Raw genomic sequence first — 282,943 nt, forward strand, 5'->3', positions numbered from 1 at the left:
ATCTTCCAAACTCTTTACACCTTGTTGTTTATGCCAGATTCCGCCCCCCCACAAACTTTTAGCAAGGCAGAGGAGAAGCATAAAGTTGGCACCAGCTGGAAAGAAGAAAATGGTGGTGCCCACCAGCTTCCCCCTCTGGAGCATATCCACAGGCCCTGATCCTCAAGCCAAGACTTGAAGGTTAGCAAATGAGTTTCTTTCGCATAAATTCTGGGTGCTTTTCAAATGGTGTTTTGGGCTGGGCACTGGGGCCTTTGGGCCCTGTAAGAGAGGTTTTTAGTTCACTGTTATCTCGTGAGTCTTGTGGTGGTTTTCAAAGCTGGATATCGTGGGGGCACATCGCTCAGGTGCAGCTCTTAAACATTGGGGTGTCAATGTGGGGTTTAAGCCATTCACTCTTGAGGGACAAGCTCTGGGTTTTGAGTTCCTTCCTTATTACGAGTTTCTGCTTTTCACCGCTGTTGTGTTGTAATTTGAAATTGTCCGTGACTCTTGTGGATCCCAGGCACCCGTCAGCAAATCTTTCTTTAAAGGACCAGATAGTAATTGTAATGGGCTTGCTGTGGATATGGTCTGTATTGCTGCTTTTCAGCATTTGCTTTTGTAGTGTAAAACAGCCCTAAACAATATGTACATCAGTGAGTGTTGCTATGTTCTAAGAAAACATTACTTGTAAAATCAAGCAGGCCATAGTTTTCCAACCTTTGTTCCCGGATAGTCTTTGGAAACACAACAGGTTTACGGCTATATATCAATACCTTACTACTTTATATAGAGATTTCTTTTCAATATTCTAGGAGTTAAACAATATGTGGAATTTGTCTCATTATGATTGGAGAACAGGTTCTGGTGTGGGTTCTATCGGTATGACCAGGTATTTTAAATTCTCTACTTCAGTTTATTCATATGCAAAATCAAAGATAGTCATATCTGAAAGGGGAGAACTGAAAGGAGGAAAACAAATTAGATTGTCATAACTCTTCTGTGCCTATTTACAGTTCTTTGTTGGGATTCATTGAACACCTCTGCTTTACATACTTGCTTATTTTGAGATCAAATAAGAAAATGTATCTGAAAATATACTGTAAATGCTAAGATACTAGATACTTGAGATTTATTATAATTACAACTAGCGAACATATTCTGTCCTTTACATGCAGGTAAATATTATCTAAGCTTGTAATTGGACATATTCAAGAGGATTAATGCACTATTCGATCCATTTATTGATCGGCAGTTACTTTTTTATTGTTGGTTCTCTAGTGTTTCCATCCCTTAATGGAGATGCTTCTGTAGTACTGGCTTCTCTGGTCAGCTTTGCTTTTAACTTGACTTGGTTCAAAGAAGATTGTATGACTTTGAAGTAACCTACATTTTCACATATAACTCCACATTTCATTGATAATTTCTCCCAATACAGCCATTCCTTTGAATGGACACTTTTGGTAGAGTGATTATCATATACAGTACTTCCCATAAGAAAGTGATCTTCTTTAAGTAGTGGCCATCCCTGTCATTTCTTCAGAGCAAAAGCCTGTAGATCATTTTGTTCTTTTATAATTTAACAGTGAAGTGAGTTTAATGCTTTACTAAAGAATTATGGAAACTTTTCTAAAACATGAATTTGTCAGGATAGAACTACAGTATATTTATGGGCAATTTTATTTTGAAACATAGTCCAGTGTGAATCAGCCTTCTTGATTTCAGAATTAACACCGGTGGAGCATATTCCGAAATGGTTTTAAAGCACTGTTTCTATCCACATTCACTTTTTGAGAAACTTGTAAATGCATAGAGAGTACATTTAGAAAAGGGATTAAATGCAAGTCACTTCATTTGCAAAGTCCCATAGCGACACTTCACAGGACATAGGAAGATATAGTGGTTACTTATCTTTTTATTTCTAGTTCACTTAGGTTATTTTATTCATATCTGTTACTCCTTTCTGAATTGATCCTAATTTATCACACCAAAAAGTTATCTCTTTAATAATCACAGGGCAGAGTACAGAGCTGAGTGCTTAATAGGTCATCAATGAAATCATAAATTAGGCTCTTAGGATAGGTATAAATTATCCTTACAAAATTCACTTATTCAAAAAGAAGAATGGTTAAAGCTGAGCTGAGAGAGATGATTGCTCTTTTTTGGGTCATAGATGCCTCCTATTTCAAGTTAATAAGAATTAAATGAACTGCTGCAGCCCAAATGCTCTCATGCATTTATATTACATGAATTTACACCAATATTATTTTTATATAGTCTTATGTCAAACATAGGAAAAAGTGCCAAGCAGGCGAATGATCTCCTGTGACTTCTTATAAATTAAAGTTTTGGATTTGACAAGTGTCAAAATAAACGTAAGTAGTAAACTGACTAAAATCACAAAGCAAAGAGAATTTTTAACAGTGTACAATTTATTCTTTTGAGCTCTCAGCTTTATGGCATCTAATGATATGAAAAAATATATCTTCTACTTTTTAATCAAGGTCCTGCACAAACATTTGAAAGATGAGTTCAATGGTAATCTTCTATGAGAAATCATTAATATCACACCTTAAGAGCTCAACTGGTGAACTCCTGTTAGATACTCTCCTTAACAGTGAAATATCTTCTAAAACCAAAAGCGCAGAGCCCGTATCATTCAGAGGGATCCATAAGAATATCATAAGAAACACTGTCAAGTTTGGGATTTTTGTTGTTAATACCCATACGATTATTTTCTGACTCTATGTTCTAATCTTGTCATTGTTAAATATAATATAAAGGACTAGGTGATGAGTCAGTGGAAGTTTGATTTGTGTCACTTTAGGTAAGATAAAGAGAGGAAATGTAATCGAAGGAATTAAATGGATGATAACCACTGGAAGATTCGATTTACAAATGTCTAGGAGAACCTAACCTAGATAATTTTCTTTTCGTTTTCAGGGAATCAAAGTTATCAAACTAGGAAAATGCTAATAATCGTAGATGCCTATAGCATCGGACAGGAAATTTGTAGGTTAAAAAAAAAAATAAAAGGCTAGAGGAGCTGCAGACTATTACTTTCTCAGAAGCTCATGAATCTGCCCACCTCTACTGGGATAATTGCCTTTGTTTTCTCTTTTCATTTCCAGCTTCTCACAGGACTACTTTGTATCGGTAGAGTAGAAAAAGAAATAATGCAGACTGGGAGAAGTTTAACCAATTTCTGATTGCAGCACGATTTAGCCAGAGAGAGAAAGAGAAAGAAAGAACAGAAAGAAAGAAGAAAGAAATAGAAGGAAGGAGGGAGGGAAGGGTAAGGGGAAAGGAAAAGGAAGAAGAAAAGAAGAAACCAACCACTCTTTTCTGCAGACGAGTGTTTAATACAGGGCATCTCATTCTTAAAATTCCTTTAGAGGCTGGAGTGGTCAAGGCCTGGAAAAGCCTTCCTGACTCTCAGTTTCAGTCTTAGTTTTTAGAAATGTCAGTAACTTGCAGAAATGCAAGGAAACTTGTGACAATAATAGCAATTGCCTACAGCAGCATGCAGGGAGATTTTTAAGAGAACACCAGAAGAGCTTAGCAAATTATGCCTGCCAAAGCCCAGGCTTATGCCTGAGACCACTAGGGGAGAAATATGGATTTTAATTCTCTTTACCTTCCAAGTTGGCTTTGCTTTTCTGCCTTTCAAAGTTTCTCATTGGCAAAACCTCAAGCCAGAATTGTGCTGTCAGTGATTTCTGCCCTTATTTGAGGAGCGCCAGATGATGAGGGTGATTGTTAGTTGCGATATATCATTGATATATGAAATGATATATCATTTCTTACTCATCCATACATGATCCTTCATCAAGTTCTGTTGATTCTACTTCTTAAATAGATCTCAAATGTGTGCACTTATCTCCATATTTATCATTGTCATCCTGTTACCAGCCATTGTTCTTACCTGGACTGTTATAATGATTCTTAACTAGTCTCTAAATACTTCTAATATAGAATTTGTCATCTTCAAATTTGTTCAGCTGACAGAGTCATTTTTCTCAAATGCTTATTGCATTATGTCCCACCACTACTTAAACTATTTTATGTCTGCCTTTGCATGTCAAATATAAAATCAAAATCCTTGAAATAGTGCTAGAAATAAGAACATTTGTTAAATATTTATTTGCAATATTTGATTTGTATGACACATGTTTTTATAAACATATTTAACTTTTAGAACTATTATTTCAGCTGTAGAGTATGTGCTGCATTTTTGTAGGGGATAGACCTAGAGAGGAATTAGTTCAAAAATCTCTTAGGGACTAGCTACAGAATTCATCACAGGGAAGCTTTATGGTGGTGCTTAGAAAATGAAATATCTAAATTTTCTTTTTCTGGATGGGAAACAATTATTTATTACAACAGGCTTCAGGGTATGATCCTGAGAGTGGGTGGGTAAAGTAGAGAGGCTGAATCATCAGTATTAAGATTTTAGACATCTATAAGGAAGGCAAGATTTGGGTAGAAAGAGAGATGAATGAAAACTAGGGGGGAACTGACCATAAAATTGGTAAAAAGAGGTGCAAGAGGTAAATAAGTCAAATTTCCACTCCACAAATGAACCTGGTATAAGGACAGGGTGAGGGGGCTGGGAAGGTGGGATAAGTGGTAACATTGCCAGACAATGTAGGGGAGGGGCTTCCACAGAAGCGCTTTCCTTAGGCAGAAGTCAGATCTCCATGGTATTCAGGAACAGAAAGGGAAATAATGCTGAGCAGCTTGATAACAGAGTTGATTTTTCCATGAAAAAGAGATTAAAAGGAGACTCTAGATGATTTAAATATGCCACATATGGTCCATCATCATGGATAACATGATGTGAGCTTTAAAGTAGGTGGATAAATGAGTAAATCAATAATACAGCAGCAAGGCCATCCCCTTTAATCTAATAACTTATTTATTAGATTTATTTATTCCTTTTACTCTCAAAATCGTATGAGGCTATCTCCCTGATATTTGAGCATTCTCTCTCTATTTTATTAAGTGTTATTATTGCACACATGACTGAAAGCATTTGAAAGTGGCCTGACTTTGGAAACCTTCTAAAAGTAGTACCTGGTTTGGACAGTAGCAATGTTGACTATTCATATTTAAATTGGGATTTCGATCTGAAGTTTGAAGTTTGTTAAAAGCATGATAAGAGAATTAATGAAAATGTTGTGACTTATTTAACAGGATGAGAGCATTCCTCATACCATAATATGTTATGGATACTGAAATGATTTACATTAGTGAATAGTTGCTCATATTTGTGGTGAAATGGAAAAACAGTTCAGCTGAAATTTCTCACATTCAAAAGTTTCATGCACATGAATTGCTATTTTAATTGGATAAAATGTATTGCATAAAATGCAAAGTCAACAAACATTTCTTATTTCAACAAGAGGCATTCAACAAGATGTAAATTGAAAATAATTTCATGGGCACCTGTGAAACCTCAAAGCCTGAGTGTGAGCCCAGCTCAGCAATTTCTGGCTTAACCAAGTCTGAGCCTCTCTGTGTCTCTGTTTTCTCATAGGTCGGAGGGAACTAATAATAAATATACAATCATTTAGTGCATTAATGTGTGTAAAACAAACAATTCCTGGGGAAAAAGTAGTATTGTATGAGCCTTGGTTATTTGATGTAGTCTTAAAAAATGAGTTATGTTTAAATTCACCAATATCATGATTTTATTTGTGTATATTGTTTGATCATTGTACGTAAGGGACTATACTCCCAAATTTATTCAGCATTGGAGCATATTTCATAAACATGATTGGACTAAGTCAATTTAACCTAAATATTTATGGAGGCTAACAGCTTGAAAGAACATTCAGTTTTAATAATCTGTAAAACATATCAAAATATGGAAGCCCACATGAAAATTAATCAGAATCACTTTTTTAGTGAAAATATTATTAAAACTGAGACATGCACATAAATAAAGAGGAACTAGAAAAAACATGGGGATGGATTCTGAGCATTTTTTTCAGATCTTACAGCTATATCTCACCTGGAATATTTAATATAAAACTTTCTTAGGTTTGTAAAAAAATTATAATAAAGACAACAAACAATAACTTTTAAAAGTTGCAATATTTATCTCGTATAAAAATTTAATTGTGTTCCACTCTGAAGATACTGTCTAAATAAGCACACATTCCCTTCCTCTGAACGTGATAAATTTTGGTAGTGTTATTTAAGTATTTCTAATAAAAACTAGTAAATAATTTATGGTATAAACACTGCCAACTAGCAGTAATTGTCCTTTATCTCGAATTTATTTGCCAAGATGCTGGAAAGTTTGAAAAATTCTAACTCTGCCAAATATAAATTCAAGAAACAACAATATTAATGATTATTTTTCTTCTAATTGTGAAGAAGAGAGCCAAAACATCGTCACCAGTACCAACACGTGCAGTTTGAATCTACTTTTTAGTAGCAAGGCAGTAATAGGACAAATATCATCATGTTAAACTTTGAAGGCCGAGTGAGTTAATAAAACCCAATACCACTTGATTTGCTTAAAGGAACATTAAGTCAGGTAGGTGGGATGGCCCTTCAGATACGTAGATGCCACTGTCAGCTATCACATGCAATTTCCTCTTCAGATCAAGTGTTCTCTGCAAATTCAGTGGGTCTCTTTCTCCAATCATTTCTCACATATGAGTGTTTGATATCACTCTGACTCTCTGTAAACGAACTATGATCCTCTTTATTTATAGTGGATTGTAAAAAATGAAACATATAAAACAGATATGATCTCATGTGTGGAAGGAATAATGACAGTAGCTTCATTCTAATACAAAGATGAATGCAGGCAAAAATCATTTTTGTGTTTTTGAGTCAGAACTTATTGTCAATTATTTTGTTAAGCATTACCTCAAGTAAAAGCACTATCTGTTATTCCTGCTAGCCCACCTAAAACACATCACATTTAGTTGTAGGGCAGTAATTGGAGGGAGTTAGAGCCATTTCTATTAATATTCTTAATATCCTCAAACATAATCCCATTTTTTTATCATTTTACTCAATATACTTTTTGGATCTCTCCAGACACCTTGTCATCTGGAAATTTTCAGTTTCTTCTTTTTGAGTAGACTATACACTAAAATTAACATGGGGGCAGTCATCGCAAAACTCTATTTTCAAATGGTATGATATTTTAGGTGGAAAAATCCTATGAAATCTACAAAAAGCTACTGAAACTAATACGTTTGGTAAAGCTATAGAATACAAGAGTAATACACACAATCAGCTATATTCTATATATTGCCCTGAAGAAACAGAAACTGTTACTAAAACAAAATAATTTACAATATTGTCAAAAATCAAATAGGAAAAATTCTGATGAGAGTGAACACTTGTATATAGAAAACTACAAATAGTACTGAGAAATACTTAAGATTATATAATTTAAGGAGATACCCTGTTAATGGATCAAAAGATCAGTACTATTAAGATGTCAAATATATTAACACTTAAGATGAGATATATGTTGGTATCTTTGTTCAGGCTGCTCTCACAAAATATCATAAATGACATGATTTCCACATGACAATAACTTCATTCTTTCAGCTCTAGAGGTTTGAGAAGTCCAAAATCAAGGTCCCAGCAGATTCAATGTCTGGTCAGTGCCTCCTTCGTAGGCAGCTATCTTATTACAATCTCACATGGCACAAGGGGCAAGCTAGTTTTCAGGGGTCTCTTACAAGGGCCCTAATTCCAATCATGAGGGTTCCACCAATAATCTAATCACCTCCCAAAGGCTCCACTTCTTCATGCCATCACCTTGAGGATTTGGATTTCAACATAGGGATTTTTGAGGAGGCCAACATTCAGTTCTTGCCAGATGGCAATATATGTCATATTTTTTCAGTCTTGTATTTGGGGATCAAATTGCCTTGCCATTATTTATCATTAAAATAATTTTTAATTTTGATAAGATTAGAGATGAAAAATCTATGGCAACCAAAATTTTAAATAATAGAATTTGGAATTTTGGACTTTGAAGACAAGTTCATTGATTGAATGCTGTTCTGTGGCTCCATTGCCTATTCTTGCCTGACATTTATTATTATTATTATCAGCATTATTTTAATTTTATTATTGTTTTGAATTTTTATGTGTAAGAAGGTTTGGTAAACCTTGAAAAGCTTGATCTCATAGCCTTATATAGTACAAGACGAAAATTTACTTTTAATTTGGCATGGCATGTGTAATTTTTTTCTTCTGCTTGCTTTCCTTCCTTTGTTTCTTCCTTCCTAATGTTGGATCCAACTTTTCTCATACTTTGAAAAAAATGCAAAAATGGCATTACTTTCTCCCAAAGGAGAAACATGTGTTCTTCTGTAGTTCATTCATATTGTTTTTTTTTCTTTTTTTTAAATAAATTTATTTTTATTGGTGTTCAATTTACCAACATACAGAATAACACCCAGTGCTCATCCTGTCAAGTGCCCCCCTCAGTGCCCGTCACCCATTCACCCCCACCCCCTGCCCTCCTCCCCTTCCACCGCCCCTAGTTCGTTTCCCAGAGTTAGGAGTCTTTATGTTCAGTCTCCCTTTCTGATGTTTCCCACACATTTCTTCTCCCTTCCCTTATATTCCCTTTCACTATTATTTATATTCCCCAAATGAATGAGAACATATAATGTTTGTCCTTCTCCGATTGACCTACTTCACTCAGCATAATACCCTCCAGTTCCATCCACGTTGAAGCAAATGGTGGGTATTTGTCGTTTCTAATGGCTGAGTAATATTGTTAAGGTCTTTAGAAAGAACAACCAGTATCGGGGATACCTGGGTGGGTCAGTGGTTGGGCATCTGCCTTTGGCTCAGGGCATGATCCTGGGATCCAGGATCAAATGCCACAACGGGCTCCCTGCTTCTCCCTCTGCCTGTGTCTCTGCCTCTATCCCTCTGTGTCTCTCATGAATAAATAAATAAATCTTAAAAAAAAAAGAACAACCAGTACTGAGGAGATGAGCTAGTCCTGAATACCTGTAAATAGGTGGCAGTATACCCTACATAGGATGTCTTTTCCTCTGAAATGTTACAAGTAGAAATCATCATCTTAGAACTGGGTGACGGGCACTGAGGGGGGCATTTGATGGGATGAGCACTGGGTGTTATGCTATATGTTAGCAAATCGAACTCCAATAAAAAATATATAAAAAAAGAAACCCAAATGAGAATAGCATTTGGTGAAACTGTTATCAATATTCCATTTTATATGGAATGATACATGGCAAATATGGCATATGGCAAAAATGACTACTGAAGCTGAGCATTTAAGTTCACATAATATTCCCTTCAAATTGGAACTTAGTTGAAATAACAGTGTTTTTAAAGAGATTACTATGAAAAAAAATAAAGAGATTACTATGTCTTGTGTAGAGAAAGAAGTAAATCATTGAGAAATGATAAAGGAAGTAGTTTCTTCATGTTTGTTGTTGTTTGTATTTTAACACAAGATTAAGCCTAAGTGTACAGAAGTAATACATATTATCATTGTTTCATGGAAATATTCTTTGGTGGTCTCATTTGTTTTCTCATTTAGGACTATTCTTGTCTTTAAGTTGATCTCTGTCAAGGATTTTCTTCCGGGAGATAGTACCATGAATTAGCAGAAACATGTCTCATTCTAAATTAATTAATTAATCTTGTTTGAAATAAAAAAAAAAATCTTGGGATTTGGGTTCAATAAGTAAGTATTTTTAAACACTATCTGGGCAAAATGGGATAAGTGAAGCTGCATACATGTGAATCACACTTGATTTGAGTTTGTCCCAATAAGTATACTTCTAATTTTTAAAATCTGTAGAAGGGGCCAAACTTTTCTCTATGGGTTTTGATATCCATTTAGTTCCAACAACACATGATGATGTAAATGAAGGAAATCCAGATATGTCTCCTCTTTCTATGTCATATTGCCTCATTCTGATACTCCTGAGTTTATTTTTGAGCTTTCTTCTCTTCTTCAGACTTAAACCTGGTCTGTATTTGTGTGGTGTGTGTGTGTGTGTGTAGGGGGGTGTACATGAATTTGAGAGCGTGTGCATAAGGAAAAATACTCACAAATTCTACTTTCCTTTCCAAGCTGGATGATCTTTTTTCAATGATATAAACAGAGATAATGTTTGCCTTCAATAGAAACAAAGAGGATTCCCTGTCTCTGCAGATCATAGAACAGATATTTCAACTTATTATCTTATGGGATGAGAAGGTGAAATAATAGTGTTTATTGGTACACTTAGTTTCTTTTACCCTGAATTCTGGTGCTTATTTTGCTGATCCTTAGTTCATATTTATTTTCTGTTTTCTCCCGTATGATATTCCCTCCTTCAGAGCAACAAAATTTTTTTGCTAATTCCGAGAAAATTACCAGATAATTACTAACACTAGTTCCTCAATACATCTATTCGATTGGATCCCATACGATAAACAAATGAAAAGATAAAATAGATGATTATATATTACTAAAAGTTGTATAGTGTTGAGTCATGGAATTCATTATTTGTAAGCAAAGTTTTATGCTATTCAGCAGGGTATATAGTTCCAAATGGTAAAATTGACGTTGACTTACACATCCTAATTCTCTCAGATGAAAACATTAATTTGAAAGAACTTATTTTGCCTCTTGAAGATTCAGCTTTTGCACTTCCTCCCCAAAACTCAAGATTTGGGGAAAAACTTTGAAATATTAGTTTAAAGTGAGGCAAGTCAATTTCAACATATTCGATAACTACCAGTCTATTCTTAGGTTTGTTTACTGAGTATATGTCTAGGACACCCAAGCCAATATGTCTTTGACCGGTTCATATTCTATGAAGAGAAAATTGACAATATTGAAAGTACCAGATGATCTAATGCACCGTAAATATTTTGGGCTTTGTTTGTTTTGTTATTTTATTTTTCTGGCTTTGATGGTATATTTAGATTGAGACAAAATTTACATTATCACTTTCATGTGTGTGATTAATAGAAGATGAGTGCAGAAGCAAATAGTTTTGAAAGATGTGTCTTCTTCAAGCACTGTAATAACATCCTGGTTGTATTTGAAGTGTCACTTTCTAGCAGTATTCTGCTTTTCCATCCACATTCATGACTAGCCTTTCTTTTTTTATTCCTCTAGTATTGAGCACCTCAAGGATACAGACAAATGATAGACAATGCTATAGAAATGCTATTTTCAAAATCTTATGATCATTTCATATAAATCACTGGACTGAATATATGAATTGTCTCCCCTGCCTCAGGAAATCCCCTTAATGGGGTGCGCGAGTGGCCCCGTCAGTTAAGCATCTCACTCTTGATTTTTGGCTCAGGTTATGATCTCATGGTCAAGATCAAGCCCCAGGTTGGGTTCCATGCTCAGCATGGAGTCTGCTTGAGATTCTCTTCCTCCTTCTCCCTCTACCCTTCCCACTCCTTCACTGCACCTCTCTCTCTGAAATAAATAAATAAATCTTAAAAAGCAAAGGAAAATCCCCTTAAAATACGATAGTGGGATCTTTAAAGAGATGACTCCACAAAAAAAAAAAAAAATGGAGAATATAAATGAAGAAAACAATAAAATATCAAAAATGCCAGGCAGGGGGGTGGGCAGTCACCTGAGTGGCTCAGTCAGTTGAGCATCTGACTCTTGGTTTTAGGTCAGGTCATGATCTCAGGTTGTAGAATCCAACCTCCGTCAAACTTCACCTTCAACATGGATCTGCTTGGGATTCTCTCTTCCACTGCTCAACTTTCTCTCTTTCTCTCTCTAAAAATAAATAAATAAATCTTTTAAAATATATCAAAAGTTGGGAGGCAATTTAATAGTGACAAGTGACCTAGCAGATGCAAGAAAGTAGAACTCTAAATTCATAGGGAAAAAGGTCAAGATGTTACCTCATTGAACAAGAAAACCCACAAGAGACTTAGGAATTAGTGGCCTCAGGTTTCCCTAAACTTGAGCTGAAATTATGCAGAAAGATAAGGCAAATATCTATGAAGGAATAGTTCAGAGCCTCAGATCCCTTGCCCCATTTGGCACTATGAAGTCACTTCTCAATACCCTGTCTGAGAACTAGCAGGTTTTTGTTACAAAACGCAAAAAACAGTCTATGGATTGAAGCTGCCAGGATAGATGAGCACGAACTTACCATACTGCACAGAGGGCAGTGAGTTTGTAGCTATCAGTTCTGTAAGATAGGCCAACAGGCTGGAGACCTAGGGAAGAGTTGATGTTGCCATTCTAGTCTGAAGGCAATCTGCTAGTAAAATTCCCTCTTCCTCCAGACATCAGTCTTTATTGTACTAACGCCTTCAACTGATTGATGAGGTCCACTCATGTTATGGGAGATAATCTACTTTACTCAACCTATATAGAACTATCTAGAATAATGTTTGACCACATATCTGGGTACCATGGCCTGGCCAAATTGACAAATAACCATTCACATAGGGTGACCTTTTCATTTTCAATATTGTCATATCTCATTGGTTTCTTGGGAAATTATTTAAGGCATTATTCTAAAAGGAAAAGATATTAAAAACAAAAGAAAGAGAAATGTAAATACTTAAAATGAGAGGTGATTGTCTTAGGTTTCTAATAATTGTGTAGCCAGTTTGTTTCAGGTTGCTTGCAGATAGGTATATTGTGAAACTGATGAAATTTATATTCACCAATATAAATTTAATATATTTACTAACTGGCAGCAAAATAATAGTATTAAAGTTGATGAAGACTTCTTGAGTACAAATTCATTTAGAAAATTCAAAATAAATATTTAAAGTCTTCATTTTTTCCTGGCATTTTATAAATGGTATTTTGTGTAAAATTTTAATCACTATTATGTATAGCAAAGCCAAGATTCATAAAAACATAACATAATAAACAATGTTAGTTTATTTAAGTTACTTTAACCTTGATTAATAGTAGAAAAATAAATCTCTAATAAATAAAAGGCAAAATGAAGAAAACATCAATACATCTTAGCTATGACTTTCAGCAGTACTGCATGTGAGAAAATACTTTAACATTTTGTATTTATTTTTATAAATGAATCTATACCTCTAGGCTGTTTTGAATTTGTCAGTAATTATTTTTTTTTTCTAAATGAAAGTGTTATATGTATTATGGCACAAATCATTTTAATAAAGAAATGCATCTTATGTATATTAATAGTTCTTGTTCCTGAATATTCCATTAAATATAATCATGAATTAATTATAACTTATAATGGGGCTTGATAAAATACTAAGATCTCATAATCAAAAGTTAATTGCTTAGAAAAGTTTTAGTTCATTTTTTCTGTAGTTTTTAGAATATTATTTTGATACAGAATCTTCCACACTATAATTCCTATCCATTAATTTTTACTCTCTCATTTGGGATATTATTTTACACATCCAATAGTTCTTATAAGAACACACTTTTGACTATTTAAACACGATCATTGTGCCCAGCCCCAAATATTTATCTTCATTAGGCAAAATTTGTTTCTCATACGTAAACTTTTGGATTCTCACAATCCTGTTCATACTCTTTGGAAACATTCTATGTTAGCCCAACACATTGCAACCTAAAATTCCAAGAATTAATTAATTCTCAATTCTGTTCGGTCTCTCTTACCATTGAGCATGCAGGGACTAGAGGCAACAACCCTCTGTGGACTCGAAAATCCACTATAAATTTTGACTCCCCCCAAATTTAACTAATAGTTTACTTTTGCTTGGAAGCCTTACTGATAACATTGTCTATTAATACACATTTTTATGTTGTATGTATTATATACTATGTTCTTATAATAAAGTAATCTTAAGAAAAGAAAATGTTATTCAAAAAATCATAAGGAAGAGAAAATCATGTATAGTACTGCACTGTATCACAAAAATCTACATATGAATATGGACTCATGCATTTGACCATGTGTTGGTCAAAAGTCAATTGTACACATATATGAATATATGTGTACATAGCTATCTATCATATATACATATAATGATATATAGTGTATATAATGTATCATCTCTCTTAAAAAAAAAAAAAAAAGATTCCCAAAGTTCATATCCAGAGCTGGGGGATGGAGAAGACCTACAATGTGATCAAAGTTCACATGCCTACTAAGTGGTAGACCTGGGGCTCAGAGAAGATTATGGTTTGACCACATACCATTGTTGATTCTTACCTAAGTTTTGCTCACTGGCCCTATCACTTCTACTTTGAAATTGTGAGATACATGGTTTGTAAGACAATATGTTGTTCTTAAGATTGGACCCCTATATTCTCTATCCTCTCTTGGCCACCATCCAATGATGAGGTCAAACCTCTGTGGGCAGAACTGAAGAAGATGCATGCACATGTCATGCACACCAAAATGACTACAGTAACTCACTAATATGAGTCATTGATGGCTTATGCAGCATGCTTGTCAGTAGACATTAATGGCTATGGAATAACAGGGAACAAGAATTATTTAAGTCTACATAAAGTAAAATTTGTTGATATAGCTGAAGGATACTCATGATTTTACTTTTAGGATATTACTTCCTTTCTATAACACCAGTAATCAATGATAATGCACTATGGAGATGATCCTAGAGGCTTGGAAATGTAATGTCTCACCTTAAATAAGAATAAAAATATTAAGAACACCCTGGGCAGAGTGTGGAGAAAACGACCAAATAATTCAGAATGTGGACATGCAAGAATGGATCTGTTGTGTAAGAGAACCCAAAAGATGACTTTGTTCCTTGAGAAAGCCAAATGGCATTGTGTTCACTGAGCTTATAAGAATTTTGCTGGTTTTGTCTGCTGATTTTGTTGTTTAGTAGGTCAGCTATGGAACAATTCTGTAAGCCACAGCTGATGATAGGGATACTGTTGTGAAACTAAACTTCCCATTCCAGTGGGGATGATGAAATTCTTAAATAAAGGATATCACGTTGTATCATTTATATTTTAGAAACAAAGTGGATATAATTACTATAAAGATGAAATGGCTATCAGAGGTTAATAAATCATGGTGTTCTGAGAGGTAAAATAGATGAAAATATTTTAAAGAATTAAAGATTTGATTTCATCTTGAGAACAACTACATAAATGTTTCACTTGCTTGAAAAGCTTATATCTGTTTTGATTGCCTGCAGAAGTGTAACAGAGTTACTGCCATTCAAATATTAAAATTAAATCTACAACGAAGATAGAGGAGTAAATCCAATACAGAAAATAAACACACTTGATGGAATTGCTTTGTATTATTATAACGGTGTAGATCACTACTTGCTAAGATAAAATGTGATTGTAATTGTACAGTTGTCTGAAGGAATTTGACAATGTGTTCACGGGGTATTCAGCCTCAACTGTTGAGGAAAGGTATAGCAGGAAGACAAGGGAAGCAAAATACAGATGAAGAACATCAACGTGACAGTTTTGCCAGAGTACTAGTAATTTATACTATGTTTAAGTGAGGAAACTTCATGATATTCTATTTGGAAGTGGCTTTCTGGATATGACGCCAAAAGTGCAGGCAACAAGAAAAAATAAACAAATTTGATTATATTGAAATTAAAAATTTTGTATATGAAAGGATACAATAGAGTGAAAAGACAACACACAAAATGGAGAAAATATTTATAAACCATGAATATGTAAAAATTATTATCAAGAACATATAAAGAACCCCACATCTCAATAGCTCACATAAAACTGTAAGAAAAAGGAGAAAAGGCTTGAAAGCCATTTCTTCAGAGAAGATATATCAGTGGCCAATAAACACATGAAAAGATGCTCAGCATCACTAATAATTTAGGAAATGCAAATTAAAACCACAATGAGATGCCACTTCACATTCGTAAGTATCTTTTATCAAAAACAGAAAATAAGAAGCATTGCCAAGATGTGGAGAAATTGGAACTTTTGTATACTGTTGATGGGAAGACAAAATGATGAGGCTGTCATGGGATATAGTATGACAGTTCCTCAAAAAAAATTAAACATAGAATAACCATATGATTTTACTTCTGGCTGTATCTTCAAAATAACTGAAATCAGTGTATGATTAAAGAGATATCTGCAAACCCATGTTGTTGCAGTGTTATTTGCAATTGCCAAAATGTGGAATTAATTAGTATCTATTGATACTTTAACAAAAATTACTATATACATGCAATTGCATACTTGCATAAATAGAGTGCATGAGTGCATAGCCAGTTACCCAATGTATATGCTGTCTATGTAGTGTATACACATATGGATATATACATACACACATATAACACACAAATATACATACTCACACATATATAAGCACAAAGTCATATACATGTTGGATAAGCAAAAAGTCATCATAATTCAAGCATAGCTTCAATTGTTATTTCAGATATTAATTAGGTATAGTTACCTAATTAGATATAAATGCATATGTGTTATATATAGTTTTATAACTCAACATATGTATGTTGAGCTGTAGTTTGCACCTTTCCATATCAAAACTTAGCAAGAATTTGGACTTACCACTAGAGACAATATAAGTGGTTCTGACAGGGACAGGTAACCTTCATATTGATAGTGATTTCATACTTAAGGTAATTATGGATGCCATGCTACACCGTCAAGATTTCTCCTCTAAGACTAAGACATTTGTTTCTCTAGGTGCTGGAAGCAATGGTGTATCAAGGCTCTTAGCCAAATCATTCTGTGGGAATTTTTTCTGTTTTGTTCAAATTCATGTCTCCTTGTTAGGATAACCTGCATTCAATGATTAGTCAAGCAGAGCATACAAAGTCTCGGCCATTTTGCCTTTAGGTGGGGCAATTCTGAAGAGCTATACTATTTTATAGATCATCTGAAATCTTTGCTGCATCTACTGGGTTTTCAACAATTTCTCCCCTTCTAATTCCTTTACTGCTCCGTAGACGTTCATTACAAAGGAACTTCTCAATAAGCTTCCTGTACACACCATCTCCAAATGTTCTTTCTAGAGGATCCAACCAACCAAGATAAATGTTAATATCATGATTCTCTAGATGCTTCTACCACCATCTCCCATCTCTCCCAACTTCTTAATACATTTTCACGAAGAAATAGAAAGTTATCTAAAATACTAGAATGAACACTGGAAATTGATAAAACACAAAAACATTGACCAAAATCTAGGGGAAATTTTAATGAACTTCAATTTGAAATGATTAATTACAAAATATAATCCCACAAAACATCAAACAAAACAAGCAATAGGACTAGAAAAACGGACAGGTAAGACTTTGATTGTGAACCATTGTCCTCTTAACTCTAGCCCTAAAGAAGAGACAGATGAGAGCAACTTAGAAACTGCATTAGACTTAATATAGTGTCATTTTTTTCATTTTAGTCCCTTTTGAAGGAACTTGTTTTCCAGTTATTTGAAGATCAAAGATGCTGGTTGTTGTATAATTCCAGGGAAAGTAGTTGGAAAGGAAAGGAAGTGATATAAGGCTCTATGGGTTATGAAGTTAATTAATGACAAATACTGATGATAGAGATGGACACAAGCTCACTAATTTCTCCTACCTCAAACAGTCAGCCAACACACAAATGACAATTAAAATCAAATATTTTATATCAGGTAAAATAATGATAAAAATATTTTTGTGTATGTTTACAATCAGTGTATTCTCAAATATTTTTTAAGATATGTAGTGAACTGTGTTTATTTCCAGAAAGAGTTGGTGTAGACTTTCTGTTTGCAGCTGAGCCATGGACAATTTATTGAAAATCAAGAGAAAAGCTTTTTATAGTTGTTCCCATATGCTTACATATTTCATGCTTTTATTTGCATTTTATTTATGTTAACAGATGCTTGCCTTTAAATGTGTAGATCATTTGATACACTCGAAAAGGGCATTATTCCCACATTGCACTGGAGAATAGAAGCTCTTGAAATAATGGGTGCAACACAGTGATGCATCTTCACTTGTTTTAACTTTCTTAGTATTGTCTTTAGTTCTAACTTGGAGAACTAAAATTTAAGGTATGAGTAAATAAAAATGGCTTGTCAGTTGAACTGTGATATTAAATTTAATATTGGAGAGTGGTTACAGGAATATTTGCAGTGATTTTTGTTTGTTTGTTTGATTTTACTTTCCCTTCATGCAGCAGACCAACAGTATTTGTTGGGTGCCTTCAACTTAGACCAATATTGAAATATTTTTTCTATAATACAATGTTTAAGGAAAGTCAGTATCCAATTCTCTGAGCTAAAACTACATGTCATAAAAATTAAGGAATATATCATAAAAATTAAGTAATTGTAAATTGGACAAGGCCAGAAAATTGAAGATATCTTTGTTTTGAGGAATACTGTGAATTTATTAAAAAAAAATTATGAAGGGGGTCATTTATATCTCCAAGACTAGAGACATTATATGAGTGCTCCAAACATACCTCAGTGCCTGGTTGTGATACACACTCAACCACTATCCTTCTTGGGCTTCTTGAAGAAAAGTACCTAGATTGATCAATATTTTTGAGAACATTTAAGCTCTATTCTTTTTGCAAATTTCAATTAAATAATGTTACCAACTAGAATCAGTATATTATACATTAGATCCTCAGACTTCATTCATTTTATAAATAAAACTTTGTACCTTTTTAACAACCTCTCCCTAATTCCCCTACCTCCCAGACTCTGGCCTACTCCATCTTTCTAGAAGTTGAACTTATTTATTTTTAATTTTTTTTTTTTTAGATTCTACATCTAAATGATACTATGTGGTATATATAGTATTTCTCTGTCCAGCATATTTCACTTAGCATAACTTGGTGTAACATCTTCAAGTTCCATCCTTTTGTTGCAAGTGGCAAGACTTACTTAATTTTTATGACTGAATAATATTCCATTGTATATTTATACACTTTATTTATCCATTTATCCATAGGAATGCTGGTATTTCTTGTAGATACTGATTTCATTGCCTTTGGCTACCCAGAAGTGAGGTTGCTGAATCATATGGTAGTTCTATTTCTTTAGGAACTTCCATGCTATTTTTCATAGTGACTGTGTCAATCTCCCACTATAAAAGTATTCCCTTTTCTACATCCTCACTAGCATTTATTATCTCTTATCTTTTTGATAATAGCCATTCTTAGCCAGTATGAAGTGATGTCTTATTGTAGATTTTTATTTGTGTTTCCCTGTTGATTAGTGATGTTGAACTAGGTGTTTTGGGAGCCTGTCCCCTCATTGAGAGTCTTAAAAGTTGAAGCCTGGATATGGAGTCCAAATCATCTACTCATTAAGGAGAAGCTAGGAACAAGGAGTTCCCTCCCAGTGACACAGCACTGTGTCAGCTCTGGGGTTTATGGAAAGTTGTGTCTCAGTCTTTCCTACTTTTCCAGATGAGCAATTTTTCTCATTCATGGGATGTATAGGAGGGGCTCAGTTAGATCCTAGAATCTCTTTCAGAAGGAATTCCATCTCATGTAGCTATACGTTTGGCATATTCCTGGGAGGAAGGGAGCCAAGAGTGTCTGTCACAATCCTGTTGACTCTTCATGTTATATCTAAGAGTGTACTTATTTAAATTAAGCTAAGAATTTCCAACTTAAATTGTCTATTATCTATCTATCTATCTATCTATCTATCTATCTATCATCTATCTATCTATCTATCTATCTATCTATCTATCATTTATCATGTATCTATCTTCTTTGGAGGCCCAGACACTGTCATATATGTCTCTTTGAAAAAGCTGTCATATTCTCATGTAATCCTTTATTTTTCCCTGTAAGATAATTGGTCATGGTTCAGCTCTCACTCTTCCTGTGACCTGGTAGTGAATTACCACTTTATCTGGGTCAATCTTTACTAACTTGTTTTTAGTTTGCAAATACACTTGCTTGCATACATTTTTGTTTTAGTTTATTGTGTCAGAAGTTTGCGATATGTGACCAGTGTCATGATCAAAGCAGTTACTTGATAGTAACATTTCCATCTTTTTAGGTAGTAAAATCATGTCAAGGATTTTGGCTAGCCACATTTCTTCATACCATAACCAAGATGTTGAACACATTCATAGTCTACTCCAGATCCATGCAATATACCAAGTTCACAAGGCATCCTCTGGAAGTCACTGAGGTAAGAACAGAATGAAAACATGAATGAATAATATCTATATCACTTCATTTTGACATGAATGTTTTTACATAATTAATTCAATAAAATATAGTTGGGGTTATATTCTCCCTTTCTAAGAACTTCTAATAATACATGAAATACCAAATGAGAACATTTGTCACAGTAAAAATTAAGAAAATTAATGGAGTGACAGAGCTGTTAGCTGTCTGTCAAAATTCTTCACCCACCTCTCCATAATGGACAGAGAGTTGGAATTCATTCCTCAGACACCCTTTCTTGCAGGTGTGACTATTTGACAAGGAAACAGTGTGGGCAGAAGTGTTTGTTTCTGATGAAGGACATTCATGTTCATAGCATGCCCCCTTCTCACATTCCTTTCCATTTTGCCTTCTGCAGCCCAGACATGGCCACTAATCCCCAGGAGAAGATGGAATAACCAGACAGAAGGGTCCTCAGTCTTATCCACAAATGAAACAGAATTGCCCACAGACATAGAACATTCCCCCTGAAGCATTATGTGTAAGAAAAATGAACCGCTGTTAAGCCACTAACTTGCTTGAGTATCTCATGTTGAAGTAGGTTAGTACTCCTTCACTAATATAACAGAAAAACAGCAAATTATAGGATAAACAAACAGTAAATTATCTAATATGATTATATATGTCAAACAATAGTTTCATAAGCTTGATTCTGAGGTCACTGGGTGGAGTTAGTATTAGATGAAAGAACTGATTAATCATAAGGATGCACCAAGTACAGTTCTCTAGCACAGAGCCAATTTTTAAATGCAAATTTGATCATAAACACACATTTTTATTTTGATGTGTGCCAAAAATGTTCTATAGGAACACTATGGGTATTAAAACATGGGGGAGTCCCATTTAGCCTAGAGTGAACAATGAAAACCAGAATTTGATATGGCAACCAAAGTGAAAATATATAATATTACACTTGTAAATAAACTAAAAATAGCAGTCCTTGGAGTCCTCTGTGGGAAAAAGAAATGTAACACTTGAATATCATTAAAGTTCACACTAGGAAATCCAAATAGAAAAAAACTTTCTTAAGGAGTCTTTGATTACATGGTTTTCATCTGTTCCTTGTCAATATATTTTTTTCATAGTTCTCCGAAGAAGATTTCCCTATTCATGCTATTTGAGGAACTGGTTCCTGGAACCACCTTAAAATGATTTTACTGTAATTGTTCCCTTTTTCTCTTGTAAGATTCAATTTCATGTTTCATCTGCTTCCTCAATTTCCTGTTGTTAAATAGAAAAATGTATTCTGATCTTCTAAAAAATGCATAGAAATCGACTTAGCCAAATGGATAGTTTTGCAGGATACAATCCATTTATTAAGGGGAAAAAAAGAACCTGAAGAAACTGAAGATGTTAGTAACAATTTTTTAACTGCAGTGCTTTTGTATCACATTAAAGAAACTTAGGTAATTGAATAGGTTTATTTTATATTCTAGATTATGTCATTTCCTATGTTAATTACATGCTGAAGTGAACAATTTTGTAAATATTTTATCCAGTAAGTGATCCATCAGATCATTTCTTCTAAAATTCGGGACACCTGGGTGGCTCAGTGGTTGAGCTCAGGTCCTGAACCCAGGGCTTCTCCCTCTGCCTGTATCTCTGCCTCTCTCTTTCTGAGTCTCAAATAAATAAATAAATAAATAAATAAATAAATTCTTAAAAAATTTCTTCTGAAATTTTAAGGCTAGTTATTATTTGTGTTCAATTATTTATATTCAATAATTCATAATAATAATAGGGATATACTTTCATTCCAGGTACACTCATAGGCATTTAGCACATAATACTCAAGCATCCCTGTCACAAATATGATGGAGAGTTAAGTTCCCAACTTCATAGTTAATAAAAGGCCGACTCAGACTTCAAGACCAAGAAATTTAACTTCTGAGCCCTTGATTTTAAACACCCCCCCTTGAGATTTCCCCAAACCTTACTGATCTAGTATGAGGCAAATCACTTTACACAAAGGGAAATTAAGACTGAAAAAAATATATGACTTAGTTAAGAATAAGCAAAATTAAATAATGGTTTCTTTCCTTCTCAGGGCATTTCAGTAGGTCTCAGGATCCCACAATATAATTTTAAAGTTCAGTATCCCTTTATTTAACAAAATATTTTAATAATAAAAAATTAAATAAAATAGTCATTAACATCTGCTTAGTGAAATGCAGTATGACAGATAGGATTGAAGTATAAATATGATCTAACAGCAATATTTGCATGAAAGAACTACAGTTTACCATAAAAATATGCAGTGTGGGTGTCATAAGTTAAAGGGATTTTTAAAAATGGCATCTAGCAATCCCCATTTCACACAGTGAGTCCACAGAAAAAGCTTCATTAGTAAGATTGCATTCCAAATTATAAATGACTACACACTACATCATGTCCAGACTTGTGCATGTTTGTCTGTTGCTCAGCGTTTTCATTTATAGGTGACCAACTCAAGACTTTGATAGAAACAAGCAAAACATATTACCATGAAAAATTTAGGAAATTTCTTGGTGTTGACATAATATTTCCCTGGTCAATGTCTTATCCTACCCGGGAAGTGCAGGAGAGATCGGTCCAATGCCTAAACAGACAGCTTGCTGGAGATGGGCAGACAATAAATCTAGGGCACTGGGGTAACTCAGTCGGTTCAGCATCTGTCTTCTGTTCAGATCTTGATCCCTGAGTCCTGGGATCCAGCCCCACATCAGGCTCCCTGCTCAGTGGGGAGTCTGCTTATCCCTCGCCCTCAGTCCCTTCCCCAATTTCCCTTCTCTTGTGCTCTCTCACGCTATCTCTTCTCAAATAAATAAATAAAATCTTTTTTAAGAAAAAAGCACCACACTATCCACATGATTCTTTTTTTTTAATATATTTTTTTAATTTTTATTTATTTATGATAGTCACACACAGAGAGAGAGAGAGAGAGAGAGGCAGAGACATAGGCAGAGGGAGAAGCAGGCTCCATGCACCGGGAGCCCGACGTGGGATTCGATCCCGGGTCTCCAGGATCACGCCCTGGCCCAAAGGCAGGCGCCGAACCGCTGCGCCACCCAGGGATCCCTATCCACATGATTCTATTTTAACCTGACTTGTTGGAACATTCCACTTCCATTCAACAGGTGAACAGGTTGAAAGAGTTGCAATATTCTCAACTTTTCCAAGATGTATGCCTCTAATTCTGTCTGTATATCCGTTTAAGAGTCACCCCCCTCTGCAAACTAACTGCTCATATGTATGGGTCCAGGGGAAGGACTGTATAACGGACATCTGGCTGACGTTTCGGTTGGAGTAAGTGAGTTAATTGGCCTGTCAGTTAATAATCCTTAGAAGACATTTTAACTATTTGCAGCTCTGTGTAGGATGTAGGGTTGTTAATGTTTTTGTTGTTGTTATTGTTGTTTTTAGCTTAGCCAGTGTCTCCTCTGCCCATTACCAAAGCCATACAAACATTCACCCTCCATAGCCTGTTATTCTATGTTAAGACATCTTGTTTTAAATTGTTTTCTAAAATCAATATTGAAGCCACTGTGGTGTTGGAGGGTGCCCCTGGCAATAATATATAAAAGATGGATGGGGGGGGTGCACCTGGGTGGCTTAGTTGGTTAAGTGTCTGCTTTCAGGTCATGATCTCAGGGTCCTGGGATCCAGCAGCATCAGGCTCCCTGCTCAGCAGAGAGTCAGCATGCTTGCCCCTCTTTCCCACTCATGCTCACTCTCTTAAATAGATACGTAAAATTATAAATAAAAAAACAAACAAACAAAGCCTAAGGTCTCAGGTACTTGGATAGATGGGCTTTCTTGTGCCCAGGACTCTGCTACAGGGAACCTTCAGGGAAGTCCACTAGAGCAGCACTCGTCCCTGTCACAACTGCTTCTCTTTTTAACACACCACCTGCCTCTTTAACTATCTAAAAATAAAATGGGGGAAGGAGAGAATTCATCATGTTAACATGAATTCCACCCACATATATTCCCTGAGACGTCATCATATAGATCCCAGCATGCCTCCCAAATCATCCTCTTTAGTCATGGCAGGAGCTTAAGCTTCTGTGGGCTGTCATCATCCGATGAATTTGTATGCCCATGTTGTTAGGCAATACATCAATTGGATGCCATCCCCAGTGTCTCTCTGACCTTCCCAAATCATCCACTGTTCACTCTCACACTCACAGTCTCTCATTTGCAAAATTAGCTATCACTGTATTACTTCTTTCACATAGCCCTACAAAATGCCTTTTTATTATCCTCTGTGTTACATCCTATGCACCATGTACCAAAGGACATAGGGTCAATGTCCTACTGGTCTTCTGTGGTGTTTCAAGTGACTACATGTATTTCCTGTGCCCCCCCCTCCCCAAACACACACACACACGTCTGGCCATATGCTGCTACCCCTCCTAGGAAGAATGATGTTTGCTGTATCAGAGATGGTAATTTTCTGTGGGTGGAAATTGACTTGATGTTTTTAAACTTTCCTTTGTCTTTTTCTTTATCCCTGATTTCCTAAATTTCCTAATAATCAACATTTTTCTCTCACAAAATCAATGCATTTATATTCTTTCAAAAATAGACCTAGTACAAACAAGCTAAATGATTAACTATGTTGTCCTTATATGTGCTCTTGAGCTCACTGGGTGCAATTTTTCATTCTGTTTTGAACATTCATTGAACAAATGAATGTTAATAGGCACAATGAAAATAAAGATTAATTGTTTTAAAACTTACTGAATCTTCGGGGAATTCACAAGTCCTGTTGATTGATCCTATGTGCTCTTTCTAAAGTTCAAAATGTAAAAGAGCCTGGCCACATTTGAAAGCTTTTTTCCCCCAATCTAATATTGTGTATATTTTGTGTTTCTCTGTCACAATCTACGTACAAAATATCACGTATGTTAAAACAACTTTTAAACTTCAATGTGCCTTATGTAAGAATATAAATATTCTAAATGTGCTCATTTTGGCAGCACATATCCTAAATATTCCAAGTATATATCTGACGGCAATGCTGTGATCAGCGTACATACAACTTAAAGTATGAGACCTGAGGCTTAATGTCTCCTGTGCTTGGCACATGGCATAAACATGTTTCACAACTGCTGGAAGAGACCCTGGCTCTTGCACCACTCTGACTGGGATAAATACACAGCTCCCAACCACTTTGCCTCTGAAGCCATCAAGCAATTTTAAAATCAATTTGGTATTTGACAGGGAGCCATTGCAGTTCCCATAGGAAAGCAGTGACATGCTGAGACCATTTAGTGTGAATAAAATTCTGACAGCATCATTTTGCTGAAGTTGAGCTTTTGTGGCATTTTTTCCCCTAAAAGATCATTTAAAAAAGGGCATGGTGATAGTGTAACTTAGAGGTTAAAACAGCAGAATCTATTGTCTCAACATCAGCAGGAAGGCAGTTGGTAGATGCTTTTCTATTTTTAAGGCAATGATAAAATTAAATTCTTGTCAGAGATCTGAAATTGTGATTCAAAGGCAAAGGTTGATTCCAAATTAGCTGCCTAATGTTTGGCATGAGCACAATGGCCACTGCCATTAAATTTAGCAAAGGCAGGAAGCTTCAGGAAATGACATATATTAAGCAGCAATTTTAATTTAACCATTCGAGCATCATTGTCTATATCATTTAATACGTATTGAAAGATAATATGAAATCAATGTATTTAATTTTACATATACTTTTAAAAATCCATATAAATTTTATTTGTATTTAAATTACCAGCTATATATTTCATGATCAATATTATCTGTTAGAACATTAATCCTACTGACTTCTAGAAATTCACCTAAGCTACCCTAACCTTCATAATTCTAGCATCTAGAATTCTTCAGAATTCTAGCATAATTCTAGCATAATTCTTTCTTTCCCACTTCTCAGAGGACAATTATATTTCGTTCATTGATGAGTACAGTAAATATTACAACAGTAAAACCTTTTTCCCTAGGCCTTCCTAACCTTTGACTTTCATTCTAAATGTTCTAAAACATTTTAGGATATAATTGTCTTTTGCAAACAATTTTGAATTTTGAATATAAATTATGTTTTCATTACACCAAACTAATGTTAATCAGTAGAATGGAATAAAGATAAATGTGATGAGTGTATGTGTGTGTGTGTGGTGTAGAGTGAGAGCACAAGAGGGACAGGAGAGACTTAGAAGCAATTAGAGAGAAATATCTTTTAGCTTAAAAAACTCACAAGTCAAAAGACATCTCAGAATGGATTCAATTTAGCTAATGTACATACTCTACACATAAATGATTCATTTTCTAACATTTCTGTCTCAGTAAGGCAAATGGGCCCTGGTGGGGAAAATTCAGTGAAAATAATTTATCTTTTTTTCTATTTCTGTAAGTATATAGCAGTGACATTATGATAGGGAAGGTAGCTGTGGGTAGTCACATGGTTGAATAAAAATGCATGTAGGCAAAATCAAGCTAAGATGAGCTTTTGCCAGCATGCCTAATTAGAAGGCTACTCAATTTAAAACTCTGGGTGCAGGATGACCACCCCTGAGAATATGTTACATGTTATCATTTGTAGCCACTCTGAAGAGTCTGTTTGGTTCTAAATTGTTTAGTCAAATTTTGAAGACAAATGTATTAATTTGATTTTTATTGGTATTGATTTATATCAATAAATATTTTACACCTAAAAAGAACTATTTCAAAGTGTAATTAGTACATTTCCTATATTATACAAGCCACCTATATCAGGTTTCAAAAATTTTTTCATCACCCCCTCAAAATTCCCAAAGCCACTAAGCCAGCATTCTCTGTTTCATGCCTCTCTGAGCCCAGACAATCCAGTTTCTGTCTCTATTGCTTTAACTTTTCTTAATATTTCATACAAATAGGATGATATGTGACATTTTGTGTCTAGATTCTTTCACATAGTATAATGCTTCTGAGATCCATCCATGTTGTCGGACATTTCATTACTTATTTCACCTTAAGTCTGAATAATATTCCGTTGCATAAATATAACACTGTGTGTTTATCCACTCATCTGTTGATGAATATTTTTTTCTGCCTTTTGGCTACAGCCAGTACTGCTATAATGAACACTTACACACAAAGTATTTGTTTGAGCACCGGTTCTTGATTCATGTGCTATGTGATCATTTGTATATATTTTTGAAGAAATGTCCACTTAAGTCCCTTACCTATTTTTAATTTGATTGTGTTTTTATTGTTGAGTTTTATGTGTTCTTTATACATTCTAGATACTAAATCCTTATCAGATATTCAATTGGCAATCATTTTCTCCCATTTAATAGATTGTCTTTTTACTTTCTCATATCCCTTGATGAGCGAACCTTTTATTTAATTTTATTATTTTTTAATAAGGCATACTTTGTCCATGTTTTCCTTGAGGCTTATGTTTTTGTTGTAATATCCAAAATCCTTTACTAAAGCTAAGGTCACAAGGATTTATTCCTATATTTCTTTCCTTCTAGGAATTTCATGGTTTCAGCTCTTTCATTTAGATTTTTGATCCACTTTGAGGTAACTTTTATTTATTGTGTGAGGTATGGGTCTAACTTCACTCACTAGTAGGTCAAAATCCAGCTGATTCAACATATCTGTTGATGAGACCATTTTTCATTCATTGAATGGTCTTGCATCCCCCATTTTAAAGAAATGAGTTGGCCATACATATATGAGTTTGTTTCTGAACTATTGATTCGATTCTATTAATATATTTATCTATCCCTATGTTAATATCATTTTATTTTTATTATGATAACTTTCTAGGAGGTTTTGAAATTAGAATATGTTAGCTCCTCAAATTTATTCTTTTCTTTCAAGATTGTTTGGTAATTTAGGGCTTCTTGAAATATAATATGAATTAAGGACTGACTTTTTTCTCTACAAAAAGTTCACTAAATTTTTTTTAAATATTTATTTCAGAGAGAGAGAGAGAGAGACAGAGAGTTGGGGGGAGAGGTAAAGGAAGAGACAGAGCCCCAAGCAGACTCTGCGTTGAGAGCAGAGCCCAATGCGGGCCTCGATCTCACAACCCTGAGATCAGGACCTGAGCTGAAACCAAGAGTCAGATATTCAATTGACTGTGCTACCCACTGCCTTATGGTCACAAGAATTTTGATAGGGATTTCATTGAGTCTAGATCATTCTAGATACTACTGTCATCTTAATAATATTAAGTCTTTCAATTCATGAACCTGGGCTGTTCTTCCACTTATTTGAATATTTTTAAATCTCTTTCAGCAATGTTTTATAGGTTTCGTGTACAAATCCTTTACCTACTTGGTTAAGTTTATTTCTAGGTATTTCATGTTTTGGATGTTACTGAAAATGGAATTGTTTTGTTAGTTTTCTTTTCAGATAATTTATTGTTAGTGCCTTGAAACACAACAGGCTTTTCTATATTAATCTTTTTATCCTACTACTTTACTAGTTTTAGCTCTAATGTTTGTTGGTGGTTTCTTTAGAATTTTATATATGAGATCATGTTGCTTGCAAATAGTAACCCACAGACAGGTTAAAACAGATAATATAATTATTTGAGAATAAGACCTGTTCTGCGAGAGTATGAGGCAGGGGCAACTAAAAACACCATGAAGTTCCCTTACTTTTTAAAGTTGCTTTCTTGTTTTTGCTGTTGTTATTGTTGTTGTTGTTCAATGTACACATATGTACTGTAAATGTTTGACTATTTCCTATAGATCTTCCAAAGTTGGTACTGGCAGTTTGAGCTCAAATTTGTGATGATGTCTCTGGAGAAATATTAGTCCTTAGACTACCTACATTTGTCTTTTGTGTGTTTGTTTGTTTTCTGAAAATCCAGTTAAATTTTGATAATATAAAGCAAAATCAGATGTTTTCTAGAGTATTCTTTGGTTAATTGAAAGTATTAATCCTTAAAAAAATGGCCCTGCCAATCATGGTAGAGAGACAGAGAGGAAGTAGCTCTAGGAATCTGAAAAGCTCAAAGAAGATTCATCAGGAGGGTGCTGCAATCATAATAATTCAGACCCAACTTCTTTACATCTAAGTATATCTTTGTAATATTTAAATTCTAAGAATTAAGAATCTTTTTGAACTCTATCACCAGAGGTTTTTGGGTAGTGCTGTATGACTGAATTTCATAGTTAACATGGAGCAGAAGAGAGAAAGTTTTCTACAGGAAAGGATGTCACTTCAGAATTTTTTTTTTTTTAAATGAAATGATCCTAAAATCCTAAAAAAAAAAGATAGGGAAATATAGGCTGCTCATAAATCCCCATTTCAACCCAGAAATCTTCTGAATATATGTGTATGTTAACATATTTTTCCGGTGAGTAGAGCTAAAAATCCATTCCTATTCAATTCTAGAACCTTCTTTGGGACCCCAAGAAGTGAAGGCTACTGTCCAGTTAGATTCTGAAGACAATACTATTATCATCCTGAGATTCATGTAATCACCTCAAAGCTCATCTCAAGTTCACAAAGTGATGATGCAGACTGGCAGCATTTTCCTAGTCTGCCCTAAAAAACATCATTTGTGTGTATGTGTATATGTGTATAGCAGAATCCTATCTGTACCATCCTGAAAATATTACTTTAAATTTTACTCTCTAAATTTTTTTCAAAAGGATGCATTTCAACTATTTTTGTTATCAAATATAAACCTATAGTGCTACTGTAAAGTAGAAAATAAACAAGAAAATATAGTCTTATAAAATAACTGAGGGAAAATAATGTGGATTAAGGTTGAAGTGTCAGCCTTTACTTTTAATTTTCCTTCAGAATATCCATAATTATCATTTAAAATTTGTTGAATTATTCATGCTGTTCTCATGCTACTTATTTACTATTCCAGTATTTTCTTCATTATAATACATTATTTTGGAGATGTTACTATGTCTGCACATGAGGCCTTCAGATATATTTTTCTTCATTTTTAGCACATTTCTGTTTATGCTTACAACAATTCCAAAGAAAATGTTTTTCTTTGTCATGGAGAATAAATCAAGAATTTCAGTTTTTATGTGTACAAGCTACAGATTTATTATAGGGAAGAAAATACATTAGTTTCATGATATTTGGCTTCAATATTTCATGTGTGTACCATCCCACCCTAGATATTAATAATCACATAACTCAAAATATAACTGGCAAAAAGGATATTATATTTGATTTTACACAGTATATATTTTACTATACTTTTTTTGTGTTTAGAATCATACCCACTAATGTCTAACATCAATAATGATTATTGCAAAGATAATACAACTGGTATCAGCTATTTATTTTTTTTAATATTTTACATTATTTATTCATTTGAGAGAGAGAGAGATAACAAGAGAGAGAAAGCGTGAACAAGGACAGTGGGGGAAGCAGGCTCCCCACTGAGCCAGGATCCCAAAGTGGGGCTCCATCCCACAACCCCAGGATCATGACCTAAGCAAAAGGCAGATGCTTAACTGGCTGAGTGACCCAGGCACCCCTGGTATCAGTTAGTTAAGGATTGAAATATATCAGACATACTTTGCAGTTCTAGTAAGTAATTAATTGACCACTCCTTAAAATAAAATTATGACTTTTATTTATGTTTAATTTACTAATGTCATAGATATTTTTATCTACTTAAAGCAATTGAGATGCAGGTATTTATCTAGAGTAATACTTTAACAATCTGATAGTAGAAGTGAATCAACTGAAACAAAATGCAAATCTAGGAGTAAGCTAATTAATCTTCTCTGCAACATGGAAATTAAATGCTACATATTTTATGTGTATTATTGTGTTAGAAAGGTAGAGAGTATAAGTTGGCCTTGTATTATTAAAGGACAGAATGTCTTTTCCTGTAGTCAACTTAGGTTAAGTATCTCAGTGATGTAGGAAAGATGTTGAGGTTGAGAGCTGACAGCCAAAAAAAATTTATTGAGACATAGTTGATGTAAACAGGTGGTTTTTTTAAAGCACAAGGATAGGACCTGTGGTCAGAAAGAGCTGCAGTAGGGTCATGAGGAGTGGCCAGTTATATACTTTCAAGTTGGGAGAGGGTTAAGGATAGTGTGTTTCTAAGGAATTTTGGAAGTAAGGTTTCCAGGACCTTGAGAAGCTAGCTATTTTTAGGAAAAGGTCGTTTTTTATTGTTTAATAAAACCTTAGTCATGAGACCCTTCATACATATATCAGTGGGTCATATGTTTGGGGGATGATTGACAACATATAATTTAGGGGGAAGAGATAAAGGAAGTTTCCGAAGGAATTTTTATGTGTTAAAGTAGACTTGCAGGATCCTGGGGGTTGGGCTGAAATTACTTTTTCCCCTTTGCAAAGTGTTAACATTGAGGCAGCTGAGTTCCTAGAGGAATGTCATTCTTCCTGGTTTCAAGGCCTTCTCAGTGAGCTATAGGTAGTAAGGACATTTAAATTTTCTTTTGCCTTTGTTTCCCACATCAACAGGATGGAGAGATTTTGTAAAGATAATTTTCGATACATTTCTTCATTGCATTTGCTTATTTTTCCCCCAGATGTAGATATGATTTTACTGTTTGGTCAGAGAGGAAGACAGGGATCTCAACTGGCTTATACAAATTGAGTCATTGGAAGTGCATACATTTGAAGTAATAATCCCCACAACACTGAGCTCAACTCTTAAGATGCCTCACATGTGAAAGGGAGCTTTATATATCTAAAAAACAAACATACCAGACAGAAACTCCTAACAAAGGCAAAAATGGAATGAATAGAAGACCTAATTCTATGAAAGGGCTTCGTGGGTGAGGACTTTGCTCTCCTGTGATTTTTTTTTTTTTTCTCCTCCATCCTAGATCACTGCCTGATTTTTCTTCTTATTAAGTCAGAAAATAACACTCCAGGTTGGGAGCAGATGAAGCAAGTAGAAGGGAACTTTTGTTCCCTGAAAATCTCTTCTGAATCCCATTCATTATTTATTCCCCATCCTTGTCAGGTGAAAGTATTCTCAGGGGAGCATCCAAAGGAGAATAAAAACATCTCTAGAAGAGCAATGTTGCCAGTTAGAACCAAGACCACGTATCATCCACCTGAATTTACAGTAGTCCACTATTTACTATCAAAAAGTTTAGCCTCGTAGCTGATACCTACTAGGAAGTATGTGATATAAGGAAATTGAAGAAAAAAACACTTAAGAAAATGGGTGCTATAGAAGCGAGGCAACAAACAGATAAAGGAAAATTAAAGAAGCAGGAACATAATCTCAGAATTAATTTATCATAAGAATAAATGTTCTGAGACAGTTGTATATTCAAGATTTATTTATTTTGAAAGAGAGAGAGAGAGCAAGCAGAGGGGAGGGGCAGAAGGAAAGGGAGAAAGAGAATCACCAGCAGACTCCCCATTGAACTTGGAGCCCCACACCAGGCTTGATCTCAGGATCCTTTTTTTTATTTTTTTTAATTTTTTTTTAATTTTTATTTATTTATGATAGTCACACACAGAGAGAGAGAGAGGCAGAGACAAAGGCAGAGGGAGAAGCAAGCTCCATGCACCGGAGCCTGATGTGGGACTCGATCCCGGGTCTCCAGGATCGCGCCCTGGGCCAAAGGCAGGTGCCAAACCGCTGCGCCACCCAGGGATCCCTTGATCTCAGGATCCTGAGATTGTGACCTGAGTTGAAACCAAGAATTGGATGCTTAACTGACTAAACCACCCAGGAACTCCAGAAAGTTGTAAATTCAAAAGATAATATTGGAAACACTAATGATGTGGGATTATCAAGCACAATAGCCAAGGAAGAATTTTTAAGACATTTTACAGTGCAAAAGGTGTTTTTATTACAGCATGGGGACAGGACCTGTGGGCAGAAAGAACCAAGGAGTCTCCTCTCAGAAAGAGAGGTCCATTGGAACCTTGGAGGAGCCACTCCCTGAATGTGTGTGGAAAAGTGGATCCATGTATTACAGCCAGAATTTTCCTGCAAGAAATAATATTCCAATCAATTGTGATAAGTACAGTTAGCAGACAGCTTCCGGCTGAGGAGATTGTATTATCTATTACAGCATTTGAGCCAAGACCTTCCTCTTTCCAGTTAACCTCAGCCACTACCTGAGCATGTTCAGGTACTAAAGTTTTAGGGACATACCTAGTATGTGATCCAAACCTTTCCTCTTGAGAGATCTGCATACCTGGAAACCAGATCTTTCTTACAATAGGATCGCTGTGCATGTCCAATCATAGTCACTTGGGGACAAGGGAGGATTAGACATGCCTAAGCAGTTCATCTATATTCCACATACAGTCCTCACTGCCTTCATATGTAGCAGGAACCCTAGCTTTTTCCTGGTGATGAGTCAGTTACCCCTGCTAGGATGGTCAATTGGCAACATGACTGCTGGTCCCAGGATGCCATGAATCTAAAGGACTCTGTTAATGTTTGGTGGATTTTCTTGTTTCCTTCTATATATATATATATATATATATATATATTCAATATAATATATGTATATTCTTTTTATTATTATTTATTATTATTTTAAATTTTATTTATTTTTAATTGGGTTCCACATGGAACCCAATGTGGGGCTCGAACTCACAACCCTGAGATCAAGACCTAAGCTGAGATCAAGAGTCAGCTACTTAACTCACTGAGCTGCCCAGGTGCCCGGGAGCTCTAACCTAAAATGTGAAGTGTGTTACCTCCATAACCAAAGAGGCTTAACAGGTAGCCTTATATGTCCTTATATGTGATAAGGGATGCAAAAGGCAGGGGGATATCCCAGTATTCACCTACTATAAGAATTCAAAAAATATTCCCAAAATGAATGGTCCCTGGATATTGATAGGGTTTCTTCCCAGCTTCTGCAGCACATATTTTTTCTTTTTTTAAACTAAAAATCTAGCCACCAGAAAGCTAGCCACCCTACTTTTTGCCACCCTGCTCAATTAAAAAGATGCTTTCACTATAATGAATCAATACAATATTATGAATGATATCATGATAGTCATGATGTGTTCTGACAATTATGACAGAGACCTGGAGAGTTAAAGTAGCATCAGGCAAAATTCTTAAGTGTATATTTTGTCAGTTGTGTGTGAGTGCAAACTGTTTCTGTTTTTCTTTTCTCTTTGGGATAGGAAAAAATACATTTGCCCAATCAAATCATTACAAACCTGAAGTCATATTAATCAGATTCTAACTAAGACTCCATGTTCAGTGCTGCAGCTACAAGTGTTCCCACTACTTGGTTGAACTTGAGGTGGATTGCAGTCATTCTTCAGGATCCAGGAGCCAAATGGTTAATTAAATGGAGATGTAATAGTGATCATCATCTCTGCATCTTCTCCCCCCCACCCACCCCGCTTGCTTTCAGTAGTATCTGGTCTGTATTGTGAATGGAAGCTTTCCCTAATTGCTACTACTCCTCTCCCCTTTACCATTCAGAGGAGTCAATACCAATAATCTTGTTATAAGTCTAACTGGGTTTGGCACCTGCTGACACAACTGACACAGTTGGTGCTAAAGAGGTTCAAGGCCTTAAGCATTAATATGACATTAAGATTAGTTCACTCACTTTCCATCTAGTTAGGAGAATCATGTTGAGTGACATATGAATTGTTAATATCACAGAAGGTAACATTATATGTGGCAAACTCTTTGAGCTTGGTATTTGAGTGCTGCAAAGCTACAACTTGGGTAGCCAGCAATCCTGAACTAAATCAGTCCTCAGAGGAAGTGACTCAAAGCTTTAAGTCATTTGATTGTAATATTCTGAATCATAAATATTGGATTCATATAATTATGTATGGTTCTACTTTTTCTTTCAAATACAATATCCAGGAAAACCTCAAAAGTAATGATAGAATGGTAACGAAGGACATGAAAACAATATTTTATTTCTTGCACAGGATGATAAATGAATGGACATTATTATCATTTATTAAGTTATATATCTGTTTCCCGGATTGTATTACATTTTCTTAACATGGTGTTTCAAGTAATAATAAATAAAAATGTGGAAGGAAACAATATACAACTTCCTGAAAATGTAGTGTATATTTGCCCACCAGAAAATTCTCAGTAAGTCCCCCAAACTAGAAATCCAAAAGAAAGAAAGAAAAACAAAGAATGGAAACTAAAACATAAATTTAGAAGCAACAGGTAATTTCATTGTGAAATTTAAAACCTCTGCATAAAATAAACTAAATAAAGCAGAAAAACCTTAGATCTATGGGGAAATACAAATTTAGAAAGCATGATTTCCAAAATAAAAAAAAAAGAATAAAGAATAAAGAATAAAGAAACACCTCATATTAGAATCTCTCAGTAGAACTAAAGCAATGCTCATAAATAAGTGACTTGAAACACGTCATTGTGTGTGTGTATAGATTTAAATACTTTTTAAATAAAATATATTATTTATCCAAGGTAGGACATGTTTAAGAAAGCTGTTAGAAAGTAGAAGGGCGCTAGGGTGGCTTATCTTGTTAAGCATCTGCCTTTGGCTCGGGTCATGATCCCAGGGTCCTGGGATTGAATCCTGGGTTGGGCTCCTTGCTCAGCCTGCCGCTTCCCCTGCTTATGCTTGTCCTCTCTCATAAACAAACAAACAAATAAATAAATAAATAAAATCTTAAAAAAAAATAAAGTAGAAATAAATAAGAACCAAGGATTTTAAAAAGTAATTAATGGGGGCACCTGAGTGGCTCAGTAAGCCTGGCTCTTGATTTCTGATCAAGCCATGATCTCAGGGTCATGGGATCAAAGCCAGCATTGGGCTCTATGCTCAGTATGGATCTGCTTGTCCCTCTTTTTCCCCTTGCTTGTGGTCTTTGTCTCTCATAAATAAATAAATAAATAAATAAATAAATAAATAAATAAAATCTTAAAAAAATAAAAGTAATTAATGAGTTAGGAAACAGAAAAACTGTAGAGAGGAGGGGCACGATGGCGGAAGAGTAGGGTCCCCAAGTCACCTGTCCCCACCAAATTACCTAGATAACCTTCAAATCATCCTGAAAATCTAGGAATGCGGCCTGAGAATTAAAGAGAGACCAGTTGGAACGCTACAGTGAGAAGAGTTCGCGCTTCCATCAAGGTAGGAAGACGGGGAAAAAGAAATGAAGACACAAAAGGCCTCCAAGGGAGAGGGGCCCCGCGAGGAGCCGGGCTGAGGCCGGGGCGAGTGTCCCCAGGACAGGAGAGCCCCGTCCCGGAGACGCAGGAGCTGCACCGACCTTCCCGGGGGAAAGGGGCTCGCAGGGAGCTGGAGCAGGACCCAGGAGGGCGGGGATGCCCTCGGGCTCCCCGGGACAGTAACAGACACCTGCGCCCCGGGAGAGTGCGCCGAGCTCCCTAAGGGCTGCAGCGCGCACGGCGGGACCCTGAGCAGCTCGGGGGGCTCGGGGGCGGCTCCGCGGAGGGGGCTGCGGGGTGGGAGGAGCTCGGAGGGGCTCGGGGGCGGCTCCGCGGAGGGGGCTGCGGGGCGGGAGCGAATCCAGCAGCGCAGGCCCCGAGCACCGGGCGCCGGGACACAGCCCAGGATCCGGCCTCCCCCCGGGACAGGCAGAGGCCGGGAGGGCCCAGGACAGCAAGGACGCTCCTGCCCCAGCTGAGCAGATCAGCGGCCCCGCCCCGGACCCTCGAGGCCCTGCAGATGGAGAGCTCTGGAGCTACTGCGGGAGCTGACTCCAGGGCTCCGGAGCTGGCCGCTGCCACTGGGGTTGTTCCTCCTGGGGCCTCACGGGGTAAACAACCCCCACTGAGCCTCACAGTGGCCTCACCGGATAAACAGGATAAACATCACTCACTGAGCCCTGCACCAGGCAGGGGGCTGAGCAGCTCCCCCAAGTGCTAACACCTGAAAATCAGCACAACAGGCCTCTCCCCCAGAAGACCAGCTAGACGGACAGGGGAAAAACAAATTATTGACCAAGCAGCACTGGAAAGTTCCAAGGGAAGTCAAGGGACTTACAGTATATGGAATCAGAGGATACTCCACCTTGTTTGTTTGTTTGTTTGTTTTTATTTCTGTTTGCTTCCTTCCCCCCTTTTTTTCTCTTTTTCTTCTCTTTTTCTTTCTTTTTTTCTTCCTTTTTTTCTTTTTTCTTTTTTTCTTTTTCTTTCCTTCTTTCTCTCCTCTCTTTTTCTCCTTTGCCCAATACAACTTGTTTTTGGCCACTCTGCACTGAGCAAAATGACTAGAAGGAAAACCTCACCTCAAAAGAAAGAATCAGAAACAGTCCTCTCTCCCACAGAGTTACAAAATCTGGATTACAATTCAATGTCAGAAAGCCAATTCAGAAGCACTATTATACAGTTACTGGTGGCTCTAGAAAAAATCATAAAGGACTCAAGAGACTTCATGACTGCAGAATTTAGAGCTAATCAGGCAGAAATTAAAAATCAATTGAATGAGATGCAATCCAAACTAGAAGTCCTAACGACGAGGGTTAACGAGGTGGAAGAACGAGTGAGTGACATAGAAGACGAGTTGATGGCAAAGAGGGAAACTGAGGAAAAAAGAGACAATTGAAAGACCATGAGGATAGATTAAGGGAAATAAATGACAGCCTGAGGAAGAAAACCCTACATTTAATTGGGGTTCCCGAGGGTGCCGAAAGGGACAGAGGTCCAGAATATGTATTTGAACAAATACAAATACATTAGGAAACTTTCCTAATCTGGGAAGGGAAACAGGCATTCAAATCCAGGAAATAGAGAGATCACCCCTAAAATCAATAAAAACCGTTCAACACCTCGACATTTATTTATTTATTTATTTTAATTTTTATTTATTTATGATAGTCACAGAGAGAGAGAGAGAGAGAGGCAGAGACACAGGCAGAGGGAGAAGCAGGCTCCATGCCCCCGGAGTCCGACGTGGGATTCGATCCCGGGTCTCCAGGATCGCGCCCTGGGCCAAAGTCAGGCGCCAAACCGCTGTGCCACCCAGGGATCCCCAACACCTCGACATTTAATAGTTAAGCTTGCAAATTCCAGAGATAAAGAGAAGATCGTTAAAGCAGCAAGAGACAAGAAATCCCTGACTTTTATGGGGAGGAGTATTAGGGTAACAGCAGACCTCTCCACAGAGACCTGGCAGGCCAGAAAGGGCTGGCAGGATATATTCAGGGTCCTAAATGAGAAGAGCATGCAACCAAGAATACTTTATCCAGCAAAGCTCTCATTCAGAATGGAAGGAGAGATAAAGAGCTTCCAAGACAGGCAGGAACTGAAAGAATATGTGACCACCAAGCCAGCTCTGCAAGAAATTTTAAGGGGAACTCTTAAAATTCCCCATTAAGAAGAAGTCCAGTGGAACAATCCACAAAAACAAGGACTGAATAGATATCATGATGACACTAAACTCATATCTCTCAATAGTAACTCTGAACGTGAACGGGCTTAATGACCCCATCAAAAGGTGCAGGGTGTCAGACTGGATAAAAAAGCAGGACCCATCTATTTGCTGTCTACAAGAGACTCATTTTAGACAGAAGGACACCTACAGCCTGAAAATAAAAGGATGGAGAACCATTTACCATTCAAATGGTCCTCAAAAGAAAGCAGGGGGAGCCATCCTTATATCAGATAAACTAAAATTTACCCCGAAGACTGTAGTGAGAGATGAAGAGGGACAATATCTCATACTTAAAGGATCTATCCCACAAGAGGACTTAACAATCCTCAATATATATGCCCCAAATGTGGGAGCTGCCAAATATATCAATCAAGTAATAACCAAAGTTAAGACATACTTAGATAATAATACACTTGGTGAATTCAATCTAACGCTTTCTATACTCGATAGGTCTTCTAAACACAACATCTCCAAAGAAACGAGAGTTTTAAATGATACACTGGACCAGATGGATTTCACAGATATCTACAGAACTTTACATCGAAACTCAACTGAATACATGTTCTTCTCAAGTGCACATGGAACTTTCTCCAGAATAGACCACATACTGGGTCACAAATCAGGTCTGAACCGATACCAAAAGATTGGGATCGTCCCCTGCATATTCTCAGACCATAATGCCTTGAAATTAGAACTAAATCACAACAAGAAGTTTGGAAGGACCTCAAACACGTGGAGGTTAAGGACCATCCTGCTAAAAGATGAAAGGGTCAACCAGGAAATTAAGGAAGAATTAAAAAGATTCATGGAAACTAATGAGAATGAAGATACAACCATTCAAAGTCTTTGGGATACAGCAAAAGCAGTCCTGAGGGGGAAATACATCGCAATACAAGCATCCATCCAAAAATTGGAAAGAACTCAAATACAAAAGCTAACCTTACACCTAAAGGAGCTAGAGAATAACAGCAAATAGATCCTACACCCAGCAGAAGAAGAGAGTTAATAAAGATTCGAGCAGAACTCAACGAAATCAAGACCAGAAGAACTGTGGAACAGATCAACAAAACCAAGAGTTGGTTCTTTGAAAGAATTAATAAGATAGATAAACCATTAGCCAGTCTTATTAAAAGAAAAGAGAGAAGACTCAAATTAATAAAATCATGAATGAGAAAGGAGAGATCACTACCAACACCAAGGAAATACAAACGATTTTAAAAACATATTATGAACAGCTATATGCCAATAAATTAGGCAATCTAGAATAAATGGACGCATTCCTGGAAAGCCACAAACTACCAAAACTGGAACAGGAAGAAATAGAAAACCTGAACAGGCCAATAACCAGGGAGGAAATTGAAGCAGTCATCAAAAATTTCCCAAGACACAAAAGTCCAGGGCCAGATGGCTTCCCTGGGGAATTCTATCAAACGTTTAAAGAAGAAACCATACCTATTCTGCTAAAGCTGTTTGGAAAGATAGAAAGAGATGGAGTACTTCCAAATTCGTTCTATGAGGCCAGCATCAACTTAATTCCAAAACCAAAGACCCCACCAAAAAGGAGAATTACAGACCAATATCCCTGATGAACATGGATGCAAAAATTCTCAACGAGATACTAGCCAATAGGATTAAACAGTACATTAAGAAAATTATTCACCATGACCAAGTAGGATTTATTCCTAGGACACAAGCCTGGTTCAACACCCGTAAAACAATCAATGTGATTCGTCATATCAGCAAGAGAAAAACCAAAAACCATATGATCCTCTCAATAGATTCAGAGAAAGCATTTGACAAAATACAGCATCCATTCCTGATCAAAACTCTTCAGAGAGTACGGATAGAGGGAACATTCCTCAACTTCTTAAAAGCCATCTATGTGAAGCCCATAGCAAATACAATTCTCAATGGGGAAGCACTGGGAGCCTTTCCCCTAAGATCAGGAACAAGACAGGGATGTCCACTCTCACCACTGCTATTCAACATAGTACTGGAAGTCCTAGCCTCAGCAATCAGACAACAAAAAGAACTAAAGGCATTCAAGGCATTGAATTAAAGGCATTCAAATGGCAAAGAAGAAGTCAAACTCTTCCTCTTCGCCAATGACATGATACTCTGCATAGAAAACCCAAAAGACTCCACCCCAAGATTGCTAGAACTCATACAGCAATTTGGCAGTGTGACAGGATACAAAATCAATGCCCAGAAGTCAGCGGCATTTCTAAACACTAACAATGAGACTTGAAGAAAGAGAAATTAAGGAGTCAATCCCATTCACAATTGCACCCAAAAGCATAAGATACCTAGGAATAAACCTAACCAAAGAGGTAAAGGATCTATACCCTAAAAACTACAGAACACTTCTGAAAGAAATAAGGAAGACATGAAGAGATGGAAAAATATTCCATGCTCATGGATTGGCAGAATTAATATAGTGAAAATGTCAATGTTACCCAGGGCAATATACACGTTTAATGCAATCCCTATCAAAATACCATGGACTTTCTTTAGAGAGTTAGAACAAATTATTTTAAGATTTGTGTGGAATCAGAAAAGACCCCGAATAGCCAGGGGAATTAAAAAAAAAAAAACAACAAACATATCAGGGGGCATCACAATGCCAGATTTCAGGTTATACTACAAAGCTGTGGTCATCAAGACAGTGTGGTACTGGCACAAAAACAGACACATTGATCAATGGAACAGAATAGAGAATCCAAAAGTGGACCCTCAACTTTATGGCCAACTAATATTCGATAAAGGAGGAAAGACTATCCACTGGAAGAAAGACAGTCTCTTCAATAAATGGTGCTGGGAAAATTGGACATCCGCATGCAGAAGAATGAAACTAGACCACTCTCTTGTACCAGACACAAAGATAAACTCAAAATGGATGAAAGATCTAAATGTGAGACAAGATTCCATCAAAATCCTAGAGGAGAACACAGGCAACACCCTTTTTGAACTCGGCCATAGTAACTTCTTGCAAGATACATCCACGAAGGCAAATGAAACAAAAGCAAAAATGAACTATTGAGACTTCATCAAGATAAGAAGCTTTTGCACAGCAAAGGATACAGTCAACAAAACTCAAAGACAACCTACAGAATGGGAGAAGATATTTGCAAATGACGTATCAGATAAAGGGCTTGTTTCCAAAATCTATAAAGAACTTGTTAAACTCAACAGCAAAGAAACAAACAATCCAATCATGAAATGGGCAAAAGACATGAAGAGAAATCTCACAGAGGAAGACATAGACATGGCCAACATGCACATGAGAAAATGCTCTGCATCACTTGCCATCAGGGAAATGCAAATCAAAACCACAATGAGATACCACCTCACACCAGTGAGAATGGTGAAAATTAACCAGGCAGGAAACCACAAATGTTGGAGAGGATGCGGAGAAAAGGGAACCCTCTTGCATTGTTGGTGGGAATGTGAACTGGTGCAGCCACTCTGGAAAACTGTGTGGAGGTTCCTCAAAGAGTTAAAAATAGACCTGCCCTACGACCCAGCAATTGCACTGCTGGGGATTTACCCCAAAGATACAGATGCAATGAAACGCTGGGACCGCTGCACCCCGATGTTTCTAGCAGCAATGGCCACAATAGCCAAACTGTGGAAGGAGCCTCGGTGTCCATCGAAAGATGAATGGATAAAGAAGATGTGGTTTATGTATACAATGGAATATTACTCAGCTATTAGAAATGACAAATACCCACCATTTGCTTCAACGCGGATGGAACTGGAGGGTATTATGCTGAGTGAAATAAGTCAATCAAAGAAGGACAAACATTACATGGTCTCATTCATTTGGGGAATATAAATAATAGTGAAAGGGAATGTAAGGGAAGGGAGAAGAAATGGGTGGGAAATGTCAGAAAGGGAGACAGAACATGAGAGCTTCCTAACTCTGGGAAGCGAACTGGGAGTGGTGGAAGTGGAGGAGGGCAGGGGGTGGGGGTGAATGGGTGATGGGCACTGAGGGGGGCACTTGACAGGATGAGCACTGGGTGTTATTCTGTATGTTGGCAAATTGAACACCAAAAAAATAAAATAATAAATTTATTATTAAAAAAAAGAAAGAAAAACTGTAGACTATACACATAATTATATAAGTTTTCCTCTAGGGGAAAATCAGTATAAGAGATCTGTTTCTCAATGACCTAAACTGGAGACATAGGAAAAAATATAAACACACAAAGTAAGAAGTAGCAAGGGATAAATCAACATCAAAACAGATGAAACTTTTTTTTTTTTTAGATGAAACTTTAAATAAAAATTAAACTTTGCATTGGTCTATGCAAATACATACGAAATCCCAGTTTAGGGCAGGCCCAGTGGTGCAGCGGTTTAATGCCGCCTGCAGCCCAGGGCGTGATCCTGGAGACCCTGGATCGAGTCCCACGTCAGGCTCTCTGTATGATGCCTGCTTCTCCCTCTACCTGTGTCTCTGCCTCTCTCTCTGTCTCTATGAATGAATAAATAAATAATTTTAAAAAAAAGCAGCTTACAATGTAACTTACCAAAATTAATCTCAGATGAAGTAGAAAAGCCTAAGTAGATCAATTTCCATTCATTCCTAGGATAAAGTTTTCTAACACATCCCAAACTACTAAAGTCAGATAGCTCCTCAAGGGTGCTTTTCCAAAAGTTTAAAATAATATTTCAAAATTCATTACCTTAATTCATATCATATAAAAATAAGAAAAATATAATTTTAAGTAAGTAAATATAACATTGATACTAATTATTTGAAATTTGGATTATGAAGTGTCCAAACAATCATGCTTATAGATATTAAGGAAACATCAAACATATATAAATATTGTTGCATAAATCTTAAGAAAGTGGGTTGGGGTGACTGGGTGACGAGCACTGAGGAGGGCACTTGATGGAATGAGCACTCGGTGATATGCTAGGTGTTGGCAAATTGAACATAAATCAATCAATCAATTAATCAATCTACCTAAGAAAATATTTGCAGATAGAATCAAATGTCATCACCAAAAAGTAACACATCGTATACAAACAGAAGTGAATACATGTAAGAATGTACATGTATTATAAAAATTGGGAAACTATTAATATAACGAATCATTTAATTGTTTTTATGGGAACATCTATCTCCATATATGATAATAACAATGAATAACAGAGGAATGGAAGAATGGTTACCTTAACAAGTTTTTTGAATATAAATATACATAAATACACATAAACATCCCAAATTCTGAATCTTCTCTATATGGGAAGGAGTAAACACATTCTTTGTATGATTAGGAACAGAAGCCATGCTTATAACCATCACAAGTATTTAATACTTAAATTGCTGTACATGTAGACATCAGTAGATAGGAATTTAAAAACAAATGGCAGATACAATGATCAATTAGAAAACTATTGCAAGCAATAATAAAATTCTTAATTAGCAAGATAAAATATTAATGCACACATAGACTTTATACCAACAAAAGACAGATACATAAAATGCTAGAGAATTACTTTAACAAATGTCTAAAATGTAATAAGAGATCTCAAGGTAACTTGTGAAAGTCTTAAAAGTAAGTTAGAACGAATGAGAAATTATACTGTGTTCTTGAAGTGAGAAACATCATTAAAATATCTCCAAGTTAATGTATAAATTTAAAGCAATTTGAGTAAAGATACAGTCTGATTTTCTTTTACTGGAATTATATAAGTTTCTAAAGTCTAAATACAAATGTTAATGAACAGAAATAATTAGGAACATTCCAAAAAGAGAGGAGTTGAGTCTAGACCACCAGATAAAAACTGTCCTAAAACTCTAATAATTAAAACAATGTGGTATTGGATTATATATAGAGTACAAGGTAAGCAATTCTGAAAAAAAAAAAAAACATACAGAAATTTAAAACATCATAAATGTGATGTCTATATCATGACGTATGTAAAATTGACTTTTGATAAACAATAAAGCCACAACTGAGCATCATTTCAAAAAAAATCAGAGTTGTATCCATTCCATACATGATGCCACAATAAACTCAGAATACATTGACTATTGAAATGTAGAAAGATTTCCTAAGTGTTCCAGAAGAAAATATTGGTTCATTTGGAAGTAACCTTGAAGTTAAGAAAACTAATTTTTAATTTAAAGTATTTGAAAGAGAAAAATCTTAACATATGTTACAGTCTTGTCCATAGTGATCCAATAACATGTCACAAATCATCCAAGGATACACGTGAATAGATTATAAGAGAAATCCCATGTGGAGCTGCAAATATATGTTTACCAAAATTCATAGGGCCATTTAACATGTGCATTACACAACATGTAATAACTAAGATAAAGCAATGAAATAGAAGATCAAACTTTCCCTACTTTTTGAGTTACACTCTATAATATTAAAAATTTATAACTTTAAAAATTCTATTATACATGTAACCTTTGAAGAATATGAGTTTGAACCACTTATAGGCAGACTTTTGTTGATAAACAGATATTGTCAATAATATGTCTTTTCTCTTCATTATGACTTTCTAAATATTTTCTCTTCTCTACCTCATTTTGGTGTAAAAACACAGTATATGATACATACAATGTACAAAATAGGTGTTAATCAATTGTTTATGTTATTGTTAAGATTTCTGGTCAACAATAGGCTAGTAGTAAAGTTTTGAGGAGTCAAAAGTTATACATAGATTTTCAACTGCATGGGGAGTTGGTGCTCCTTAATCCCTGCATTGTTCAAGGGTCTACTATATGTTTTTCATCATTTCATTTAGATACAGCCTTATCTATTCCTAATCATACTATGTATTAAAATTATTCTCAAATATTTATAATTTATAAACTATTTACAGTGTTGTTTAAAGTTAAACTTTGCCATATATGAGTTCAGGTAAGAGAATGCAACTATGCTGTAGAAAAAAATACCTGGCTGATAATGAAGTCTTGGAGGATTTTCAAATACGTGTGAAATAATGTATGTCAGGGTAAAAAAAAATGTGAGATCATAAGAGAATCAACAGCAGTATTTTTCAAGGGATCAGTCTCTCTCCAGAGAATGGGCTTTCATTTTAATTTCATCATGTAATGTTGCAATAAATAGAGAAAACTAGTTGGTCTGGCTCAAATATTCAGTCTGACAGTGTCAAGGCTGGCTGCTGGGGTGGAAGAAAGGAGAAAGCCTGACTGGAGCAGAAAATTGCCTAAGTGACTCAGCAGCTGCTAGAAAATCCAGGGCCAGCCACTAGCTGGAAGAATCATCCCTGTGCCACCCCACCACCTGCTTACTCACCAGCCCTGCTCACAGGGCTCTTAAACTATGATTCAAAATCTAGAATCCATTGATAAATCTGTCACCTTAAAATGAATTAAAGCAGATCTAACAAGACTACCTTGGGAGTTAAAATAGTCAAAAGACAAAATATGGACAAAATATCTGTGCTTCGTATCACAATGGCTATACCACACACAGACACACACACATGTATATTCATATACACACACAGAAATATACACATACACACCCCACGGCCATCTGGCTGGCTCAGTCGGAAGAGCGTGCGACTCTTGATCTCAAGGTCTTGAGTTCAAACCTCATGTTTAGTGGAGACATTATTTAAATTTAAAACACCCTTACATATACACACAGTCATGTGTAGATGTGATATACATATATGATGCAGAGAGCAAAAATAGGTAGTTCCTAGTCATTGAGAAGAAAAAGTTTAGAGGGAAAGTGGTGTATGTACAAAATGACTCATTTATCAATGATTACAAAAGTAAGAGATTGGAAATAACTTCATATAAAAAACTGAATAAAATTTGTAATAATGTACATTTGGAGAAAACAGGCAGTTCTGAATACATGGGAGTGCTGACACCTTCAGCTTGTACAGATAAGTGACAAAAGGAAGGGATAGTATAATGCATGTAATATAACATCATGTGTGTAAAAACTGACAACTCCATTAGGCAAAGTTTTGGTAATAGGACATCTTATGTATACTTTGTCTTAGCCTTTTGATTTTTGAAAATTTTATTTTGAAATATTTTATTAATTTAGATATATAAAATTTAGAAAGAAAAAAAGAATAAGAAAGGGAGAAAAGTCTGAAAATAGAAATGAAAGAAGAATAGCAGTAGGTAAAACACGTATGTAGAAACAATACCATCATGAACTACTATTTACTAATAAATTAGGAAATTTAAATAGAAGTGCTAGAAAGTACTGAGAGAAATTTCTGGAAAATTTTGAATTGATAATAATGAAAACCACATAAGTGATAAAATGCAAGTACGTTAACTAAACCATATTAAATATACCACGTGTGTGTGTGACATATGTTTTTTTGGGTAAGTTATAAAAATAAGTCCAGAGACCTCTCTTAGGAAAGTTTTCAAAATAATAAAAAGGGAGTGAGATGACCAACCCATTTTGTGTGTCAAAAAAATAAACCTGATGTGGCAATTATTTTTATGTGTCAACTTGTCTGTATGAGAGGGTGCCCAGGTATTTGGCTAACCATTGTTTCTGGGCATAGGAGGATATTTCTGGATGAAATTAGCATTTGAATCCGTGGACTCAGTAAACCAGTTTGCCATCTCCTGTGTGGGTGAGCATCATCCAATTCACTGAGGGCCTAAATAAAAATAAAATATCTAAGAAAGGAAGAATTTAGCCTTAATGACTGAGACACCAACCCTCTACTGTCCACATTACTAGTTCTCAAGCCTTCAGAACTCTGACTAGATCTACATCACCCTCTCCCTGATTCTCAGGCCTTTGGATGCAGACTGAATTACACCAACTACTTTTCTGGGATCTCCAACTGGCAGACAACAGATCAGGAGACTTCTTAGCCTTCATAATTGCATGTGACAATTCCTCATGTAAATCTCCTTTTATATATACATATATATCCTATTGATTCTATTTCTCTGGAGACCCCTGACTAATACACTGGATTTCCAGAATGAATAACAACAGTATGAGAAAATAAAATACATAACTGTTTTAATTATAATTGTTGATATATTATCTTTAAGGAAATAGTAGACCAATGTATATGTCTACATATTTACAAAAGAAGTTGTCATAATCAAGTATAGCATATCCTAGGAAGGAATTACATCAGAAAATCTGAGTAATTCACAATATGTACCAGTTAGACTATACAGCAGACAAAGCTCTCTAGTTTGTTTATGAAAACAGCTCAGTGAATTACGGGGTAGCTTGCTTTAGGTTAAGGTTCCAAGAATAGTCCTCAGAACAACATCCTAGAATCAGTCCTCTTAGGAAACTGCTCCCCCGCCCTAATCATGAGACTGGAGATCCAGGAAGTCTAACCAGTGAGTCAGAATGTCTCTACCTGGCTCACCCACAATATGGAGAGAATGAAGGAGCTGACTGCGTGCCTTCAAGACCTCCACTGTGATCCAAACCCAAAGATTAGATGTGCCGGCCCCCCTGACAGCCACACATCAGGAAGCAAATATATCTGTCTACACCTGCAGGAAAGCCACCTCACAGCTTCCTCTTCAAACCCCGTTCCATGCATCATCTGGTCGGAACCCGGTCGTGTCCCAGACACAAACCATGAGCTATACTGTGAGAGATAAGGGGACTGGGCCAATACTTTTTATATGCCCTCAGCCAGCCTTTAACTAGTCAATCTGTATAAACAAAGTCACATCATGTTTAAGCTTCTGGAATACAATAATACTGAATCTTCACCTAATATGATGCAACTACCCATTTAACAAAAACTAAGCAAATGACTGAAAAAGAGTTTCCAATGCTTCCCTAAAGGAGAGTCACACAATCTCACTAATCAATAGTATCCATTTCTGTATAATATCCTTTTCTTCTCAAGTATAGTAACTTGAGATTCCTTCTATTGCTACTGGGTCAGTTGGTTCCAATCTTGGCAGCTGCCTGGTATAACATTCACACATGTTCAAGCAGGCTGATTTTGTTTAAATTGCCTTGAATATGCATGTGTTTATACATGAAGAAATAATTGATTCTAACAAAAGCTCCTTTGGTTGATTATAACACGTGTCCCTTTTTAATTTTTTTGTGATTATTCCTTCTAAGGTCCAGACGGTTCAAGATTCCCCCTGCTGTCTGCAGAAAAATATATCTACTATTCAAAGGTTCTTAGAGAAAGTGGATTTTTTTCCAATTCAATTATTCTTGATTCTGACTCACAATTCTCCTTGCCTCATGGGAGCCTGAGGTTCAATTACCATGACTATTATTTTTCTTTTTTCTGTTAAAGATTATATCCCTAGACTTCATAGGAAGTCATGCTAGATATTTTCTTCCGTTATATTTTTCACAGTACGGGGTGTTTTGCAGTCCAAGGAAGGCTTTCTAAGCCTGGTTTCCAGTTTTTAAACCTGCTATTGCAGATTATTTTTTTTTAAGATTTTATTTATTTATTCATGAGAGACACAGAGAGAGACAGAGAGGCAGAGACACAGGCAGAGGGAGAAGCAGGCTCCATGCAGGAAGCCTGATGTGGGATTTGATCCTGGGTCTTCAGGATCAGGCCCTGGGCTGAAGACAGCGCTAAACTTCTGAGCTCCCCGGGCTGCCTATGCTATTGCAGATTAAATCATTGTCCTTTATTCCCTCCTAGCTTGTTACCTTACAAAGTAAGAAATTGTGCAGAGTGTATTTCCCCATACATTGATAGTTGGCTCAACAATGGGACTTTTGTGGTCAATGGAACTGGTATACAAATTGCGATCTTACCAGTTCTGAGCCAAGACTTCAAGAGGTTACTCATGTTTTTTTTTTGTTTTGTTTTGTTTTTTTTTTTTAATTTTTATTTATTTATGATAGTCACAGAGAGAGAGAGAGGCAGAGACACAGGCAGAGGGAGAAGCAGGCTCCATGCACCGGGAGCCCGACGTGGGACTCGATCCCGGGTCTCCAGGATCGCGCCCTGGGCCAAAGGCAGGCGCCAAACCGCTGCGCCACCCAGGGATCCCGGTTACTCATGTTTCTGCCTTGTCTTCTGGTCTCCTGTGAGGAAGATGAGAGGAGTGTACACAGTTTAGCTAATCTAATCTAATTAGCTGATCCAAAGATAATGTGGAGCCAATATGGAGCAGATCTAAATGGAATTCAAAGCCTAAAGCCATGGCCAACTGACCACAGGCCTGAAACAAAGCTTCTCCACCCAATCCACAGAAGTGAAAGAAAACAAAATGCTTTCAGAGTGTTTTGTTATGCAACGTGAATTTAGCAAAACAGTCATAGAATTGGAGAAGCAAAATCACACCTTGATTCATCACTTGCAAAGGAAGGAACAACCTTTTTAGGTGAAAATTCTCAACTGTGAAAATAAGTGGCCTACTAGCAATGTTATCAGAAGTAGTTGTTTCAGCAATAGTAAATCTCAATAGCGTAAATCAAGTTGTAGGAGAAATAATTCAAAAGAAAGTGGTTCAAAAATCACAATCATTTTTTCCATATGACTGGGTCATGTTCCCAGAAATCTGTCACCAGTGCTAGAAATTTTATGCACACGATGATTATGCACAAACTGGGAGTAACTTTCTTTTCTGCCACCAGTGACATTCTACTTTTCAAAGGCTCTTGGTTCATTCAAAAAACAGATCATGCAGCAACAAAAATGAGTTTATTCCTAAAGAAATGAGAGATGGACTGGTGAGAATAGTGGTGAAAAGCTGTCTTATGTTTCATAAAGTGGTTTGTCACAAAGATGCAATTTATTTGTATTTTTAAGTTGGAAATGGTTTGGGTCAAGATGGGAAACATTCTTGAAAGGTTTACAATTTAATTTATTCATTTGATTATTTTTTTCTGGTAGGAATTTCCTTATGGTCTGATCAAGTTCACCTAGAAATTTTAATTGTTGTTACAGGGCAATGTATACTTTTCTCACTTAGTGGACATCTTCAGGAGGGTAGATGTCTGATTTAAAGAAGTTATACTTACTAAGATTTTAAGGAACTCATTAAAATTAGTAAATGCTAAGGGAAAATGAAACAGCTAATGGCAGGTGGGCAGGCTAACATTCTCAGTACTAATTAGCTTTGTAATACAATATATGTAAAACATCACTTCCTGGCGAGCTCAGTGTGGCCAAGCCAAAGGACTGGGTATGAGTCAGCTACTTGCATTCAGAGCACGTCACTTACCTGAAGGTGTGCGTATCTAGGAAAACAGAGCCTGGGAATGAACTATAAGCAGCAGAAAGCTATCAAACAAGTATGTTTATCAGGACAACTGATAGAGCACAGAAAAAATAATTTGACTAACTTCCATTTCATCAGAAAAGAATGAGTCTACCAATTTGGAGTCTATAGTCTCAAAGAAAAATAGGCAGAAAGTCACTACTTACTGGTTTTGAAAGTCACTAGAAGGATGAGTTCAGTTGAGTTTTGTTTATTTAATACTCTACCCACCCTCTCTCTGATATGCTTCACCCAGACCCAGTTGGTCAGAAGTAGCTGACAGCCAAGATTAGTAAGGGGCCTGGAAATATTTTTCAGATATATGAATAAAATTTTACATTGTATGCAAGTTATAGGAACTTATAATATAGTCATTGTAATTTAGGATATTATACAGAATGAGAATTGAAGATAATCTGCTGAGTTTTCCTACTCATGATTTTGTGTGGCTCCAACGAGTATTTCCTGTTTTGAGTTTGTGCTCATTCTCTTTAGGGCAAAGGAGATTGCCTTGGGTAACTAAATGGCATATTCTTTACCTAACATATATATTGTAATTTAATTTCTTATTCCTCTGTGTCTGTACTCTATGATGGTAGAAAGAATGAACTTTCTTTGGGGTTGAATCCAAAAGAAATCTGTGGCTTATCAACTTTATATTGAAATCGCCTTCTCGAACATATGTTACCTTTTTACAATTTGGGGGCAGAGGTGAGGAAAGGTTCCCTTTCTACAATTTGGAGGGAGTGAACTTGACAGCAGATGTCTCTTTCTTTCTCTCTTTCTTTCTTTCTCTCTTTCTTTCTTTCTCTCTTTCTTTCTTTCTTTCTTCTTTCTTTCTTTCTTTCTTTCTTTCTTTCTTTCTTTCTTTCTTTCTTTCTTTCTTTCTTCTTTCTTTCTTTCTTTCTTTCTTTCTTTCTTTCTTTCTTTCTTTCTTTCTTCTTTCTTCTTTCTCTTTCTTTCTTTCTTTTTCTTTCTTTCTTCTTTTCTTTTTTTCAGCATAGATTAATTAGCCTAATGTCCATTTGCTGATATGTATTTTCACACTGAAACAAGGAGATCGAAGTTTTAGAAATGCAAACAAAGTGACTTTAAGATGGATTCTCTTTTTAGGCTGTGCTCACAGTATTCAAACTTGACAACTTCCTCATTTTTTTTCCCAGAAAAGCTTTTGGGAATGCTTGACAAAATCATTTAAAACATTGGGTTTCCTAGTGTCTCTACTGCTTATTGTATCATTAGACATGCAAGAAAGTAAAATCCCAGGAACCATTTTCAGTTTTATTCACTTTCTTATATTGACAGCTCTCCCTTGATCCTGATGGTCCCACATTTTTTTCTCTTTATTATTCAAGAATGCGAATTTGAGGACCATAAATTTGGAGTCTGTTTCTTGCCTGTATTTTGACTGACAGCTTCCACGGTGATCAGTCATCTGTCTCAGACTGTGCGGAATCTCTGCGTCTCAGCTCTGCTCACTAAAGTGATTTAAAATTGCTTTTGAACTTTGAGGTGGAGGCCATGGACAAATATGGCCCCGAAGAGCATTTTCTGTGGTTTCCATTCCCAAATGGCATTCAAATACGTTAGTCATCCTCCAAAGGTACTCACCTACTCTTTCACCTCTGCTCAATTTACGAATGTTTATTTTTGTTCAGTCTGACCTACTGGGCAAAATGCAAAAACTGCATCTACCAATTTTTCTGAGACTGCCCTTACAAATTTCTGTTTTCTAGAAAATTTGGTTTATCTGTGCAGTCAGCCTGTGCATGCCGTCAGCTTGTGCATGCAGTTTACAGAGTTTAAATCCTGGCAAGACAACCCAGAAAAACGGGTTGAAATTCTACCAATCATGTTTATGACAGCTAGAAACATGGAAAACATACAGAGAATCACTGTGACTTCTCACTGGGAGGACTCTGTGACTCCTGACAGTTTTCACTTGAGTGGTTTACACCCATTTGTGAAGCTGTAGGCTACCCTATGTGCCACACTTCTGGGCTCTGCTGTAGCAGTTTCATCCAAGATGAAGCTAGAATTTGGGGCCCCATTTCTCAGTCTATGTGTGCAGGGATGAATCCCGGAGTGGAGGCACATGACCAACTACATTGAAAGGTGGGATTCAAGGCCTTTACACATAGGTTGAGCCTTGACTCAGTTTATAATTCTTCTGAAAGATCTAGGGCTTAGATTTTTAGTTTAAGATTAAGAAAGATAGAGGGAGGGACCCCTGGGTGGCTCAGGGGTTGAGCGTCTGCCTTTGACTCAGGGCTTGATCCTGGAATCCCAGGATCGAGTTCCACATCAGGCTCCCCTGCATGGAGCCTGCTTCTCCCTTTGCCTATGTCTCTGCCTCTCTCTCTGTCTCTCATGAATAAATAAATAAAATCTTAAAAAAAAAAAAAAAAGGGGGCAGCCCGGGTGGCTCAGCAGTTTAGCGTTGCCTTCACCCCAGGGTGTGATCCTGGAGACCGGGGATCAAGTCCCACGTCAGGCTCCCTGCATGGAGCCTGCTTCTCCCTCTGCTTGTGTCTCTGCCTCTGTGTGTGTGTGTGTGTGTGTGTGTGTGTGTGTCATATGAATAAATAAATAAAATCTTTAAAAAAAGAAAAGAAAGATAGAGGGAGAAATTATTGCTACTAGGTGCTAACACGTGCCTTTTTTAGTATAAGAACTCCAGCTTCTATAAATCTTTAACATCTCTAAATTGTAATTCTGTTTGTCTTTGACTATGTCCTTGCTGAAGAGCATTCAACCAAAATTTACAATTTTATTTGTTTGAGAGAGAGAGAATGAGAATGGGCATGGCGGGGCGTAAAGGGAGAGGGTGAGAGAGGGGCAGACTCTGCACTGAGCAGGGAGCCCAACATGAGGCTCAATCCCAGGACTGAGAGATCATGACCTGAGCCAAAGGCAGATTCTTAACAACTGAGTCACCCAGGTGCCCCCAACCAAAATTTCATATCCAGGGCTTAGGGCTTTTACAAAGCCATAGAAGTAAGTGTATTAACTTAAAGCAAGTGTGCCAATCAGTACAAACAACTGTTTTGTTTTCTATTATCCTAGGTATTACATTTTTTATTACATTTATGTGTCTTTCCTGTAACTCTGTAAGAAATCACAGGTATTGTAGAAAAAAATATTTGATGATACTTATTAAAGATGATAAGCAGATTTTATTTGGAACATTGTGCTGGGTATGGGGCACTGCAATATGAATTCACGGTTGGGGAGAGATATTTGGCTCAGCTCCAGATATAGCATGGGCAAATGTGAATTTCTACCCAACAGCAGGGTGGGGGTCAGTGGATATAAAATCACTAGGAAGGAACCTCCACGATAAAGGAGATTCTGGTTAAACTGACTTAGCAGGGTACTTGCTGAAACTGGGCTTTATAAGTGCATAGGTGGGCCTCAGAGAAGTTTCCAGGAGCCTGACTAAAGTTGAGTCTTTGATGATCTTCCCATACACAGAATTGTAATGGCTTGAGATTTATTCTGCATTTCATGTATGTTTTAATTTACGTGGCTATTATATAGAAACAATTTGAATTTCTTTTAGGACTTTAACTTGATGTCATTCTCTGCAAAAATATGTTTATACCCAAATATGCTTTCATTGACGATACTTCATCATAGACTTTTGAATTTTTCTACTTCCAGTCATAAGGACTTACAAATAATTACGTAATGACTTGTTGGCTTCCCAACCTAAAAACAATTTGAAATAAGCTATTTCTCAGTGGTCCTTAAAAACTATCTTACTATCTCTTAGAATTTTCTGTTTATAAGATGCCCCTGAATCTGAATGAATGCACAAGGCAAACACACTAGGCAAATGTATAAACTTTTATTTAAAAGAGAATCACATGGCACTTTGGAAGTAGTATCTTATGTTAAGTACCATTCATCAAAGTGCCACTACATCATAGCGTAAAGTCCTCCTTTTCTTGTACTCAGAATTTCTGAAAAAAGTCGATAATCTATTTTTGCTAGCAGTGAACACTTACAATATGAGATCATGGACTGATTAATTATAGAGGCACAACTGAAGAATCTGCATGCTCAGTTAAACCATCTGAAGTCTTGTCATTTATTGGCATCATATTGCCAAAAGAGTCAATCAACTGTGTCCTCGGGGTCCCAGATACATGATGCACTACCTTATGCAGCCAGACCTACAATATTAGATTTCACATAATAGACACAATAAAATAGACACAAAAAAATTTAGATGTCACACGATAAGACCATTAATTTACACAATACATAGTAGTACTCTCTGTAAAATCAATCTTTTCCATGATTTCATTCAAACAAGGGAGCTTGACTAGTTTCTTAAAATATTTTATACTTGTCTCTCCAGAGTCATAGCATATTACACTTATGTTAAAATGCCTACTTTTTCATGAATTTGCATATCAGTAATACAGAAATGTTTCACAATCAACAATTTAAAATCACAAACGTATTAGCACAAATTAAGTAAGTGGTAACTTGGAATTGATGAAATAGGGTATGTGAATAATATTTAAATATTGCACAAATAAATTGTCGACTAAAGGACTTTGATATGGAATATATGTTGTACTGGCCAGGGAATGCTAAAAATAGATGAAAGGAAACTTCTTGGGAATCCTGAAATTTTTACTGGCACGTTAAAAACATCTCTGCTGTAGGATAGAATACTCTCTCAGGTTCCTAAATCCACTCCTTTTAGCAGTGTATATTTTGCTCAAGCATGATATACATGGCAAAATGTGAATCATAAAGCCTGCCATATCAATCACAATACCATTAACATTAAAGGTTTTTTTTTTTTTTGGCTGAATCATTCATCTCAATAAACTAAATAAGCTTCTCTAGGATTTCAAAATAATAAGCAGAAATATGATCTTTGGATGGCTTAGATATGTCTTCCTGCCATTGACAAAAGCATTTTAGAGACACATAAATTCAAGAGGTAGTCTCATTTGCCTAAGGACTTTAGGGTCTGTGCTAGAGTGAAGAAAGGCCTTTGTTGGAAAAAGATCAAATGCTAATGTGATAAAATTCTATATTTGTATCAATTTTCTGGAGAGATCCAGGGAAAATCATGACCTAGTATAACAGAATATGGTTGTAGAAAAAAGGCCTGACTCTTAGTGTAGCTAACATAACAGAATCCTGCAAACTGTAAAATCAGCTTGGGCAAGGCTTCAGATATGTTTTACTGAATAGGATATTGCATCTGATTGAAGCCCCAATACTAGTAATGTACAACTAACACTAAAAATAAAAAATAGAACAGCAACAAAAGGATGTTGCTAACATTCATATATTTCAATGGAACATTGTTACTAAAAAAAATAAATTTCTCAGAAAAAAATTATAAAACATATTACAAAAGGGTAAAAAAGAAACAGAATCTCTATGTACATGTGTGTATATTTGTGATATTATATTTAAATTATTATAGTGTAATTTGAAACAGATTAGAGCAAATCTTTCTTCTTTATGTCATACAGTTCTTTTAATAACTGCCTGTTGGAGCTCTCCTAGCATTTGCTTGTTTGCTTTTAACTGAGTAGTAATGTATTTTTACTCTCACTATTATTTGATGGGTTGATTTTTCCTTTCTTTCTTCTAATAAAGTAGAAGGATTGCCAATTCTCATAGACCATACTGACGCTCTGTTCTGGGACTGCTAGTGGCTTGTGTATATGAATGAATTGTGGATAGAAGTGGCTTAGGGAAGAGCAGGTGTAGGAACTCACTCTCCCTTCCCACATCTACTGGCTAGACACAGAGATTCCCGTGGGCAACTCTGTGTCCCCAGGGTTTCAGAGAGTACACATGTGGAAGGAACCAGGAGCTCTGATTTACTTTAGATTACTGGGAGATTTTTGGTAGCTTACCCCAACTAATATAAACAGTAACTTTGAGTAAGGCAAAAAATGCTATTAGTTTACATATTGGTACTTTAGAGGAAACATATGGCTTCTGACTGGCAGCATTTTAAAATTTTCTTTTTGGGGGGATCCCTGGATGGCTCAGTGGTTTAGTGCTTGCGTTTGGCCCAGGGCATGGTCCTGGAGTCCTGGGATTGAGTCCCACATCGGGCTCCCTGCATGGAGCCTGCCTCTCTCTCTGCCTCCCTCTCTCCCTTTCCCCCTCTCCCCACCCCCATGTGTCTCATGAATAAATAAAATCTTTAAAAAAATTTTTCTTTTCAGTGTTGATTTTCTGATGTTACAGGGAACTCTGCGTAGGCCTAGATTAACTTTGGCATTTTTTGATAAAGTGGTCATTTGAAGTAGACTCAAAAACAGGAAGTCTTTGTAGACGTTTGAGCTACAGCAACTCAGAAGATTACACATAATTGTTTTGCATAATTTTATGAATTAATGCATAGTTCCCTCCTCCCTAAGTCGCGAATACACATTGCAAGAGTACAAAAACAGGGTAACTGTGTGAGGTGATGGATGTGTGAATTAGCTTGATTGTGGTAATCATTTCAATACGTAAGTATATATTAAGCCATCCCATTGTACATCATAAAGATATACAATTTTACTTGTCAATTATACCTTAATAAAGCTGAGGGAAAAAAAAACTAAGTCAGTGAAGGAGTTTGAAGTCAGATAACTGTGCTCTAAATCTAATACTTTTATTCATTTTTTCACCTTTATTTTAGTTTTTTTTTCTTACCTCGGCTACTATGAATAATGCTGCAATAAATGTGGCATTACAAATATCCTTCTTTGATAGTGATCTTGGATTTTTTAGATATTCCCACAAGTGGGATTTCAAGATCATATATTAGTTCTATTTGTAACATTTTAAGGAAACTCTGTATTGTTTGCTGCAATGACTGTACCATTTTATACTCCCACCAACAGTGCACAAGTGTTCTCTTTGCTCCACATGCTTGCCAGTATTATTTATCTCTTGTCTCTTTGATAGTTTATATCATAGCAAGTGTGAGGTGACATCACGTCATGGTATAAATTTGCATTCCCCAATGACTAGTGATGTTGTGCAACTTTTCATGTATCAGTTGGTCATTTGGAAAACTGCATATTTAGATCTTTTATCCAACTTTTTTAAATATTTTATTTATTTATTCATAGAGACACAGAGAGAAAGGCAGAGACACAGACAGAGGGAGAAGCACGCTCCATGCAGAGAGCCCAACGTGGGACTCGATCCAGGGTCTCCAGGATCACACCCTGGGCTGCAGGCGGCGCTAAACCGCTGCGCCACCGGGGCTGCTCCTTTTATCCAATTTTTAATTGGGCTATTTGTAGCTTTGCTGTCGGTTGTGTGGGCTCTTTGTGTATTTTGAATATTAACCATTTATTGGACACATGGTTTGCCAATATTTTCTCCCATTTTATAAGTACCCTTTGCATTTAGTCGATGGTTTTGTTTTCTGTGCAGGAGCTTTTTAGTTTGGTGTAGCCCCATTTGTTGTTTTGCTTGTCTTGTTTCTGATGCTAAACAAAAAAAATGATAATTGCCAAGACGAATGTCAAGAAACTTATCCCCAAGAAAACTTATGTTTTCTTCTGGGAGTTTTACAGTTTCAGTCTTCTGTTGTGTATGGTGTAAGATGAGGTCAATTTCACTCTTTTTATGTGGCCATCTATTCTTCCCAGCACCATTTTTTGAAAAGACTATCCTTTCCCCATTGTATATTCTTGACTCCTTTGTCATAAGTTAATTGATTACATATGCCTGAGTTTGCCTGTGAGTCCTTTATTTTGTTCTATTAATCTATGTGCCTTCTTGTGTGTATGTGTGCTAATGCCCTACTTTCTTGATTACTATGACTTTATAATACAGTTTGAATTCAGAAACCATGATTCAGTTTTGCTCTTTCTCAAGATTACTTTGCTGTTTGGGGTCTTCATGGTTTAATTGTATTTTAGGATTTTATTTTTCATTCTTGTAAAAAAAATGCCATTGGAATTCAATAGGAATTGTATTGAATCTATAGATTGCTTTTAGTAATATTTGGAAAAAATTAACAATATTAATTCTACCATTCCATGAGCATAGAACATCTTTCCATTTTTTAATTTTTTCTTTAATTTCTTTCATCAATATTTTATAGTTTTAGTGTACAGAACTTTGGCTTCCTTGGTTACATTTATCCCTAAATATTTTATTCTTTTTGATTCTATTGTAAATGGGATTGTTTTCTTAATTTCATTTTCTAATAATTCTTTGTTAAAATAAAAATACAACAGATATTTTTGTATGTTGATTTTGTATCTTGCAAATTTACTGAAATTATTAGTTCTAATTGTTTTATTTTGGAGGAGTCCCCAGTGTTTCTACATATAAGTTAGTGTCATCTGAAAGTATCTTTTTTATTGGGGTATCTTTTATTTATTCATTTTTTCTTGACTAATTGCTCTGGCTAGGGCTACCACTACTGGGGTGAATAAAAATGATTAGAGTGGGCAGCCTTGTATGTTTCCTGGTCTTAGAGCAAGATCTTTAAACTTCTTACCATAGAGTATAATGTTTGTTTCTCATATATGGTTATGTTGATGTACATCCCATTTATACTTAGTTTGTTGAAAACTTTATCATGAAAGGAAGTTATATTTTGTTAAGTGCTTTTTCTGCATCTGTCAAAATTATCATATAATTCTTATCCTTCTTTTTATTAATATGGTAAATCACATTGATTCATTTGCAGATGTTGAACCATCTCAGAATCTTTAAAGTAAATCACACTGTATAAAATCCTTTTACTGTACTATGGAATTTTGTTTGCTAGTATTTTATTAGGGAGTTCTATACTTTTATTTGTTTTCCTATTAGTAATTGTTCTTTTATTTCAACTTGGAAAAACCTTTTATTATTTTTCATAAGGCAGGTCTAAGTGATAATAAATTCCTTCAGCTTTTTTATTTTTTATTTTGTCTGGGAAACTATCTTTCCTTCAATTCTGAGAGGTTAACTGTGCCTGGTAGAGTATTTTTGTTTGGCAGTTTTGTTTGTCTTTTTCTTTCTTTCTTTCTTTCTTTCTTTCTTTCTTTCTTTCTTTCTTTCTTTCTCTTTTCTTTTCTTTTTCTTCCTTCCTTCCTTCCTTCCTTCCTTCCTTCCTTCCTTCCTTCCTTCCTTCCTTCCTCTCCTCCTCCTCCTCCTCCTCCTCCTCCTCCTCCTCCTCCTCCTTCTTCTTCTTCTTCTTCTTCTTCTTCTTCTTCTTCTTCTTCTTCTTCTTCAGTACTTTGAATACATTTCGCTATCTCCTTCTGGACCACAAGTTTTCTGCTGAATAATTCTCTGATAGCCTTATGGGTAAATCATTAATTATTTCATAAAGATTAGATTGGAAGGTGTTTCATGTTATTTTGTTTGTAACAATTTTTTCTTCCTTCCTCCTTCCTTCCTTCCCTCCTTCCCTCCTTCCCTCCTTCCCTCCTTCCCTCCTTCTTTCCTTATTTGTTTGTTGGTTTCCACACATTAAACAAACCAGCCACCTCTCCCAATCTTGGCATAGTATTCTCATCAATCTACCTGGTCCTAGCTCTTGATTATCTCTCAAATCTTTTTGATTATTCATGCTTCCATCTGTTCTTAGTGGCTCACAGTGGTAGAGAATGTGCCAAAGCCTGTCAGTTTCCCCAAGGGAAAAACAATAATCTACATCTATATGTAGTCTGATTAGAAGCTGGACTTTAAAGGAGCACATGGGAAAGTAAGCACTCAAACTTCTCCCAGTGAGATTGGGAGATGAGCATTTTGGCTTGCTTCCTCTCTGCTGAGCTCTGCAGTGATAGCTATAGTGAATGCTTCTGTGTCCATTAAAAACTGTTTCCTTTGTTTCCTTGTATGCTGTAGTGTCTATGGGATTTCTAAATGCAAACCCCACTGGCTTTCAGAGCTAGGTGATTTGGGGACCCATCTCTCAGGTGGCCACCTTAAAATTGGGGTGCTAGGTGTGTGGTCTAAGCTCATTGCTCCTCAGGGAGAAGCTCAGAGGTGATGGTTCTCTCTGACTTAGATGGTGCTGAGCTGAGTATGGGCTCTATGGTGGGTATTTTGTCAATGACCTAATATGTAGGATTCATTCAGCTACTTTCTGAATTTCTTTCAGAGAGAATTGATCTATGTGTAGCTATATTTTCAATGCACCCAACGGAGGAGGGAAATTCAGGAGTCTCCTTTGTGGTGATTTTGGTCCAAATCCCCTAATCTAAATGTAGTGTACTTGGTCATTAATCCTGTGGCAATGAGCTTCCATTTCCCAGTCTGTAATAACAGGATAGTTGAAATCTATAAAGTTATTCTGAAGATGAAGTAAGATAATACATGTAAAATGGTAAGTGCCATGCTCAATAAATAAATTTCTTTGTTTTTAAGCTTTTATTTATTTGTTCATGAGAGACACACAGAGAGAGGCAGAGACAGGCAGAAAGAGAAAAGCAGGCTCCCTACAGGGAGCCCGATGCAGGACCTGATCCCAGGACCCTGGGATGATGACCTGAGCCGAAGGGAGATGCTTAACCACTGAACCACCCAGGCATCCCTCAATAAATAAATTTCATTTAATGTGTGTACCTACTTGATGTAAAACATAATCTCTCTCAAAGAATGTCATGATTAAACATAAAAGTAATGTTTCAGGCTCTAATTATGTAGTCCATTTTTCTGAATAACAGTTTTAGAATCTATTGAATCTTACCATCGTCAGTTATAATTATTATCATCTGATTCTATTTATGTCAGTGACCTTATTAATTTGGAGAGACATAGAGACACAATTGCTTCCAACATCTGTCCAAACAAGAGAAAGAAGATTCAGACTGTCTTTGGACATTGTGTATGGTTTTAGCATATAAATATAATACTTCAGATTTTGACTTTCCATAGTCTGGCATTTGCTCCTTAATCCATGTTTAAACAATGCCTCCCATAAATTATATCATTTAGAATTAAGAGAATTTCAAATTTTACACCTCACATTTTATCATATGGTTTTTTTCTCCTCCCCTGCACACCGTTCTCTCTTTCAGTGTATCTTTCATATTATTGTAAGAAATATCTGTTAATCTCTATTTAAGATGGTATTAACATATTTTTTCATAGATCTGCTTTTATGCTTGTGTTACAACAAACTAAAGTCAGTCCCTTGGTCACTTAAAGCACGATTTACTCCTTTAAAGATTTGATATCTACTAGAATATACTGAATCATTTAAGGGCCAAAAGTTAGAAGAGACTATAGAACATGATGCTTGAGAAAGCTCCAGGAATAACACTTTGGGATTCCTGGAATGTGACAGTAAGTGGTATGAGTAAAAGCGAATGTAAGAAGGCAGAGTAGAATGTGCGGAAGAATTTTAGTGTGGGACTACATTAATGTATAAGGATGTTATCACATCTCTTGGGCATTTTTATGATCCAGAAGGCCAATAAATCTATCCCCAAAATTGATGAGTATTCTTTCTTTGCAGATTATCTAAATAGGAAGGCATTGAATGAATATTTGTAAGAATTTGCTTCAGGTAGCATTCTTCTTCCACCTTCTTATTTCTTCACTCTAGAACAGTGGGTAGAGAACCATGCTGTTTTGTGGTACTCTTTAATCTTTGCCTGTGCTATCATAGTGATTCAACAATACACATAATAAATAGCTTATCTATTCTACAGTGTGACCATAGGTCAGTTGGTCACTCATCTGAATGTCTGATATGTAAAATTACAAGGCAAGCAAAGAAATGGGGGGAAAAAAAAGACACTGAGAAGAATAATCTATGTATTGAAATCATCCCACAATTGACTCAACTTCAGAATTAGTAGACAGGAATATTAAATATTTATTATACATTAAGTGAAAACTTATGAAGATAATTGCTGTAGAAAGGATAGTTTGCCAAGAAAAAGAAGTAGATCAATTGAAAGTTCAAAAGAGGAAGAAAAAACAAACAAATTTCAATCTAATGCCTAATCAATCATAGACCTAATTATTAAATCTAATTCTGTAAATACTCTAAATGAAAAAGGATAAAAGGATAAAAAGATTAAAATGATTGTGACCTTAAGTTTGGCAATTTTTTTTTTTAAGATATAACACTAAAAGCAATCATAAAGACTGACATCCACTTGGAATCCACTATAATATAAAAAAAAAGAAGAATACAAACCATAATCAGAATATAAAGTAATAAGTTAAAATCAATTAATAACAAGCACAGATATTGGAATTAGAAGTAAGGAAACTTAAAAAAATTATTATAACTGTGTTCCAGATATCCAAAAAGCAAAGACACAGTAAATATTAAAAGTTATTGAAATCAAAATTTTAAAGGATGAAAAATAAGATGTTTCAGATAAAAATTTCACTAGATATGGTCAATAGGAAATTCAATGTTTTAATTAAGAAATCAAAATAAAAATTAAAAATTATTTTAAACTTAAGGACAACAAAAGCACAATATGTCAAATTTTACTATTAGAAAAAGGGCATTTCTAAATTATTAAAGCCCAGTTTCCTCCTTAATAAATTAGAAAAGAATGTTAAATCCAAAATAAGTCAAGAAAGAAAAAAAATGAGTGGGTGGCTCAGTGGTTGAGCATCTGCCTTTGGCTCAGGCCATGATCCCAGAGTCCTGAACCCCACAAGGAACCTGCTTCTCCCTCTGCCTATGTCTCTGCCTCTGTGTCTCTTATGAATAAATAAATGAAAAATCTTTTTTCTTTGAAAAATCTTTTATTTTAAAATTTGTTTTCATATTTTTGCTCTATGCTGGACTTTCCAAACCATTAATTTTGATACATATTTAACAATCTAAAGATTTTTTAATACAAAATCATAGTTTATGTTAACAATGTTTATTTAATTTCTTTTGAAATCAATGAAATCCTCTTGTTTTCTTTGTGTTCACGTGTTAACACAGTTCTAGTAGTTACTCCACTGAATATGTGGTCTTTTTAGTCATTATGATTTCCTTGTCTCTGACTTTAGCACCCAAAAGATAAAAGGATAGCTTTCTTTGTTGGGTTATTGGGTATGATGGTTCAGGTAGTATGTCTGGTTGTTGGGCAATTTTTTGCCATAAATACTTCAATACTGTCTCAAGGATACAGATTATTCTACGTATTTGTTTGATGCACTACCAAAATTTTAGTACTCAGACAGACATGGCATGTCTTCAGTTTGGGGTAGATGTCATATTGCCTCCCTGGGTAAAAGAGTCCCAGTGTCCTGGACTATACTCTGCCCTGAGTCTGTGCTTTTATGATACCACCCACATGATTGTCAGTTCATGGCAGGTAGATTCCAGCATTCTTCTACAATTTCCTCAACAGTTAAAAGCTACAGAGGCTGAAAGTAGAACTGTTGCCTGTGTGTCTCAGCCTTGTGGCTGAGGAAAACATGCAGTTTTGAGTCTGTAGTGGTGGGAGTGAGCTACATTTACACAAATTACCTCAATTAATAGTTCTGGTTTTTTCCACGAAAGAAATATGAACTTCCCTCACCTTTCATCCCTAAGATCTAGTATCTTATCATATGACCTGTGAAATCATCATTGTTGTTGTTTTTACAGGAATTTCTGTAGACATCCAGTACATCTACTATATTAGATTTTTGCTTCATTTCACCCCTAATCAGTTTGTTGTCTGTTTTGAAGCTGATTCTACTTTGTTTCGTTGATTAAGTTTTGGTTACATTATAGGATAAATAAATACATATGTACAAGTATATGTACAAATGACAGTATTCGAATAGGTTGCATAGGGCTTAAAATTTCTAAAAAAAATTTTGTGATACATTTTTTGATCCTTTTTACTTGACATCTAGTTTGAAAAATGTTTTCTAAGTTAAAGTTTTAGAATATTATAAACACACATTTATCAGTATTTTAATATGCAATTTTATATTTGATGCTTCTACTGCTACTTGATATCAGTCTGATTCCTGGTGAGCAGATAATATTTTTTTAATTACCCATATATCTATTTACTTATCTATCCATTATCTATCTGTATCTTTGGAATTTATATAGAATAGAATTAACATTCTGATAATTTTGAAGAAAATTTTTATTTTTCCCCCCACTCACATTTCTCTACTATCAATAGTAACATACATTTTTTTGGCTTCAGGAAATCATCCTCTCTTCTGGCTTTGGAAAAATCGATATATATATATATATATATATATATATATATATATATATATATATTCTTAGTCTCTTCTGAAATTATTAACTGGATGCTAGAACTCTGATTTTCTGTATTTTTCTGTAGCATTTTCTAACATATTGTATTTTATTTTCTGTTCTGAAAGTATTTCAACTTTCTCTTCTAGGACTTCATATTAAAATTTTTACTATAGCAATGATATTATAATCATCATGAACTCTCTCATTTTATGATTGTTCCATTTTATATCAACTGTCTTTCTTTGTCTAAACTAATATTTATGAATATCTCACAAATTATACATTAGTGAAATATTACATTCTCAAAACACAGGATGGAAATACCATTCTTAAATCACAGATTAGACAGAGAACTCTTGAGGATCAAACTGAATTGGCCATCTCATCAAAGGTAGAGAATCTGCAGTCTGGTTAGGTAGTAGAAATAGGCTCTGACTAAAAAAAAGGGAAGTACCTTATTTTCCTGGTCAAAGATCCAAAAGAAAGCAATATGCAAGAGCTTGGGGCACAAATAGTCATCCTTGACCTGTTGTTCCACTCTGAATGTTAACCTTTAAATATTCCCATCAGTCAGATTATTTGCTTTCCCTGATATCTCCTTCTACAGGTCTGAAATAAACACATTACATAGATAAGTGATTATTAACAAATAACTGAATAATGCAATTGCCTCAATTATTTTCTGCAATTTGAAATACTATCTTTCCCATCCTAGAAAATACAGTGTGTTTTAATGATATGGTTTATATAGGGAGCCACAAGAGAATTTCATGTAATATAGTTATTATTTCTGAACTGTAAGCATTGCTTCTGACACATTTTTTTGCAGAGATGTGAACTCAAGAGTAAGACGTTGTTACTATGAGTAAAATATTCCTGAGAAGAGGGCTATAGGTAGACACATTATAGCAGTTTGATAGTTTACTATGCATAACTGCCCAGAATATTTCTGAATATGTTTCAAATCTCTGTAGATGTATCATAATCAATAATCAGTTTTGAGGAGTAGTCACAAAGAAAAATGATTGAAACATATCTATCAAGAAGTACAGGTCAACCTATTAAAATAGGCCAAGGAAATATTTGATTTCTATACTTCATGCTTGGTGCATGCAAGAACATGGGCAACTTCCAGTTATCATATGATGCTAACACTAATTGATAGAGGGAATATTCACAGCTGAAGTAGCAACCTGAAGATCCAACTGACTTGGATCTGACTCAGATCATATGTACCTAGAAGAAATCATACCTATGAAAGTCTTCATTATTAAAGGAGAAAGTTATATATTTCATATCATACTGTTTAAAATTTTATGATAGAGTATGTGGTAAGAGATGGCATGATACTTCCTTTAATATCTAGTGAATAATACAAGAATGATGATTAAAAATCTATCTCTCATGGAGCTACCTAAAGTCAATAGCATTGTAGAATTCACATACAGAAACTTCTTATTTTTCTTCTACATCATGGAATTTGTTTATGGTTTATATTGGAATAAAATATAAATAATCTTATAAATTGTGCCTTATATAACTCTTAATTCATTTACACATGTACATTTGACCCAAAATTTTCAGTTTGTAAACATGCAGCACTCCTTAAAACTCAATGTAACAGATTATATTTATTTTTTCTACTTTATGCTCATATAGTTCCCTGTTCTAACTCTATTTCTTCATTGGTGATGGTTAATATTTTATTAGATTTTTATTAGGAAGTCTAAACTAGTAGAAAATAATTTACAATTTACATTTAACCCTGCAAATATTATGGCTTCTCTATCAAATTTATTTTTCATGATGTCATTAATAAACTCTCATAAAAGTTTTTATTTTTTAATAACTAAAGAAAACCACAAAATGTTTAAAATATATACAAGAACCTTAGAAATGAATGTAGTGGACCTTGTGTTGTCATCAGCCAAATTAGTAAATATTAATGTTTTATTATGTTTATTTCAACTATTGTTTTTTTAAAAATATGTATCACTAGTGGTGTAACTAAAGCAATCCCCAAAGCCTTTTTCTCTCATTTCTTTCAACAAATCTAGGGATAATATGTATCTTTTATTATGTATAATTATTCTATTTCATTAGATCTGGCACTAGAATCATATAGCATTTTCCTTGGGGGCCCTACATTAGTTCCTTAATTTATACTGCTTCCTTAATTAATACTACATATAGAGATAGCTCTTTATTTCTTGTTTGTTAAATTAGACTGCCTTTTCAATTAAACTGAATCACAAATCCTACATTTGTGAGAATTATCTGAACGATTTTTACAAAAGAGTTGCCTTTCCATTACAAATGTTCAAAGTGTCTTATTGAGTAAGTACCATTGTCCTATGTCAAATTTAATAGATTTTTCTCATTGCCCCCTGGTGAATGTTTAGATGAGACAACTCTTCTTCCAGCTGTTAATCCAACTCTGATGAAAACTCGAACCAAATTGACAACCTAGTAGAAACAGAGATAGATGGTCAAACTCTGGTGATTTCTTCCTCGGAAAAAAATGACTGATAAAAAAATATAGGCTTCCTTTGGAGTTAAAGGAGAAATGATTTGGTGTTTTATTTCCCAGGGGTCAGTGTGCTATGGGCTAGTTTTTTTCCCCTTTGAGAAACTATATTCTATTTATGAATAATATCTTTTGAAACCCTAGCATTCATTTGATATAAGAAATAAAGGCAGTGCATTTACAGAAAGGTTACAAGTGTGTCACAGAAATCTGCTGGCCTATATTCTATCCCTTTAAAATCGGCTCTAGTTGAATGAACATCACTCATCCAAGTAAGAACTTTATCCCACACTACAAATGTGCTTAAGAGCTTATTACCAAGCAGAATTCCCAATTCCCAGATATATTCTCAACATCAGAAAAGGCAGAGTCTAGCCACATTTAGTAGCTTCATTTCCCCCACATTTTTGTAATACTAAACATTGATGATTGTTTTCCTTCCTCCCCAGCGATATGTGATATTTTCTTGCCTATTTGGTCTTGTGTATTTCTATTAAGCCTGGAAAAATTATTTTCTTAATACTGTCAACACCAGAATACTTTGAGATTACACTAAAATCCTTTAAGAAATGCTTATTGTCTATAATTTAACATTTCTTTCAAAGATCCTTTAGTAAGGTGTGTTAACATCAAAACTTAATTCCAAAAATCAATGTACATTTTTCCAATATGTGATGCCTTTAATATGATTTTTTGGGCTTCGGATTTTTTATCAGCCTACACTAAACTGTTTTCTGTCAATGTAGCAAAGTTCTATATTTCTTGAGAAATACAAGATTGTGACATAAATATCAGACTGGGAAAATATTTTAATCTTCTATTTTTAAATAGAGCTAATGATATTTAAATTAAGAAGTAAGACTCAAGAGGCACCTGGGTGGCTCAGTGGTTGAGCATCTGCCTTTGGCTCAGGTGGTGATCCCCGGGTCCTGGGATCAAGTCCTACATCAGTTCCTGCAGGGAGCCTGCTTCTCCCTCTGCCTATGTCTCTGCTTCTCTCTCTGTGTCTCTCATGAATAAACAAATGAAACAAACAAATAAACAAACAAAAACCTCAATACCTAATGCAGGTTCAGAAGCAAACAACAATGGATACATTTAAGAAATGAATTTCAGACTGTTACTATCTAAATCTAACTGGCTGAGGGGAGGGGCACCTGGGTGGCTCAGTGGGTCCTGGGATTGAATCCCATGTCAGGCTCTCTGCTCAGTGGGGAGTCTGCTTCTCCCTTTCTCTGTCACCTTCTAAATCTTTAAAAATAGTAATAATAATAAATAATCAATTAAACTGACTGAACCTCAGCTCCTATAGGAGAGATCTATTGCACATAGAATAAAAATATAAAATTAATTCAATAGCAAGGAAGGAACACCTGGGAGAATGAAAGAGGTGGGAGGAAGTAGTAGGGTAGGAGGTGAGATTAACAACCTCACTATTGATTAAAAGAAAGACTTTGACAGAGCTCTGTGCATTTTAAAAATCAATTTCAAACTAACATCCTTCTCTACTGTGTTTTCATAACATTTTGAGCATGTATTTTAACACTCTTCACATTGTGTTGTGGCTGGGTGTGGCCTAATATCACATTAACATCTTACTTATATCTGTTCACAACAAAGCTTATGTGAGGAAGAGCCAGATGAGCAAAACTAGCTAAAGCACCCATTGTTAAGGTATACCAAACAATTTCTGGAAAAAATTAGAATTATTATCCCAGCTAACTCACCTAACCCATATGTCACCCTTCGACAATCGCACATGTATATTGGTTCTATTCCTGTGAGTCCTTTGAGAGGCCAACACCATTTCTGGTTTTGATTTTGCAGCAAACAAACAATAATTAAAGGATGTGGTTGTGGACCAGGCCACCAAAATCTAAATCTATCGGTCACATGTATGTAACAGGTGACTTCAAAGATGAATTAGCTTGTCTTTGCTATATCCACTGCAAAAATGAAGACCACTCTCAGCAAATGGACCATGGACATTCCAGAAAATATTGACAGCACTCTGAAGGGACACACAGTTATTGTGAAGGACTCCAGAGAATTCTAATTACATCAATTAGAACTCAGTCACCTTGGAAAGAAAAAGACTGTCAGACTGACAAATGATGGGGACATAGAAAGGACTAGGCTGCAGTTCTATCTGCCATCATGTGAAGAACATAATCAGGGGGTCACACTGGGCTTCCTTTATAAGATGACATCTGTATAGGCTCACTTCCTCAGCAACATTGTTGTTCAGAAGAATGAGTCTCTTGTTCAGACCTGAAATCTCTTGGATGAAAAAGCAGGGTTCTGATGAGACTGAGCTTTGCTTGTTCAGTATCTCAAGCCTCAAAAAATGAGTTAATTCTTGAAGGAAACAATTCTGAACACACATCAAATTCAGATGCTTTCATACAGCAGACCATAATAGTTAAAAACAAGGATTATTGAAATATTTTTGATATATCTATGTCTCTGGAAAAGGAACAGTTCAACCAGGCCAATGAATAGCATCTAAGGGTTGATGGGTTATGAAAAGAGCAAGATGCCAGATAATTCTTTTTTTTAAAAAAAATATTTTATTTATTTATTTATTTTAGAGAGTGCACATGAGTGAGGGGAAGGGCAGAAGGGAAGGAAGAGGAAAAGGGAGAGCCTGACACAGGGCTTGATCTCATGACCCTGAGATCATTACCTGAGCTGAAACTAAGAGTCCAAAAGTTAACTGACTGAGCTGCCCCAGTGCCCCATGATGTCCAGAAATTCTTAAGATCTAGTCATGATATGTAAAGATGTAATTAAAGCTTTCTATTGAAAAGAAAAAAGGAATCAGTATTTGATACAATGATATTTATCAAAAATAAGTTATTTATTATTTAATTTAAAGCATGTATGAGTTTGTTCCTTCAATTACTCATTTGATATTGAACACTTAATATTCTGGACAAGAATCTGGAGATATTAGAAAACAAGACATATGTAGCACATGAAACTAACTGAAAGCAAACATATGAGAAGCCTATGAAATATTTGAGAACTTATTATGTATTTGTACTATCTTGGGGATATACTTTGTAAGAAACAAAAGAAGTTTCTGAGACAAAGTTTCCTGGTATTTGGGAGGAGAAGCTTACAAAAATGAACTCCACTCCAGACCCTTGAATACTTTTCTCAAAAAACCCAAAGAGAACAGGACACCAGGGTGGCTCAGTGGTTGAGCATCTGCCTTCAGCTCAGGATGTGATCCTGGAGTTCCAGAATCAACTCCCTCGTCGGGTTCCCTGCACCCTGCATGGAGCCTGCTTCTCCTCCTTCTCCCTATGTCTCTGCCTCTCACTGTGTCTCTCATGAATAAATAAATGAAATATTAAAAAAAAAAAGACCAAAGAGGGTCTGGGGCCAAAGTTTGAGAACATCTTCCTCCAAAGGTACCCTTTACTAAAATGATGGTTGATGACCATACAAGAGTATGAGCTAAAGAGAAGAAATAACTAGGAAAATGAGAGCATAACTACTATGAAAAAAACACAAATTAAATCAAGTAATCTACATCATAATAAAATGATGACCAAAAAGATGAATCAAATATGTCAAATGTGAAATATGTAAGCATTCCAATGAGATCAGATAAAATATGTTCGTTATAGAAAAACTAGTTAGGAATATATAGTTTGAAAACATAGACTGATATGAAAGATTCAATAGATCATAAGAAGTATGTAGGCAGAAAAGTAATGAAGGACTGAAAAATTGGGCCAAAGCCATAGAAAGGAGAGAAAAGAAAATAGTAGAGATGATTTTAAAGTTACAGGAAAATTAAAATATCAACATCTATGTGATAAGGGTAAAAAGTGTGAACATGTTAAGGATTTAAATAAATATACTAACACCATATAAAAATTAATGAAATAAACTTTTGAAAGTTAAAAATAGAACTACCCTATGACCCAATAGCTGTATTACTAGGTATTTACCTAAAGAATACTAAAATACTGACTACAAGGAACACATTTACATCAATGTTTATAGCAGCGTTAACAGCAATCACCAAATTATGGAAAGAGCCCAAACATCCCTTGAGTAATCAATGAATAAAGAAGAGGTGGCATATACATATAAAAAGAAATATTAATCAGCCATCAAAAAGAATGAAATCCTGCCATTTGTAATGACATGGATGGAGCTAGGGTGTATTATGCTAAGCAAAACAAGTCAAAGAAAGACAAATACCATATTATTGCATTCATGTGAATTTAAGAAACAAAACATATGAATATAGGGGAAGAGAAACAAAAAAGAGAGGGACACTAACCTAAGAGACTCTTAACTGTAGAGAACAAATAGGGTTGAAGGAGGAGAGGTGGGGGGGATGGGCTAGATGGGTGATAGATATTAAGGAGGGCACTTGTGATAAGCACTGGGTGTTATATGTACATGATGAATCACTAAATTCTACTTCTGAAATAAAAATTGTACTACATGTTAACTAACTAGAATTTAAATAAAAACTTAAAAAAATAAAAATAAATTTAAAAAAAGAAGAAGAAACTGTTCCTGGGGATAAGGTCTTTTACATGACTGATAAAATTGAATGAATGCATACATTGTGGCAGTAATGACTTTCAGCTTTTTGGATAATTAATGTGCATTTAAGTATAAATCAAGTATTTTATTCCTTCATAGAAGTTCTATTTCAGAGAGTAGGAAATGAAATTACAGTGGCACACAGAACCCATGCATGTTCTGATTATTATTTATATGTGATTTTTATGATATAAGGAACATATTCAACTTGGTTTACATTCATTTTTGTCCAAAATAAATTGATCAGGTGTGCGGTGTGCCTGGGTGGCTCAGTTGGTTAAGTATCAGACTCTTGATTTCAGCTCAGGTCATGATCTCAAGGTCATTAGATCCAGCCCTGTATTGGGTGCGGAGCCTCCTTGGGATTCTCACTCTCTTTCTCCCTCTGGTCCTCCCCTGCACTCTCTCTCTTTCTCAAAAAAAAAAAAAAATAAAAAATAATAATAATAATAAATTTATCAGATATTAGAGGAGAGGACTCATCTTTATTTTAAGGAATTTTTTTCTTTCAAGTTGGTGCCAATTGCCTTTGAATAAGGAGACTACATTGACAAACATAAAGAGTTTTCTATAAGGCCATAATCAGAAATAAGAAAAGTGATAGAAGGATTTTTGAAGACTTCTGAGGATGGACCTCAAGGCCAATATTGACAGAACTCTCTAAAGGATTTTATATTTCATGCCAATTTGATGCCTACTAGAATTTCCTGGTGATAAATTTCAAGATATTTTTTTGTGTATAGGGTAGAGTAGAAGCAAAGATTTTGTTTGTTTGGTTGGTTTTGTTTTCAAAGAATCATGCCCAATTGATCTAGTATTGATTAATTTCTTTCAAAGTTGCTTTGCAGTTTTACCATAAATATCACACACACACACACACACACACACACACACACACACACGAGCTTAGACTGATGATGTCAGAGTAATTGATGCTTTTGATGTTATTGTGGAGTTTTTTGTAGTTTCAAGTTTTTATTTAAATTCCAGTTAGTTAACATATGGTGTGATATTTACACACTTACATATAATACCCAGTGTTTAAATTCTCTTTTTTTAAAACTTTGAATTTACAATTGCCTGCTTTTATTTTGTAGAAACACAGTAGGTTTTGCTTACTGACCTTGTATTCTGTGAAAATGCTCAATTTATTTATTAGATTTAGTAGCATTTTAATAGATTACTTGAGATTGTCCATATCGAAAGTAATATGGTCTGTGAACAGGGGAATTTTATTTTTCCTCTCTAATCTTCATATGATGTTTTTTTCACCCATTGTTATGATGGGTTTTCTAAAGAATGATGTGTCCATGTCTAGTGTCAGGATAATATTGATGTCATAAATTTAGCTGGGAAGTGTTCTCTTCAACTTTTGAAAATGTTGTTAACAACAGGTATTTTTTGCTTGAATACTTGAGAGTATTCACTAGAGAAGTTCTCTAGACCTGAGAATTTTCTTTTTAGGGATATAGAGATTTTCCCCTTTGAATATTCTTTAGAGTCTACCTTTCCTGATTTAATAAATCCTCTATTTTTATTAGTGTTACATAACATATATTTTCAGTAATTTTATTTTCAATCAGTGTATATAATTAAAAGTATGATTCTTGTAGACAGAATATAGCCAGGACCTATTTTCTTTTGTAATTTGGTATGAATAGATCACTTACACTTAATGCAATTTTAACTGATTGGATTAAATGTCTATCTTGAGAATCGTATACTATTTATTCCAATTTTTTCTTTTTTCCCCTCCTTTTATGGATTTTTCTTTAGTATCTTTATATTCACTTCATCTTGGTTTTACAATACAGTTATATAACTTATCAAAGTGGAGATTGAAATGAATATTACACATCTTTAAATGTAATATATAAATCTTACAACAATACAGTCCCAATTTTTCTTCCCCTCTTTGTTTTATTATTACTGTTACACATTTTATTTTTCACACATTTCAAACAATGCATTGCTACTTTTTTGGTTTTAGACATGTGATTTTTGAGAGATAAAAATATATTTTATATCTACCTTTAATCACTTATATTAATCATTTCTTTTTAAAGATTCATATTTCTGTTAGTGTTTTATTTCTTCTTTTGAACATTTTTGTGGTACAGATCATTTGGTAATAACTCTATCAGCTTTAATTTGTCTGAAAAAAACTCTATTTCTAGATTTTTAGTGAAATATACCTTCACTATATATATAGAATTCCGTGTTGGCAGTGATTTACTGTTATTTCAGCATTTTGGAGATGTCAATCTTATGACTTAAACATTATTCCTTTTAATGTGTTATATATTTTATTCTCACATTACCTTTAGGGTTTTTTTAATCTTTAATAGGCAGTAATGTGAATATGTGTATGTGTGTGTGTGTATGTTGATATTTATCCTCTTTAATTCACATAGCTTCCTGGATCTATGGTTTGATTTCTTTCACTATTTTTAGAAATATCTCAACCTATCTTCTTTTTTTTTTTCTACTACATTCTCTCTTTTGCTTCTAATATTCAACATATGAGTATGTTAAATCGTTTAACATACAATTTATTTTTGTATTTATTTTCTACAGTTCTTAGAGATGCTGAATTCATTTGTTTCCATTTTTTTAAACTCTCTTTTTTTCACTTAGTGTTTGATCGTGGGTAATTTCTATTTACCTCTTTTCCTGAATTCTTTTTTTTTTCTGCTGTGTCAGGTCTACTGATTGGTCCATGGAGGCACTTTTCATCTCTGCTATGATTCTTTTTCTCCCTTTTCCATTTGAGTCTTCTTATAGTTTCTATTTTTCTATGAAATTCCCCAACTGCTCTTGGATGCTGCACACCTTTTCTACTAAAGCCTCTAACACATTAAGCATACTTATTTTAAACTTCCTGTCTGTTCCAACACCTAGATCATATCTGAGTGGGGAATTTTTACTTTGCATTTATAACTGGAAATGTGTTTGCATATTCTGCTAGTATGTCAGCAGGCAGAGTTGAATTAATTTATTCAAGAATTGAGTTCATATGGGTTTTATTGTTTGAATGTACCGTTGGCTTCAAATGACTCCACTGTTACCTTGTCCTTAGGGTGTTAGCTGGTTTGCTAAAGAATTTTTCTTAATAATTCTTCGCTGCTTTAGGCCTTCTCTGTACACTTATACCTCGGAATATATGTGTCTCTCTGTGCAATTGTTTCTCTCTGAGCATAGATTATTGGTGCTTGTTACTGCTTTTTTTTTTTTTTTTTTTTTTTTTTTTTGCTAGACAGTTTATGGGGAAGGATACTTCTGAGTCTCAGGACTAGTCCTAGTACTAGTAATTTACCTCCTTCACCAGTGAAAGGAAAACTGTAGGGGAGAAATAGTATTTTTTCCTGTGCCCTTTCCAAGCTGCAGTAGGCCTTCATATATCCTGCAGGTAGTAGAGCTTACTGCCCATCCCCTAATGGTTTAATCCTCCTTTTATACCAGGTCTAGGGATCCCTGGGTGGCGCAGCGGTTTGGCGCCTGCCTTTGGCCCAGGGCGCGATCCTAGAGACCCGGGATCGAATCCCACGTCGGGCTCCCGGTGCATGGAGCCTGCTTCTCCCTCTGCCTGTGTCTCTGCCTCTCTCTCTCTCTCTCTCTCTCTGTGACTATCATAAATAAATAAAAAAATTAAAAAAAAAATTTATACCAGGTCTACACCAATTAGAATGCTTTGTTCTATCTTCAGTACCATCTCTAATAGTTCCCATGATCTCCCAGAAAAGAGCCTATGCAAAGGTACAATACCCCTTGTGTATGTGGCTCCCAGGGGTTCTATGTCTTCATTGTGATCCACACTCAGCATTTGCCACTTCGTGAACAAATTTTACTGTTACATTACTCACCTTGTTCATACTACATGCTTACTGAGAACTTATTCCATACCAAACAGGGGGCTAGGCTCAAAGGATTCAACCATAAGTAACATAGATGCTTCCAATTATAGTACCAATTTTTCTCAATTTTGTCTGCATATTAGAGTTTTCATGTCTCTAGGTGTCTCCAAATAGCATCCGAGATAAATTAAACCAGATTCTCTGGAGATGGGATCCACATAATTGTATTTTCTAAAGTTCCCCAGGTGATAACAGAATATACCCAAAGCTAACCATTAGACACTCTGCAATCCTACCTCCTGTGATCTCTGTTTCTCTTCAATTTAGCACTGAGTGCCTTATCAAAATATGGCTTACTGTGTAATAGGACAGCTTCCTCCTAGGGCAAAAAAGGCATTTGCTGAATTGAAAATGGAAAGTAATCTTTTACAAATAATTATTTCTTTTATCTGGCTGTGGGTCTGTGGTATTTACCTGATGAGTCAATTTTTATTACCTGTTTTCTATTTATTTCAAATTAGGGAAAACTCCGCTTCATGTTTTGAATCAATGGAGTGATATTTATGGGTTGGAGCGTGGCAAACAAATTACAGACATGATCTCTGATTTCCCAAGGTGAGCTCTAGGCATTTCCTGTGAGGTACATTTTAAAATGTATTGCATCTAGTTATTTGGAGACAGAAAAGTATTCCAAATCCAGACAAGATTCCCAATACTATAAACCCTGTTTTTGAGCAGTCAAATTATTTCCCTGGAAGACTTTGAGATAACACAGTTTTCAAAGACAAAAGAAAACACGGGACTGTTATTACTTGCAAAGACATTGACCTAAAAGTTCAAGGTAAAATTTTAATGAGATAGAAGACGACTCTTTTGTACTCTGTCCTATTGGACCAAATTGACCAAAAATAACAGCATCCTGATTGCACTGCTTTGTCTGCATTAATGTCTCTGGCTTTACCATTCGATGAGGCTATAGCCAGACCTGAGGAAAAACAAAACAGCAAAGGAAATGAGAGCAAGAGACCTTATTGGCTCATCATGCATGATCTTTGTCCTTCTTTCCTCTTCTTGACTACTTTTTATCATTCGAAACACAGAAGCATTAACACACTCTATATTTAGTACATTTCAGGAAACTGGACTTTCTACCTGTTCAGATTTACACTTGTAGACAGGGCACAAAAGATCAGAAAATTCCAATTATTGAGCAAGAATAAAGGGGATTTTGATAACAAAATTTCAAAGGGAAGTCCAAGTATAAACCCAAGTACAGGTAGATGACCAGAGAGCCCTTCTCCCATCTGATTGAATCTCATCCGATATGGGGGGACTGATCCTACCTGTAGAGCAAACGCCATGGTAAGATTAAATAGCTTCACTGACTAAAGGATACCAGAGATGTGTGCACAGTCACAAAAATATAAAACTGATTTTGAACCCCTGCCCTATCCCAGTCCCCATATCCTCTATTAAGTTAGTTTTATACAGGAGAGGTTATGAAGGTCTCCAAGTGAGACTCATTTACTCTGTTAAAAAGATGCAAGATTAGCTCGTGTAAATTAAATTTATCAAATTATGGAGGTAAAATAATCTGATCAATCTTCCTATTAAATAAAAATCAATAAAAGTGCCAAGCAAGATCTTTTTTAAAGATAAATATTTTATTATTGTTGATCTGGAAAGAAAAAAAAATCCCTCAGAGGTCATAACTAGTAAAAGTAGAACTCCTATCAGTTAAGGAAGGGCTAATAAAAATAGTCAAACATGTTTTGAGACATACCCAAATACACCTTTTAAAAGTAAATACATAATTGTTGAAACTTAAAGTTAACTGGATTATTTAATAAGAAATTAAGACACAACTAACCAATCAATGAACTGAAAGTATAGCTAAAGAAGATTTCCTAAAGGCAGAGAAAAAAACACAGTAGATAGGGATTAAAAAAAAATGAAAAAAATAGTAATTTAATTAATAAGATTTTTTTATCTTATTTGAATCCCAGATGAGAAAAGAGAGAATGCAGAAGCGGTATTTTATGAGATAATGAATGAGAATTTTAAAGAATTAGTTTTCAAAAAAACTGATAACCATATTAACAAAGCTGAACAAATCACTATTTCATCATGTTAACCCTCCACGCCCCTCCGCCAGCAGAAACACCTAGAATGATCAGTCATCTCAGATTATAAAACCCAAAGAGGACATCTTAATAGCAGCTAGTAATTTCAGAGAGATTATTTATTAAAAAATAATAATATGTACACTAACAGCAAAGTTTCACATAGGAATGCAGAAGCCAGAAAAAGGGAGAGAGAATCTTTTCTTAATGTGCTAATTAAAAAAATATGCCAGCCTGATATCAGTATAGCTACCCTTGCTATCTTATTGCTTCCATTTGCATAGAATATCTTTTTCCCTTCCTTCCCTTTGAATCAATGTGTGTCATTGAAACTGAAATATCTTAGAGGCAACATGTAGCCAGATTTTGTCTTTTCTTTCTTTCTTTCTTTCTTTCTTTCTTTCTTTCTTTCTTTCTTTCTTTCGTCAGCCACTCTATGCCTTAATTGGATAACTTAATTCATTTATATTTAAAAGTAAGTATTGATAAGTAAGGACCCACTAATACCATCTTATTAATTGTTTCCTGGCTGTTTTATAGTTCCTTTGCTCCTTTCTTCCCCTTTTGCTGTCTTCCTTTGTGAACTGGTGATTTTCCATAGTGGTGTGCTTTGAGTTCTTTTTCTTTTACCTATCAACTGTAGGTTTGTGTACCTGAAATTTTGCTAAGAGTAAACCTTAAGCATTCTCACCACACACGCAAACACAGAAAAAAAAATGGTACATATGTGTGATAACGGATGTGTTAACCGACCTGCTTGTGGTAATTTTTTCACACAGTGTATGTAGGTCAAAACATCACATTGTATACTTCAAATGTATACAATTTTATTTGTCAAAAAATATCTCCGTAAGTTGGAAAAAAATACACCAATAATTCTCTTTTTAATACATCAGCCTGGCATGTACACACAGTGAATTTATTTTTCAGTGAAAAAAGAAAAATAAAGATATTTTTAGATGAACAAATGTGGAGCTAACATTTGCCAGCAATAGGTAATTGCTAAGATAGAGCAGGCCTCATAGCTCTTGAGGGTCTGGAAAGAATTGTAACTTCTCCATGACTGTGAACAGGGGCTGGCAGATTAGCTGAGGTGGGGACAAAGCTGGTATTCTGAACTGCAGGGCCCCTCGTTAAAATTGGACAGATATTAAGAAGGGTGTTCACTGTCCACCGGGGAAAATAGTTGGGGAAACAGAAAGAAACTACTTTTACTCTGAGAGGATAATTGTCAGGGTTGAAAAATGCTGGCGAGAGTAGTGGTGGGGCTTCCACTAAGCACAGCCTATAAATGCATGCTACTTTCATTAGACTTATCCAGATAAAGAGCTTAGATACCAATCCTCCCAAATTCCCCAAACCCAGTTGTGCCTGCTTCTGCTCTATGAGGCAGCTAAAGCAGAAAGAGATGGATTTTTGAACCAGATTGTGACTGAAATAGTAATCCTAAATTACCAGTCGACCACTGCATTTCAACACAGCAGAATCCACCCTGATTAATGTGTTCACCATAAAGAGGTCAGAGTATTTTTTTAAAAGATGTTTTAGCTATGAAGTTTAAGTATTACATTTATAATTCTGGGAATTTACATTTTGCAACTGCTACTGTTTTAGATAAATTCTATCAGAAAAGTCAAGATGTGGGCTTTTCTGATAAGATGGAAGGGGAAGTCTAAGGTATGGGATTGTAGGAGAGGAGACATGGCCTTTGCTTATCAAGGTGGCACTTATCAAAGTTAGATATTGATTCAAACTCCCCTCAGGGCTCTCTAGTCATGATCAACATGTGGCACAACGCTTTGCACACTGCAAGCAATCAATAAGTATAGAGGGAATGGTTGTAGGGATATATAGTGAAAAGTCTAAACATGTGATTTGATAAAATTCATAGAAGTTTTAATTGAAAAAAGGTATCAGCCAAGATTGAGGCACCCAGAATGATGTCTAGACATTTGTAATTAGCTCTCAATTGCTATTTTGTTTAAGTTTTCTCTCCCCAAAAGCTAAGAGCGGAGAAATAAAGTGAGCCATGCCAAATTTTAGGTGGATTGTGCAGTATATTTTTATCTCAAAGTTCTTTTGTTAAAATATGGACTGCTATTGACAGTGTATGAACTCTTATTTTAACTTAGGATTTATTATAACAGACTTGGCTTTTTTATTGTTGTTATACATGGAGAGCAGGCTTAACAAAGACATGGACAGTATTCTACTTAAAATTGAACATGATTGATTATTTATTTATTTAATTTATTCATGAGAGACACAGAGAGAGTGGCAGAGACACAGACAGAGGGAGAAGCAAGCTCTTTGAGGGGAGCTAGATATGGGACTTGATCCTGGGACCCGGATCACACCCTGAGCCAAAGGCAAATGCTCAACTGCTGAATCTCCCAGGAATCCCTGATTTTATTTAATAACGATTTGGTACACTATTCAAAATCTCTATTAGTGCATGTTACATTGAATATCCAAAAATTCTAAAATTTTTCTTAATTATTAGTCAAGTACATATGCTAAAACGGTAAAAATTTTGGTACTTACCCTTCTAAATACTCATAGTATTGCACAACATAGAAACTTTTGAGCCAATTAGGAAATCCCCAAATGGAAAATATATATTCATTAGATTTTCCAGGAATTCCAGGAATGATTAAAAAAAAAAAAAGTTCTCATCCTATGATAACTCAAACATTGAAATTACTTGCTTTGCAGAAGAGATTAACAAAACTTTTTTGTATGGATTTTCAACCAAATCTGTTGGCCTTTTTAGGATCATTCCAATTGTGTCTATGCAAAATATAGTGAGGAAAAAAACTTGCTGAAGTTGAGGATAACAATTTTATGCACTCTTCCTTTACTCTGAGCACACGGCTCTTAAAGAAGCAGTAGTCTGGTTAAAACAAACAAACTAAAACTAAAGAAAATATTCACAATGTCAGCAGATTGAACTTCTTGATATACCTGTAATTCATGTTGCTGTAAGATAGGACAACACAGCCAGTGGCAGTTAGAGAATTCTCTAAAGGGAGGAGTTACATCATCAACAGAAGGTCAGGAGAAATGAGGGAGATGTTCTCTTGTTCAGCCCATGATTCACGCATACAAAGAATCCTGTGTTACTTGGAGCGCCTGGATGCTTGGATGCCAGTCATGATTCTAGGATCCTGGGATCAAGCCACACATTGGGCTCCCTGCTCAGTGGGGAGTCTGCTTCTCCCTCTTCCTCTGCACCTGCTCGTGTGCACTCTCTCTCTTACTCTGTCTCTCAAATAAATAAATAAAATAAAATAAATCCTGTGTTGTGTAAGCAGCCACTGACACCTAACCATCATTAGCAACATCAAGTGCATTTTTAAATGAAAAATCACCGCTGACATTATTTCTCTAAACTAATTCTACTATCTTCAGAATTAAGTCTCTCTCCAATCTTGGGTCCTTAATGTTTGTTTTGTTTCTTTATTCCCACGGATGCAGCTAGAGCTTCAGCACACATTTTTGATCGTGATGCTGTTGACCTCGCATATTGTGTCTGTAATTTCCACTCAATAATAGAATGTTTGCTTCTGTTACTTTCCAAAATTGTCCAACTGCTGAGCTGGATCCACATCATTAGGTCATCAAACTGCTACGTAGAATAAATAGCAGTGCTTTAGTTTCAACTGCAACCTAATTTTACAATTTTATTCCAAACCAGCTTGTTCTAGTTGTATCTTGATTGCTTTGCAAAATGTTGTGTTCATGCTCCATTAGACAAATGCCAACACTATAATTCATCTAGCAGAGACATGGAGGTGGGGAGTGACGCCAAAAGGTGCTTCCCAGAAACATACTATTTAAATGGGTTTCACTAATTGCCATAGAGGGATTTTCTGCTGATCCCATTGATAGTTTTTATACTGAACGAGAGTTATTAAAATAAAAATGTTTTGCTCCTGAATAGCACATAGGGGTTCCTTTTGCTACCAAATACAACAAATTGTCAATGAGGAACATAAAGACAAGTGTGAAGATGATAGATAGATAGATAGATTGATAGATTGATAGATTGATAGATGATAGATAGATAGATTTTTTTTTCTGGATACATTTTAAACCAAGGGAAAAACAAAGGTAAATTTAATAAAACAGGAAACATATTTATTTTTTTTTCAGGAAACATATTTAAAAGGTGCTAATTTCATCTTAGAAATCTCCCACTTCTAAAAAAAAAAAATCTCCCACTTTCAGTTGATTTATCTAAGTATTGTCTATTTTAAGAACATTGTGAATACACTAATATTTCCAGTGTATTTATTTTAATGAATGGCTAACACTCAGTCTCAGTGTGTGAATTTTGCTTGCCTATCACTTTATCCCTGTCTTACAAGACATCATGTAATTTTTTTCATGTTTTACGATACTCAAATACCTCTTTCCAAAGTTCTATTTTGTTGAGTAATTAACCATTATTCAGGCTTGTAGTTGATTTACTAATTTCATATTTACATGGGATTTTTCCTTTTATCCAGACTAGCCATATGTCTCATTCTCTCATGTACCTGCCTATTTGTTGTTGCTAATATGAAATCATAGTAGTTCAAGTAGATAAAATAACTTCACCATCTGACAACAAATACCCATTTAATATTTACTTATAACCTCTAAAATACTGTATTTCTGAGTGGGGATATAGGCAAAAAGAAAAAAAAAGTACCAATATGCTTATTAAAATTATATACAATTGCAAAAGCAAGAAGGAAAAGATCAGATATTTTAAAAGTCCCATATGAAAGGAAAATAAAGTACAACAGAAGTTCATATACAGAGCTCTTACTTTAGATGAGCTTTAAGCGCAGCTTGGCAAGATGAATCAGAGTCTGACCATAGAGATGGAGGAAGAGAATTCCAAGTGAAAATGATAGTATGAGCAAAGTTCCTGAGGCGCAAAAGCTTAAAAAGAGTTACCTAAATACCTATTAACAATTTCTGGATACATACATGATTCAGCGTATAGAAGAAAGAGTGTTTAATAAATGTTTATGGGGCACCTGGGTCGCTCAATCCATTAAGCCTCTGACTCTTGGTATAGGCACTGGTCATGATCTCAGGGTCATAGGATTGAGCCCCAAGGGGAGCACTGTATCAGGCTCCATGCTCAGCATGGAGTCTTCTTGTCTCTCTCCCTTTGCTCCTTCTCCCACTTGTGCTCTCTCGTCTCTTTCTCTCAACTAACTAGCTAACTAACTAGATAAATAAATAAATAAAATCTTTTTAAAAATGTTTACCAATTGTGTCAAATATTTCACTGATCAAGGAGGATGAAGGCTTAGAAGAATTTTAGCTATGCGCATTTTAGCTATAGCAGAGAAGGTATTTTGTGATTGAGGCTAAGGACAAAAATACCTTTAGGTTTCCTTTATGTGCAGGCTATCTTAGTATATGCTCAAGATATTTGTTCTATCTTCCTTTATCCATGTTGAACCAATAAGTATGATTATGAATGGAAATAGTACACAAGATTTAAACACAGTTATAGGAGGCAAAAATATAGATGGATATTTGAAACAGTTGTACATGGGATTTTAAAAGGTGTATCACCCCCCTTCCCCCCAAAATAAAACAAAATGTGTTTCTCTCATGTCTAAGGTATATTTATTTCATTTTCCAAACAGTAAGTTATCTGGTAGTTTTAGTAGAAGAGTAGAAACCTTGTCTCTAAAGGAGGGCAGTGCTAAATGGGCTTACGCCAAAGACACCACAGGCCACTTCCACGTATCCTTCTTGGAGGTGAATTTATTCTTACTCAAAAAACCAAATAGTTTTAACGCTGTACACAGTCTTTGTGGTCAAGAAAGACTTTTCATCCTTGACCCTACAATTAGGGTACGAGGGATGCACCAGGAATGACATAATGTTCTCTCTGGATTCATTGACTGACTCTGTCTCTTTCATCTTTTTCATCCTTCCTATTTCTACCTTGGATTTTCCAAAATTTAAATGTTAAAAAAAGGACAATATGCATATTTATAGGCATATTATTTTTACCCAGAATAATTTAGGATTGGGGGATTTTTTTTTCTTTTAGATTTTATTTATTTATTCATGAGAGATACACAGAGAGAGGTAGAGACACAGGCAGAAGGAGAAGCAGGCTCCCTGCAGGGAGTCAGATGTGGAACTTGATCCCTGAACCCCAGGATCATGTCCTGAGCCAAAGGCAAATGCTCAACCACTGAGCCACTCAGGCACCTAGGATTGGGGGATTGTTATAAGAACCTGGAAGATGTATACTATTTCTCATTGATCAAAGATGATAAATAATACTTTATATATTCCTCGTGATGATTTAATGATTAGCACAATGACTAATAATTATTGTATGTATATTATTAATTTGGCCTACTTTTCTTCCATTTAATTTCTGTAAGTACTCCGTATGAATATGTGTAGGTATACAATTAAAATGGAAGAAACTGAGATTTTTAAGAGTAATTAATAGAAAAGTAATGTTTTGTAATGTTTTAATAGTTTTCTAAAATTGCCTCTTATTGCCTATTATGTTAATTCTTTTCATTTCCTTTAAAACTAGAAGGTACCCACATATCACTGAGATGAGCAGAGATTCTGGAATGCCAGAGCATGCCTATCCTTTGATATTTGCTTTATCTAAAGAAAATGGAGCAGACTCAAGACCACAAACTCAGCTCTTAAAAGGAAAACATTAACAATCTATCCAGATAGATCAAATCCCTGGACCAATATAAGGGTTTAGATCCCAGAAATAAGTTAGAAACTGAAAAACATAAGACTTTTTTTTACGAGGAGAGTTTACAATGGAATACATTACATCAGTAATGCCATGCAATAGATGGCCTCAAATTCTTCTCTGCTCTACAAGCCCAGAGGGGAAATAGAGTGATTTTCAATAATGCTGCAAAATAATGGACTCAATTCTCCCCTGCATCTCAGAGAATATGGGTTTCTTAAACACGAAGAAACAGATATCTGCCATTTTCATTCCAGTCCTATATCCCACAATTGAATCTTTCCAAAATTAGGTTTAGAAAAAAAACAGTGATTCACACCAAACAGAGCTACTCATTCAGTTGTAGTGTGTGTGTATCTTTGTAAAATGTAATACTGATACTTAAAAATCTACATGCAAATGTTGAATTAAAAAAACTACATTGGAACAAATTTCATAATAAATCAATAGTTAAAATATTTAATTTTAAAAGTGAAACTATCAATCATTAAAAAATATATCGGGAAGATGGAGAATAAATTTAAAAACAAAGCATACATTTGAATTTATGGCATATTTAATATAAAGATAAAAGGGTAATATCAATGTTATTGATGGCAAAGGTTATTGATTATTTCACATCTTCTAGCCAGTATATTAATTACCTTCTGGTTGTATATCATTTGATTCTTGCATAAGCTATATAGCGTAGGTAACTATTATTATCCTTATTTTACAGATGAGGAAGCCAGGCTTCTAGTAATAGAATTAGAAAGGGACTCTTTTGAACCTATATGTGTTTCTAAAGTCTGGGAAGTTAAACCCTACATGATAATGGATTAGTGCATCATAAGCATGTGTGTGTGCCATATGGTTTTCTCCAAATGATTTCATCACTTCATCTCTTACATATAGATAACCATAATATGTAAATGTGTTTAGTATATTTATATTTTGTATACAACATACATTTTATCTATCTATCTATCTATCTATCTATCTATCTATCTATCTATCCGTACCTAAGAAGAGATGTTCAAACCAGGAAATTATAACCAGGGAAATGTAAATCAAAATAATATTGAGATACTACGGTACTATCTTATACACACTGCATTATCAAAACCATGTAGTTCGATAATACTAATTGTTTTAAAGGATTTATGCTAAGAATTTAGAAGTAATTTGAATCATATGATACAAGCATTTCAAATATATATTTTTCTTTGCATATATATATATGTACACATACACACACATGCACACACACAAATACATTGCTGATGGGAGTATAAATTGGCGTCATAACTTTGGAAAAAATATTATCTTATAAAGTGAGTATACATAACCCAAGAATATACATAAGAAACACTCTTGTAGTCATACCATAGTGGAGATATATAAAAAAAGGCCCATATACCACTGTTGATAAAAAGGGAGGAAATTGAAAACAAATTAAATATGCATTGAATGGAAGATAGTTAATCAAATATGCTATTTTGACCCAATGGACTATTATACAAAACACTGAACATAATACATGTCCATACAATGACTTAAGTGGATCTCAGTGACATAATATTTAATAAGAAAGTACAAGCCACAAAAGACGACAATGAAAATAACTTTTGAAAAATTAGGTTAATTTAAAAACAAATAAAAGTAATATTTTATTTAGTTGAATACACATATATTTGGCAGATTAATTAAATCAGGAATGAATATAAGGAAACTGGTTGCCTGATCTCAGAGTATAAATAGGGTTATGTAACTTATTGGTAAGTTTATTGTGTTGCATAATGGATCTGTCTGTCTATTGTCTTAGTAAAATAAGTAATATAAAATAGAATAAAAGTGGATAATGGCAATTCTAGGGCAACATATAATACTGTTTAATGAAGCAAGAACTATGATGCATTTTCTTTTATGCATACGACTCCACCTCTAAAAAGAGAAAAGAAGCAGCAGAAATGTTCAAATCCAAATTTCCAGTTTGGCTGGGTTTTATTTCATTCTGACCAGATTTAACAAGAGCCATCCTGCTGGGTATCTGAGCACTGCCATATAAGCAATACTAGCTTTAGCCTCAGCATACACATTACTTTCTCTTGGACTATTCCTAGATGCTCGAAATTCAGGATGTTACTTATATGTATCTCAGACTGCTCTAGGTTGGTTTCTCAAGAAACAGATTCTGAGATTAAGGTTGGTACTCAGGAAGTTGATTGGCAAGCACTTTTAGGAACAAACAAACAAAAACAAAAAACAGAAAAACATCTAACAGAGTGAGGGAAGTAGGTTTTGGCAGAGTTCATCAGAGCTGCCGGGAGCTCTCTGGACAGGTACTCCTTAGGAATAATCTAATAGAGGTAAGGACCTTAGTATTCCCCCTCAAGACCACTCATTGGGTACTGACTTCCCTGGACGAGGTTGCAAACTGTCTGAGCCGGCTTCCTTTGATGCCTGAAGAGGGCTTAGGTGTGAGCTGCCAGTAGCAGAAACTCACCTGGCTGGGGGATGAGTGCCATATCTTGAAGGGGATCTCTGGGCAGCTTACATTTCACACCAGGGCCCCACTGGATTTTTGTTCTGTGCAGAGACATGTCTCGTCTACCTCTATTTGTCAGTGTCTAGCATTGGGACTGACTCCGAGTACATAACCAACAAATGGCTATATTATTATTCATTACCAACGTACACTTTGATTGTTACAATTCTCACCCTACAGTACATCATTATAATTTTATCACACTTCTCCATCCTCAACAAATTTATTTTCCCCATTTTTGATGGCACAACCTGGATTTCTAGCCAGTAAAGTAGTTTGCCTGATGTAAAAACATTGATTGTGATGAACTATAGCCCTCATCGTGGTCTTCTATATTTAAGTCCAATGCTTCTTATCAAATAAAATAAATTTAACTTAGATTGAGCAAAAATCAAGATAGAGACTTCTGGAAAGTTCATGAGAACTAAAAGGCAAATTATCACCCACAAACTGTGGGACAAACAGCACTAGGTAAACTTTTTGCCTAAAAAAGTTAAGTTTTAAAAAGTTTAAACTAACAGCCAGGTAAACTTTTTGCAACCCAGTTAAAAGATACTCTCACAGAAGTGTCTAAGAGTTCTTGTAGAAAAAAGATAGCAAAATTCAAGGAGTCTTTTATCCTTAGTTGCCAACATGACTCACCATATCCTTATAGAAAGTTACATTCACAGGGGGAAAAGCCCCATTTTGGAAAGTAACAATATTAAATAAAAAGCAAGGAATTAAAAAAAAACCTGCAATAAACATAAGTATATATACAGAAGGAAGCCAAAGAACAAGCAGCCCCAAACATCTATGCCAATAGAGAAGTGAATGAGAATAAAATAAAAAAAAATTATAAAACATGTTTCTTTTTTGATCAAGAGCTAAAAAAAAGAATAAAATTTCAGTGGATTACAGATAAAACTACAGACAGAGATAAAAAGTTAGCTGGCATAAATGAGGATAGAAATACGAAAAGAAATAAAATCAACACTAAAATGATTGCCTTACAATAAAACAAGGCACTCTTGAAAACATAAGACAAAGGATGAGCGATTCTATTTGGAAAAAAGCAGAATTGAAATTATGTGAGGAAAATGAAAGATATCTGTTGCAGGCAAAAGTAGAGTTGAAATAAAAGACTGTGATTTCTCACAAACAGAATTGAACAAACAGGAGATAAAAAATGTTTAAATTCCTTAAAAGTTGCATGACAGAAATCACCCGATTATTTAGATTAGAAGGACCAACATAAACAAGAGAATGCAACATAAGAAATGATGCACACCAAGTTAAGGTTTATAAATTCAAGAACACGGAAATAATTTGAAGGCTAATCAGTGCTCATCTTCTACAAATAACTTGTACTGGAAAAAATTGCTGATGAGTTTTGGACATTATTTAAGTACCAAATTAATAGCGTTAAAAGAGAAGCTGAAGCATATTCAATTTTTTAAAGATTTTACTTATTTATTCGAGAGAGAGAGAGAGAGAAAGAGAGGCTCCATGCAGGGAGCCAGATGCAGGACTCGATCCCAGGACTCCAGGATCAGGCCCTGGGCTGAAGGCGGCGCTAAACCGCTAATCCACCTGGGCTGCCCGCAAATTTAATTGTTAAGGATTTATTTGAACAAAAAGCAATTCCAATGGGACAGCACCACAGTGGTTAGGAGTGGTCCACCCACAGGAGCCAGGGAAAGCACATTTAAAGAGTAGAAGGAAAAGCAAAGTAAGAAAGTTATTTGTTGTAATTAAGCAGTTGCATTATTTGAGAAAGCCTGATTGGATGTTTGTAATCAGTTGTCCTTAGGTTTCAATTTCTTAACTTTGGGGCATGACCTGCACAGGTTTTGGTTTACTTACTTAGGCTCCTAAAATGTTAAAGCCACCTCAGTTGTTAAAACCTCTGGTTTTAATTGTTATTTTTTTCCCTCTGGGTTTAATTAATTTAACAATAGGATTTCTCCAATAAGTAACAATACATGCCATAACTACTTCTGAGAGATAGAAATTGAGAATTCCCTAAATCCTCAATGAAATAGCCATAAGAGTGAGAATTGAATTCATTCATCTGTTGAACTAGCCTAACTAGTGGTAGTGACTAGATATTAAAAGCAGTACAATAGTGAAATAATTTGGTTTCTTGTTTTCCAAGATCATGGGAGTTCATTTGTACATGAGGTATCTGAAGAGAGACAGGTAGAGAAACAGAGTTGCCGGCTCAATAAGGTGCTCACAGCAACAAATATCTGCTTAAATCACTAAACATTGGAGTCTCTGGGTGGTTCTGAAGGTTAAGTGTCTGACTCCTGATTTAAACTCAGGGTCCTGGGATTGAGCCCCTCATGGGGCTCCACACTTAGCACTCTGAGCTCCTCAAAAAGTCTGCTTGTTTCCCTCTTCCTCTGCCCCTCCCCCTGCTCGTGCTCACACTCTCTCTTTCTCTAATAAATGAATAACTCTTAAAAAAAAAAGTCACTAAACATGTGCAAGTGAAACCAGCAGACACCCCTGCCCTCACATATGCTGCACCACTATTAAGTATGACAATCTGTACATGCCCCTCAGATCTACTGTGCAACCAAGGGCAGCCCCCAAAATTGATCAAAACCTTATCAAAGGGCTCCTGTTCCCCAAATCTGTCCCCAGGATGGCTAGTTCTCTTTCCCTCCCCTCCATTCCCCTGTCTCCTCTCTCCTCCCTTTCTTTCTCCTTCCTCCCCCTCCTCTCCATACGCATGAATGAGTAATAAAAGTTCCCACCAGGTAGATTTAATAGGTATAAATAACTTGAAGGGCATAAATGACAGTAAAATGTAGGAGAATCAGAAATAATTCAAGCATTCATTGTCTTTGTTTTAAAGTCATTTATTTTATCGTAATCTAATAAAATTTAATTTCTAATAATGGCTGTGTTTAACAAGCAGTTTGCACAAATTCTGAAAAATTAACAGTTGGTTCTCCTTAGCCTGAAGGAGCTGGCTCTGATGTGCTTCTCAGTAAAGTGGTGGGACACTGGCAAGTGGGGACACTGGGAAAAGCAGATGACCATCACAGACCAGCGATATCAAAACCACTTCTCTGATGAAGATATAATGGTGGTTTTACCACAGTTATGTCATAGACAGAGAGAGACAGCCTTATGATATATTTTTGGAAGCAAAAAATAAGAACTGTCAATACGTTAGATGAAATTAGGGAAGAGTGTATTACATCCAGTGTAAATAAGGAAATATATTTATCAATTAATTCCATAAAAACAGTCCACAATCTCTTATCCAAAATCAGTGGGATCAGATACCTTGCAGATTTTTTTTAAAGAGGTAATCTGGTTCATGTGTGTTAAATGATACCCCCTTTAGGGTAAGGATGATACACTTAAAATGCATGAATATTCGCATGAGTTGGGTAGATAACCACCAGAAATAGGCCTCCATTAATGAAGGTCAGGTTTTGTTGCAAAAAAGAAAATACTTGTTATATAAATGGAAATATAACCTATTTTCCCGATGTAAAGATTTCAGAAATTTAAAAAAATACAATACCAATACTGTTAGAGTTCTAACAGAGATCTAGTTTTTATATATATAAAGTAAGCACTTTCAGGGTTTACATCTAAATAGAAATACAAAAAAAAGAAAAAAAAAACTCCACAAAATCCAATTCTTGTGAGAAAGCAAAATTTGAACCAAAGTCGTAGAGTATCAAACAAAATGGTAAGGAAGATTCATACGGGATACACTGAAGTGATACCTTTTAGAATTCAGGTAAATCTGGTCTCAGAGATATTTGTTTGACACCACAATAAAATCACCTAAAAAAATTACACAAAAATAAATCACAGACAAAAATTAATATTTTAAAAAGGAAACTATAGAAATATTAGAATAGAACACAAAATCTGTGTAATAAGATTAGCCTCACATTGCAAACAAAATAGATTCTATAAGTGAAAAGATTAATGCATCTCATTTTATAAACATTTAAAAACTTGTAGAGCAAAATATCTTATTTAGGTCTCAACACAATGTAACCTTTTGGAAAATATATTTATAATATAAATTAAGGACTAATTTCTCCAACACATCAAGAATTCCAGACATGATAAGAGTAGCAATCATTAAAAATTAAGGAAAACTTCAGAAGTTGACAAAAAATAAATAGATAAATGCACAGGGAATGTGCAAGATAAATTTCTTCTCTTCACTCTACAAAGTCTTTCCCCTTTAGTTATTTCCTTGGGCTCAAAACCTCCTGTAGGTTCCGGGCCTCAGCTGGATATACAAAGATTCCAATTTTCACCAAATCTGGAAGGAGTCTGGGCAGGCTGAGTTTCAGTCCAGTGAGAAACGATTATCATGAGAATTTACATTCCATGTTTTATCAACAAAAGCTACAGGACCATTGGTTCTTGTCAATAATGACATTAATTTAAGTATATCTTTCACGGCATACATTATTTTTTTTCTCACTGACAACATAACCTAAGACTGTATAAAAGGATCAGTGGATGCCCAGAGTTAGGGTGGAGGGAGGAATAAATAGGCAGAGCACGAGGGGTTTTAGGGCAGTAAAACTACTCCTTATGAAATCATAGCAGCAGAGACATGTCATTACACATGTCTCCAAATCATCGCTGTACAACATCTAGAGTGAATCCTAAGGTAAACGATGGTAATAATGATGTGTCAATATAGGTTCATTGATTGCAACAAATGTACTATTTAGGTGGGAGATGTTAATAGTAGGGAGACCAGACATGAGCAAGGGAAGGGGGTCTATGGGAACTCTTCATACTTTATGGTCCTTTTTGCTCTTAATCTAAAATAGCCCTACAAAATAAAATCCATTTAAAAAATGCTTACTACCTGGCAAGCACTAATCCTTCAATAAATGGCAATTATTATTATTTCCAGTGCAATATTGTTCTACTAGATACAGACTTTATTTTGTCTAGATTTGGTGAAAAATTTTAGAACGTATGGTTACTGACATAAACTTGTATATTCCATAGAATAGGAGCTTTGCCTGGCAAGGACTCTAAATGTATAGTTGAAGCTGAATATGTCTCTTCTTTAAATACTGACATACACATTTTAAAACATGAAACAAGAGCAATCTATGTAGGAAAAATATGACTAACAGACATATGACTACTCAATATGTCTTATGAAAGGCAAGTATATTTAAAAGAGTTATATAAAATATGTGTGCTCTTTCCCCCCCACTTTATGAGATAGTGCTTCTGTTCTTAAGCAGCAAAACAAAATACAGCAGAGTAAAAATTCTGTTGACTCTAAATTGTCAACAGGCTGAATTCCAAACTGATAGCATGACATTAAGAAGTACTTCACCATTTAAGCTTCAATCTACCTTGCCAACTTCATTTCACACAACTATCCTGTGACCTCCATGGGCCAAATGATTTGGCAGCTCTGAACTTATATTTTCTCATTTTCTCTAAAACAGGAATTATTATGTATGGGCTACTTTGGGGGGAAAAAAGAAAGATGAATAATTCAGCAAAGGGTAGCGCTATCCACCTGAAAATTAATTATTTCCTCCTCTGGGGTGCCAAAGAGTATTTTATATATATATGAATATATATATATATATATATTCATATATATATATGAATCTTTCACTAGTAACTTTTTACTGCAAAATTTATTTCTCATATACGAATATAGTTTTCACTAACACTTAAGTGTCATGCAACAGAGGAAAGAACTAAGTTTTGAACTCAAAAATGTTTTATTGGAATTTTCTCTACTAACAACCAAATCATTTCAAGCCAGAATAATGCCAGTATCCTTTAACTTGCTATTCATTAAATGTTAGCTACACAAAGATAAAACTGAAATATAAAAGCTACTGCAATTCTGAAGTGTGTTGTTGCACTTGACAGGATGAGCACTGGGTGTTATAATATATCTTGGCAAATCGAACTCTGCTAAAAAAATATACAAAAAAAAAATGAAGTGTGTTGTATCCTCTTAAATTAAAATGAACTTGATTGAATGAAAATATAATGCATATTTACAGACATTCATTACAAAAGAAATAAAGGCAATGGCAAAAAAAAAAAAAATCTAAACCAACAAGCAATCACCTAGTTAACCAAGGAATAACAATTGCTGTTTATGCTCTGGTAAATATTCTTTCATTATTTTCTGTTAAATGAATATATATTTAAAACATATGTAACGTATAGTGCCAGAAAATGACAGAAAGACAATATCGTTTTGTGATGTGCTCTGTTCTCCCTCACAAAGTATTGAATAGACAGGTTTACATAGTCATTCAGCTTAGCAAATATATAATGAGTCCCCATGATGTGCCAGATACTTTTCAGGCACTTGGGATTCAATAAGTAAACAAGATGACAATACCTCTGCTCATGGATTGTACAGTAGGCAAGAGAGTGCCACGTTCTACCAGAAACTAGAGTGAGCAAATTGCCTATTTTTAAAAGTCTTTACTAACTAAAGATGAATCAATTTGATAAATAACATCTAATGAGCCCAAAACTTTTTTCCTATCCATATACTTGGCCTTGAATTTTTATGTTTCTCTAGTAGAGTGGCTCATAGATCTAAATCTTCACATTGATTCAATATTATTTCATTAGGCTGATTTTTGTTGTTGTTGACTTGCTCGGTATATGTAAAATGCATAAAACAGATCGTCCTTCAGAGAGTTTTTGCCTCTGTTTATACTTAACTTACAGACTGAAGATTGTGGGTGTCCCTATGTAATAATCCCCTCAAAAAGAGTGGTTGGCTAGAAACACATTTTTGAAGAGCAAAGTAGAGAATATTATATTCAGTTTTAAAAAGACTATCTATCATAGTTCTTGGGACTTAGTCAATGTCCCATAAATGATGGTTTTCTTCCAAATGCCTCTTTAACAAGAATGAATAAGTTCCCATGTAAATATCATCAAAAAATAAAAATAAAAATAAGCCAGACAACTCTAAGTTTAATTTATGCAAGTGTGGGAATGATTGCTTTTCTTCTCATGAGATGACCAAACCAGATAACAAAATGAAAAACAAAAATGTTTTCTAGCATTAAAAACATTGATTCTAAAATTTGTTTTGACATACACATTTTTATAATATTGGATAATTGCTTTTTAAAAATATTCGGTTTGGCTGAATAAAACTGCTTTACTGTTAGGAGTCTGTATATCATGAAATACTTTTAAACAAATAGTGTAAGAACCTTTTTCTTGTTCAGATTACTGTGCATTTCTATGCAGGCATTTGAATAGCATTATTTCTGTTGAATGATTCCAATGTTTACCATTGGGATTTAAGCATGTTCAATTAGCACAAGAAACATTCCCTTACTTGCATTATTTCATATTTTCCTGAAAACTTTTTTAATAGCAGCAATATTTCTATTGAATGGATAACATTCTTTACTGTTGGATTTTAAAAGAGTACTCAAGATGAAATCAGTCATAAACTGGTACATCAATTCTTCCTACATTAGAGGAGCCAACCAACCTTACACTTGTTGATTGAGCTAATAGTATGTTTAAAAATATTTCTATGTTGATGAGAAGTTAAAGATTTGGATCATTGAGTGGGAATTAGATAAAGAGGCTTTCAGAAAGTTTCTAAGTTTTAATTTTATTTTAAAATGATTCTCTTTTATTATGTCTTCTTTGGGTACTGCTACTTGTGAAATAGCACATCAAATTCTGTTCTCTGTGTGTGTGTATTTAACTAGGTAAATTTTGTTTGTAATATCAGCCAAGGATGAATCAGAAATGGCTGAGAATTGAAGGAGCAGAACTAAATGAAACACATATAACTGGAAAAACAGTAGGAAAATAAGATAGTGAATGACTGTCAAATAAATTCATAGCTTTCCTTCAAGTTTATTTTTGTATAAAAGTCATTCTTTAAGGTTACCTGTGGACTACACTCATCTCGTTGTTACTCAAGCCTAAATTAAAAGAGGAAAATCACCAGATTTACATTTTTATTAATAATGTATTTTAAGTATCCCTTTGGCATTTTAATGAACTAAAACTTAAATGCTTCTCTATTTCATTACATACTTAAAATTTCCTACATGGGGTCACTGTATAGGTTTTCCACAAAGAGATAATTGAAACTTTGAATCAAACAATTTCAGGGAAGACATTTTTCTGTAATGGTTAGTGGCACTTTATTCAAAACTATATGTCCTTTAAAAATTAAAGCCATTGATCAATCTCAATCATTATCTCGGAAACAATTTCATATTCTAACTTTTTACATACTGTTATGCTTCCTAACTCACCATATCATTACTGATTTAAAAATACGAAAATTGAAGAAAGAAGATGTCAATAGGAATGTAGGTAGGGTGTATATCTAACTATGGAGATCTCTAAGAGTCAATTTAAACCTGACGTTTTTAGCATTAAGTACACATTGACTTTTATTAATTCCCCCACTTCACCAGTCTTTCAATAATGCCTAGAACAAATGGAAACTCTTATTGGTCAAACTGATTTAATTTGAGTAAACAAAGAAAGACCTAAAAGGCTGAAATAAATTATTCAAGTGAAAGATCATTCTTTGGAAATAAATATCACCTAAAAAGGACTCTTTCTTCTCATTATTTTTATTTTGTCCTCATCCAAAGTGACATTTTAAAACAAAATAAGCCCAATTACATCAAAGGTATGCAACTGTCCATTCCAGTCAAGCCTAAGTTGTTGAGTTTCTATCAGCTACAGAACTAATTGCCCGAGTCCGTAGATGGGTCATTTTTATGCAGTAGCAGTGAAAACTACAATGAGGCATGATTTACTCATTATCTTACCTTCAGGAGTAGTAAAGTATTTTTCAAGAAAAACAGATGTCAGACTCTTGTGACAACTGACTGAAGATGCTTCTGTAACCACAGAAAATACTGGTGTTGAAAGGAGATCCTGTCTCGGAAATAGGAAGCTTAATTAGCCTCATCTCATGACTTAGCAAAGGCATCATAAAAATTGGGTACCAAATGTTGGGGAAAAGGGAAACTCAAAAAGCTGTGTTTATATAACATCCTTCAGGCCCACATACTCATTTTTGCCTTATCATGATTGAATGCCCTCTGTGTCCAATGCAGCAAATTAAACTTAAATTTAAGAAGCAAGCATAGCAAGTAAAAGCAGGACAAAATCAACAGAACAGTATTTACAATAGCATTCTAAAAGAAATTAAATACTTGGATATAAATCTAACAAAATAGGTACAGGATGTGTATGCAGAAAACTACAATGATAAAATCGTCAAAGACAATCTAAATAAACAAAGAAAGATTATACAACTCTGCAGAGGAAGACTCACTATTGTTAAGATACCAATTCTTCCCAACTTAATCATCAGTGGTTAATTAAGCTGGATGTTGAGACCGATCCTCAGCCAGTTTGAGCTGCTCCTGCTCTGGAACTCAGGGGCAGAAGGCATCATTCTTAAGTCCTGTCCCAGTAATACTATTGGTTGATACGGTGTTGCTTCCATAGAGTAAGAGGCTATTAATATAACTCAAGAGACTCACTAGGGAGTATCCTACTAATTCCACAATCTGATAGTAAATGTCAGTGGAGGATTAAAACAACCTTATTGGGACAGAATCTTTAAGAAGTTAACCTTTTAGGAAAGTTATCTCCCCTCAAACCCAGGTAAAATACTCCACTGCATTGTGGATAAAACATAAAATACTTAAAAGTCTAAACTCTTTTCATGAGCTGAGCCTATCAACCACATGCCACTTTCTCTCCTTCCTGATTTTACATTTGTGTATTGAACTTCCTTCTATCCCCCAAGTTAAGTCTATTGCTGTTTTCTTTGTGTGTGCTCTCTACAGGGATTTTCTCCACCTCTTGTTCTATTTAAACTCTTACTTATTATGAAAATAAGACCTTGTTATTTATTCTCTGTGAAGGATTTCCAAACATTTGAAGTTGGTCATTATTTTTTTATAGTTGATTATTTGCCATAATCAACTAATTGAGTGGCTCGCCTTCAACTTTTTTGCATACTCATTCATGCATTTCTTCTTTTATTAAATTAAGAATTATTTGCTGGTCACCTCCTGTCTTAATTCATTGTGATGGCAATATACAAATAATGCCCATTGCCAGTTTTTTCATTCCTGCTCCTAGAATGGTCCTGGAATCCACTCTGTGTCCACATCTTATTCCCAGGATAATTCCTAGAGAATGTGATTATTAATAACAGCAATCTCTCCATAAATTCATCCTCAAGCATCCCTCACTTTGATGACTAACTCCAGTTTCCACCAATCTCTCTAGCATTAGTACTTTAAAAACCTGATTGTCTCTTTGTGTCTACAAAGCTTTCATTCTACCTCTTTTCATTTATGTTCTTACTTTCCTATTTAGCAGCTTAATTTCCACTGCTCCTATCAGCTTCACTCCTTTCCATTTTCTGCACTCTCCCTGGTGACTTGCTAGGGAGAACTGAAATTGAACTGTCTACCCAGGTAGCATGGGGCATGCCCCTAAGCAGGTCTGGAGAAAAATACAGAACCACAATGACTGGTCTCACTGGAAAATTATAAAACTGAGCCCCAGGTGTGCCCTAATTGCTTCATTTCCCAAGCCTCTTAATATCCCCAAACCTCCAGGTGGCTATTTAAGGTCTCATCGCTACTCACAACTTTAGTGTCATAGACTCCTCTAACCTCATTCTCCACTGATGTTCTTATTTACTGTTATCCTGAAAAAGGTGAACTTACATCTATTTCCACCATATTTTCTATTAAATGACCACAAGCATCTCACATACGCAATGCATCACTTCCTCTGATGAGAAGCACACTTTCCTTCTGCTGTCTGAGGCCAATACTTTAATGTATGCTCTAGTCAATCCCCCGTCAAACATCTAAGAATATTTTTTAAAGGTTTATTTATTCATGAGAGACACACAGAGAGAGAGACAGACAGACAGACAGACAGAGACGGAGGCAGAGACAGAGACACAGGAGAGGGAGAAGCAGGCTCCCTGTAGGGAGCCCGATGAGGACTCCATCCCACATCCCAGGATCACGCCCTGAGCCAAAGGCTGCTGCTCAACCCCTGAGACACCCAAGGGTCCCAAACACCTAAGAATATTGATCTAGCAGTTCTAACTTCTGAAACTGATATTATTTTTTTCCAATGGATCATTTACAGCTGCATTAAAATATGCTTTTACTGACACATTTCCTCTCTGCTGTAAGATTTGTTGAATTGATTTATTTGATGGCTTAAATTCCTCTTCCATTTTCTTTTATATGCATTTCATATCCCCTCTAATGGCCATGTTTTATGTGTCAGCTTGAGTAGGCTAAAGTCTCTAATTATTCAATTGAACACTAATTTAGACGTTGCTGTGAAGGTATTTTATAGATGTGATTCATGTTGACTTACGTAAAGGACATTATCCTGGATTATCAGGATTGGCTTAATTCAATCAGTTGAAAGGCCTTAAGAGCAGAACTGAGACTTCCCAGAAAAAAAGAAGAAATTCGGCCCCTCAACTGCAGCTTCAGCTATTGCAGGAAGTTCCAGCCTATTCTTCCTAATAGCCCGCCCTATGGACTTCAGATTTGCTTAGTGAGCATCCTCAATTGCAGGAGCAAATACTTTGCAATTAATTCCTTCCTCTGTATCTCCTACTGGTTCTGTTTCTCTGGTTGTCACAAGTGCTACACCCATGATTCCACCACAACTGCTTTGAGATTAGCATTAAGTTCAATGTCATGAAATCCAACATTTCATTGCAGTCTTTATCTTGATTGATTTATAAGTCTCATCTGTCATAGTACATTGATCCTTTTCTTTGACACAACTCCATCACTTGCCTTCAGAACTTCCACATTCCTGATTTTCTTCCTTCTATGACAGACACTTCTCTCCTTTGCAGACTCTCTCCAAATGCCTGGACAGATTGATGTCACTTTTTTTTTTTTTTTTAATTTTAGCCATTCTAATGCGTGAGCAATAATATCCCATTGTAGTTTGTATTTCCCTAGTGGTAAATTATGTTTGATGTCTTTTATGTGTTTTTAAACAACTGTATATATTTGTTTATATGTCTTCATGTATTTTCCCCATTTTCTAATTGCATTTTTTTGTTGAGTTTTGAGACTTATTATATTCTAGATACTGGTACTTTGTCAGCTGTGTAGTTTGCAAATATTTTTTCTCACTCTGAATGAATGTTGAATTTTATCGAATGCTTTCTTCTACATTGATAAATCAGATCATATAATTCTTCTTTTGAATTATATTGATTGGTTTTAAAATATTAATCCAGCATTGCATGTCTGGAATAAGCCTTTACTTGGTCATGGTGTATAATTACTTTTATATACTTTACTGAATTTTCTTTGATACTATGTCATTAAGGCTTGTTACCTCTATTCATCTGTCTTTGCTCCACCATTCAGCATTTCCTATATTTGTTTTATTTATAAAGGCCATCAAGTTTACTTAGTGGAAAGAATAAGGAAAATTGCGTCTACCTCACCTTCCCAGAAACAGAAGTCCTATTACAGAATTTTGAAATCAAAAGAAAATAAAAAGTAGAAATGTAGCTTCAATTTTATAAGTATATATCAGCAATAAAAAGAAAATATTCCTTTTGGGACACCTGGGTGGCTCAGTCAGTTAAGCATCCAACTATTGATTTTGGTTCAGGTAATGATCTCAGGGCCATGATATCAAGACCTGTGTTGAGTTCTGTAGTGAACAGGAAGCCTGTTTAAGAGCTCTCTCTCCATATATATATATATTTCTTTTATCTTTTATTTATCATCTCACTTACTCCAACTGATATATTCTAAAAGATAGTTTTATTACTACTTTACATATTAAGAAAATGATGCTTATAAAAATTACTCTAAATCAGGTCAGTGATAACTAAAGGAGATAGGATTTGAATCTAGAGTTATTGACCTCAGAACCTGTTATATATTCACATCATGTTGTATTTTCTTATTTAAATGATGACTACATTTTAATATGTCACTTATATTTTAATCAGAAAATTGAGCCAAAGAATCACTGCTATTTTCTTAACATACATAAGAAAATCATATATATATATATAAATACAGACATTTGTATAAAAATTCTTTGGAGACAAAAATATTTAATGAAAATATTTGTGTAATATACTTGTATTTAGGGCCATGTTAATATAATTAAGCCTGTCTTATTCCCCTAATATATATATTCCCCTAAAATATATATAATGCATTTAAATGCAAATGAGGTGATATAAGCAGGCATACAACAAGCTTTATATTAATGAATGGAGGTTACAATAAAGCTGCATTCTGTTAAGTTTTATAAAACACATTTATATTCTAATTAAAACACGTTGAAACCTCCAATCATGCTATATATTCTAATATTAAAATTTCATCTTTCAAAATACACTATTTTTCAATTACTCATATAATTATGTTTACTAGAAATGTCAGTGACCTGTTTTATCACTATATTTTTCTAAATTCATTTGGGTGATGAGGGTTATTATTTTCAATTTATAGGTTAAAATTATTTTCAGCATAAGGAAATTAAATAATATAAACCACTAGAGTATAGTTCTTTAAAAATTAACTGTTAAAAAGTTGTTTTAGATTCTCTTCATATTCTGGTTATTCTGAAAAGTCAATAACTTTGGTAATTCATAACAATAATTAATAGTATTTTCACATATTTATAAGAGATCACATTTGGCCTTTAATTTTTCCCTTCATAATTTTTCTTTTTTTCTCTCATTGCACATATAATTTTGTGAGGTATATTTTTAAACTACAGAACACATGAAGGACAACATATATGTCTCATATTCTTGACACATATGTACAATTTAAACTAGAACTTAGTTGTCCTAATTTATGAAGCACCTATGATTCTAAATATGGCATACAGTAGATTTATTTTTAGAAAAGAAGAGAAATCTTAAAGAAGAATCTCATCTGAACAATAATCCTATTAATGTTATAATAATGATTAAGCATGCCCACTAATAGCTTAATATATTTACATTCATTCATGTTCATTTATCAAGGATTGATCACTGTCAACAATAAGCCTAGTCACTGGTGATATAATTATGAGTAACAAATATTTCTATCTCTAAACCTACAGAAGATTTTTAGTCAAAGGCCTACAAGTATGCAAAAATATCTTATTTAAAATATTTCTTAAAAGGTCTAGGTATGAATACATACTAAATGCAGCCTAAGGTGTTTTGTTGTTTGTCTCAACCAGGAGTAAAAAATAAAAAATAAAAAATAAAACAAAACAAAACAAAAAACACGCAATCAAATCTCTCCTTTCATCTCAGGTGTCTATCTCTCTTGAGCTTGGAATCATCCTATAAACTAAGTTTCTCTATCAGGCAGGAGAAATGGCAGACAGTATCCCAGGAACTAAATATTTTCCCATCTTAACAAATCTGCTCCCTCCCTACTCCCCACTCCCCATCCCCCTGAGAAAAATACTATTTCTCCACCAATAGTCTTGCCTTAGTATTTGGCCTCAGCTTCGTGTTTTTACCCAATGATGCAAAAAGATGTCATACAGTAACTGGCAAGGCCCACATCATGCACCACTTCCTTCCAGGGTCAGGAGACATTTAGACTCATTGGTTAGCATATGAATTAGGCAATAGTAGTTGACAATCTCTTTATAACAATATGAATGAGGGATCCCTGGGTGGCGCAGCGGTTTAGCCCCTGCCTTTGGCCCAGGGCGCGATCCTGGAGACCCGGGATCGAATCCCACATCGGGATCCTTGTATGGAGCCTGCTTCTCCCTCTGCCTGTGTCTCTGCCTCTCTCTCTCTCTCTCTGTGACTATCATAAATAAATAAAAAAATAATAATAACAATATGAATGGGAACCAGAAGTTCTCCACTATATATATAAAAGAAATACTAGGAAGATAAATAGTTTCTACACCATTTGTCACCATAAATAAAGCCCACAGCAAATATCATTCTCAATGGGGAAGCACTGGGAGCCTTTCCCCTAAGATCAGGAACAAGACAGGGATGTCCACTCTCACCACTGCTGTTCAACATAGTACTGGAGGTCCTAGCCTCAGCAATCAGACAACAAAAAGACATTAAAGGCATTCAAATTGGCAAAGAAGAAGTCAAACTCTCCCTCTTCGCCGATGACATGATACTCTACATAGAAAACCCAAAAGTCTCCAACCCAAGATTGCTAGAACTCATACAGCAATTCGGTAGCGTGGCAGGATACAAAATCAATGCCCAGAAATCAGTGGCATTTCTATACACTAACAATGAGACTGAAGAAAGAGAAATTAAGGAGTCAATCCCATTTACAATTGCACCCAAAAGCCTAAGATACCTAGGAATAAACCTAACCAAAGAGGTAAAGGATCTATACCCTCAAAACTATAGAACACTTCTGAAAGAAATTGAGGAAGACACAAAGAGATGGAAAAATATTCCATGCTCATGGATTGGCAGAATTAATATTGTGAAAATGTCAATGTTACCCAGGGCAATATACACGTTTAATGCAATCCCTACAAAATACCATGGACTTTCTTCAGAGAGTTAGAACAAATTATTTTAAGATTTGTGTGGAATCAGAAAAGACCCCGAATAGCCAGGGGAATTTTAAAAAAAGAAAACCATATCTGGGGGCATCACAATGCCAGATTTCAGGTTGTACTACAAAGCTGTGGTCATCAAGACAGTGTGGTACTGGCACAAAAACAGACACATAGATCAATGGAATAGAATAGAGAACCCAGAAGTGGACCCTGAACTTTATGGTGAACTAATATTCGATAAAGGAGGAAAGACTATCCACTGGAAGAAAGACAGTCTCTTCAATAAATGGTGCTGGGAAAATTGGACATCCACATGCAGAAGAATGAAACTAGACCACTCTCTTGCACCAGACACAAAGATAAACTCAAAATGGATGAAAGATCTAAATGTGAGACAAGATTCCATCGAAATCCTAGAGAAGAACACAGGCAACACCCTTTTTAAACTCGGCCATAGTAACTTCTTGCAAGATACATCCATGAAGGCAAAAGAAACAAAAGCAAAAATGAACTTTTGGGACTTCATCAAGATAAGAAGCTTTTGCACAGCAAAGGATACAGTCAACAAAACTCAAAGACAACCTACAGAATGGGAGAAGATATTTGCAAATGACGTATCAGATAAAGGGCTAGTTTCCAAGATCTATAAAGAACTTCTTAAACTCAACACCAAAGAAACAAACAATCCAATCATGAAATGGGCAAAAGACATGAACAGAAATCTCACAGAGGAAGACATAGACATGGCCAACACGCACATGAGAAAATGCTCTGCATCACTTGCCATCAGGGAGATACAAATCAAAACCACAATGAGATACCACCTCACACCAGTGAGAATGGGGCAAATTAACAAGGCAGGAAACAACAAATGTTGGAGAGGATGCGGAGAAAAGGGAACCCTCTTACACTGTTGGTGGGAATGTGAACTGGTGCAGCCACTCTGGAAAACTGTGTGGAGGTTCCTCAAAGAGTTAAAAATAGACCTGCCCTACGACCCAGCAATTGCACTGTTGGGGATTTACCCCAAAGATACAAATGCAATGAAACGCCGGGACACCTGCACCCCGATGTTTATAGCAGCAATGGCCACGATAGCCAAACTGTGGAAGGAGCCTCGGTGTCCAACGAAAGATGAATGGATAAAGAAGATGTGGTTTATGTATACAATGGGATATTCCTCAGCTATTAGAAATGACAAATACCCACCATTTGCTTCAACGTGGATGGAACTGGAGGGTATTATGCTGAGTGAAGTAAGTCAGTCGGTGAAGGACAAACATTATATGTTCTCATTCATTTGGGGAATATAAATAATAGTGAAAGGGAATATAAGGGAAGGGAGAAGAAATGTGTGGGAAATATCAGAAAGGGAGACAGAACGTAAAGACTGCTAACTCTGGGAAACGAACCAGGGGTGGTGGAAGGGGAGAAGGGCGGGGGGTGGGAGTGAATGGGTGACGGGCACTGGGGGTTATTCTGTATGTTAGTAAATTGAACACCAATAAAAAATAAATTAAAAAAAAAAGAAATAAACATGTATTTCTATATATTAAAACTACAACATTACTATATTTCACTGCCTCATGTAATTATCAGAAGTATAAGATACATGTTATCATGTTCAAAAAAGGAAATTTCTCGAAACAGTCTTACTCATTACGTCAAGCTCCAAGTGCAGGAGCTGGGTATAATGTATGTATTTTACTCCACTCATCTGTGCCTTGGTCATCATGTGAATGTTTTCTAACTCCCTGACTCAAATCTCAGCTTTTTCAGAAAGTCCACTGGACATTTGATTATCTAATCTCCAGTCTAACCTGTGATAGCTGGAGGCAGATAATGAGGTCTCTTAAAAAGACATGAAAAGTCTGTCAGAAAAAGGACAGCCTAGGGGTGCCTGGGTGACTCCGTCAGTTAAACATCTGTCTTTGGCTCAGGTCTTGATCCCACATTCTGTTATCAGGAAAGTCTCGGATTGGCCTTTCTATTACCATATGTCTGAATGCAAACTCTATAGATGGCAGAGAGAATAATTCACCCCTCCTGGTTCATAAATTATAGATACAACATAGGGGAAGAAAAGGTAGTAAGACTACCAGGCTCAACACAACCATTTGAAATGAAGGGCGCTGGTACAGTACAAAAACAAGATATTGAGCAAAGAAAAAGACATAAATGAAGTGTAGTAAAATATTCACATTGGAATAAGTTGAATGTTATGATAGAGGTAGAATTTTATTCATGTTTATAAATGAATAATAATGCAGTATATAAAATTAGTCTTGAAGGCTAAACATCAATTTGCCAGAAAAAGAAGGGTGGTAGGGATCCCTGGGTGGCGCAGCGGTTTGGCGCCTGCCTTTGGCCCAGGGTGCGATCCTGGAGACCCGGGATCGAATCCCACATCGGGCTCTCGTTGCATGGAGCCTGCTTCTCCTTCTGCCTGTGTCTCTGCCTCTCTCTCTCTCTCTCTCTCTCTCTCTCTGTGTGACTATCATTAATAAATAAAAATTTAAAAAAAATGTTAAAAAAAAAAGAAGGGTGGTAAGGGAGGGAGAGACTTAATTCCTAAGGAAAATACGTTGTTACAAAATCCCAAATTGTTAAATTATGGTGCTTTGAAGACCTCTCCAGGTTTAGATAAAGTTTCCACCCTTATGTAATTCCCTCTTCTTCCAACCCCACCTCATAGATCTACTTTATCTTACCTGTGTAGACCATACTCATTCATTTTTGGCATTTTTCCTTAGGAAATAAAACTCTTCAGGTACTTGAACATTCACATTTTAGTTGAAGATGAGTGTACTCTATAATTGTGGGATGTTCTAAGTGCTATATTAGAAATATGTAAAACAATATGTAAGAGTTATAGTTGAAGATGCAGATATCCATCAAATATTTCAGATTTGGGAAAAATCACAGAGAACAAAATTACATGAAATTATCCAGTTTGTAGCTTCATTACTTCATTAGAAAATCTGCTAAATAACCAATATCCTATCAACAGTTCCTGTGGCAGAAAGTACCAACATTCTGTACATGAAACTGAAATTTTTCTTTAACTTATTCTTCAGTAAATTTCCTTTTTATTTCCTGTTTAAGCTGTACCTGAGCTCGGTTTCATACAGTGAATTTTAGGCCATATGATAAAGACATAACCCTCTGATCAGAAATAGAACATAAAAAAAGATGTGTGGGAAAAATTAAATTATAAGCTTGACTGAACTCATGTTGTTGAAATTTCAGAAACATTTATTTGCTTGTTTGTTTGAATCAGTCTTTTTTGTAAGATTATGAAGATACTTAATACAGGCATTTCTCTCAAGCAAGAGTGGAAGGAGGACTATTTCATTAAGAAACAGAAACACGATATAAATGTTTCATTGCTTCTTCCTACAAAATTTGAATATGATTCTCAGTATTTATATCCCAGAATATTTCTTGAAATGAAAAAAAAAAAAAAGGACAGCTTAAGGAAATGGAGACATGTACAAATTAATAAAATCAATTATACATTGTTAGAGTTTTTTTAAAAAGATTTTATTTATTTACTCATGAGAGACACAGAGAGAGAGAGGCAGAGACACAGGCAGAGAAAGAAGTAGGCTCCATGCAGAGAGCCTGATGTAGGACTAGATCCCGGGTCTCCAGGACCACACTCTGGGCTGAAGGCAGCGCTAGACCGCTGAGCCACCCAGGCTGCCCTGTTGGAGATTTTCTTAATTGACATTTTAAGCTTTGAAGTTAGACAAATCTTTTTTGCTCTGTGTTCTTATGCTGTTCTGCTCCACGGAGCACAGTACTTCACCTCCATGAACCTCAGGCTTCTCCCATGTAAAATTTAGAAAGTAACAGCTCTCGTTGCAGGTTATTGTGAAAATAAAATGCCAGAACTCATACATTCAATCAACATTTTTTTCAATTGCTTTTCACAAAGATAACTTCTATAAACACCAATGTTTTTTTTCATCTTAATATTTTCTTTCAAGCAATGTTTACAGTTAAAATTATTTAAAATAAAACCTAGAAATGTTTCACTAGTTTATAGATCTACTCATATTAGGAGGATAGAAGAGAATATGAGCATTCCTTGCCTTGAAGTAACTGAAAATCCAGTCGGGAAACAGAATTGGCACAAAAAGAAAGTAGAAGAAAGTATAGCGACATTGAAAATATTTGGTAATTAAAAGGTGAATATCGGGAGCCTGAGTAGCTCAGTGGTTGAGCATCTGCCTTTGGCTCAGGGCGTAATCCCAGGTCTGGGGATCGAGTCCCACATCGGGCTCCCTGCATGGAGCCTGCTTCTCCTTCTGCCTGTGTCTCTGCCCCACCCCCCTCTCTCTGTGTCTCTCATGAATAAATAAATAAAATCTTTTTAAAAAATAAAAATAAAAAAATAAAAGGTGACTGTTATGATGTATAGTGTTACAGGACTTCCGAAAGATGCTTCAATCATTAGAGGAATATAATCGTTATCAACTAGAAGGCAAATCTGTAAAAGAGGCATTTGGATATTTACAATATTTATTTGTTTTGTTTATAAATATAAAAATATTATTCAGTATCTGATATAGTTTTCATATCCATTGGAATAATCAAGATTGAAAAATGATATTTTGCTTGATATTTAATAATAACATAAAATGATCTGACATTTACTGATACATTCACCAGCGATGATTATAAGTGTTTTCCATAAATTATCTTATTTAATCTTTACAACTACCTTTTACATAGGTTGTATTTTATTCCTATCTCTCAAAAAAGGAAACTGAAGGGCACCTGGGTGGCTCAGTGGTTGAGTGTCTGCCTTTGGTTAAGGTCATGATCCTGGGGTCCTGGGATCAAGTCCCACATCAGGCTTCCCACAGGGAGCCTACTTCTCCCTCTGACTATGTCTCTGCCTCTCTCTGTTGTCTCTCATGAATAAATAAATAAAATCTTTTTTAAAAAAAAAGGAAATTGAAGACAGAAAAAAGCCAGAAAGGGCTGGCAGGATATATTCAGGGTCCTAAATGAAAAGAACATGCAACCAAGAATACTTTATCCAGCAAGGGTCTCATTCAAAATGGAAGGAGAGATAAAGAGCTTCCAAGACAGGCAGCAACAAAAAGAATATGTGACCTCCAAACCAGCTCTGCAAGAAATTTTAAGGGGGACTCTTAAAATTCCCCTTTAAGAAGAAGTTCAGTGGAACAGTCCACAAAAACAAGGACTGAATAGATATCATGATGACACTGAACTCATATCTCTAAATGGTAACTCTGAATGTGAACGGGCTTAATGACCCCATCAAAAGGCGCAGGGTTTCAGACTGGATAAAAAAGCAGGACCCATCTATTTGCTGTCTACAAGAGACTCATTTTAGACAGAAGAACACCTACAGCCTGAAAATAAAAGGTTGAAAATTTACATTAAACAAGGTCCTGGAGGTAGGAACCGATAAAGCCACTTATAAATATGATCAAGTAAGTTCAAGGATCTATCATGACTAGTGAATCATCTGTATATGTAATTACATGGATCAGAATGAATATGTACTACTCATGCCCCCATTTCTTTCACGGAATCACCAACAGTGGCCCACAAGTGATTTAGAAAATAATTACTGAAAAAAATCAGTGTTCTTTATTTTCTTTATTTTAATCACCACAGAACACTTCCAGCAAGTTCCTTTGGGAAAGAGACTTTGTCTTTATTCGTCAATATTTGTCAATATTCTAGTGGCTAACATAATGCCTGGCATTAGGGCTGTGGGATAAATGTTTGTTGTTTGTAAGTACTTCAGCATTCCCTGATTACCTAACTAATATATATATATATATAACAATAGTGTACGCAGGCATACAAACTGCTGCTTTAAGTGTAAAAGGAAAAAAATGTTTCAAATTGTTTATATAAAATATTAAAGATAATCTTAAACATACTAGTTGAAAAAATAATAGTCTATTTTATAATGATTTCCATCAATTAGGGAGCATGCTCCTCACCTCTATGTCTGCACCTAGACATATTTTCATCATAAAGAATATTTACATCATAAGAAGACATAGTTTAGAGAACAAAACTAGAAGCAAGTCAGCCTATCTTGATTCTGTAGAGTAGGTCTCCTGGCTTTATCATTCATATGAAAATAGTTGCAAAATTTAATAAAACATTAATAACAGGATAAAATGGTTGTATGTAGCTCACTTTTAATTTTGACACCAATCTATCTATAGATCTTTCTACAGTTTTAACAATAATATGAAGCATTTTCACCCCAAAGTATTGTTGACATCTTGATAGAATTAAAAAGGTATTATAAGTTTGTCTCCAGCCCCATGTTTTTTAAATATATTTTAAAAGGATAAGGGATTCATTTATCCCATATGTCATTGTCTTAAAGGCCTATGATTAAATAGCTCCATCTCTTTATTGAAGATTTTCAGATATTAAATGAAAAGAAAAGAATAAATCCTTAACGGACTAAAAATCAATGCTACTCACTATCTGGAATGGTGACTCATTCTGGTAATTACTTGTAACCTATCTATTATAGGACTGCAACACTTTTCAACTTTCCATTACATGTTACTTTGGAAAGATTTGGTCACATCAGTGAAAAACAATCCTGAAATCAGGCAATTACAGAACAGCTTGAGTCATATCATCGATGTACTTGAAAACAAAGGTTTTAGCCCAAAGCGTGCTTTACTATGAGAGCAATGTATCTTCTAAAGAGTAGTCACTCTCCATTGGGGTACTTAAGAATATGGCGCACTTCTCAAATTCTCCAATTCTGCTGCATAGGGTTGTGTGTTTCTCCAAACTTGATTAATTAAAATAACTTAAACACTAGATATCCAAACAGTATTAAGTTTTTATGTAACTTAAGAACATGTTCCTCCAGCCCTTTTTCTAGATACTCATATTCCATGCTCTGTTCAATAGTAATCCCCAAGTAATATGATGAAAGAGAGTAGGATGGTCACACTTTGCCATGTTTATGCCACATATTGCCATAGCCTGATGTGGGACTTGATCTTGTAACTCTGAGATGATGACTTGAACTGAAATCAAAAGCCAGACGCTTAACCATCTGAGCCACCCAGGTGCCCCTCCCTTGCCATTTCTGCATGTTACCTTTACCTGACTTTGCTTGTCTACCCTACATTCATGTTTATGTCTAAGCTTAGCTATGCCTGTGTACTTCTAATATATTTCTTATCCTCTGATCATGTGAAACATTATTTAGTTCTGCTCACATATAATTTTCAACTGTTTTATCGAGGGGTAATTAACATATAATAAACTACACATATTTAAAGGATAAAATTAAATATGTTTTTATATATGTAAACCTTGCAACTGTGACTTTTCTGAGTTTCTTTCTTTGTTAGTAAAATGAATGTCATGATGCCACTTAAAGATTTCTTGGGGGTTGGTCAGGTGTTAAATGAGATTACTTTTATAAAGTGCCTACCACATGATTGGTGCCTAATTTACACACACACGCACATACACACCTACACAGAATCCATCATCACAAAAAATGAAATAAAACATTTCCATCACCTTCCAAAGTTTCCTGGAACCCATTTATCATCCTTTCCACCTGCCTATTCTGAGTCCCCAGAAGGCAATCATTGAACTGCATTTCATCACTGTAGACTAAATAGAATTTTTCAGTAGTTTAGAGAACTAAATTACACATTGTGTACACTTTTTGGTCTATCTTCTTTCACTTTAGGTACTTATTTTGTAATTCATCTATATTTTTGCGTACATTCACTTCTATTTCTGTAATAATGTCCCATTGAATGGGTATACCACAGCTTTAATCCATTTCCCTGTCCATGAACATTTGGATTTGATTCAAGTTTGTTTATAAGAACTTATAGCTAACTTAGTGATGGGCACTAATGAGGGCATTAGTAGGATGAGCACTAGGTGTTATTCTATATGTTGTCAAATTGAATTTAAATTTAAAAATTCCAAAAAAATAAAATTTAAAAAATTTAAAAATAAAATAAAATTACTTGGCTTGAAAAAAAAAAACAATTTATAGCTATTATAGGTAATCCTGTGAATTTCTTTTTTCTTAGATACATACCCAGGAATGGAATGTGTAAACATGGTTAAGTACATGTTCAACTTTTTTTTTTTTTTTTTTAATTTATTTATGATAGTCACAGAGAGAGAGAGAGAGAGGCAGAGACACAGGCAGAGGGAGAAGCAGGCTCCATGTACTGGGAGCCCGACGTGGGATTCGATCCCGGGTCTCCAGGATCGCGCCCTGGGCCAAAGGCAGGCGCCAAACCGCTGCGCCACCCAGGGATCCCACATGTTCAACTTTTTAAGAAGCTGACAAACTGTTTTTCAGAGTGATTGTACCATTTTGCATTTCCTCTAGCAATTCATGAGGGTTCCATACGGTCCACTAACTCAACAACACTTTTTATAGTTTAATGTTAGCCATTCTCACAGGCAAATGAAGGTATCTCCTTGTGATTGTAATATGTGTTTCCTCATGGACTAATAATATTGTGTATCTTTCCACATACTTGTCACTTGCATATCTTCTTTAGTGAAATATCTGTTCAAATAGTTTGACCATTCTATATGACCTGTTTTGTTATTTATTGTTCAGGTTTTTTACATATTTTGAATATAAGCCTCTTATCAGATATGAATTTCAGATATGTTCTCTAGTCTGTACCTTGTCTTTTTATTTTCCTAAGAGTATATTTCAAAGAACAGAAGTCATCATTATCATTACTATCATGTTTAACTTTCATGAATTTTGATTTATAAGTCCATGGATTATGCTTTTGCTATATTTAAAAATTATTTGTCTAACTCAAAAGCATAACAATTACCTCCTATGCTTACTTCTGAAAGTTTTATTTTACTTTGTATTATTTTCTTTTAGGCCTATAATATATTTTTAGTTAATTTTTTGCATATGAAGCAAGATATGGATATGAGTTTATTTTTTGTATATGGATGATGGTATATGCATCTGGATAATTGTTCTGGCAACTCTTGTTGGAAAGACTGTTCTTTCCTCACTAAATTGCCTTCAATCATTTTTTTCAGAAATCATTTATCTATACATATAAATGTCTAATATAGACCTGTGCTCTAGACTAAATCTCTGTGTCCCTTCAAGAATGCATTGTTTAAAAAAAAAAGGAAAAAAGAATGCATTGTTAAAACCTAATCTCCAATGTGATAGAAGGTAGGGCTTTGGGGAGTTCATTGAGTCAGGAGGGTGGAACCTTTATGAATGAAATTTATAAAAGAGACCCCAGAGAGATCCTTGGACCCTTCCACCATGTGGGATTATAGCAAGGGGACTACCATCTCTGAACCAGGAAGCAGACACTTAATCTGCCCAACACCTTGATTTGGATTTCCCAGCCTCCAGAACCATGAGAAATACATTTATATTGTTTAAAAGCTGCCCAATTTGTGGTATTTTTGTTACAGCCCACCAAAATGGACTAAGACAACACTTTAGTGATATTGTAATTTATAATAAGAAATATGTATTCAGTTTCCTTCCCATTTCTGCCACAGAGCTCCTAAAGCTTTAGAAATTTTCTAGAAAATGAGAATAGCAAAGTTAATAAATTAGCTTTTGAATTCCATGATGGCTGGTTGTCAGGGGAACCAACTTTATAAGTAGAAGATTGAAGCTTAGAGTCCCACCCCTGGCCTCCAGGGACGGAAGGGAAGCTGGATGGTGAAGCAGTTGCCATTGGCCAGTAATTTAATCAACCGTACCAATTTTATGGAGACTGCCCTGTAACCCAAAAGAGGAGAATTTGGAGAACTTCTGGTTGTTGACTGTATGGAGATTTTGCAGGAAAGGGCATGGAAGTTCTCCACACTCTTTCACCTCAACTTGTTCTATTCATCTATTCCATTTCGCCATTACTAAGTTATATCCTTTTATAATACACTGGTAATCTAGTGAGTGAAATGTTTCTCTGGGTTATGTGGGCTGCTCTAGCAAACTAATCAAACCCAAGGAGGGGGGCACTGGAAATTTCTATCTATTGGATCTATAGCTGGTGGATCAGAAGGACAGGTGATGCACTTGTGACTGGCAACTGGTGACAGAAGTATGAGAAATATGTGTGGGAGGTACAGCTTTGTGGGATAGAGCCTAGAATTTGTGGATTCTGATGCTAGCCCAGGGTAAGGAGTGTCAAAATTGAGTTAAGTTGTAGGACATCTAGCTGGTGTAGGATAATTACTGGTTGGTGTAAAGGAAACCCTCAACTCCCACGTCGTAATTGGTGACCACAATCTTTCACCTCTCTTCTGTTCTATTTTTCTACTTGTCTATATTGACAATATCATATTGGCTTGTTTACTGTAGTTTCATAATAAGAGTGGAAATGAAGCAGTGATTGGTCACCATCATTATCATTTTTAAGAGTTGTTATGGCTCTTCTAAGTTCTTTGCATTTCCAAATTAATTTTAAAATTAGCTTTTCAATTTTCATTAAAAGTGCCCATGGAAAGTTTTTTGAGATTTTGGAAGTGGTGCTGTTGAAATTGATAAGGAATTGACAAACTACCAGGGATGAGATAAGGAATTGATGAACTAAAACTTTCTAGCCAAACTACATCAGTAGTCTATTTTTGTAAACAAAGTTTCACTGAAGCACTGCCATGGCATTTATTCACCTACCATGTATGGCTACTTTCTTGCTCCAGAGGAGTAAATTTAATTGTGATAGAGACTGAGTGATTTGAAAAAATCCCAGAAAATTTACTATCTCTATTTACACAGAAAGGTATATAGACCTCTACTAAAGAACAATTTGGAAGAAATTGGTATCTTTACAGTTTTAAGTCTTTTAACACTTCAACAAGGTATATCTCTCCATTTATGTCTTTCCTTTCTCTCAGGAGTATTTTGTACTGTTCAGTGTTGCACATATTCATTACAATTTTATTCATAATGTTTATAACTATGTTCTTTTAAAAAAATTAATTATTCATTCATTTATGAGAGACATAGAGAGGCAGAGACATAGTCAGAGGGAGAAGTAGGCTCCTCATGGGGAGCCTTATGTAAACTTGATCCCAGGACCCTGAGATCACAACCCAAGCCAAAGGCAGATGCTCAACCACTGAGTCACCCAGGTTCCCCTATAGCTATGTTCTGTCAGTTAATGATCTGTTATTTCCTTTTCCTATAATATGTTTGTCTGATTTTGGTACCAGAGTAATGCTGGCCTCATAGTATAGTCCATAAATATCAGTTGGGTACAGTTGGTTTATAATGCTCAGTACTTCTATCTTCTTGCTAACTTTTTGTTTACTAGTTTTAGGCACTAGTATCAGAAATTTTATTTTCACTAATAGGTATGTAATTCCAACTATAATTTTTGTGGACTTCTGTATAATCTTTTGAAGGAAACGTATTGAAATCGTCATCTATAAATATGTATTTGTTTCTCCTTGCAGATCTGTTTTTGTTCCATATGAATATAGCCATATAAATATTTAGATTTATTATTTTCTCTTGAATTTGACTCCTTGATCACTATGAAATTATCTTCATCTCTGACAATTGTCTTTGTTCTGAAACCTACTTTGAATGATGGTAATATGACACTCAACTTTATTTAACAATTGTCAGTACGGTATGTCTTTCTCATTTTTTAAATTCAACCTATCATCTTTATTCAAGGTGTGTTTCCATAAGCAGTACTTAATTAGGTCTAGTCCTCCTTCCCACCGTCATTGCCTGCCAATCTAATCATACCTGTTTTTTAAATAGGGATGTTAACACCATTTATATTTAAACTGATTATTCATAAGGTTAGATTTAAGTGTGCCATTTTGCTATTTCTTTCTATTTGTTCGATCTATTCTATTTGTTCTTTTTATGATAATTTTCTGATTTGAATTGAGTATTTTTTAAATTTTTTGAATTGAATATATTTTATGATTACATTTTATTTTTTGTATATAAATGTTTTGTTATAAAGGGACTGCTTTAATGTTTATAATACTTTTAACTTATCATAGTCTATTTTCAAATGATACATTTCACACGTAAGAATTTAAAAATATTTTTATTTCTTCCTTAACATACTTTATGCTATGATGGTCTTATAATATATATAAACTATACATATGTAATATATCTATATGACATATATACAACATATATATTGTAATCCTGACTATATATTGTTATTATTGTGTTTAAATAGTCAATATTTTTAAAAATATTTAAATAGGAAGGAAATGTTTTATATTCAAACCTATATTTACTGTTTCTAATATTTTTCATGCTAATACATATTGATATGTCAGTTTCCTTCTGCCTGACAGACTACCTATACCTATGATATGGGTCTGTTGAGGATGAATTCTATAAGTTTTATATGTCTTTATTGCATCTTGAAATTTAAATAATATTTTTGTTGGAGATAGTATTACCAATCATTGGGATTTTTTCTCTTTTAATACATAACTCTTTCAGACACAGAATTCTAGGTTGATAGATTTTTTTCTTGACTTTAAAGATATTGTTCCACTTCCTTCTCATCTGTGTTCTTTCCAATATGAAATCTATAATTTTTGTCTTTGTCCTCTAGGTAACATGTCTTTTGTCCCTACTTTAAATATTTTTGTTTCTTTTCCACAGCTTTTGAGTGGTTTGATTATGATAAGATTTCGTTTAATTTTCTTCAGGCTTGGAAATGTTGAACTTTTCACATCTGCTGGTTAATGGTTTTCATCAAATTAGAAAAATTGTCACTAATTTCTCAAATATTATTATGACATCCTCTCCAGTCTCTTTTTTCCTTTGGGGACTCTATTTGCACATATAGTGAAGATCTTAAAATGTTCTCACAGTTAACTCAAATTCTTTGTATTTTGCAAGTTACTTTTTGTCCTCTTTTTCTTTTCATTGCTATGCCTTCAAATTCAATTCTCTTCTTGTCCACAATATAAATTCAGCTGTTAACCACACCAGTGTATTATTAATTTCCAACATCATAGCTTCCATATCTAAGAATTCCAATTTGACACTTTTTATATATCTGTTTATTTTTGAACATTAGGAATACTATTATGATAACTTTTCATTTTACTATTCTGGTTATTTGAATATCTGTATAGATTTTGTATCAATTTTGGTTGGTTGATGGTTGATTTTTTTTCCCTCCCTAACTATGGGTTATATTTTTCTGGATTTTGCATGCCTTATAATTTTTTATCAGATGATAGACATTGTGATTTTCCATGATTGGGTATCAGATATTTTTTATTCCTATCTACTTATCTATGAATCATCCTTTCCTACCTATCCTTTGTTGGGTTTTTCCTTGAATTCAGTTAAGTCAATAAAATAATTTTGATTCTTTTAGGTTTTACTTTAAGAAATTTTGTTAGGGCAGTGCAGCATTTATATTAGAACAAATTATTCCCTAGTACTGAGGCAGGACCTCCTGAGTACCAGGTCCAGTGGTCCCTGAATTCTGAGCATAACTCATCTGCTTGGTGGGAACAAGTTCTAGCCCATGCTTGTATAAGACATAAGATGGCACTTTTAATCCTCTCAGATGATTGTTTCACCACTTGAGCTATTTTCTACGTGAACATACTGGTCAGCACTCTGTGCAATACTTGTGAAGGACTCTATACAATTCTCACAATGTATCCCTCTTGGCAGCTTTCTGCTCTCTAGTATTTTTTCTGTGAATTCTACTTGACTTTTCCTCTCAGTCTGTCAGTTTGTTCTCTTCAACTCAGGCAGTTTCACTTTTTTCCTTAGTTTAGAAAATCCATCAAGGCTGTAGGGACAAATAATAGTAGACTTGCCATGTTAGTTTCCCATTTTTATGGGATTATTCTGTCATTACTTCTTGTCCAATATATTGATTTTTTTCCTCATTTTTGTTTGTTTGATCCACTTTACTCCATTTTTTCCCTAGAAGCATCAGTATCATTTTTTACTTTCCAATTTAGAGGGGAATTAAAAAAAAGAGGATTTCTAGCTTGATTGAAAGTCTACCCTCAGTTGATTCAAGCTTTGTGGAATCAGGGATCAACTATTTTGCTCATATTATATTCATAGAATTTAGAAAAAAAATATCATATATAGAATATACAGACATCCATAGTTTATTTATTCATTCATAATGTATTTATGGGATGATGCTACAATGGACTTTGCATAAAGTATGCTAAATAAAATAAAAATTCTACTCTCATATTTTAAGTACTATAGAAAATAAATATTATATAATATACAGATATAGTCATCCATATATATATCCAGGCCTATATTAATGCCATGATGAATGATATAAAGATAAGTTAAATTTATAAATTTTAAACAAAATGATTCACATAATAATATGCATGCTATGTTATGACCCAATAATAGTGGGTTGCTAAAACTTCATTTTATTTTGCTTAATTCTGAAGATTAGATGCAAGTAATTAACCTAAAAACATTGCCAGAATTTTTAAAAAATATTACCCACTTCTCTAATGTTCAAAATTTCTAAGAAAACACAATATGTCAATTCACTTTCTGAAAGGAAGCTGCATTATTAGAAAAATTCACATGAGAACATTAGAGATGCCAGATGCAGTCATGTTATTGCTCAAAAGATAAAATCTAACATGTTTCCCATTCAGGAACCATGCTTTTATAATCCACAGTGCCACTCTTCATTTTCTTTCTTTTGTAAGAAAATTCTACTATCCAATTTTATTGATACACACTAAATAGAAAGCTACAGTGATGCAGTTGGTCTTATAGACCAAATTCCAGCATTTGTAATTGATTTGGGAAGGCCTCCAGAAATTAAGCAGTAGATATAATTTGTGAAGAAATTTGAACCTAAAGTTTTAATATTACATAGTTCAAGGTGGAAAATGGAAGAAATTCTGTTAGGTACACTTACGTGGGGTGGCTGGGGGCCTGAGTGGCTCAGTGAATAAAGCTTCTGCCTTAGGTTCAGGTCATGATTGCCTGAGGGTCCTAGGATCAGCCCAAGACCCACACAGCTGGCTCCCTGATGAGAAGGCAGGCTCCTTTTCCCTTTTCCTTTGTCCTTCCTTTGTCCTTTCCCCTCCCAGCTTGTACATGCTCTCTTCCTCATGCTCCCTCTCTCACATGCATGATGCACACACACACACACCCTCTCTCTCTCTCAAATAAATAAATTAAATCTTTAAAAAGAAATGTTTGGAGACTTGAGTGTATGATAATACTAGAGAACAAAATTTTACATCCGGGGCTTACATATGATCATCTAAAGAATACAAAGGAAGGGAGAAGAAATGTGTGGGAAATATCAGAAAGGGAGACAGAACATAAAGACTCCTAACTCTGGGAAACGAACTAGGGGTGGTGGAAGGGGAGGAGGGTGGGGGGTGGGGGTGAATGGGTGACGGGCACTGAGGGGGGCACTTGACGGGATGAGCACTGGGTGTTATTCTGTATGTTGGTAAATTGAACACCAATAAAAAATAAATTTATTAAAAAAAATAGAATGAGCACAGAGAAATTGTGAGAAATAATATTGAAAGGATAATTTAGACCATATAATGGAATAAATTTATTCTAAAACTTTAAAAAAATAAAGAATATAAATTATTGTAGATTTTTTTCCTATTAAAGCTCACATATTTCTTAAATATAATTTTCAAAGTCAATATACTATTTACATACCTATTTACAAGTGAACAACAACTTTATACTATTACTCTGTGACAGAAAGTATCAATAGTAGGTGAGTTGATAGACATTTAGAATGAAAATTTTAATTTTTTTTTCTCCTAAGCATCATGATATAAGTAATACAGGGACACACTTAAAATGCACTTGTTGTATAGTATTCTCCTCTGAAGACACTCTAAGTGCAATTCAAAAGGTTATCTAGTTGCTGGTTTTCAACCGTAAAAATATCTTCCTGGTGGTAAGCATATGAAAATGCCTCCCTCTGCACTATGAAAAGCTTTCACTAAGAAACAAAGGCTACTAAAATTTATATTTACATAATAGTTTAAATAAAAAAGTCTTTTCCAAGAGAAAAACATGAATTCTTCTAAACTTATCACTCTAGGGATAGTTTATTTTTATATTTTGCATTTTCATTAAGGTATAGTTAAATTAATATTTTACAAATAGATAGTTAATGAATTTGGAAGAGGATATAAAAACTCTGATGGGTGAGCAATCAGAGAGAAATTTAATACGGAAATTTAATGTAGAGCTTATAAAAACTATTAAAAGTGGGAAAATCATGTCCTAGTCCACGTACCTTAGAATTTCCAAAAGTACAGGGACCTATTTCTCAGATCTTATGCCAGATCTCAGATCTCTCTATAGACACTGTTTCATTAAATCCAGGATATTAATCTTATTAGCATAAATTTTAGAAACTGCTGATGGAAATCCATGAGTTTGGTAGGCAATGACAACTGTTAACAGTCTTAGAATTTCTGCCTTCTAATCTGTAAATACATTTAACTGGTAGATAAGAATTCAATATCCCAAACCTTATCAACAAAGGGGCTGATGAAACATAGTATTAGTTTTTTCAGTTTCTATAAAACATGGAGGTTTTCTATAAAACATGGAGAATAAAACAATTCTAGTATGTTTCATATGGTTATTTTAGTTTACATAATATATGCAAAATAATATATTTTGGTCCATTGAGAGACTTGAGATATCCTTTACCATCTAGGACTAATATAAAATAATTTTTGATCGATCAAAATTCTTGCTAGTTATTATTAACTAATTCAAGTAATAAAATGGTGGCACTGTATTTAAAACTATGGGGAGTTCTAAGTGTAATTCTCATTTTAAAATTGAAAGCTAGAAGCAGTGCTTTCTTTTCTAATTATACATCCTTTTCCTCATCATTGTAGTGTGGATTCATATAAAACCTAAGTGAAGAACCCTCCACCAATCACAATTCCAGGGAAATTTGAATTGTAATTGCAATATAGATGTAAGATCCTACAATTACTCTGTATACAGAGTAGCTCCTAGCATACTTCGTTGTGTATTTTATTGTTTGTTACTGGTACCATAGCAAAGCAAACCTAGATTTCTTGATATATAAAGAAACATATATTTTGTCACTCTGAAATCTTTTTCACAAGTTGCCAGGCCACAATTTAGACAGTTCTACCGAACAACATAAATGCTAATGTTTCCATGGTGACTCCATTCACGTGGCAGTTACTAGATTTTTTGCTTTTAAGGTGACATTTAAGTAATTCTGAAAATATTCACACTAGAGTGAAACAGGACCTATGTAATCTGAAGTTAATTTGAGCATATATATTAACACTTACATAACCCAAAATGATTCAATATCTTCACTCCCCATTGTGGATATGCACAATTTTGTAGATTTCTGAAGCTATTTTAAAAGTATCAAAGATAACTATATGTGTTGTCACTAAAATATAAACATTATTAATAATAATTATGAAATTATTAAAGTGTATTTTTAATAATAAATGGCTATATGCATAGAGACACACACATTTACTTACAAACTCAGAAATAGCAGTGCTTTTTTATAGACATCAACTTTTAACCCAGGATTTATTTGTTTTCAATTTTTTAATTTAAATAATTATAAGTAAATAATCAGTGTTAACATTATTTGACCTGGAAAAAAACTATTTTTTAAAAAACAAGGAAGACTTTTCTTCCTAGCATATTCTGATATTTTATTATCATACTTCTTAGCAGATTTTAGGAAAATTTTCTTGAAAACAATGTAAAAAATTTATAGTAATCAGACATGTTTATAAATAAATGATTATTTTTCATATTTTAAATGTTTAAGAAGAAAATTATATATTTTCATATTTAGACCAAAAAGAAAAAAAAAAAAAAACTGGAGGGAAATGTAAGAATCAAAGGATCTTATGACAGCTCACTTAATTATCTGTATGTCCCAGAAACCTGGTTCTATCACTATCATCTTAATTTGCTTATTTATAAAATATTCAGATGAAGACCAGTTATTAATATCATCTCTAAAACCCTGTAATTTTATTCATGGTTTATTTTATACAATAAAATACCTTTTTATATACTTTTTCATCATAAATAAAATTTCATAGTATCTTACCAAAGAGCAAATATATGCTCAGATCAAGAAATAAATCTTTCCATTGCCATATAAAAATCTCACTACTTATTCTAAGTGCATAACTGTATCCTACATATCTGAGACTTAGGAAAATATCCACATGGGAAAGAGCAACACCTGAGACTTATGCACAAATCCCTATGGTACTGTGTCTGGCACATAAATGCAATAAGTAAATATTTGCAAAACAATAAGGGAATCCATTTAGGAGAAGTAAAGAGGTCATGATTCTCTTCTCAAAAACCAGTATAAAATTTGGCATATCTGGCAAAAAAACATTTTAGTACTTTAGAATACAGAAAGTTGGGCAGCCCTGGTGGCACAGCGGTTTAGCGCCGCCTGCAGCTCAGGGTGTGATCCTGGAGACCCTGGATCGAGTCCCGCGTCAGGCTCTGCTGCATGGAGCCTGCTTCTCCCTCTGCCTGTGTCTCTGCCTCTCTCTCTGTGTGTGTCTCTATGAATAAATAAAATCTTAAAAAAAAAAAAAGCCAGAAAGTTAAGGGGTATTTGTTAATGAAAAATTTCCATTTTTGCTTAAGAACAGCAGGCATTTTCAGTGTTCTGGGACCGCTCTGTCATCCCACCCCATGACAAAATAAGTGAAGGGGACAGTCTTTACCAGAGTGGAGAAGGTCATAAAAATTAGCAATGTTGTTCATAGAGGTGGCTGGGTGAACTTAGAACAAAGGGCAAGAATTTTCCCCAACAGTGTTATTAATAACAAAATCAAATATTGTAGGAAACTGGGAAACACAGCTCTAGCCTGAGGTGGAGGTGCCTTGGTTGAGGTAGGTAGCAGACAACCAGAAATTCATTCATTGGAGAGATCTTACAAATGGGTGCATCTTAAGAGAATTAGAGAAGGTCTTTCTATTGGCCTGGCTAGCTGGTAAAGGACACATTTGCACATAGAAGACACAATACAACCTGACATAAAGTTCAAATCAAGCTACATTGAAGAATTGGCTGCATGTTAGGTCTACTTCTCAACCCACTTCTAAGGAATCAAGAGAAGGTGAAAGTCTTGCAAACTCAGTTTTAATCACTGGATATTCACTAAGAGGATGACCTCTTGTCTGGGGGGGGGAGGTCATATGCGAGGAAGGGTTTATGCTAGGGTTTATGCTAGGAAGCAGCATAAATACAAAACACAATAAAACAAACAACAGCATAAAAAAGCAGATAGCAAATATACAACATGAGGAGAACAGATTCCAGAGTTTTAGTCCAGGCACAATATTGAAAATAAACTTTAAATGGGATGCCTTGGTGGCTCAGTGGTTGAGCAACTGCCTCTGGCTCAGGTGGTACTCCTGGGGTCCTGAGATCAAGTCCCATATTAGGCTCCCCACAGGAAGCCTGCTTCTTCCCCTGCCTGGGTCTTTGCCTCTCTCTCTGTATCTCTCATGAATAAATAAATAAAAATCCTAAAAAAAAAAAAAAAAAAGAAAAGAAACTTAAAAATATAGAAAGTAACCCAAAGAAGAAAAAGTTGAACCTAAGGCACTGGACCAAGCATTTTAAATTCTCACTTCCCAGCAAAAATAGGAGCTATGTCAATATATAGGGAAAAGGGATCCATATTCAAGAAATGAAAAATGAATGTAAGTTCACTCTAAATGGAAATATTGGATTCAGCAGGAAAAAAAATTCTACAAAATAGTATTAATATATTCAACAAATGAAATATAATTAGAACTAAAGATGTAAGGAAAAATAAATACAATATTTCAATAAGGGAAATATTTATAGAGAAATATAAATTGTAAAAAGAACAAAATGTAAATTCTAAAACTGAAAATCATGAAAACTAAAATAAAATTACTAAAATTTAAGAAACTTGCTTTCTACAGAAGATTTGAAATGGCAAGAAATAGTGAATTTAAAAATAATACAATAAAAACTATCCAATATGAAGAAGAGAATAGAAGATTAAAGAAAAATTAACAGAACATGAGAGACTTATGGAACAAAATCAAAGAAACGCACATATATGTAACAGAGATATCAGTTGGTGAGGAGTGAGAGAAAGGAACAAAAACTATATTTGAAAAAAATGGTAAAAATATTCTTGAGTTGATGAAAAACTTATAATCCTTAGATTGAAGAAACTAAGAGGAACAAACAAAAAACAAAAATAGGATAAATACTAACAGGTCAACATTTAGACATATAAATGGCTGAGAACCAAAGAGAAACTTTGGAAAACAGAAAGAGGAGAAAAAACAAATAAAGAAAAGAATCCTCAGTACATGGGAACAATATACTTAACACCTTACTTTTCAACAGAAACATTGGATGCCAGTAGACAGTAAATCGTATATCCAAAATCCTAAAAGAAAAAAAAAAGCTATCTACCAAGAATTCTATGTCCATTAAAGATATCTTTCAAAAATGAAGGTGGAATAGTATGTTTCAGATAAACACAAGCTTAAATTTCATTATTAGAATACCTGTGCGACAAGAAATAAAAAAGAAGTCCTTTAGTTTTATTAATTTTTAAGATTTTATTTATTTATTCATGTGAGACACACAGAGAGAGGCAAAAACATAGGCAGAGGGAGAAGCAGGCTCCCCAGGGAGCCTGATGTGGGACTCGATTCCACTACCCTGGGATCATGCTCTGAGCCAAAGGCACATGCTCAACCACTGAGCCACTCAGGCACCCTAGAAGTCCTTTAGTTTTAAACAAAATAATAACTGAGAATAATTTAAAGCCAAGAAAGAACTAAAGAGGAGCAGAAATAATTATGTGAAAGACTTCATAAATCTATGTTCTCATTTCTTCTATTAATTTCTTTAAAAAAATAAAACAAAACAGAGCATTGAAGTTTTATTATGGATGTGAGAGAGAAACACAGAGAGAAGTAATACACAGAGGGAAAATGATGTTCAAGGAGGGGGAAAGAATGAAGCTACATTGGAACAAAGCTGCTACATTTGATATATGACTGAAATTAAGTCAGATTCAACCCAAAATACATTGGGATAAGTTAAGGATTTCAAATAATAAACTAAAAATATTTATTTTAATTAAAAGCCAGCACTTTAAAAAGAGCAAGAAAATATATATGAGAAAAATGGAAAACAAAAAGCCAAATGGCAAGTTTAAATAGTTTCTCTCTATAAGAGACACCCTTAAGGGCACCAGGGTGGCTCAGTTAGTTAAGCATCTGCCTTTGGCTTGGGTCACGATCTTAGGGTCCTGGGATCGAGTCCTTGCATCTGGCTCCCTCCTCAGCAGAGAGCCTGCTTCTCCCTCTCTCAGCAACCCCCCACTCATGCTTGCTCTCTCTCTTTCTCTCTCAAATAAATAAAATCTTAAAAAAAAAGAGAGACATACTTAAATTCAAAGACACAGACAAATAAAAAGTAAAGGGATAGAAAAAAGCATATTAACCACATATTAAGTATAAGAGACTACAGCAGCTGTATTAACTTAATACAGCTGTAATAATTTAAGACAAAATATACTTTAAGATGAAACATGCCACTAGACTCCGATAGTACTTTTCATAATGTCAAAAGATTCAATAATCAAGTAGATGTAAAAATTACAAATGCTTCTTCTCCTAACAATGGAATCCCAAAATAGCTAACATGAAAATCGAGAGCATTCAAAGTAAGAAAAAAAAAAAAAAAAAGCCCACCATTGATCTTAGAGACTTTGTCATTCTGCTATCGGTAATTGATAGAAGTAGGCACAGAATCAGTAACGATATTAAAGAATTGAAAAACACTATCAACCAACTTTGCCTTATCAACATTTATAAAATATTCTACTCCAAAGATGAAAATATTTTTTAATATTTTATTTACTTATGTGAGAGAGAGAGAGAGAGAGAGCACAGCAGGGGAAGGGCAGAGGGAGAAGGAGAAGCAGACTCCCCACTAAGCAGGGAACCTGACTCGTGGCTCCGTCTCAGGACCCTGAGATCATGACCTGAGCTGAAGGCAGACACTTAATGGACTAAGCCACTCAGGGACCCGAAAATATTTTATTTTTAAGTTCATAGAGGATACTTTTTAGGAGAGACCATATATACAGTGTTAGTAAAATAAAGGCCAAAACCCAATAACTTTCTTAATAAAACTTTCTAAATAAAAAAAAAAGCTAACACCTACTACTTATAAAAACACACAAACACTAAAAACACAAAGGAACATTCTTAACCTACTAAAGGGTATCTACAAAAAAGCCCAACAGCTAATATTATAGTATATGGCTAAACTAATAATCTTCCTCTAAAATTACAGACATGATAAATTACCTGTTGTCATTATTCATATTCAAATTGAATGGAGTACAATTGGGTAATAGACAAATTTAAAGACATACAGATTAGAAAGAAAAATTAAAAGTAAAATTCTATTTTCAGAAAACATGAATTTGTATGTAGAAAATATTAATAAATCTATGCATAAATTAAATAATACCTACAGAACTCATAACCTGGTTTAGGAAGTCAAAGAATATAGAATATAAGATCAATTTATAAAAATTAATCACTTCATAAACAATATTGCTAAGATAGTTCAATGGGGAAAGATTAGTTATTTACAACAAATGATTTGAGGAAAATGACATAACATGGTGCAAAAACAAACAAACAAAACCAAATTATGTCCTTACCTCACACCATACACAAAAATTAACTCTAAAAGATCACAGATCTAAAATTAAACTAAAACCACTGAGACATATTGAAAACTTGTTTGACCTTCATGTAGGTAAAGACTTCTTAGACATGACTACAAATGCATGGTTCATAAAAACAACTGAAAGATCAGAAAGTGGCTACTTGTGGGGAATAGGACTGAGAATCCAGGTGACCAGGAGGTAGAAACTGAAAACTGCAGAATTTCCTTAGAGATCTTTTATTATCATATTATTTTATACTATGGGAAGATACTAACTTTGCAAGAAATATTTTTATAAAATAAGGTGAGGAGGGCAGCCTGGGTGGCTCAGTGGTTTAGTGCAGCCTTCAGCCCAGGGCCTGATCCTGGGGACCTGGGATCGAGTCCCACATCTGGCTCCCTGTGTGGAGCCTGCTTCTCCCTTTGCCTCTGTCTCTGTCTCTCTGTCTCTCATGAAAAAATAAATAAAATCTTAAAAAAAATAAGACGAGGATATTTCAATATTATAAACTTTATGCTTTTTTTCTAATTTTAGATATTCTCAAAAATGAAATGGGAGGACTATAGCTACTCTTTAAAGCATAGAAAATTTGAGAGTAGCACTTCCACCATAACAATAACAGTCAGTTAAAGACACAAAGCTAAGTTAAATTCTCAAAATAAATGAGCTCTTCCTAGTTAGAAGAGTGTCCTCAGGGTGGATTTCATTACTGGAGGCTTGATGGATGAGGGCATGAAATCTTCATAGGTGGGGGTAAAAGGAACCAGCTGGGTTTTTCATAAATGTTTACAGCTGCATGGCAGCAAATGTGATGTTCTCACATTCCAGATGCGTCTTGCTGAAAGCTGGGGACAAGGCAACAAGAAAGAGGATGTTATATCCAGGTTGTAAAGCTGAGCAATAAGCTATTATTTAGAAACTGGTGACATGCAGTCTTTGGATTGCTGGTTACTCTGCTGATGTAGATTCCTGATACTGTCTTCAAAATATCTGAGGTTGGGATAAACCGAATCTAAGTTAAAGTACAACAGCAGACCTAGCTAAGTGAGAGAAGTGATTGCCTCTGATCCCTATTACAGCATCCTGACAGAGGGTAAGTATATATGCTTAAAACTCTACTCTGCCTTTATAACCAATGTCCAAAATACAATTTTAAAAATATGAAGCATAAAAATAAGCAAGAAAATATGACTCATAATCAAGAGATTCATAGGCAGTGGAATCAGATGTGCAGATAGCCCACATATTAGAATTAGTAGACATGAGTTTCAGAGTAACAATGAAAACTATACATAGTGTATCTTTCCCATCCTTTATTTCTAAACTCACTGTATTTTTAGCTTTAAAGTGTGCAAGTTTCTTATATTGTTTGGAAAATTATTTACTGTCTGGCAGGATGCGTATCATAAACTTGTTTAAAGAAACAACTAAAAATTTAAACCAAAGGAAAATACCTAAAAATGTCAATAGTGGGAATGATATGTAACAGTAAAAAGCATACTCTAAGAAGTCAGGAAGGGAAGAACAAAGAAACAAGAAGCAGTTGGGGAAAAAAGAAAACAAATAGCAAATGGCAGACTTTAACCTAGACTTATTTATAATAAATGTAAATGCACTAAATACTCTAAAAAATGTTCAAGGTATCTTGCACTTATACCATGTAATCTATCATCTCTGACTGCATTCTCTATGATGGTTATTTATTATTCAGTGTTTTGTAAGAGGAGAAAATACCTGCCTATTGTTTTTAGGTATTATAATTTGTAGATATGTTTGACTATATAAATCTTACCACAAAAACTAAACATTTCATGTCAATTTTATGTAAGGGAAATTAAAACTATTAGCAATGATAAATTCATAAATAATAATAGATTCACCCAAGATCTTGCTCCGAGAGAGTTTGGGAGCTGGGATTTAATCTTCAGACTTTCTACCTCCAAATTTTGTATTTGTTTGTAACACAAGGACTCCTAAAAGTCAATATATTGCACTTGGATTGTGAAAGTTAGAAAAGTTATCTGCATAACATTGTAGTCACTGACTTTCTAAATATAATAAATGCCCCACTCCTGAATGAAGAGCTGAAATCAGTCTAATAGTCAAATATTACAAAGCATCAATTTGAGGATTATAAAGAACTAAGAAAATTATTTTTAAAAAAGGCTGTGCATTTCCACTTTTAATTTTTCTCATTCCCCCAACAATTCATTAGGAAAATTTGAAATTATGATTAGATTTAGAGGGATGGTTATAATCAAGGTCAATTATGTAAGTGTTCCAACTATACAACACATATTGCTCCATATTAAACTATGATCCTAACATTTGCTTCAGGCCACATTCAAAACTGTGCTGAATAATCATTTCTACCTATAATGCATTTACTAATTGGTAAAGCATGTCTTTGTCAATTGGGCTTATTCTAAACTATTTTCAATTCATTAACGAAAAATATTGAGTTGATGTTCTCCAAATTATCATGGATTTTCCTTAACCTATTGAAATTTAAACATACACCTTTTCTTCCATGAATAGACATCCTCATTTGTAAGTGTTATTGAGAATACTTTCAGCCTTATTTATCTGATAATTTGGGGATTAGAATAATATATTGAATATAAAGAAAAAATGTAATTTTCAATAAGACTTGCTATTTGATAGTGAGGTACTTATTTTTAAAACTTCATACATTATTAATTTTAATGAGATTGTTTTCTGTACTAATGAGACATTTAACTTGCGTAGGGGAAGAATCAGCTAATCCAGTGTCATACAAATTTATTAGCAGAGAGTTCATAAATAATCAAAGGTGTTGTTTTCTGTGCATAGATTGAAAACATTTTTTCCTGCTATTAAATGTTAGGCACTGTTATTTTATTTTCTTTAGTCTTAATGTTGTTTTAAAATATTTGACTTTTCTAAAACTATTTTGCAATTAATGAGCACTAGTTAAGTACCAAGCACTGTCTTAAATACTTCATGTATTATCACAATTTATCCTCATAATAATAATTTACTAATCTGTACCCCTTTTTGTGGTGACAAGGATATGAAGGAAGGAAATAGTTTCTCCAAACTGACACAATTATTAAATTATGGAGTTGATATTTATATTCTGTCTATTGGAATTTTAATCAGTAAGCTAGAAAACAACGTTGCCAATGGCATTCATCTATTCATCATATATTCGCCAAATACACACTGAGCACATTTTATATAGCAGGCTCAGAACCAGAACTGGGAACAAAATTGATTATGACATGGAGGAACTCATATTTCCTGGAAAAATAGAAGACTCAATAAATGAATTAAACATTATAATTGCTCAGATAGATTTGTACAGCTATATACTATAACAGTAATTATTTTTAGAATGATTTCCACGTACTTACTAGATTCCAGACAATGAATTGAACACTATACAGATTTTAAATCCTCATGCAATATACTGTCAAATTGGAGATTTGCAAAGAAGTAAAAGATAACTAAATTAAAATTTTGGAAGCAAGAGATATTGAAACAAAGACAACTAAGCCTGGATGGTCAGATAAGACTTTCAGGCAAAATTGTGTAGAATTTAGTACAAACAGCAAGGTAAGAAGAACACCTAGAACGTTTTAGAAAGAGTTAAGAGCACATGCAAGAACATTTGACCCAAACAGAAGTTTCGCACAAAAAACAGTTTTGCATTGTTAATATACATAATACAGGATTAGTGTTGCTGTTTAGTTCAGAAATATCTCAAAAGTGACATTAGCTTGGTGGCATACCAGACATCAGGGCACATGTTCATAACATCCGAGTCAATGGAAATAGAATGAGAATAGAAACACAATCAAAGTCACAAATCCCTATTAAATAAAAAAAAATCCTCTAAGGATTTCCTGCACCAACACTGCCCCACAGAACTTGCTGCAATAGGGGATGTTCTATACCTGGCCTCTAATACAGCAACTATTAGCCATATGTGGCTGGTAGGCCCTCACAATGTATATAACTGAATTTTTTATTTTATTTAATTTTTATGTCTACTGTATTAGACAATATAACACTGTTTACAATGTCCAGAAATCCAATGAAAAGACATCTAGTAGTCTTCTTCCTACATTTTCACATCTTTAACAAATTTCTTGTATAATTTCTCCCTTTGTAATCATAAATGGTCCCCAGAGATTATGATTAATCACAGAATGACAAATTTCATTAGGTTTGGTCTGATTACCTCCATGGGTGTAGCAGAAGTTGAATAACCAGCTATGTCTCCTTGGTTTACTTTTCAAATCATTAGCTGCACAATACTACTGAATAACTATTAAGGCCTTAGAATTGAATTATATAGAGATATTTCCATAAGAAATTTCAGATTGGAATTTTAAAAGCCTCTATTATTTGCTAGACTGTGGCTAAGAAAATCAAGCTAATAAAAATTCCTCAGTACATTTTATCTGCAGTATATATAAATGTGGATAAAGTCCTTTCCTCCTGAGACTCCCAGAATTTGACAAGTTTCCTCGTCTGACAGGAGGTGACCTTGCTTACTTTACTGGGAGCATGCAGTCCTGGAAGTTAGGTCCCATACATGTTTCCCCAGCTAGGCTCTCTATGCACTGACACACATATAAGGTCAACCTTTGTTTCTTAATAGCTTAACACACCTGTTTAAATAAGAATTACCCACAAATGTAGCACCACAGCTATGTTCTTGATTGCACAATTGCTTTATCTAATTATATCCTGGCAAAAAGAACAGATTTCTTATTGACTCTATGCAAATAATTATATTGCTACAAAAGTTAAATAGATTTATATGAGTTTCTGAATTGAGGTGGGGATATTTGTGAGAATCAAACATCATTAAAATGCTTTATTTCAATTTGCAAAAGCAGACTCGACTACATCAAAGATTAAAGATAAAGAAGACATTAAAAAAGGATTTCCTCACCTATCTATTTTTTAACTTATCAGCAGTTCAAAATACTTAGTGTAGTCCCTTATTTTCCATCTCTTAGGATGCTGTAGAAAGGGTTCCTTTAATAGATGATATCTTTAAGTCTTTCTAGTTATAGGATTATGTGATATTTACTTCAATTATGTAAACTTTTTTTAATTATGTAAACATGTTGTTAGTGTCCTAAGAGTTTCTGTAAATAGGACTTTTGATCAGAAGTCTAGCATATTTAAAATATTAGGAAATAGAATTCCCATTAAAATATTACAAATTCTATTTCCTTGTATTTAGTGAGTTTGGGGAATAGACTTTTTTTAAAAGATTTTATTTATTTATTTATTAATGAGAGACACCGAAAGAAAGGCAGAGACTTAGGCAGAGGGAGAAGCAGGCTACTCATAGGGAGCCTGATGTGGGACTTGACCCCAGGACCCCAGGATCACGATCTGAGCCAAAGACAGACACTCAACCACCCAGGTGCCCCAGGAATAGGTGACTTAAGAATGACTTATAGATCGCTATTAAACAATTGAAACAGAGCTGGTTTATATATGAGGGATGTTACAATCAAATTTTTATGTATTTCTTATGAAAGAAAAAGATTTGTATTCACTTATCAGGAGGGCAAGACCATTTCAATTACAGACATAAGACACAGACACATAAGGACATAGAGACTTTTTAGCTTCAGTTCTATAAATTTAGTCATTAGCTAAAATTCAACACAAAAACTGGCACAGAACCCAAAGAATTGTGTTCTTATAGAGTAAGCACAAAATAATTTAATTAAGTGCACTAGTAAATAAATAGACAGAAAATGACTAGCTAACTCGATTCTTTATTTTCTTTCACTCAACTGAGAATATATTTCTAGAATCCATCTACAAAGATGGTCAGATAGTGAAATCATAAAGCTAAATTCTTAAAAAAGGCCTGGGTCCAGATGTCTTCACTGATGGTTTCCCAAGCATTTAAAGAAGAGCTAATACCAATTATTTGCAAATTTTTACAGAAAAATAAATAAAAACGAGAATATACTTTCTAATTCATTGTATGGATCCTGTGTTACCCTGATAGGAAGGAAGGACCCCCAAACCAAAAGAAGACAAAAAACTCAAAACAGAAAAAAATTGGAAGAAAATTAAAGACAAATATCTCTTACAAATATATACTAAAAATCCTCAGCAAAACACTAACCAAGTCCTGCAGTATGTAAAAATGTACCATGACCAAGTGAGGTCTATGCTTGGAGTACAAAGTTGGTCTGTCATCCAAAAACCAATGAATATAACATATCACATTAATAGAATATATTTTAAGCAACTCATGATTATCTTAGCATATACAGAAGGACATTTAACAAATTTAAACTCCATTCTTGATATAAAAAATCAACAACTATAAATGGAATGAGACTTCATCTATCTGATAAAAGTAATCTACCAAAATCCAATGGCTAACATAATACCTTAGTTGGAAAGCTAAATGTTTTCACAAGATATGGACAAGACAAAGATTTCTGCTCTCAGTACTTCCATTCAATATTGTACTGCAGCCTCTAGCCAGAGCAGGAAGAAAATAATACAAAAGACACATAGATTAGAAAGGAAGAGATACAACTAACTCTATTCACGTGATCTTGTATGTAGAAAATACAAGTAATTTATTTTTTAAAAACACTATTGAAACTAATTGATGAAAAGTTGTGGATTACAGAGTTAATATATTAAAACATTTTTTGATACATTTTCAATGAACAACATGAATTTAAATCAGAATATTCCATTTACAATAGCATAAAAGTAAATAAAACACTTTAACAACATTTAACAAAGAAGGCAAAACTTAAACCCTAAATACTACAATATATCATTGGCAGAAATTCAAGAAGCTTCTAATAAATTGAAAGACTTTCTAAAATCATGGGCAGGAAACTAAGATAACTATGATCCCCAAACTGATCTACAGATTCAACACATTCCCTATCAAGCTCCCAGCAAAGTTTTTTTTTCAGAAATTGATGATCTAGCCCTAAAATTCATATGAATATTCAGGGAACCCAGAATAGACAATCTTCAGAAGAGTAACAAATTTGGAGGACTCACATTTCCCAATTACAAAACCTACTGCAAAGCTACAGTAATCAAGTCCATGTGATACTTACATGAAAATGGGCATATAAATCAACAGAATAGATTTGGGAATCCAGGAATAAGCCCTCATTTACAGTCAATTTATTTTTGATGAGGGTGGCAGTACTAAGTAATGGTAAAGGAATAGTTTCAAACAATAATATCAAGAAAACTGAATCTCTATATGCAAAAGTATGAAGTTGGATTCCTAGCTTATACCAATACAAAGCTCAAAATGCTTCAAATACCTAAATGTAAAATATAGAACTATGAAATTCTTAGAAAATTGCATAGATAAATATCCATGTCATAATATTCAGCAATAGTTCCTTAAATATTTCACCAATATTTTTTCACTGAAAAAAAAAATCAATTGGACTTCAACAAAATTAAAAACAATTGTGCTTGAATGGATGTCTTCATCAAATAAGGAAAAGGCAACAGCAGTCTGGTTGGAGAAAATATTGGCAAATCATATATCTGATAAAAGACTTATTTCAATAGTAAAAAAAAAAAAAAAACAACAAATAACGCAATAAATAGGCAAAAATCTGATTAGTTTTCCAAATAAGGTACACAAGTTGCCGAAAAGCATATGAAATGTCTAAAATCCTGAGACTTCAAACAAATGCAAATCAAAACCACAATGGGATATTTATAACTGCAGTCTCTAGAATGACTACAATGAAAACAACAGATAGTAAGAAGTGTGTACAAGAAGGTAGAGAAATTAAATCACTCATATATTATAGGTTGAAATGAAAAATGAAGCAGTGACTTTGGAAATTTAATATAGATTTACCATATGGCCCAGCAGTTTCTTCCTTGGTATATATCCAAGAAAAGTGAAAACATATATTCACACAAATCTGTATGTGATTATTCATAGCAGCATTATTCATAATAGGTAAATAGGGGTAAAAATCTACATGTTCATAAATTGACAAATGAGTAAAAAACATGGTATATCCAAATAATGAAATGTTATTTAGCAATAAAACAGGGAGAAGTGCTAGTATATTTTACAACATGGATAAATCTTGAAATCATTATGCCAAGTGAAAGAATCCAGATTAAATACATGATAGATAAATAGTTAGGGGCAGCAGTTTAGCACCGGGTGGCTCAGCAGTTTAGCACCACCTTCAGCCCAGGGCATGATCCTGGAGACCAAGGATCGAGTCCCACGTTGGGCTCCCTGCATGAAGCCTGCTGCTTCCTCTGCCTGCATTTCTGCCTCTCAGTCTTTCTCTCTCTCTCTCTCTCTCTCTCTCTCTGTCTCTGTCTCTCATGAATAAATAAATAAAATATTTAAAAAATAGATTGATATAGAGATGTATAGATATATAGATAGTATGATTTCATTTATATGAAATGTCTATAACAGGCAATTCTATAGACAAAGAAATTAAATTTGTAGTTATCTATGACTGAGAGGGCATTGATAGTAGAGGATTATGGAATAATGACTAAAGTGTAGTTGGTTTCTCTTAGGCGTAATAAAAAATTCAAAAGAGATTATGATAATTGTAAACTCTGTAAAATGTTTTTCAAAACTGCTGGATTGTACACTACAAGTGAGTGCATTGTATATGACAATATATCTCAATAAATTTTAAAAACGTGTATCAAAAATAAATTCAAAATGAATGAAAGATCTAAGTGTGAGACAGGAATCCATCAAAATCCTACAGGAGAACCCAGGCAGCAACCTCTTTGACCTTGGCTGTAGCAAATTCTTACTAGATTCATTTCCGGAGGCAAAAGAAACAAAAGCAAATTAAACTATCAGGACTTTATCAAGATAAGTGGCTTTTGGACAGTGAAGGAAAAAATCAACAAAATTAAAAGGCAGCCTATGGGAAGGGGGAAGATATTTGACATATCAAATGACATATCTGATAAAGGGTTAGTATCCAAAAATATAAAGAACTTATCAAACTCAATACCCCAAAACCAAATAATCCAGTTACGAAATGGGCAGAAGATGTGAACAGACATTTCTCCAAAGAAGATATACACATGGCCAGCAGACACATGAAAAGATGATCAACATCTCTCATCATCAGGGAAATACTAATCAAAACCACAATGAGATACTACCTCACACCTGTTAGAATAGCTAAAATTAATATTACAGGAAACAACAGATGTTGGTAAGGAAGCAGAGAAAGGGGACCCTCTTACACTGTTGGTGGGAATGGGAACTCATGTAACCACTCTGGAACACAATATGGTAGTTTCTCAAAAAGTTAAAAATAGAACTACCTTACCACCCAGTGATTGCACTACTAGGTATTTACCAAAGGATACAAAAAATACTGATTCAAAGGGATATACGCACCACAATGTTTATAGCAGCATTATCAACAATAGCCAAATTATGGAAAGAACCCACACTCTGGTGAATGGAGGCAGAAGCACTATTTAAATTCAACAGAATATCACTCAGTCATCAAAGGGAATGAAACATTTGTAATAACAGGGATGAAACTACAGTATATTGTGTTAAGTGAAACAAGTTAAAGAAAGACAAATACTATATGATTACACTCATATGTAGAATTTAGGAAACAAAACAGATGAACATGGAGAAGGGGGGGAAAAGAGAGCAAATCATCAGAGTCTCTTAGCTATAAGAAACAAACTGAGGGTTACTGGTGGGGTGGTTGATGAAGGATAAGCTAGTGGGTGATGGGTATTAAGGAGGGCACTTGTTCTGTTGAGCATCGGGCATTATATGTAAGTGATGAATCACTAAATTGTATTCCTGACACCAATATTACACTATATGTTAACTAACTAGAATTTAAATAAAAATTCAGAAAAAAAGTAGATTCCACCCTCAATGTGGTGCTTGAATTCACACATAACACACAAAAATTCAAGAGATTATGGTGATGATTGCAAACTGTGTAAAATGTTTCTCAAAACTATTGAATTATACACTCTAAATAGATGTACTATATGTGATCATTATATCTTAATAAATCTTAAAAATATGTATCCACAAACCCCTGTGCTGTGCATTAAGAATAAAAGGCGTGCAGAAGAGACTGTCCATAGAGAGGTTCTATTTGATACCAAAGAAACTTGCAATAGTATAAAATTTATATAGGCTTCAAGACAAGGAATTTGCTGGAAAGAAAATTATTGACAGATAACAAGAGAAAGATTATGGAACTAGAATGGCTGAATTATGATCCACACTAAATTATAGAATAATAAAACTAAGTAAAACCTTGCCTTTGAATTAAAGAAAATGATCAATTTGATGAATCAGGTTTTTTTGTTGTTGTTGTTTTTTAAAACTAATCTGGTTCAGTAGAGAGACTATTTTCTCTCTGTGTGTCTATATTTTTCTTCAGTTATATTCAAAACTGACTAAGAGGGATGCCTGGATAGCTCAGAGGTTGAGCATCTGCCTTTGGCTCAGGTCCTGATCCCGGAATCCGGGATCGAGTCCTACATTGGGCTCCTTGCATGGAGCCTGCTTCTCCCTCTGCCTATGTCTCTGCTTCTGTCTCTGTGTCTATGAATAAATAAATAAATAAAATGTTTTAAAAAAAACTAATAATTAGTAATCAAGTTAATGAATTATATATATGAAAATTTGCAGAAATGGGCTTTAAAAAGTTTAGGGAAAATGAAGGAGTGCATCTAAGAAAATAAAAATACGAATTAGAAAAAATATATGCAACCCCATATTTACTGCAGCATTATTTACAATAGCCAAGATATGCTAGCAACTCAAGTGTCCATTGATAGATGAATGGATAAAGAAGATATGGTATATACACACAATGGAATATCATTCAGTCATGAAAAAGAATAAAATCTCTCCATTCACAACAACTCAAAGTTGTTGTGAGCTAGGTATTATAAGTGAAATAAATCAGTGAGAGAAAGACAAATACCATATGATTTCACTCATATGTGGAATTTAAGAAACAAACAAATGAGCAAAGAGAAAAAAAAAGACAAAAAAATCCAGGTTCTTAAACACAGAGAACAAACTGGTTGTTGTCAAAAGGAAGGTGGGTTTTGAGATGGATGAAATAGATAAAGGGAATTAAGAATGCACTGACGTTGCTGAGTACTGAGAAATATGTAGAATTGCTGAATCATTATATTGTGCAACTGAAACTAATATAACACTGTATGTTAATTATACTTCAATTAAACAACAAAATGGTATATATGTATATATATATAAATAAACAAAAAGAAACAGAGGAAGAAAAACAAAGTTCTTTATAGCTCCAATGAGATGAGAGGGAATAGTGTCTCTAATCAAATAATGAAAAATAGGAAAAAAATGAATGTTGAAAAATTGTGAGGTGTTCAAAGAAATTTCAAAACAATAGATGCCCACCATAAACAAAACAAAACCAACCAACAAACAAAAAGTGAGTTGGAAAATCTCAGAATAGAGGGTTTTTTTAATTAAGAGAGATAAAGGCAAACTGTATTAAAAGAAAAAAGAATATGAATGAAAATAAAATCAAGGACATGATAGACATGCTTGCTAAACACCACCCTCAAAATTAAAGAATTTTAAAAACCACTGAAAATTATTGTAGATAAGCTTATGGATAAAGACAGGAAGAGATGTGGAATATTCTGATATTACTAAGGAAGAGAGTTTTGAAAAATGTGATTAGAGGGGATCCCTGGGTGGCTCAGCAGTTTGGCGCCGCCTTCAGCCCAGGGCCTAATCCTGGAGTCCCGGGATCGAGTTCCGCATCAGGCTCCCTGAATAGAGCCTGCTTCTCTCTCTGCCTGTCTCTGCCTCTCTCTCTCCCTCTGTCGTGAATGAATAAATCAAATCTTTAAAAAATGTGATTAGAAATAAAATTCAGTGAAAATGGAAGGAAACAAATGCAAAACAATATTTTAATATGAAGGTACAAAAGGGTTTACTATATAAGGAAAATTTAATTTAACTCAATCGTAATACAACTGCATACACTCCCAAAGTGATTTCTCTTCAAGTGTAAAAGAATCTCAATCTCATTCACAAAGCAAAAGCAGGGGGAGATAAAACATTGTCTAATGGTGTATACTAGTTAGTGGTTCATCTAATGAAAAGATTGCTTTTTGCAGACTTCCTTCTAACTGTCGTGACCCATGAAATATAGTAGGCTTTATGGGGGATGTATTTGGAAGCACTTTGAGATTGCTGGGTCAGTTGGCACATAAGCCCTTTTGTCTTGTAACCGTTTCTTTCTTCCAGACATACAGACTTGGAGCTGGAAACCCAGAATTTGTCTTGGACAAAGAGATAACATTGAGGATAGAAGTCATGCAATAATTACGTTGAAAACAAAGCTAATATTTATCCTAGGTAGCCTACTTAGGTTGACCATTATTTGCAGGAGAGACAATCAAGGCTCTGCTTTGCTTAAACCACTTTTGGGGGAGGGGTTTCTATCCTATGTAGGTGAATCTCATCCTACACTGAGTACCTGTTGTGGCCAAGAACAGAAAACAGATTAGAGGACTAGATAACTGGAAGAGGTGAGACTACATATGAGAGGGAATATAGTTGTGCAGGCTGCAAAGCTGGTGACCATCATTTTGCAATAGCAAAACAGTAGGTCAAATTGCTACCTTCAGTATTTTGGAAGGAAAAGCTTTGATTCCTGGGGCTGATATATTGTGAAATGTGTGAAAAATTCAGTGTGTATTGGCTCGTTCTGGATGTTTCCAACCAAACCCTATCTGTGAAAAATAAATTGAGTCTGCATCTTTCTAATCTACTAAAAGAGATAGAAGGAAATGCCATTTTGCCAAAGGAGAAACTCTCTGCCTATGGTTTACAAAAGAAGTTGCCGGGGAGTCTGTAACTTGGAACATTCTCAGGGTCAAAAATCCAATTGCTTCTATATGTATGTTGAATCACTGATGAACAGTGGTTGTGAAAATGCAGAGATAGTGGGAAATAATCCTGGTGCCTTGCCATAAAAAGGCAGTGAAGTCCTGGCAAAGATGGCAAATGCTTCTAATTGCCTCCAGGCCGTGATTGCTGAGCTTGAGAGAGGAGGGAGTTGGCAAAGCTTAAAAGCCGGTTAGTACAAGTTTAAAAACTATGACAGATTAGGTAAGTGGGTATGCTATTTTCATGAAAACAAAAACAAAACCAAATGGCCTCCATGTCTACCGTGTATTTCAATGAATATATCTTAATGAAAAAGTTGAACCGGATGACTAAAAGGATGTCAGAAAGTCATTCACGCAGGATATGCAAACAAGGTAGAGGCACATAGTTTTCTAGGGCTTCTCCTTCCTTAACAACAGGCTCCAGTTTTATTCTGTGTGGCAAAAAGCATGTCTAAGGGATTTCATTTCCCACTTGCTGCCTTGCTGGCAGCTAGGGGTGATCAATTAATAGAAGTCAAACTTTTGGGATAAGCTTTTGGGAAGACTGTCTAGAGATAATTGACTTAGCTAGTTACTCTCATTTGCTCTTTTCACATTTCCACTTCTTTCTGCTAAAATTGTGGATTTTGAACTCCATCAGATATCTTTAATCATGCACCATGGGTAAGGGAACAGAAGAGAGGGGTGCTCTGCATGGCATGGCCCTGTGTGCCTGCACTGTTTAGTTTGGCTTTGTTTTATTTAGCATGAGAGAAATATAAACACAAAAAAATCAGCTGGGATGTGGTCACTTTGGCTCTTCCTCTCTTACTCTCTCTTCTTATAAAAAATTTTAACATGATAGTTGAATTTGCATTAGCTATTCTGAACTACAAGGTGAACTTGAATTTCAAAGTCATGCACCAATGTTGGTACAATAGGAAAATAGGAAGAATCTGAGTACTTGATGACCACAGAATAGCAATTCTAGATAACCTTTTATTACCAGTTTTGCATTGGAAGTGTGCACCTCCATTTGTTGATTTCTTTTGGCTTTAGATTATATGCATCTAATCTTCATATAAAAATGGAGAAAGTAATATGTGAGAAGGACAAAATAATTTTAGCTCCCAATTTTTTCATAGCGACACTTGATGCTACAACATAGCTTGAGGAGTATTATCTTCAAAGGCTTTAGAGAAAGAAGTATATATACAAACTTCCTTGTAAAAATCAAAGCTACAGAGTCATTCTTAGTCATGAATTAACATGGATATTCTAGCACCCATGAGGTTTTCCTGTGAACAAAATTTTAATTAGAAAAAAAAATAGATGGAACAAAAAATGTGGTTTGGAAATGAAGATAAAATAAAATGGCTAGTCGTTATTAAACCTTAAGTATAGAATTAGAAAATATATGATAAAGTAAGCAATGATAAGAAAATGAATTATTAATGGAAATAAAAAATGGTATATATATTCATATATATGTACATGCATTCATTCATGCAAGATATAGTCTGTTGGAATGTGTAAAAAATGCTCAATAAGTATGAAAGGGACTTATTTCAAAGAAAATTCTAATTATACTTGTTATTAAAATAAGTATTCCATTCAACAAAATAATTGGAGAAAATGGAAACAGTAACATATGTGTAGATGGAAAGATGTCCAGAATGACATTAAGACCATAAATATTCTAAAAGTTGCATCTAATTGGAAATGGAGATTACAGAGCATAAGTATGTGCATAGAAGATCTTTTGAGAGTAATAAACGTAACTTGTTTTTGTATAATGAATACATATGATTATCTTGAAAGGGTAAGTGACCATTGACAGGACAGAAAACTAGTATAGAATTTAAAAATTGACAATGGGGAAAAAAGTAACAAATAGCAATTTAACCAAATCAGCAGCAATGAGGCAAAAAAGAATAAACAGAATAAAATGAATAATAAATTAAGGCAGTTGGAACGCATTCAATCAAATATGTCATTTATTAAACTACATGTGAACAGCTTTGATTTTTACCACTGGGACAGTGGTAAAAAACACAGACTGTTAAGAAGGGTTAAAACTCTACACCCAATTATATTTCATCTCTTAAGAAACACATTTGAAATAGAGTTTTGTGGAAATACTGAAAATAAAGAGACAGGTAAAGAGATTCAAAACTTTTTAAACATAAGAAAAAATGATAAGATGATACTAATGTGTGAAACATTAAGATAAAAGAAACACATTTTAAGAAAAAAAACTAAGGTTCATTATCCCTAGCAGAACACATATTATAAGGAATGCTAAGAAAAAAAAAATTAAAGCCAAATTAATGATAACAAATGGAATCACAAGTACCAGGAAAGAATTGAGGAAGAGTAAATATCTGATTTAAACAAACAAACAAACCATAAATGATATTTAGAGACAAAATATAAAAATATCACAAATACATATATTACATAAATAATTATATATAATTTATTCATATGTATTTAGATGTATGTGTATGTAGCCAGACAAAACCATCTAACTAAACAGCACAGATTTCTGACTTAAAAACAAGAGTCTAACCACATTTTTTGCAAAGAATAATATTTAAATAAAAAGGACTAAAGGTGACTGAATGGCTCAATTGGTTAAGCATCCAACTCTTGGTTCCAGCTCAGGTCATAGTCTCAGGGTTGTGGGATGGAGCCCTGCATAGGGCTCTGTGCTCAGTATGGAGTCTGCTTGAGTTTCTCTCTCTCCCCTCCCTTTCCCTCTTCCTACCTCCCCCTGTTTGCACATGTTCTCTCTCAAATACATAAACAAATCTTTTCAAAAGTATATATAAAAACTAGATTGTTTTAAAGTAAAATATTTGAGAAAATTACACACTGCAAACCTTAAGGGAGCTGATATGTCTGTTTTAGCCAAAACTGTTAAGACAAAGAATTTTACCAGATATGGAGAAAGACATGTAATGTTTAAATGAAGTTATTCATCAAGAATACTTAAAACTGTTTAAAGATCTAAATATTTATGCACCTAAAAGAGAGTGTTTCAAAATACACAAAACAATAATCAACATAATTAAGGGGAGAAGTACAAATATCTACAGATACAGTTGGATATTTTAAGAAACATTATTGTTAAATTACAGAAACAAGAAGAAAAATACAGAAAATCAGAAAAAATAAAAAAGAAAAGTCAGTAAAAGTTTAGAAGATTTTTAACACTATCAACCGACTTGGTCTAGTGAACATTTATAAGAGGCCACAGCCAACAACTGTAAAATATATACTTATTTGAAGTGCATTTGTAATATTTACAAATAATAATGTACAGTCACAAAACAAGTCTTAATAAAAATTGAAAATTTAAAATAATCTGGAGCATACTCTCTGACCATAATATTAAATTAGAAATTTTACGATTAAAATATGATAAAAATCCACAAATGTCTGTAATTAAAGCAACATACTTCTAAATAAACTCAGGGTCGAATAAAGGAATCCTAAAGGAAATTTAAAAATATTTCAGACCGAATGAAAATGAACACAGAACATACCACAATTTGTGGATGGACCTCCACTTCTAAGAAAATAGACTTAAAAAAAAAAAAAAAAGGTTGCCTCTAATTTGACAATGAGAAAGAAACAGATAAGCCATTTTACTAAGAGTTCATAACAACTCTTATTCCTCTTAGAAAACTGAAGTTAAAGGCATTGAAGGAATCTGAAATCCAAAGAGGTTTGAATTCTTCCAAGCAATGAAAGGACATTTTTTTTTTTCATCCATGGCAATCTGGAACTGTCCTGGCCACAATACAAAGAGGTGAGATTGAACTTGGCTAAAAGTCAAGTGGGAACTAATAAATCTGAAGTTGCTGAAGGCACTTAATGACTGCCCTCACTCAGCCATATAGCACCATATCATTTGAAATCTCATTTCCCATGGGGGCTTAGTGGAGAAATTGAGTGTAGGGCAAAAGACTGTAGGGAGTAAATGTTGAGTGGCTCAGATGAGCAGGGGGTGATTAACAGCCTTTGAGGCCAGTTAGGAAAGAAACATGGCCCACTCCTCTGGGGTAGGAGCAACAATCCTTTGCCTACAGGACTCAATGGAGTTAATCACAGATAGCAGGCAAGATGCAAACACCACACTGCCTGCTTCTCTAAATGTGTTCTTGCATAAAACTAAAGGTCTCCAACACTGGGGAGTGGGAAGAAATCATTCTCTCATGCAAGGCTCCAAGGAGCATGTCACTTACTGCAAGAGAGATAGACACAAAACCCCGCCAAATAACCCCACACTTCATTCCTGCAGAGCAAAAGATCCAGAAGGAGGCACAAGACTCAAAGATGATTAGCAATTGTGAAGATGTGAAGTGATCTGATCGCTCCCTCCAAAATGGTGTTTTATACAGCAAATCTGGCATTGCTGGGAGGGACATAACAAGGCCACTCATTGGCAAGGCACAGGGAAAGACTGTGGATGAAGGAAAGTCAAAGAGAAATTCTCTACAACACACGGGGAGGCAAGAATGTAAGGTTTAACATTCTATCACATGATCTGTATGATATGATATATATTGATGTGGTTATCTGCAGCTGCAGGCAGTACATTAAACCTGCACCCAACATCAACCACAGACAGAAGGCTGAGTTTGATCAACAAGGATGAGGGTGTTGGATGCTGAGAAAGACGTCTCTAAGCACAGAAGTTTCCTAAGACTGAGAGAAGCCTGGACCAGAAAAAAAATGTGAGTTCCGCATACTCCCCCACCCATAGCAGGTGTAACACAATCTATTGCTAGAGAGGGGGAGTGCATGAAAAGATCCCTCCATGGCACAGATATTTAGGAAAGGCCGACAATGAGAATGGAGCATGAACTCCGAGAAAAACTTCCCAGCACTCCAGCCGCTACTTTAAGCAGTTAGTCTGCCACTAGAGGTATTTGAACCTGTGACATTGGAAAGTAACCATAGCAATAAGAACCATAAACCATCACAGTAAGTATAACGAGTTAGCACTATTCTAGACGATATTGGCTCAACCGCCTACCCTAATGGCCTGACAAAAGACATGTGCACTTATCAAACTTCTATACTTCTTGCTGTGTTTTCTATCATTCCACTGCGATAACTAGCATTCAGTGAAAATTTGTAAAGAAACAACAGAGTGAAAAACTAAATGCCATTTCAGAAGATAAAGCAATCAACAAAACCAGGCTCGGTAATAATCAAGATGTTGCAACTATCAGACAAGCTTTTTTTTTTTTTTTTTTGAATGACCCTCATTAAAATCTTAGAGTCTAGTGAAAAAGAGGCCAATATACGTGCACAGATGGAGAATTTCATCAGAGAGAAGGAATATTGATTAAAATTAAAATCCTGAGAATTAAAAGAAATGGTATCAGAGATGAGCAATTCCACTGACTGGCTCATCAGTAGACTTGAATCAGCTGTGGGAAGAATCAATAAACTTGAAGATGAGTTAATGACATTAGTCAAAATTACTGGAACAAAATGCAAAGGGCAAAGAAAGAGTTACGGATGAAGAAAACAATGAAAGACATGGGACATTATCATAGTAGTCTAACATAATGGTAGGTAAAAATGCCAGAATGAGGTAAGGGGAGTGATAATGTGGGGAAGAAAAATAATTTGAAGTATGACTGACTAATAATTTCTCCCAAAACAATAGGGGAAAATATCTTAGGTAAACATAAGAAACACAATTTTTTTTAAAGAGGGAAAAATGATAAATTTGGCTTTTGTAAGATTTTTTAAATGTGTCCTTTTTAAAACACTATGATGAGAATGAAAACAAAGCAAAGACTGGAGAAAATATTTGAAATCACATATTTGATAAAGAACTTACATCCAGAAAATATAAAGAATATTAATAACACAATAATAAGAAAACATGAGGAAAGTGTTTGAATAGACACTCCACCAAAGATGATATTCAGATGATAGATAAGCACCTAAAAAGATCCTCAACACGATTCATCTTTAACATACAAATTGAGCAACAAGAACTGGCTTTATATTTTGCGGAGTAGGGTACTATGTAAAATGAAAATTCATGGCCATTTGTTAAAAAATATTAGTGAAAATGTCAAGACTGCCATAGCTGAGCGTTACACCATATAAAACCCTTCTAAATGTCCTGTCTTGTGTGATTGCCCAGGTAAGATCCACATGAACCTTTTCCTGAATACTGTCACATAGTTGTTAGAATATTCAAAATTGAAAAGACCAAAGGTTGGCCATGAGGGGGAACAACTTGAATTCTCATACATCAATGTTGGGAATTTAAAATAGCAAAACATTTTGGAAAACTCTTTGGCAGTTTCTTAACATGTTTAATATGCATGTAATTATATCTTAACAATTATATTTTTTCCTACCTCTGCATGTGAAAACCATTATGTCCATATATTATATTGTATGACATTCTGATATGTACAGAAATAACTTTTAGTGGAAAATAACAACTAAAAAAAGCAGAGTTAGAGCAGACAGAGCAGCAGTTAGAGCATAGAAAAAAAAGGTAGATTGAGAAGCAGTACCAAAAGAACTTTCTATGTTGGGGAGGAAAAATTTCTCTGTTAGTATTAGTACTTCACCTTAATAGTGGTGTGTTTAAGACATGCGTTTAATCTGTCATAATTTCTCAGTTGTGATTTGTGCATTTAAATGTGTCCAAACTTTACCATGCCCAAATTTTACCATGCTTTTCAGAGATGAAAAGCAAAAAACAACAACAACAACAACACCTTAATTTTCAAACTGCAAACCTTTTAGGTACATTTTGTAAACCATTGACCTTGGCCAATAGGATCGTTGAATTTATGAAATAAATGTTGAGGCAAAGAGTCACAGTCACATTGATAGTATGATATGGCCCTAGGAATTAAATACTGTGAGAATGTGAATGTCCCAGTCACTGAGCAATACTCTTGGCAAATACTTTGAATTCATTGCACTCTGCATTTAGGAATTTTAAAAAAGTAGTGCAGCAGCCAACATGGGGTTAAAGACTGGGACCAAATAATGTATGGCTTACCCTCCAACCCCTCCCTTCATTGTCGGTGACAATGGGGAGAGAGAGCATTGTAGGAACACTATCAAGTCGCCAACTCACACATCTGTAATGTTTTCAACAGTCGCGTTGGTAGTACTGGTGCAGTTGCTCATGAATGCTAAAATTACATTTTTTTTCTGGCAGTGCATCACTAACATCTCCCACACCTAGTTTATTTTATTTTTTCCCACACCTATTTTAAATCACAGATCATTAGCATAAACCCAATTATTTGAAAGACTCAGAGAAGAACTTGAATTAGGAGTACAGATGTAGAATTTAGAAACATTCCTAATTATTTTAGAAGTCTATGCATAGCACTCCCTGAAAAAAAAAAAATTAGGTGCATTTTCCCCAGAATTGCTGCAATAAATTATACTAAACTGTCCACAGTTAAGAGTTATATGTGTGTGTGTGCACATGCATGTGTGTATGTGTATGTACAAAAAAAGAATATTGTGGTGGATACTAGAATAACACATTAGAGTAGCTATGATAGCCTCTATCAGAGAGTCACAAAAAGTTATCGAAAGACAGGTCATGTTGGGGAGGAAAAATGATTTTCCTTCTACCTTTCTGAGTTCTTAAATGAGACCTCTATAATAAAAAATTAACAAAAGAAAAATAAATATTATTAACATGTCTACCTCGTGTGTGCATGGGAGACATGAGGGGAAACTGAGTAACTCCCTAATGTGGCTTAGAATTAGGGACTAAATATTATCTTCATGGGAGAAAGGAAGGGAGTATGTACACCTCTTGGGATAGATCGATGGGCCGTTAGAAGAGATCAGAGGTAGGAGAGTGTTTAAAGATAAACTGATGCATATTAAAATTTTTAAGAATTTATATAAGCCAAATTCAATTCCAAACAGCAATGCCAAACCAACATGGTCAGGAGCCACTCCGCAGACAAAACGCAGGGGGAGACTTAGATGAAGAAAGTGCAGAAAAAAGGGAAACTTTTGACTGGCTGTAGCTTAAAGCCAAGTTGGCTGTTTGTGATTGGTTTTCCTTAGTGTTTTGACTTCATAACCTTGAGGAATTTAAGGGCTTCAGATTTGGGGTTCGTGCTGCAGGCTTCTTGCAGCATTAGAGCCACATTCATGTAAATGGCTCCCCTGTTTAACAAATGTTTGTGACAAAGTTTGTCCAGCTGTGATGTAGACTTCTACTCCCCTTTCCTGTGATAAGAGTCAATCTTCCCTGGTTGAGGAAGCTTTTCTGGGGAGATTTATGATCATTCAGTTCTTTTTGGAGGATCTGTCTTTAGGCAGATAAAGAGAAATCAGAGAAAGCCTCTCTCTGCTTTTACTTTTTCCAAGGGCTTTCAGCTCAAAATAATCAATATACCAAAGCAGCATATTTTGAGGTGGCATATTCTGCTACTCTACAGCCATTAGTAAAAGGTAATTGTTTTCTTAAACTAGGCCACTGGTACTGCTTATCCCATCTGACAATTTTCTATATGAAACATAAGGTTGGACTTAATTATAAGTGGAAAAATAGTCACTAAGAGTGTTTGATTCTTACTCTTAATTATGTAAAAAAAAACTTATTTCTGTCAAAAATGAAACAAATTAGGTGTTTCGCCCATATCCAATTCAGAGAAGATATATAGAGAGCAATAGGGATTCATTCATCTATTTGTGCAATTAAGAGCTTTGTGCCCCTATTGTGTGCCTGTTGGGCTAAAGACACATGACAAAAGGAAGAAAAGGGGAAGATTCCTGCCAGCCTGGAACTTACAGCCTAGAAGAGGAAATAAATATTAAGCACAGTAGGAAAAAAGTAATGCATAATTATATTTACAAAAAATAATATGGATAAAAAATAGATGGTGCCAATGACAATATAATGTCACCTCATTTGGGTGACAGGTAACCAATGACATTCAGGCTGAAATTTGACAGATGAGTTAGTGTGAGCTGTGCAGTCAGTTGAGGGGGAAGGGGAAGGGACAGGCACATGGAAAGCCTAACAGAGGAGGTGGAAATTATTCTGTTTGGAGATGAAAGAGAATGGGAAGATTTGCAGGCAATCTGAGAGTTAGGTTTACCTTTTTATATGTTGAATAAGTAGATTGTTTGGCCAGTTAGATATGGCACATTAGAGAGAAAACCATCAGAACGCTGAGATTCATTGCATTGCCACCATCTCCTTTGACCAAAAACACAATGCGTGAACTTCACAAAACTATGATACAATGTCAATAAATACTAGTTTATTGGCTGGACATCACGGAAGTGACTCTTTTTGCCCTTTCAAATTCCCCTAAGGAAATTGCAGCCTTGAAAGTGGTAATGAAAGCATATTAGCTTTCAATGCTAAAATAGTTTTGAATTAATTCATTAGTATCTTGACATTCAAAACAAACGGACTTATTTTCCTTTTCCAATATATTCAAACTTCCAGTGGATTTAGCTAGCAGTTGTCATGCTCATTAAGCACACATTTGTATTGTTTTTGCAAATGTCATCTAAATATTTAGAATTACAGAGGAACTGACTGTTGAAAAAGCAAATGATTTTCCCCTGAAAGAGGAATCTACTGCTGCCAGGAATTTATTATTTTGACATTAGAATTGATGGATTGGATTTAATTCCTGTCCAAAGCAATAGGCTAAGAGGTCAAGTATGTTTCCCTAAGCCAAAGTACCACAGTGTCATAATGAAATCCCTTGTGTTCTGGGCAAACAAGGTAATGATTTTCTATCTAAAACCCCTTCCTTGGGAGATGCATTTTGATTCCATATTTATTTCATTTAATTAGTTCAATTTCACTTAGAAGTGGTGACATAAAATAAACACCGGAAGATGGAATAAACATAAGATATGCATGATGAAAATGTGTATTTTATCAACATTCAGGAAAATATCAGAAATGATAAACCTCAACTAATACATGTGAAAGCATAGTATTTATGATGCCAAAATGAGGAATAAAACCCATATTTTCTTACACTTTCTGTTCTTCATTCTTATTTCTCTTTATGTCTCCATCAACAAGCATTATTTACCACTTGCTGTTCAGTCAACATTATTTTGGGTGCTTCTAAGAGGTGAAATGATCCCTGTCTCAAGAAATTTATAATTTAGTTAGGTGAACTAGACTCAGATAACAATAACATAGAGTACAAAGCAATTTGAAAATAATATATAAGAATATATAATTTAGTACTAGACAATTTACAATATTATCAAGTACTAAGTGGTTTATAGGGAGATTTTCCTGAAACATTACAGAAGAGGTTATGGTGCACAGAGAATTATCTTAAATTACAATAAAACAATTAGTCAAATGTAATATATACACACAGACACATGTGTGTATGGTCTATGAATTTTAGAATTGCATCTAATAGCACAGCTCAAGACTGAGTGTCAGGGGAAACATGTTAAAGTCCTAGCTCTGCAGGAAGAGATTGAATGGGTGTGGAAATTAAGAAAAGAGTGACAGTATGATATAGGTTGATAGATATGAGGGATACTTGTAAATAATTGTGAGTTAGAAAGACATCCAAATTAGTTCTACAATTAGTTCTAAAATGATCACCAAAAGTTTGGTACAGAAGTCAAATGACATGTGTTCACAATGAGATAGCGAGTGTTCAAGATTCCAAAAATATGAGGCAAGGTGCAGAAGCCAAGTAGGAGAAATTTAGAATCAGGACTAAGAGAATGGTTAGATCATTAGGAGAGGTTCTGCACAACAAATTATCAGAAGGCAAAATTCTATAACTGTGGAGGCTGCACCCTCTACTTGGCCTCCTCATGAAGGCAAGTTCTGTCTACCTACTCTATAATGTAGCCATTATATAAAAAATAAAAAGTATGTCTACTGTGCTATAATAAATGAGAATATGCTCCACAAGTTGACAAACCTATGTGCAACTCAGCATACCTATTACTAGCTTTGTATTTGAGACAAATCCTTTATTTTTTTATTTGGTAAAAGATTTTATTTATTCATGAGAGACAAAGAGAGAGAGGCAAAGACATAGGCAGAGGGAGAAGTGGGCTTCCCGTGGGAACCCCTATATGGGACTTGATCCCAAGGTCCCAGGATCACTCCCTGAGAGGAATGCAGAAGCTCAACCACTGAGCCAGCCACCCAGGCGTCCAGAGACAAACCATTTAATATATGCAGATATGACACTGTTTGCTGTAGGACTGTGATTATACCTACCTTATAAGTTTGCTTGTAAGATTAAGAAAATTGGGGCGCCTGAGTGGTGCAGTGGGTTAGGCATCTGACTCTTGGTTTTGGCTCAAGTCATGATCTCATGATCTTGGGGTTGTGAGATACAGCCCCGTGTTCAGCTCTGTGCTCAGCGGGGAGTGTGCTCAAGATTCTCTCCCTCTCCCTCATGTCCCCCCATACCCCCACTCTCTCAAATAAATAAATAAACCTTAAAAAAAAGATTAAGAAAATGCAGTGTTAGATAGTTAGAAATTAGATAATAATCTTTCCAGCTTCCCCCTCTTTCATTATTATTATTATTATTATTTTTTTTTTTGTCCAAGTCAAAAGATGTTCACATCTGTCCACTTCTAGGGTTTAACACCTTTTCCAATTTGCCATCATCCCTGGCCTGGAAAACTGCAAAAACATTCCATCTGGGTTCTCTTGCATATAGAATTTGACCCATAAAATCCACTTACACACAGCTAGAGAGACCCTATCAACAAAGAAACCATATCATTCCACTAGAATCTACCTGAAAGCTCTTTGTCCTAAGAATAAAATCCAAACTTCTGATAGTGACTGGAAAAGTCCTTAAAAAACAAAACTGTTCCTTCTGACTTTGCATACATCTTTGGCCCCTCTGTCCTTACTATTAACATACCAAGTTCTGGCATGAAGTAGAGATTTCATACTAGCTCTTTCTTCTCCTTGGCACCCTTTCTCCCCAGATCCTGCTTTCTTCTTTTTCTTCTTCCTCTTCTTCCTGTAGCCCCTCCCCATCTCCCAGTGCTTCCTCTCTCCCATTGTTCCTTCCTTTCTACTTCCCTCTCCCCCTCCTTCTTATCCCTGCTCTTCTATTTTTTTTCTCCTAATCAGATGTAATTTCAAGCATCATCCCACCTAGCTTTTCCTGCCTACTCAAACCTACTAGGCTGACATTATCCAGACTTCCCTATATCAATTTGATTTAATTTTCTCCATTTTTGCTATCTGAAATTATGATCTTTTCCTTTCTCTCTTTCTTTTCCTTTTTCCTTTCCTTTCCTTTCCTTTCCTTTCCTTTCCTTTCCTTTCCTTTCCTTTCCTTTCCTTTCCTTTCCTTTCCTTTCCTTTCCTTTCCTTTCCTTTCCTTTCCTTCCCCTCCCTTCCCTTTCCTTTTCCCTTCCCTTTTTCCTTTCCTTTCCTTTCCTTTCCTTTCCTTTCCTTTCCTTTCCTTTCCTTTCCTTTCCTTTCCTTTCCTTTCCTTTCCTTCATTTCCTTCCCTTCCCTTCCCTTCCCTTTCCTTTTCCCTTCCCTTTCCTTTTCCCTTCCCTTTTCCCTGTCCTTTCCTTTCCTTTCCTCTCTCTCTGCCCACCAGTAGAGTATTCCATAATAGCCCAAAGAGAAAGTATCCTATAAATCTTGTTCACAACATTATCTTTAACACCAAGAAAAGTGCCAGAATCATAATAAGCACTCAATAAATAACTGACAAGGGATGCCTGGGTGGCTCAGTGGTTGGGCGGCTGCCTTTGTCTCAGGTTGTGATCCCGGGATCCAGATGCAGTCCTGCATCAGGCTCCTGTGAAGAGCCTGCTTCTCCCTCTGCCTATGTTTCTGCCTCTCTCTCTCTCTCTCATGAATAAATAAGTAATCCTTTAAAAAAATAAAAAATAAATATCTGATGAATGAAACTGAAAGAGTATTTTGTTTATAATTTGCACATGTCTAGTGTTATATCCAGATGGTTCCTTAGAAATCACTGACTCCTCATTCTAAAAATGACATTGAAACTTACAAATTAAGACCCTAACCTCAGAGACCCCAGAGTGAAGTGAAATTAGAATTTCAATCTACTGAGTCCCAATTCAATGCTATTTTCTATGTATCATAATATCATTTTAGTCTTTTCATTTGCTTATACCTATCAAAGAATTTCAGCTTAGAAGCAAGTTTTTATTTAATTAATATATAGGCAAATTATGTGAATTATATTATAGACTACACTATATTATACACTACACTGGTGGGAAGGTAAAGTATAATGAAAATTGGTCTTGGGCATATGATGAAGACTCAATTAGGTTTCTAGTTATATCTGTGAGGATGTCAGAAAGAGGTTAAAAGAAGAAAGGAACAACTGCAATTAAAGAGAAAAATGAAATATTGAGAAAAGTTCTGTTTCTCACCATTTATATGCAAACAAACAAAACCCTCCAAGCATTTCTAAGGAAGTTGACATGCCAAAACATCAAACATCAAAGTCCTGTGTTCGTCAGGTTTAGAGAAATATTTTTTGTCTGGGGGCACCTGGGTGGCTCAGCAGGTTCAGCCTCCAACTCTTTATTTTAGCTCAGGTCATGAGACAGAGTCCTGTAATGGACTCCAAGCTCAGTGGGGCATCTGCTTGAGATTCTTTCTCTCTCTTCCCCAGCCACCCCCATGTTCTCTTTCTTCCTCAAATGAATAAATAAATCTTTCAAAAAAAGAAATACTTTTGTCTATAATTGACATTTAATATTAATGTTTTTCTTTGTTTACACTTCCATTTTACCTTTGCTTTTAATTGCCTTAAAATTTATATCAAGCAAAATAATTCATTTACATGTGGCAGTGATGTTTTCCAAAAATATATTTATATGTGTATATATTAACTTAATAAACAGGTGATTAAATAGTTGTTTTTGATATTTCATACCAAAAATAAGGAAATATTTTTTCAACTGAATGAGTGATTAGTATTCTGTCTTCTACATTAGAGCTATAGTCCACCTCTTTGTCTTCATGTGCAAATGAATGGATCCTTTATCTGTATTTATCTATGTGGTTACCACTTGATGGATGTGCTTTGTTTCAGTGATATGCAAGAGCCTTCTGCCCTCAGTAGAGAGTTCACATTTTAAAACTCTCCACAGCCTGACCTGGTATATCTTGACTTTTATCTCATCCCACAGTTTTCCCATGTGGTATTTCATCTTAAACTATACTCATCCTCAACAGGATCACAACCCCTGATTGTGACACTGATTTTCCTGCTATTTTTCTTTTTATCTGGTAAGCCTGATTTTATTTTCTATACCAATTAAAAAAGGAACATCAAAAAATTTGAATACTAATATGTTTCATCTTGCTTCTTTTTCCTTCCTTCCTCCTTTTTCCCTTTTCTTTCACTTTTCATTCAATATTCAGCAAGTATTGATGACCTACTATTTGCTGCTCAGTGGTCTAGATGTTTGAATTACATAATGAACAAAACTGATAAAGATCTCTGTTTTCATGCACAAAATTAAATTATTTAGTATGTTAAAATATAATAAACTGTATTGAAAGAAAAAAAATGAAGGCCAAAAACAGCTCGAAGATTCCACAGTGGAAAAGGAAAAGTAGTTGAAGATTTGCATGGAGCCCAGTGTGGAAAACTATAGGAAGAGTACAAGAATTAATTGGTATCCAGATTGGAAGTACTTTGTAAGCCATTGTAAGGTGTTTTGCTTTAACCTTGAAAGCATAACTTTTGCAAAATTTTAAATAAATGATTGGCATTATCTAATTTAGTTTTAAAGAAGCATCTGAGATATTATGTTCAAAATAGACTGTTGGGAGTTAAATGTAAAATCAAAATGACCAGTAAGGAGACTTCTAGGGAATTTCAAGTAAAAAACTACTTGTACCAAGAGGCTGCCGGAGGCTTATATAATTAAGAGGCTTATATAATTACTATAAGTAATTGATATGATTGATACAACATATAGATAATATATCTTTTCCACAGTCTACTACTATTTGTGCTTAGTTTTATTTAATGTATTGAAATTATCTTCTCACAACTTTTCCATTTGTAATACTATTTATTTACAGATATAATAATAATTATCTTCTAAGTAGACTTTGTATGTGGAAACAATATTCTCCACTTGTCCATTTTCTGTATAAATTCCTAGCCATAAACTCATTTTCAATTATAAAGGACAAATTGTGGATCTTGTTTAAAACAAGACAAAAAGGCACAATTTCACTCTCAAAGATTTTACCGAAAACACAGAACTTGAATGGAATGTATAACCTGATCCTCATATTTTAAATAATATTGAATAAATTCCCCCTGTGTTTTATGATAGATATTTTTATTTTTAAGACAAATATCAGACTATTTGATGTATTTTAAGACTGTAAACTTATAAAAACGGACAAAGAATATCTGCACAAACCTAACCAAGGAGTCTGACAGCTGCAATAGAGTATTCCATTCATGATCATTTGGGTATTATTGTTGCTTGTTTATTAGGAATATCTTTTATAGCAAATGTGCCAGTCATCAGAGTTTTGTTAAAATAACTGTTGAATTAGCATATAATGATCACAAAAGATGGATATAAAATGTCATGAACTCTCTGAAAAGAATAAACAAAGGACCAGTACCATACCTCATCATTTGTAGTGTGACTGATAAAATTTTATCACCAACAACAGCAAAATGGTTTGCATAAATTCTTAAGTCATATGCATACATAAGAACTCATAATTAAACAGGTTTTATAGTTTTTGTATTAATTTACTAAAGAAATAAAAGACTATAATTCAGTTTCACTGATTTTATCACAAAGTTGAACTACTATCTGTAATGCTTTCACACTTGGCAAGGAGGAGTTGATTGTGGGATTCTGTTTTTGCAAGCATATACCAGATTTGAATAATATATTTCCATATCTAAGGCACATAAGATATTTAATATGAAGTAATTTGGAATGGTTACAGCAGGCATAAATTTATTGCAATGCATTTTAATTAAAGAATTTAAATTTTCACCAAGGTTACTTTAGTGCTTGTGACCCAAATATGTTTACTATTTCTTCTATTAATGCTATTTAAAATATGCATTTTTCTTTGTTTCAATGAGTATTGCTTTTGTAAACAATTCAGCCTTACAATACATAATTCAGCTTTTGAGGCAGATGCCATTTAGAATATTTCATGTTTCCACTGAGAAAACAAAATCATGTTTTTTTTTACATTATATCCTGATAAATTATGAGTTATTTAAATGTATTTTAATTTTTATAACAATATTTTTATATTCTGATGTAAAAATTGATTTTTTCATAAATTGCAATTATGAGAATGTTAACACATGAAATATAGGCTATAACATGCCATGTTATGTATATTAACTACCTAGATAGACTTGGTTCATTCTAGAAATATTAGCAAATAATGCAGACATTGGGATGCCTGGGTGGCTCAGTGGTTGAGAATCTGCCTTTGGCTAGGGTTGTGATACTAGGTTTCTGGGATTGAGTCCTGCATCTGGCTCCCTGTAGGGAGCCTGTTTCTCCCTCTGCCTATGTGTCTGGCTCTCTCTCTCTCTCTCTCTCTCATGAATAAATAAAATCTTTAAAAAATGCAGATATTATTACTATGCCTTTGAAATGAGTATAATTTGCATGCATTTCCTTTTTGGCCAAACATATGTGAAAGATCAATTCCTTTCTAATTGTCATATATTTTAAGTTAGCCTAGCTACTTCAAAATTGTATTTAGAAGTACTTATCATAAAATCATACGTCTAGTGGCCCCATGGTGGCTCAGTCAGTCAAGCTTTAGACTCTTGATTTCAGTTCAGATCATGATCTCAGGGTATTGAGATCAAGCCTCATTTTAGGCTCCAGGCTCAGTAGGGAATCTGCTTCTCTCCCTCTCCCTTTTTTTACTTCTCCCTCTCTCTTTCTTCACTCTCTCTCTCTCTAAAATAAAGAAATTAATCTTAAAAAAAATCATATGTCTGTATTTATATAATATCATGCTAGTTAGAAAATAAATTGAAAAAAGGACTTACATATAAAGGAGAGAGAGAACAAGTAAAATCTGTTTTTGAAATTTCTGAGCATTATAGTTATAATTCTATAATTCTATATTTATAATATAATTATAATATAATTACATAATTCTATAATTATGTAGAAGTTGGTAGTTAAGGTATAATGAGTATGTAATCTTAAAAAATTAAGTATGTATAAAATCCTATAATAAATAGGGCACATATATATTCACAAATATATATATATATTATATTATATATATATTATATTTATATATATATATTTCAATGGTTGGGGTTTTTTTAGATTTTTAGTCAGAGAGAGAATGTGTGTGCAGTGGGGGTAGGGATAGAGGGAGAAGGAGAGAGAGAATCTCAAGCAGACCATGCCTACCATGCCCAGAGGGACATGGGGCTCAGTCTCATGACCCTGAGACCACAACCTAAGCTGAAATCAAGCATCAGATGCTCAACTGAGTGAGCCACGTGGGCACCTCTTCACTGATAGGTTTTAATGCATTTCATTCCCATGGCATATGTTATTTTACAATCTATTTTCTGCAAAGTTAGGCTAAATGTGTACCCAAATTGGAATAAATGTAATATAAACATAACAATGAACATTTGAGGGATAGATGATAAAGAAAATACTAAGGTATCAGATATGTTGGGGTAGAGGTAGAAACAGGAATATTGTTTTCACTGTCAACAGCTATCTTCTTACTAAATGGCAAAACCCTTCTTTTCTTTGTTCATGTATTTGACACACGGAAGTGTCTTTCTATGAGGCATTGAATATGTGGTTAAGTATGGAGCAGTGAACAAGCTGATGGGAGGCTAGCTCTCACAAACTCTACAATCTTAACATGACATCAAATATATAGAGAGGGAAAAGGCAACAGCATAATGAGGATAGAAATAGGGGTTATTCCACAAGGATACAAATGGGATATGGGAGACACTCTGATTATTTTTAGTTCCTCGAATAATAACATTCCAATTATATAATAATTATTTGAATGTGCTAACTTAGTAAATGATTCATAAGTAAGAGATGAATCTCATGACCCACTCTGTTGGCTACATTAAATCTCAGTTCACTCTTTCTAGATTAAACTGTCTTCTTTCTATATGGGCCTTTTTCTATAAACTTACATAAGTAGATATTTCCGAAAAGAGAAACATAATATTGTGTGATTTAACATAGAAGGAGGGATCCCTGGGTGGCGCAGCGGTTTGGCGCCTGCCTTTGGCCCAGGGCGCGATCCTGGAGATGTGGGATCGAATCCCACGTCGGGCTTCCGGTGCATGGAGCCTGCTTCTCCCTCTGCCTGTGTCTCTGCCTCTCTCTCTCTCACTGTGTGCCTATCATAAATAAATAAAAATTAAAAAAAAAAATAACATAGAAGGAAAAAGGAAATGCAGGCACCTGACTGGCTCATTCGGTTAAACGTCTACCTTCTGCTCAGGTCATGATCCCAGGGTCCTGGGATTGAGTCCCATGTCAGGCTCCCTGGTCAGCAAGAAGTCTGCTTCTCCCTCTGTGCTTCCCCCTTGCTCATGATCTCTCTCTCTCTCTCTCAAATAAATAATAAATAAAATCTTTAAAAAATAAAAAATTTGAAAAGGAAATGCTTTCATCCAAGAATCTTATCTTTATAGTATTACAAAACAATCTTAAAACAAAGGGCCAAAGGGTATTTTGCTTTGTTGGAAATGGATTTCAGTTAAGAAATAGCATCATATTTATCACTATGACTAATGCTTTTCCTAATATTTTAGCTATCATAGAGGCATAGATTACAAATCACTAGGCATATTGTATTCTTTCTAAAATGTTTAATGTAAAGCCTTCTTTATTCATACATATATATATTGAGGAATATTTAAATGCTTTATTATTGGTGTCTAAAAGTATCAGAAGCAAACATTTTTAAAGGGGAGTATGTGAATGAGATACCATATTCCAATAAATTCCATACAGTATCCACTAGAGAGGATTCACCAACATACCACACTTATTCTTGATAGTTTGTGTTCAAGACAGAGAGTGTTCCAGGATTAACTATATTTGTGGGTTTTTGTTGTTATTTATTTGTTCATTTTGTTAAGAATTTTAGAAAAATCATAAAGTCCTCCTGACAAGGTAAAGTAAAACAATGCTGATGTTAAATAAACACACTGATTTTTTTAATTTATTGAGTTAAAGATACTTCACATCAATCTGTATTCATGCTCATACTCTATTGCCTTCTACACAGAGATTTAGATATTATGATGAAGTAGTAAGATCCATGGATTTCTTTACATTTACATTTTAAGATGTAAACTACAATGCCCTCATTTTATGTGCACCTACGTTCACTACACGCCTTACTTGTAATATGTCAAAAGACTCCTGAGGAGTGTCCTTGAACTTCTCTAAACAGGGCCCAGTGGCATCCAAAATGGTACTGCCCACATTAAAATGTAAATGAGCCTGCAGTAACTGCAACCAAGATCATTTTATACAGGTGTTTAAATATAACAAGACCTTAAAATCGATCCTTCAGGGATATCGCATGTACCAAAGTTGCTGAATTGCATCTAGGCATAATGCTTCCTATATACGTGGTTTTATCGCTCTTGTGTGATACTCACTGAACTCTTCAAAAAATATTCTGCTAAATTAAACAAAAGGGCATCTTACCAAGGCCCAAATGAGTATCTATCTCAGCTCCCTTCAAAATGAGCAAACATAATTTTTAGTAATACTGATTTACTTGACATTTGATTAGTATTTATTGAACAATTATATTAGTCACAAAAAAAAACATATTTTCTGCCTTGGAATAATTTAAATTTATGAAAGAAAAGGTTAACATGTGGCATTTTTTTTTCTGGCTAAGGGAAGATTTTTATCTTTTTGTTTCCTTATTGTTATTTTATTTATTTCTGATTCATGTAATATGTGGTCAAATTGTATGTTTCATTGTCTTATGTCACTATCAAGGTGAATTAAATTATATCCTGGTAGTGTTATTTCTAGTGCATATTCATAATGCATGATGCATAAAGCACTTCCTAATCTTTTAAATCAGATCCTCTACAGGCACAATAAATGTAAATGCAGTCAACCTCAAATAAGATCTCATTTCCAATGAATATAAGAAAAATAACTTTTCCAAACTCGGTTACTTTATTATCAGTGAGAATGAATGAACCTTATTTTCCCTCTAAATAACCCTGGAAAAGGCAAATGAGGACAGAGGATGCCAAGATAAAATAAAAGAGATTTATTCTCTATTATTTGATATATCACATTTAAAATACTCATGCATTTCTGAGTCTTGTTACCTTATAAATGTCAAAGAAAGAAAAATAGAAACTGCCTCTGAGTTAGCAGCACCTCTATTAACTAGAGGTAAAAAGTGAAAACAAACAAAATGCTCATTTTATTAAGCCAGTCACAATGTATATTTACAGACTTAATTAGCTTTTGTTAATATATTTTTAAATTTCCATTCCAAAATTGATGTTTTTAATTAAACATATGCCTCTAAGAAACAATCTGAGGCTTATAAGATAGAAAATATTTATCAATGAATTCTTATCCTACCTTATGTATCTTATGTATCCTGTCATCCTTTTCTATTATTTATCTATCCATCATTTATCCATCCATTTATTTCCTTTGTTTCTATAGCTTTCTGGAACAATTTTTTAAGAAAGTCTAGTTAAACTTATTGTTTTCTCATCCCTGGGATGATGAGATGCATTCAGGAACAAGACCACATTGATGGAATATTTAAATACATTTTTCTGACATCAGTATCATACTACTAGTCAATCCCTCATTTTATTAAACGTCAGGGCAACTTCTTATCTTTTTATTTTTAATTTTTTTTATGTATTTATGATAGTCACAGAGAGAGAGAGAGAGAGAGAGAGAGAGAGGCAGAGACACAGGCAGAAGCATGAAGCAGGCTCCATGCACCGGGAGCCCGACGTGGGATTCGATCCAGGGTCTCCTGGATCACGCCCTGGGCCAAAGACAGGCGCCAAACCGCTGCGCCACCCAGGGATCCCGCAACTTCTTATCTTTACTTCGTTTTCTTTTTAACAGAGCTATTGCTATAATTAAAAATATTCCCAGGATGTAAATTTAGAAGCAGTATGAGATGTAAGTTTTTTTTACTGATCCAATTTATCCCCCTTAGAATTATGCTACCTACCCTCACAATATGAACCCACCTCCTACCCTCTGCACCAACTCAGTCATAATTGGCAGGGGGGTTTATAGACTTTGAGAATAATATTCCTTCCCTCAGATATTCATAATGTATTCCAACTATTACTGAGAAACCATTAAAATCATTGAAACAAGCTACGTGGTGAACTTTACCCTGTAACAAACACGTGGACTCTTTGAGGGGCCATCTGATTTTCAGGTCAGCAGTCTCTGGGTTCTACCCACAGCTAGCAAAGACTGTACTAAAGTCCCAGGCTGAAGCCCCAGCTTGTATCTGCTGATGTCCTGAACTCTAGCCAGGCCATGCCACCAAGGCTCTAGGCACTGTTGTGGCTGGATTTATATAAGTACAGACATATATAACTTTAACTTTGGACATACTTAAGTGTTTAGATGAGATATTTAGGGGGCAGGGGGAATGTCAATAGTTCAATGTCTGAAAGTATAACATTTCCTAGAAAACTCCTGATATGTATGTTGACAATTCTCTAAAAATATGATACCAATGGCCATATTGAGAATGGGAAGGATTTAAATCATACAGGTATATCCATGTTCCTGCTCAGCCAGTGGCCACTCAGAGCCCTCTGAAATAATAATTATCATGAAATGGAGATTTCAGACAGGATATGTATTCTCTCCAGAAGAACAGTAATGTTTCCATGCTGCCTTAAGATTTCACCATCCTAAATCTAAACCAGTAGTCTTGAGTTATATCTGAAACCAATGGTACTTGCATAGACTCCTCTCCCATTCCTACCTTATTTTTGCTGGAATCTAAATGTTCAGAAATATTACGGAAGGGTGTGCTTGTCAGGAATATGAATAAAAAAATATTTTCAGTATAATTTTCCTAATATATACAGTTTATTTTCCAAACATTTGACAGTAACAGCAACCCTATTAGTAATTAGACCAAGACTCTTTTGAGTTAATTAGGGCCATGACTCCCTAAATATAACAAAAGCAAAAAAAAAAAAATACATTGGCAAGTTCTCTTCTTTTAATCTGCTAGATGCTCGGCCTCCAGTGTGTTTCCTGGGTCTATTCAACCTGGCTTCTCTCTGTTTCCCCTCCTCTCACTTCAATTCTTTTGAGAGTAATCATTTTTAATAAATCCAAATTCATTGGCCTGGGACCTTGACAGTGTGCCTATCATTCCCAATTCTCTCTTCTAGTACAGTGGATCAGATTCTATTTAACTCAAATCCACTCATTGGTTGTTGCCTACTGGGCACTACCAGTTTTGGAGGAAGACACAGATTCTGCATTTTCTGTTTGTTATTGTATCCTTAGTGCATTTTATGGTGCTTGCTATGTAGCATATTTCAAGGAAATGAATGATTGAATGCATGCATAAATGTTAGTGCCTGGTAATTTTGTCACTTGCTGTCCTAAATTTGTGCCTCTTCTTTTTATCAAATCTCCTTGAACACGAGTATTTGTATGAATCAATCAATTTGCTTTAACTTTAAATATCTAAGATTTGCCTCCAGCTACCACTCAGTGATTATTCAATATATGACCTTATAATTCTCTACTCCATTTGATGTTTAGGATATTGTTCAACCTGACATAGAGGAAAATATTTTATGTCTGAGATCAGAGAAAATCTATTAGTTCCCATAGAAATGGTGATAAGGACAACATTGTAATTCACCATGTAGACATTTTGTTTTTATTTGAAACATCACTTAGTAGGAACAATTTCCAGCATTTGATGTAACATTCTCTTATCAACTTTCAATTTTAATTCCATATGTTGTTACTCTGCCATTTTATCATTCTGTTCATGCATTTATTTTATGGCTTGTTCACTTTTACACAACCTTAAATTATTTGTGGAATAAAGCAGGGCATATAAAATGGAAAATATCTCATAATTTCTAGCATATAGTAACTACACAATAGATGCTAGCTTCATTCCTTCCCTTCCCTTACTATTCCTTTTACTAAAAATCTGTCCTCAGACAATATTTCCAGTTTATTTTTTGCATCTCTTCACATAAATATCACCTGAAATGTCTCATTTCTGTCCAAACACTAGCCAATCTCCTTCCCTTGACTTTTTAGTTTGGTGGATTAAAAAGGTTCTAAGGAATTAGAATTAACTAAGGTAAGCATATGTGACAGAATGAGCCTTCTTTGTACATGAATATAATGATAACAAAAGTTGATTAATGATAGAAAATCAATGATAAAATGCTTAATTTTTAACTACCATGCCATATCCATAATGACTTGGAAGTCAGAGAAAAATTGGTTTGCTTTACTGTGCATGTCCACTGGCTATGTTCCAGCTTCCTTTGATGAAGGTCATGGCTCATAAAAATTAGATCTGTTCTCTCAAACTGCTTGGAAATGAGGGGGACTGGATGGCTCAGTCAGCTAAGCATCTGACTCTTGATTTAGGCTCAGGTCATGATCTTGAGGATGTAGGATTAAGTGGGGCTCTGCACTGGACCGAAGTCACCCTGAAATTCTCTCCCTCTCCCCCTGTTCACTTTTTCTCTCAAATATCTATGGGGCATAGATAATTTTTGTTTAAGTCTATGCATAGTACTTCAGTTGCTACCGTGGCTATCCTTCACCTCTTACTGGTTTTAGTAGTATCCTCCTTCTCCCAGTTCCATTCAGAGGATCATATGTCACACCATGGCAGCTCTATGGAAAACCTACAAGTTACTAAGCCGAGAGAGAAAAATATTCTAGATCATCCAGTGTGAGCTCACAGAAGCCCTGCATCCTTTTCCTGTTACATAGAATCTCATTAGAGATGGCAAGGATTGCTTTCTCTCTTCGACTAGAGAGTCTTACCTCAACTATTTCTGGGTACACTGTTGAATTTAGGCATTTTCTGAAATGGGCTGAGGTTGTACTAGTGGAGCTCAGAGAAGTATAAAGCATGCATGCATACCTCAGTTTTTCTCACCAAATTATCTGTTCTTTTTTCACTACCTTTTTCGTTATCTTCCCAGAAATATCTGCAGTAGGAAGGAAGAGCCAAGGCAAATATGTCTCAATCTTTCCCCCTTCTTTTAGTGTTTATCATTTTGCAGGATAAAGGAGTCCTAATTCTTTGTTTTAAATAAGTGTACACTTATTTTATATGTAATTTTAACTTTTCTTATTCATCTATTATAATAAGGTCTGTTTTTAGTGCACTAGATTTCAAGATGTTTTATATGATGTAAAGTTTAACATACAGTAAGATATACAGATATCAAGCATACAGTATGAAGAACATTAATTTTCCTATCACCCCAGAAAGCTCCTAAATGCCATTTTCTGCTAAAACCTTCATGTTGTTCCATGTATGGGTAATTGGTCCCTTGTCATTGCTGAGTAGAATTCCATTACATGGGTATACTGTAATTTGTTTCTCTATTTTCCAGCTAATGGACATTTGATTGGTTTCCAAGTTTGAACTTATTGTCACAAAGTTACTATAACAATCCCATTACATGGTTTTGTGTGGACATGTGTTAAGTTTCTTGTCTTGGATAGATACCTAGAATGAAGAATTACTGAGTCAGATGGTGTGTGTATACTTAAACTTGTAAAAACAAAACAAAACAAAAAAACATATAGGCCTTCCAAACATATTTTCTTTTCACAAAGTCACTGTCCAGTGCTACACAGCAAGTAGCAATGTGAGAGAATTCCAGTAGTTTCTCAATATTCTTCCCAAAACATCATAGTTGCAGTCCATTTAATTTTGGCCATTATGGTAGGCATATATTGGTATTTCTTTGCAGTTTCTAATAATGATTTCAAGCAACATGTTTGTGGTGGAGAAGGGCTTACTGATCATTCATTTATCTCCTTTTATAAAGTGTACAAGATTGTATCCATTTTTAATTGGACAGGACTTCTGTGTGTATTCTGGGTATAAGAACTTTGTGAGATACATGTATTTTAATATTACTCTATAGTCTATGACTTGCAAATCAGTTTTTTTAAAAGATTTATTTATTTATTCATGAGAGACATATATAGAGAGAGAGAGAGGCAGAGACACAGGAGGAGGGAGAAGCAGGCTCCATGCCAGGAGCCGGATGTGGGACTCGATCCCAGGACTCCAGGATCGGCCCTGGGCCAAAGGCAGGCGCTAAACCGCTAAGCCACCTAGAGATCCCCTGCAAATCACTTTTAATAATACTTTAGATGAGAAAATTTTAATTTTGATGAAATCTAGTTTATCAACTTTTTTTTTCTTGCAATTAGCTTTGTTTGGGTCCCTCTTAAGAACATTTACCTCCCATTATTATGTTTTAGGTTTCAGATATTACACACAGGTCTGTGAGTCATCCTGATTTAATTATGGCAAGAGTTAAGGTCAAAGTTTATTTATTTCCATTCATATATCCAGTTGTGCCAAGATAGTTTTTGAAGTCTTTTATTTCTTTTTTTTTTTTAATTTTTTTTTATTTATTTATGATAGTCACAGAGAGAGAGAGAGAGAGGCAGAGACACAGGCAGAGGGAGAAGCAGGCTCCATGCACCGGGAGCCCGATGTGGGATTCGATCCCGGGTCTCCAGGAACGCGCCCTGGGCCAAAGGCAGGCGCCAAACCGTTGCGCCACCCAGGGATCCCTGAAGTCTTTTATTTCTTAATTTATTGTAATAGTTTATTAATTGTAAATTAAGCAACTGAGTTTATATATATAATTTATTTATATATTGTATATAATTTATTTCCAAATATAATATGTATTTATATATTATATATTTCTCTAGGTATACCATCTCTTTCTTGAGACTGTATTTTGTTCCTTTGGTCTATTTACTAATCTCTCCAAAAATATCTCACCAAATTACCTGTCTAAACTGCTATAGATCAGTAGTTAATTTTGCAATCCATATTTTAAGTTTTATAAGCTGATTCTTCCAGATTTCTCTTGACTATTCTAGGTCCTTTGACTTTGGCTTTCCACATAAATTTTACAATCAATCTATACACGTGCAGAAAAGGCTGGGATTTTGACTGAGATAACTTTGAATTTGTAGAGTCTTTTGGAGAAAATTGGACATCTTAATACCAAGTCTTCATGCTACACATTTTGTATATCCATGTATTTTATAGGATATTTAAGAAATTTATCTTAGCAATGATTTTTTTATTTTGCATATAGTGATATTAAATTTTTAATGAATTTTATTCCTAGACATATAATATAAGGGAAAGCTTGTATTCAATTAATATTGCAATATAACCAATGACTGCAACTCTAGCAGCTTAAAAACAAACAAAAAATCTGTTATTATCTCCCTGTTCTATAGACCAGAAATGCAGTACAGTGTGCTAATGTTTTTTTTTTCCCCCTTTAGCAGATTTTCAGCTTTCTCTTTATATTTGGTTTTGTGAAATTTGAACATAACCTACCTAGGTGTGGTCTCCTTTGTGTTCATCAAGGAACTCTGCTAGTCTCAGTGGATGGAAGTGAAAGCCAGGAAAGTGTCATCTCACTCAGAATGTTTGCCTCTTTCCAGGATCATATCCTGCCCTTTTCAGTATGAATTTGGTTGATTTTAGCACTTTCAAACATTTGCTTTTTCTATTTTGTCCAGAGTTTACAATTGCTATCCTTAAGAGGTTTTGATCAATAAATACTACCCAGCCATTATCATAACAGGAATTTTCAGCTTCTTTCTTGATATTTAAGATGGCTGGGTGAAAACAAATTACCGTGCAAAATATTTGAATTTCAAGGCTATCATTTTTTTTGTATTAAATATCTATTTTGGAAAATAACAGATGAAAAATTAATGTTTTCTGTCAGACTGTGACTACAATAATTTGGCGATTTTCTGTGACATTAGTTGTGTATGATTGAATAGAAGGAAGTAAATTGCTCACAAAGTAGTCCAGAAAAAAAATGCATTCATTTACTTCAATGTTTCTTTTTATTACATAACAAACTCTTTTTTTTTTTATTTTTTATTGTTCAATTTACTAACATACAGAATAACACCCAGTGCCCGTCACCCATTCACTCCCACCCCCCGCCCTCCTCCCCTTCTACCACCCCTAGTTCGTTTCCCAGAGTTAGGAGTCTTTACGTTCTGTCTCCCTTTCTGATATTCCCCACACATTTCTTCTCCCTTCCCTTATATTCCCTTTCACTATTATTTATATTCCCCAAATGAATGAGAACATATAATGTTTGTCCTTCTCCGACTGACTTACTTCACTCAGCATAATACCCTCCAGTTCCATCCACGTTGAAGCAAATGGTGGGTATTTGTCATTTCTAATAGCTGAGTAATATTCCATTGTATACATAAACCACATCTTCTTTATCCATTCATCTTTCGTTGGACACAGAGGCTCCTTCCACAGTTTGGCTATCGTGGCCATTGCTGCTAGAAACATCGGGGTGCAGGTGTCCCGGCGTTTCATTGCATTTGTATCTTTGGGGTAAATCCCCAACAGTGCAATTGCTGGGTCGTAGGGCAGGTATATTTTTAACTCTTTGAGGAACCTCCACACAGTTTTCCAGAGTGGCTGCACCAGTTCACATTCCCACCAACAGTGTAAGAGGGTTCCCTTTTCTCCGCATCCTCTCCAACATTTGTTGTTTCCTGCCTTGTTAATTTTCCCCATTCTCACTGGTGTGAGGTGGTATCTCATTGTAGTTTTGATTTGTATTTCCCTGATGGCAAGTGATGCAGAACATTTTCTCATATGCATGTTGGCCATGTCTATGTCTTCCTCTGTGAGATTTCTGTTCATGTCTTTTGCCCATTTCATGATTGGATTGTTTGTTTCTTTGGTGTTGAGTTTAATAAGTTCTTTATAGATCTTGGAAACTAGCCCTTTATCTGATATGTCATTTGCAAATATCTTCTCCCATTCTGTAGGTTGTCTTTGAGTTTTGTTGACTGTATCCTTTGCTGTGCAAAAGCTTCTTATCTTGATGAAGTCCCAATAGTTCATTTTTGCTTTTGTTTCTTTTGCCTTCGTGGATGTATCTTGCAAGAAGTTACTATGGCCGAGTTCAAAAAGGGTGTTGCCTGTGTTCTTTTTTTTTTTTTTTTTTTTTTTTTTTTTGTTGCCTGTGTTCTTCTCTAGGATTTTGATGGAATCTTGTCTCACATTTAGATCTTTCATCCATTTTGAGTTTACTTGGTGTATGGTGAAAGAGAGTGGTCTAGTTTCATTCTTCTGCATGTGGATGTCCAATTTTCCCAGCACCATATATTGAAGAGACTGTCTTTCTTCCAATGGATAGTCTTTCCTCCTTTATCGAATACTAGTTGCCCATAAAGTTCAGGGTCCGCTTCTGGATTCTCTATTCTGTTCCACTGATCTATGTGTCTGTTTTTGTGCCAGTACCACACTGTCTTGATGACCACAGCTTTGTAGTACAACCTGAAATCTGGCATTGTGATGCCCCCAGATATGGTTTTCTTTTTTAAAATTCCCCTGGCTATTCGGGGTCTTTTCTGGTTCCACACAAATCTTAAAATAATTTGTTCTGACTCTCTGAAGAAAGTCCATGGTATTTTGATAGGGATTGCATTAAACGTGTATATTGCCCTGGGTAACATTGATATTTTCACAATATTAACTCTGCCAATCCATGAGCATGGAATATTTTTCCATCTCTTTGTGTCTTCCTCAATTTCTTTCAGAAGTGTTCTATAGTTTTGAGGGTATAGATCCTTTACATCTTTGGTGAGGTTTATTCCTAGGTATCTTATGCTTTTGGGTGCAATTGTAAATGGGATTGACTCCTTAATTTCTCTTTCTTCAGTCTCATTGTTAGTGTATAGAAATGCCACTGACTTCTGGGCATTGATTTTGTATCCTGCCACGCTACCGAATTGCTGTATGAGTTCTAGCAATCTTGGGGTGGAGACTTTTGGGTTTTCTATGTAGAGTATCATGTCATCGGCGAAGAGGGAGAGTTTGACTTCTTCTTTGCCAATTTGAATGCCTTTAATGTCTTTTTGTTGTCTGATTGCTGAGGCTAGGACTTCCAGTACTATGTTGAACAGCAGTGGTGAGAGTGGACATCCCTGTCTTGTTCCTGATCTTAGGGGAAAGGCTCCTAGTGCTTCCCCATTGAGAATGATATTTGCTGTGGGCTTTTCATAGATGGCTTTTAAGACCTCGACATCTTAAAAACAAACTCTTTATATACAGGGTAGAAATATCAGTGGATATTGAGTTAGGAAAATAGTTAAGTTATTAGTTTGGATCATTGTATTATAGCAATTCACAAATGCACTTAAATTGAAATTATTTTTATAATATCTATATTAATTAAATGATACTATTATATATTTTTATAACCATGTTGATATTATTCATGCTTTCAACAAAGAATAGCATTACCTTTTGCAATCAATCTCAAAAAAATAAACATTTTCTTTCCCTAGATATTACTTTGACTCTAGTAGACAGCAATCCACTATTTTTCATTTAAATTCAATTAGCTAACATACAATACATAGTTTCCAATGCAGTGTTCAATAATTCATCAGTTGCATATAACACCCGGTGTTCATCACATCACGTGCCCTCCTTAATGCCCATCACCTGATTACCCCATCCCCCCACCAACCTCCTCTGCAACAATCCTCAGTTTGTGTCCCATAGGTAATATTCTCTCATGGTTTGCCTCCCTTTCTGATGACTTCCCATTTAGTCTCCCCTCTCTTACCCTATGAATCTCTTTGCTTTTTCTTATATTCCACATAAAGTGAAACCATATAAGTGTCTTTCTAAGATTGACTTATTTCGCTCAGCATAATACACTTCATTTCCATCTACATTGATATAAAGGTAAGTTTTCACCCTTTCTTATGGCTGAGTACTATTCCATTGTGTATATATACCTATCCATTCATCTGTTGATGAATGAGCTGATGTCTCAGCTCTTTCCATAGTTTGACTGTTGTGAAAATTGCTGCTATGAACATTGGTGCAGGTGCCCCTTCAGATCATTACATTCGTATCTTTGGGGTAAGTGCCTAATAGTGTAATTGTTACGTTTAGGGTAGCTGTATTTTTGACTTCCTGAGGAAACTCCATACTGTTGGAAAACAGAGTGGCTGCACCAGCTTGCATTCCCCCCAACAGTGTAAGAGGGTTCCCTTTTCTCCATATCCTCACCAACATCTGTTGTTTCCTGTCTTGTTAATTTTAGCCATTCTGACTGGTGGAAGGTGGTATCTATTGTGGTTTTGATTTATATCCCCCTGATGCAAAGTACTGTGGAGCATTTTTTCATTTGTCTGTTGGTCATTTGTATGTCTTCTTTGGAGAAACGTCTGTTCATTTCTTCTGCCTATTTCTTAACTGGATTCTTTGTTTTTTTGGGTGTTGAGTTTAATAACTTCTTTACAGATCGTGGATACTAGTCCTTTATCTGATAGGTCATTTGCAAATATCTTCTTCCATTCTGTAGGTTTCCATTTGGTTTTGTTGACTGTTTCCTTTGCTGTGCAGAAGCGTTTTATCTTGGTGAAGTCCCAATAGTTCATTTTTGCCTTTGTTTCCCTTGCCTCTGGAGACGTGTATAGCAAGAAGTTGCTGTGGCTGAAGTCAAAGATGTTGTTGCCTGTGTTCTCTTCTAGGATATTGATGGATTCCTGTCTTACATTTAGGTCTTTCATTCATTTTGATCCATTATTTTAGTGTATGGTGTAAGAAAATGGTCCAGTTTCATTTCTCTACATGTGGCATCACAATGCCAGGCTTCAAGCTTTATTACAAAGCTGTAACCATCAAGACAGTATGGTATTGGCACAAAAATAGACACTTAGATCAATGGAGCAGAATAGAGAATCTAGAAACAGACCCTCAACTCTACAGTCAACTAATCTTCAACAGAGCAGGGAAGAATATCCAATTCTTTGGAAAAAAGACAGTCGCTTCAATAAATGGAATAATCTGTTTTTTAAAAATGGGGACAATCGCATACTTATATTCAGAACATTATCAGTGCTATGTCTGAAAATATTTTAATTTATAATATTCAGAATGTATTATCATGTTTTTCACCTTCCCTAGACTTTTACTATGTACTACCATGTACCAGTCATATTAATATGTGTTTAAAATAATACGAGTGGATATTTTAACTTGGAAATAGACTCTATCACATAGAGCAAAATCATTTTAAATTTCATGTAATTCAGGTTATAAAAGTGGCACACCAAAAAATAATCCAGGGGGAAATTTTCAATAAAAATATTCAAATATATCTGCTTAAAAAAAACTCTGAATGTTTGAGTAAGAGTTAAAAAAATACTCCAAAGTAAATTAGAAATGCATTTAAAATATATAAAAGTTATAGAAACAAGTTGAAAACTTTATTAGTTGATTTCATTTTTATTTTAAGTTTCTGATATTATCATTATCTTGAGATTTTTTATGAGGTAGCATAATTTCTTGATGTCCTTAGTGTCTAATGATTGACTTATTTAACTGCTTACAATTTTTACATTTTGGTAACCATGTGTCTAGATGAAGGTAGATGGTTGGGAGATGAAAGTATCAAATTAGGAATAATCATTTTACTAACATCAATTCTGAGCATAGATTAGGTTTCCATATATCACATAAAACATGCACCTACACCTGTACACAGATACATGTATTTCCAAAAATGATATTGTTCTCATGAAAAATGGCATGCTCCAAAATCGAATGCTAATCTTTCAGGAAAAGTGTCATTGATTTTATTGTAATAATCAATTTAAAAATGAACTAACATTTTCCAAAAATAAAAAGTATAAAAAATAATTTCTAGTCAACTGAAATATCATCTGAAACAAAATGGGAATATTTTTAACATTTTCTCAATACGTTATCAAAAAGATATTGATTTAAAATAGTATTACTAAAAATATGTTAATAAAATGATTATTATTCAATATTGTATTTCATTCAACTTGGAAAAAAATCTTACCATATTTTTCTGCTCACCCTAAACATATTGGAATCTATAAAAGCATAACAGTTACATTTCCCTCATTTTATTTCTCCTTGTATATTTATAGTTTGTAATGGTTTTAATGACCTGTGGATAGGGTTTCTCCAGCAGGTAATAATGTGTTTTTTTTTTTTCTGCCAGGAAATAATCAACCTAGGTCATCATTATTTAAATAAGTAGATGATTATATGGCTAAAGGGAAAAATAGGATATATGTTATAAGAAAAAATTTACTTTTTTTATGATTGAGGGATATTTTCTTCAACTAATACAAGATGCTTTTTATTTGTCACCTCTCTATTGAAAGTACATTACCCTAAGTTCACTGCTGAGTATATACCTAATGGAAGGAATAAATCTTTGAACACCACTGAGAGTACAAATTTGGCTGTGCCCTGTGCAACATCTCAAAGTTAATGGATAGAAAAGTTATTAGTTAATACTAAACCTTCGATGGCCTTGAGTTACTCAGAAACATGGATTTTATAGTAAAAACTGGTTATATCTCTATTCTTCTATTTACTGTTACAACTTTGTCAAAGTATTTCACAATTTTGGTAATAAATTTTTCTATATAGATTAGATAATATAAATTTTATAGTTGGAGAATTGTTAATTCTACTGAATCTAGTATATTTCTTTGGAATAAAAGCTCAATAGATGTGCTCTCTCCCTTTTGTTTCTCTTAGACTAATGGTCTAGTACTCATATTGACACCTAGTATATGCAATTTAAAAATAATGTTTATAACATAGGTATTTTGTGATGGTAAGGACTTTATGTTTCTAGATATAATGATTGCTGTTGACTTTTTAATAATTTTTTTGTTGGTGGGGGAAATGAAAACATAGATTGACTTTACATAATGATTTAAACATAATTACAAAGATTTATAGACTGTTATGTACTAAATGTTTGTGTCTTCCCAAAATTCACATGTTGAAATCCTAACCTCCAATGTGATGGTGTTTGGAGATAGGGCCTTTGGGAAGCACTGAGGTCATGTACATGGAGGCCTCATGAAATGGATTAGTGCCCTTATAAGAAGAAACACAAGAGAGCTTGCTTCTTTTCTCTGCTGTCGACAATCTAAAGATACAGCAAGAAGGGGTCATATACAAACAAGAAAACGAGCTGTCATTGGACACCAAATCTGTGAAGGTATTAGGAGGTAGAGCATTTGGGAGGTGCTTTGTCATGAGTGTGGAACTGTCATGAATGAGATTAGTGTCATTATACAAGGGATGATAGAGAGCTCTGCCATCCCCTCTACCATATAAGGACACTGGGAAAAACCAGCCATCTATGCACCAGAAAGCAAGCTCTTGCTGAACATCAGATCTGATGTTTAGACTTTATTTTAGACTTTCCAACCTTCAAAACTGTGAGAAATAAATGTTTTACCTAAGCCACCCAGTCTATGGTCTTTTTGTTATGGCAGCCACAGCTAAGACTGAAACACCACTAAAAATCAGGACCATGAGTGTTCTTAAAGGAAAGACGCATATTTGGGCTCCAAACTAAAGCATGCTTTGGACAGATCATGGGTGCCAATGTATTCAGAGAGAAAAGGATTCCAATCACGTTTTAGAATTTGGGGCTTCTACCCTATGAAATTTCATAGTATAAACTTGGTATCCTCAGCAAACACAGACTTGGTGTTCAAGAGTAGTACTCATGTGAATATGTTGAAAGAGAATTCTCATTTTTGCTTTTTACCTGTCATCTTACTAGAGTCCCACAGGTGCTAAAATTGATCCATAATACTTAATTAAAGTAAGCTTTGAATTTATGCTCTCAGGTAAAAATGGTTACCCAAGTGATCGTGAGTTGAGCAGCAATGGGAATGGTTAGGTAATGACTTTCCCACTTAACCTTCTTCCCCAAGAATAACTATTTTAATTTTTGTGTACTCTGACTTTCTTCATAAGGTTGTGCATAAAAAAGGACTCTGGTGCCACAAAAAGTATTAAAAGTTACTGTTTTATCTCACATTTAGATCTTTCATCCATTTTGAGTTTATCTTTGTGTTGGTGAAAGAGAGTGGTCTAGTTTCATTCTTCTGCATGTGGATGTCCAATTTTCCCAGCACCATTTATTGAAGAGACTGTCTTTCTTCCAATGGATAGTCTTTCCTCCTTTATCGAATATTAGTTGCCCATAAAGTTCAGGGTCCACTTCTGGATTCTCTATTCTGTTCCACTGATCTATGTGTCTGTTTTTGTGCCAGTACCACACTGTCTTGATGACCACAGCTTTGTAGTACAACCTGAAATCTGGCATTGCGATGCCCCCAGATATGGTTTTCTTTTTTAAAATTCCCCTGGCTATTCGGGGTCTTTTCTGATTCCACACAAATCTTACAATAATTTGTTCTAACTCTCTGAAGAAAGTCCATGGTATTTTGATAGGGATTGCATTAAACGTGTATATTGCCCTGGGTAACATTGACATTTTCACAATATTAATTCTGCCAATCCATGAGCATGGAATATTTTTCCATCTCTTTGTGTCTTCCTCAATTTCTTTCAGAAGTGTTCTATAGTTTTCAGGGTATAGATCCTTTACATCTTTGGTTAGGTTTATTCCTAGGTATCTTGACTAAAAAACTATATGAAAGTCCATGGGCCAAACAATTTAATATGTACTGAAAAAAATAAAAAAGAAGTGCTTTATCCACATATTTTAAAGTGTATCAATTATTACTACATCATTTCAAGAGAAAATATTTTCAGATTTTTCATTCCCAAATTGTAAAATTATTTAAATTTAGAAGTTTCCATCATGACTGAACACTACTATTATTATTAAATTGAACCCATCTACAATTGCCATTTTTATAGATTAAAAATGAGAGAATGTGAGTACTAAGCAGCACATGTATTAAAATTGGAATGATACAGAGATTAGCATGGCTCCTATGCAAAGATGACACACAAATTGAGTATTGTTTTTATTCCAATCATGAAGTGGTAGAAAAGAAATACATCAGAAAGTTATCAAAGGTCAACATTATAAACATGAAGAACTCACAGTGAAAATTCTTACTTTTTTACTCTAAGTAATAAACTTCCCAAAAGAAATTTTGCAAAATTAGAAAAACACTCTGAGCAAGTGGTATTTTTCCCTCTAAATTCTCAAAATTTTAGTAATGCTAACTAAATAATAACAAGACTATTTTTGAAGCCTCTTCAAGGAGCTATTGTGTTTTTGTCTTTTTTTTTTTTGTACAAGAAAACAAGAACCGTTTTCACAAAACAAAAACTATTGATTTAAGTTGATCTAAATAAATTTAAGTCAGATAATGCAAGGAAGTTATATATCTTTAAGCTTTCATTTAGATTATTGTATATAATTATAAAAAATTAAAGCCATTCCTTCTGTTATGTATTACATAACATTTCTTTCTTTGCTGTACTTTAGATTATTCATTTTTCCTAGTTAGCTTTAAAGACCTTATGACATTCTTATTATTCATTTTCTGGTCTTCTTCCTTCCCCAATCCCCCAACCCCATTCCGTATATTCATATTTAAATATCGAAATGTAAGATTTCTCTTCAAGTTACCAGTGATTTAACAATAAACAAACAAAACTTTTTAAGGTGAGTTTTTCAGTATGAAAACAATGGCAATAAGGAGCAAAAAAATAAATGTAAATTATATTTGGACTTTTTCATAATTTGTGTATTATATTTATTTTCCCCTTTGGTGTGGGATATTTTTATGAATAATTGAGTATATGAATAAATGAACATTATATATATGCCGTATCTATAGTAATTGTTAAAACTACCATAGATACATTCAACAGAAATTCCATACTACCCCCCCCCTTACATTAGAAAATCTAACGGTGTTCCTAAAACTTGCTCTTATATCTTGCTTTTGACACTAATGGGAGTTTTCAGTAAAGACAAGTCCAATTGATGCATGAGCCTAGTAGTTCCCCTTAATTGTGTTTGTAAATTCAATAGCTATTATAGAAAGAGACATTCTTGGCTACACTTTACAAAAATTATTATACCTCCTAGACCATACTTTATTCATTCTTAACTTCTATGTGTTTTAAAACTGTCTTGTGTTAAGAGTAACTCAGAAACGTATACTTGACTCTCACAGACTTTGGATGGTTTTTGTTCTGTCACATGTTCCTCTGATAGCTCAATACATTTTGTCTAAATCTAACATAATGGTGTTGAGAGTCTATCATAAAAGAATGAAGAAAATTCTTTATAAATCAAAACACCGTAAAAGAAATAGAAGTGAATATTCTATTCTGGAATATTTTTGAAATGAGTTCTTAGTTGAAAGAAACAGGAAAGCCTTTAAGTTGCTGTTAAAAATTTGTATCAATAATATTTATTATTGAATATGAAATATTGATCTTTGTCCAATACTGGGGTACATTTTAAGTCTTAGATTCTCTAAAAACATGTTCAGTGGCTGCATATAGATATCACTAGTCATAACTGAAGTATGAATTAAAAAGAAAAATCTTGGTGTGTTGGAAGAGCCATAGTCACTTCTTGGAAATACATACTTCCTTTTGTTATTGCCTCTTGGTTTGTGCTGCCTGGCTACTTCTACAAGAGCCCTCATCCTGTCTGCTCTGTAAATTGACCACTGATGCTTTGGTCTCATACGATAAACATTCAGAAATAACTAGTTATCTTTTATAAGGAAAGCAGTTATGGGAAAGCTGGGGGAAATTGATCAACCTTAAGACTTTTCTGTTTCCCTAAACATGGCATGTTTGGATTTCTCCATCATGATACAGGGAAATCTGCTAGGCAATTCTATCCCAGAATTCAAAATCATAAGTGGTACTCTTAAGGCTTTATTTCTTGGCTTTGTTCTGGAACATTTCATGCTTTTCTTTGACATTCTCTTTAAGAACATCTAGGAGGGAAATGGGAAGACTTGAGGATATAGCCATCTGATCTTTTGCCCTCCCCTCCCACTTCAGACTTCCAATGTTTCGTGGGTGGGATTTATTCACTAAGTCTATCCTTGTTCCTCTTCTTTGTATAACATATGACTTTTTATCTATTAGGGCTGCATTTGGCTATATTTTTGCTTGAATACTCTAGAAAACAAGATATAAGGTAAATGTTTGTGTAATAATAATTTTCTGAGAAGGATTCAATTCCAAGGAAGCAGAAGTGAGGAGATAGGGAAAAGAGGTGGAGAGAGGAACTCTGTTAGAGAATTTGTTGTGAAACTAAGTACAGCATCAATACCAGCTAAACACCCATTCTTGTCAGATTTCTACAGAGCATCTATTAGTAAATATTCCATCGGAAGTGAGAAGAGTGTAGTGTACTGCACATAAGGTGAGGTATGTTGAGTTTTGCTGATGGGTGACACAAGGGATGAAGAGCAATTACAGCAACAGCATCCTTATAAGTAACAACAGATGGGAAAAATAGCAACCCAGCTCCACAACACATGGATGGGTGCTATCCATTAAAAGCCCACTCTGGCTATAAGGAAAAGATGCCTAAATCTGGACTGATGCATGAATGAATCTTTTTTTGACTGCCATTAGTAGAAAGCAGATCCACTTGCATGTTCTGAGGGTACTAGAATTTCACCTGAAAATTACTTTCAGCCCTGACTTTTTCCCTGAGAAGCAAGGAAAGATCCAACTCTTTAATGTTGTGGCTACTTGTAATCTTCTAAATCAAGTATTACAGGTGAGGCTGATGGCCAAATCAAGCTCCAGGAATTATTTTTGTGTGTGTCTCTCTGAGCAAAGACATTTACATATTTAAAGATTGTGGAGGAAAAAAAAAGAAAGAAAAATCTGTGATAGAGACCCATAAACTCTAAAATATTTCCAATATATAACTTTACAGAAAAAATGCACCAATCCCTATTCTAAAAACACTGTAAAAAGAGTATGACAAACTAAGCTATAGATCCCATTACTACAACTACTGCAGGTAATGTACTTAATTTTCATTACATCTTTTTTCCACCTTTAGCTGGTCTGGGTTTCTTGCCTTATGGAGTGATACAGACCCTCATCCCTTAGAGTCTGCCACTGGTTTTCTAAACAAGGGAACCACTTTCCAGAGAAGGGAAGTTGTTTGTTCATTGGCCTTCATAGTCATATATGAAGAGAGAATTGGATGGTCAACTACATGCAAATCATGTTTGGCTTCCATTGCCTAATAGAGCAGATTGGGGAGCCTAGGATCATTCTAGGGGAGTAAACACACATATATGTTTACTGTTCAGACTGAAAATTTTTGATTAACATTGTTTTCTCATTTATTGAGACTCCCAAATATTTGCAGTAAAGCCAAATGTCTAGAAACAGTCTATAAGATTGATCATTTCTTTTCTTCTTCATTTTCTCTTTTAGTGAATGGCTTCTGTTCTCTGTCACTCCTTTAGCCATTAGGTTAATAGCCTCTGCCCTGGACAATTCAAACAATTGCCTTAGAAGGGGGAAATGCCATTATTAATATAGTCTTTGCCAATTTCCTTACCCCCTTGGTCTGGAAGAGAATAGTTAATAAGTAGCATGGAAATAAATTGAGACTAATCCTATCAATATTTTCTCCTGATAAATATATACCTTAAGACTTTTCTGTTTCCCTAAACATGGCATGTTTAGATATACCCCCTCCCACTCCCACTGCCTCCCTTGGATAAACCAGATTTTGGGATAAAGAAGCTGGCTTTTACTTGCTTTTCTTCATAATATTGAATTCCCTATCTCTGGTTCTTTCTCTTGAGGACTCTATTAGGAAGGTCTCAAGTTGCTCCTAATCGAAATTCATGTGAAGATGACCTAAACAAATAAAGATTTCATTTTTCACTTAATAGCTCTGTAGCATGGCTCTCACTGATAATTTTCTCCAACTTTCTGCTCTACTTCATTATAAATATTAACAGTATGTCTTAATCATATTGCCTCATAAAAATTTTCATATACAGCCACATTACAAAGAAGGAAATTGAGGTATTATGAGATAGAACTCTCTTCTTACCTGGACACAATCAAAATCTTTCCCAGAAGTTACCAGCAAACTATTCCTTATACATCATCTCTGGATTGTTCTGGATCAATCCCCCTCACCTCCCTCAAGGAACTGGGAAAATGAGTCGTTGTCATGACTGGCTAAGACCAATGGTGATTTGCTGCCTGGGACAGGATTAAACAAAACAAAAATGTTTGTTCATTTAAACTAAACCAAACTGAACTCTTGCTAGTAAAAAAAAACTAAAAAGAAGGGTCTAATATGCAGGATCTGGCTCAGCAAAAATTTCTTTTGAGTTCACTGGGATTACTTCTTGATATGTAAAGATAAGCACTTAGAATTAGACAAAGCCTGTTTCTCTCAGACAAAATCTCACTAATAAGATTGTAATCACAGTATGAAATATGAAACCATCAAAATCGACAGCTAAAAACTGAGCAATAAATTCATTGTTAGAGTGATTATTGCTCTTTCTCTGATACACCAAAACACATTGATTTAGTGGTTGAGGAGCCAAACAACATTATGAATGAAAAAAAATAAGAATATCTCATTTCATTTTTTCAAAATATTATATCAATTACTATGCCTTAATGACTGCCAAGTGACAGGCAGTATAACTTGAAAATGAGAATTATATTTGAGGATAATTAATTTAAGAGCTCAGTTAATTTTTCATCATTAGCACATCCTTTGAATTTTTGCCCTAATAGAAGTGAAGGGGATGCATTTATTAATTCTTATGTTATCACCTGGATACAGTTATGATCATTTCAAAAATAAATAAATAACAACAGAAAAAAGCCCAAAATCCTCCCTGGGTAGAAAATAACATTCTGTGGACATTATATGCAGCAATTAAAATCTGACCTTGACTTAATTTCATTAGAATTTTTTCAAAGAGTTTTTGTAGGCTACAATGATGCCAGATTTTAAGGGACTCATTCAAGACATAGGCTCGGTTTGTGTTTAATATTTTAATGTAATTGCATTTTTAAAAATAACATAGTTTTGTAAGTTATACAACAGAATAATTATACTGCATCATTATGAGGGTGTCTACATTTAATTTGACTGCTTTCAAAATATTTTCCATGTTTTAGTTCTCTGAATGTTAAATTCTTACAATACGTCCTTTAACTTTTTTTCCCCATGTATTTATATATGTTAGAAACAGGCAACTTATGTGTGTTACTTAGAAAGAGTCAATTTGATGGGGTAGTAGAAGCAGATTTTTACCTCTATCCTTTTAGAGTTTTTTGGCTTGGCCTAGAATTAAAATTGACATAAGACGTGTCAAAGGAGAAAAGCATGCAAATATACAGCAAGTCTTATGTGATATGGAAGCTCTCATAAGGACTAAAGACCCAAGGAAATGGAACCTTCATGCTCTTATAGCAGGTTAAACAAAGAGAAGCAATTATGGAAAAGTGTCTAAATTCTGTGGGGAGGCTAAAGAAAAAGAATTACTCTAAGAAGGCCTGTTTGTATATAATTCTATAAGTCTCAACTGATGATTAGAACGTCACTTTCCTTATTTTCTAGGGAGGGTATCTCTCATACAGAAATTTCATCTCCTGCATTCAGGAATAGAAGAGAGGGTCAGAGTAGCCTTCTTGTATCTGCCATTTCTCAAGTGACTTTAACTCAAAATAATCAGTATGTCAAAGCAGCACATTTTGGTGTACATTTTCTGAATTCCTTCAATGTTTATGTTAATATAAGTTGTGATTTAATTCATATGGGGTGACAGACAATGACAAAATGGCTGTAGTATAATCTTATATAATTTTCTCATGTGATAAATGTTACTATTTTAACCAATAATTTTAACTAAATTATGTACAGTTTTTATCAGTAACTTAATTAGATAACTGCTATTTTCTCCAATTTAATCCGTGAATTAATCGTTTACATAAAATTCTTAAATAATGTGTTTTTACCAATATTATTCATACCAGATATTTTCGCCCTTATAAAAATCACATTTTTAATACTAAATATCATATTTGTCACTGTGGTGATTTAATGTATTGGTAAAAAGAATCTTTTTTCCATTTTGATAAGGTAAAACTTGGCTCAAATAAAGGGAGAATGATTTAAAGGCCGATGGCCTAAGATTTAAATTTTTTCCCCATGAAATACAGGTTAATTCCATTCATGGACTTTGACTATTTCTTGGGAAATAACACCAGTATACTATATAAGTTATACCAGTTAAAAAGCTCAAATTCTTAAAAATTGAATAGAACTACCTTTATCTGTGTTATTATGTTATTCTAGATATAACAAACTTTTATGATACTTTTTTTTTGTTTTTGCTTCAATTTTGAGATGATATTGTTAGCACCAGTTCAAACAATGCAAATTATCATGCTTCTAATCCTCAGTCTGTTATTTCTTAGTGAACCTTATCTACAGAAAAAATTAAAACGGAATCTTTTATTTTCGGGGGATAATTAGTTTATGCAAGATATTTCTGTTATTGATTCCTTTATCTTGAAATCTAAGATTATTGAGGGCAAGTTTTCACAGTCTCTCTTAGGAAATTGCAAGCCATTAAAAGGGAAGTGTAAGATTAGACTATTCAGGAAAAAATACTATATTTTCTATTTCTCTTGATTAGAAATATATAAATCCAAACTTAACAATATGAAACCAAGAACTATCTATTTAACGAATCCTATCTATTTCAATGATCTGCTAGTGATCAAATGTCACCATCAAGCTGTATATGGTGGAAATATAGAAAGAGGTAGATACATGTTATCACATATTGACACTATCTTATAATTCGAATAATCTTTGAGAAAATAATATGTTCATTTTAAAAATAAGGAAATGTGTATCACATAGTATGTGAATTATCTACATTTATGGAAATGGTAGATGATGGAACTAATTCTGATTTCAAAATTCAAATTATTGTCCACTATTTTATTGTGTTACAACCAAATGTTTATTACAAGTCATTTATGCCTGTGTGTATGTGTGTGTATAATTTTATATTTGCTTATAATTAACTCAAGTTGTTATAGTTCCCAGAAGTATTTGCAGTTTACAGATTATCTCCAACTGTAACTAACATTTAAAGAATTTAGCAGAAAAGGAGGACATTTTTTTGGCAAAAAATAAATCCAATAGCCACAAAATTACATTAAGTATAACCCTACATTTTTGTTCACTTCTATTTTTTTGGCAACCACAATCTGATTCAGGTAAACTATATTATGTTCTCTGTTTATCACATTATTTTCACAGTATTGCTATCAATACTGTTATGTCCATCAATAATAATGTTCATTACACAACTAAAATATTCAGGAACATTTACCAAAAACACTAGGATACAAAAAATATCATTTAAATATTCTCAGTTTAAGGGGCAACTGAGGGGCTCAGTTAAGTGTCTTGACTTTGGCTCAGGTCATGATCACAGGGTCTTAAGAAGGAGCCCCAAGTCAGGCTCCACACTCAGCAGGGAGTCTGCTTGAGATTCTCTCCCTCTACTGCCCCCCCCCACACACATGTGCTCTCTCTCCCTCTTTCTCTAAAATAAAATAAAATAAAATAAAATAAAATAAAATAAAATATAAGTAGGTAAGTAAATAAATAAATAAATAAATAAATAAATAAATAAATAATGAATATTTTCTGCTTCAGAATGACTTCCCATTTAGTTGGTCTTTTAGATCACCTACAAAAAATATAAGTTCCAGCACAAAGTAGAACATTACTAGACTTCTCATGGGCTAGATAGAAAAATAATTACAACTATTATTAGAAAGAGTGGTAAACATAAATGTTCGAGATAGAAGAGGAAGACTGGAAAATTGACTTTATCTGGATCTCATTGGAAAACTAGTCATGGATAAAGTAGAGTTTGGCAACAAAGATATTCCTCATATGGGAAATGAGAAGGAGAACACAAGTGAGCTGTGTTTATTTTGTGGGAAAAAAAGTTATTTTCTTATTCTTCTATAAAAAAAGATTAGCAAATAATCCTAAAAGAAATAAAGGCAAATACCTATAATATAATTTGCTTAACAATTGCTATGTTGAACTTTATCTGTGCCCTGTACTCCTGAAAAACAGAATTAGTGACAAATTCACCTATCCTTATAAGTTTCTAGAAATACTGCAAAGAACCACCTTTCCCGTATGATACAGTTAGGACTTGCCTGTGGCCCCTTGTTTCTGCTGGCAAGGCTAGACACAGATCCTCCTATGTGCTTGATCTCTAAGACTTATAGATCTTATGGTTGGACTGTTCTGCTGAATGCAGTAAATAAAATCTCAACTAACTACATGCAGATTTTTATTCTTATGCTTTTTTTTTTTTTTTTGACAACGGAGAAATTCTATTGTAATGAGATATGCTGGTCTGAATTGATGGCTTGTGTAATTGCTGTGGAAAATAAGTCAAATAATTAGAGGTGATATATGTACCATTACATATAAATAATATTTGGAATACCCTTAAGTTGTAGTATTTAAATTTCAAAGTGATATGTATATTTGTATCTCAAAAACATTTCTTTCTCGAGAGTAGGATTGAGAAGGCAAGGGATGGTGGCAGTGGTTACAGATAGAAATCGCTATTGACTTAGTATCCCTCCTAATTTTGGGGAAAATACCTGTGTGTGTGCATTTCAAGAAGGAGCTATAACATGAAAAAGTAATGGTTGTAGGCTTTACTACATATCAAGGTTAATATATTTTAGAATATTGTGAAGATATCCCTTTCTTATCAGCTAAGTAAATCCTTTCCAAGATTCACAGGTTATTGTAAAATGAAATTATTTTGAAGTAGGTGGGGATTTAAAGTATTATATATTTTTAAAATTCAAGATTTAACTATGTTCCTCCAATTTCTTTATTCAAAACCAGGGTGGATAAAATTATGATAAATATTTTATGAATGGGCTTAGGTTTTCTGGTGGATTATAGTGTTCAGGGGCCTCAAAAGGAAATCCTGGGAAGCAGATTGCCACAAAAGCCATCTGGCAAGAGCCCCTGAAAATCCAGTTACTTTGCTAAGTCATTATTTTTTATCTTTATCCTGTGATAATTAATAGGGGTGCTCCCTCTAAAGGAAGTTTGTTTAATTGAAAGATTTTGGGAAAATTCATCACTGCCTGCTCTTTATTCTTCAGCCGTAGAAGAAATTACCAAATCACTGAATTACTAAATTCAGTTGGTAAATTACCAGATTACTGAATTGTCAAAAATAAGCCATCACCAGAAGGGCAAAAGTGAATTTGATGTGGGCAGACACTTTGTAAAATGTGTGGGTACATCTGTTTGTGCATTCCTGGTCTGTGTATGCACAGCAGAAAGCAGAAAGCATTTAAAATCAGGAATTTAATGAATGAAAATCCTTACTGATTGTTTCTGATATAATTCTAACTAGATGAATTTTTGTTTTATGGGTTTTAAAAGTTTGTCTTATTTTATGCGACTTGTATATTTGTTTTAATTTGAAAGGAAGATCTTTCATTTGTGAATTCAGCTATTTTGGATAGAAATTTTATAATGTAGTGGTGACTGTATCATTGAATTCTCAGCGGAAGGTAAGATGTCCTGTGTTGTTACATTACTTTCTGAAGACAGTATGACTAGAATATGGTGAATAAAAACACATGTCTATGTATTGTGATACATACTAAGAAAATTCTCTTTAAAGTAATCCTTTAGCCAATATCCTATGACATGTACTCATTAATGCTCCTTGCTTAGATCATCCCAGGGTCTTTTCATCACTCAATCTTATTTCTGGAGGGAACTGAAAACTTTGAAAATAGAAAGGTAGGTTTTAAAAATTTTATTAAAAAAAAGAAGCATTGAAAATAAATTATGAAGACACAAAATCAAAATTAATGTGTGAAAAAATTGAAATAGCTTTATCTATCTGCAGAGTTTTCAGGTTGTGGTATTCACAATGCACAAGGCTTAAGCCTCATACAACCAATAATGCAACATACATTAAATTAATCTTTAATCTGTTTCTTCCTCTTTTCAACTAATCAAGGATGTTGCTGGGAAAACTCTCATGTAACCACACACATCACAACACATCAGCCTAAAAATATACTGATAAGTCCCCCAATCTTAACCCCATTTCTTTATTAAACTACTCCCTCATCTACTGCTTCTAAGTCACACAAAAAGCACACATTTAAAGTATCCAAAAATTCAAATGCACATAATCATGGACAATCATGTTTGCAATCATTAAAAATGACTTTTCTTGTAAAATTAAAAAAAAAAAAACTAAAAATTGAAAACTCCTGTCTTGACTCACTTTATTTTTTCTTGAAGATTTTATTTACTTAATTGAGAGAGAGACAGGGAGAGCATATGCAGGGAGAGGAGCAAAGCATCAGGGAAAGAGATAAGCAGACAATGGCCTGATATCCAGGGAGGTTCGATGTGGGACTGGATCTCAGGACCCTGAGATCATGACCTGAGATGAAGTCAGATGCTTGACCGACTGAGCCACCCAGGAGCCGCCGCTTGACTCACTTTAATTAAGCTTTTTACTCTATCATTTTGCCAGAACTGATTGTATCCGTGATCTCATTATCAAATTCTCAAGCACACCCCAATTCCATTTGTCAGCAACATCTCTCTATTCTCCCTTAAAAGCATATGTAGAATTGGTCTGCTTTTCACTCTTTTTCCATTGCTACTGCATAGGTCCATGTCATGCAATTATTATTTCTCTCATAGATAATTGCAATATTTTTCTAACTGGTCTCCCTCCCTTCCTCTACCCTAATAGATAATTTGCTACACCAAAACATGATTTTTTCCAGGTAAATAAATATCAGCAGCAACAAAACATTAGTTATCAGTTTGAAGTAAAATATGTTCACTTGCTAGAATTAAATTTATAGCTTGGGATATCATGCAAAAGGTCAATGAAATATAAAGTAAAGCAAAAACAAAGAAGGGTATAAATCAGGATGGAAAAAAAATTCAGTTCATAGATATAATACATGTATTCCAGTGAGTTCCAGAAGGAGGAAAAGAAAAAGACGAACAAAAGACAAATACAAAGTAAAATTTTTATCTAAGATAGGGAGACAGAGGTCTACAGATCGAAAATTTTTACCATATTCCAGATTGGAATGATAAGAAGAAACATGCATCTTAACATATATTGGTAAAATAAATGTATTAAAGTAAAATTTTGTAATGCTTTTGACAATACAATTTACTCACAAATGAATAATGAAATAATTTGATCTTGAGGTTCTTATAAGCAAACCCAAAAACCAGGAAAGAATGGAATATGTATGAAGGCCAAAGAGAGAACTGTACCCAGGCAGTGATCATATCATTCATGTATCAAAAGTAGGGGAAAATACTAGAAGGTAAGCAAGAACCTAGCCATATATGCACCCCATCTAAGGAAATAAAAAGAGAGGATTATACCAAATCATAAATATTTGAACAAAGACCTCAAGCTATAGATGGGCAGAAGTCAATGATGAATCATGCTTCTTTAACTACTAGACAGATTAACTTATATCTCAAAGAATATTCAGAGACATGCTGAATATGTAATATATGGGCTAAGTTAGGATTCTTTAGAAAAATAAAAGACAAACATTTGACAGTAATCTAGAAACAAAAGTACTAACTGCCTTAGGAAAACCAATAATTGATGGATAGATGTGGAAACAAAATATATATCTTTCTAATAAACTGATTTAGGGAGTGAAGGTTATGGAGGAGGAAGACAAACTAAAAATAGTCAAGAAGCTCAGCTTGTAGAGAAGAGGAAGAAAGACAAAGGGTAGAGAGATAGTTTCCTGGTATTATTAACAGCCAATCTTGTGTTTTCTTTCTTTTTAAAGGCATATTAAAAGAACATGCTTAATTCTAGGCACCTAGGAAAGAAGTATGACCATTAAATATATTGGTAAGCTAGAATAGAATTCTTTTTTTTTACAAGACTTTAGTTTGTTGACAGAGAAAGAGAGAAAGCACAAGCGGAGCGGGGCGGGGGGCGGGGGAGCAGCAGCAGAGAGAGGAGAAGCAGGCTCCCCGCAGGGCAAGGAGCCAAATGTGGGGCTCAATCCCAGAATTCTGGTATCATGACCTGAGCTGCAGGCAGACACTTAAGTGACTGAGCCACCAGGAGGACCCTAGAGTATAATTCTTAACTAATACATAAATAAAAGCAATGAGTAAAAGTGGGCAAAACTATAAAAATGTGGAAAGAAAACTATTAAACTATAAGGTAAAATGGTAAATAATAATTAATTCCAATAATGCAGTAAAGTTTTATCATTATTTAATAAATAAATAAATTCAAAAGGAAACTGCCAACATTTATTTGATAAAGTTGAGGTAGCATTCCTAACAACAAAAATAAGTGATCTCTCATCCTACTAGGAATAGGAGACTTACTCAACTTGGTAAAGAATATCTACAAAACCTATAGCTAAAAACAAAACAAAACAAAACAAAAAACAAAACAAAACAAAACAAAAAAAAACCTATAGCTAGCATCATGCTTAATGGTGAGAAACTAGAAACATTCCCACTGAAATTATTTGTTTTATTTTTAAAATATTTTATTTATTTTAGAGCAAGCGAGAAAAAGAGAGAGAGAGAGAAAGGGAGATTGAGATCAAGCAGAAGGAAACGAGGAGAACAAAAAGGGAGGACTCCATGCAGAGGATGGAGCACAATACAGGGCTCAACCTCAAGACCCTGAGATCGTGACCTGAGCTGAAACCAAGAGTTGGATGCTCAACCAACTGAGCTACTGAGGTGCCCCATCCCACTGAGATTATAAACAAGAGAGAGATGAACAGACATAGCAAAGGATCTTTAGAATAATAAAACTATTCTGTATGATACCATACTGGTGAATACATGTCATTATACATTTGTCAAAACCCATGTAATAACAATACCTAGAGTGTACCCTAAAGTAAACTATGAATTTCAGAGTATACTGATGTGTCAATGTAGTTTCATCCATGGTAACAAATGGTTATGTTTGGCGTGGGATTTTGAAAGTGGGGGAGTCTGAATATGTGTTGGGGCAGGGGATATGTGAGAAATCTGTACTTTCTGCTCAATTTCGCTGGGAACCTAAAACTACTATAAAAAGAAAATCTGTTAAAAAAGTAATATGGTAGCAGAAAACTGTTCATCCAAGACAGAGACAATATAAAAATATCCCACTGCAATTGCATGTATTCTAAATACATGCAAAACTCAAACCATTAAGTCAGAAATTACAGATATGTGTCCCATTCTCATCATTTATTAGTCTAGGGAACCTAGTGATTGCAATAAAAATGAAATGCTTTGTTTAAAGATTGAAAGAGGTGAACAAAAAAGGTATATTTATTTTTTGGCAAACATGAAGGAAAACTAGAGTTAATAATTTGGAGATAAGCTTAATAATAAAGAAGATCCATATGGAGAAAAATACATATCACATTTAACATCTTAAAAGATTATGTAACTGGAAATATCATATCTTGTTCTCATATGAGAATAGGCTTTGTTAATTTTCAATTCTTTCAAAATTTATAGATATGAGGTAATGGTTAGTTTAGTTAGAATCCAATTACTATTAACTGTTTTGTTCTACATGTAGATAAAATTATCATAATATTCACAAGAAATAAAGGGCAGAGAATTCAAAAAAGCAAAGAGTAATCAAAAGAATTTAATTTCCCTAAAATACACCATAAATCTTCTGAAATACCATCATTTCCCTGAGTTCATGCATTAGGTATTATGTTTTGGTATTGATTTAGATAAATAGACCAGTGAAACATAGTAGACAATTCATAAATAGATCCAAGAATATATGAGAGTATAATGTGCAACAACAACATGTACATTAGTGCAGTGGAAAATAAATATGACATTTCATAAGTCGAGTGGAACCCAGTCTCCTCTTGGGGAAACTAATAGACTCATTGTAATGACCTCTGTGTGCCACAGTTCCTCACAAAATGTCACATAGTCCAGAGCTGCGTTCCTCCAATTTACTACCCTCCAGAAATTAACTACCCTTTTCTTTTCCTGTTAGTTTCTTTATAAGAAATTTGATGAAGTAGTGTGCCAGATGCATAATACCTGTGCACTAGTGAACTGGGCAGTGTGTGTATGTTTATATTTATATACATTTATCTCTACTTATGCACATATGTATTGTAGTCATATCCAGTCATATCCACATATGATTGATGTCATATCTCCAGTTGATTTGGAGACATTTAGGTGGAATGGAAAGGCTACTGCTTGGGAGAGGTCAACGTGTAAGCAACAGTCTAATCTGAATTTATGTAAGACTTCCGTTATCCCATCTCCCTCAGATTCTATAATGACATATTGGCGTAATAATTTTGATACAACTGGCATCATGTGCAAGGGACAACATCCATAAAGCAGGAATCATAAAGTTAAACATTCACTATTTTTTGAAATGACTCTGTCATTATTGATGAAGAAAAATAAATAAATCCCCTTTATGACTTGTTTAAAACAAGTGATATTTTACTGTTTTTTTAAAAAAAATTTCAACAACCCTTCTTTTTGAATGTGACTAAATAGCTATATCCCTAAAGGATTAAATAATGGATCAAGATACTACTGCCTCTGACACTCTGTGTTCACTTAAAGCTGTTAGTGAAATCTTTACAGAACAAAAGTGTTCGGAGTATCACTGCTGGGGTAATGGAAAGGGCAATGGATAGGGCACTGGATTGAGTGTAATGATTTTGAGGTTCTAGTGCTTTCTAAATACTAGCTTTTGCATTTGCATAATGCAATAAAAGCTACCTTTCTATCAGGGCTGTTATAAAATTAAATAAATTAGCATTCTATAATATATTGCACCTAGGAAGCTGTTAGTTTTACGAAGACCATCATTTATATATTACTCAGAGAACATGTCCAGTTAAACGATAAGAGAAAACTTTGCATTTTTATATTATATATGAAAAATGCTTTTAGAACAAATAAATATAGTAAATCCTCCAGTAATATATATGTTGTTTTTTTCTGTTTTCATGGTTTTCTGAATATCCTGTAACTTTCATTTTACTGTAACCCATGATATACTATTTTAAGACAATTTTAACAACAAATGATTTCAGCATTTATAATTTTAAAAGGCACATAATCAATTGATTTTCTGAAGATATGAACAGCAGTGACCAGATTTGGGCAAGTGCAGTCAGTGACAGCTATACCCATGACAGCCATGTGGGCAAGAGCAAAAGATTTTAGAACACATCCAGTTTCGGAGAGAACAAAATTGGTTCGATGATATACAGAATGTGAATCTAAGAGATCACCATAGAGTTAGTTCTAGGTGTAATATGGGCATACAACTTTGAGCACAGAATTTGAGTATTGCACTGTGACAATATCGATCTCAAATATTTATTGTAAGAAATATGTGACATACTCTTATAATATTTATTGAGGATCAGTTCCATGTGTTATCTCATTTAATCCACCCTGAACCCTACAGGATATGAATTATTTCATTTGTTTTACAAACGAGAAAATGGAGCCCTGGGATTGTTATATAACTAAGATCATATAGACATTAAGTAACAGAATTAGCACAGATGTTTCTATTTCACCATTTTCCTTAAAAATATACAGTTGAACCTTGGACAGTGCAGGTTAGACATGCCCGGCCCCTGCACAGCCAAAAATCCACATTATTAACTTTTGACTCCCCCAAAACTTAACTACTAATAGCCTACTGTTACCTGGAAGTCTGACTGATAATATAAAGAGTTGATTAAATACATATTTTGTTTGTTATACATATTACATACTATAATCTTACAATAAAGCAAGCTAGAGAAAAATGTTATTAAGTATAAGGAAGAGAAAATACATTTACAGTACTGTATTATTTATCAAAAAAATCTGCATATAAGTGGACCTACACAATCCAACTCATGTTGCTCCATCTGACTATATATTAATTTATCCAAAATCCATTATTGTTGGAAAAATTTTGTGCTTCAGTACAAGGCTATGCGTCATCTAGAGGATGGTCCTGCAGTTTGACTCTGATTACTTGGGAATATTCTAAAACTTGGGAAATTATAGAAAACTTTAAGCAATGCAAATAGTTCTTGTCTATAGAAATGCAAATTAGGTCTTGCCCAGTAGAGGTTCAAGAGACTTTCTCTCCCCTAGTGTTGAAGAAACTAATTTGCTTCCATTTGCACATTCTTTTCAATATTCCTTATCTATAAATATGTCTTTTCTTTGGATTCTCCTTTGATTTGAACCGGTTATAGCATCCATCTGGTAGCCTCGAGTTAAACAAAATTTCCAACACATGTTTATTTATATCAATCATTTTGTGTTTTTTTGAAAATTTTCTTTTAGTCAGTAAAGACATAAGTAGTCAGTAAAATGTTATACTACTTTTATTTATTGAACAAATAAATTCACTGACTTAAACCTATATCTGTCTTTCACCTACCTCAAAAATGATAATGATGACACCTTGCCTGAGGGTGGATGTGGATTAGGAACACAGAGTACAAATTTACTTTCCCCCTAACTTTATAACCCTGAAAATAAATGAAATAAGTGTGAAACAAAGCAGTAAGTTTTGCTGTACTTAATCTTTACCCTCTGAATGTTAAATGTGTGCATTCTCAAAAGGTCAGCTATTTCATTCCATCATGCCCTGACCAGGTTTACTTTGTTATTAGTCCACATAATTATTTATATCTTTAAAATTAGTAGCAAAAGTAAGCTCAATTTCTTGAAATTTATTAACCCCGTTTTTATAAATAATGAAAACTATCATTGCAGATTATCAATACCATATTTAGGCAGTCCCCGTGCTTCTAATGATAACTTTCTGAAACAGTATATAAAGCAGAGATATTTATTATTTAGTGTTCATAGAAAGGTTACTTCAATTATCTTTTTTTTTTAACTGAAAAGGAGTGTTAAGCTTTAGCACATCATTGACTAAGACCTTTCTTCTTGACTCAGCACTGTGATTTCAAGTTCACTGAATTAACATCACTTAGGTATCTACTAAACTCTCTACCCAGAAAGAGGGTAGAGTAAGAAAACCTAATTTTTTAACACTAAAACATGAGTAATTATATTTACAACAGAGGTATCTCATTGAAATGAACCCAGATAATCTTGGAGCTATAAAATTAGTGACCAAGCAAATTGCTGTAGCTAAACAAATAGCTACTTTTAGAATTACTACCATATCAACAAAAAAACTGGACGCACATCGGTTTCTCTCTTCTTCTATATTTCTATTTCTTCTGTATCTCAATATAACTTTCTTCAATGCAAGGGAAATTTCAGACTGGTTACAAACAATCCTAAACGAATTACTGAAGAGTATTCTGTATTCTTCCCCTTTATTTTTTCATCCCTTCCCACCTGAGGAGTCTCCTAATCCCCCTTCTAGTGCTCAATTTCCTGAGGTCCATTAGTCATTGAAAGAAAAACAAGTAAATACAGGCTTTTATTGCTGAATTCTGTGCAGACATATACATAAAAGGCAATTCCCTCTGATTTATCACGCTGAGACCATTGTGTGTTCAGTAATGTCATATTAATTTATATTATATTTTACATTATCAGACCATCTCGAAAACAAGAGCATTTTTACAATATTTCTGGAGCTTGACGATGTGCTTTTTTTTTAAATAAGATTTTGATTTTATCCTCTTGTCTAGGTGTTGTATTTAATACATTTTATGATAAATTATGTTTCTTATTCCTAGACTCCTATAATGAGTTTTCATGATTCAAGGAAACAGGAAAGAATAATCTTGGACTGAACTCTAATTGTCTATGAAAAATATTTGCCGGGTCCTACATATCTTTGGCAAAAAGCATTTATGTAAAAAATATTTTGAGCTACCCCCAAAATAACATCTCTATCCCCTTCCCATATATAATTAAATTCATCTTAAATTTTTATATAAATTGATAACTGCAATGTACTACTTATCTTGAGGAGAAAGAAATCTTCGTTAAACAGTAATTCTCTAAGTCCCTAAATTTCTAAGAACACAATTCTAGATAAAAGATAGACAAAACATTTTCAGAATGGGAGCCATTCTGATTAAACATAAGTAGCGCAAGAACATATTGTTGGTCATCAGCGTCCAGGACCAAAGGGCCTGTAAATGATTCATCACTGTAATACCTGTGTCAATGAGACATGCTGTTTGACGGCTTGAATAGCCTTCCTTTTTCTCTTACACGCCAACTTCCGAATCTCCTATTGCGTATAATTTCCCCCCTTTTTAGAACTTCTCACATGCACAAAAACTATTGTCTTTCTCCATCTCTCTAATTGGAAAAGTCATGTCCAAGCATATCAGATACTACCTGTTAATTTCTCTTAGAAAAGCTATAAGTAAAGCAACATTTTTTGAGGTCACTTATCATCTCCTAAAATGCTACATCCATCATTATGAAAAGGGTATTTTAGCCCTCTTAACCCTCTTGTTCTAAAATTAGGTGTTTTATTTCATTTACTAAATTATCACATCAGTCAAGAGATGAAGTTAAGTTACTGGGTAACAAGCTGTCGAAGGAAGGGTTTTTCAGGGCAACTTAACACTTTCTTGACACTACAATAAGAATGCTTACGTAAGAATAGGGATCACTGGGTGACTCAGCGGGTTAGCACCTTCCTTTGGCTCAGGGAGAGGTCCTGGAGTCCCAGGATCCAGTCCCACATCAGGCTCCCTGCATGGACCCTGCTTCTCCCTCTGTCTGTGTGTCTGCCTCTCTGTGTTTCTCATGAATCAATAAATAAAACATTAAAAAAAAAAAAAAAAAGAATAGGACCAAAAGTATCATCCTGAGTGCTTGGAGCTAATTCACAATGGGAAGTAAATAAATACTTAAAACAACAAATAAATAAGCAAATAAAAGGACAAGAGCTATTTTCCTAATATATTTTACCAATAACTTCAAGGATAAAAGAATTCCTAAACAACTTTTGATATTATAATAAGGGGCCCTAAGGTTCAAAAACAAGATATCCTGTGATATGGGAGAGGCACTCCTTAGAACAGGCAATGTAGCACAAGACTTCTGTGCTTTCCTTGACTCCATGATAGCCTGGTAGTGCAACAGTTCATTTATCAGAAATGTATTATGGGAGGCTGTTTTAAAATATCCAAATGATAGATATTCCCTTTCTGTTTTCAGAATAAATGGCTTACTGTAATAGTGGAAATTACAGCCCTTGCTTCAGAAATTTCTGGGAAAATAAGCCATCACAAGCCTTTAAACCAATTTGTCTATTTCTTATGTCTTTTTTTGTTCCTCAAAATTAATTTTAGCAAAGTTTTGAAATTAAAAATCATGTTTTTTTAAACATAGTGCCTGTATAAGAGTAAAGATATGTTTTTAGTAATTATTATATGTGCACATTCAAAAGCTAAATTGACTAAGTCTAGAATAGGTGACTAGAGATTTGATGGATGTGAGGGAAAAAAATCCACCAACAGTGAAAGTATGACAACACATGCTTCATATTTTAAGGGGCATTATAAATATGAATTAATTATATAATGTTGCTATATGAACATATACATATTTATTCATCATCATTAAAATATTAAATTATCTACTACTTCACTGAGTGAACTACGTTTTGGGATAATAAGCAAGCTTTTTTTATCATAGAAAATGATTAACTAGAGGAGGGGCACGATGGCGGAAGAGTAGGGTCCCCAAGTCACCTGTCCCCACCAAATTACCTAGATAACCTTCAAATCATCCTGAAAATCTAGGAATTCGGCCTGAGATTTAAAGAGAGACCAGCTGGAACACTACAGTGAGAAGAGTTCGCGCTTCTATCAAGGTAGGAAGACGGGGAAAGAGAAATAAAGACACAAAGGCCTCCAAGGGGGAGGGGGCCTGCGAGGAGCCGGGCTGAGGCCGGGGCGAGTGTCCCCAGGACAGGAGAGCCCCGTCCCGGAGGAGCAGGAGCTGCACCGACCTTCCCGGGGGAAAGGGGCTCGTGGGGAGTTGGAGCAGGACCCAGGAGGGCGGGGATGCCCTCGGGCTCCCGGGGACACTAACAGACACCTGCGCCCCGGGAGATGCGCCGAGCTCCCTAAGGGCTGCAGCGCGCACGGCGGGACCCGGAGCAGCTCGGGGGGGCTCGGGGGCGGCTCCGCGGAGGGGGCTGCGGGGCGGGAGCAGCTGGGGCGGGGGGGCGGGACTCGGAACAAATCCTAGCTGAAAACTTTCCTAATCTGGGAAGGGAAACAGGCATTCAGATCCAGGAAATACAGAGATCCCCCCCTAAAATCAATAAAAACCGTTCAACACCTCGACATTTAATGGTGAAGCTTGCAAATTCCAAAGATAAAGAGAAGATCCTTACAGCAGCAAGAGACAAGAAATCCCTGACTTTTATGGGAAGGAGTATTAGGGTAACAGCAGACCTCTCCACAGAGACCTGGCAGGCCAGAAAGGGCTGGCAGGATATATTTAGGTCCTAAATGAGAAGAACATGCAACCAAGAATACTTTATCCAGCAAGGCTCTCATTCAAAATGGAAGGAGAGATAAAGAGCTTCCAAGACAGGCAGCAACTGAAAGAATATGTGACCACCAAACCAGCTCTGCAAGAAATTTTAAGGGGGCCTCTTAAAATTCCCCTTTAAGAAGAAGTTCAGTGGAACAATCCACAAAAACAGAGACTGAATAGATATCATGGTGACACTAAACTCATATCTCTCAATAGTAACTCTGAACGTGAACGGGCTTAATGACCCCATCAAAAGGCACAGGGTGTCAGACTGGTTAAAAAAGCAGGACCCATCTATTTGCTGTCTACAAGAGACTCATTTTAGACAGAAGGACACCTACAGCCTGAAAATAAAAGGTTGGAGAACCATTTACCATTCGAATGGTCCTCAAAAGAAAGCAGGGGTAGCCATCCTTATATCAGATAAACTAAAATTAACCCCGAAGACTGTAGTGAGAGATGAAGAGGGACACTATCTCATTCTTAAAGGATCTATCCAACAAGAGGACTTAACAATCCTCAATATATATGCCCCAAATGTGGGAGCTGCCAAATATATCAATCAAGTAATAACCAAAGTTAAGACATACTAGATAATAATACACTTGGTGAATTCAATCTAGCGCTTTCTATACTCGATAGGTCTTCTAAACACAACATCTCCAAAGAAACGAGAGTTTTAAATGATACACTGGACCAGATGGATTTCACAGATATCTACAGAACTTTACATGCAAACTCAACTGAATACACATTCTTCTCAAGTGCACATGGAACTTTCTCCAGACTAGACCACATACTGGGTCACAAATCGGGTCTGAACTGATACCAACAGATTGGGATCGCCCCCTGCATATTCTCAGACAATAATGCCTTGAAATTAGAACTAAATCACAACAAGAAGTTTGGAAGGACTTCAAGCACGTGGAGGTTAAGGACCATCCTGCTAAAAGATGAAAGGATCAACCAGGAAATTAAGGAAGAATTAAAAAGATTCATGGAAACTAATGAGAATGAAGATACAACCGTTCAAAATCTTTGGGATGCAGCAAAAGCAGTCCTGAAGGGGAAATACATCACAATACAAGCTTCCATTCAAAAACTGGAAAGAACTCAAATACAAAAGCTAACCTTATGCATAAAGGAACTAGAGAAAAAACAGCAAATAGATCCTACAGCCAGCAGAAGAAGAGAGTTAATAAAGATTCGAGCAGAACTCAACGAAATCGAGACCAGAAGAACTGTGGAACAGATCAACAGAACCAGGAGTTTGTTCTTTGAAAGATGTAATAAGATAGATAAACCATTAGCCAGCCTTATTAAAAAGAAGAGAGAGAAGACTCAAATTAATAAAATCATGAATGAGAAAGGAGAGATCACTACCAACACCAAGGAAATACAAACGATTTTAAAAACATATTATAAGCAGCTATAAGCCAATAAATTAAGCAATCTAGAAGAAATGGATGCATTCCTGGAAAGCCACAAACTCAAAACTGGAACAGGAAGAAATGGAAAACCTGAACAGGCCAATAACAGGGAGGAAATTGAAGCAGTCATCATAAACCTCCCAAGACACAAAAGTCCAGGGCCAGATGGCTTCCCTGGGGAATTCTATCAAACCTTTAAAGAAGAAACCATACCTATTCTACTAAAGCTGTTTGGAAAGATAGAAAGAGATGGAGTACTTCCAAATTCGTTCTATGAAGCCAGCATCACCTTAATTCCAAAACCAGACAAAGACCCCACCAAAAAGGAGAATTACAGACAAATATCCCTGATGAACATGGATGCAAAAATTCTCAACAAGATACTGGCCAATAGGATCCAACAATACATTAAGAAAATTATTCACCATGACCAAGTAGGATTTATCCCTGGGACACAAGGATGGTTCAACACCCGTAAAACAATCAATGTGATTCATCATATCAGCAAGAGAAAAACCAAGAACCCTATGATCCTCTCATTAGATGCAGAGAAAGCATTTGACAAAATACCGTATCCATTCCTGATCAAAACCCTTCAGAGTGTAGGGATAGAGGGAACATTCCTCAACATCTTAAAAGCCATCTATGAAAAGCCCACAGCAAATAACATTCTCAATGGGGAAGCACTGGGAGCCTTTCCCCTAAGATCAGGAATATGACAGGGATGTCCACTCTCACCACTGCTATTCAACATAGTACTGGAAGTCCTAGCCTCAGCAATCAGACAACAAAAAGACATTAAAGGCATTCGAATTGGCAAAGAAGAAGTCAAACTCTCCCTCTTCGCTGATGACATGATACTCTACATAGAAAACCCAAAAGCCTCCACCCCAGGATTGCTAGAACTCATACAGCAATTTGGCAGCGTGGCAGGATACAAAATCAATGCCCAGAAGTCAGCGGCATTTCATAACAATGAGACTCATAGACTCATAACAATGAGACTGAAGAAAGAGAAATTAAGGAGTCAATCCCATTTACGATTGCACCCAAAAGCATAAGATACCTAGGAATAAACCTAACCAAAGAGGTAAAGGATCTATACCCTAAAAACTATAGAACACTTCTGAAAGAAATTGAGGAAGACACACAGAGATAGAAAAATATTCCATGCTCATGGATTGGCAGAATTAATATAGTGAAAATGTCAATGTTACCCAGGGCAATTTACACATTTAATGCAATCCCTATCAAAATACCATGGACTTTCTTCAGAGAGTTAGAACAAATTATTTTAAAATTTGTGTGGAATCAGAAAAGACCCCGAATAGCCAGGGGAATTTTAAAAAAGAAAACCATATCTGGGGGCATCACAATGCCAGATTTCAGGTTGTACTACAAAGCTGTGGTTATCACGACAGTGTGGTACTGGCACAAAAGCAGACACATAGATCAGTGGAACAGAATAGAGAATCCAGAAGTGGACCCTGAACTTTATGGGCAACTAATATTCGATAAAGGAGGAAAGACTATCCATTGGAAGAAAGACAGTCTCTTCAATAAATGGTGCTGGGAAAATTGGACATCCACATGCAGAAGAATGAAACTAGACCACTCGCTTGCACCATACACAAAGATAAACTCAAAATGGATGAAAGATCTAAATGTGAGACAAGATTCCATCAAAATCCTAGAGGAGAACACAGGCAACACCCTTTTTGAACTCGGCCACAGTAACTTCTTGCAAGATACCTCCACGAAGGCAAAAGAAACAAAAGCAAAAATGAACTATTGGGACTTCATCAAGATAAGAAGCTTTTGCACAGCAAAGGATACAGTCAACAAAACTAAAAGACAACCTACAGAATGGGAGAAGATATTTGCAAATGACGTATCAGATAAAGGGCTAGTTTCCAAGATCTATAAAGAACTTCTTAAACTCAACATCAAAGAAACAAACAATCCAATCATGAAATGGGCAAAAGACATGAGGAGAAATCTCACAGAGGAAGACATAGACATGGCCAACATGCACATGAGAAAATGCTCTGCATCACTTGTCATCAGGGAAATACAAATCAAAACCACAATGAGATACCACCTCACACCAGTGAGAATGGGGCAAATAAGGCAGGAAACCACAAATGTTGGAGAGGATGCGGAGAAAAGGGATCCCTCTTGCACTGTTGGTGGGAATGTGACCTGGTGCAGCCACTCTGGAAAACTGTTTGGAGGTTCCTCAAAGAGTTAAAAATAGACCTGCCCTACAACCCAGCAATTGCACTGTTGGGGATTTACCCCAAAGATACAGATGCAATGAAACGCCGGGACACCTTCACCCCGATGTTTATAGCAGCAATGGCCACAATAGCCAAACTGTGGAAGGAGCCTCGGTGTCCATCAAAAGATGAATGGATAAAGAAGATGTGGTTTATGTATACAATGGAATATTACTCAGCTATTAGAAACTACAAATACCCACCATTTGCTTCAACGTGGATGGAACTGGAGGGTATTATGCGAGTGAGGTAAGTCAATCGGAGAAGGACAAACATTATATGTTCTCATTCATTTGGGGAATATAAATAATAGTGAAAGGGAATATAAGGGAAGGGAGAAGAAATGTGTGGGAAGTATCAGAAAGAAAGACAGAACATAAAGACTCCTAATTCGGGATCCCTGGGTGGCTCAGTGGTTTGGCGCCTGCCTTTGGCCCAGGGCGAGATCCTGGAGACCCGGGATCGAGTCCCACATTGGGCTCCCGGTGCATGGAGCCTGCTTCTCCCTCTGCCTGTGTCTCTGCCTCTCTCTCTCTGTGACTATCATAAATAAATAAAAATTAAAAAAAAAAAGACTCCTAATTCTGGGAAATGAACTAGGAGTGGTGGAAGGGGAGGAGGTTGGGGGGTGGGGGTGAATGGGTGATGGGCACTGAGGGAGGCACTTGATGGGATGAGCACTGGGTGTTATTCTGTATGTTGGTAAATTGAACACCAATAAAAAATAAATTTATAAAAAAAAAAAGAAAATTAACTCATTGGAAACAACATTTTGTAACATTTGCCAAACATTAAATAGTAAAAGGTAATAAATGACACCTAATGTTCACAGAAAACATTCCGTGTAAGAATTGCAAAATTTTACTTAATTAACTCAAATTAAGCTTATGGTATATTTACACAGGGGAACATTACTATTAAATAAATTTTTTATTTTTATGTTTTTAAAGATTTTATTTATTTATTCATGAGAGACACAGAGAGAGACAGAGAGACAGAGACACAGGCAGAGGATGAAGGAGGCTCCATGCAGGGAGCCCGATGTGGGACTCGATCCCGAGTCTCAAGGATCATGCCCTGGGCTGAAGGCAGGTGCTAAAACACTGAGCCACCCGGGCTGCCCGCAAATAAAGGTTTTAATGCCAGATATGAGCAATTCAATATATATGCTAAATTTATTTAGAAGTACAACTATAACATTTTGAAGAATATTTTTTTTTCTTTTGCATATAAACTAGTGAAGCACAGGAGCACCTGGGTGGTTGAGTCAGTTAAATGCTGGACTCTTGATTTTGGCTCAGGTCATGATCTCAGGGTCCTTGAGATCAAGCCCCACAGTTGGCTCCACACTCAGCAGGGAGTCTGCTTGAGATCCTCTCCTTCTGTCTCCCTCTTTCTCTCTCTTTCTGTCTTTCTCTCTCTCTCTCCCTACTTGTGCTCTCTCTCTCAAATAAAAAAAAAATTTAACAAAATAAAATAGTGAAACACATTGAACTATTTTACAATAAAGTGAATCAAAGAATTATAGGCAATTCAATGGCTTTGTTCAGCAATTAAGTGATTAATTATTGATTATTAGAAACAGTAATACCTATTACTCTCATAGAAAAATAAATTATTTGACCTCTAATTTACCAAAAATGCCTCTTAGAAGAGAGTTTACTTTAGCTTAGTCTCACAAAGCATAATAAACTGGAATAGATGTAAATATTCTTAGTTAAATATAACACCTAATTAGTAACAACCGTTCAAACTTGACAAACATATTATGTAACAAAAGGATCATGACACTCATAAGCTGCTAAGTTATAACCAAAGATTCTTGAATAGAGATAGTAATACAAATTTTGAGGGGAAGGGAAATTTTGTATGTGATTCATCGTGCAATTTTTCAAAATAGCTAGTAAGACAATGACACAATTGATGGCACTTGTTTTCCTAAATATCGTTTATTCCTTAATAAAATATATAATAAGAAATGCATTAAAAAAGAAACTCCATGAAGTAATTCAGCTAATTTATTTCTGGTTATAAAGTAACTACTTTTATCCCAGAGAAGTTTCTACCTGAACTTTTCTCAGAACACTCACCAACTATGAGCTTGTTTCATTTGTTTGGTAAAAGGAGTCTCACAGCAGGGGGATAATTGGTATCCTGCTGATGTTATGTTTTCTATCAGGATCTCTGACATCATCCGGCACAGATTCCTTTATATCTGGCTTCTTACTCTTTCCCTTGTGTTTGGGAGATACATCCTTGGCATGGACTGTAGTTGTTTATTTTTGTTACTGTATGATATTTCACTGTCTGTGGGAATAGATCACAATTTATTGATGCTACTGATGATCATTTAGGTTGCTTTCAATTATTTTATTATTGGTTTTGTTTTAAATAGCATTGCTATTAACATCATATTGGCAAACTGGCATGCATTCTGCTGGGAACATACCTAGGAGGGGAATTGCTACACATACCTGAAGGGTGTGATCGGCCTTAGTAAATAATGCCCAATTGTTTCCAAAGGGATAGAGTAAATTTGCACTCCAACAAACAAGTGTAAGAGTTCCACTTTCCTCCCAGCACTTGTTATGAGACTTGATCTCTGTAGCCTTTCTAGTGTAGTGGTGTCCAATCACAGTTTTAATTTAGATTTCTTGGATAGTAACGAAATTGAGCACCTTTTTTTAGTGAACATTTCAAATTCCCTTTAGTGAAGTGTCCGATTGTAAGACTATTCTGAGGGTGGGTTACTTAATTTTTTCCTATTAATTTACAGGTGTTCTCTCTGTATTCTGAATCTGAGTCCCTTGTCTATTATATCTCACAAAAATAGATTCTCCTCTCAGCTTTGCACTTTCATTTTCCTAACAGTCTTTCGATGAGCAAAAGTTTCTGAGTTTAAGTAGTATAATTCATCAACATTTCTTTTATAATTATGACCTTTTTTGCCCAATTCATGCATATATTCTTTGGAACTACCTGTTTGTTTGTTTATCTCTTTCCTTTCTGCCTCTACATCTCAGGGGTTTCTGATGATCTAGTACAATGCTTTTCATTCCTTGGATTTCAGCTTTAGAGTTCTAGCTTTATAGACCTTTTACAGTTTCTTGAGTGTTGATTTTGAGGAAAGAAGCAGACAGCTTTGCTAATTTGCTAACTTGGCAGAGATGAACACATGTGAGTCATCTACTGCATATCATGTACCAAGGATAAATGAAGATATACCATCATTTCAAAAAAAAAAATACCTTTGTATCAATTTACTTACAAAGAAAGACATATAAATAGGAAAAGATAAAGATAAAATGCAATAAAGCTATGTATATGTGAGTGGAAATGTACAATAGCATCATTTATCCAAGACTTACTGAGATTAGAATGTTTGAAAAAGTTTCCTGGAAAATAAGATTCCTCTTGACTCTAGAACTGATTATTTTTCTTGATATTAGTCCTCAAGCTGAAGAAACATTGGTGGGGAAACAAGTGGAGAGTTGGCTTGAGTCATCACATACAGTCCATGGGGGAAAAAATGAGCTCTAAATCAAGTAGGCTTGATTCTTTAAATTTCTATTAAAAATAAATGAGTTTATGACAGATATAATTAGCATAATTCTAAGATCCAACAGGAATTGCATTAGGGCAAATAAAAATCACTTAGTTTCTAAATTACTACTTATCCACTTAATATTCAATTGTACATATTTTTGAAATTCTTATTCAGTTTGACTTCCTCTACAATATACCCTCACTTATTGTACATATTACTCTTTATATTGCTTCTCTCTCAATTAATTGGTAGCCATTATAAATTTCCACTGATGTTTAATTGACAATACAACAATATATGAAAGAAGAAGGAGGGAAGTTTTTTGTCCTGACTATAAAAACTAGTGGATACTCAAGTAGGGGCTATGATTTGGGAATTCTTGTCTGTAGTCACGGTCTATTATATCCCCAAAGTAAAAGCTACCAGTAATTAGCTACTTCATTACTCACAAAGGCTCCTTTTGGACTAATTAGTCAGATTATTCTCTCACTCATAGTAAAAATGATGTAAGAAAGACAAGCCATAATCTGTGAGTCTGCTTATTACCCCAGCAGCTGTTTCTCTTTACTCTGAAGATCCAGAATATCCCTTAAAAATATAGATACCCCTTAATAAAATGAATGTAAATTCCAATCAGATCATGAAATTTCAAAGAGCTAGATATGTTCTCATATATACCTCATTCTCTCACAGGCAAATTTAAATATAATAATCTTTCTGTCTTCAATCTTAAAAATCTCAACAGCAGTGAACAACTTCATGGTAGCACAGTGAGGTGCAGGGCTGAAACAGACAAAAACTGTTAGAAATATGGCTGTGAACTTCTCCACTTTAGAAACAAAATTGGATGTGAAAAGACATCAAAACATATATGAACACACCAGGGGTTGATTGTGTTCTCTACAATCTTCAGAAACACATCAAAGAAAATCTAACAAGCAACTTCAAAAGCCTGTTAGTCTCCCTGCGAGCTCCCGTTCAGGGAGGAACGGCCAGTTACAGGCCTGATTGAGGAAAATGACAGTATCCATAGAGCACATGACGAGATTGACCTACAAACAATTTCTTAAAAAAACTATCACCAAAAGATAATACAAATTTCACCTAGAAATCAAAACCAGCGATATAAACAGAAAAAGTCTGTTGAAATTGTGTTTATAAAATATATGAGAGACTTAATATATATGTAACAAAGATACAATAAAAATATTTAACTTGAACTGAAACAGAAATAAGAGTAAATCCAAGTAATCCAGTATATATATATATATATATATATATATATATATATATATATATATAATCTCCTAATCCCTAATATATGTATTTTTTCCACTGGGTTTTTTCTCTGATTTGAAAACTAAAAACCTATCGGCATCATGCTGTATAGTAAATCTCCAGAACTTCTCTTACATAACTGAAACTTTGTACATTTAAACATCACTCTCCCATTGCCTACAGTTAATAATACTGTATCACACACTTAAAATTTCTAAGAGGGAAGAAACTTATGCTGTGTTTTTACTAAAGCAAATAAATGTCTAATAATAAAAAGGGAGCTGGAGGAAAGTTTGGGATCTGATGGGTATGTTTATGGCTTTTGTGGTGATGGTTTCATGGGTGTATATTTATCGCCAAATTCATCAAGTATATTATATATGTATAGCTTTTAATATGTTAATCATATGTCAGTAGAGTAGCTAAAAAAAAAAAAAAAAAGAAAGAAAAACTAGGAGCACCTGGGTGGCTCAGGTGGTTGAGCATCTGATTCTTGATGTTGGCTCAGGTCATGGTCTGAGGGTGCTGGGATTGAGCCCTCACGTCAGGCTCCATGCTCAGTGAGGAATCTGCGCTTGAGATCTTTTCTCTTCCTCTCACTCTGCCCATCCCCCCTTCTCTCAAATAAAATAATAAATCTTTAGGAAAAAAAAAAAAAAAAGAAAGCTAAAATAGAAACCTAAAAGCACACCCGGATTTAATGGAAGCCAGTACCTAATAGCCCTCTATTATTTTTTGTAATTATTTTTTTAGCAATAAAACCAGGTGTATTTTAAAAGAAAATGAAAAAATACAGGATATAGTGGAAAGCGTAAACAGATATTAAATTGCCTTGAAATCACTACTGCTAACGTGCTTAAGTAAAACACATGTGCATGAATGACTAGGTGATTTTTTAATGCTACTGATGTGCCTTATCATTTTCTGAGAACATGATGGATTGGATGCCATAGATCCAAGGGACTTTCTCCAAAAGTCAGAAGTGTTGCCTTAAAATGGCTTGGAGCCAAGTACATCCTCAGAGATGGCTTTCCTTTTGAGGGAGCTGTTTCACTCAAGTATTTTTACTGTCCAGGCAAGGGCTTCCCATATTCATCAGCTGTTTGATGTGCATGTAAGATGTTGGGATTTATCTGAAAGGCCTTCCAGGAGGTAAGCTTCACATGGGATCAGCTGAGGCCTCTGTTGTTATTGCACCACGATCCAATTGTTTTCTTCTGGCCAATTCTTCATCACTCACCTTATTACTTTTGTTTCTGAGAACAATTCCCAAAACTATAAGCATGCAAATCTCTGATTCAAAGAGTGTTTTCTGGACAGTCTGTCCAGTAAAAATGTACCCACAGTAGTCTTTGGAACAGACTTTAAAATGGGATTTTTGAGGCTGATCACATTCTGGCTGATGACAATGAAGACCCCACCTCTTATGAGTAAAAATGAGGTGCTGACAACCATTGGAAGATGGGAGCAAGGCCTTTGTAAAAATTCACTACTGCTGAAGCATGATGGAATACCTTTGGAAGCTCATACATTGGTGATGTAATATATTACCTTTTTGAGGTACTAGATGGAACTCAAGTTTGAATCAAGTAACTGGTGCTGGAGAATATTGATTCATTAGAAAAGACATCAAAAGCCCAAGGTGTAATAATAATAATAACAATTTAAGGCAATGGTAGGGGGCTTCCATGGCAGTACAGAAAGAGATGTTGGTATCCTACAGTTGAAGGAAAAATGAGGTTTCAGCTCAGGACTGATCCATAGATTCTAGAGTTCCAGAGACATAGAATTCTCCTATAACAACAAAAGGAGATTGGAAAACAAATAGAAGCCATTGGAACTCAGGCCCAAGGATAAGAATTATTGTCCTAAGAACAGAAATTGGGATCATTTCCTTCTCTGGCTGTAGTGTAAGCCACTCACACTGGCAGACTCTCCCTGCTGTCTTGGAGACTGTCCTTGTCCATTATCTCTAATTGACTTGTCTGTCTAATTGTCCTTGTCCATTATCTCTCACTGCTATGACTGAGGTGTGCATGGGGACCACACTCCCCTTCAGGGCTACAGGTCTTATACTTGGTTTCCTTCCATGCTTGCAGGATGAGAACTATAGAAATATAAAGAATAGGCTTGGAGTTTCTTTGATAATATAATACCACCTGAAATATTATCTTTTACATATTGTTAATACCATGTACAAGAAATCTGCAGGTATAAAGACATCTTTGATCATTTACCTAATGGCTTGTGAACTTGTATGAGCTGAATGGTAACCCCAAATATGTGTCCACATCGTAATCCCTAATCTCTGGGATCTGTAAACATTGCCTATATGGCAAAAGAGCAACTATGATGTTGTATGATGAAATATGTGATCAAATTTAGGATCATGCAAGTATATCATAAATGTGTCACAAGCACCTTTATAAGACAGAGGTTGAAGGAGGTTAGACACAACAAAGGACAGAAGACACACACCCATAGAAGAGAGGGTAATTGTAAATCAGAGGCAGAGATTGGGTGATGTGGCCACAAGCCAAGGAATGCCAGAATTGGTAGGGAATGGATTTTCCCACCAGAAGCTCTGAAGAGAGCATGTCCTTGCCAACAACTTGCTTCTGGACTTTGGGCCTCCAGAACTGTGAGATAATAAATTCCTGCTGTTTTATGCTACTAAGGCTATCTAATTTGTTATTGCATATCTAAGAAACGAACACAGAGCTCAGCTTCTTTCTCTCTCCATCTAACCTTAAACTGTGAAAAGCAATGGGCTTGTCGAAATGTTGTTCTCTGATAAGCTGAGGTTTCTTCAACTTGTTTTCAGTTTAATACTAGGTAATCTCAGATACATCTTCTGTACATCGTTTGTTCTACCTTAATGGCTAGTTATGTAATGACACATTTATTATGCTATTTTTATATTTTAATATTGATTTATAAAATAATTTTATCACTTGTAAGTTTTGGGTAGCTCATCACCATCATTTCTATTAGTTGAAGGCAACAGAGATTGGCAATTCAGCTAGGTGCTTGTGGGTAGCTAGGTCGTCCACCAGCCATCTAACTTTGACTAAGTAAATTAACCTCTGGAAGCCTCAGTTTATTTATTTATAAAATGGAGTTAATAAATGTGATATTTAAATTAGTTAATATATTCATAAATTAGAAGCGTTCCTGGTACATACTATAAACTTGCTAATCTATACTTGATCAAGGGCATGAGTTTGTTATGGGTTATTTGGTTTAAATCTCTACATATGAAAGTGATAGGCAGAGTAATAGTACCCCAAAGAAGCTCACACCCTAATCTCCAGATCCTGTGACTATGTTCTCTTATAAAGTAAACACTTTGCAGATGTGAGTAGTTAAAAATCTTGAAATGGGATGAGTATACTGTGTTATCCAGGTGGACCCAGTATAATCACGTGGATCCTCTTAAGAGACAGTAGCTACTCTAATGTAATCAGTGGGACTTTATAAAAGGGAGGAGGAGGGCAACCCAGGTCGCTCAGCGGTTTAGCACTTGCCTTCGGCCCAGGATGTGATCCTGGGGTCCTGGGATCGAGTCTCACGTCGGGCTCCCTGCATGGAGCCTGCTTCTCCCTCTGCCTATGTCTCTGCCTCTGTCTCTCATGAATAAATAAATAAAATATTTTTAAAAAGGAGGAGGAGGACTGCAGGAGACACTGTCTGGGAAGCATGATGATGGGGAAGTTGAGGTTGGGGTGAGGTTGTGGCTGGTTTTGATGCTGGAGGAAGAGGCCATTTGATGAAGAGCACAGGTAGTCTCTAGAAACTAGAGAAAGCAAGAAAAAAGACTCTTTTCTTAGAGCCCTCAGAATGGAACTCAGCTTTACAGACACCATGGTTTTAGCTCAATAAAACCCGTTTGTTCCTCTGAGTTCCAGAACTATAAGATATAAATTTGTGGTTTAAGCCTCTCAGTTGGTGGTCATTTGTTAGAGTAGTAGGGAGGAAGCCAAATTAATAGAGATTTTAGAGTGTTTGAAGTTTTTCCACTCCAATATCTTTTTCTTTTTTTTTTTTTTTTTAATGGAAGGAAGAGCATAATAGTGTGTGCCTTGGAAGTTTTCCTTACATTTTTTTACATTCCTTCTAAGGGACCTCTCTAAACACTGATTTTGCTGAATAATACGTAGCATGAACCTCTTACTTCAGAAGTCTGCCCTAGTTGTTTCGTGGCCGCCTCTTGGTGTCTTCTCACGCTTTTTCCAGGTGGTCCAAACCACTAGCCCCTAAGAATGGGCACAGCATTGCCCTTCCTTGCAGTATCAGGAAACTCTGGTATCTACCACAGGTTATGAAAGTCTGGAAACTGTGCCCTTTCAGAGGGGGTTGTGTCTTTGCCTCTCCTAAGTTGTATCTGTTACCACTGTGAAACGTAGAGTCTGGAGGCCATTAAGGAGGTAGACCTTATGTACATTCTCACCAGGTGTAACCATGAACTTTTGAAGTGGACCAAACTCCAAATACTGCAAGAACTCTGCCCAAACACCTGCCAAACACCTGCCCAAAACTCTTACCTTTATATGGTAAAGTATAGAACTTTTGCTTGGTGATAGCCATAGCAACCAATTATGTTGAGCCAATCATGATTCTTAGTAAACAACTGGTAATAAGGTTTTTACTTTCTCCTCTTTCTAATTACAAAGATCCTAAATTTTCCTTTTGATAAGACACAATTTGGTTGCCACCTGGAGCTGTGATGCCTGGATTGCAATTCTACGACCCCAAACAAAAGCTTTTGTGTTTTTTTTTTTTTAGTTCTGTATTTTTTCTTCCTCATTCAACACTACATCGAAGAAACCCTTTCTTTGAGATCAGACGTTTTATTCCTACGTTAACGACTCCATGTATTTTTCCCCTTTATTCTGGATGATAACAAGCACTTAAAATGTATTTGTAGCAATGTTACTGTACCTGCAATGAAGAGTTTATATTTCTATTGGGGTCAACATATTTTCTTTTGGCTTAGACTTGATAAGAACAGGATGCTAAGTTAAAATGAATTTCAGATAAATAATGACACTTTGGTTTAGTACATCACTTTCAATATTTGGAGCTTATATTGAACTGGTTTATTTAAATTTGACTTGGAACCCAGTATTTTTGTTAAATCTAGCAACCACATTTTTTTGTTTTTGTTACAACCTTCTGCTTTCAAGCTTTGTTCTGGAATTTAGCTTTGTATAACGAAAATCTACATTAAACTACTTTGTCAATCAAGAGAACAGTCCTTTTCCAAATTACTACTTATAGAAACTTGTAAAAATACCGTTTTTTAAAAAAGATTTTATTTATTCATGAGAGCCAGGGAAAGACAGAGACATAGGCAGAAGGAGAAGCCGGCTCCTCACAGGGAGCCTGATGTAGGACTTGATCCCAGGACCCAGGGATCATGACCTGAGCTGAAGGTAGATGTACAACCTCTGAGCCACCCAAGTATCCCTAAAAAATCACTTTTATTTTATTTTTTTAATATCATTCTTTATGGCCACTACATTCCGGCTGTTAACTGTGATAGTATAAACAGTAATAGTAGTAGCAATAGCCTTCATAACAGAAAACCTATTAGCATTTCAGATTTTAAAACCCTAGTAATTGAGGGGGGAGCCTAGTTATTAGGAATTGCAAGTAATTCAAACTCTTGTCTTTGAAAACTTATTTTTTAATGATATAATTGATATATAACATTAGTTTCAGGTGAACAACATAACTTAATACTTGTATTAATTTAATACTTGTGAAATGACCCCCATAACAAGTAGTTAACCTCCATCACTATATTAGTTACAAACTTTCTTCTTTGAGGACTGTTAGGATCTCAATAACTTTCAAATACACAGTACAATATTATCTATAGTTACCATTTTGTACACCACATCCCAGGACTGACTTATTTTATAATTGGAAGTTAATATTCTTTTCCCCCTTCACTCATTTCTCCATCCATCCATCCATGGACACTTGGGTTGCTTCCATATATTTCCTACTGTAATTTTGCTACAGTGAACATGGGGGTGAGGACCCCTTTACAAGTTACCATTTTTCCCCTTCAGATAAACCCCCAAGAGTGGAACTGCGGGATTGTATGACAATTCTATTAAAATTTTTGAGGAACTTCCATACTGTTTTATATAGTGGCTGTACCAATTTACATCTCTACCAATAGTGTACAGTTGTGTGTTTTTATCCACATCTTTGCCCATATTTGTTAGTCCACTCTTAATAGCCATTTTAACAGGCATGCAGTAATAGCTCTTTGCAGTTTTGAAGTTCCCTGACTAGTGACGTCAACACCTTTTCATGTGCCTCTTGGCTAACCTGTCGTTTTTAGCAAAACATCTGTTCAGATCCTCTGCCATTTTTTAAATCCATTTATTCTTTGCTACTGAGTTTTGAGTTCTTTATATATTTTGGATATTACTCTTTTATCAGATATGACTTGCAAAAAATTTCTTCCATTTGGTAGGCTGCCTTTTCATTTAGTTGGTGCTTTCCTTTGCCTTGTAGATTTTTTGTTTGTTTGATGTAATCACATTTGTTTTAGTTTTGTTTTTGTTGTCTTTGCTTTTGGTATCCAATTCCAATAGAGTTCAAGGGTGTTGAAATTAGAAAAAAAAATTTTAATTAAAAATATCTATTTAAAAAGGGCGGCAACTGGAACAGTTTGCTAGGTTTTACTCAATTATATATAACCAAAATGAAACAGATAAATTGTATGCTGAATTATAAAAGAGAAACTAATCATTTGTTATTAAATGAATTCTCAAATAGTCTATTTTAATCAGTCTTCAGTCATCAAAACTATTTATCAAAATGTTTGTTCTGATAGACTTTTTAAAACTGACACACCTTAATTTAAAAAGTCTACTTAGGTCAATTAAGGATCAATGATATCCAGTAAATTTGGGATTAACATTTTTTTATGTACAAAAATATCAGCTTCAAAAATGTGAAAAACATTACTTCAGAAAAGATTTCCTGAATGAAGTTCCATTTAAAAAAAAAAATATGCTGAGAAACTAACTGTATTGAAGAGGTAACATCATTATGTAACTCATAATTCTCATAATGATGCATCTAATCATGCCTTAATCTCTAGGCAGAGCTATTGCCTTTACCAAGCACCTAGGACTCTAGACAACAATAAATTAAGTTTTAAATATAGCTGATGACTTCACAAAAGAGACAAATTTAGGTTCATATTTATTGGCTTTAACTATGAGAGCTAGGTGTCAAAGTTCACGACCTACGTACAAGTTCACCTCTAATATGTGTCTAGTTCATTTTAAACCCCTTCCTAATGTCCATTGAGTCTTCCATCATTCAAATAAAGTCAGAGAGAGTGATGATTCACTTGAATATCTTTATAGTATAAAATTTCTAACAACTGAGAAACTCCTTTCTCTGACAGGTACAGGTTTTTATAGGAGCCTTGGATAAATATTTGCTCCCATTTATTTGACAGCCTTAAATTCAAATTTAACTCTTCCTCAATGGCTGCTTCTCCCTTCAATCTCAAACCATAAAAAATAAATAAAAATCCTCTGGCAGCCTAGGGAAGTTATCCACGTTGACTATGGCTGAATGATACTTCGCCTCATCAGCACCCTTGAGTAACCCAAAGTCTTAACTCAGGTGTTGTCAACACATTTTTTTTTTTTTTGAGAGAGAGAGAGAGAAAGAGAGGTATTTTATTTATTCATGAGAGACCCACAGAGAGAGGCAAAGGCAGAGGGAGAAGCAGGCTCTTCACAGGGAGCCCAATGTGGGACTCGATCCCAGACCGGGGATCATGCCCTGAACCAAGGCAGGCAGATGCTCAACCACTGAGCCACCCAGGAGTCCCTGTCAACACACTTCAGAATGCACCAGTTTGTATCTATTTCTACATATATTTCAAGCAACAGCTATACTAATTCAGGCTTATAAGCCTTTAAATGACTATAGTAATATTCCATGTTTTTTCTAGAGTCTAGAAAATGGAGTCTAGTTTTTCCAACTTGTAGTTTCTCAAAGTGTCTGATATTCCAAATCAACACAGGGGAAAGTTTTGTACAGATTGCTGTGAAAAACCTGTATCTAGCATCCTGCTTCTCTTAATGCAATACTTGGGCCATATGTCTAGTGATAAATTGAATTTAATCATGTATTGTTTTATTCAGCTAACTCTTCTACTTTAGTGATCCATTAATTTTTTTGTATAAGATTGTAATATGGGGCTGTGTAATCAGATGATAGTCTCTGTATTTTAGATGCAGATGCAATGCATTTATCGCTGAAGGCAGCTTAAGCAAAATCTATGCTATATTTTGCATGTTAATCAAATTAGGAAGAAGCCATTACTGTTAACTTTTATGAACCCCACAATGAATTTAAGTATATTTATTACTGCCAATTTTGTTTCTAAATTCCATCTTTCATTACTAGAGTGCTATAATCATGTGTGCCCATAGCTTTTTATGGACTCCTTCACTTTGTATTATCCAAGGTGTGTCTTTTTCCATTAAAAAAAATGTCCCATTTCCAACTTTGTAAAAACATAAGAAAATGGATTTAGACAGAACACTAGACAAATAATCCTTTAAAAACACCTTTGAAAAACTGAGTACCTTTTCCCTTTTGCATGTTAATCATTTGCATGTTAACTAAAATGCCTCTTTGGATGAGAAAGAATGGTCTCCCAGTAAGTCAGAGACCAATCTCCTATCACATATTCTACCTTTGTCCCAAAGATAAATTGGGTGTAATAACCTTTAGGTGTTATAGACCATATTTTAAATTTGCATGGGTTGAGCTTGTACCTTATATGGTAGAGGGACAGAGAGTAGAGAAAGGCAACAAAGACTAGAGCAATAAAAAGGACAGTAGGTTTTTGGAATTGGCCCATCTGGTTTTGAATACCATATAATTGTATTCTTGAGGAAGCTCCTAGCATCTCAGTTCTGAGATTTCCTTTTTTACCTCATAGGTATAATTATATTCCTCCAGAAGGCAGATTATGAGAATTAAATAAAATTCTGCAAGTGAAGTAAACAAAAAAAATTAGTTTCCCATATCTCTGCACCGCCCCCCGCCCCCCTCCTGTGATGCTCTCATTGGGAAATAATGGAACACTAAATCAAACCCTGTCACAAACTGTCTAATGTGGTGGACTGCTTCAGGGTTGGGTGGTTTAGGGCATCAACAGTATAAGGGATGGCAGTTCCTTTCCTTCACTGCTTTGTTATCTTCAGTTTTTGTCTGTTTTTATATACAGTATGAGAGAAAGCAAATGAGCAAAGTGTTAACTACTCAGGGACCTAGAAAAAGCTGAATGAATATTGATTATTACTAGAAAGAGTTAAGAGTGAAGAAACAATGACATGTATGAGAATTATCTTCTCTAGCAACTGATTATGCTAACAACCTATGAGATGAAGCCTTTTTTTAGCTTGATTCTTTTTTAACAAAAAATGCAATCAAGAATTTTTTTCAAAATTTTTTAGTATATAATGATAATTTGTGAAATTTCTTTTTGACAATGTTTTCCTCATAATTGAGAGTAGTTTTAAATATATGTATTAAAATATAACTTTTTAAAATATTTTATTTATTTTAGAGATAGCACATGCATTAGTCGGGGGAGGGGTAGATGGTGGGGGGAGAGGGTAAGAGAATCTCCAATTCCCTACTGAATGTGAGCCCTGCGTTGGGCTCCATCTCATGCCCTGAGATCAAGACATGAACTGAAACCAAGAGTCTGACACTCAATGGACTGAGCCACTCTGTACCCCTATATAACTAAATTTCTGAAAATCATGAGTACAATAAGACTTCTGGACTTAAATCTTCTTCTGGAGCAATTTTTTGGCAAATATTATATTGAGGTAAACATTTATCAACATATATTTAAATATTTGGCATTTATAATTTTTAGCAGGTTATTTGGCTAAGTTGTGAAGGTATTAAAATATCAACTTTAATGTGAAATTATAAAACATATTGATAAAAATATTTTCCTGGATAAATAGCACTGATAAGTTAACATTATACCACCTATTTGTACCTCAAAAATTTCCTACAGAAGTATGAAAACTGTACACATATATTTGAATTTGTAAACCACTCCATTTTGTATAGAATAGATCTTGTTCTATCATACGGGGAAAATGGCTAAGTACTTGCATTCTGACCAAGTTTTCAACTAAACTTTAATTGTATTGACATCATGTGACTCAAAGTCCTAATGCTCTAATCACATGGTTGGCTCTTCTGGCAAGGCCAGCTACCATGCTGAGTGATCTCAACTTTGTGCAAACTACCTAGAGGTCCATTATGAGTCACCTCATTAGCAGAAACCCTTAGGTCCCACCATGAATAACAAAGACCCTACAATCACTGAAAAAATGCCAAGAATGGAGAAGCTGCCTCCCAGAAGTGGAGATAAAGGAGAGCTAAGTTATCATGCAATAGTATTACTTTTAGCAGTTCCATCTAAAAACCCAAACAGCCTCCATCTCTCGAAGAAATATTCAAATTATTTCTCAAGCTGTTCTCAGCATATCCTACCTTCCCTATTTCCCCATTTCTTCCTGATTCTCTACCACTGAGTTCCCTGCCTACAGAATACTTTGAAAATTATTTGATCTGTCCATTAACAGAAACAGATTAAACAGAATATGTTTATTCAATAACTTTTGCCTCCAGATATTATTAATACAATGTAGGTACTTGTCCTGCCTTAAAGCTAATTTGATATTTTGTATTTGATATTCTTATTATATTGTCTAGGGGTCATGCATTTTTGCCTTACCTTCTAATACATGTGTATCTAGAATAGTGTTTGGCATATGTAGTTTTTATTAAGTTTGTACGTCTTCCATGGCCTAATATCAAAACCTCAAGGGCCAAATTATCTTTTAATTTCAATATTTGGGGGCATTTGCCAAGACTCAGCACAATACAGTGTCTCTAAACATAGGAAGAAGATTCAGTACTAAGTAGCCAAAATGATAAATGTCTGATCAATCCACAATTGTTTCAACAAACATTATTATACACCCATCATTCCGTGTATATGGTTCCAGATACAAATAGATTCACTTAATTCAACTTTTCTTTAAACTATTGAATGTTCTCCCCTTACACCCTCAGGCAGCCCAAAGTTTTATCACTTTCTGTATCTAGCTGCAAGCTGAGTAGAGTGCATTTCTCCTTATGTATACCTCTGTATCCCATGCATTAAAAGATACGATTAACCAATACCAACAAATCCATATATATTTATTGCAAGGAAAGAAAGACAATTTCAAACATTTAAAAAAAAAGAAAGAAAGAAAGAAAGAAAGAAAGAAAGAAAGAAAGAAAGAAAGAAAGAGAAAGAAAGAAAGAAAGAAAGAAAGAAAGAAAGAAAGAAAGAAAGAAAGAAAGAAAAAGAAAGAAAGAAGAAAGAAAGAAAGGAAAGAAAGAAAGAAAGAGAAAGAAAGAAAGAAGAAAGAAAGAAAGAAAGAAAGAAAGAGAAAGAAAGAAAGAAAGAAAGAAAGAAAGAAAGAAAGAAAGAAAAAGAAAGAAAGAAGAAAGAAAGAAAGGAAAGAAAGAAAGAAAGAGAAAGAAAGAAAGAAGAAAGAAAGAAAGAAAGAAAGAAAGAAAGAAAGAAAGAAAGAAAGATCAGAAGTTGTAACTTGTTTCTGAAACTGGTCATGAGGGTTTGCTGGCTTTTATGTTCTCTATCTTTGTGCATTTACTCAGCATCCAAATTGGTCAATGTCTTTTAACCAATGAGTCTTTGGACATTCTGCTTTTAATGTCTCAAAACTTTGACTACCTTTTAACATTGGGTATGATTGTACAAGTAGGCATGCCAGTGAATCATCTAGCTTCTACTCCTTCTTTGATTAGTATAATAGCATTTGAATTTTCCCTTGTCATGGTCAAACACCATAATGACACTGAAATTTTGTGTTATTTTGATCGATCCATTGAAAAGAGAAACTAAAAATCATATTGTGGCCTCTGATAAAAAAAAAAAAAATACTTCTCACCACTATTGAAATGCTAGGGTTTCTGAATCTGTAATATCACCACCCAATATTGGATCTTACAAAGAAACAAAACAAAACAGCCAGAAAAGTCATTTTAAAAAGAAGCCAATGCTTCCCTAACCAATGTATTTGATAAGAGATCCTGAGACATAGCTGGTATCTCTAGGTTCTTGTATCGGTAGCTTTTGATACAAATCTGCCTCCACAAATTAAGTCATTTCATTTTATGCTCAAGTTTATGATACTATAATATTATGTAGCATTCTTTCTTTGATTTATGTAACTAAAACCATTTTTTTTTTTTTTAGAAAATAAATTGTCCTACCTTCTTGAGTCTGAAATTTCAATCCATTACCTAAGTAGCAAAACCATATAAATAACTTCATCACAATTTGGAGTCAATTCTTTCTCAATCCCACATATTCCTTAGATTGTTGCCAATTTAATCTAGCAAATGCCTGTAACTCTTCTAGAATAAAGACCTCTTATAAAGTTCCCCAGGATACTTTGTTACCTAAATCTGAGTCTATAAGCCTGTAGACTGTGCCTTTGCTGTAGGGATGGCAACTAGTTTTCCCTTATATGGATCCCATTTGGGTGGTAAATTATAGCATATCTGATCTAGACATGAAGGGGTTGTCACTCAAGGAAGAAAGAACTTCTCTAGTTGTCAAGAAAACATTATTAGAGTGTTGGAAATAACACTACAAGTCCTTAATCTCTTTTGTAATTCTCAGCCTCTTGGGTATTTACCTGATATATATCCAAATCTTCACACAGAAGACCGGATGAAGCTGCAAATCACTTTCTCCTTTTCTTTGGAAATAAAGCGACACTGGAATTTGCATAAAGTATTCTTCGCATAAAAGTATTGCTCTGCATAAAAAGTATTTGTGCCACAAATGTTACAAAAAAATTTTTAAAAGTATTTTTAAAACAAATCTGTGAATGTTCTATGGTTTAGACTATTTATGGTAAGAATTTAAGGATTTCATTTTGTTTTTAATGGTTATTCAATTACTTAATTCTATAGCCATGTAATTCTTGATGGCTTTCAAAGCTTTGCCTTCCATGTAGAATATATTCTAGATGAGCTCCGGGAAATGTGGTTAACCGTCACGCTGTTGCATACATGTGTGCAGTATTCCAATATTCGATTATTAACTGGTTTGTATTTTTTCTCCAGCCCCAATTACATCAAGGATCCACTTATTTGAACTTCTTTTTTTTTTTTTTAATTTTTTTTAATTTTTTTATTTATTTATGATAGTTACAGAGAGAGAGAGAGAGGCAGAGACACAGGCAGAGGGAGAAGCAGGCTTCATGCACCGGGAGCCCGACGTGGGACTCGATCCCGGGTCTCCAGGATCGCGCCCTGGGCCAAAGGCAGGCGCCAAACCGCTGCGCCACCCAGGGATCCCCACTTATTTGAACTTCTAACAATCTTCTGACCAGTCAGGTAGTCCTGAATAAACTGATCTTAAGACTGTGGGTGCCTCACAGGATTTACTGGAAGATTAGGGAGTTGGGCTAAGGAAATAGGCAAGAAAAGGGAGTGTAGGTGCCAAAAAATATGCCTAAAATATTTGACAAAAAAAATGGGTTAGTGTCTTGCATCTTGATAATCACTTGATGCCCTCAAAAGCACCAACACCACTCAACACAATAGGACTTCATTGAACTGGAATGAATTCCCAATAATAATTTGACTTTCCGGTGTGAAATATTTCTCTATCTTCCCCTGTTCTGCGTATGGTGTATTAATAGCCTTAACATAAGAGCAAATGAGAAATACAAAGTGCCTCTTACAATGTGTTGGGGCAAACTCGTTTCAAAGCTACAACCCAATGCTTAATTTTACTAAATGATAAAATATTACAGAAAACTAGAGAACATATCTTAATTTGAAGTAGGAAACAATCATTTGAATGCAAATTATTACAATTTCTATAGATGACGTCTTCTAGTGTATATTTAAGGAACACTTAAAGGGCCAGCTAATTTGATATTTAAATACTTCTTAAACCCTTATGTAATTGCCTAGAGGGAAGTTCTAATACTACTTAATAATGTGGCATGCTTTTCAATATTTCACTAGAATCACCTAAAACTCCAGAGAAATCATGTTCTTTATGGGTTCCATAAATGGTGTCATTTTTAAGAGCACAATTTCAAAAGGCATATATGAGAATATAGTGATATGACAAAATCTGTCTGGGATATTCAAACAGACACCTAAATCTCCAAGGGGCTGGGTAGAGGTCAACATTTATACAATATTTATAATAAAAAGCCCAAGAAACATCTTGCCACTATTACATTTCATGTACATCACTACATTATCCACCATGAAGCTGACACTTTTACTAGCTGAGATATTACTGCTTCAAAATCAAACTTGAAATCAAAAGCTTCCTTCTGCTTAGAACAGAATTCCCTGCAAAGACCAAGTATACTTCAAGTTGCATGCTGCTTTGTTCTATTAGAAATGCTTCAATATTCAGGTGACATAAGCTAATTCTCTGAAATCAATGATAATTAGCTGGCTGTTGCTAAATTATACACAACACAAATTATCATAAAGGGGAGAATGTTTGGTTAGCATTTTAATAATGTAGGGTATAAATAATGTAGGGTATAAATGGCGGGTGTGTGGTAAGTCAGATGGTAGAGTAGAAACTGCATTTGTTCAGAAGTTGGAGATGTGAATTTAAGCTTTAAGTATTCATCTTACCCTTTTGATCTAGGCTACACATGTACATTAGTTTCTCAGCTAAAAGTGCAGATTAAACCTATTCAACTCTGAAGTATTATACAAATGTAATTTGTTGAGGAAGCTATACTAAAATTAGAATGGAAATTCTGAGTTCGAATTTCAACTTATGAATATAAGAAATAAGGTACATCTCCTAGGATACCATATGGTGCCTAAGAGGTACTGGCTATATGCTTTTCTTTGTCATAGAAGACAATGACAAAGTCCCAAACTCAAATAGTTTTGGTTTTATTAACTGTTGAAGATAATTGTGCATCACTCACAACTTTCCTATAAAGATTAAAAAAATTAAAATATCAAATTCTAAATTACAATAAGTGCTGAAATGTAAGACATTATTAATCTTCAAGTCAAGAAATTGTGGGGACATGGTAGGATAGGCAGGTCCAACAGCCTGCCTTCCCAAATAAACATCAAATAAATCAAGCTAAATTTTCAGAATCTCTGTCAGGCTCCAAAAAAACAGACTACAGCAACCAAGTGAACAGTTTTCTGGGCCTGGGAGGGTGATGGGAGTGAGTGAGTTCTTATTGACCATGAGTTGTGTGTTGTGTTGTTTTGTTTTGTTTGGAGAATGGGGTGGTAAATAATATGAACTAGAAACTGGTAGTGATTACACAGCATTGTGAGTATACTACAGTCCACAATAGTATACTTTAAAACTGTTAGGAGAAGCAAAGAAATAGTCCAATCATGAAATGGGCAAAAGACATGAACAGAAATTTCACCAAAGAAGACATACACATGGCCAACAAGCACATGAGAAAATGCTCCGTATCACTTGCCATCAGGGAAATACAAGTCAAAACCACAATAAGATGCCCCCACACCAGTGAGAATGGTGAAAATTAACAAGATAGGAAACAATAAATGTTGGAGAGGATGTGGAGAAAGGGGAACCCTCTTGCATTGTTGGTGGGAATGTGAACTGGTGCGGCCACTCTGGAAAACTGTGTGGAGGTTCCTCAAAGAGTTAAAAATAGACCTGCCCTATGACCCAGCAATTGCACTGCTGGGGATTTACCCCAAAGATACAGATGCAGTGAAATGCTGGGACACCTGCACCCCGATGTTTCTAGCAGCAATGTCCACAATAGCCAAACTGTGGAAGGAGCTTTGGTGTCCATCGAAAGATGAATGGATAAAGAAGATGTGGTCTATGTATACAATGGAATATTACTCAGCCATAATGGCTGAGTAATACAAATACCCACCATTTGCTTCAATGTGGATAGAACTGGAGGGTATTCTGAGTGAAGTAAGTCAATCAGAGAAGGACAAACATTATATGGTCTCATTCATTTGGGAAATATAAAAAATAGTGAAAGGGAATAAAGGGGAAAGGAGAAAATGAGTGGGAAATATCAGTGAGGGTGACAAACCATAAGAGACTCCTAATTCTGGGAAACGAACAAGGGGTAGTGGAGAGGGAAGTGGGCAGGGGATTGGGGTAACTGGGTGACGGGCACTGAGGGGGGCACTTGGGATGAGCACTGGGTATTATGTTATATGTTGGCAAATAGAACTCCAATAGAAAATATACAAAAAAATTGTTATGAGAAATTTCATATTCTTTAATTCATAACTGGATAGATTATGGAATTAGTGTGAATAACCGAACACATTAAATTCTGACAAACTCCAATTAATCTTTCTGGTCAACTTTATCAAATATTTAAGAAAAAAATACCAAAATTAGTTTATTTTTCCAGAAAATAGAACGGTAAGGAAACAACTGAACTTGTGTTAACATGTCAGCTTTACTTTCAAGATGGTTACTTGGAGAGGCGACCCGAAACATGCCTCTTCTGGTATATGGATTATTTTGAATTTAAGGAAATGGGAAACTAACAGAAATAGGGAAAGCTCTTTATTCCCCCACCCTCACTGCCTAAAAATAGTGTATGAGATTTTCCTTTGGTTAACCCCCCCCCCCAAAAAAAAGGTGGTGAAGGAAACTTCCACTTGTAAAGTCTTTTGTATCAGAAAGCCACTCAGAGAACTATTGTCACCCAAGAGACTACGTATGCAGAAAGGCAATGCTTATTTTCCACATGTTTTCTCTGCTCTCCTCCTAAATTCTCCCCCTATCTAGAAGCCCCAAGCCCCTTTTATTAGGTTGACATGATATTAAGCCTCAGCCATCTGGCTGCCTCCCTGAGCCACATTTGTCTTTGAGCTCCCTCACATAGGTATGTAAGTTTGCTTTTTTTGTTAATCTTCATTTTATCAGTTTGGTACATGGGCGCCAGCACTGAACCCAGAAGGTAAGAGGGATATTACAGCATTCCCTCACAATACTATGAAAGTCCATTACAGACTAATATCCCTGTGAGCCTCTAAAAATCCTTAAAACGTTAGCCAAGGAAATACAATAATATATACCAAGAGTAATGTCTTGACCAAGTAGGCTTATCCCACGAATAGCTTCATATTCAAAAATGATTTGATGGAGATCATTATGCTGAGTAGAGGAGGAAAGCCTCATAACTTTAATAATTGCAGAGAAAAGCACATAAGAATATCTAGCATGAAACTAGTGTCCTGAAAAGATAGCCCAAGGCTGTGATGTAGGCAACTCTTGTGTTTGATCTCTACTTCCAGCCGGGAATTGTGTACTTGGGGGGTGAGAAAGGCTGAGACATGCTCGTGGGTAGGCACAGAATGGATGAGAGGCAGCATAAACAGAAGGGAAGCTACTAAGATATGAATCGCAGCAACATATCTCTATCTTTTCACACCTATCAGAAGCAGACTGATACCTTACATAAAACAGACAAAATCAAGGACCTAATCAAAATTTGAGAGACCCTATAAAATAAATATCAGATGAAGTAAAAACTAAATTTAAATGAAAGAGGAGTTAAATGTTCTAATTATGATCTTTTGTGCAATATAAGCTTTAATAAAAATAAAATTGTTTTTGATTCCGATAATTTATTGTATGGGGTTAATTTGAGAATACATTAACCATGATATTCCAAAGCACTAACCTAGTAAACTATAACATGATCTTTCATATGTTAAGTATCATTTGTTACAATATTCATGAATTCAGTGAAAAGAACTTCAAATGCACAGATGGAAGAAAAGTTAACATTGGTTACTTTATGAGTTCTAAAAAGTAACATCCATTTTATACACAGATTTAGCTGTAAAAACAAAGCATCTCGGTAATACAATATGGCAGAGATCAATGGACAGAATCACAGACACTGGGTTTCTCAATCATTCTTGCTAAGAATAATTTTGAAGGTTAGAGTGACAACTGACTCAGATATGTAAAGATTACAGGTCTTTATACTGTAAAACATGAGGAAATTTATAAGGCAAATATAGGCCTATCTCTACATATGCATATATATAGACCTGCACATACACATACATTAAACAAAGGTTTTATGCTTGCCTCTTATAATGAGTGGAGCTCAGTTATTGCTTCCTTTACTTTCAGGGGAAAAAAAAAACCTGTTTTGTATATGCACCCCATATACATATGTATATGTACCCCATATAGTGTATATATAACACATGTATTGTACATATAATTTATCATTTATTCTGGCCTCTGTGATTTGTCATTCTTACCATGGGTTGAATAGACAATATTTTTCTGTCACTTTATGTGACTCAAATGTAATAGCTTTCAAAACATGAAAAGAAAAACAGTTTACTACATCTTAAACATTCTCTGAGGTCAACCGCGTTATCAAAAAAAAAAAAAAAGTGAAACATCTATTGCTCTCTATAGCAGCCTCAGCTGTAAATCTCTATTCTGGTAAATATCAATGGATCGCAGTAATAGATTTCAGTTAAGGTGCTGCACCCATGATATGCAAATTGATTTCTTTCTAATTTTCAAATTTCTTTATCTCGAATACTTTCTCCGTAGAAGCCAAGCCAGGCTTAAACTCAAAATCCACGTACTCTCACTAACATCAAGTACTTATCCTATGATGTTAACTCCTTGTAAACCCACCGTTTGAGCTCCAGATTATTAGCAAATTGTCTTCTTTGTTGTCACTCCAAAGGGATTTATCCAGTCTATTTTTAGACTTTGTTTTCCAATTGGTGAGATGATACTCATTTCTGCCTGCAAAAGCAATGAGGATAATCCCAAAATGCAAAGTTGAGATAACTTTATTAAGTTTTAAAGAATATTGCATGTCTAAAGGCCTTGGTTATTTTCTTAATCTTAAAACCAACAAATCTTTAATGTGCTTAGGTAGAGGGTCAGCAGCATATGAATTTTTGCAAACATTGTCAACTGGTCATCAAAAGAAGGGTGAGGAGAAAGAGGTTTCATATTTTAATAATCAACAGCTAATCTGTTTCCAACTGATAAAAAATGTAACATTGCTTTTCAGAGCAATATAAACGTGGAAATAAATATCATCCAAAGGCACACGGCATTGACAAGCCAGAAAAAAGTCCAGTGTAGCTAAATGGAGATAGATTTTTTTTAATGCCACAAGAATTCTTTATATATTAACTGAGCGGTCCAGTGGCAGACATTCTAAATTGTGGAAGAGCATATTTTGTAAAATGTTGACCCCCTCCAAAATAAATATGCACACCCTTTCATTAAAATTCTGAAGTGCATTTTACCTCTGAAAATTCCTTTATGCTTCTATTATTACCTGTCTAAATACTAGAAATCTAGCTGGTACAGCTAGCAGTTAGTGAACATCATTGTTCTGACAGACCCTGATGGGATTCACACACTTGTATTACGTTTCATATTCACAACCACCTTGTTAACCCCATTTGACAGGTAAGGGAAAAAGTCAAGAAAGCTTTAGTGGTCTACCTGAAGTCTAATATCTGGAAGCTACCTCTAGTCTCCTTTGTTGAAGCCTGTTAGTCAAAGCACTGCATAATCGTAAAGGCCATTGAAAGCCCTGCATAAGTATTTTCAGAGGCTCATCAGAAAGCCTATAATGTGTCCATATGCTGGAGTATGTTAAGTATGCCTCAGTATCAATACACTGAGAGAGCAGCATATGGTTCTTTGATGGAATGTAATGGAAAATGACAGGTTGTTTGAAGATGCTCTATCACCAATTTCATGAATAATGCATTAGAGTAACAGGTATAATCAGTGTCATTTAAGCCTGCAGCCTCCAGAGACACAACAGCAGCATGCATGAAGAAGAACCAATTATGTGTTTTGATGTTTTAAATGGGAATTTTATTTCAACTATTATTCTTCACCATTTTTTTAAAACAATGTTATATTTTCTTTGTAGAAATTTCAAAAATACAATATCCTAGGAATTGAAGTTCAACTTGGTTTGTACCCCTTGATTTTAAATCTAGGAATTTTTTTTAAATGCTTAAAGGGACACATATTTTAAGTAGTTAAAATTTAACCACTTTTTATTACTCAAATCTTCACGGGAGAAATGCTTCACAATGAGTTATTGATGTAATTGTTAGAATCCTGAAGATTTAATACTTTGTAACAGGTATTTATCTGTTAGAATAAACCTTCCATGTAAAATACAGCAGAACGCTAATTTAATAATTATATCTATTTTCCCATTGATTGGTTCCATAAAACATCTTTAAGAAATCTGAGGAAATTAGCATGATTAAATATTTTAATAGAAGAGTAGATAACTGTTTTTAATATAAATTTGTTTAACAGGCGTCACGAATTCTTTCTCTAAAAATAAAATCAAGAATATTAGCCTCACAGCTAAGCAGGCACTAGCTAAAGCAACCCTGACAGTGCAAAATGTTTTTTGTTTATATCTATTGATTAGTCAGAAGAATGAAAAAGTTGACTATTTTAAATGGAAATGCATGCAATTTATAAAGTTAATTCCTTGGAATAAGAGTCATTGCATTCTCATTTCTAGATTCCCCCACAATGCCTAAAATAAGACTTTGCAGATAATATGTTATAGAAATATTATTCTCTTAGGTCACATTGAATGTAAAGGTAAATGTACTTTTAAGGGAAGTGCATTTTTAAAATAAAGGAGACCCCTACTTTCTATGCTTCCTGAAAGCTAAGTTATTAGTATGAGTACTCATAGCATTAGCATGTGGCTTAAAAAGCAGTATTGCCATGTTCATTGTTCTAAATGGCATATTTTAACAACTAATTAGATCATAAAAATAGATCACAGTATAGTAACCATTTAAATCAGTTCTACAAAAGAACTTTTTTTTTTTTGCCAAGCAACTTGATATTTATAAATTGCTGGAAGAACAGAAATCACTAGATGTGAGATTTTATCTACATCTGCTTATCCATCCCTCCCACCTAAATATGAATCTCTTTTAAATACCCCTAAAAAAAGACCAGTTTTTTTAACCTTTTTAGTTGCTTTAAGCTATTGGTGGCAATTTGTTACAGTAGCAATTGGAAACCAGTATTCCTTTTATTGTCCTACATTTACCTAAAACCATCTTTCTTTACATAATACATGATACGATTCATCAGATATAATATTCATTGGATAAATTTTGTTACTACCTGATAAAGTCCAGTGCTAGAAACAAGAGCAACAAAATCAAAATAGAAATCATGTTTTTCCCTCAGCTCATTATCTATTAAATTCAACTTCTGAGCATTTTGCCATCCAAATCTTAGAGGTGATATAATTGGCTTAGTCATTTCTGCTTTTCTACATCCCCTATTGTCCTTTTACTGCTAGGGCTATTGGGAAAAGCTTGAGGTAAAAGTGAGTTCTCTCAGGCTTAGTGGTACTGTTCTGGCTGGAATTGGAATACATTATGGAAATGCTTGTTTAGTGTCTATTGGGTAAATTAAATGATCCATTTATTAAGCATGTAGTTAGTTCTAGACATCACAGATAAAAAATAATGAGCAAAACATACTCTATAACCCACAGAACTGTTTTTTATCAACTTAAGTCATGTATTGGATGAGTTATTGTCTTAGAAGTTCTCAAATCTAAACCTCATTCCTTTATCTAAGATAAATAAGACAAAGACATTATGGCCTATATTTTTTAATGTTGATTACATAGCAAAAATACATGTGTAGATTTGCTGTGGTATTGATTCACTTGATCAAATTGTGATAGGCAATAAATTAGATTTTTCTCTCTACTGAAAGGCAATTTAGGATTTTTAAGTTTTTCTAATATTTTTGTTAAAGTATTTGTTAGTTACAAAGAGTTCTTCCAATAATAAATCTTATCCATACAAGGCAAAGTATTTCAAATCGTGATGAACTCTTCAGAAATTATTTTAAAATGTGTGCCATCCTTTTATACTTTTCAGCATCAGTCTCACAATTTGAAATTCAAAATAGATGGGTTTTTTTATGTTTGAAAGAAAAATGTTTCCCAGAGCTTACCAAAGTGATGCTTTGTTTATAAGTAAACTCGAATTGAAACTAAGACATCAGTTGCTTATTGCTGCTCTACCAATAACTGATTGGCTAGGCCTTTACAAACTAAATTATAATTAAGGGCTTCATTTATGTTTAAAATAAGAATGTTGGATTAAATAATCTCTAAGAAGTATAATTAGAGAATATTTTTATAATAAATTTAGGCTTCTAAAATTGAATTTCTATGCTTACTCAGTGTCAGCCTGGCATCTACTATTTTCTCCTACATGTAGTACTAAATTATCCTAGCAACTATGTCAAAGAAAACTAGAGTTGGTGTTGATGTTGACACTGCCTTTGCCTTTGTGAGTATATTCCAGAACAGAAGAGAATTGGTCATTGTCAGTAATCTGGAAAATTGCATAGCACCATCCCAAACTGCCTTGTAATTACTAGTGACATGGACACACTGATTATTTACTTCAAAGACTAATACTGCAATGGAGATGCTATCAATAGGTATTTTGATGCAAATTTTTGACTGGAGACACATTTGAAATGCAGTAGCCCAGGCTGATATAAAGCCTTTCATGGTAGTGAATAATTCAGAGAGGTAAAAAATCCAGGCATTTAGGGTAATTCAGTATTGGAATCACTGCTGACTGGAATGTACTGAGATTTATGAATGAATCAATTGCTGTTGCTGTTTTTTAATATTTGTGTAAGTATATTGTTAGAGACAAAATAACTACTTGTGGAGTGGTGATTTTGATATATTCATCCTTAGAATCAAAGGAAGTATCATTGTGTTCAAGACTAGGGCTAGGAACAAATGGCAAAAAAAGTAAGACTTTGACAATTAAATGATTAAAACTTTATTGCAAAATTGGAACATCAAGGATGTTAAGGCTAAGAACATAATCTCCATACAACTGTACTAAGTATACTCTCTATTCCAGTAACTAAGCCAATATTGAGATTGATCTCCACTATGAAGGATAAACTTCTGCATCACCATTACTGGTGCTAAATTTGAAACTTGAGTGCTGATCTATTTATTATGTGGCATTCTGGATCTTCTGGAGAAAGGCCATCACAGTATGAGTCTAGATGAGGTTTAGACCTCATCCTAGTGAGTAGCTAGTCTCAAATATCCAAAGCTTAGAAACTCCTGCAAGAATTCTTCTACGTTCTAAATTTGTAGCCACTTTATTCATTGGGTAGTTTAAAAATATATGTTTGAGCAGTTATATTAATACATTACTAAGCAATCAGAGTACATTAAAGTGTCTGCAGAGAAAGTGACCACCAACTTGTAGAATACTGCAGGTAAACAAGTAAAAAGTATGAAAGAATAAAGCTCTATGAAAACTAGCCCTATGGGGGTGCCAGGGTGGCTCAGTCAGTTGAGCATCTGCCTTCGGTTCAGGTCATGATCTCAGGGTTCTGGGATCCAGCCCCACATTGGGCTCCCTGATTAGCAGGGACTCTGCTTCTCCCTCTACCCCCAGCCTGTTCCCTCTCTCCCTCTCTCCCTATCCTCCCTGTCCTCGCCTGGTTCCCGACTCGCCCCCCACCCCCGTCTCTCCTCCGCCTCAAATAAGTAAACTTAAAAACCAACTAGCCCTATGAATTTTGCTTGACCATAAATCTTAGTCCTGCTCTTTTATTTTGCATCACTAAATATGCATCTGTTAATAATAAAAACTTAAAAGTATCGTCTGAGCAAAACTGTGTTCTATTTAACTGTACTATTACAACTAAATTTACCTAAAAGGAAAGGTAAGATTTATAGAATTTTTGATTTAGTATTTTAAAATTTATATATTCTTCTTTTGATACACCACTTATCTGAAAATTTGAATCTCCAAGAAAACCCCTTTCTCCTTCCAAGTATGGATTGAATAACTGAATCCCAGACAAGGTAAGCAACTTGACCAAGTGGCTCAAATGGATGGTGACAGGTCAAATTAGAACCTTTAAAAACACAGGAAAATTTTAATAAAAAGCTTACATGAGTGAATATCCAGGTCTTACTGCTTTTGTGTGTGTGTGTGTGTGTGTGTGTGTGTGTCATATAGTAACTCAGGATTTCCTCAAAGGAGGCATTGCTACATTTTTCTTAATGTATACACCTAATTACTCTTACTCTAGAATATCTGTATCCCCAAGATGTTCTTTGTTACACTATTTGCTTCTTTCCTTTATATCTTGATCACACAAAAGCTTTATTTTTATGTCTTTGTAAAAAACCTCAGTAACTTATTTCCTCCTCTTCCCAATCTTTTTTTTAAAGCCCACCTTCTTGCTTAATATTTCCTTTGAACTTTTCTATACTTACTCTGTCCTCAATGAATATGAAAATAAATGGAAGTGTAGAGATCGCTTTTTTTTAAAGAAATATAGAAATTTTTAAGAATGAAACTTGAGGAAAGTTTTAGAGGAGGTGAAGTTATTAGGCTGAGGGAGAATATCACATGAGAAGCAGTGGTTAAAAGATCAATATTGGAAATATAATCCAAAGTTTTCTATAGTCATAATGAACAAAATCCATTAGTCATTGGACTTTAATATTTAATAGTCAACCATATATATAGTACCGATCTCTATAGTCTCTTAAAATTAACTGTTTAGATGTAGCTTTAATAAAAGATACATTTTAATTATAGAGTTCAATGAGTTTTGATAAATATATACACCCATGCATCCACAACCACAATCAAAATCTGGAACAGTTCCATCAGTACAAAGTTCCTTTTGTCTGCTCCAAGTCAATTCCATACAATCTTCAACCATAGCAAAAAGGTACATATTTTAGTCTTTATACATTAGATTTGTCTTTTCTAGAAATAAAAAGTCCTATGTCTTCTTGTGTTGGGCTTCTTCCACTTGTTTGTAGAGCTCATATAGATCCTCTATTGTATAGATTCTTAGTTTGCTGGGATTTATCACGAAATAGAATTACATTGTATGGATATGTCACATTTTGAGTATTTGCTTTTTTATAGATATTCAGGTTTTTTCCAGTTTGGGGCTACTACGAATAAAGATAAAATTCTAAGTTTGTGTGGAGGCATGTTTCCATTTCCTTTGGTAAACACCAAAGAATGGATTGCTGAGTCCTGTGGTATGCATTTGTTGAACTTGTAAGAAACAGCTATAATGTTTGATAAGATGGCATGAAATTTTACATCAAGGACAGAAATGATCTCATTTGTCTAGATCCTCTTGTCCATCTAATTTTAATCATTTTAGTGTGAGGTGTACTATGTTGTAGTTTTGTTATATGTTTCCTTAATGATGCTGAACAACTTTTCATGTACAGCCGTTGTTCACGTAACCTTTGGGGAAGTTTAACTCCTTTTCTAATTAGAGTATGACTTAGACAGATGTGTATCATGAATATCTTTGCCCAGTTTATGGCTTGTCATAGTTTTGTCTTATAGTTTTGTCTTCCTTAACGATGTCTTTACAAGGGCCAGAGTTTATAACTTTTGAGGAATTTGTCAATTTTTCATTGTTCCTGTTCCCATTCAAGCTTTGTGTTTTACCTAAGGAATCTTTGTCTTGAAACTTCAAGAGGTTTCCAGAAACTATGAAAGACTTATAAATGAAAAAAAAAAAAATGGTTCAGCATAGTCAAACTTGGAAAATCAAAGTTTAAAATGTTGAAGCTGGAGAAAGAAGGAACCTTTCATACTGAGGAATAATGAAAAGTGATAGTAAAAGTTCTGGAAAGGAACCACACTACCAGGGGTTAATGGAGGGACATCTTTAAACATAGCACTGTAAACACGGATTTCTATAATGACTGAATATATTTCTCAAAAAGAGGTGAAATACTTTGTCACACAAGCATATGATGAGAGTATTCATTCCATTTGAACTTTGAATTTGACTAAGAGATATATTAAAAAATTCTATTATAGGCAGAAGGAAAATGATACCAGATGGAAATTAGAAACCCTACACAGAAACAGAGGGCCAGAAATGGAAAATATGCAGATAAATGTAAAATATTTTTCTTAATTGTTGAGTAAATTATTGAAAATATTCTGAAATCTTCAAAAAAGTCATCAGAAGTAGTGAAAAATAAGGTTATTTGGTGATTTTTGTTCTAATAACCATTTTTCCTTTCTTTTATATCTGATTCACTAGTGATTCCACAAAACAGTTCACTGAGCTAACTATGAAAGATAATAACTATTTTTAAAGTTATTCCAATGGGCAAACCACTTGAAAAAACTGTTATGCATAAGAAAAATGTGCCGAGGGTTTTCATATATCCAGGCCTTCACTTGATCTTGTCATCTTCCCTCCATTCTTGGGAAAAATGGCTCCGACTCATGGGTCAGGTGTCAGATTACATGTCAATTAAATGGAAATTCTCACTGACCATATATATTTCCCTGGGTCAGTATCTACTATAGCACTGATAATTCCTACATTGTTAACTTCATAAGCTCTTATAAATATATTCATGTCTTGTTAAATGCCTTTTTTCTTGATTATTGTTCGAATTCCATTTCACTGCATAGATGCAGTATAATTTTGGGCAAGTTCTTTAACCTACATATGACAGAACCTTCATCAGAAAAGTGGGAATTAAACATTACATGCCTAGAGTTACTATGAAAGGAAATGGGTTTATGTAGGTAAAGGGATTAAATTGTTGCCCAGTTCATTTACTAGTTCGATAGCTGTTAGATGGTACTGTTATGGTTATTTTTTAGATAAGTTCCACGAGAACAGAAACTACGTTCGAGATTGTATACTCTGTGCCTATCTGATTAGCATAGATATTTGGTTAACTAAATGAATTATACATAAACCCTTTCACTTTAAATGAAAGAATGTATACTTGAACAGTATTTTCAACAATTCTATTAAGAGTAAAATATATATATATATTAAAGCTGCAGTTAAATTGCTATTCAAATAGTAATGCTACCCTTGTAAAATTGCACCAAACTTTCAGAAAACATACCTCCACATGTATCCAGTATTTTAAAAATATATTTAATCAGGTAACTTCAGAGAACTCTACTGTATAAGTGTGTGTGTGTGTGCGCGCGCAAGCTTAAACAGGGTGAAGATACGTTTATATCTGCAAAGATATGTGTAGGTCTATTTAATTTATACTGAAGAATTATATGGTAGATAAAATAACTATAGAATCCATTTGGAAGAATATTTTTCAGTCATTCTATATATTATTGGGCTATAAAAATATACATTGTAAATAAATACTAGAAGGGTAAGTTTTTTTTGTTTTTTTTTGTTTTTTTTTTTTTTTAGAAGGGTAAGTTTGAAAACAAACAGAAATACAGACTGCAAGTAAGATTAATTTGAAACTGCCAAAACTGGGGATCCCTGGGTGGCTCAGCGGTTTAGCGCCTGCCTTTGGCCCAGGGCGCGATCCTGGAGACCTGGGATCGAGTCCCACATCGGGCTCCTGGCATGGAGCCTGCTTCTCCCTCCTCCTGTGTCTCTGCCTCTCTCTTTCTGTCTCTCTCTCTATGTCTATCATGAATAAATGAATAAAATCTTTAAAATAAAACTGCCAAAACCTCAAAAGGCTATAAAGAAATGCATCAGAAGCACTAAAATATTTTAGAGTATTGTTTTATAATTATACATATTTTTATTTAAGTTACCTTTTTAATGTACATGTGTTTCCGTACAAAAATGAATTAGCACACCATGTATTTATTTTAGTCAACCAACCTGTCAGCAACATGTGACATCTTAAAACTATGAGGATTTGACAATTGATAAATAGGATTTGACAATTTCTATTCATAAATGAAGCACACTTCAAACACACTGGCCTAGTATTCCTTAATTTAACCCACAGGTATGTACTGCTAGATTATATGCCAAAAATAAGTAAGCTTTCTGTGGAAAACAGCTGGGTCGTGGAAATTTGCTTGTGTTTGTTGTGTTTTGGTTGCTCTATTCACTGCTTTCTTGATTTTTGATTGATATTATGCCTCAACCTCTATCTTCCTGATGTAATCTCAGTATTCTATTTTGACAGTGAAATCTGCAAACTTTCTGACCACTGCTGACTTTTAGACTTGCTGCTGAATTTAAACTTTGAGCTTCCTTTATAAAGACACTGCAATTATGAATATAGATTTCATTTATTACAGAAAATAGGTATTGAACACTAAAATCACAACAATTATGTGGATACTTTTATAAATTTTTCCAGTTTTCTAGAAACACACTTTTTGATATAGCTAATACTTCAATATTGTTTTCTACTCAACATGGTCCACCTGTGAAAATGTAATTGCTTTCTAATATTAGAAATTAATATTATTTGAAAACTTTTTAAACCCTATGGTATATCGAATGGGTATATAATAAGGTATTGGTTTCCTTCTCTTTCGTTTAGGCTATTTCCGACTATTTTTATACATTGTTTTGTAATTAGGGAACATTATGATCCAGGGTATTTTAGAAGAATTTGTAATTCTATTAAGTTATTTACAAGGGGATTTCTTTGATACATGTAGACATAGGGGTGTGTGTAACTGCTCTTTTCAAAAAATTTATTTACATGTGTTATATTTTTTCAAAACATGTTTCTAAATCAAAGTATTAGTTTTTATAAAACACTATTGATGCTGTATTTGTTTGTATCTGTATTTGTTTAAAATTTGTCTCTGATTGTGACACTGAAGATACACCCATTAACCACTTTTTTTTTAAGTCAATCTATGAACTAACTTCATTGTTAAGTGGAACTTTATAACTTTTATATCGGTTTATATGAAATAATTTCATATTTAAAATGGTCAGCTTTTAACTATCGTTTTATTTTTCTAGCACATAAATCACATCCTAAGTCATGTTTTCTTTTTTGACACAAAGATGTTTAATCATAGTGACTTTTTTTGAGTTTGCACATAACAAAATTTCTGGAATTTTATAATGTTATTTTATATAATAACATTATTTGGACAGAGGATTTAGGTAAAATCAAACTTAATTTTACATCTAAATATTTTAGCAAATATTTGAATGATTTTATTGAGGGGGAAAACATCCATTCTTTAACGACTTAATCCTATACTTTCTCCTTCAAGTCTATTCAGATTTATTTCTTTTAATAATTCTTTGTCCCACTCTAATATTTCTAATACATAAAGTTATTTATATTATGGCCAATCTGTCATTTATGCTCCCTCTTTCCAAAATTCTTTGTATTTGTCACCTATTCTATTTGAAATATTCCAACTAAAATAATTAAATTTTTAAAGAATTAGGAAATCTATATCCCCACAATTATGACCATCATTATATTCATTTCTGTATTTATTTGCAGGATTTGACCATATCCCTTTTATGCTTATGCTTTAAAGATATAATCCCAATTAAAATTAAATGTAACTTTCTCTGATTGACAGATATTCTCAGATTACAGAGAACTTCAAATTTGCCATAGCATTTTTAAAAAGACATGTCAATATATTTTAGGGCAATATTAAACGACATAGGGTGAGAGGTGAAGAACAATAGATACTGCAGAAATGAGAACTGGTACATGTATGTTTTAATTATTTTAGCATATTAAAATAGCACCTAGAAGACCTCTGTTTACAACTAGTGAACCAATAAACAAAATCTTAAGCGGATTTTGTTATTTGTGGATAAAAAGAACTGTTCTCATAAAAGCAGCAAAGGTGGATTTCATGTTACATGTTTTACCACACACACACACACACACACACACATACACACACACACACAAATCTGAATTTCTCTTTTCATGATTGAAGACAACCTACTGGATTCTATAAATCAGTAGTTGAAATTTAAAAAGAAAAGCTATTAAAAATTTTGAAAATAAATAATAGAAAGCTACATTGTTGTAGTATTCAAATGGAAAACTAAGAAACTAATTTTTTTTTCAGAATCCTATAAATGGTACCTAAAAAAAAAATAGACCTAAGTCTCCTAATTCTGTGGGTGTTCTGTGATTGCAGAATGTAATCCAACATATAAGACCAATATTTTAATTAGCAGAACATCATTAAGCAGCTACTTTTTATATATTTATATTCAATACGGGAAAAAATGATCTGTATCTTTGCTTAAAAAGATGAAGCTAGATTCAGCTAGATGCACAATCAAGCTCAAATCTGGTCTTGAGTAGCTCTGAAACTACACCAAGGTGTGGTTGTCTTATTTAAATGAGGACTTGGTTTGTCTTGTTTTGTTTTTGTTTGTTTGCTTGTTTGTTTGTTTTGGTAATTTAAAAGCAAGAGAGAAACCCTATAGATACAACTCTCTGAGTTTCTTACTCTACAGTATCTATTTTGTTAGAAGTCAGGGATTTTTGTCTTTAAAATAATTGGAGTATACTTCAGATATCCAAAATGGATAATGGACACATGACTGTTCGTTATTTTAGAACAATCTGGACAAATGAAATTTTTTCAAATATAGTTGGAGGTGTGGTGTAACCCCATCTTGGAGACACACTATGATGATTTTTGTAACTATTCCTACACGTGATTTATATTTTTACTAGATGTATTCCTAAGCAATATAAAACATAGCTTATCAGTGGTCAAGTTTAATATTATGTTGTACATATCTTTACCTTTCTTTTTAAATGTATATTCCTGAATACTTACTATATTAATACTTGGAACAATGGTCCATTTGTTTTTAATGATATATCATTTGATTCTATGAACATATGATAAATTGCTTCAATATCCTTTAAAGAAAATTCAGGATACTTAGAATCTTTCACTACTAAAAATAATGTTTTTATGAGCAGTCTTGCAGTTATTTTCTTATCAGGGCACACCTGCAAGAATTACTCCAGGATTAATCTAGAAATGTATGTCAGACGATCAATTTTGTATATTCTCAAGCTTAAGTTAATAGTGTTTGTCAAATAGCTATCCCAATGGGTTTACAAATTTACACAATACTCATACACCCTTGACCATAAGGAGAATTGACATAAATCTTTTTTTGCTCATCTGGTATGTGTGTAAGGAAGGTTTTTATGGTTTAACAGATGTCTCACATCATTCATAAGATTGGTAACCTTTCAAAGTTTCTGGACTTTTTGTATTTTCTACTTTGTAAATTAGCTTTTTTTATGCCTTTTTGTTCATTTTTCTTTGAAGTTGTTTGCCATGTACTTTCCAAACAATTCTCTATACAGTCATTATATATAATTTAAAAACTCTAACATGACTTAATGATCAATATTTTCCATTAAGAAAGTTTTTGTTTCCCTGGCGTGAGATATTATCCTCTATTTCCTAATAGTTCAAAAGATTTTCTTTCCTCATTTAAACTGTGAATTCAAATTAAACTGACTTTTTATGTATGATGTGAGGTTATGTATGCATATTAGCTCCATACAGGTAACACTTTTTCCACCATCAATTAGTAATAGGTATGTCCTTCCCAGCTGATCTGCAAGCAATCTCTATCTTTTAAAAATGTTACGATACAGGAATCTACTAATGGCTTATTTTATTCTATATCCTAGGCCAAAACCATACTAACGCTATGATAACTTCATAGTAAACCAAAATACTTTGTATAAAAAGTCACACTATTTTATCCTTTACAAATATGGCTTATCTGCACTTAAGTTCCAGATAAAACTATGCCATATTTTATAAGTAATCTGTCCTATGATAATTTTAAAATTGTACATTGATTTGGAAGAGTATTTTGTTAATTCATTTTCATGAGGATGATACATCTTTTATTTTAATAGAATGTTATACTTTTTAACATAATACTTTATTCATCCAATACTTCCAGATGTTTAACTTAATAATGTTTCTATTTGATTTTTTGAATTTTATATTGGCACTTTTCATATACTTTTAAAATTTATCTTAAAATAATTTCATAGATCTTAAATTCACCTTTGGTTTTAGGAAAATCTTGCTCTTACATTTAGCAACATTTTCATCTGCGATTATCTAGTAATTTATATTTTCAATTTTATTCAAGAATCTAATCCAGAATTTTCATATGACACAAACATTTTCATAAAGCATATACCTAATATTCCCCCATCAACCACTAAATAATTATGTATTCTGTTTTAATACTCTTATCATATACTAATTAACATTTCTGTTATTTTTATTTTGAATTTAAATTTTATTAGTTTGTTATATTGTTTCTGGGAACTGAAGATCAGTTCTCTAGGGGACTAGGAAAACAGTATAGAACATGCCAAAAGGCTGAGGAAGAATTTTATTTACCTGTCCTGTGGACGAGGATTGATTCTGGGGACAGTAACTCCCCACAGGACCAGCTATCTCTGCACACAGATTGAGCATGCTCTTTAGCCAGAAAAAAAAGCCCCAAGCGGAGAGGAATAAATAGTTGCTGTCAGCAGCCTTTGGAATATAGAGTTTATGCTTAGAGGATATGAGATACATCAACAGCACCAACTAAAGTCTGGCCCTTTGCATAGCTCGAGTTCACTCAGACCCCCCGGGGAATATAGTCTATTCTTTCTCTAGTGTTTCAAAACAAAGGCCAGTTGCAATTACTATATCACCACCTGCAATTCTTTCAAGGTCATCATTTATATTTGTCACTCTCTTCTACCAACCATTCTAGGTTCCTCTCATACTTAAGTACTTGTTACTTTAGGTTGCTTATTTAGAAGAATAATACGGACACCTATCCCATGAGAGGTCTGAACTTCCAGTCCTTTTACACTGATAGGATTGTAGATGCTCAAATGGCTCATTGCATTGTACCTTAGAGAAGCTATTTTTGAGGCAGGCTCTTCCATGTCCCCATAGTAAAACCCTATATTCTCCTGATAAACAATCCTCCTTTTCCAGAATGGTATTCCTTTCTTTACTTATACAAAGGAGAAACAAAGTGGCAGCTGTATTTAGGCTTTAATCCATATTCTATTAAATTTTGATGAATTTTGCCCCATTTCCAGCATTCCCAGAACCAAGACAACTAATCTACCAAACCATCAGATAAGAAACAAAAATTGCCTACGTGAGACAATGGATTTGATGGTAAGAGACATCATTCTTACACACCTTGGATCCTAGAACTGGGTGTTTTAGATAATTAGGGTTTCATTCTTATGTAACAGTAAATTCCTCCAAGTTTATAAACATGTTCTGAGGGACAATGTCTGTCTCAGATGTTATCTTTAAGCTGACACTTCGTATAAGCTCCAGGAGATGAATCAAAACTTCTGTTTCTGAGTAGGATATAATAGATGGAGTAAACTTAGTGTTCCGATGGCAACACTTAGAATAAGACAAATGGATTACAAAAACGATATTTCTGAAAATCTAAAACAAGGATTAGATGAATTGGGTTTCCTAATTAGAATAAGCTCTTTATTTTTCCCATAGCTGAGGTGAGTGAGATTTGTTTGGACTCTGTTCCAGAGCAGGGTGGTTGGAATAGTGACAATCTTAGAAGCTGACAAATCCTACTAAAACTCAGCCAAACTCTAAACCAGATCCATCTCTGCTTGGATCCTCTTATTCTAAATGTCTGAAAGAATGAAGATGACCACTGCTGGCAGAAGATATTTGGATTTCTTATGGTGCTTTCATATCATAATCCTGGCAGAAAAAATTTTTTTTTGCTAGATGTATTAAAAAAAAAAACAAAACAGTGACAGATAATCAGGATAAAAACAAATAGTACATGCAGATCCAGAGATGATCAAGATTTTGGACCTAGCAGAATAGAATGTCAAAAAAAAGTATACCCATTAGAAGAAAAAGTAGACAAAAACACATGAACAAAGTTTTAACAAGCATCAGAATCTATACATAAGCACCAAAAAAAATAGAACTGCAAAATAAAATACTAGAATTAGGAATTTATTGAACAGGCAAGAAAATATTTTTCTAGTCTCTAATATTAATTTACTAACCTGAAAATCTATCCCAAATTAAATACCACCTATTCAGATTTCTGACCTTTTTTTTCTGATTAACATCAACATTTTTGTTAGCAAATGTCATATCAGTTTTATCCTTAATAGTGCCGCATGCCAAATAGCAACTCCTCACCCCAACACCCAATAGTCTCAAACAACAATTACATATTTTAATGTGTGCTTCTGCAGTTTGGCAAGATTTGAAGTGACCTTGGCAGGGTGAATACCTGTTTCCACTGCAGGTCTGTGGGTAAACTGGGTGGCTCTGCTCTAGGATGCAGCAGCTGGGGCACCTCTGCTCCATGTTTTTCATCTTTTTCCAGAGAAGTGAGTATCAGAAAGGGAGTAGACCAGCAGTAAGAAAAGAGTATGGGACTTTGATATATGATAAACACAAATTTTACAAATCTTCAGTTTGGAGATAAGGGTATTAACTGAATAAATTAAGTTTAAAAGTTGTCTCTACATGAAAACTTGTCCTTAAATGAAAAAATAAATGTCACATTGTATAAAGACTAATCACGTGAAAGGAAATGTATACATTGGAAAAGGAATGAGTGTTTCTATTAGGGTAGTGAAGGTTAAGACCTAAAAATAAAAATGGTGATGAAAATACTTTTGAAAGTAAATATTTGAATATATTAAATTTGAAAATACATATTGCCAACATCATTACAAGTAAAATAAGGAGACTTTTGGTGGATTCTGAGATTTTATTTTCAATAGCCACAGTAGGTATGACTTCCTTTTACCCAGACTTTCATTCCTCTTCACATGACCACTCTTACGACCATGTTCTCAGGAGTATCTCACTTCTGAACACAATCCCTCTTTCAGCTCCTTTATCACTGGTTCACTTGAGCCAAATGTTCAGCAGTAAGAACTACTCTTGATTTATCTTCTGGATCTTTTAGTGGTTTTCTTTTAATTTCCTATTCAGGCCAAATTTTCTGGTCCAGTATTTTATTGATTCCCTAGCTAATACTGCCAAGCCTCTTGACATTGTTTCCTTAAAAAAAAAAAAAAAAAAAAAAACTAAGAATCATTGTATCTCTATCAATCTGAATATCTACCTTAAAATCTCCATTTTAGTTTCTTGCCCTAAACTCATTAACCAGAGCCTCCCATATTACAGGTAATATATAAATTGTCAGACAGGAATAGAGATTTCAACACATTCAAGTTTGTTTGTATTTCCATATTTTGTCTATATTCATATTACTCTCTACTTTCTGTCTACCTGTATTTATCACAGTTTTTATCTAGGATAAAATCAAAAGACGGGTTTTTGGAACCCATCTATCTGATTTGAAACCATTTCATACTTGCTATATTATCTTAGGTATTCTATAACTCATGCTTTTTGATTAATTCATTTGTAAAATGAGCAGTAAATAAATAAAGCCAAACTGAAGATTTTGAAAAAATCTCCTTTACTGCATCCCGTATGTTACATTGTGTGAGGTCATTCGAGTCTAATGCACACTCTTATGCTCTAATCTCAATTTCAGTCTTTCCTTCCTAGAGACCCTTCTAAATTATTCTCTCTCCCCTACTATCTCCCCTTTTCTTCACATTTTCTCATGAGAATTTGAATTCCCCCACTGTAAGGATCCTTTTCTTACTAAAGAGAACCACCCCTCAATCATACATCACCTACCAGTTATCCACTTGATATCACCATTCCTTTCACCAACAGGCTATATACATTGGTTTTTGCTTCCTAGCTCTGCAAAAACCATTGCACTGTTTTTTATCTAACTATTCCACTCAGATTACTCCTACACTGTCATCAATAACCTCTTGATAGATAATAAAATTTCATGAGTTTCAACATACCCACTCAACAACTGTGGCCCATTGCAGGTCATTGGCATAAGGCAAAGAGGGTGGAATTAATTAAGCTGGGAGATCCTTAAAGGAGGTAAAATATATCTTCCCAAGCACAGCTCAGAGGAAACCTACTTCAAAGTTTAAGTAGTCCAGCACTGACCCACTCAATTACCATAACATCTACCCTGTAATTTATCTGTGGCATAGGGATTAACCACCTAGTCTGGCCGCACTTAGGGGACATGGTTTGGAGAGATAAGAGGAAATCTGGCACATGCTCTGGCAGTAATAAACTCCAGTCACATTTGGTAATTGTACTTCCTCCCAAAGCATCCTGGTGTGCTATGATAGGAGTCAGTACCATTAACATCCAAGGACATGACACAGATTATAGTGTATGTATTCAAACAAATTTCAAAAACATTAAAATTATAAGTTATACAGAAATGTATTTATGTAATTTTAGCCAAAAAAAAAAAAAAATACCCCCAGTCACAGCAGTAGATCCAAAGAGGAAACATTCAGATAACAAAAAATATATAATGTGCACTACTGATTAGATATTGCCATAAATATTGTACACATATGAGCTATTCTGATAGTTCACCTACATGGAATGTTTTTCTATTTCTATACTAATTTTACAAATGAGGAAACTGAAGTACAAGCTTAAGGTATTTTCCCAGATCAAAAAGAACTCCTCTTCTTTGAACCAGATTCATCTTTAGATAGCCAGATACCTTACAGTTCTTCTTACCGCTTTTTAAAACCATCTCTACAGGTTCAAAGATCTTGATTTTGCTCTTTTGTCAATGCTGATTTTTTTTTCATTGAAAAACGCTCTTCCTTTGCCTTTCAGGACAACCCTCCCCTTAATTTACCTCTGCCCTTTAGGCTGATCTTTCTCAGGATGCTTTGCAAGCTTCTCTTTTTGTAACTATATCTGAAATGCTAGTATTTCTTTAGAGTTTTATTTTTCCCCTTGGCTGACTTCTCACACTCTCCCCCCATGGGATTCCCATAATGCCAAAGACTTTGGTGACCATGATGAGTGTTCCAAATACACCTCTGCCATTCAGATAGCTTTTCTGAGCTTCAGATATACATATTCATTTGCCTATATATAGGAACATCAGGTTTTAATGGACTCAATATGAACTTATGTCCCTCTTCCCCATCTCACTGACTAGCACCCTCATGTGCCCAGGCCTAAAGGCCACAAATGTGGGCACCATTCGAGATTTATCTCCCTCTGTTTCACTCTTCCCCTATATTTAATATTTGATGACATCATGGTCATTTGTATGCATTCTCCACAATTTGTGTTGTGTTTCAACCTTTGGTTATTTCTGTTTGATAACTAGCAATTTCCTGTGATTCCTTCCTTCAGGGTACCTCTTTAAATTTAGCCTTTTTATATCAGTCATCCAGAAAGTACATTAAAAAGTGAAAGCATAATGTATTCAAAGCTGTTTACATTCTTTAGTGAACCCTTGCCATGTTCAGGTGAGTGTTTAAAATTTGTAGTATATATAGCAGACCGATCTCTTATCATTGCTCTTTTGAACTTTATGCTGTAAACTGAGCCGTGTGAATTTTTTCTGACTTTGTCCTTTTTTTTCGTTCACTTGTATACCTTAGAGATCTTTGTTACTTACAATATTAACTCTACCCTCCATATCTTGCCAAGAGTCTCCCTTAACATTCATTTAGGTACTGGCCTATTATGAAAGGTTTTTTGGACACTCCTAATGTTATTTAAAAGACCACATGGTATACTTCCCCTAAAGAAGTTTCCGTGTGTGTGTGTGATATTTCATGTACTAAAAACATTGGAATTGTATTTTTACTTGCATTTTTTTTCTCCAGAAGACCTAAAATATTAATACCTTTACAGTGGTAAAAGGAAAAATAATATGATCTTGAATTTTAATTAGCATAAATTTCCTTCAAAGTAAGGATGAAATGAAGACATCTTTTAAAGCTTCATTTTTTAGAGCAGTTTTAGTTTCCCAGAAAAATTAGATACAGATATTCTCCATATATCCTCCTGTCCCTGCACATGTCTAATATTCCCCATTATTATTCTCCTTTATTATTTATATCCCCCACCAAAGTGTTATATTTGTTGTAATTGATGAACCTATATTGACACACAATCACCCAAAGGCCATAGTTTACATAGTGTTCACTCCCAATATTGTAATTCTATGAGTTTGAACAAACGTATAATAATATATATTCATTACTGTAGTAGGATTAGAGTATTTTCACTACCTGAAAGTACCTCTGTGCCTTGCCTGTTCATTCCTTCTCCCCAACATCGGGCAATCACTGATTTTTTTTTTTTTTTTTTTTTTTTACTGTTTTCCTGGTTTTGCCTTTTCTAGAACGCCCTGTAGTTGGAATTGTATAGTACGTAGCCTTTTCAGATTGACTTTTGTCATTTAGCAATCTGCATTTAAGATTCCTCAATAGATTTTCATATATTAATAGTTCACTTCTTTTTAAAACTGAATAACATTCCATTATCTGGATATATTCATTTTATCCATTCTCTTAATGACAGAGATCTTGATTGCATCCAAGTTTAGGCAACTATGAATAAGTTGGCTATAAACATCCATGCACATATTTTAGTGTGGACAGAAGTTTATAGATCCTTTAAGTAAATACCAAAGAGCATAATGGTTGAACCAATTAAGAGTATGCTTTGTTTTTTAACCAACTTCCAAACTGTCTTCCAAAGTGGCTGTACCAATTTGAATTTGCATTAGTAATGGATGAGACTTCTTGTGTTCCACAATCTCACCAGAATTTGGTGGTGTCAGTGCTCTAGATTTTAGCCGTTCAAATAGGTATATAGTGCTATCTCATTTTAGTTTGCATTTCACTGACAACATATGATTTGAAATATCCTTTCAAAAAAAAAAAAAGAAATATCCTTTCATAAGTTTATTTGTCATATGTGTGTCAAAGTCTTTGGCTCATTTTTTTAACTTACTTTTTTTAACATTTTTTTATTGGGGGGTGGGGGCAGGAGAGTGTGAGTGTACATATGAGCATGAGGAGGAGCAATGGCAGAAGGAAAGGAAGAGAATCCTTAAGCAGATTCCCTGCCAAATGCAGAGCCTGACACAGGGCTCAATCTCATGACCTGAGCTGAAACCAAAAGTTGGATGATCAACTGACTAAGCCACCCAGACGTCCCTGGGCCATCTTTTAACTAGATATTTTTCTTGATGAGTTAAAAGAATACATATGTGTGTGTATGTATAATTTTTTATCAGATGTATCTTCTGAAAATATTACTCCTAGTCTGTGGCTAGTTGTCTTCTCATTTTCTTGACACCCTTTTGTAAAGATGTTTTAGCTTTAATGAAGTCTTATTACTTATTTTTTGCATGATTTGTGCCTTTTTTGTTGTATGTAAAATGTCATGGCCATACCTAAGGTTATTAAGGTTTCTCCTGTGATATCTTCTAATAGTTTTATACTTTTGTGTTTTCATTTATGTCTGTGGTCCACTTTCAGTTAATTTTTGTGAAGAGTGAAATGTTTGTGTCTACATTCTTTTTGTTATTGCATGTGAATGTGCAGTTGTTACAGCACAATTTGTTGAACATTTGTTGAACTTATGATCCACTTTCAGTTACATTTTGCGAAGGGTGAAATGTTTGTGTCTATGTTCTTTTTGTTGTTATTGCAAGTGGATGCCCAGTTGTTACAGCAACGATTTGTTGCTCCCTTAGTTTGGTTTGCTCCTTGGTCAATAATCCATTGACTTTGTGTATCTACTTCTTGACTTTCTATTGTGTTCCAGTTGTATGTAGATTTTTTTTCTTGCCAAATACCTGAGTGTATTGATTACTGTACCATTATGGTAAGTCTTAAAGTCCAGGAATGTCAATCCTCCAACTTTATTCTTTAAATATTATGTTGGCAATCTGGGTTCTGGGGCACTCCATGTAAACTTTTGGGTTAGTTTGTCAATATCCACAGAACAATTGTTGGATTTTAGTTGGAATCACATCAAATATATAGATTATGTTGGAAAGAACTGCCATCTTGATAGTACTGAGTCTTTCTGTCCATTAACCTATCTCTTTAGTTCTTTAATTTTGTTCATCAGTTTTATAGTTTTCTGATATGGACTTTGTACATCTATCATAAATTTTACACTTTTCAGGAGGGCTAATAAAATGGTATTGTGTTTTTAATTTCAAATTCCACTTATTCTTTGATGGTATATATAAAAGTAATTGACTTTTGTATATAACCATGTTTACTGCAACCTTACTATAATAATTTATTGGTTGCAGGAATATTTTTGTCAATTCTTATACATTTTCTACATAGATAATCATGTCAACTACAAAGATGGTTTTGTTTCCTCCTTCCCTATCTGTATACCATTTCTTATCATGCTAACCAGAAATCTAGTGTAATACTGAAAAGGAGTGTTGATAAGGGATAGTCTTGCCTTGTTCAAGATCTTAATGGGAAAGTTTGATGTTTCTACTATTAACTGAGATATAGGCTGCAGCTCTTTTGTAGATAAACTTTATAAAGTTAAGTTCCTTTCTATTCCTAGTTTACTGTATTTTTATCATGAATGGGTGTTGGATATTATTAACTGCTTTTTCTACATCTATTGACATGATCACGTGATTTCTCTTTTAGCCTATTGATGTGACAGATTACATTAATTGGTTTAAAATGCTGAACTAGCCTTGTGTACATGGGATAAATCCCACTTTGTTTTCCTGTATAACTTTTTTTCCATATTGTTGGATAACATTTGGTAATACTTTGAGAGTTTCTTCATCTATGTTTATCTACATAGTTTTCGCTAATGCCTTTATCTGATTTTGGTATTAAAGCAATTCTGGCCTCATAGGGTAAGTAGGAAAGTATTATCTATGTTTCTAAACTTTGAAAGTGGTGGTAGAGAATTGTAATTTCTTCCTATAATATTTGGTAGAACTCACCAGGGAAACCATTGGAGACTGATGTTTTCAGTTTTTGAAGGTTATTAATTATTGATTAATTTTCTTTAAACATGTAGGCCTATTCAAAATTATAAGTCTAATTTTGATAGTCAAAAACAGGAATTTCCAAGGAATGGCAAAATACAATTATCTTTATTATACATCACTTTACATAAACATTTTGTAGTATCTTAAATATAACACAAATTATTTAAATATTTCAGTATTTAGGTAGGACATGGCATAGTTGAAATATCTGACTATATAATAAACATTTTGTGTGATGGTGATGAAGGAAAATATTAAAACAAAAACTTAATGATAGAAATCATGCCAGTGTTCTAGATTTTGACTTCCTTCAAAATTTTTGAGCTGAAAAGAAGCCAATAACCACCATATTACTAAATAGCTATACTTTTCCTTAGTTCATTTTTTTCCTATTATTTATGAGTATGGGTGAAAAAAATAAGAGTGGGTAAACTGGGAGATAAAAAAGTGATTCTAACATATATGAATAAATGTCAAAATAATTAGGAGGTTTTTTTTTCTGAAAAAAGCAAACAAAATATTTTAGATTTTGCAAACCATAAGGTCTCCTTTGCAATGAACTACTCAACTCTGCTAGAGTACCAGAAAAGGAATCATAGACAACATGTGATTGTATGGGCATAGCTATTTTTTAATAAAAATTTATTTACAAGACTAAAGATAGGTTAAGTTTGACTAAATGGTCATAATATAAAAGTGCTAGTGGCTATATACATTTCAAAAAATGTGGATTCTAATATTAGTAGTAATTGGTATTTGATTATTAAGATGTCAGTGTATCAAGAAGATAAATAAAACCTAAATAGAAATGGACCTAAGAGCATATATAGATTGAAAACTCATGAAGTTGAAACTAAAGAAAAAACAAAGCTGAGAGAAGAAATAATTTCTTTATAATTGGAAAGATTAGTTTTTTTATTCATTATTTGTAATAATATTAGATGAAAATGTCTATAACATCATCAATGCTTTTTATAACAGTATTAAATTAATTGACTTTGCCTTCAATAACAGGAGAAAAATCACATTTTCAGGAGTAAAAATTTCAGGAAACTTTGACTAGAGATCATATTCTAGACAATAAAACAAGTGTTACTAAATTTAAACTTCTTCGTTAAAACAAAACAAAACAAAAAGTTCTTTCTCCACTTTCCATACTACATCCTTTGAAAGAAAGTCACTACGCACATCCCACACTGGATTTATGCACCAACTCCTTGAGGGTAGAGAATCTACATATATTGTTTAGATTTCTTCTGCATGGATATTTGTGTAGCCGCCTCCCTCATTAATTCGTTCAGTCACTTAGAACATTTTATTATACCATTTACATTAGTACATTTTCATTAATATTTATTTTATACTTTGTTATAGTTCAGTAATTCTTTATATTCTACTCAAATTCCTCCAACTTTGGCCGTTGGGATCTCTTTCAATTGGCTCTGGTATACTTTTGCCATACTTCCCGTGGATTTCCTTAACTGTTCATTTCAGTATGTGTGCTCAGAAGTATGGGTATTGTTAATCTATACTCCTGTGGGAAACAACTTTAACAAGTGGAGCACAAGGTTTATGTACAGTTTCCTTTGCCTTTAGTCTTAGAGACTAAACTCATTTCAAAAGTTGCCTAGGTCAACATCTTTGCATATCCCCTTCAGGGAGGTTCTTCATTACATGAAGTTAAATGATTTGTTGTCACAGTCAATAAGCCATCCTGAGATTTCCCTGATGTCCCTGTTTGTTTTCTATTTGCATACCATAAGATTCACTCGGTGTAAAGCTCAATGGGTTTTCACAAATGCAGTGTCATGTATTAATCATTACAGTATCACACATAATAGTTCCATCACCCTATAATCTCCTACATTACTTGTATTAAACCCTCCCCTCCAAAAAATGCAAGAAACAATGAGTTTGTTGACTTTCTCCATAGTTTTCCTTTTCAGAAATATAATATAAATTGTATTATACACTATGAAGCTTTTCCAGACTGGCTTCTTTTACATAGCAGTATACTTTTATGATTCAACTATATTTTCCATTGTTCTATGCTGTATCTTTTTAAGCCCTGAATAGCATTCCAGAACTTGATTGGCCACAAATTTTATATGCATTTACTTCTCGAAGAACATCTTGGTTGCTTCTTTTATTTTTTTTAAGATTTTATTTATTCATGAAAGACACAGAAGAGGCAAAGACATAGGCAGAGGGAAAAGCAGACTCCAAAGAGGGATCCCAAAGCAGGACTTGGTCCCAGGACCCTGGGATCATGACCTGACCCAGAGGCAGACGCTCAACTGCTGAGCCACCCAGATGTCCCATCCTTGTATATTGTGATAAAGATCTTTTGTCAGATATGTCAGATATTTGGGTCAAAAATATTGAAAAGTATTTCCATCTAGTGTGTGGTTTCTGTAACCCCATTCTCTGAACAGTGGCGTTTATAGAACGGAATTTTCTAAATTTAAATAAAATCTGACATATCAGGTTTTTTTCCTTAATCATGCTTTTCATGTCTCTAAAAACTCATCCAATGCCCTGTATGTTTTCCATTATATTTTATCCTAGGAGTTTTATAATTTTGCATTTTACATTTATATCCATGCTCTATTCTAAATTAGTTTTTGTGAAGGTATAAGGTATGTGTCAAGATTATATTTTTTCTAGAGTGCGGGACAAGACTGAGGAGGAGTAGGGTCCCCAAATCACCTGTCCCCACCATTCACCTAGATAATTTTCAAACCATCCTGAACACCTACGAGTCTGACCTGAGATTTAAAGAGAGAACAACTGGAACACTACAGAGAGAAGGGTTTTCGCTTCTAATAAGGTAGGAAGGCGGAAAAAAAATAAAAAAGAATCCAGTGGGGGAGGCCCCCGTGAGGACCCGGGCTAAGGCCGCGGCCAGAGCCTCCGGACAGGAGAGCCCAGCCGCGGAGGAGCGGGAGCATCAAAGCCCTCACCGGGTTCTTCCCCCTGGAAAGGCCTCAGCAGGGAAGCCGGGGAGAACCACAGGAGGGGCGGGGGGGCCTCCAGGCTCCCGGGGTCACCAGGAGAGGAGGGGCGCCCGGGGGAGAGCCACCCACACCGCGGCCAGGCTCGGTAAAGGGCTGGAGCACCCCAGCGGGGCCTGGGGGAGAAGCCGGTGGGTCAGGGGGGGCTCCGGGGGAGGGGGCTGCACCTGCTGCCTTCAGGGGCCCCGGCCCAGAGCGCAATCCCAGCAGCGCAGGCCCTGGATCCCAGGGCGCCAGGGAAACAGCGCTCAATCCTGCGGTCCCCCGGGACAGGCGGGGCGGGGAGGGCACAGGATAGCGAGGACCCTCCTTCCGTGGGGCCCCCAGGGGGAGGTGGGGAGGGCACAGGACGGTGAGGACGCTCCTGCCGCCGGGCGCCCAGAGCTGTGCAGGTCAGCGCCCCACCCCACCCCACCCCAGCACCAAGGCTCCTGTGGACTGGGAGCTGCGGGAGTTACTGCGGGAGCGGACTCCAGGGCTGGGGAGCTGGCCGCAGCCAGTGGGGTTGTTCCTCCTGGTGTCACCCTGTGCCTGGGAGGGGCGGGCCGCAGGGAACAGGGGCCTCACGGGGTCAACAGCTCCCACTGAGCCCGGCACCGGCAGGGGGCGGGGCATCTCCCCAGGTGCACACACCGGAGAACCAGCACAGCAGCCCCTCAGCCAGAGCAGCTGGAAGGACAGGGGAAATTAAGGGATTTACAGTATATAGAACCAGAGGATACTCCTCCTTGTTTATTTTTGTTTTGTTTTGTTTTCTTTTTTTCCTTCCTTTTTCCAGTACAACTTGTTTTTAGACACTCTGCACTGAGCAAAATTACTAGAAAGAAGAACTCACCACAAAAGAAAAAATCAGAAACTGTACTCTCTGCCACAGAGTTACAGAATTTGGATTACAATTCGATGTCAGAAAGCCAAATCAGAAGCACAATTATAAAGCTACTGGTGGCTCTGGAAAAAAGCATAAAGGACTCAAGAGACTTCATGACTGCAGAATTTAGATCTAATCAGGCAAAAATTAAAAATAAATTAAATGAGATGCAATCCAGACTGGAGGTCCTAACAACGAGGGTTAATGAGGTAGAAGAGCGAGTGACATAGAAGACAAGTTGATGGCAAGGAAGGAAGCTGAGGAAAAAAGAGAAAAGCAATTAAAAGATCATGAGGAAAGGCTAAGGGAAATAAATGACAGCCTCAGAAGGAAAAATCTATGTTTAATTGGGGTTCCAGAGGGCGCCAAAAGGGACAGAGGAGCAGAAAGCATATTTGAACAAATCATAGCTGAGGACTTCCTTAATTTCGGGAGGGAAACAGGCATTCAGATCCAGGAGATAGAGAGATCCCCCCTAAAATCAATAAAAACTGTTCAGCACCTTGACATCTAAGAGTGAAACTTGCAAATTCCAAAGATAGAGAAGATCCTTAAAGCAGCAAGAGACAAGAGATCCCTAATTTATATGGGGAGAAATATTAGATTAACAGCAGACCTCCCCACAGAGACCTGGCAGGCCAGAAAGGGCTGGAAGGATATATTCAGGGTCCTAAATGAGGAGAACCTGCAGCCAAGAATACTCTATCCAGCAACCCTCTCATTCAGAATAGAAGGAGAGATAAAGAGCTTCCGGATAGGCAGAAACTGAAAGAATATGTGACCTCCAAACCAGCTCTGCAAGAAATATAAAGGGGGTCCCTGTAAAAGAAAGAGGAAGTCCAAAGAAATAATCCACAAAAACAGGGACTGAATAGGTATTATGATGACACTAAATTTATTTATTTCAATAGTAACTCTGAAAGTGAGTGGGCTTAATGATCCCATCAAAAGGTGCAGGGTTTCAGACTGGGTTCAGACCTAAGGACATCTACAGCCTGAAAATAAAAGGTTGGAGAACCATTTACCATTCAAATGGTTCTCAAAAGATAGCGAGGATATCAATCCTCATATCAGATAAGTTAAAGTTTATTCCAAAGACTGTAGTAAGAGATGAAGAGGGACACTCTATCAGACTTAAAGGATCTATCCAATAAGAGGACCTAAGAATCATGAATATTTATGCCCCTAATGTGGGAGCTGCCAAGTATATCAATCATTAATAACCAAAGTTAAGACATACTTAGATAATAATACACTTATACTGGAAGACTTCAACATGGTGCTTTCTGTAAGTGACAGATTTTCTAAGCACAACATCTCCAAAGAAACGAGAACTTTAAATGATACACTGGACCAGATGGATTTCATAGATATTTGCAGAACTTTACATCCAAACACAGCTGAATACACATTCTTCTCAAGAGCACATGGAACTTTTTCCTAATAGACCACATACTGACACAAATCAGGTCTCAACTGATACCAAAAGAATGGAATTGCACCCTGTATATTTTCAGACCATAATGCTTTGAATCTAGAACTAAATCACAAGAAGAAATTTGGAAGACATTCAAACACATGGAGGTTAAAGAGCATCCTGCAAAAAGATGAAAGGCTCAACCAGGAAATTAGAGAAGAATTAAAAAGATTCATGAAAACTAATGAGAATGAAGACACAACCATTCAAAAGCTTTGGGATACAGCAAAAGCAATCCTGAGAGGAAATCCATCTCAATACAAGCATCCTTCAAAAAACTGGTAAAAACTCAAATACACAAGTTAACTTTGCACCTAAAGGAACTGGAGAAAGAACAGCAAATAAAACCTACACCAAGCAGAAGAGAGTTACTAAAGATTCGAGCAGAACTCAATGAAATCGAGACCAGAAGAACTGTAGGACAGATCAACAAAACCAGGAGTTGGTTCTTTGAAAGAATTAATAAGATAGATAAACCATAGCCAGCCTTATTAAAAACAAAAGAGAAAAGACTCAAATAATAAAATCATGAATGAAAAAGGAGGGATCACAAGAAATATGAAGGAAATACAAACGATTTTAAAAACATTATGAGCAGTTACATGCCAATAAATTAGGCAATCTAGAAGAAATGGACGCATTTCTGGAAAACCAAAAATTACCAAAACTGGAACAGGAAGAAATAGAAAACATGAACAGGCTAATAACCTGGGAGGAAATTGAAGCAGTCATCAAAAACCTCCCAAGACACAAAAGTCCAGGACCAGATGGCTTCCCAGGGGAATTCTATCAAATGTTTAAAGAAGAAACAATACCTATTCTACTAAAGCAGTTCTGAAAGATAGAAAGGGGTGGAATACTTCCAAACTCGTTCTATGAGGCCAGCATCACCTTAATTCCAAAACCAGACAAAGACTCAACCAAAAAGGAAAATTATAGACCAATATATCTGATGAACAAGATGCAAAATTCTCAACAAGATACTAACCAAGAGGATCCAACAGTACATTAAGAAAATTATTTACCATGACCAAGTGGGATTTATCCCTGGGATATAAGGCTGGTTCAACACCTGTAAAGCAATTAATGTCATAGATCATATCAGCAAGAGAAAAAACAAGAACCATATGATCCTCTCAATAGATGCAGAGAAAGCATTTGACAAAATACAGTATCCATTCCTGATCAAAACTCTTCAGAACGTAGGGATAGAGGGAATATTCCTCAGCATCTTAAAAGCCTTCTATGAGAAGCCCACAGCGAATATCATTCTCAATAGGGAAGCACTGGAAGCCTTTCCCCTAAGATCAGGAACATGACAGGGACGTCCACTCTCACCACTGCTGTTCAACATAGTACTGGAAGTCCTAGCCTCAGCAATCAGACAACAAAAAGAAATAAAAGGCATTCAAACTGGCTTAGGATAAGTCAAACTCTCCCTCTTCACTGATGACATGATACTGTACCTAGAAAACCCAAAAGACTCCACCCCAAGATTGCTAGAACTCACAGCAATTTGGCAGTGTGGCAGGATACAAAACCAATGCCCAGAAATCAGTGGCATTTCTAAACACTAACGATGAGACTGAAGAAAGAGAAATTCAGGAGTCAATCCCATTTATAGTTGCAGCCAAAGCAGAAGATACCTAGGAATAATCCTAACCAAAGAGGTAAAGGATCTATACCCTAAAAACTACACAAAACTTCTGAAAGAAATTGAGGAAGACACAAAGAGATAGAAAAACATTCCATGCTCATGGATTGGAAGAATTAATAGTGTGAAAATGTCAATGCTACCCAGGGCCATTTACACATTTAATGCAATCCCTATCAAAATACCATGGACTTTCTTCAGAGAGTTGAAACAAATCATCTTAAGATTTATGTGGTATCAGAAAAGAGCCCGAATAGCCAGGGGAATATTGAAAAAGAAAATCAGAGCCGGGGGCATCATAATGGCGGATTTCAAGTTGTACTACAAAGCTGTGATCATCAAGACAGTGTGGTACTGGTACAAAAACAGACACATAGATCAATGGAACACAGAATAGAGAATCCAGAAATGGGCCCTCAACTCTATGGTCAACTAATATTCAACAAAGCAGGAAGGACTGCTTCCTGCTTCCACTGAAAAAAGGACAGTATCTTCAATAAATGGTGCTGGGAAAATTAGACAGCCACAGGCATAAGAATGAAACTAGACCATTCTCTTACACCAGGCACAAAGATAAACTTAAAATTGATGAAGATCTAAATGTGAGACAAGAATCCATCAAAATCCTAGAGGTGAACACTGGCAACACCCTTTTTGAACTTGGCCACAGCAACATCTGCAAGATACATTTATGAGGGCAAGGGAAACAAAAGCAAAAAAGAACTATTGGCACTTAATCAAGATAAAAAGCTTCTGCACAGCAAAAGAAATAGTCAACAAAACTAAAAGACAGCCTACAGAATGGGAGAAGATATTTGCAAATGACCTATCAGATAAAGGGCTAGTATCCAAGATCTATAAAGAACTTATTAAACTCAACAGCAAAGAAACAAACAATCCAATCATGAAATGGGCAAAAGACATGAACAGAAATTTCACCAAAGAAGACATAGACATGGCCAACAAGCACATGAGAAAATGCTCCGCATCACTGGCCATCAGGGAAATACACATCAAAACCACAATGAGAAGCCACGTCACACAAGTGAGAATGGGGAAAACTAACGAGACAGGAAACAACAAATGTTGGAGAGGATGTGGAGAAAGGGGAACCCTCTTACACTGTTGGTGGGAATGTGAACTGGTGCAGCCACTCTGGAAAACTGTGTGGAGGTTCCTCAAAGAGTTAAAAATAGACCTGCCCTATGACCCAGCAATTGCACTGTTGGGGATTTACCCCAAAGATACAGATGCAATGAAACACCGGGACACCTGCACCCCAATGTTTCTAGCAGCAATGTCCACAATAGCCAAACTGTGGAAGGAGCCTCGGTGCCCATTGACAGATGAATGGATAAAGAAGATGTGGTCTATGTACACAATGGAATATTCCTCAGCCATTAGAAACGACAAATACTCACCATTTGCTTCAATGTGGATGGAACTGGAGGGTATTTTGCTGAGTGAAGTAAGTCAATCAGAGAAAGACAAACATTATATGGTTTCATTCATATGGAGAATATAAAAAATAGTGAAAGGGATTAAAGGGGAAAGGAGAGAAAATAAGTGGGAAATATAAGTGAGGGAGACAGAACATGAGAGACTCCTAACTCTGGAAAACAAACAAGGGGTAGGGGAAGGAGAGGTGGGTGGGGGGGTGGGGTAACTAGGTGATGGGCACTGAGGGGAGCACTTGGCAGGATGAGCACTGGGTGATATGCTGCTATATGTTGGCAACTCGAACTCCAATAAAAATATATACAAAAATAAAATAATAAAAATATCCCTGCTATTTATAGAAGAAAAATTAAAAAATATTTTTCACCTAAGGATCTTTGAGGATAATTTAAATTTTAAATTAATTTTAATTAATTTTAATTAGATTTTACAATTTTATTTTAAATTATAATTTCACCATTGATTTTTCTTTGCATCTTGTCAAAACTACTTAACTATATTTGTGTTTTTCCTGGACTTTCTATTATTTTGCCAACACTCTTTTCTTCATTACTGAAGCTTTTGAGGGAGCCATTAAATCATATAGTCTGTGTCCTCCAAGTTCTTCATTTTTTGTCAGCTATAACAGATCTTATGCTTTCAGTTAAATTCATATATATCTACAAAGTAACTTGCTGTGATTTTGATTGGGATTGAATTGAATATGTAGCTCAAGTTGGCAAGAACTGATACCCTAACAATATGGAATATTCCAACTCAGTACATGTACAAAGAATATTTCCCCATTTATTTATTTGATTTCTTTCATCAATGTTCTGTTATTCCCACATATAAGTCAGTACATATTTTGTTAGATTTATACCTATTTTTAATGCTATGCTAAAATGTCTTTGTAAAAATTTCAAATGACATTTGTTCATAACTAATATATTAGAAAGTAATTGAATTTTGTATTGTATTTATTTATTTGATTTTATAAGGAGAAGCAGGCTCCCCAGGGAGCAGGGACCCTTATGTGGGGCTCGATCTCAGAACCCTGGGATCACAACCTGAGCTGAAGGCAGACACTAAACCAACAGAGCCACCCAGGAGCCCCAACACTTTTGTATTTTAATGTTGTGTTCCAAAATGTGCTACCTCAAATCCAGGCGTTTTGATGTAGATTCTCTTCAGATTTCTACATAAATCATCATGTTATCTAAAAAAAATAATAATTACTTCTCAGTTTTTATTTCTTATATTTTTATTACACTGTTTAGAATTTCCAGTATGATGTTGAACAGAAAAGGTGAAGAAGACTTTTTGCTTTGATCTCATTTTAGGAGAAAGGCATCCAATTTCTCACTATTTACTATGATGTTAGCCCTACGTGTTTTGCAGTGTCTTTATCAAATTGGAGGTTCCTCATTATTCCTTGATTGCGGTAATTTATTTCTCAATTATAAGCAGGTAAAGATCTTGTCAAATACTCTCTCACTTTATATGATTAAATAGTTTGTATTATTCTGTTTTTTGATAAAATGGTTTACCCTGATTGATTTTCAAATGTTTAACCTCAAATGTTATTCCCTCCTGGAATAAGATTCACCAAGTTCTGATGTCTAATTTCTTTGAGGCATGTTGGATTTAATTTGCTAATATTTTGTTAATATCTTCTATCTATCTTTATAAAAGTTATTGAGTTGTGATTTTATTTCCCAGTATTTTTTCTAATATTTATCTGATTTTGATATTAGGGTAATGTGCATTCATAATGAGTTAGGATGTATCCTTGCTGCTTTTATTATCTGGTATAGATTGTATAAAATTGGTAATATATATTTTATATTCCTTAAATGTTTGGTAGAATTGATCTGTGCAAATGTCTGGGCTTTGTGTTTTGTTTTGGGAAGGTTATTTGTGGATTCAACTTCTTTATAATACATATCAGCTTATTTTTGTGTGAATTTTAGTAGTTTGTGTCTATAAAAAATATATATATTATTCCATGCAATTGTCAAAACTGTGAGCATGGAGTATTCCTTTATTATTTATTTAATGGGCAAGAGATCAGTGTCTCTCCCCTCCTCTCCCATCTCTTTCAATTAGTCCGCTAGAGTTTATCAATTGGTGTTTTCAAAGAATCCTCTTTTGGCATCATTGATTTTTCTCCATTTCTGTTTTCAATTTCATTGGTTTTTGCTTTTTCATTATTTGTCTTCATTTTGCTTTAGTAGTAGTTTTTCTCTTAGTTTCCTAAGTTAGAACCTATTTTGTGTCTTTTCTAATGTATGCATTTAGTGCTATAAAGTCCTTTCTAAGCATTTGTTTCCCTGCATCCTATTTTCATTAGTGACATTTTTGTTTTAAGGATAGTCAAATTTCTCTCAAATCTTACACAAATGTGTCATTTGAAGTACATTGTTTATTTTCCAAATACTTGCAGATATTACAGCTTTCTTTTGAGTTCATTTAATTCCATTGTTATCTAAGAACATAGTTTGTGTCCTTTATGTAATTTTACATGTTTAGTTGTGTTCTCAGAGCTAAAATGTGTACTGTCTTAGTGAATATTCTATGTGAGAATGTGTATTCTGTTGTTGGATGAAATATTCTACAAATGTCAAATTGATTGAGTTGGTTGATAGTGCCATTCAGGTCATATATATTTTTATTGATATTTTCAGCCTGACAGGCCAGTTGTATTGGACAGAAACATGTTCATGTTGTCAACTTTAATACTGGATTTGTATTTAATGATGATTATTTTTTCCATTCTCCTTCCAGAAGTATAAAGGGATCTTTCTTATATTTTCACTGGAAGGACATGGTGATTACTATTGGAAGGAAAACCAAAGAAGTGGTGGGACCCTCCTAGGATATGGTCTGCAAATACTTTGCCTTTTCCTGATAGTCCACACTCATCCTTAGAAGTTCAACAATTACCATTTGAGTATTCCTATCAACTCAGGCTTCTGATCTAGGCACGTAGACTTTGATTGTGTCTCTCTGGATGCTTCTGTCTCTCAAGACTTCAGGATGGCATTTTTCCCAAAAACCTCAGTTTTTTGATGGACCCAAGACAATCATTACTTTTGGGTTTTCCAGCTTTCTCTTATAAAGATGAGGGTGACAACTTCCAAGCTCTTTATAGGTCATAGCTGAAACCATAAGTCCCAACACTAGAATTTTCCTCTAAATTATAATTTTAAGCAACATTTTAAACAACTTAAGGGGAAAACAGATAATCCTTTGTATTTACTCAGATATTTGGCATTTTGTATCCACTTAATTTTTCCCAAAAGTCCATGCTTACCTCTGGTATTCTGCTCCTCCATCTCTGGCTTCTTTCAAAATGTTTTTATTGTCTTTGGATTTTCAGCAGTTTGATCATGACATGTCTATGATTGGTTCACTTTGAATTTGATCTTACCAGTCCTTTTAACTTACACTTTTCCCTAATTTTGGAAAATTTCAGCCATTTTTTTTCAAATACCGTTGTGTTCCAATTCCTCACTGACCCATTGAGGCTTGCTCCAGTTGCTCATTTCTTAGAACTTTGGTCTCAGAGCTTCTGAAGTCTTTTCTTTCTCTGCATTTTTTTCCTTTGTGCCTCTCATAGTGCATAATTTATCAATTTTGAAGTCCTGGATATTTTTTGTTATGTACATTCTGCTATTAAGTCCAGCATTATATTTTTAAATAGAAAATTCTAGTTTTCTTCCCAGAATTGTTTTTACTTTCTTTTATGAGAATTCCTATCTTCTCACTTATTATTTTTTTTGTGTGTGTATTCTCTTAGCTCAAAGAACATGGTTGTAGGAGTTGCTTTGAGATTTTTTTCCTGATAGCTACACCTAAGTAATCAAGCATTGCTTAGTTTGATTTTTTCCCTTGAGAAAAGGTCAACATCTTTTTCTTCTTAATTTTTTTAGATTGTAACCTGAACATTGTGATTATACCTTTAGACTCTAGCATGTTGGGGTTTCTATTTTAGCAATCATTCTTGTTAAGAGACAGTCTTAAACCTATCTCACTTTCTGTGAGCAGTAGATCACATTTCACTTTGACATTTTTAATATGTTGTTTTGGGTCTCTTCTGTGTATGCATAGTTCAGGGACAAGACTGAGAATTTTATGAATCTTCTCATAGGGATTTGAAATACTCTTCTTTGGTTCCTCTCTCTCCCTTGGAGTGTCTTATCTCTCTCCATCTTGCCTGGGCGATTCTTCCAGTTTTTCTCAGTCCAGAAAGATGGTAAAATTTCTATCCTGGTATCTTTTCAGGTTAGCAACTGAGGCTTGTCCTGGGGAAAAAGTCACAAAAACAAACAGAAAACAGAAAAATAAAATTCTCAGCTCCCGGCTGGTAGACAATCCTCGATGGCTCTCTGACAATTTGCTAAAGCTTTCAAACAACTATGAGAGCCATTTTGGTAAATAAAAGTAGCAGATGCTCACTTAAACTTGGATTTCAGGTATACAATGAGTAACTTTTAGTGCAGATGTATCACAAATATTATAGGGGATATATTTATACTAAAATAACTTGTTTACCTGAAAGTCATATTTAATTGGGTATTTTCCATTTCATCTGAAACCCTACAAGCAAATACACTGAGAGTTTGTATTTAGAACTCTTTTCATACATTTGTTTATACAACAAACAGCTTTGGAATATGAAGATAGTGTCTCTCTCAGAAAGAAGCAAGTATATTTACTAACTGGTATAATAATAATATCTCCCTCTGCATAATGAATAGCTGTGTTTGCAGCCTATTATAGGAGGTTCAATCTTTAGTCTCAGAATTCCTTAGCTCAAATGTAAGCCTATTTTGTATGCACTAGCCACCTGTTCTCCTCTACACTGCTGTCTTATTGCTTTGTGTTCTTTTATTTTGACCAGAATTTATAGTTATCACTGGGTAGGATTAGCTTTAGTTTGTTTACACACCTATAGCAGAACTGGAATTCATAACATGGAGGTTTTAACATATCTTTTACAATATTTCATAGAAAAAATAGAAAATCTATATACAGGTATAGATTATTTGCACAACAGTATTAGCCATTTTACATTAATTGAATAATATACCAAACCACTGCAGAAAACTTATATTTTTGATGAGCACTGAGGGGGACACTTGGCGGATGAGCACTGGGTGTTATGGTATATGTTGGTAATTGAACTCCAATAAAAAAAATTAAAAAGGACACTTATATTTTAACTGTAAATAGAATACTAACTAAAGTAGAATCTATCATTTAGGTCTAACAAATTCAAGTGCATTAAAATTATACCCATGTCTGACCAGAACAGAATATAACTAATAATCAATAACAATAGGAAATATCAATGTATTTTAAAATTAAGCAATAATAATCAAATTTAATAGCTTATAAACCTTCCTCTTCCTAAATTTTCCAATTTACTTTTACTAAAACAAACTTGACATACAGATTTCTCCACTCTGCCCAGACTCTTTAAAAAGAGTCCTTTTTAAAAAAAAAAATAATTTTGAAAAAAAGTCTTCAATCGCCAGTATACCACAGTGTAAGAATATAAACCAAATCTTATTGTTGGACTGAGTAAACATTAAACTTCTTTGTTAAATGGACATAAATGTTTCTAGAAGTTTTCCCTCATCTTCAGCCCTTTACCTTGTTGGAGACCAATGAGTATCTTTAGGCTAGCACAGTGTTCACCCACTTTGTGTAGTGCTGTTTCACACTATATTAGATTGTTTTTGTATTAGGGCAACCCAATCTATTGAACCAGAATGGCTGGGGGTGGCTCAAATAATTTTTTTAAAAAATTATCTATTGAGGGGATCCCTGGGTGGCTCAGCGGTTTAGTGCCTGCCTTTGGCCCAGAGCACAATCCTGGAGTCCCGGGATCGAGTCCCAGTGGGCCTCCCGGCATGGAGCCTGCTTTTCCCTCTGCCTGTCTCTCTGCCTCTCTCTCTCTCTTTCTTTCTCTATGTCTATCATGAATAAATAAAAAAATTTTTTTTAAATCTTTAATTAAAAAAATTACCCATTGTTTCTTTCTATGCACACTGAAAATTTTTCTGGAGGAAAGGCTCTAAGCATAGCCATGCTTTAACATTTTTTCACTTAACTGTGTCCAAAAAATCAAAAATGGTTAGCCTGGCTTCAAGGGTTAGAGGTTGTTATAAAATTAGTTAGGATATAAGTATCTATATACATTTTAAAAATCAGAAGCTAAGGAAATGGGGAAAAGAAAAAGCCATAACAGTGAGAAGTGACCTAAGAAATTACATGTTGTTAGCATCCGTGAGGTTGAGTTGGAATGTTGTTCTCCAAATCTCCTGATTATGTTTGGTCTCCTCTGCATTTTAATTAGTTCTTCTGAAATTGTGACAAAACTTGTGAGAGTATTACAAATTGTCTAATATTCTGAAAGCATGTCCTTCATTCCCAGGATCTGATTCTAAGCTGTTTTTATCCTACAGGGTTTCTTTCAACTTTGTCAGATTACACTTGGAACACAAGACCCGCTGCACTTCTGTTTTTGGGAGGGCATCTAGTTAGAGACTTTCTCCTGGGATATTTTTAAATACTTTATGTTAAGGCTACCACAAGAAGAAATTATTCAGAAACAGTTTAAATGTGAAACCCTTGCCTAATGTAGTCCTAGAGTGCCAAGAGAGAAAAGCACACCTTCATATGTGCTTGGCATATATTTAGAGAAACCATGCCAAACAAGCTTAATTTTGTGTGACTCAAGACTTTTACTGTGAAACCTCATTTCCTCCCCATCTATCACAGAAGAACTTTCCCTTGGTTTCAGAGGTTATTATTAACCATGCCTTTCCCATTCCAATAGAAATGGTTGGAAATACTTCACTTGCCCAGCAGTAAAATAAGTTTGTTGAACTCTGTGCTGTTTACTTAAATATGCAGAATGTATCATTCATGCTCTGTTGATTAGAGGTAGTTTGCTGCAAACATTATAGGTTTTTATTAAGCAAAGTCTGCTTAATTCATGCTGTGCTAAATGAAGTAGGTGGCGGCTGTTCAATTTAGCCAATTAGTGGCCAGAGTCATTTTGGAAAACACTAAAGGACCAAGAACCCCTCATTAAATTTTATTTATAACAAGGACAGGGGAGGGAAAGGATCATGAAACATCCCACTGCATAAATCCTAAAGATCTGGAATGCCTTAAACATTAAACAGACTCGTCATTTCATACAGGAGTACAGTGGATTTAAATTAGTGTACAATTACACATGTCCTAAGTTGAAACCAGTTGTACATACACCTATTCTTTTGGGTTTATAAATCCTTTTAAATAACTAACTTATGTGATCAAGTATGTTGATGTCACTTAATACTTTAGTGATCGTAGAAAGAATACATTCTACTTATTTATTTTGTATTCAGTTTAATAAAACCCAATGAATTCTATAGTCTATGTCAAGCCATGAGACAGAAGTTAGAAACACATAGTTCCTAACTCATAAAGAGTCTTCCAGTACAGAGAATGTAAAGCTAGAAGGACAGTGCAAGACCTTGGTGAAGTACTCTTCCTTACATTAGGACTTCAATCATAGTAAAAATACAGTTCTGGTCTAATGTCAAAGTGTAAGACCAAAAACAAAATAAAACAAAACAAAACAAAACAAAAAACAAAAAACAAAAAACAAAACCAACACACACACATATAGATAAACTTATTTTAGAAAGTTGGTTCACTGGGGACAGATATACAGGAAAGTATTAATCCCTTGTTTCTACTGTTTGCACAGAAAACTGTTGGTACAATACTCCTCTTTGTCACCAAACATTGGTCCCCAGTGCCAGTGTTAGGACCTAAAGAATCAGTGAGTTTGGGGAAAGGAACTGAACTTGGCTTATTCGGCTTTTCCCTGTCTCAGGTAATAGTTGCCTGAAGAAAAGAAATAAGCATCTCTATTTTTCTATACTTAGTTTATAGGATGAAACCCCTATTCAATAGTAATTTTAGTGTCACTTGCAACTAGGTGACTCATTGGTCTCTTAACTATTCCAGACTTGGGCCAGGAACAGGTAGGGAAATGTATTGAGTTCTCAAGTTTCCGAAGACAGTCTGTCAATGTGTCCAACACATCTAGGTTCACTTTCTCATCCCTGCTTCCCCAATGAGACCAGATTAATAAATTGGCAGTTGTTCAGCATTTGCAGTCCAGGGTCAAATTCAAAAGGGCTCCCACCTCTCAAACAAGATGCATGCATGCATTCTATCCAGTGCATAAATGGAATGAAGAAGGGACAAAGCTCACTCTCTACATTTCTCCTTTTCCTCCTCCTTCTCTTGCTGCAGCTGTTGCCTCTTTTCTTATTCTTGAGCCTAAGACCCAAGAGTTGAATCCCTATAAGTAAGTGCAAAATTCATATGCTTTCTTTCCTTGTTGAAGTTTCTCTAAAGCCTAAGACTTTTATGATATAGGAGTTAACAAGAAATGAGCTTTAATAATTTCTGTTCTTTATCTCATAGCTACAATTAATATTCTAAAATCACTTTTTTGAGGTATGATTGGCATGTAAAAAAATCATCTATATTATATACAACTCAATGAGTTTAGGGAGGAATGTACACCCATGAAACCATCAAGTCCATAGACCTATCCATCTGCTCACAAGTTTCCTTCTGCCCTGCGCCTTCTATTTTGTAGAAATTATTTTGTGTTAATGCTTAAATGGTCTACCCTCTTAGGAAATATGAAGTATACAATGCAGTATTGTTAACGATTGGCACTATGCTTTGTGGTAGATCTCCAGAACTTAATTATCCTGTAAAACTGATTTTTTTTAAACTCTTTGACTATCAACTCCAAAGTTTAAAACATCTGTCTTAATCTTTTGGGGATTCCATAACAAAATTCCACAGACTGAGTAGCTTACAAAGAACAGATGTATTTTTCATAGTTTTGGAAACTGTGAGTTTTAGATCAGAGTTCTGGTATGGCTGGGTGAGGTGAGGGCCCTTTTGCAGGTTATATACTTCTTGTTGTATCCTCATATGGTGGAAGGGACCAGCAAACTCTGCAAGGTCTCCTTTGTAAGCATGTTAATTCCCCTCAAGAAAGCGGGATTCTTATGACCGAAGCACCCCCTAAAGACTCCATCTCCTAATACCATCATATTTGGTATTAGGATTGGGGAGGGTGGTGATGAAACATTCAGACTACAGCAATAGCTGAATCTATTTATATTATTATGAAAATAATATTTCAAGTTAAGAGTTTCGATGGATTTAAGACCATAGGAACCTACTCTTGTCCATACATTTATATAGCACTTTGTGCATTTTAATTTCAGGATGACTTTTAAAATTTGTATGATTTAATAGGAAATCAAGCTACAAAGTAGCTAATTCTTCAAAGCTAACAGTAAATTCTAGTTTTTTTTAATAATGCCATATTAACTTTCTTGTATCAGATAGTCCTAGTATTTTTCAACTTTTAATTCTCTTCTAAAATGTGAAAATACAAAAAATATAATGGATGGTTTATATCATTTTTAAAACTTTTACTAAAGACAATGATCATAGAAAGTAATTTAAAGTTTTAGGCCAAAATTCTGGATTACACAACTGCAATTTCACAATTACCATTACAAAATAACTATTTCAGTTAAGTGATTCTTAAAAATTTATTAAGGAACGTCTGGGTGGTTCAGCAGTTGAGCACCTGCCTTTGGCCCAGGGCGTGATCCTGGAGTTCCAGGATCGTCTCACATCAGGCTCCCTGCATGGAGCCTGCTTCTCTCTCTGCCTATGTCTTTGCCCCCCTCTCTCTCTCTGTGTCTCTCATAAATAAATAAAATTAAAAATATATATATTAAAATTGGTAGTATATCCTCTGTACTCCAAGTAAATTATATGATTTGTTTAGATTTGCTTCAGCAAAGTGTGCATACATAGAATGCAAAAATCCTAGTGCTCCAATTAAGAAAAATGTGTATATTCTCCAAACTAAAGAAGAAAGTGCAAAATAGCTAAACAAATAAAAATTGCTATGATAAGGGAAATCTAGAACCCCAGGTGGGTAATTCATTCAGTAAATATTTTGTGCAGAACACTATGTAAGAGATTGGAGTCAGTGTTGAAAGAAAAATTTGGAAGAAATATGCATTTTGTGAACGTATTAAAAACATTCTAGCCTATATCATCAAGTTAGAGGAGGCTTTGTGAGGAATGGTATCTGATGTCAGTAAGGTGAGTTGAAATTAAGTAGAGGAAAGCCTAAGACTAAATACCTTCATAAAATGGAAGGAAAATCAATTTGGCTGCCTCATTGACAGTGAGAAAATTGGGGACAAAAGCTTAAGGATTAGGTAAGGCCAATGATGATTCAAGATTTGTAATAATCCATTGTAGGTAATTTTAAAATCTCTGACACAAATGGTAACCAATGAAGCTTGCAAACAAGGGACTGAGTGTTGATGAGGAGATCAGCAACACAAAAACGTTAGTGGGTGAATTGTTATAGTTGGCAGAATGAAAAATATATTTATTTTTTACATCTTTAAAAACTCATTTAAGTAAATAGTACTGCAGTGAGGTATTCTTAGTTCTGTTCATGCTGCCTACTGCTACGTACTTATGCCAGTGTGAAGGTACAGTAAGATAAACACAAAACCATGTTTTGTTCATGTATCAGTGAAACCTGGGGAATATTTGCTTGTTAGCAGGAGTGCCACTTTTGAGAAAAAGAGAGCGCATGCATGAGGTGAGTGGGGTCAGAGGGAAAGAGAGAGAAAGAGAATCTTGAGCAGGCTCCACACTCAGCACAGAGCCTGATGTGGAGCTCAATCTCATGACCCTGAGATCATGACCTGAGCTGAAATTGAGTCACACACTCAATCAACTGAGCCACCCACGCACTCCAGGAGTAGCAAGTTTGACCCAATTATTTTCAAACAGAAATAAAATGAAGGTACTTGGGTTTTTTCTTTATAAATAATGAATATATCAACCATATCTGTAATTAGTTTATGATACCTTATAAGAACTAATAAATTGACAATCCACGCAAATATACATTTAAAATGTTAGAAATTAAGAACATGTACAATTTCAACATCTCTTCTATACAGTGTCCCCCTGACTCAGGACCTTTCCTTCATCTTTTCTAAAAGCTTAGAAAGAAATATATACTATGAATATGAAGAACAATCAAGTCAAAGTTAAGATCCCATCAATCCTAAGTTCTTCATGCAAAAAAACAAGAATTACCAAACATTTTCAAGTAAATGAATTATGACCAAATGAATATTTTTTGGCTGGAAAATTTATGGCTGACTGACTTAAAGATGCTATTTTTTAATCCAGAAATGACTTTAAGATAATCTCATTGATAAAATAGACTATCCGTTTTCTTTAACTTCAAGTGAAGAGGGCCAGATTCTGCATGTGAGCCCTTATATTTATTCTCTTTTATCAGGAGCTGTGTTGTCATTTAAGTTTTGTTATAGTAGTTAAAAACCTGCGGTAAACAGCTAAGCTTCTAGGTGGCATTCATTAAGAAGTATGTGTGAAGCATCCACTACATGCCATGCATTCTACACATGAGAGGGATAGAGAATCAACAAAAGAAATTTCTTTGTCTCCTATAGTTTACATTGAGTTGGGGGCAACAAAGATATGTGTCAGTGTTGGCTACCAGTCAGGAAGAAAAATAATGTAGAAAAAAGAATGTAGGGGAACAGACCATGGGAGGTGATCCATTTTTGGAGGAATTAGGAGATCTAACTGATGAGGTGGTAGTGGAGCAGAGATTTCATATGAAAATGATGGATTTTAAGATGGTAGCACAGGAGAACAGGTACTATTACCAGCAAGTGGTAGAGTAATGTGAAATAAGCCATTGGTGTAATTTTGGATAAATGAGACAAAGGTATTTAGAGTTAAAACACAGAGTTGCTTTTCTCCATTGAAATGCTTTTGCACCTGTGCCAAAATCAGTCAGGCTTATTTGTGTGGAACTACTTTCTGGCTTTTAATTCTGTCCCATTGATCTCTGTGTCTATATGTCTGTAAATACCACACAGTGTTGATTATTGCAGCTATATAATTAGTCTTGAAATTGGATAGACTGTTTTCTTCCACTTTTTTTTTCAAAATTGTAGCTATTTTTGACTTTACATGCAAATGTTAGAATTTTGAATATATTTTGCTGTCTAGAATGTCTGTCTTAATGAGTTTTTTTTTTTTTTAAGATTTTATTTGAGAGAGAGTGAGAGAGAGCAAGAGTGTGAGAGCCCAACAAGCGAGCATGAGTGAGAACAGGAGCAAGAGCGGGGTGAGGGGCATAGGGAGAAGAAGAAGCTGACTCCGTGTTGATCACGAAGCCGGATAGAGGACTTGATCTCAGGACCCTGGGATTATGACCTGAGCTGAAGGCAGACGCTTAACCAGCTGAGCCACTCAGGTGCTCCTTAATGAGCTTTTAATAGGATTTTGTTAGATTTGTGTATTAATTAGAGGACAACTGACATCTTTACTGAGTCTTTCACTTCGTGAAAATAGTATCTCTTTTTATTTAGATCTTCTTTGGCTTCTTTCTTTAGAACTACATAGTTTTTAGCACAGCGGCTCTGTACGTATTTATTAGATTGGTACCTATTTAAATTTCTAGCAATCATAAATGACATTGTAGCTCTTCCTGGGTACACATGTTCATTGCTAGAATGTATGAATAAATTTTTATGTTGACTCTGTATTCTAATACCTTGCTGAGCTTGTTCATTAGTTCTGTTTGTTTGTAGGTTTGTTGGTGTTTTCCATGCTGATGATCGTGTGAGAATATGGACAGATTTATTTCTACTTGATTTGTATTCCTTTGATTGCCTTAGTACTAGAATTTCTGGCACTGCTTTGAATTAAAGTAATGAGAGTGAACATCTTTGTTTTGTTCCTCCTTTTAGGGGAAAGCATTCAGTCTTTTACCATTCAGTATGTTAGCCTCGGGTTGTTTTTAGATATACTTTATCAAGTTAAAGTTACTGTCTATTTCTACTTTTCTGAGAATTTTTATCATAAGTGGGCATCGGATTTTGTCAAATGATTTTTCGCTGATAGGGTTGTATGAGTTTCTTCTTTTTCTTGCTAATGTGGTGGATTACTTTTGTTGTTTTTTGAATAATGTATGTACCTTGCATCTCTGAAATGTCTCAGTTGGTCATGGAGTATAAGTCTATATACTCCAGTAATTCTTATTGATAAATTGCACTTCTTAACACTTTATTAAAATTTTATATCTCTGTTTATGAAGATTATGAGCCTGGAGTTTTCATTTGTAACACTTGCTTCATAAAATGAGTTGTGTTCCTCCCATGAGGATCTTTTCTTATATCATTTGTTTTGTAGGTGTTAATCTTCAACTATAATTGTAGATTTGTCTATTTTTTTCAGTTCTATTGTCTCTGGCTTTCAATATTTTACAACTCTGATATTTGGGGCATATAGACATAAGGTTGCCATATATTCTTGGTGGATTGACAGTTATTATATAATTCCCTTCTGGTAATTTTTGAAATTTTATCTAATATTTTAGTCATCATATTTTTCATTTCTGATATTTCCATTTCATTTTTTGTTCTGAGACTTGTTATCCTTCTGTTGAGGCTTTCTATTTTGTTTCAAGAATGTTCATAATAGCGGGGCACCTCAGTGACTCAGTTAAGTGTCCAGTTCTTGGTTTCTGCTCAGAACGTGATCTCAGGGTGGTGGGACTGAGTCCTGAATTAGCCTCAGCCTGGGGTTGGCTTGAGATTCTCTCTCCCTCCCCCTACTCACACACCATACCAGATAATGAATGAGTGTCTGTAATAGCTTATAGAAGTATTTTACCATGGCTTCTCTAAAACCTTTGTTAGACAATTCTAACATCGCTACCATCTTGTTGTTGGCATCTGTTTTTTGTTTTTGTTTTTTTAATTTAAAGTTTTTTTTGGTTCTTAGTATGAAACTGGTTTTTACGGATGCCTGGGTGGCTCAGTGGTTGAGCAGCTGCCTTTGGCTCAGGATGTGATCCTGTGGTCCTGGGATCAAGCACCGCATCAGGCTCCCTTCAGGGAGCCTGCTTCACCCTCTGCCTATGTCTCTGCCTCTTTCTCCGTGTCTCTCATGAATAAATAAAATATTTTTTTAAATGAAAATGAAATGGCATTTTCATATTATTATAAGACTCTCAAGTTTATTTCAATATTTTGTTTTATCGGGCTTGTTTTGTCAGCTGTGATGGGAGAGGGTAGAGAGAGATGCTCCATGTAGATGGAGATAGTTACATTTCTCCAACTTGCCCTCCATTGCCCCTAAGTAGGGAGATTCCTCATTATTGCTGAGGGAGGGTATGAGTTCTGACTTCACATGTAGCACCCACTAGGTATGGGAATGGGTGGGTATTATGAGCTGGTGGTGACTGACACCCTTGCTCCTTCCTTGACCTTCACTGACAGAAACAGATAGGTGCCTTATTACATCCTCATGAGGTTGGAGGGGTCTAGACTCCCCATTGGCTCTTTGTTTGGGATAAGTGGAGTTAGAAGCAGTCCCCTTCGTGATGCTTATCTGAATCACTGTCTAAAAATTTTCTGCCTTTTAAAAGATATTGTCCAAAGGGCTGCCCCTTTCTTCCTCATGTAGCTAGAGATGGCAGGCTTTTATTGCTTGTTTTTTCACGTGCCCATTGGTGTTTCTGGGTAGATCATTTCTTCAGATCTAAACTATTAACATACCTGGCACTTACGACACAAAAAGGAAACCTGGGAACACATCACCATATTCTTTGGTTTGGGATATTTCTAGTTGGTTTGCTGTCTTCTCACCTTTTAAAGTTTATTATATTACTTATAATGTATAGTTTTTAGCTGTGTTTAGTAGCAAGAACAGGAAAACCTATGTCTACTCCTTAGTAGCATCTAATATTCTCACATATTTGAGAGTCCAAATGTGTGTTGTGTTTAATTTTGTTTTGTTTTTAATATCTCATCCTGTACTCCATAAAAATATTTTCTAGAAGAGGAGGAATTCAGCTAAGTTGAAAAGGAAAATAGTAGCACTTTAAAAGCAATTTATACTTTTGAAAAATCTTCCACAATACATTTACCAGTTTTTGTACCTGCAATGTGGAATAAGTTTGGCGATCATAAAATAAATAAAACTTACTTAACAGTAGAATGGAATACCATAAATCCCCAACAATTTTTTCCTAAAATATAATTGCCCCACTGCTATAGACACATATTTATATGTATGAGAAACTCTTAGGAAAAAAAAAATTACTTTGACTATCATATGGTAGTTAACAATTTTGGGTCAAATTATTTTACTTGTTATGATTCATTTCAATTTTTGTAACAGTACAAACACTCATTAAAAAAAAAAAATGTGATAGGGGCTGCCCGGATGGCTCAGCGGTTTAGCCTGGCTTTCGGCCCAGGGCGTGATCCTGGAGACCCAGAATCGAGTCCCACACCGGGCTCCCTGCATGGAGCCTGCTTCTCCCTCTGCCTGTGTCTCTGCCTTTCTCTCTCCTCTCTGTGTATTCTCATGAATAAATAAAATCTTTAAAAAAATTGTTATAAATCCAACATCTAGTAACTATGACGGGATAGGTATATTTTTATCTTCCAAGATTGCTGTAATCTAAAATTGATGTAATATTTTGAAAGATCTGTACAATCATTTCCTAAAACAAATGAACTTCAGGACATTCTGATGCTCACTGCTATCCCTAAACTCCTCTGAACCCTCTCTTCACCTCCCCTCTGCCACACATATGGCTTATTAGTGAAATCATCCATCAGTTTTAAATATCACATGATGTATTTTATGTTTGAAAAGTGTTATAATTCTTCAAATGTTTGGAATTTAAATGATTTACATGTATTCTTTGATTCTTGAATAGTTTTTACATTAAATTATTAGTAAAATGTTAACTCAAAGCTCTTTTAAAACCAGTAGATTTATAACCTTGTACATATTGTTTAACCTCTATAAGCCTCAGTTACCTTTTCCATAAAATGAGTAAATCAGAACTGGATCATATATAAGGTTTTTGGTTTTGTTTAAATATGCTAATTTATTTTAAAATCCTCCATCAAAAATGGTTATATTTGGGAAAGTTATTTTTAAATGAAAGTAATGCTCTTATGGAAAAATACTATAAATTTTAGATTTTATATTTTTATGTAATAGTCCTCATGACTGCTTTCAGTCAATATTTTTTCAGATAAATAATGTAATTCAGTGTCTCTACATCACTAGAGTATTCCTTCGCTTTCTGTATCTTGAATTTCTGATTCATCTAATTTTATTTTTCAGAGTAATATATTTATTGTCTCAGAATGTGAGTGTATAAAGAGAGGGCTGCAGGGAAAGAAAGAGTAATGAGGGACACTAAAGATAACACAGATAATACTGGACTCAACCACTTAGTTGATCAACTGCTATAAAAAGCAAGTAGAGAAATGAATGGTGGGATCTGCTCCAAACATGGAGAAAGCATAGGTGTGGTACATGAAAGGATGGTAAAAATTAACATATTTCTTCATTTCTCTGTCCTGTAAAGAATCTGATTCTTCATTTCTCTGATTCTGTAAAGAATCTGGCAAAGTGATTTTTTTTTAAGATTTTATTTATTTATTCATGAGAGACACAGAGAGAGAGGCAGGCTCCATGCAGGGAGCCCAATGTGGGACTCGATCCGGGGACTCCAGGACCATGCCCTGGGCCAAAGGCAGGCATTAAACCGCTGAGCCATCCAGGGATCCCCTAAACTGATTTATTTTTAAAGGGCAAACCAGATATACAGGTGGCAGCAGATAATTTTTATCTACTTTTGTCATTTAAAGTTTGAGCTACTGGGCTGCTGTGTTAGTATTCAGGTGAACATACAAATGTGCATGTATATTCTCAATAAACTTATTTTTTTCTCATTGAGTGAAAAATAATTTTATAGTCCGCTATTTGACCAATCTTGAACTGAGGGGACACTCAAATATCTGTTGAATGAATGGATGAATACCCCATTCCATAGCTTAGGCCACATATTTTTATTCTACACAAATGTAAGCAAATCCATGTTAAAAAAGGGAGCCATTCCAAACTGAAGCATACAGTCCTATCTCAGAGTACATCAGAGTTGAAGCAGACAGCTTCTCAAATTAGCCAACATTTGAAGTATGTTCACAGTGCATATAAGAAAAAAGCACTGAAAGAAATCCCTTGTCTTTTTATTCTAGGTAGTTTCTGATCTCACCTAAGTTTTCTGAAAATACAGCTTTGTAGATCTAGAATTGTGAAGACATTTTTGATATACAGTCATTCACACTCAGTGATATACAGGCATTGTAAATTTGTCAGTTGTCAAACCACTTTGCCCAAAGTGAATTAATGAGAGTTTAAAGAACCATGGCTGGGATAGGGTTTTTATGTCTTTGGTAAGAATTACTTACTAAAAGGCATGTGACAATTACAGAAAGATAGGAAGGAGGCCAATAATAGCATATGAAAAATTGGTATTTAATTTCTCTTAACACACATACACATGAACATACATGCACTCACCTGTAAAATTAAGATGGGAAATTAAAGATCTTAGAGGATGTACAAAATGTTAAATTAAAAATCTTAGAGGATGTACAAAATGTTATGATTACTGAGGGAGTTTAGCAAGGTTGTTTGAACACAGGATCAAATATAAAAATGAATGCACATCTATAAACTAGCAATTGTACTGAAAATATAAAATACCTAGGAGTAAATTTGAAAAAAAATATGTAATTGCTCTCTATGAAAACTACATAACATTATTAAATGGACTAAAGAAAACCTAAATAAGACGAATATTTTGTAAATTAGAACATAGGATGCTCTCCAATTTCATCTATAAATGCAAGGTGTTCAAAGTTTAAATCCCAGTAGGCTTTATTAATGCATTTGACAAGCTGATTCTAAAACTCACAGGGAAATGCAAAAGACCTAGAATAGCCAAAGCAACTTTGAATAAGTGTATCAACATGACCAGATTTCAAATGCTGATGCCACTCAGCCCTGGAAAAGGACACAGATATTTCAGTCTAAACAGCATTCCTTTGTTATTGAAATAAACCAAGTTTTCACTAAGTTATATTTTCTTTACCTACCTTGCTGATGTAAGGGAAGTTTGAGTCCCTGACATTTGTTACAGGAATTTCTTTATTCAATTTTCTGTTTCTGTATTTTACTTCTTCCTCTCATTAACTAGGATAAATTTTACAGAGTACAAAGCATAGACCTTAACATGGTTTAGGCTTTGATAAATGTATAAACTTATTAAAACTAACAACAAACAAATCAATATATAAACTATTTTAATCACCTTAAAAATTCCCTCAAAAAGTGTTCCTTTTCAAGATTGGAGGGGAGGGAATGTTATATAGACTTTTTTACATTACCATATGTTTTAGAATAAAATTGCCAAACTCTCTATAAAGGCAAACAAAAATCTGGGAATGTGATGTAGGTTGCACTATAACTATAGATCCAGCTAAGGAACGATGACAGCTTGATAATACGGTCATAAAATCCACTAGCATGGTATATATTTCTATTTAAATTAGGAGTTGGCAAACTTTTCTGTAAGGAGTGATTAAATGTTCAGGATTTGTGGGACACATGTCCTCTCAATTATAAATACATATGTTCATGCATGTGTGTTATATATACGATATATATATATATATATCATATATATATACACACACACACATATATCATAATAAAAATGTAAATGTCTCAGTTTGCAGACCATACATGCACAGACAATGGTCCAGATTGGTCTGTAAACTATATTTTGCCAAACTTTGACTTGAATCATTGTAAGTTACACTTTACAATATTTCTACTTTTCAGGGAAAAGTCTTGCGCATCATTGGCAAATGTATTTCTCAGATTACAGTTTTGGCATTAGTACAAAAGACATTGTTTTGCATTCAATTTCCTAAGTTTCTGTTGCTAGTAAATAGAAGAACAAGTAATTATTATATTGATTTTGTGTCCTACACCTTGATTAATCACTTAAAGTAGATTTTTACACAATTCCTCATCTGTGTACAGAATTAACTCTTCTATGGATAATGGCAATTTTAATTCTACCTTTGTGTCTTTTGTTTCTTAAATCATTGCATCGATCAGCATTTGTTATGGTACTAGCTGTAGTTTTCTCACATGATTTTTATTGAAAACTATAAGTTCTTCCCTAAATTGCTCTCAGTTTTTTTTTTTGCTCTCAGTTTTATAATAAATGTGTATTAATTTTGTTAATGGCTTTTGTATGTGATCAGGTGAGCATGTAATTTTTTTGTTGGTGAATTATGTAGACATATCTTGTTATGATAAGACACACTTGTTTTTGATGTATATAGAGATGGGTTTCATGTCTAAGTTCAGGAGTTATACGTTAACTTTCTCGCAATGTCCTTGTGAAGGTCAATCTAATTACTTAAGTAATTTTTAAAAATTTAATTTTAAAAAAAATTGGCTTTAAAAAGGGAATTAAGGGGCAGCCTGGGTGGCTCAGCGGTTTAGTACTACCTTCAGCCCCCCGCCTGATCCTGGAGACCTGGGATCCAGTCCCACATTGGGCTCCCTGCATAGACCCTGCTTCTCCCTCTGCCTGTCTCTGCCTCTCTCTCTCTCTCTCTCTTTCTCTCTCGTCTCTCATGAATAAATAAAATCTTTAAAAAAATTAAAAGGGAATTAAGAAATGTTCTTAAGTTGAAAGTTAAAAAGTCTTTGTTTTCTGAAACTGTGTACTCCCCCCACCTCCCCAACCCCGCCCCCATGAACTAGTCATTGGAGGCATCTGTGGCTTGGATTTTGTTTATGAAATTTGTAGTTTATATTTTTAAATATGAACTATTGAGCTTCACTTTTTCCTGAAATAGTTCTCCAACTTATGTTTTTATAAGACAAATATCTTGTCAAGTGGATTGTCTTGCTCATTCACATAAAGTTCATGGTAGTTCTTTATCCAGCTTTTCTTGGAGAGCTATAAACTCCTGTCATTTCTGATATTTGAAATTTTTGTTTTCCTTTTCTTGAACTAGTTACCTTTAGAGGTATATCAATTTTAATATCTTTAAAGGATCAACTTTCAGATTTGCTTATTTTTATCACTGTTTTAAAAGTTTTATTCTGCTATTTTTATTTCTACATTTATTAGGCTTCATGTATGGTATATTTTTAAATGCTTAAAATGGAACTTTTACATAATTTTAGACATTTCTTCAGTATAAAGGCATAAAAATTATATATGCTCAGTCATTTTATGTGCTGTTTTTATTCATTTTGGAATATTTCCTATTTTCTTATGTTTAATTACTCAGTTATTTCAAGGTTATTTTGTTCAACTTGCAAATATGAGGGGATTCCAATATATTATTTGTTGAAGACTTTTAATTCCTGAAATATCTTATTTCCATATTTTAAAGTTTATGACTTTAAAATACATTTAAAATACATATAAAAGACATTTTTATAGCATTTTTGGTGAATTCTTCATGTACACTTAGGAAAATATGTGTATTCAGCAGCTGCTTGGTACAGTCTTCTGTACATGCTAATTAAGCTTAGTTGATAGCCTATTCATATTAGTTCAATCAGTTGCTCAGGAGAATGTTAAAAATCATCAAACTTTGTGTATTTATCTCCTGAATATACCTGATTTTCTTCCATTAATTTTGAACTCTTATTGGCATTCACCTAAAGAATTCTGTATTCTTGATAATTTATTCTTTCTCTGTGTTATTATTTCATTGTGAAATGTCCCTTTTATTCATCCATAAATACTGTTTATCTTGGAATCGTGTTATGAAGCCACCCTTGTTCTATCATCATTAGTTTTATGTGTTATTTGTTCCTCCCAAAACCTTCCATGAAGCTTTATTTATAAAGTGTGCCTTTTGTAAATGGCAGGTCATTGTATCTTACATTCACCTAACTTGAAAATTTCCGCTTTAAAATCAAGGGTTTAATTTACATTTATTTTTTTTTATTTTTATTTTTTTTTTAATTTATTTTTTATTGGTGTTCAATTTACTAACATACAGAATAACACCCAGTGCCCGTCACCCATTCACTCCCACCCCCCGCCCTCCTCCCCTTCTACCACCCCTAGTTCGTTTCCCAGAGTTAGCAGTCTTTACGTTCTGTCTCCCTTTCTGATATTTCCCACACATTTCTTCTCCCTTCCCTTATATTCCCTTTCACTATTATTTATATTCCCCAAATGAATGAGAACATATAATGTTTGTCCTTCTCCGACTGACTTACTTCACTCAGCATAATACCCTCCAGTTCCATCCACGTTGAAGCAAATGGTGGGTATTTGTCATTTCTAATAGCTGAGTAATATTCCATTGTATACATAAACCACATCTTCTTTATCCATTCATCTTTCGTTGGACACTGAGGCTCCTTCCACAGTTTGGCTATCGTGGCCATTGCTGCTATAAACATCGGGGTGCAGGTGTCCCGGCGTTTCATTGCATTTGTATCTTTGGGGTAAATCCCCAACAGTGCAATTGCTGGGTCGAAGGGCAGGTATATTTTTAACTGTTTGAGGAACCTCCACACAGTTTTCCAGAGTGGCTGCACCAGTTCACATTCCCACCAACAGTGTAAGAGGGTTCCCTTTTCTCCGCATCCTCTCCAACATTTGTTGTTTCCTGCCTTGTTAATTTTCCCCATTCTCACTGGTGTGAGGTGGTATCTCATTGTAGTTTTGATTTGTATTTCCCTGATGGCAAGTGATGCAGAACATTTTCTCATATGCATGTTGGCCATGTCTATGTCTTCCTCTGTGAGATTTCTGTTCATGTCTTTTGCCCATTTCATGATTGGATTGTTTGTTTCTTTGGTGTTGAGTTTAATAAGTTCTTTATAGATCTTGGAAACTAGCCCTTTATCTGATATGTCATTTGCAAATATCTTCTCCCATTCTGTAGGTTGTCTTTGAGTTTTGTTGACTGTATCCTTTGCTGTGCAAAAGCTTCTTATCTTGATGAAGTCCCAATAGTTCATTTTTGCTTTTGTTTCTTTTGTCTTCGTGGATGTATCTTGCAAGAAGTTACTATGGCCGAGTTCAAAAAGGGTGTTGCCTGTGTTCTTCTCTAGGATTTTGATGGAATCTTGTCTCACATTTAGATCTTTCATCCATTTTGAGTTTATCTTTGTGTATGGTGAAAGAGAGTGGTCTAGTTTCATTCTTCTGCATGTGGATGTCCAATTTTCCCAGCACCATTTATTGAAGAGACTGTCTTTCTTCCAATGGATAGTCTTTCCTCCTTTATCGAATATTAGTTGCCCATAAAGTTCAGGGTCCACTTCTGGATTCTCTATTCTGTTCCACTGATCTATGTGTCTGTTTTTGTGCCAGTACCACACTGTCTTGATGACCACAGCTTTGTAGTACAACCTGAAATCTGGCATTGTGATGCCCCCAGATATGGTTTTCTTTTTTAAAATTCCCCTGGCTATTCGGGGTCTTTTCTGATTCCACACAAATCTTAAAATAATTTGTTCTAACTCTCTGAAGAAAGTCCATGGTATTTTGATAGGGATTGCATTAAACGTGTATATTGCCCTGGGTAACATTGACATTTTCACAATATTAATTCTGCCAATCCATGAGCATGGAATATTTTTCCATCTCTTTGTGTCTTCCTCAATTTCTTTCAGAAGTGTTCTATAGTTTTGAGGGTATAGATCCTTTACATCTTTGGTGAGGTTTATTCCTAGGTATCTTATGCTTTTGGGTGCAATTGTAAATGGGATTGACTCCTTAATTTCTCTTTCTTCAGTCTCATTGTTAGTGTATAGAAATGCCACTGACTTCTGGGCATTGATTTTGTATCCTGCCACGCTACCGAATTGCTGTATGAGTTCTAGCAATCTTGGGGTGGAGACTTTTGGGTTTTCTATGTAGAGTATCATGTCATCGGCGAAGAGGGAGAGTTTGACTTCTTCTTTGCCAATTTGAATGCCTTTAATGTCTTTTTGTTGTCTGATTGCTGAGGCTAGGACTTCCAGTACTATGTTGAACAGCAGTGGTGAGAGTGGACATCCCTGTCTTGTTCCTGATCTTAGGGGAAAGGCTCCTAGTGCTTCCCCATTGAGAATGATATTTGCTGTGGGCTTTTCATAGATGGCTTTTAAGATGTCGAGGAATGTTCCCTCTATTCCTACACTCTGAAGAGTTTTGATCAGGAATGGATGCTGTATTTTGTCAAATGCTTTCTCTGCATCCAATGAGAGGATCATATGGTTCTTGGTTTTTCTCTTGCTGATATGATGAATCACATTGATTGTTTTACGGGTGTTGAACCATCCTTGTGTCCCAGGGATAAATCCTACTTGGTCATGGTGAATAATTTTCTTAATGTACTGTTGGATCCTATTGGCCAGTATCTTGTTGAGAATTTTTGCATCCATGTTCATCAGGGATATTGGTCTGTAATTCTCCTTTTTGGTGGGGTCTTTGTCTGGTTTTGGAATTAAGGTGATGCTGGCTTCATAGAATGAATTTGGAAGTACTCCATCTCTTTCTATCTTTCCAAACAGCTTTAGGAGAATAGGTATGATTTCTTCTTTAAACGTTTGATAAAATTCCCCTGGGAAGCCATCTGGCCCTGGACTCTTGTGTCTTGGGAGGTTTTTGATGACTGCTTCAATTTCCTCCCTGGTTATTGGCCTGTTCAGGTTTTCTATTTCTTCCTGTTCCAGTTTTGGTAGTTTGTGGCTTTCCAGGAATGCGTCCATTTCTTCTAGATTGCCTAATTTATTGGCGTATAGCTGTTCATAATATGTTTTTAAAATCGTTTGTATTTCCTTGGTGTTGGTAGTGATCTCTCCTTTCTCATTCATGATTTTATTAATTTGAGTCTTCTCTCTCTTCTTTTTAATAAGGCTGGCTAATGGTTTATCTATCTTATTAATTCTTTCAAAGAACCAACTCCTGGTTCTGTTGATCTGTTCCACAGTTCTTCTGGTCTCGATTTCGTTGAGTTCTGCTTGAATCTTTATTAACTCCCTTCTTCTCTTGGGTGTAGGATCTATTTGCTGTTTTTTCTCTAGCTCCTTTATGTGTAAGGTTAGCTTTTGTATTTAAGTTCTTTCCAGTTTTTGAATGGATGCTTGTATTGCGATGTATTTCCCCCTTAGGACTGCTTTTGCTGCATCCCAAAGATTTTGAACGGTTGTATCTTCATTCTCATTAGTTTCCATGAATCTTTTTAATTCTTCCTTAATTTCCTGGTTGACCCTTTTATCTTTTAGCAGGATGGTCCTTAACCTCCACGTGTTTGAGGTCCTTCCAAACTTCTTGTTGTGATTTAGTTCTAATTTCAAGGCATTATGGTCCGAGAATATGCAGGGGACAATCCCAATCTTTTGGTATCGGTTCAGACCCGATTTGTGTCCCAATATGTGGTCTATTCTGGAGAAAGTTCCATGTGCGCTTGAGAAGAATGTGTATTCAGTTGAGTTTGGATGTAAAGTTCTGTAGATATCTGTGAAATCCATCTGGTCCAGTGTATCATTTAAAGCTCTCGTTTCTTTGGAGATGTTGTGCTTAGAAGACCTATCGAGTATAGAAAGAGCTAGATTGAAGTCACCAAGTATAAGTGTATTATTATCTAAGTATTTCTTCACTTTGGTTAATAATTGATTTATATATTTGGCAGCTCCCACATTCGGAGCATATATATTGAGGATTGTTAAGTCCTCTTGTTGAATAGATCATTTAAGTATGATATAGTGTCCCTCTTCATCTCTCACTACAGTCTTTGGGGTAAATTTTAGTTTATCTGATATAAGGATGGCTACCCCTGCTTTCTTTTGAGGACCATTCGAATGGTAAATGGTTCTCCAACCTTTTATTTTCAGGCTGTCCTTCTGTCTAAAATGAGTCTCTTGTAGACAGCAAATAGATGGGTCCTGCTTTTTTATCCAGTCTGAAACCCTGCGCCTTTTGATGGGGTCATTAAGCCCGTTCACATTCAGAGTTACTATTGAGAGATATGAGTTTAGTGTCATCATGATATCTATTCAGTCTTTGTTTTTGTGGACTATTCCACTGAACTTCTTCTTAAAGGGGAATTTTAAGAGTCCCCCTTAAAATTTCTTGCAGAGCTGGTTTGGAGGTCACATATTCTTTTAGTTGCTGCCTGTCTTGGAAGCTCTTTATCTCTCCTTCCATTTTGAATGAGAGCCTTGCTGGATAAATATTCTTGGTTGCATGTTCTTCTCCTTTAGGACCCTGAATATATCCTGCCAGCCCTTTCTGGCCTGCCAGGTCTCTGTGGAGAGGTCTGCTGTTACCCTAATACTCCTCCCCATAAAAGTCAGGGATTTCTTGTCTCTTGCTGCTTTAAGGATCTTCTCCTTATCTTTGGAATTTGCAAGCTTCACAATTAAATGTCGAGGTGTTGAACGGTTTTTATTGATTTTAGGGGGGGATCTCTCTATTTCCTGGATCTGAATGCCTGTTTCCCTTCCCAGATTAGGAAAGTTTTCAGCTAGAATTTGTTCAAATACATATTCTGGCCCTCTGTCCCTTTCGGCGCCCTCGGGAACCCCTATTAAACGTAGGTTTTTCTTCCTCAGGCCGTCGTTTATTTCCCTTAATCTATCTTCATGGTCTTTTAATTGTTTGTCTCTTTTTTCCTCAGTTTCCCTCTTTGCTATCAACTTGTCTTCTATGTCACTCACTCGTTCTTCCACCTCGTTAACCCTCGTCGTTAGGACTTCTAGTTTGGATTGCATCTCATTCAATTGATTTTTAATTTCTGCCTGATTAGCTCTAAATTCTGCAGTCATGAAGTCTCTTGAGTCCTTTATACTTTTTTCTAGAGCCACCAGTAGCTGTATAATAGTGCTTCTGAATTGGCTTTCTGACATTGAATTGTAATCCAGATTTTGTAACTCTGTGGGAGAGAGGACTGTTTCTGATTCTTTCTTTTGAGGTGAGGTTTTCCTTCTAGTCATTTTGCTCAGTGCAGAGTGGCCAAAAGCAAGTTGTATTGGGAAAAAGAGAAAAAGAGAGGAGAGAAAGAAGGAAAGAAAAGAGAAAGAGAAAAAAAAAAGGGAAGAAAAAGAAAAAAAAACGAAACGAAAGAGAAAAAAAAAAAAAGAAGAAGAAAAAGGGAAAGAAAAAGAAAGGAGAAAAAAAGGGGGTGGGGGAAGGAAACAAATCAAAAAGCAAAACAAAACAAAAACAAAAACAAAAACAAAAACAAAAACAAACAAACAAAAAAAGAACCACCGGGGAGTATCTTCTGATTCTGTGTTCTTTAAGTCCCTTGGCTTCCCCTGGAAGTTGTCCGTCTAGCTGGTGTTCTGGGGGAGGGGCCTGCTGTGCTGATTTTCAGGTGTTAGCAGTTGGGGGAGCTGCAGTGCCCCTGCCTGGTGCAGGGCTCAGTGGGGGTTGTTTACCCCGTGAGGCCGCAGGAGGAACAGCCCCAGTGGCGGGGCAGCTCTGGAAACCTGGATTCAGCTCCGGCAGGAACTCCGTCTGCAGGGCCTGGAGGCTCCGGGGCGGGGCCGCTGATCTGCTCAGCTGGGGCAGGAGCGTCCTTGCTGTCCTGGGCCCTCCCGGCCTCTGCCTGTCCAGGGGGAGGCCGGATCCTGGGCTGTGTCCCGGTGCCCTGTGCTCCGGAGCCTGCGCTGGTGGATTCGCGCTCCCGGGCCGCGCAACCCCCTCCGCGGAGCTGCCGCCCGAGCCCCTCCGAGCTGCTCCTGGAACCGCGCAGCCCCCTCCGCACGGAGCCTCTTCCTCTGCCCGAGCCCCTCCGAGCTGCTCCCGGGGCCCCGCAGCCCCCTCCGTGGAGCCGCCCCCGAGCCCCTCCGAGCTGCTCCCGGGGCCCCGCAGCCCCCTCCGTGGAGCCGCCGCCCGAGCCCCTTCAGCTGCTCCGGGTCCCGCCGGGTCCCGCCGTGCGCGCTGCAGCCCTTAGGGAGCTCGGCGCACTCTCCTGGGCGCGCAGTTGCTCTGTTACTGTCCCCGGGACCCCGAGGGCCTCCTCGCCCTCCTGGTCCTGCTCCAACTCCCCACGAGCCCCTTTCCGCCCGGGAAGGTCGGTGCAGCTCCTGCGTCTCCGGGACGGGGCTCTCCTGTCCTGGGGACACTCGCCCCGGCCTCAGCCCGGCTCCTCGCGGGCCCCTCCCCTTGGAGGCCTTTGTTCCTTTATTTCTTTTTCCCCGTCTTCCTACCTTGATAGATGCGTGAACTCTTCTCACTGTTGCATTCCAGCTGGTCTCTCTTTAAATCTCAGGCCGAATTCCTAGATTTTCAGGATAATTTGAAGGTTTTCTAGGTAGTTTGGTGGAGACAGGTGATTTGGAGACCCTACTCTCCCGCCATCTTGCTCCTCCCCTAAAATCAAGGGTTTAATTTACATTTAATGGAATATGGTGTGGACTGAATTTTTCCTTGGAATTTTATGTTAGCTAATCAAATATTTTTGGTTACATATTTTTACTAACTTGGCTTTTTAGCTACATTCATAAAGTCTTTTTCTATAATTCAAAGTATTTTTTCTGTTAACATGCTCTTAATTTCATTGATTTCTTTTTCTATAATATCCATTCTCAGGTCAACTTAGTCAATTTTTAAATTTGACATTTGCTTTTATCAGTTCTACAATTCCATTTCTTTTTTAGTTTTAACTTTTCCATCAAACTTCCCATTTATTTAGCCATTATAGTAATATCCTCTAAACTATACATTCATATTTTTAAAAAATATAATTAACATATTATTGTTATATTAATGGTCTATTAGTTTCAGGTGTGCACCATAATGATTCAACATTTTAGACACACATTAAGTGCTCCTACAAAAAGTATACTCTTAATCCCCTTATCTTTTTCACCCATCTCCCCATCTGCCTCCTCTCTGACAATCACCAATTTGTTCTCTGTATTTCAGAGTCTGAGTATGGCTTTTTGTTTCTCTTTTTCTTTGTTTTCTTAAACTCCACATATGAATGAAATCATATGGTGTCTACCTTTCTCTGATGTTTTTCACTTAGCATAATACCCTCTAAGTCCACCCATGTTGTCCTAAATGGCAAGATCTCATTCTTTTGCATAGCTGAGTGATATTCTATTTTGTATACATACACTACATCTTCTTGATCCATACATTAATTGATGGACACTTGGGTTGCTTCCATATCTTGAGTATTGTAAATAATGCCGCAATAAATATAGGGGTGCAGGGATCCCTGGGTGGCACAGCGATTTAGCACCTGCCTTTGACCCAGGGTGCAATCCTGGAGACCTGGGATCGAGTCCATGTCGGGCTCCCAGTGAACGGAGCCTGCTTCTCCCTCTGCCTGTGTCTCTGCCTCTCTCTCTTTCTTTCTGTGTGATTATAATAAATGAATAATTATAAATAAATAAATAAATAAGTGCATATATCTTTTTAAATTAGTGTTTTCATTTTCTTTGGATAAATGCCCTGTAAGTAACTACTGCATCAGTTGGTAATTCTATTTTTAGTTTTTAAAGGAATTTCCATATTGTTTTCCATAGTGGCTGCACCAATTTTCACTTCCACCAGCAATGGATGAGGGTTCCTTTTTCTCCACATCCTTGCCAACACTTGTTATTTCTTGTCTTGTTTATTCTATCCATTCTGATGGGTGTAGGGTGATATCTCTTTGTGACTGAATTATCATTTCTTTGATGATGAGTGATGTGAGCATCTGTTCATATATCTGATCATTTGTATGTCTTTGGAAAAATGTCTATTCAGGTCCTCTGCCCATTTTTAAAAATTGGATTTGTTTTTTAGTTTAGTTTAGTTTTTTAGTTTTTTTTTTTTTTGATCTTCAGTTGTGTAAATCCTTTATATATTTTGAGTATTAGCCTCTTATCAGATATATCTTTGCAAATATCTTCTTCCATTCAGTAGGTTGCATTTAGTTTTGTTGATGGTTTCCTTTGACACGCAAAAGGTGTTTATTTTTTTGTAATCCCAAAAGCCCATTTTTGCTTTTTGTTTCTCTCCTTTGAGGAGATCCATCTAGAAAAATGTTTCTACAGCCAATGTCAAAGAAATTACTGCCTGTGTTTTCCTTTAGGAGTTGTATGGTTTCAGGTCTAACATTTAAGTCTTCAGTTTATTTGAGCTTATTTTGTGTATGATGTAAAAAAAAAAAAAGTGTCTGCATTTCATTCTTTTGCATGTAACTGCCCTGTTTTCCAGCATTATTTGTTGAAGAGACTTTTCCTCATTGTATTTTCTTGCCTCTTTTATCATTGATTAATTAACTATAAAAGCGTCACTTTATTTCTGAGATTTCTATTCTGTTCCACTGATCTGTGTCTGTTTTTATGCCAATACTATACTGGTTACATTATTATAGCTTTGTAGTATATATTGAAATCTGGGATTGTAATACCTCCAGCTTTGTTTTGTTTTATCTTTTCAAGATTGGTTTGGCTTTTCAGGATTTTTTGTTGTTCCATGCTAATTTTAGGATTATTCTAGATCTGTTAAAAAAAAAAGACTTAGGGATCCCTGGGTGGCGCAGCGGTTTGGCGCCTGCCTTTGGCCCAGGGCGTGATCCTGGAGACCCGGGATCGAATCCCACGTCGGGCTCCCGGCATGGAGCCTGCTTCTCCCTCTGCCTGTGTCTCTGCCTCTCTCTCTCTCTGTGTGTGACTATCATAAATAAATAAAAATTAAAAAAAAAAAAACAACAAAATTAAAAAAAAAAAAGACTTAGTATTTTAGTTAATATTTTGATAGGGATTGCATTAAATCTGTATATTTTTTCGATACTATGGACTTTTTTAATAACATTGGTTCTCCCAATCCATGGACATGGGCTATCTTTCCATTTTTGTGTCATCTTTTTTCTTTGATCTGTTTTATAATTTATGGAGTATAGATCTTTTATCTACCTAGTAAATTTTTTTCCTAGGTATTTTATTCTTGTGCAATTGTAGACAGGATTGTCTTCTTAATTTCTCTTACTGCTACTTCATTGTGTGTAAAAGCACAACAGATTTATGTATATTAATTTTGTATCCTAAAACTTTACTAAACTTATCAGTTCTAGTAGTCTTTTGGTGGACTCATTAGTTTTCTACATATAGTATTATGTCATCAGCAAATAATAAAAATCTTACTTCTTTACCGATTTGGATGTCTTTTCTTTTTCTTTTCTGATTACTGCAGTTATGACTGCCAGTACTACATTGAATATATTCACAGTATTTACTTTAAAGTTAGTTTTTTTTGTTTTGCAAATGTTAGTATCTTTATAATTAATACTCTTTATTGATCTTTCTTTTTCCTTCTTGATTTTCCATCTACTATTTCCTAGTTACCACATATGTGGAAATTTGGTCCTATATTCTAGATAATCTTTTTAAAATAACAGGAAATATCAGTTTCAACAGCTTTGATTCACATAGTAGTGGCACTTGGGTGGCTCAGTTAGTTAAGTATCCACCTCTTGGTTTTTGGCTCAGGTCATGATTTCATGGGTCATGGAATGAGCCCCCACGTCATGCTCCATGCTCAGTCAGGAGTCTGCTTAAAGATTCTCTCCCTCTGCCCCTTTCCCACTCATTTGTTCTCTCTCAAATAAATAATCTTTGAGATAGAATTTACATATCTTAAAATCATCCATTTTAGGTGTAAAGATTAGTGATTTTTAGTATCACAAATATGTG

General features: G+C 34.9%; 1 long non-coding RNA gene and 1 pseudogene across 5 annotated transcripts; one reads left to right on the top strand and one right to left on the bottom strand.

Moving 5' to 3' along the window:
- Nucleotides 1–11,017: 11,017 nt before the first annotated feature.
- LOC144307047 (uncharacterized) lies at nucleotides 11,018–119,227 on the bottom strand. Of its 5 annotated transcripts, none has more exons than XR_013374111.1 (7): nucleotides 119,049–119,227; nucleotides 95,973–96,081; nucleotides 67,157–67,277; nucleotides 65,266–65,420; nucleotides 20,003–20,085; nucleotides 11,601–11,752; nucleotides 11,018–11,132 (listed from the first exon to the last, which is right to left on the bottom strand). It is a non-coding gene; the product is annotated as an uncharacterized LOC144307047 (long non-coding RNA). The 5 variants fall into 5 exon arrangements; XR_013374075.1 differs by lacking the exons at nucleotides 11,018–11,132; nucleotides 11,601–11,752 and adding exons at nucleotides 76,064–76,146; nucleotides 90,900–90,960 and having other exon boundaries at nucleotides 18,894–20,085; XR_013374061.1 differs by lacking the exons at nucleotides 11,018–11,132; nucleotides 11,601–11,752 and adding an exon at nucleotides 76,064–76,146 and having other exon boundaries at nucleotides 18,894–20,085.
- Nucleotides 119,228–173,596: 54,369 nt separating this feature from the next.
- LOC144289399 (U6 spliceosomal RNA) lies at nucleotides 173,597–173,687 on the top strand (annotated as a pseudogene).
- Nucleotides 173,688–282,943: the final 109,256 nt, after the last annotated feature.

This window comes from Canis aureus, chromosome 1 (assembly GCF_053574225.1).
Source record: "Canis aureus isolate CA01 chromosome 1, VMU_Caureus_v.1.0, whole genome shotgun sequence".
In the NCBI taxonomy this organism is placed as follows: Eukaryota; Metazoa; Chordata; class Mammalia; order Carnivora; family Canidae; genus Canis; species Canis aureus.